Source organism: Pan paniscus, chromosome 1, assembly GCF_029289425.2.
Source record: "Pan paniscus chromosome 1, NHGRI_mPanPan1-v2.0_pri, whole genome shotgun sequence".
Classification (NCBI taxonomy): domain Eukaryota; kingdom Metazoa; phylum Chordata; class Mammalia; order Primates; family Hominidae; genus Pan; species Pan paniscus.
The window spans coordinates 198,121,344-198,341,837 of NC_073249.2; the positions used below are offsets into that span (position 1 = coordinate 198,121,344).

At 47.6% G+C, this 220,494-nt stretch overlaps 5 protein-coding genes, 1 long non-coding RNA gene and 9 other non-coding genes across 39 annotated transcripts; 5 read left to right on the top strand and 10 right to left on the bottom strand.

Moving 5' to 3' along the window:
• Positions 1-2,755: 2,755 nt before the first annotated feature.
• Positions 2,756-53,268, bottom strand: GMEB1 (glucocorticoid modulatory element binding protein 1). Of its 6 annotated transcripts, none has more exons than XM_034959550.3 (10): positions 52,034-53,268; positions 37,406-37,560; positions 30,981-31,093; positions 29,460-29,584; positions 28,141-28,244; positions 24,426-24,583; positions 18,983-19,114; positions 17,229-17,366; positions 10,919-11,041; positions 2,756-6,885 (listed from the first exon to the last, which is right to left on the bottom strand). In XM_034959550.3, the coding sequence occupies exons 2-10, from the start codon at positions 37,531-37,533 to the stop codon at positions 6,185-6,187; spliced, it is 1,722 nt and encodes a 573-aa protein (XP_034815441.1). In that variant the 5' UTR covers positions 37,534-37,560; positions 52,034-53,268; the 3' UTR covers positions 2,756-6,184. The 6 variants fall into 6 exon arrangements, with proteins under 6 accessions (XP_034815441.1, XP_034815443.1, XP_034815437.1 ...); XM_034959552.3 differs by having other exon boundaries at positions 30,981-31,063; positions 37,406-37,563; positions 52,034-53,265; XM_034959546.3 differs by having other exon boundaries at positions 37,406-37,563; positions 52,034-52,246.
• On the bottom strand, positions 31,373-31,503 carry LOC112438476 (small Cajal body-specific RNA 24). The gene has a single exon (XR_003026891.1). It is a non-coding gene; the product is annotated as a small Cajal body-specific RNA 24 (non-coding RNA).
• Positions 53,269-69,561: 16,293 nt separating the features above from the next.
• Positions 69,562-77,638, bottom strand: LOC112438007 (uncharacterized). The gene is made up of 2 exons (XR_008620463.2): positions 77,373-77,638; positions 69,562-72,678 (listed from the first exon to the last, which is right to left on the bottom strand). It is a non-coding gene; the product is annotated as an uncharacterized LOC112438007 (long non-coding RNA).
• LOC112438483 (U11 spliceosomal RNA) lies at positions 72,139-72,272 on the bottom strand. The gene has a single exon (XR_003026905.1). It is a non-coding gene; the product is annotated as a U11 spliceosomal RNA (small nuclear RNA).
• A 125-nt stretch (positions 77,639-77,763) lies between the features above and the next one.
• TAF12 (TATA-box binding protein associated factor 12) lies at positions 77,764-117,763 on the top strand. 3 transcript variants are annotated; one of them, XM_008953415.4, is made up of 6 exons: positions 77,764-77,898; positions 98,716-98,967; positions 102,845-102,922; positions 107,496-107,610; positions 115,398-115,486; positions 117,284-117,763. In XM_008953415.4, the coding sequence occupies exons 2-6, from the start codon at positions 98,800-98,802 to the stop codon at positions 117,317-117,319; spliced, it is 486 nt and encodes a 161-aa protein (XP_008951663.1). In that variant the 5' UTR covers positions 77,764-77,898; positions 98,716-98,799; the 3' UTR covers positions 117,320-117,763. The 3 variants fall into 3 exon arrangements, with proteins under 3 accessions (XP_008951663.1, XP_008951664.1, XP_063449632.1); XM_008953416.5 differs by having other exon boundaries at positions 77,792-78,235; XM_063593562.1 differs by having other exon boundaries at positions 77,858-78,471.
• Positions 117,764-117,907: 144 nt separating this feature from the next.
• Positions 117,908-130,200, bottom strand: RAB42 (RAB42, member RAS oncogene family). Of its 3 annotated transcripts, XM_063593551.1 has the most exons (3): positions 129,716-129,853; positions 128,885-129,069; positions 126,174-128,763 (listed from the first exon to the last, which is right to left on the bottom strand). In XM_063593551.1, exon 3 carries the CDS (start codon positions 128,655-128,657, stop codon positions 128,340-128,342), a length of 318 nt encoding a protein of 105 aa, XP_063449621.1. In that variant the 5' UTR covers positions 128,658-128,763; positions 128,885-129,069; positions 129,716-129,853; the 3' UTR covers positions 126,174-128,339. The 3 variants fall into 3 exon arrangements, with proteins under 3 accessions (XP_054951960.1, XP_063449621.1, XP_003828146.1); XM_055095985.3 differs by lacking the exons at positions 126,174-128,763; positions 128,885-129,069 and adding an exon at positions 117,908-126,081 and having other exon boundaries at positions 129,716-130,200; XM_003828098.7 differs by lacking the exon at positions 128,885-129,069 and having other exon boundaries at positions 129,716-130,196.
• Positions 130,201-141,465: 11,265 nt separating this feature from the next.
• Positions 141,466-141,600, top strand: LOC112438440 (small nucleolar RNA SNORA16B/SNORA16A family). The gene has a single exon (XR_003026858.1). It is a non-coding gene; the product is annotated as a small nucleolar RNA SNORA16B/SNORA16A family (small nucleolar RNA).
• Positions 141,601-142,007: 407 nt separating this feature from the next.
• Positions 142,008-142,139, top strand: LOC112438469 (small nucleolar RNA SNORA44). The gene has a single exon (XR_003026884.1). It is a non-coding gene; the product is annotated as a small nucleolar RNA SNORA44 (small nucleolar RNA).
• A 493-nt stretch (positions 142,140-142,632) lies between these two features.
• On the top strand, positions 142,633-142,762 carry LOC112438475 (small nucleolar RNA SNORA61). The gene has a single exon (XR_003026890.1). It is a non-coding gene; the product is annotated as a small nucleolar RNA SNORA61 (small nucleolar RNA).
• Positions 142,763-143,703: 941 nt separating this feature from the next.
• On the top strand, positions 143,704-143,777 carry LOC112438597 (small nucleolar RNA SNORD99). The gene has a single exon (XR_003027005.1). It is a non-coding gene; the product is annotated as a small nucleolar RNA SNORD99 (small nucleolar RNA).
• Positions 143,778-144,706: 929 nt separating this feature from the next.
• TRNAU1AP (tRNA selenocysteine 1 associated protein 1) lies at positions 144,707-172,016 on the bottom strand. Of its 3 annotated transcripts, none has more exons than XM_003828097.5 (9): positions 171,859-172,015; positions 171,259-171,356; positions 162,342-162,441; positions 161,676-161,728; positions 158,248-158,379; positions 155,674-155,793; positions 151,744-151,906; positions 151,182-151,215; positions 144,707-144,981 (listed from the first exon to the last, which is right to left on the bottom strand). In XM_003828097.5, the coding sequence occupies exons 1-9, from the start codon at positions 171,883-171,885 to the stop codon at positions 144,845-144,847; spliced, it is 864 nt and encodes a 287-aa protein (XP_003828145.1). In that variant the 5' UTR covers positions 171,886-172,015; the 3' UTR covers positions 144,707-144,844. The 3 variants fall into 3 exon arrangements, with proteins under 3 accessions (XP_003828145.1, XP_034815414.1, XP_034815417.1); XM_034959523.3 differs by lacking the exon at positions 171,859-172,015 and adding an exon at positions 171,689-171,775; XM_034959526.3 differs by lacking the exon at positions 155,674-155,793 and having other exon boundaries at positions 171,859-172,016.
• Positions 172,017-185,708: 13,692 nt separating this feature from the next.
• RCC1 (regulator of chromosome condensation 1) lies at positions 185,709-207,941 on the bottom strand. Of its 14 annotated transcripts, none has more exons than XM_063593587.1 (11): positions 206,395-206,703; positions 194,764-194,845; positions 194,091-194,183; positions 192,693-192,880; positions 192,333-192,512; positions 189,553-189,649; positions 189,319-189,441; positions 188,673-188,828; positions 188,318-188,437; positions 187,800-187,952; positions 185,709-186,867 (listed from the first exon to the last, which is right to left on the bottom strand). In XM_063593587.1, the coding sequence occupies exons 1-11, from the start codon at positions 206,545-206,547 to the stop codon at positions 186,692-186,694; spliced, it is 1,521 nt and encodes a 506-aa protein (XP_063449657.1). In that variant the 5' UTR covers positions 206,548-206,703; the 3' UTR covers positions 185,709-186,691. The 14 variants fall into 14 exon arrangements, with proteins under 14 accessions (XP_063449657.1, XP_003828143.3, XP_063449675.1 ...); XM_003828095.5 differs by having other exon boundaries at positions 194,133-194,183; positions 206,395-206,542; XM_063593605.1 differs by lacking the exon at positions 206,395-206,703 and adding an exon at positions 206,352-206,366.
• Positions 207,107-207,206, bottom strand: LOC112438712 (small nucleolar RNA U13). Its single transcript, XR_003027088.1, has one exon. It is a non-coding gene; the product is annotated as a small nucleolar RNA U13 (small nucleolar RNA).
• An 8,015-nt stretch (positions 207,942-215,956) lies between the features above and the next one.
• LOC112438389 (small nucleolar RNA SNORA73 family) lies at positions 215,957-216,160 on the bottom strand. Its single transcript, XR_003026817.1, has one exon. It is a non-coding gene; the product is annotated as a small nucleolar RNA SNORA73 family (small nucleolar RNA).
• A 972-nt stretch (positions 216,161-217,132) lies between these two features.
• Positions 217,133-217,337, bottom strand: LOC112438390 (small nucleolar RNA SNORA73 family). Its single transcript, XR_003026818.1, has one exon. It is a non-coding gene; the product is annotated as a small nucleolar RNA SNORA73 family (small nucleolar RNA).
• Between the last annotated feature and the right edge of the window lie 3,157 nt (positions 217,338-220,494).

Below are 220,494 nucleotides of genomic sequence, written 5' to 3' on the forward strand. Positions count from 1 at the left end.
TTTTTTTTTTGAGACAGAGTCTCACTCTGTCACCCAGGCTGGAGTGCAGTAGTGTGATCTCGGCTCACTGCAAGCTCCGCCTCCCGGGTTCACGCCATTCTTCTGCCTCAGTCTCCCGAGTAGCTGGGACTACAGGCACCCGCCACCACGTCCGGCTGATTTTTTGTATATGTATTGTTACTCATACTGGGCTGAAGTAAGTTACCCAGGAAAACAAGATATGTCTAAGCCTAGGGCCATGGGCCAGGGGTAATCAATCAGGTGTAGAAGATAGTTTTTTAGAGTCCGTGTGTCTTGGGGGAACTTGCCTAACGCCACTATGCAAGCACATTGCAAAAGGGCTTCAATTCAGGTGACTAACGGTGTCAGCAAGGCTGTTGTAGTTAGTGAAGACTGCGGTCTAGGAATGTATGCCCAGGTTTGGGCCCTGGGGGTAGCATTCCTTTAGTTGGGAAAGATGATCATCTCAAGAGTTGAAAGAGTTACTGCCATGGCAGGAAGGCAAAGATACTAACATGGCAGAATTTGGGAACTAAATCATGGTTCCCAAAAGAGCTAGAGAGGAAGGATGATGTAGTGTGGATAGGGGAGTCTGAGGCAAGTAGAACCCTCTAGAGGAAGTCAACTTGCCTAACTCAGGGCTAAGAAAGGTGTTCCAGGACTTGGGAAGGAAACCTGGAAAGGGCTCAAATAGGGCTGCCTAAGAATGGAAATTCTAGGGACAAAGAGTCCAAATCTTTTTTTTTTTTTTTTTTTTTTTTTGAGACAGTTTCACTCTTATTGCCCAGGCTGGACTGCAATGGCACGATCTCGGCTCATCACAACCTCCGCCTCCTGGGTTCAAGCGATTCTCCTGCCTCAGCCTCCCAAGTAGCTGGGATTACAGGCATGTGCCACCATGCCTGGCTGATTTTGTATTTTTAGTAGAGACAGGGTTTCTCCATGTTGGTCAGGTTGGTCTCAAACTTCTGACCTCAGGTGATCCGCCCGCCTCAGCCTCCCAAAGTGCTGAGATTACAGGCGTAAGCCACCGTGCCCGGCCAAGAGTCCAAATCTAACTACACCACACCCTTGAGGTCCTTGACAACCTTGGTTGTTATGGCAGCACATTTCAGACTACACAAAAATTTCCCAGGGAGGATTTCCCAGGGAGGAACTAACCTGGAGTAAGGGATGTGCTGCACCTCCAGGGAAGTGATCAATTGTACTAGGAAAGTTGTCTCAAAATGCAGGAGCTAGGCTAGTGTATGACATTATGTCTCAGAGAGGACGAGTTCCTCAAACTGCCCAAGGTGAATCACAACCTCATGCCTATTTTCAGAATTCAACCTTTCCTTTGTCCTTTCCACCTCTCTGATAGTACTAAAACCTGGATGCTATAACTCAACTACTAATTCCACATTTCATGCTTGACTTTTACTATCTTTATAATCAACACTCTCCACCATAGTCTTATCTTTAATGCCTTTCATGAAATGGGATAAAATGCTACCACTAGTGGGTGTCAGAACCACCTGAACTGAATATTAATTTTCCAGATGTTTGGATTAACATTGGTCCTCCTTCCCTAATAAGGACAGAGGTGCAAAAGAACCTTCATATGAGGTGGCTTTGAATCTTGAATATTCATGTTTATTGTCCATTTTTTACTTCAGAATGACTGGTGTTTTTAGGAGTGGGTGGAGCTTGGAAATTGAGAAAGGGAAGAGAACAAGGCAGGGACCAAACAGGGACATGGCCAAGACAAGACAGTTGTACAGTTGACTCTCAAGCCTTCATGGAAACCATATGGCAGGAAGGCTTTGGGGGCATTTACCTTTTGCCAGCTAGACTCCACTCCTGCACTGGATTCAACACTGGATCCTATCTGATGGAAACTTGGAGAAGCCCATGCATGACTCAGCGTTCTCCAGTGGGGAGACTGCCCGCGTTGCTGACTCTGCCTTGCTTTGCAGGCAGAAGCAGCAAGAGACTGAAGACTTTTTCTCTAGAATAAATAAGCCCAATTACTTGAAAATCAAGTAGTACAATAAACCTAGCCAAAAGTGGTCTCTCCTAAATCAGCTTAGGTATATGCCTTCTCCAGGAAGATCTCCCTTATTTGCTGACCCCACCTCTACACCGCTAAGCTGGGTTAGGCACTTCATGCTTTGTTCTCTCAGCTCCTAGCCAATAGCCCTATCACACACAGCACTTACCCAGTAGGATCTGTTTCAGTACCTCAGTAGAGGAGAGCTGCTTGTTTGTGCCTTTGGCAGTCTGCTGAAACCTATGAACCAATTCTTAAATAATGTTTTTCAATGCATAAAATACATAGAATTACAAAAAAAACAATTATAATGAAATGTGTAGTTTTGGTTTTCTGAGCTGGGGATGTTGCCCTGTTGCCTGGGCTAGAGTACAGTGGCATAGTCATAGCTCACTACAGCCTCGAACTCCTAGGTCCAAGCAAAATCCTCTTGCCTCAGCATCCTGAGTAATTGTGTCTACAAGTGCGAGCCACAAGACTTGACTAATTTTTACATTTTTTTGTAGAGATGGGGTCTGGCTATGTTGACCAGGCTAGTCTTAAACTCTTGGCCTCAAGTAATTCTGCCTCAGCTTCTGAAAGTGCTGGGATTCTAGGTGTGAGCCACCGTGCCTGGCTGAAATATGTATTTCTTAACTCCAGACATCTGGAGTATGAATTCCTTAAGTGCAAGGACTGTCTTCATCTCTCTACTGTCAGTGCCTAGCACAAAGCCTGGCACATAGATGGTTCTTAAAAATGTTTATTCAATGCATGAACAGAAAGATAAATGCCTACTACCAAGTCAGCCTAAGGTTCATTGCAACTGCTTATGCACATACCAATGGCTTGCATATGTCTCACCCCATCTAGGATCATCTAGACCAGGGCTGTAAGGGAACCTACATTCAACAACAGGTGCCATAATATCTAACAATAATGACAGGCTATTGGAAGACCAGGAAAACAACAAAGCTCATGTATTTCACCAGCTGGAAAATTCATCTAGTAAACAGGCTGTTTGAGGAAATCTCTTGACATTGGAAGCATGATGCACACACTACCTTAAAACCCTACCAATAGCTCTGATGGAGGAAAGAAGGGAACCTGAGCTAGCACGTTGGTATTCACGAGGGCTCTTCTGTCCTGAATTGGTCCTCTCATCTCTGGGAAAGAGAAAAGTGTCCCTAAAAACCACAATAGAGATGAGATGTGCCTTCCTAGATTCAAGTAGATTCAGTCTGAGACAGCAATTTTGTTTTTATGTACCAACAGAAAACCTAAACAAGCAGGAAATAAAAGCTACTTCCCTCACTAAAGATATATTAAGGGCCAAATATTTGTTCTAAATTGATTGCTAAGTCTATTAGATATTTTGAAAAGAAAAATAAAACCCCAGACTATTTAAAAACTGAAATCTACAACTGTATGGAGTTCATAAATCTCATTCTTAAGAGTCACCTTCAGGCTGGGTGCAGTGGCTTATGCCTGTAATCCCAACACTTTGGGAGGCCAAGGCGGGTGGATCGCTTGAAGTCAGGAGTTCAAGACCAGCCTGGCCAACATGGCAAAACCCCGTCTCTAATAAAAATACAAAAATTACCCGGGCGTGGTGGTGGGAGCCTGTAATCCCAGCTACTCAGGAGGCTGAGGCAGGAGAATCACTTGAACCAAGGAGGCGGAGGTTGCAGTGAGCTGAGATCACACCATTGCACTCCAGCCTGGGCTACAGAGCGAGACTCCATCTCAAAAAGAAAAAAAAAAAAAAAACAGTAACCTTACCATGTTACAGGGTTTCTTTGACTACATACAGCCATCTGAGGGATGGAGAATGCAACTTTTACTTGCTCGATGGGGTTTCCAACATCTGTTGGAAGAAACATGGCTTCTGAAAGGTGCCTTCTTAAAAATAAAAAAGAAAAAAAAAAACTACAGGTCCAAGTTTTGTTTTTAATAAAAATATTCCTCCCACTCTTAAGGTGTGTGCTTTCTTTTTTGACCTATTTTTCCTTAAATTTGTCTGTAGTTTCCCTGTATCCCTATATTTTTCCTAGTGCAGTAAACAATGCAATCAAAGAAATAAAAACCAGGGTCCACTCTTGCCCCAAACACTGAAGAGGGTCAAAGAGAAGAAATCACAGCACGGAAAATGGCCCAGCTCTAAATATACAAACAACATTAAAAACAAAACAAAACAAAATAACCCCCCCCCCCCAAGCATTATTATTGACATTCCTGGTACATTTCCTACAATATAATGTTGCAGACAATGCTTCTTTCCCAGGGAGTCCAGCTCACTCAAGAGACATCTAGTTGGTGCCTCAGGAAAGCCTGGGGGTGTTGAGTCCTCTCTGCCAAGCCTAAAGCTTTTTATGATCTCAGTATCTCACAGAAACATCTGTGGTATAAATGAATCTAAAAGGGGATGAAGGCAGGCAGGCACCTGTCACTGTTCTCCAAATCAGCCAAAAAGCTGAAGAGCGTGGGTTCTAGGAGACAGATGCCATTAAGAGTTGAGGGATGGAGGGCAGAACAAGAGGAAGCACCAAATGAGTGGCTGCCTTTGGTTCCAAAGCCAAAAAAATGGCCCCACCAAAAAAGGCAGCTGGTTTGATTGAGGAACTCCCTGCTCTTGGAGCCATGCAATGAAAATGATGGCCTTGGAGCCCCATCCCTGTGACAGCCACAGTCCAAGAACCAGAGCCATTTACATCACATTGCACAGTTTCAAATGAATGGACTGGTCCTAGTTTAGGAGGGTGAGTGCTTTGACAAAGTGTGGGACAAGGTAAGCTATTACCTTGAACCCCAAAGCACAGCTGCAGCATCCTTGGCTTTCCATTTCTTTCTTTTTTTTGAGACGGAGTTTCACTCCTCGCCCAGGCTAGAGTGCAATGGCATGATCTCAGCTCACTGCAACCTCCGCCTCCCAGGTTCAAGCAATTCTCCTGCCTCAGCCTCCCAAGTAGCTGGGATTACAGGCACCCGCCACCATGCCCAGCTAATTTTTTTTTTTTTGTATTTTTAGTAGAGACGGGGTTTCACCATGTTGGCCAGGCTGGCCTCAAACTCCTGACCTCAGGTGATTCACCCGCCTCGGCCTCCCAAAGTGCTGGGATTACAGGCATGAGCCACCGCACCCGGCCTTGGCTTTCCATTTCTGCAAAACCGCAGGTCACTGCTGCCACTTGCTCTGTGGAGATGTACCTTCCACTTATTACCACCCTCTTCTCAAAATGGCACTCACGGTACTAACTTTTGGAGATCTCCAGAGGCGTCAGTTGCACCTCTGGAAGTAAGATGATTTCCCTGCCCCATACTTGCCAAAGCACTTTTTTTTTTTTTTTTTTGAGATGGAGTCTCGCTCTTGTTGCCCAGGCTGGAGTGCAGTGGTGCGATCTTGGCTCACTGCAACCTCTCTGCCTTCCCAGGTTCAAGCGATTCTCCTGCCTTGGCCTCCTGAATAGCTGGGATTACAGGCTCCCACCACCACACCCGGCTAATTTTTTTTTTGTATTTTTAGTAGATACGGGGTTTCACCATGTTGGCCAGGCTGGTCTCAAACTCCTGACCTCGTGATCCACCCGCCTCGGCCTCCCAAAGTGCTGGGATTACAGGCGTGAGCCACCACGCCCGGCTAGCACTTCCCTTTTTAAGCTAGTGCTGGCATGCCACCTTCCCCTCAAAGCAGAGTCAACTTCCTTTTGTTTGAGAGTTTTGTACTGGCCTCTGTAGGCCCTTTTCAGGATACAAAATAAAGTGCCCTTCAGCATCCACATGCGAGTGGGTTGCCTTCCAGTGTCAGATCTGTGTTCCAGAGTTTGGTCAATGCATCTTTACAAGAATAAAACCACATGCCTACACACACAGACGAGCCTGGAAATGGCTTTCTGGACAGGGTTATTCGTTATCTTGACACTTCCCCTAAAAGAAATTACTTTCTTGGTGTAAGATGATTAGGACATTGAATGACCTACTCTCAACTTCTGGAAGGGCAGCTTGTTTTGTCCATTTTTCAATGAGGGAGTGGGAAGAACCCAACATTTTCAGTTACAACAATAAGATTTTTTTTTTTTTTTAAAGGGTCCTATGTGGAAATGAGTGGGACAATGATAAAAATAAACAAATAATTAAAATTCCAAATCAAAACATAACTCCTGGCCCTGAGATCCCCAGTTAATCCTCTAAGACCACAATCTCCACATTGTGAACTTGATGCTGGTGTTCTTCCATCTCAGCCACAACTTTCTCCTCAGTCCTCAGCTCTGTCTCCAAGATGACTGCTTTGCCCTCAGTATCTTCAGCTTCTGGGTCCGGGGCTGGATCAATCTCAATGATGGTCTGCCCATCCTCTGAGGTGCTTTCAACAGCCTGAATTGCCGAGGTTAGGCCGGACTCCATGGCCACCAATTCCACAGGGCTAACCATGGTGGTCATGTTGCCCAGTGTACTCCCATCCTGCATGGCAGTAGAGCTCAGCAGCGCCAAGCTAGATGAAGGGTGGATGGTCACTGTGTCTGGTGAGCTGCTCTTGGCAGAGGAGACCACTGTGGCATAGCGGAAGAGCTGAGGGCCAGAAGGCAGTGTGTGGACAGTCACAGGACTGGAGCCCTGGCTGAGGGTGGCCACTGGAATATTGCCCATGGAAAATGACTGACCCACTGGGGTGATGGTGATGGGTGAGATGACTGTGAACTGAGGCTGCTGGACAGGAGGAGAAGGGCTCAAGACAGTGGTGGAGGCTGGCCGCTGGAGCCGGGGCCTTTTTGGAGGCTTAGGAGTGCTCACAGGCATCAGTACCACATTTTGAACTGTCTGAGATTTCAGCCTGTGATCCTGGCCTTGCTTCTTCTGCTCCTCCAACTGGCGTTCCAAGTCTATGGAAAAAAAGAAAAGACTTTGTGTAGAGGGAAGTAAAATCTTGGGAGCATTAAACTGAGAGTCAGGAGACCTGGTGTCTCTGTCTGGTTTTGTTACTAAGTAGCTTCAGGCAAGTTGTGATATTGTTTTCTTTCTTGTGTTTATTTGGGGGGCAGAGTCTTGTTATGTTGCCTAGGCTGGAGGGTAGTGGCTATTCACAGGTGCTATCATTGCGCACTATAGACTTGAACTTCTGGCCTCAAGCGATCCACCCACCTCACCTTCCCAAAGTGTTGGGATTATAGGCATAAGCCAGTGCGCCCAGCTGGCACAGTCCCTTGGAACTCTCATGGACCTACAAAGGAGCTACAATGGCCACTCCAAAAAACAATGATTTTCGAACTATCCTTCAAGGCAAGAATGCCTTGCTGCATTGGCTGGAAAACTCCTTTGCTGGTGACTCAAACAGCCACAGTTTACAATTGTTGCCTAGGAAGGTCTACAGAAAGTTATAGAAGAAGTCCCTAAAAATTACAGAACTAAAAGAGGTCTTAAGAGCTCAAACAAATTCATTCTGACAGGGATCCAGAGAGGGAAAGTGACTAATTTAAGGTTATGAAGATTGGGCCAGGACAATGGTCAACTTGGTTGCTTTTGCATTCTAGTACGCCTATCACTATCCCTCTCCCAAGTGACCAGTCCAACCCTAGGTGACCACTGGTAAGTTGGCTTCTACAATGGAACCTATTACTTAGTACCTGATAAGCACCCAAGAAAGAATCAATTACACTTATAGAACACTTTGCTCCCTATGTGTGATATTGTGATATAATAAGAAATACATATTTAGTCTCTGCCCCTGGATCCTGGCACACAGCTCCTAAAACACATGGATCTCCAGAGCGGTAAATGTCTTTTTTTTTTTTTTTTTGAGATGGAGTCTCGCTCTGTCGCCCAGGCTGGAGTGCAGTGGTGCGATCTCGGCTCACTGCAAGCTCTGCCTCCTGGGTTCACACCATTCTCCTGCCTCAGCCTCCTGAGTAGCTGGGACTACAGGCGCCCGCCACCGCGCCTGGCTAATGTTTTTTTTTTTTGTATTTTAGTAGAGACGGGGTTTCACCATGTTAGCCAGGATGGTCTCGATCTCCTGACCTCGTGATCTGCCCGCCTAGGCCTCCCAAATTGCTGGGATTACAGGCGTGAGCCACCACGCCTGGCCCAGAGTGGTAAATGTCTTTATATCTCTTTTTTTTTTGAGACAGAGTCTCGCTCTATCGCCAGGCTGGAGTGTGATGGCACGATCTTGGCTCACTGCAACCTCCGCCTCCCAGGTTCAAGCAATTCTCCGGGTTCAAGTGATTCTCCTGCCTCAGCCTCCCGAGTAGATGGGACTACAGGCATGCCCCACCACACCCAGCTAATATTTGTATTTTTAGTAGAGATGAGGTTTCGCCATATTGGCCAGGATGATTTCAATCTCTTGACCTCATGATCCGCCCACCTTGGCCTCCCAAAGTGCTGGGATTACAGGCATGAGCCACTGCGCCCGGCCTAAATGTCTTTATATCTTAATGAGATGACTGGTATCTGGGAATCCTTAGATAGATTCAAGATGGGGGCTGGTCACCAGAAAGATCCAGGCATGATTAAAGACTAGGACTTTCAGTCCGAGGCTGTAGGTTGATTACCAATGGCCAATGAAGTAATCAACCATACCTATGTAATGAAGCCTCCATAAAACCTCAAAAGTACAGGGTTCAGAGAGCTTCAGATTGTTGGAGGTTCCTGAGAGTGGCGTGACTACAGAGTGCATGGAAGTCCCACTCTCCTTCCCACCTTGTCCCATGCATCTCTTCCATCTGGTTATTCATCTGTATCCTCTGTAATAACCTTTATAATAAACCCAATAAACATTGAGTAACTGCTTCTCTGAGTTCTGTGAGCCACCTTAGCAAATTAATCAAATGCAAGAAGGTGATTGTGGGAACCCCAATTTATAGCCAGTTGGTCAGAAGCACAGGTCATTTGCAGTTTGCCTTCAACAATTAATCAAAAAAAAAGAAAAAAAAAGCACAGGTCACAACCTGGGGCTGAATGGGAGGCAGTCTTTTGGGACTGAGCCTTACCTGTGTGATCTGATGCTATCTCCAGGGGGATAGTATCAGAATTGAACTGAATTATATAATACCCAGTCAGTGTCCACTGGAGAGTTGATTGCTCGGTATATGCAGAAAAACCCCTACACATCTGATTACAGAAGTGTTCTGTGCTATACTGAGTGTATGAGCGTAGGAAAAACACTTTGGTTTTTCCAATAACTTAATACTATAAAACACCAAGAGTGGCCAGGCACACTGGCTCACACCTGTAATCCCAGCACTTTGGGAGGCCGAGGCAGGTGGATCACCTGAGGTCAGGAGTTCGGACCAGCCTGACCAACATGGAGAAACTCCGTCTCTACTAAAAATACAAAATTAGCCAGGTATGGTAGCACATGCCTGTAATCCCAGCTAGTTGGGAGTCTAAGGCAGGAGAATCGCTTGAACTTGGGAGGTGGAGGTTGCGGTTAGCCAAGATCGCACCATTGCACTCCAGCCCGGGCAACAAGAGCGAAACTCTGTCTCTAAATAAATAAATAAATAAATAAGGCTGGGTGTGGTGGCTCACGCCTGTAATCCCAGCATTTTGGGAGGCCGAGGCAGGCAGATCACCTGAGGTTGGGAGTTTGAGACCAGCCTGACCAACATGGTGAAACCCCATCTCCATTAAAAATACAAAATTAGCCGGGCGTGGTGGCTCATGCCTGTAATCCCAGCTACTCAGGTGACTGAGGCAGAAGAATCGCTTGAACCCAGGAGGCAGAGGTTGCAGTGAGCCAAGATTATGTCACTGCACCCCAGCCTGGGCAACAAGAGCGAAACTCCATCTCAAAAAACAAAAATAAATTAAAAAGATAAATAAATGTCATCCCTAGAAGAATGTCCAGGTATAATACTGAGTAGCAACTTGAAAAATATTAATAGGGCTGAGCACAATGGCTCACACTAATAATCCCAGCACTTTGGGAGGCTGAGGTGGGTGGATAACTTGAGTCCAGGAGTTTGAGACCAGCCTGGGCAATGTGGTAAAACCCCATCTCTACCAAAAATACAAAACAGCTGGGCATGGTGGTACATGCCTGTAGTCCCAGCTATTCAGGAGGCTGAGGTGGGAGGGTCACCCTGAGCTCGGGGAAGGTCAAAGTTGCAGTGAGCCGTGATTGTGCCACTGCACTCCAGCCTCAGTGACAGAGTGAGACCCTGTCTCAAAAACAAATAAACAAACAAAAAGAAAAATATGTCATGGTGAAAAAAAGCAGAAAACAAAACTTTATGTATACAATGATTAAAAATATCTGAAGAAATAATACACACAAGGGACCAAAAGCCTGTATTTCTAACAAAAACCAGTTTTCTGACGGTTTAAAGGTTTTTTCTTTTTCTTTTTTTTTTTTTGAGACAGAGTCTCGTTCTTGTCCCTCAGGATGGAGTACAATGGCACTATTTTGGCTCACTGAAACCTCCGCCTCCTGGGTTCACGCCCTTCTCCTGCCTCAGCCTCCCGAGCAGCTGGGGCTACAGGCGCGCGCCACCATATCCAGGTAATTTTTGTATTTTTAGTAGAGACAGGGTTTCACCATGTTGGCCAGGATTGTCTCAATCTCTTGACCTCGTGATCTGTCTGCCTCAGTCTCCCAAAGTGCTGGGATTACACAAAATTTCTGATTACCACAAATAATGGAGAAAGTGCTAAATTTATATCTATCAAAAGATGCAGTATCAATAATGTAAAAAAGACAAAGACCAATTTGTCAGCTTCCTTTTTTTTTCCTTTGTGCCTCTTTTGTTTCTCATCAATCCACCTCATCTGCGGCTTTTTTTTTATTTTTAAAAGCAAAATCTGATACTATTTAAAAAAAAAAAAAGTTACCCCAACAAAAGTCAACAAGAAAATGGGAAGACAAGAATATTAGCATGATATCACCGAAGAAGAGCGATAAGTTATACATACCTGTCAGAGTATAAAGAAACTGCTCTTCTCCCTGCTCTACTTGGTTCCTTCTGTTGTCTAAAACCTTCTTGACTGTGTCCATTAGGCCAAATGTGTGTGCTACATTGTTGAGAACAGCAGCATCTATTTAAAACAAAAGACATGCCTGTCCAGTTAAAACAGATATGTTCCACCACTCTCCATTGTGCTGTTTATAAATATGAAACAACCAGAAATTATGGGACTCTCCTAACTGCATTTTAACACATTTTTAACAAAGATTTATTACATGTATAATGAATACTGGTTTAATTGTTATATTTTTGTAAATCTTTCCATATAAATAAATACAAAGATCAGGCTGGGCATGGTGGCACATGCCTGTAATCCCAACACTTTGGGAGGCCAAGGCGGGAGCATTGCTTGAGGCCAGGAGTTCAAGACCAGCCTGGGCAACATAGTGAGACCCCTGTCTCTACTTACATAAATTTGAAACAATTTTTTTTTCCTTTTTTTGGAGACAGAGTCTTGCTCTGTCCCCCAGGCTGGAGTGCAGTAACATGATCTCAGCTCATTGCAACCTCCACCTCCCGGGTTCACGCCATTCTCCTGCCTCAGCCTCCCGAGTAGCTGGGACTACAGGTGCCTGCCACCACGCCTGCCTAATTTTTGTAGTTTTAGTACAGATGGGGTTTCACCACATTGGCCAGGCTGGTCTCGAACTCCTGACCTTTTGATCCACCCACCTCAGCCTCCCAAAGTGCTGAGATTACAGGCACAAGCCACCGCGCCCGGCCAATTTGAAAAAATTTTAAGGCCAGGAGCGGTGGCTCGCATTTGTAATCCCAGTCTCTAACAAAAATACAAAAATTAGCTGGGTAAAAAATAATAATAATCATAAATAAATAAATAAATAAATAAATAAAATTAGCTCGGTGTGGTGGCATGTGCCTGTAATCCCAGCTACATGGGAGGCAGCTGAGGCCAGAGAATTACTTGAATCCAGGAGGCAGACGTTGCAGTGAACCAAGATCGTGCCACTGCACTCCAGCCTGGAAGACAGGGCCAGACTCCATCTCAAAAAAAATTTTTTTTTTAATATCTTGCATCTGTTTATAGTTCTGACTTTAGGTTTTGAAAACATGGTCCCTGTACTAGATAGAGTTAATGTTCATCTCAGTTTTGCTATTTCCCATATGTGCAACCTTTGGTAAGTCATTTCACTCTTCACTTTTCTCATCTAAAATGAATGGGATTAATAACACTTACTCTGCAAAATAGACATGAAGATTAGAAATATATTTTAAGTGTCAAACATGGGGATTGGCATGCAAGATTATTATTTTTATTATTATTTTTTTTTTGAGATGGAGTCTCACTCTGTCACCCAGGCTGGAGTGCAGTGGCGCAATCTTGGCTCCCTGCAAGCCCTGCCTCCCAGGTTCAAGCGATTTGACTGCCTCAGCCTCCTGAGTAGCTGGGATTACACGTGCACGCCACCATGCCTGGCTAATTTTTGTATTTTTTTTTTTTTTTTTGAGATGGAGTCTTGCTCTGTCGCCCAGGCTGGAGCGCAGTGGTGCAATCTCAGTTTACTGCAAGCTCCACCTCCTGGGTTCACACCATTCTCCTGCCTCAGCCTCCTCAGTAGCTGGGATTACAGGCGCCCGCCACAATGCCAGGCTAATATTTTTTGCATTTTTTAGAAGAGATGGGGTTTTACCGTGTTAGCCAGGATGGTCTTGATCTCCTGACCTCGTGATCTGCCCACCTCGGCCTCCCAAAGTGCTGGGATTACAGGCGTGAGCCACCTCGACCGGCCTAATTTTTGTATTTTTAATAGAGACGGGATTTCACCATGTTGCCCAGGCTGATCTCGAACTCCTGACCTCAAGTGATTCACCTGCTTCAGCCTCCCAGAGTGCTGGGCGTGGTGGCTCCCATCTGTAATCCCAGCCCTTTGGGAGGCCGAGGTGGGTGGATCACCAGCCTGACCAATATGGTGAAACCCCGTTGCTACTAAATACAAAAAAATACAAAAAATTGGCCAGGCGTGGTGGTGCATGCCTATAGTCCCAGCAACTTGGGAGGCTGAAGCAGGAGGATTGCTTGATCCCGTGAAGCAGAGGTTGCAGTGAGCCGAGATTGCACCACTGCACTCCAGCCTGGGAAACAACAGCGAAACTCTGTCTCAAAAAAACAAAATTGGGCCAGGCACGGTGGCTCATGCCTGTAATCCCAGCACTTTGGGAGGCCAAGGTGGGTGGATCACGAGGTCAGGAGATCGAGACCATCCTGGCTAACACAGTGAAACCCCGCCTCTACTAAAAATATGAAAAATTAGCCAGGCGTGGTGGCAGGCACCTGTAGTACCAGCTACTCGGGAGGCTGAGGCAGGAGAATGGTGTGAACCTAGGAGGTGGAGCTTGCAGTAAACTGAGATTGCACCACTGCACTCCAGCCTGGGTGATAGAGTGAGGTGTGGTGGCTCACGCCTATAATCCCAGCACTTTGGGAGGCTGAGCCAGGTGGATTGCTTGAGCACAGGAGTTTGAGACCAGCCTGCACAATATGGCAAAACCCTGTCTCTACAAAAACTACAAATATTAGCCAGGTGTGGTGGTATGTGCCTGTAGTCCCAGCTACTTGGGAGACTGAGGCAGGAGGATCAATTGAGCCCAGGTGGTTGAGGCTGCAGTGAGCTGTGACTGCATCACTGCACTCTAGCCTGGACGACAGAGCAAGACCCTGTCTCCAAAAAAAAAAAATTGTCAGTATTTGTGTTAATTGCTTCCTTAACTTGGACAACCTCACCTACATTCCCTTCCACAGTCACCTCTCTTGGTCCCATGGTTTGAAATAACACACACATGCTGAGCACTCCCACATATACATCTCCAGCCCTGACCTCTTTCCTGTATTCCACATTCATACTTCTATCTAGATGAGTGACATCTCTATTTGATGGTCTAATAGTCGTCTCAATTTAAGAGGTAAAACTAATTTTGATTTCCTCTCTAAACCTGTTCCTCTCCCAGTGGCCTTCATCTCAGTAAATGGCATCACCACTCACAGCTCAGGCCAAAAATGTGTGAATCATCCCGCTATCTTTCTTTCTCTTTCATCCTGCCTCCAATCCATCAGCAAGACTTAGTAGTTCGACATTCAAAATACATTCTCAATCTAATCACTTCTTCCTAACTTTACCGCTACCCACTCTAATCCATGATACATTATCTCTTCTTGGACTAATTCCTTTAAGAGCTTCCCAACTGGTCTTGTTTCTACTCTTTCCCCATAAAAGTCTACTCTCCACACAGCAACCAGAACAATCTCTTAAAAATACAAATTTTTAAGAGATTTAAAATTTTAAATCTCTTAAAATTTTACAGGCGCAGTGGCTCACGCCTGTAATCCCAGCACTTTGGGAGGCCGAGGCGGGCAGATCATGAAGTCAGGAGATCTAGACCATGCTGGCTAACACGGTGAAACCCCGTCTCTACAAAAAATATAAAAAATTAGCTGGCCGTGGTGGCGGGCACCTGTAGTCCCAGCTACTCGGGAGGCTGAGACAGGAGAATGCCGTGAACCTGGGGAGTGGAGATTGCAGTGAGCCAAGATCGCATCACTGCACTCCAGCCTGGGAGACAGCAAGACTCCACCTCAAAAAAAAAAAAAAAAAAAAAAACAAATCTGGAGGACAGGCATGGTGGCTCACGCCTGTAATCCCAGCACTTTTGGAGGCCAAAACAGGTGGATTACCGGAGGTCAGGAATTCAGGACGAGCCTGGCCAACATGGTGAAACCCCATCTCTACTAAAAATACAAAAAACCTAGCCAGGCATGGTGGTATTTGCCTGTAATTCCAGCTAGTCAGGAGGCTGAGACAGGAAAATCACTTGAACTCGGGAGGTGGAGGTTGCAGTGAGCCAAGATCACGCCACTGCACTCCAGCCTGGGCAACAGAGTGAGACTCCGTCTCTAAATAAATAAACAAATAAATAAGAATTCACTGAATACACAAGGTCTCATCTCATCATAATCCCATTTCTTTTTTTTTTTTTGAGACGGACTCTCGCTCTGTCACCCAGGCTGGAGCGCAATGGTGTGATCTCCACTCACTGCCACCTCCACCTGCCGGGTTCAAGCGATTCTCCCACCTCAGCCTCCTGAGTAGCTGGGATTACAGGCACCCGCCATCATGCCTCACGGATTTTTGTATTTTTGTAGAGACAGGGTTTCACCATGCTGGCCAGGCTGGTCTTGACTTCCTGATCTCAGGTGATCCACCTGCCTTAGCCTCCCAAAGTGCTGGGATTACAGGCGTGAGCCACAACGCCTGGCCCATAACCCCATTTCTATTAGATTAGAACACCATTTTACATTCTGCACAGCAGCACCCTGAAAGTATTCAGAAACAGCTATAAGTGAACACAACAAGTTCAGAAAGCCTTAAATTAATAGGATATGAGAATAATCTTTATTTATTTATTTATTTATTTTTGAGATGGAGTCTCTCGCTCTTCCGCTTGGGCCAGACTGCAGTGGCGCTATCTTGGCTCACTGCACGTTCCGCCTCCCGGGTTCATGCCATTCTCCTGCCTCAGCCTCTCGAGTAGCTGAGACTACAGGCGTCCACCACCGCGCCCGGCTAATTTTCTGTATTTTTAGTAGAGACGGGGTTTCACCGTGTTAACCAGGATGGTCTCGATCTCCTGACCTCGTGATCCGCCTGCCTTGGCCTCCCAAAGTGCTGGGATTACAGGCGTGAGCCACCGTGCCTGGACGAATATGAGAATAATCTAAAAACAAGTGGATTTCTCCAATTTTCAGACTCTTTCTCTATACATACACATAGTGGACATACACACATAATGAGTGTATACAGAGAGTCTGAAAATAGATATATCGGCTGGGCGCGGTGGCTCATGCCTATAATCCCAGCACTTTGGGAGGCCGAGGCGGGCGGATCACCCAAGGTCAGGAGTTTGAGACCAGCCTGGCCAACATGGTGAAACCTCAGCTCTACTAAAAATACAAAAAATTAGCTGGGTGTGGTGGCATGCGCCTGTAATCCCAGCTACTCAGGAGTCTAAGGCAGGAGAATCGCTTGAACTCAGGAGGTGGAGGTTGCAGTTAGCTGAGATCACGCCACTGCACTCCAGCCTGGGTGACTGAGTGAAACTCCGTCTCAGAAAAAAAAAGAAAATACATATATCGCGAGAGAGAGGATGCTTTCTGTCAGTTTTTTTTTTGAGATGGAGTCTTGTTCTCTATCACCCAGACTGGTGGGCAGTGGCATAACCTTGGCTCACTGCAAACCTCCACCTCTTGGGTTCAGCAATTCTCGTGCCACAACCTCTCAAGTAGCTGGGATTACAGATGTGCACCATACCCAGCTAATTTTTTTTTTTTCGTATTTTTAGTGGAGACAGGTTTTCACCATGTTGGCCAGGCTGGTCTCGAACTCCTGACCTCAAGTAATCTGCCGGTCTCGGCCTCCTAATGTACTGGGATTACAGGCGTGAGCTACCGCACCTGGCCTGTGGTTTTTTTTTTTTTTTTTTTTTTTTTTGAGACAAGGTCTTGCTCTGTCACCCAGGCTGGAGTAGAGTCCTATGATCATAGCTCACTGCAGCATCAAACTGCTGGGCTCAAGTGATTCTCCTATGCCTCAGCTTCCCAAGTAGCTGGGACTACAGGCACCCACTACCAACCATACCTGACTAATGTTTAGAAAGTTTTTTGTAGGCTGGGAGCGGTGGCTCATGCCTGTAATCCCAGCACTTTGGGAGGCCGAGGCGGGGGGATCACCTGAGGTCAGGAGTTCAAGACCAGCCTGGCCAACATGGCAAAACCCTGTCTCTACTAAAAATACAAAAATTAGCCGGATGTGGTGGTGGGCGCCTGTAATCCCAGCTACTCAGGAGGCTGAGGCAGAGAGAATGGCTTAAAACCCAGGAGGTGGAGGTTGCAGTGAGCTGAGATTGCGCCACTACACTCCAGCCTAGGCGATAGAGCGAGACTCCGTCTCAAAAAAAAAAAAAAAAAAAGGTTTTTGTGGAGACAAAGCATCTCACTATGTTGCCCAGACTACTGGCACCATTTATAAAGACAAAAATTACCTGTGGAAAAGCATGGCCAGATCTGAGTTCAAAACCTAGTTATGAACCTTAGACAAGTGACTTAACTTATATGAGCCTTAGTTTCCTTGTCTGTAAAATTAAGTTAATAATACCTATACATCAGGGTTTTTGCAAGGCTTACAGGACCTGCCTACGGAGGTGAGTATTCAATAAATCACTGCTACTGTTAGGATTAGTGCACTTACCTGTGACTTGGAAGGGGGCCTGGATGAGCCGCTGCTGAACTCCCCTGAGTAGCTCCTCTATTTCCTTCTGTATATTGCAGACAACCTCTTCCATCAGCCCTACATCAGCTATTCCTTTCCAGAACATCAAAGTGTCCTCTGGCACAAGAAGGATAAGACAGAGGGTAAAAAAGAGACACTACCTAGATACTTAGGCAAATCTCTACAATGTTAAATTCAAAATTATTTTAACTCAAAATGATTTCTTATTGGGCCATTCCTGAAAAAAGGGAATAAGCTTTGGAATACTACATGCTTCCCTGAGTGGGCACCCAATTATGTTGCCCCTTCAGCAGCATAGGTCCTTGGGATGATTGCCTCAATTTGTCATTCTCTCAATTTGTCATAGTTCTCACTACAAAGAATAGTCATTTTCCTCCAATAAAAATATTAAACATTAAACATATTTAACATTAAATATTATTTAATTTTAATTTAATTTAAAAACGAGATATTTAATATCATAAAAGTTAAATAGTAAAGAAATGAAATATTAAGATATACTCTCTCTAGTCCTATACTTAAGAAAACAAAACAAAACAGTTGGATAGATGGGGCTATAAGCTCTCTGAGGGTGGTGGCTATGTCTTTTCTTTTTTTCTTTTTTTCTTTTTATTTTTTTTCTGAGACAGAGTTTCGTTCTTGTTGCCCAGGCTGGAGTGCAATGGCGCGATATCAGCTCACTGCAACCTCCACCTCCCAGGTTCAAGTGCTTCTCCTGTCTCAGCCTCCGAGTAGCTGGGTTTACAGGCATGCACCACCACACCGGGCTAATTTTGTGTTTTTAGTAGAGACGGGGTTTCTCCATGTTGGTCAGGCTGGCCTCGAACTCCCGACCTCAGGTGATCCACCCACCTTGGCCTCCCAAAGTGCTAGGATTACAGGCATGAGCCACCGCACCTGGTCTGTCTTTTCATCTACGCACCCAGCATCTAACAACAGTGCCAACTAAAAATAGGCAATAATAAATACCTATTAAATGAATAAATAAATGGAGGGTGATGTGAAGCCTCTCCTGGTCCCCTCTAAGTGAATCATCATTAATCACCATGCTCTACAACACTTGCCACCTATTTTTTCCTTCTAATATCTCAAAACTTAGTTTATCTAAGAAATGTGCCAAAGTTGGAGGCAGTCTGATCAGATGAAAAGCACAGACTACATAGTCAAACAGCTAAATTCAGCTCTGACACTTGTTTGTGACTGGTCTTAGGCAAGTTGCTGAACCTTTCTAAATTCTGATTTCTTGTTTTTTGTTTTTTGTTTTTTGAGACGGAGTCTTGCTTAGTCGCCCAGGCTGGAGTGCAGTGGCGCGATCTCGGCTCACTGCAAGCTCCCGAGTAGCTGGGACTACAGGCGCCTGCTACCATGCCCAGCTAATTTTTTTTTGTATTTTTAGTAGAGACGGGGTTTCACTGTGTTAGCCAGGATGGTCTCAATCTCCTGACCTTGTGATCCACCCGCCTTGGCCTCCCAAAGTGCTGGAATTACAGACGTCAGCCACTGCGCCCGGCCAATTCTGATTTCTTTGTGTGTAAAATGTGACTATGCAGGGCTATTGCATGGATTAAAGTAGGATGTTTGTAGCTATAGTTAGTATTTACATGCATGAGAAAATCCAGCGAAAGTAATTAAGAGGTCTTCCGTGTCCATAATGATAATGGTGATAAGGCTCACAAGACCCTGCAAGACATCTGAGCCCTATAGAAGAATACCTGAAATTTCCTCTGAGTCTTTCTTTACACCCTCCTCCGTGGCCATGGTGACAGCAGCGGTGAGAGCTGAGTTCCATTCCAGCCCTGCCTCTTCCATGCTCTCTTCTGAGATGGCAATCTGCGTGATGCTACCTAAAAACAGTCCAGTAGAGGTGAGAACAGTGAATTTAACGAAAAAGTTATAGCTATCCTATATCTCATACTCAATAGCTACAAAGACCTTGTTATTTTAACATTCTAGCCTCTTGGCTGCAGGTCCCTATTTTAAAAACTAGACTCTTAGGTAAGCTAGGATGAATATTGGATTTTCTAAAGAAAACCTGCCTTGCAAAGGAAAATGCTTTCTTACTTTGAATAGAAAGTGAAAGATAACTTACAAAATCACAAAAGAGCAATGTGTTTCCTAGGTAGGTATGTTTTTGAAAGAGATTGAAGATAGACATTACTACTAGCCTGCCAGCCCCAGACTTACTGAGGGTGAAGAAAGCTTGAAATAATTTAAGAGAAAGGTATAGTGCTTTGCCAAGAGCTCTACTACAAGCAAGTCTGATGCTAAGCATCTAACTTATTTATTAGCCTATAAAGAGAAAGTAAAAGAAATGAAGACCATAAAAATCAGATAAGAGATTCATGTATAGCAGATTCACAGAGGGGAAAAATACCCTTTGCTATTACTTGTATAGTAAGATTTTGACTGGGCGTGGTAGTTCATGCCTGTAATCCTAGCACTTTGGGAGGCTAAGGTGGGCAGATCGCTTGAGCCCAGGAGTCTGAGGCCAGCCTGGGCAACATAGCAAAACCCAGTTTCTATAAAAACTAGCTGGGTGTCGTGGTGCACATCTGTAGTTACAGCTACTCAGGAGGCTGAGGTGGGAGAATCACCTGAGCCCAGGGGCTTAAGACTGCAGTAAACCATGATTGTGCCACTGTACTCCAGCCTGGGTGACAGACTAAGACCCTGTCTCAAAAAATAAGAAAGCTTTTGGCCAGGCGCAGTGGCTCACGCCTGTAATCCCAGCACTTTGGGAGGCCGAGGCGGGCGGATCACGAGATCAGGAGATCGAGACCATCCTGGTTAACACGGTGAAACCCCGTCTCTATAAAAATACAAAAAATTAGCCGGGTGTGGTGGCGGGTGCCTGTAGTCCCAGCTACTCAGGAGGCTGAGGCAGGAGAATGGCGTGAACCCGGGAGGCGGAGCTTGCAGTGAGCCGAGATCGCGCCACTGGACTCCATCCAGCCTGGGAGACAGAGCGAGATCATCTCAAAAAAGAAAAAAAAAAAAAAAAAGACAGCTTTTAAACAAAGAGAATCAAGAAAAACCAAACTGATCCAAACAGCAATATAGGAAAGTACGGACTCTACACACTGGAGGATATCAATCATCGGGCAAAAGATAATCAAGTAAAGGACTTTTAGCCAAATAAAAAGGAAGTACAGTCATCCCTCAGTATACATGAGGGATTGATTCCTGGACCACCTGCATATATAACCAAATCTGTACATGCTCAAGTCCTAAAGTCAGCCCCGTGGAACCCATATATACAAAAAGTAAAACTCGACACTTCATAGACCCGGGTTTTGCATCCTGCAAATACCATATTTTCCATCCATGTTTGGTTGAAAAAAAAAAGCTGCATAAAAGTGGACCCCCACCGATCAAACCCATATTGTTCAAGGGCCAACTGTAAATAGCATTTCACAGTATTTTTCACTTTTCAAGTGAAAGAGTCAAGTGTCCAAATATTCAAACTGCCAGATATTTTATACTTTCCTGAAAGGGATTTAGGTTTCAAGGATTCTGGCCTCTATTCACCCACTGGATACACACAGAATATTAGAACTGACCAAAAGATCTTTTTTTTTTTTTTTGAGACGGAGTCTCGCTTTGTCGCCCAGGCTGAAGTGCAGTGGCATGATCTCGGCTCACGGCAATCTCCGCCTCCCAGGTTCAAGCAATTCTCCTGCCTCATCCTTCTGAGTAGCTGGGATTACAGGCATGCACCACCATGCCCAGCTAATTTTTTTTTTTTTTTTTTTTTTTTGAGATGGAGTCTTGCTCTGTCGCCCAGGCTGGAATGCAGTGGCGCAATCTCGGCTAACTGCAAGCTCCACCTCCCGAGTTCACGCCATTCTCCTGCCTCAGCCTCCGGAGTAGCTGGGACTACAGGCGCTCACCACCACGCCCAGCTAATTTTTTTGTATTTTTAGTAGAGACAGGGTTTCACTATGCTAGCCAGGATGGTCTCCATCTCCTGACCTTGTGATCTGCCAGCCTCGGCCTCCCAAAGTGCTGGGATTACAGGTGTGAGCCACCGCGCCCAGCCATGCCCAGCTAATTTTTATATTTTTAGTAGAGATGGGGTTTCACCACGTTGGTCAGGCTGGTCTCAAACTCCTGACCTCATGATCCGCCTGCCTCAGCCTCCCAAAGTGCTGTGATTATAGGCGTGGGCCGCCGCACCCGGCCAAGATCTTTTTTTTTTTTTTTTTTTGAGACAGGGTCTCTCGCTCCTGTCACCTAGGTTGGAGTGCAGAGGCACAATCACAGCTCACTGATACGTGATCTTCCCACCTCAGTCTCCTTAGTAGCTGGGACCACAGGCCCACACTACCATGCTCAGCTAATTTTTTTATTTTTTGTAGAGATGGGTTTTCGACAAGATGCCAAGGCTGGTCTCAAACTCCTGGGCTCAAGAAATCCTCCTGCCTCAGCTTCCCAGAGTGCTGGGATTAGAGGTGTGACCCACCATGCCCAGCCATTAAGAGGTCATTTTTTCAGCACCGTAAGACAAGGCAAAAAAGAAAAAAAAAACAAAAAAGGGCCAGGCATGGTGGCTCACATTTGTAACCCTAGCACTTTGGGAGGCTGAGGCGGGTGGATCACCTCAAGTCAGGAGTTCGAGACCAGCCTAGCCAACATGGTGAAACTCCGTCTCTACTAAAAATACAAAAAATTAGCTAGGCTTGGTGGCGGGCACCTGTAATCTCGCTACACGGGAGGCTGAGGCAGGAGAATTGCTTGAACCCGGGAGGTGGAGGTTGCAGTGAGCCAAGATTGCACCACTGCACTCCAGCCCGGGTGACAAAGCAAGATTCTGTCTTAAAAAAAAAAAGAGGTCAATTTACAAGCACAGTGTATGTCCCTAACCTTTTAGATCCTTTAGCATTCTTGTGACTTTTCTCAGGCATATTTGTAAGTCTTGTAACAGTAGTTGAGATACATTTTATCCAACTATATAGTAAGTCTCCAGCTGGACTAACTAAATCCTAATAATAATCTTACAGTTACATCTTTCCTGGATGGTAAGGAGCCCTAGTACCAAACTCAACAATACTGAAGTTAAGTGTGCTCATCTGTTTCATCTGTGGGAAGCCTCAACTTGGTAATCTGGAGACCCTCCAAGCAGACAACTCCAATCATTACAGTGGGATATCCAGAGTCCTGTCCAGCCAATCACATTGTCTTTGATACACCTCAGTATAATGGGTGAAAACCACTCATCATTCTAATCTACCTCTTGTGTTGACCACTAGTAAAGCAAGCATTTTTCTTTTTTCCTTTTTTTTGAGACAGTCTCGCTCTGTTACCCAGGCTGGAATATGGGACGATCTCGGCTCACTGCAAACTCCACCTCCCGGGTTCAAGCAATTCTCCTGCCTCAGCCTCCCAAGTAGATGGGATTACAGGCATGCGCCACCACACCCGGCTAATTTTTGTATTTTTAGTAGAGACAGGGTTTCACCATGTTGGCCAGCCTGGTCTCGAACTCCTGACCTCAGGTGATCCTCCCGCCTCAGCCTCCCAAAGTGCTAGGATTACAGGCGTGAGACATGAAGCACAGCTGCAAAGCATTTTTCTTTTTTTTTTTTTTTGAGATGGAGTCTCGCTCTGTCGCCCAGGCTGGAGTGCAGTGGCACCATCTTGCCTCACTGCAAGCTCCGCCTCCTGGGTTCACACCATTCTCCTGCCTCAGCCTCCCGAGTAGCTGGGACTACAGGCGCCCGCCACCACACCTGGCTAATTTTTTGTATTTTTAGTAGAGACAGGGTTCCACCATGTTAACCAGGATAGTCTCGATCTCCTGACCTTGCGATCTGCCCGCCTCGGCCTCCCAAAGTGCTGGGATTACAGGCATGAGCCACCATGCCCAGGGTTCTTTTTTTTTTTTTTTAAGACGGAGTCTTGCTCTATTGCCAGGTTAGAGTGCAGTGGAATGATCTTGGCTCACTGCAGCCTATGCCTCCCATGCCTCCCAGGTTCAAGCAATTCTCCTGCCTCAGCCTCCCAAGTAGCTGGGACTACAGGCGCACGCCACCATGTCCGGCTAATTTTTGTATTTTTAGTAGAGACAGGGTTTCACCATGTTGGCCAGGATGGTCTCAATCTCTTGACCTCATTTTTTTTTTTTTTTGAGACGGAGTCTCACTCTGTTGCCCAGGATGGAGTGCAGTGGCGCCATCTCGGCTTACTGCAAGCTCCGCCTCCTGGGTTCACGCCATTCTCCTGTCTCAGCCTCCCCAGCAGCTGGGACTACAGGTGCACACCACCACACCTGGCTAATTTTTTTGTATTTTTAGTAGAGACGGGGTTTCACTGTGTTAGCCAGGATGGTCTCGATCTCCTGACCTGGTGATCCGCCTGCCTCAGCCTCCCAAAGTGCTGGGATTACAGGCGTGAGCCACCGCACCTGGCCGATCTCTTGATTTCATGATCTGCCTCCCTCAGCCTCCCAAAGTGCTGGGATTACAGGCGTCAGCCACCACGCCCAGCCTGCAGAGCATTTTTCAAAACAGCCTAATTCAACCTTAATATCCCAAGTGGCACCAAAGTGAAACTGTTATGTAAGTATTGTAACTACTGAACTACCTTTCTAATGCTTACAATGCATTGTAAGGAAAAAACAAAGGAGGAGGTCTGGCCAATAGGAATCATTTGGAAGAAAACAAAGCATGTTTCCAATGCATGGAATCCCATCCAAGATTACCATACTTTACAACAAGGCACATCAATGTTCATGAGAATTGAAATTAAGAATATGCAAGGGGACAGGCGTGGTGGCTCATGCCTGTAATCCCAGCACTTCGGGAGACCGAGGTGGGCGGATCACCTGAGGTTGGGAGTTCAACACCAGCATGATCAACATGGAGAAACCCTGTTTGTACTAAAAATACAAAATTAGCCAGGCGTGGTGGCGCATGCCTGTAATCCCAGCTACTCAGGAGGCTGAGGCAGGAGAATCGCTTGAACCCAGGAGGCAGAGGTTGCGGTGAGCTGAGATCATGCCACTGCACTCCAACCTGGGCAACAAGAGCAAATCTCTGTCTCAAAAAAAATTAAAATAAAAAAAATACATATATATATACACACACAAGGGAGAAATAAGGGGGAAAGTTCTGCTGAAAAACACAATGGGTTTTCAGGTGGTTTCCTACCCCCTACCATCAGCCGAAGTGGGTGTCTGCACCACACTTGTCTGCTGTCCTGGCACTGGAGCTCTTGCACTGCTGATCAGAAGATCAAATTTGGTGCTTCTGCAGGTATTGGAGCAAACTTTGTCATGTTGGTAAAAATCAATCTGTCCGGAGTCCATCATTTTCCTGTGCAAAGGGAGACAAGAAGTACCAGTTCAGCCTATACTTCATCTAGTGGGAACTAGGCCTCAGGGAAAAATAGGGACAACACTGTTGAGCCTATTGTGTAGATTAGTGAAACCTAATAGTGTTAGAAGTCATTAGGTTGCAAAAATTCTAATTGGGGCTTTAAATTTTCACTGGTCCTGCCCACATTTACCAGTATTCCTCCTCCCTCCGTAGTTTATTCATTATGAGTATTGCAGCAAGATCTGGTGCCACTTACACAGACATAAAGTTTCAGTCTTTTAAAAAACTCTCCTAGGAATACAGAAAAAAGTTCACTATACTAAACCCACTCTGGAAAATGTCCTTATAATTGGATCCACAAAACGTTATTATAGGATATGAGCAAAACCATGGGGTATTTTAATTATAGTAAATTCTATGTTATAATGTCATTTGGCTTTCACTAAAGATTTGTTAGTATCCTGACTCTTTTACATTTGGGGAAAATTGGCATATGCTTGTCTTTCTGGGTAAATAAAACCCGCCAAGAACAACAAAACTCAAAGTTAAAGGTATTCCTCAGCCAGGTGCAGTGATTCACGCCTGTAATCCCAGCACTTTGGGAAGCCAAGGCAGGAGGATCACTTGAACTCCGGAGTTTGAGACCAGCGTATGCAACATGGTGAAACCACATTTCTATAAAAAATACAAAAATCAGCCAGGCATGGTAGCTCATGCCTGTAGTCCCAGCTAATTGGGAGGATGAGGCTGAAGAATCACTTGAGCCAGGAAGCTGAGGTTGCAGTAAGCTGAGATCACGCCACTGCACTCCAGCCTGGGTGACAGAGTTAGACCCTGTCTCAAAAATAAATAAATAAATAAACAATAAAAATAAAGATATTCCTTCCCAATTTCATTGGATTACTAATTTCTGCATACAAATCATCTGAAAAATTTTTTTTAAAATAATGTTTTGTTGGAAGTAGAGAGTAAAATAATTTAAAATTTTTTTAAATAAAAACAAAAAGAACACAAATAATGTTTCTGTGTCTCTGACTAAAAAAATGATGTGGGCTGGGAATGGTGGCTCACACTTGTAATCTCAGCACTCTGGGAGGCCAAGGCGGGTGGATCACCTAAGCTTGGGAGTTTGAGACCAGCCTGACCAACATGGAGAAACCCCATCTTTCCTAAAAATACAAAATAAGCCGGGCATGGTGACGCATGCCTATAATCCCAGCTATTTGGGAGGCTGAGGCAGGAGAATTGCTTGAATCTAGGAGGTACAGTTTGCAGTGAGCCAAGATCACGCCATTACACTCTAGCCTTGGCAACAAAAGTGGGGTGTGGTGGCTCACGCCTGTAATCCCAGCACTTTGGGAGGTGAGGTGGGCAGAGCATTTGAGGTCAGGAGTTCAATACCAGCCTGGCCAACATGGTGAAACCCTGTCTCTACTAAAAATACAAGAAAATTAAGTGGGTGTGGTGGCGCACACCTGTAATCCCAGCTAATCAGGAGGCTGAGGCATGAGAATCACTTGAACCCAGGAGGTGGAGATTGCAGTGAGCCAAGATCATGCCACTGCACTTCAGCCTGGGCAACAGAGCAAAACTCTGTCTCAAAAAAAAAAAAAAAAAAAAAAAAAAAGGCTGGCCACGGTGGCTCACGCCTGTAATCCCCGCACTGTGGGAGGCTGAGGTGGGCAGATCAAGAGGTCAGGAGTTCGAGACCAGCCTGACCAATATGGTGAAACCCTGTCTCTACTAAAAATACAAAAATTAGCCAGTCGAGGTGGCGTGCTCCTGTAATCCCAGCTACACAGGAAGCTGAGGCAGGAGAATCACTTGAACCTGGGAGGTGGAAGTTGCAGTGAGCTGAGATCGTGCCACTGCAGCCTGGGCGACACAGCAAGATCCCAACTCAAAAAAAAAAAAAACCTATGTTAAGAAAATATTTAGCATTTTCAGCTGGCCACACTGGCTCACACCTGTAGTCCAAGCTACTTTGGAGGGCTGCTTGAGCTGAGGAGATTGAGGCTGATTATGCCAATGCACTCCAGCCTTAGTGACAGAACATGGGCTTTTTTTTTTTTCAATTGCTCTTTTTAAAAAAATCTTAGGCCAGGCATGGTGGCTCATGCCTGTAATCTCAGCACTTTGGGAGGCCAAGGCGGGTGGATCAGGCGGTCAGGAGATCGAGACCAGCCTGGCTAACATGATGAAACCCCGTCTCTATTAAAAAAAAAAATACAAAAATTAGCTGGGTATGGTGGCACGCGCCTGTAGTCCCAGCTACTCGGGAGGCTGAGACAGGAGAATCACTTGAACCCGGGAGGCGGAGGTTGCAGTGAGCTGAGACTGCGCCACTGCACTCCAGCCTGGCAACAGAGCGAGACTCCGTCTCAAAAAAAAAAAAACAAAAAATCCTACAACACACAGACAATGTCAACATTTTAGCATATTTTCTTCTACTAAATTTTACTTACATATGTATGTCTTAACACAGCCAAAATCAGTTTAATGAATTTTATATTTTTCTTCCTTCAAATTGTCATAAGCATTTTTCCACGTAAAATCTCTTCAGAAATATTTTAATGACTGCAAAATATTCCATAGTATATACTCATATAAATTTACACAAGCCATAATTGACTTTAGAAGTCTTTTGACTATATATTAAAGCAGACTATAATTTTTACATTAATAAATAATGTTGTAATAAACATCTTTATGCTTGAATCTCTACAAGCATTATGGATTTTTCTTGAAAGAGATTCCTTAAAAATAATTATTTTTATTTTTTAATTTTTTATTTCTTTTTAAAAATGTTATTCCTTTTTTATTTTCCCTGTTAAAAAGAATTAAATGGCCGGGCACAGTGGCTCACGACTGTAATCCTAGCACTTTGGGAAGCGGAGGTGGGTGGATCACGAGGTCAGGAGTTCAAGACCACCCTGGCCGAGATGGTGAAACCCTGTCTCTACTAAAAACTACAATTGCTTGAACCCGGGAGGCGGAGGTTGCAGTGAGCCGAGGTAGCGCCACTGCATTCCAGCCTGGGTGACAGGGCAAGACTCTGTCTCAAAAACAAACAAACAAGAGGCTGGGCGTGGTGGTTCACACCTGTAAACCCAGCACTTTGGGAGGCCGAGACGGGTGGATCATGAGGTCAGGAGTTCAAGATCAGCCTGATCAACATGGTGAAACCCCGTCTCTACTGAAAATACAAAAAATTAGCTGGGCATGGTGGCGGGCACCTGTAATCCCAGCTACTCGGGAGGCTGTGGCAGAGAACTGCTTGAACCCGGGAGGCGGAGGTTGCAGTGAGCCAAGATCATGCCACTGCACTCCAGCCTGAGTGACAGAGTGAGACTCCATCTCAGAAAAAAAAAAAAAAAAATCAATCTTGTCTCCCAGGATTTTTAAGTTGATTAAAGTCAAATAATGCATGGATTGCTCAAAGCCAATTCTTCAGAAAGAATAAAAATGTCAACCTAAAGAGAAAAGCCCAGATTCTAGCATGATTATGTGCCCCAAAGTTTGTTGAAAGGTATGTGCTTGACATTAGAGCTTACCTGAGCATGATCCCACCCAGACGAATAGCTCTCTTCCAGTCCTTCAGAGTGGACTTGCCAGCCAGATGAACAAAGTGCTTGGGGCTGATCAACTGATCATTGAACTAAAAGTAAAAAGAAAGGTCCAAAGAGTCTAATGTCAACTTAGGCAGGCCAAGAGGGGAAATAATGAAATGATAACTCTACATCATTTGTATAAAAAATACCCAGATGACATCCTAAGCCTTATATTATCCAACCTCCTGTACTATTGTGTTAGAGAAGACGATCCTTCTCTGAGCATAGTCTCAATTCCTGGTACAAAGCCATAGAATACATGCAGAGATCAGAGATAAATATATTAATAAATATCTAAAATCCATTTATGCCTGGAATCAGGTCTAGTGTGGCACACAAAGGCTGTTCAAATAAACTGAAATAATCTATCCAGCCCTAATGAAGACAGAATAAACAATTCTATTTTTATCAATAATGTATTTTTTTGGCTAGTCAATCTAATAATTTTTTTTTTTTTGAGACAGAGTCTCACTCTGTCACCTAGACTGGAGTGCAACAGCGCAATCTCAACTCACTGCAACCTCTGCCCCCGGGTTCAAGTGATTCTCCTGCCTTAGCCTCCGGAGTAGCTGGGATTATAGGCGCCCGACACCACGTCCAGCTAATTTTTGTATTTTTAGTAGAGATGGGGTTTCACTATGTTGTCCAGGCTGCTCTCTACCTCCTGACCTCAGGTGATCCACTCACCTCAGCCTCCCAAAGTGCTGGGATTACAGGCATGAGCCACCTCACCCAACCAATATTTTTTTTTGAAGATGCAAGGTTTTCCAGCCCAGGCAACACAGCAAAACCCCCCATCTCTACAAAAAATTAGCCAGGCACAGTGGTGCACACCTGTGGTCCCAGCTACAGAGGAGGCTGAGGTAGGAGAATCACCTGAACCCAGGAAGTGGAGGCTACAGTGAGCCAAGATCATGTCACTGCACTCTAGCCTGGGCAACAGAAAGTCACTGTCTGGAAAAAAAAAAAAAAGAAAGCCAAGGTCTCAACATTTTGCCTAGGCTGGTCTTGAACTCCTGGGCTCAAGTGATCTTCCCACCTCGATCTCCCAAAGTGCTAGGATTACAGGCATGAGCCACCACACCCAACCCAAAGTTCTTATTTTTTCTATTGTGACACATTAGGACAATAGCCACAAAATAAAAAATAAATAAATAAATAAAACAAACTGATATAGTGGAAGATAAAAAGGATGCACGGAACTCACACCCTTTGAGAACAAGGAGTCCCAAATTTGGCTTCAGCATGGAAAAGACAATTACCTTGACACACTTCACGTTTATTCCTGGACATACAAACTTCTTCCAGAGGAGGATGGCTTTGCTCTCCCCACAAGTTATGGGGTAAGCAATTTCCATATCCTCATTTGCTTCTATAGTGCCTGTATCTGAAAACAGAAAAAATATCAGTTATTTATCAAACAACTCTTCCCCAAAGCTGAAATTCAAAATCTCTAGTCTCCTGGTTCCTCTAAGGGACTAACACTTCACTCTTGCTGGTATCATTTAGGAATCCTCTGGAAGAAGTTTGGCCTAAGAGCTATCTCTTCCCAAGTTCTCACAGTGTGCCAGACACCATACTATGTATTTTACACACATAATCTTGTTTAGTTCTTACAACAAACCTGTGAGGCAATGATTGTTTCCTAGGTGTTTTTTTCTTTTTTTCTTTTTTGAGATGGAGTCTCACTCTGTCACCCAGGCTGGAGTGCAGTGGCGTGATCTCAGCTCATTGCAACCTCTGCCTCCTGGGTTCAAGCAATTCTCCTGCCTCAGCCTTCCAAGTAGCTGGGATTATAACCATATACCACACACCACCACGCCCGGCTAATTTTTGTATTTTTAGTAGAGATGGGGTTTCACCATCTTGGCCAGGCTGGTCTTGAACCCCTGACCTCAAGTGATCCACCTGTCTTGGCCTCCCAAAGTGCTGGGATTACAGGCATGAGTCACCTCGCCTGGTGTAGGTGGTTTTATTTATTTATTTATTTTAGGATGATGTTTCGCTCTTGTTGCCCAGGCTGGAGTGCAGTGGTGTGACCTCGGCTCACTGCAACCTCCGCCTCCCGGGTTCAAGGGATCTCCTGCCTCAGTCTCCTGAGTAACTGGGATTACAGGCGCGCACCACTACACCCAGCTAATTTTTATACTTTTAGTAGAGGCGGAGTTTCGCCATGTTGGCCAGGCTGGTCTCAAACTCCTGACTTCAGGTGATCCGCCTGCCTCAGCCTCCCAAAGTGTTGGGATTACAGGCGTGAGCCACTGCGCTCGACCAGATGTTTTTAAATTAATTAATTAATTGTTTCCTAGGTGTTAAATGTAAGTATATGGGCTTCAGAAAGGCTAACTGACTTTCCCAAGGACACACCTAGAGATGAGAAATTGGGATTTAAACTAAGGTTTGTTAAATTTCGGTTTCTTTCCAGTTTCTTTCCACTGACTGCCTTCTAGACAATACCTCATCAGTCATCATCAACAACTTATTTAATGACAGGGATCAACTTTGAGGCTCCAATTTCTATATGGGATTTTTATCGACAAAAAGTCTTTTCAGTTACTCTTCCAAATTGACATTAACCAACCAACTGACGACCCTAGCATCTTAGTCAGTGGTGTCTCAAGATGTACCACCATCAAAATCGAGGGCTGTAGTACTGGTAGGGCACACAGGGATGGGAGAAAAACATAAGGCACAGATGGCAAGAAAACTCAACCAAGGAAGCTAAAGTCAAAGGTATTAGAATGACAAAAAAAAACAAAACAAAAAAAAACAAAAAACCTTACCAATCCCTTCTTCAATTTTGTGTATCGTGTGAGTTTCTACTGCTACAACTGCCGTGTTGTTCTCCGACCCAGCTTCATAAATCCTGTTGTAAAAGTGTCCATCGATAAACAAACTACATAAATCATGAAAAAATTAATATTCACAGCATGGGGTTAAGAAATTTGTTTCAAACTATCTCAAAAGAAATAAAATAAATATACTTTATAACTCTGACTAGTTTCCCATTGTATTTAAATTCCAAACTTCCCAGGATTGCTTAGCAGCTTCTACCATGAAAATGAATCCACAACTCTCCTCACCTCAAAGGAAAGTAATTTTTGCTACTTATTTATTTATACCACCACTTGCTACTGTATTACACCAGACTTTTCCCTTCATAACTTTATTTTTTAAATCTCAGTAGTGGAACAATCCACGCTTTTTTAGTTGCAAGGGGTGAACAGAAAGCTACAATATTTCTCTAGGACATTTACAAACAGTTACCTTCACCTTGAGAAAAAACTGAATAAAAATAAATGTCCACTCCTTTCATAACTTTTTATTTATTTATTTTTTTGAGACAGAGTCTCGCTCTGTCACCCAGGCTGAAGTGCAGTGGTGCGATCTCGGCTCACTGTAAGCTCCGCCTCCCAGGCTCACGCCATTCTCCTGCCTCAGCCTCCCGAGTAGCTGGGACTACAGGAGCCCGCCACCATGCCCCACTAAATTTTTTTTGTATTTTCAGTAGAGATGGGGTTTCACTGTGTTAGCTAGGATGGTCTCAATCTCCTGACCTCGTGATCCGCCTGCCTCGGCCTCCCAAAGTGCTGGTATTACAGGCATGAGCCACCGCACCCAGCTCCTTTCATAACTTTAAATGGGCCGGGCATGGTGGCTCACACCTATAATTCCAGTACTTTGGGAGGTTGAGGTGGACAGATCACCTGAGGTCAGGAGTTCAAGACCAGCCTGGCCAACGTGGTGAAACCCCACCTCTACTAAAAATACAAAAAACTTAGGCTGTGTGCGGTGGCTCACGCCTGTAATCCCAGCACTTTGGAAGGACAAAGCGGGCGGATCACGAGGTGTGGAGTTCGATACCAGCCTAACCAACATGGTGAAACCCTGTCTCTACTAAAAACACAAAAATTAGGCATGGTGGCACGCCTGTAATCCCAGCTACTCAGGAGGCTGAGGCAGGAGAATCACTTGAACCCGGGAGGCGGAGGCTGCAGTGAGCTGAAATCGCACCACTGTACTCCAGCCTGGGAGATGGAGCAAGACTCTGTCTCAAAAAAAAAAAGAAAAAAAAAAACTTTAAATGCCCATGGCATAGTATTGCTACAAGTACACAACTAATTCATATTATGGAATTACCCTGAAAAGACTAAAAAGTAGTACCAGCAGATAGTTTGAGATAGGAAGAACCACGCTGACTAAAAAGCTGATGTCCCTTGCTGGAAACGGTGTATTTTGCTGGGGGTGGTTGGTGGTGGGGGGGTGTTTGTTTGTTTTTAGCATTTTAGCATCTTTTAAGGTACCATAACCAAACTATTGACATGAGCAAAGCCTAGTGGAAGAAAAGTAAGAGAGAAACTACATCCAAAGTAACTAAGAGTGACTAGAGGCACCACTTAGAGAAGGTTATATAATGCAGATCTCTCCAAGATATCTCTACATTTATGGGCTCAGATAATGTAACTTGATATATCAACAATCAACATCCTTTACTTAATTTCTGTAATAAACCTGATGTGCTAATTATTGCATCTTGTTACTTGAAAGCACTGCCTGAATATTCTCCTTTGTATCAATGACTACCTCCACAGTGACACCTCTAGCACAGACCTCCCTTCTGAATTTCACATTCAAACATAGCCAACTGCTAAATGAATAAATACATTTCTATGTGTGTTTGTTTCTTGAGACGGAGTTTCGCTCTTATTGCCCAGGCTGGAGTGCAATGGCGTGATCTCGGCTCACCGCAACCTCTGCCTCCCGGGTTCAAGCGATTCTCCTGCCTCAGCCTCCCGAGTAGCTGGGATTACAGGCATGCGCCACCACGCCTGGCTAATTTTGTATTTTTAGTAGAGATGGGGTTTCTCCATGTTGGTCAGGCTGGTCTCGAACTCCCGACCTCAGGTGATCTGCCCACCTCCACCTCCCAAAGTGCTGGGATTACAGGCGTGAGCCACCGTGCCCAGCCAAATAAATACATCTGGAAGTCCCACAGGACTTTGTCGAATTCATTATGTCTAAAATAACCATCAAGTTCCCTTTTCCCACCCACCCTCAAACTATTCTTCTTCCTATACTCTCCATCCTTGTTAATAGCACCACTCAGCACACTGTAGACAGAAATCTAGGAATCATACTAGATTTGCTTCATTTCCTCCTTCACAACTCCACATAGTCAGTCACCAAATCCTGCTAGATCCATCACTTTAACACTATCCATCCTCCCTCCCTGTCTCTATCTCCACTGCTACTGCCTTAATTCAGGCCTCATCATCTCTAGACTAGTATCCTTGCATCTAACTAATCTTCTACATTCCCACCAGATTAATCATGTGATTCCCTCCTTAAAATCCCTCAAACACCCTCTCTCCTCATTGTTAAAATAAAGCTCCAAATCCTTTGTATGATATTTAAGCTTCTTTAAGATCTGGCCCCTGGTTTCAACTCTTCCCAAACCTCACCTTAAAATCCAGGCCCTGGCACTGCCAAACTATTTGTGGTTCCCAAAAGTGCCATCTTCTTATACCTTCTTTCTCTTACTTCTGCCACTTCCCAGAACATTATTCTCCACTGTCTTTGTGTGTGTGTGTGTGTGTGTGTGTGTGTGTGTGATAGGGTCTCATTCAGTTGCCCAGGCTAGAATGCAGTGGTGAGATCATAGTTCATTACAGCCTTAACCTCCCTGGCTCAAGCAATCCTTCACCTCAGCCTCTTGAGTAGCTGGGACTACAGGCATATGCCACCATATCTGGCTAATTTTTCTATTTTTTTTATAGAGACAGGGTCTTCCTATGTGGCTCAGGCTGGCCTTGAACTCCTGGACTCAAGTGATCCTCCTGCCTCTGCCTCCCAAAATGCTGGGATTACAAGCATGATCCACTGCACCAATCTCCTATCTGTCTTTTAATAAGTAGCCTCTAGGATGCTTTTCTTTCCTTCCCAATCCCTTCAGTATAATCACTTACTTCCTCCTTTGTGACCCAGCTGTACGTTGGGTTTTGTCATAACACCTATCACAATGTATGCTTGTTTATCTGTCTGTCTCCCCTTGAGCACAGGCTAAGAGGTCCCCAAGTGCACAGATTATGGCTTATTCATTTACTCAATTTTGTATGCCCAGCATGTAGTTGACTGACTGGAGCATGGCAAAGCACCCAATAAATGGCTATTCAGGGAATGAGGATTGTGATAAACATGAGAAACCACTGCTTCAAATAAGACTGGTAAACTCATCCTAAGTTGACCACTATGTGAAAAATCTCTTAAAAGAATACATTCTCATGTATGAATAATGTCCTTTTTTTTTTTTTTTTGAGACAGAATCTCACTCTGTCACCCAGGCTGGAGTGCAGTAGTGCAATCTCGGCTCACTGCAACCTCCATCTCCCAGACTCAAGCAATTTTCCTCCCTTAGCCTCCCAAGCAGCTGGGATTACAGGCGCGTGCCACCACACCCGGCTAATTTTTGTACTTTTAGTAGAGACGGGGTTTCACCATGTTGGCCAGGCTGGTCTCGAACTCCTGATCTGCCCACCTTAGCCTCCGAAAGTGTAGGGATTACAGGTGTGAGCTACCATACCCGGCCTTTTCTTTGTTTTTTTGACACACGGTCTTACTCTGTTGCCCAGGTTAGAGTGCAGTGACATGATCACAGCTCACTGCAGCCTCAATCTCCTAGGCTCAGGTGATCATCCCAGCTCAGCCTCCTGAGTAGCTGGAACTACAGGTGTGAGCCACCAAGCCTAGCTAATTTTTAAATTTTTTGTAGAGACAGGGTCTCGCCATGTTGCCCTGGCTGGTTTTGAACTCCTGGGCTCATGTGATCCTCCCATCTTGGCCTCCTAAAGTGCTAGGATTACAGGCATGAGCCACTGCACCCAGCCAAGTAATTTCAACAACCAGTAAATTGCACTTAACGGTGGCAAGTAGGAGGTAGTCTATATTTTTACAAGTAAACAAGATTTCTTTTTGTTTGTTTGTTTTGAGAGGGAGTCTCTCTCTGTCGCCTAAGCTGGAGTGCAATGGCACAATCTCGGCTCACTGCAACTTCCGCCTCCCGGGTTCAAGTGATTATCCTGCCTCAGCCTCCTGAGTAGCTGGGATTACAGACATGCGCCACCACGCCCAGCTAATTTTTGTATTTTTTAGTAGAGACAGGGTTTCACCATGTTGGTCATGCTGGTCTCGAACTCCTGACCTCGTGATCCGCCCACCTCAGCCTCCCAAAGTACTGGGATTACAGGTGTGAGCCACTATGACTGGCCGTAAACAAGATTTTTTATCAGGGAAAAATTATCTAAAGTAACTCAGGATAGTGATGGATTGAGCTTAATTCTCTATATCTACTATGGCCATAGTTAAAAGTCACGAAATATGTTCAAAACGTTAAGGCATCATAAGATATTGACATTCCCTACGAATCATCATTATGTTTACTAGAGCTTAAAAGGTAAGTCTACATTATTGTATTCTTTCTTTTTTGAGACAGAGTCTTGCTCTGTCACCTACTGCTGGAGTGCAGAGGCATGATCTCAGCTAAACCCCATCTCTTCTAAAAATACAAAAATTGGCCAGGCACAGTGGCAGGAGCCTGTAGTGCCAGCTGCTTGGGAGTCTGAGGCAGGAGAATCACTTAAACCTGGGAGGCGGAGGTTGCAGTGAGCTGAGATCCCACCACTACACTCTAGTCTGGGCGATACAGTGAGACTCCATCTCAACGAAAAAAAAAAAAGAACCCCTTTTTAAATCTTATCTTTTTCCAACACCTTCATAATACATTGTATTGTAGTAGGTGCTAGACTCAGCTTGATAATTTCCCCTCCATGGGGGTTCAGAGAATTTATGGTCGTTGCCTTGCCTGATATCCTCTGACTCTAGCTACACAGTCTTTTGGTAAACACACAAGGAGCCTCTGTAAATAGTGCAGATAAACTGAGCAACAAAGCAAGACCCCTATCTCTACAAAAACTAAAAAAGTCAACATTTGAACTCTGAAGTAAATCATGCCTTCATGGTTATGCTGAAGATTCATAACTGTGTAAGAGTGGGATTAGAACTGGAATTTTTATTTATTTATTTATTTATTTAAAGTTCTAGGATACATGTGCAGAACGTGCAGATTTGTTACATGGGTATACGTGTGCCATGGTGGTTTGCTGCACCTATTGACTCGTCCTCTAGGTTCGCTCTCATCACCCCCTCACCCCCCAACAGGCCCCAGTGTGTGTTGTTCCCCTCCCTGTGTCCATGTGTTCTCATTGTTTAACTCCCATTTATGAGTGAGAACATTCAGTGTTTGGTTTTCTGTTCCTGTGTTGGTTTGGTGAGGATGATGGCTTCCAGCTCCATCCATGTAGGCCTGGAATTTTTTTTTTTTTTTTTTTTGAGATGGAGTCTCGCTCTGTCGCCCAGGCTGGAGTGCAGTGGCGCGATCTCGGCTCACTACAAGCTCCGCCTCCCGGGTTCACGCCGTTCTCCTGCCTCACCCTCTCAAGTAGCTGGGACTACAGGCGCCTGCCACCACGCCCAGCTAATTTTTTGTATTTTTAGTAGAGACAGGGTTTCACCATGTTAGCCAGGATGGTCTCGATCTCCTGACCTCATGATCCACGCGCCTCGGCCTCCCAAAGTGCTGGGATTACAGGCGTGAGCCACTGCGCCCGGCCAGGCCTGGAATTTTTAAATTGAGTATGTGATGAAATGATAATGTGCTGGGTATATTGGGTTAAATAAAATATGTTATGAAAATAAAAAAAGAAAAAAGAACAAAAGAAAAATCAGCCAGGTGCAGTGGCATGTGCCTATATTCCCAGCTATTCAGGAGGCTAAAGTGGGAGGATCTTTTGAGCCCAGGAATTCGAGGTTGCAGTGAGCTATGGTCGCACCACTGCATTCCAGCCTAGGTGACAGAGTAAGACTCTGTCTCAAGAAAAATAATAATAAAAATAAGATGAGGGAGCCATGCAACTTACCCTCAAGGAGCTCAAGGTGGAGAAGAGAAGCAGATACAAGGAAACAAGTAACTGTTGGTAATAAGTATTAAAATGACAAATACAGTACGCAATACAGTATATTATACAGATGAAAACTGAGCCAGCTCTGATTGATGTTAAATGTTCCATTGTGCTAAGCAACCATAAAGTTATAATTTCCCCACCCTTGAAACTTCCCAAAATACTTCAGAATACCCAAATCTCTAGTCACTTACCCTTGTTGCACAGGCTGTAACTGCAAAATCACTTGGGTTTTAGTGTCTTCAGGATTCTCCCCTTCATTTCCTTCAGTAGGTACCACAACCACATCCCCCACTGGGACACTCACTTCTGCATTAGCCATCTTTCACATGAAGTCAGATAGCTGGGACTGCTGTCGGGAACAAGAAGCACCAATAACTTAATCTGGTTTAAAAAGATGTCAACAGGCCGGGCATGGTGGCTCACGCCTGGAATCCCAGCACTTTGGGAGGCCTAGGCAGGCAGATCGCCTGAGGTTGGGAGTTCAAGACCAGCCTGACCAACATGGAGAAATCTGTCTCTACTAAAATACAAAATTAACCGGGTACGTGGTGGAGCATATCTATAATCCCCTCTACTCAGGAGGCTGAGGAAGGAGAATCGCTTGAAGCCAGGAGGTGGAGGTTGCGGTGAGCCGAGATCATGCCATTGCACCCCAGCCTGGGCAACAAGAGTGAAATTCCGTCTCAAAAAAAAAAAAGAAAAGAAGAAAAGAAAAGAAGTCAACCATATGAAAGGACTGCCAAGATAATGCCTAGAGCACCCTAGAGACCATGGGCCTCTAAAAAGGATGGGAACTGTGAGATGGGCTATCACAGGCTCTGATCCTTCCAGAAACGCCTCAACAGTCACTTGCTAGTATAGGTTTTCTTAGTACGTGTGACTCATCCCATGGTGTTCTGCAGCAAGCTCTAACAGCTCCTGAGAACCCATTGTGCATACATATCTCTTCCAACTTTGAGTTTAGTGACACTAAGTTGACAGCTTGAAATCAGCGATGCTGGGCGTAAACAGACCCGAAATTGACAAGCACTACAAATCAGAGTATTTTGTTTTTCCAGAGAGCTGGTTTGTAGCACATTACCAGTTCCACACCAAACAGGAAGCTCTTGGAAATTAGGAATCACATCTACTTTCTGTGCAAACAGCCATTTTGCCTCAAGTTCTCCGTCCTTTAAAATACTCAGTATCTGTGGAGGGAGACTGAACTGAGCTGCATGGGAAGGGGAAGATGACTTTTATCATGTAGTTGCTTAATAAATGCTGAATTCACCTGTATGACCTCTAAGACTGGTTTTTTTTTTTTTTTTTTGAGACAGGGTCTCACTCTGTCGCCCAGACGAGTGCTGTGGCATGATCTTGGCTCACTGCAACATCTGCCTCCCAAGCTCAAGCGATTCTCCTGCCTCACCCTCCCCAAGTAGCTTGGATTACAGGTGTGCGCCACTACCACTCAGCTAATTTTTGGATTTTTAGTACAGACGGGGTTTCACCGTGTTGGCCAGGCTGGTCTTGAACTCCTGACCTCAAATGATCCACCCGTCTCAGCCTCCCAAAGTGCTGGATTCCAGGTGTGAGCCACCACGCCTGGGACTTCTTAATAACTCTTTGCCTCAGACTGAATGGAGAGATAATCTTGCCCAGTATCTCCCTTGCAGAGTTAGTGAGGAAACCAATGTCCAGCACCATGTGCTCCTTGACTCTAAAGTTACTCCAAGCATTGTCCCAATCTTAATGAAAACTCAGAGGACCCCAAGATATTCTGCAGTTATTAGTCTTCACAGTTGAAAAGAGAGAGTCACTTAAGAGAGTATAGGTAAGAGCACTGTATTTATTTTAATATATGAGTATGTAAAGATGACTACAACTGTGCCTGAACAGAGTAGGCACACAATGGATGCAAGTTTGAGTACAAAACGTGTAGTCAGGGCCGTGCGTGGTGGCTCACACCTGTAATCCCAGCACTTCTGGAGGCCTAGGCGGGTGGATCACCTGAGGTTGGGAGCTCGAGACCAGCCTGACCAACCTGGAGAAACCCTGTCTCTACTAAAAATACAAAAAATTGGCCTGGCACGGTGGTACATGCCTGTAATCCGAGCTACTTGAGAGGCTGAGGCAGGAGAATCGCTTGAACCCAGGAGATGGAGATTGCGGTGAGCCGAGATCATGCCATTGCACTCCAGCCTGGGCAACAAGAGCGAAACTCCGTCTCAAAAAAAAAAAAAGTGTAGTCAGAAGATCTAATCCACATCTCACCTCTCCCACAGCACTTGTTTGCCTAAAACACACATACTTAAGCACGGCACTCTGAATTCCCTCAATGGTCCCAAAATACTCATCTGGTCTTACCTGCAACTATCATACCCCAAGAATCTTAAGTCCTAATACCATACCAGCCACCTAATGTACTCTGAGCATAGCATAATGTACCTTTATATTTCTTTGTCTTTTATTCCTTAAGCCTGAAATGTCTTTAATGCCTTTCTCCCTCATCTTCTCCCTTCAAAGTCCAGTTCAAAGCTCACTTCTCCACAAAGCCACTGCTAAACTATTTTCTTTTTTTTGAGACGCGGTCTCGCTCCGTTGCCCAGACTGGAGTTCTGTGGCACGATCTTGGCTCACTGCAACCTCTGCCTCCCAGGTTCAAGCAATTCTCTTTCCCTTCCTTTTTGGCTAGTCCCTGCTAACCATTTTGTGATTTACTTGAAACATCACTTCCTTGAGGAGGCCTTCTGTGAATTCCTTCACTAGGTTTGAGTTTGTGTTCTTGATCTCTCAGCACCTGCAGTACCCCCGTCACAACCATCATCTCACTTTGTTGGCTTTTCCTCCTCAGTTTGTACATCCTGGGAAAGCAAGGATTGTGTTTTGTTTTGTTTTGTTTTTTTAGACAGAGTTTCGTTCTTGTTGCCCAGGCTGGAGTACAATGGCACAATCTCAGCTCACTATAACCTCCGCCTTCTGGGTTCAAGTGATTCTCCCACTTCAGCCTCCACAGTAGCTGGGATTACAGGCATACACCACCATGTCCAGCTAATTTTTATATTTTTAGTAGAGATGGGGTTTCTCCATGTTGGTCAGGTTGGTCTTGAACTCCCAACCTCAGGTGATCTGCCCACCTCCGCCTCCCAAAGTGCTGGGATGAGTCACCATGCCTGGCCAAGGATTCCAAGGATTGCCTTTCTTTTTTTTTTTTTAAAGATGGAGTCTTGCTGTGTTCCCCAGACTGGAGTGCAGTGGCATGATCTCAGCTCACTACCACCTCCCTTTCCTAGGTTCAAGCGATTCTCCTGCCTCAGCCTCCTGAGTAGCTGGGACTTTAGGCATGCGCCACCACGCCCAGCTAATTTTTGTATTTTTAGTACAGACTGGGTTTCACCATATTGGCCAGGATGGTCTTGATCTCTTGACCTCGTGATCCGCCCACCTCAGCCTCCCAAAGTGCTAGGATTATAGGTATGAGCCACTGCGCCTGGCCAGGATTGCTTTTCTTATTCAGCAATTCCCCCAAGGCTACCACAGTGCCCAGGACAGGAGTGTAATAAATGGTTTTCAAATATCAGACTTACATTTTATCTACAAAACTGCTTATCTAAACCTTTGTAAACAAATCTGAGCACACAGCAGATATGCAATACATTTTTGTCCAATTAGTGACTCACCTTAACCTAAAAGACTTCTAGAATTTTCTTTTTAATTTTTATATTTATTTATTTAAAGATAGAGACAGGATCTCACTATGTTGCCCAGGCTGGTCTTGAACTCCTGGCTTCAAGTGATCATCCGGCCTTGGCCTCCCAAAGTGTTGTGATTACAAGTGTGAGCCATCTGACCAGGAGGGGTGGCTCACGCCTGTAATCCCTGCACTTTGGGAGGCCGAGGCAGGCGGATCACCTGAGGTCGGGAGTTGGTGACCAGCCTGACCAACATGGAGAAACCCCATCTCTACTAAAAATACAAAACAATTAGCCAGGCGTGGTGGCGCTTGCCTATAATCCCAGCTACCTGGGAGGCTCAGGCAGGAGAATTGCTTGAACCCGGGAGGCAGAGGTTGTGGTGGGTGAACCGAGATCATGCCATTGGACTCCAGCCCGGACAACAAGAGTGAAACTGCCACTCAAAAAAAAAAAAAAAAAATGTGAGCCATCATGCCTGGCCCCTTCTAGAACTTTCTGCCTTCCTATCTGGGAGGGATATAAATTTGCTTAGGCAGCTAGGCTAAGCTATACAGCTTATGGCTCATCATTATGGCCAGTTCAACAAATATTATATTGAGTCTCTACCTCACATCAGCTAGAGTTAGATTCCTTAGATATGAGGAGCAACAATACCTGCTCTTAAGAAACTACAGAAGGAAAAGAGATACATGACACTATTGGATATGCAGGGAAAAAGTTAACTGCAAGATATTACAGTACAGAATATGAACTCCTGCAACTTGAAGCCTTAAAACTAGAAAGGGACCAGGCACAGTGGCTCACACCTGTAATCCCAGTACTTTGGGAGGCCAAGACCGGTGGATCACTTGAGGTCAGGAGTTCGAGACCACCTTGGCCAACAGGGTGAAACCCCATCTCTACTAAAAATATAAGTATTAGCAAAGTGTGTTGGTGGGCGCCTGTAATCCCATCTACTCAGGAGGCTGAGGGAGGAGAATTCATTGAACCCAGGAGGTGGAGGTTGCAGTGAGCCAAGATGGTGCCACTGCACTCCAGCCTGGGCAAGAAAGCAAAACTCCATCTCAAAAAAAAAAAAAGTCAGGTGTGGTGGCTCATGCCTGTGATCCCAGCATTTTGGGAGGTCGAGACGGGCGGATCACGAGATCAAGAGATTGAGACCATCCTGACCAACATGGTGAAACCGTCTCTGCTAAAAATACAAAAATTAGCCAGGCATAATTAGCCAGAGGTTGAGGCAGGAGAATTGCTTGAACCCGGGAGGCAGAGGTTGCAGTGGGCCAAGATCACGGCACTGCACTCCAGCCTGGCGACAGAGCGAGACTCCGTCTCAAAAAACAAAACAAAACAAAACAAACAAACAAAAAAAAACCAACTAGAAAAGGGCCAGGCACCGTGGCTGACGCCTAGCACTTTGGGAGGCTGAGGTGGGCGGATTGCCTAAGCTCAGGAGTTCAAGACCAGCCTGGGCAACATGGTGAGACTCTGTCTCTACTAAAAGTACAAAAATTAACCGGCTGTGGTAACATGAACCTGTAGTCCCAGCCACTCAGGAGGCAGAGGTTGCAGTGAGCCAAGATCGTGCCACTGCACTTCAGCTTAGGTGACAAAGCAAGAGTCTGTCTCAAAATAAAATTATATAAAACTAGAAAAGAGACGGACGCGGTGGCTCGCGCCTGTAATCCCAGCACTTTGGGAGGCCGAGGCAGGCGGATCATGAGCTCAGGAGATCAAAACCATCCTGGCTAACATGGTAAAACCCCATCTCTACTAAAAATACAAAAAATTAGCCAGGCGCGATGGCGGGCCCCTGTAGTCCAAGCTGCTCGGGAGGCTGAGGCAGGAGAATGGCGAACCCCAGAGGCGGAGCTTGCAGTGAGCCAAGATTGCGCCACTGCACTCCAGCCTGGGCAACAGAGCGAGACTCCGTCTCAAAAAACAAACAAACAAACAAACAAAAACACTAGAAAAGAAAATCAAGGGTCTCCTCTCTTGGCTTTGGAGCCCCCTTCCCTCTGTCTCTGTAAGGGGAGCTTCTTCCTTTCTTCTCCTTTCTTTATTTCTTTTTTTTTTTTGAGACGAAGTCTCACTCTTATACCCCAGGCTGGAGTGCAGTGGTGTGGTGTGATCTAGGCTCACTGCAACCTCCACCTCCCGGGTTCAAGCAATTCTCCTGCCTCAGCCTCCCGAGTAGCTGGGATTACAGGGACCTGCCAACACACCCGGCTGATTTTTGTATTTTTAGTAGAGACGGGAGTTCACCATGTTGGCCAGGCTGGTCTCAAACTCCTGACCTCAGGTGATCCGCCTGCCTTGGCCTCCCAAAGTGCTGGGATTACAAGCGTGAGCCACCATGCCCGGCCTCTTCTCCCTTCTTTCTTGCCTATTAAACTCTCCACTCCTTAAAACCAAAATAAAATAAAATAAGATAAAATAAAAATCAATGAACTGGTTCAGCTGGCTACCAACAGTAGAACCAAAACAATTAAGACCCTCGAGTCTAGAAAAGGCCAAAAAGGAATGTGATAAAGCATACAAATACCATCTAATTCTAGAATAATTGAACCCATTAATATCTTCAAAATTTGAACCATAAAAATGTAGGCGGAATTAAAAGAATCAGCTAACCTTTATTGAGCTAGCACTCATTGTCAAGCACCGTGCTATAACACATTTAATTTAAAAGATGTAATACTTTGGCAAGTAGCAAACTTATGGAATCATTATTCCAAAAATGTGCTTTAAATTTTCAAAAATTACAGATTATGGGTCAGGCACTGTGGCTCACGCCTGTAATCCCAGCACTTTGGGAGGCCAAGGCAGGCGGATCACAAAGTCAGGAGATCGAGACCATCCTGGCTAACACGGGGAAACCCTGTCTCTGCTACAAATGCAAAAAATTAGCCAGACGTGGTGATGGGCACCTGTAGTCCCAGCTGAGATCGTGCCACCGCACTCCAACCTGGGCGACAGAGCAATACTCCATCTCCAAAAAAAAAAGAAAAAAAAATTACAGATTATGCATCCCTTATTTGAAATGCTTGAGATCAGGAGTGCCTCAAATTTCAGATTTTTTTTTTTAATTTTGGCATATTTACATAATGTGATATCTGGGGGATGGGACACAAGTCTAAACACAAAATTCAAAATTCGATTATGTTTCACATACATCTTACACACATAGCCTGATGGCAATTCTTTTTTATTTTTGAGACAAAGTCTCGATTTTTCACCCAGGCTGCTGTTCAGTGATGCAATTTCAGCTCACTGCAACCTCCGCCTCCTGGGTTCAAGTGATTCTCCTGCCTCAGCCTCCAGAGTAGCTGAGATTACAGGTGCCCGCCACCACGTCTAGCTAATCTTTTTGTATTTTTAGTAGAGTCAGGGTTTCACCATCTTGGCCAGGCTGGTCTTGAACTCCACTCACCTCAGCCTCCCAAAGTGCTGAGATTACAGGCATGAGCCACGGCGCCTGGCCACTTGATGGCAATTTCATACAATATCTTTATTTGTATTTATTTATTTATTTTTTTATTTTTTGAGACGGAGTCTTGCTCTGTCGCCCAGGCTGGAGTGCAGTGCCCTGATCTCGGCTCACTGAAGGCTCCGCCTCCGGGTTCATGCCATTCTCCTGCATCAGCCTCCCAAGTAGCTGAGACTACAGGCGCCCGCCACCATGCCCGCCTAATTTTTTGTATTTGTAGTAGAGACAGGGTTTCACCGTGTTAGTCAGGATGGTCTCGATCTCCTGGCCTCGTGATCCACCCACCTCGGCCTCCCAAAGTGTTGGGATTACAGGCGTGAGCCACCACGCCTGGCCAATTTTATACAATATTTTTAATAATTTTGTGAATGAAACAGAGCCTGCGTTAACTACTAATCTGTGGGATATTTTCACTTATGCCATCATGTTGGCTCAAAAATTTTCAGATTTTGGAGATTTGGGGTTTCAGATTTTCAGATTAGGGATATTCAACCTATAATACCTTAGGCAAAAAAAATGGGTTAGTTAATTGTTAAAGAAGCAGATTTAGAAGGATGCTTCTAATTTCAACTTTCTACCCTAAGCTAAGTCCCCTCTACAACATTCTGAATAGGTGGTTGACTAACTTCTTAATACCTTCCTCAATAGGAACTCACATTTTACTCTTTACCCACACCATACATTAGTACCCATGAGGAATGTTCTGGCTTCTTCTCTAGCCTTCTGAGAGTTTATCAGAGAGGATAATTATAATCATCCACAATACATCTCTCAATGTCACTCTAAGTCATGGGTCTGATTCAACATGGCAATTCTGACCTTCTTCAGAGAAGCAAGTTTGGGTTGAGTATCACTCATTACCCTAAATACCATATTCCTTGCAGGTAACCTGAAACCAACTCTAAATGCAAGGTCATCTCTAAGCTGAGTGTAAATGGAAAAGTAGCTCTTGTTTACAGCAACAAAAACTCCTGAGGCAAGATGACTGAGTTGATCGTTCGGGGCTTTGGAGTATGCATTGTGAAATCATACAACTCTCTCTGGAATTCTTTTTTCTTTTTTTAATTTAAACTTGCTTTTCTTTTCTTTTCTTTTCTTTTCTTTTCTTTTTTGAGACAGAGTCTCACTCTGTTGCCCAGGCTGGAGTGCAGTGGCGGGATCTCCGCTCACTGCAACTTCTGCCTCCTGGGTTCAAGCGATTGTTGTGCCTCAGCCTTCCGAGTAGCAGCTGGGATGACATGTGCACACCACCATGCTCGGCTTTTTTTATTTTTAGTAGGGACGGGGTTTCACCACGTTGGCCAGGCTGGTGTCAGAACTCCTGGTCTCAAGTGATCTGCCCGCGCCTGTCTCCCACGGTGCTGGGATTACAGGAGTGAGCCACCCCGGCCGGCCTCTCTCTGGAATTCTACGTGAACACATGTAAAAGAAATATGCCAAATTTACGTGAAATGCTTAAGAATTAACTATTGTGGGGCCGGGCGCGGTGGCTCACCCCTGTAATCCCAGCACTTTGGGAGGCTGAGGCGGGTGGATCACAAGGTCAGGAGATCAAGACCATCCTGGCTAACATGGTGAAACCCCGTCTCTACTAAAAATACAAAAAATTAGCTTAGCGTGGTGGCGCACGCTTGTAGTCCCAGCTACTTGGGAGGCTGAGGCAGGAGAATGGCGTGAACCCAGGAGGCAGAGCTTGCAGTGAGCCAAGATGGAGCCACAGCACTCCAGCCTGGACGACAGAGCAAGACTCCGTCTCAAAAAAAAAAAAAAAAAAAAAGAATTAACTATTCTGGCCGGGCACGGTGGCCCACGCCTGTAATCCCAGCACTTTGGGAGGACCAGGCAGTCAGATCACATGAGGTCGGGAGTTAGAGACCAGCCTGACAAACATGGAGAAACCCCATCTCTACTAAAAATACAAAATTAGCCGGGCGTGGTGGCCCATGTCTGTAATCTCAGCTACTCGGGAGGCTGAGGTAGGAGAATCACTTGAGCCTAGGAGGCGGAGGTTGCAGGTGAGCCGAGATTGTGCCTTTGTACTCCAGCATGGGGAACAGAGGGAGACTCCATCTCAAAAAAATAAATAAATAAATAAATAAAATTAACTGTTCTGTAGTTTTTTGGGTTTTTGTTTTCTTTCGTTTTGTTTTTTGAGACAGGGTCACCCTCTGTCACCCAGACCAGTGTGGAATACAGTGTTTTTGGCTCACTGCAGCCCCGACCTTGGGGCCTCAAGTGATCCTCCCACCTCAGCCTCTGGAGTAGCTGGCACTATGGGTACCAACCACCAACCCTGCTAATTTCTGTTTTCCTTTCTTTCATTAACTTTTTTTTTTTTTTTTTCAGACGGAGTCTCGCTCTGTCGCCCAGGCTGGAGTGCAATGGCAGGGTCTTGGCTCACTGCAACCTCCACCTCCCTAGTTCAAGCAATTCTGTCTCAGCCTCAGCCTCCCGAGTAGCTGGGATTACAGGTGCCCGCCACCACGCCTGGCTAATTTTTTGTATTTTTAGTAGAGACAGCGTTTCATCATGTTGGCCAGGCTGGTCTTGAACTCCTGACCTCGTGATCCACCCACCACGGCCTCCCAAAGTGCTGGGACAGGCATGAGACACCACGCCCGGCCTAATTTCTTTACTTCTTTGTAGACATGAGGTCTTGCTATGTTGCCTAGCCTGGTGTCAAACTCCTGGGCTCAAGCAATCCTCTCACCTCGGCCTCCCAAAGTGCTGAGATTAAAGACCTGAGCAACTGTGCCCAGCCTGTAGTTATTTTCAAAGACAAAAACAACACTTTGAAACTAAGCACATCGCTGCTAATATAGCCACCAGAAAACTAAACAAATTATTTCCGACCCACTCTAAATTCATTTTTGTGTGTCCTGAAAATCCAATGTCTAAAATGTGGCAAGATGCTATGTTTGAATAAGGACAAGTGTCAGGCTGCGCGCAGTGGCTCACGCCTGTAATCCCAGCACTTTGGGAGGCCACGGAGGGTGGATCACAAGGTCAGGGGTTCGAGACCAGCCTGGCCAACATGGTGAAACCCCGTCTCTACTAAAAATACAAAAATTAGCCAGGCGTGGTTGTGGGCGCCTGTAATCCCAGCTACTCAGGAGGCTGAGGCAGGAGAATCGCTTGAACCCAGGAGGCGGAGGTTACAGTGAGACAAGAACACGCCACAGCCACTGCACTCCAGCCTGGAAACTCCATCTCAAAAAAACAAACAAACGAAAAATGGACAAGTGTCACATGATTGCAGGGAAGGACATTGGAACTAGTAATGAAAAAGGAGTAATACTGGCTGGGCGCAGTGGCTCACACCTGTAATCCCAGCACTTCGGGAGGCCAAGGAGGGCGGATCACCTGAGGTTGGGAGTTCAAGACCAGCTGGCCAACATGGAGAAACCACGTCTCTACTAAAAATACAAAATTAGCCGGGCGTAGTGGCACATGCCTGTAATCCTATCTACTCGGGAAGCTGAGGCAGGAGAATCACTTGAACCCGGGAGGCAGAGGTTGCGCTGAGCCGAGATCGCGCCACTGCACTCCAGCCTGGGCAACAAGAGCAAAACTCAAAAAAAAAAAAAAATTATCTGGGCATGGTGGCATGTGCCTGTAGTCCCAGTACTCGGGAGGCTGAGGCAGGAGAATCACTTGAACCCAGGAGGAGGAGGTTGCAGTGAGCTGAGATTGTGCCACTGCACTCCAGCCTGGCGACAGAGCGAGACTCCGTCAAAACAAAACAAAACAAAAAAAAAGGAACAATATCTGTCACCCAGGCCAGAGTGGGGAGGGATAGCATTAGGAGATATACCCAATATAAATGACGAGTTAATGGGTGCAGCACACCAACATGGCACATGTATACATATGTAACAAACCTGCACATTGTGCACATGTACCCTAGAACTTAAAGTATAATAACAAAAAAAAATAATAATAATATTGGCACTTTCTGGGGACTTAAAAAAGTAGGCCGGGCGCGGTGGCTCAAGCCTGTAATCCCAGCACTTTGGGAGGCTGAGGCGGGCGGATCACGAGGTCAGGAGATCGAGATCATCCTGGCTAACACGGTGAAACCCCATCTCTACAAAAAATACAAAAAAAAAAAAAAATTAGCTGGGCGTGGTGGCGGGAGAGTAGTCCCAGCTACTCGGGAGGCTGAGGAGGAGAATGGCGTGAACCCGGGAGGCGGAGCTTGCAGTGAGCCAAGATCGCGCCATTGCACTCCAGCCTGGGCGACAGAGCGAGACTCCATCTCAAAAAATAAAAATAAATAAAAATAAAAGTTAAAAAAAAAAAAGTAAAAATGAGTACGAGATTTTCTGAAATTTTCTAACCCCAAAATATTTATTTAATTTTTTTTTTGAGACGGAGTTTCTCTCTTGTTGCCCAGGCTGGAGTGCAATGGCACGGTCTCGGCTCACTGCAACTTCCGCCTCCCAAGTTCAAGCAATTCTCCTGCCTCCCAAGGAGCTGGGATTACAAGCATCTGCCACCACGCCCAGCTAATTTTTGTATTTTTTAGCAGAGACAGGGTTTCACCATGTTGGCCAGGTGGGTCTCAAACTCCTGACCTCAGGTGATCCGCCCGCCTCCACCTCCCAAAGTGCTGGGATTACAGGCGTGAGCCACCGCGCCCAGCCCAAAATATTTATTTATTCCACACTGTATTATAATTTTTGAAGACTGTGTAGTCGTTTTATTTTTTATATATTTATTTATTTATTTATTTTTTAGTGAGACATAGTCTCACTCTGTCACCCAGGCCGGAGAGCAGTGGTGCGCTCTCGGCTCACTGCAACCTCGACTTCCGGAGCTCAAGCGATCCTCCCACTTAAGCCTCCGGAGTAGCTGGGACCACAGGCAACTAGCTCCACCACGCCCAGCTAATTTTTGTCATTTTTTGTAGAGACAGGGTTTCACCATGTTGCCCAAGCTGGTCTGGAACTCGAGCTAAAGAGAGGCCGAGGAGGCCGCTCACTTTGGGAGGCCGCCTGTCTCGGCCTCCCACAGTGCTGGCATTACAGGCATAAATCACAGCGCCCGCCAGAAAACTAACAAAATTAGGCAGGCGCAGTGCCACGCACCTGTAGTCCCAGCTACTCAGGAGGCTGAGCTGAGAGGATCGAGTTTGCAGTGAGCTGAGATCCCGCAATGCACTCTCACCTGGGCAACAGAGGGAAACTCTGTTCCCCCAAAAAAATAAAATAAAAAAGAAATTTCCACTCTAAACTACAGTTTTGTTTAAAACGGGGGGAAAAAATCCAAGTTAAAACTTTATTATTACTTGAGGCCAAAACTCCTTGATATCCCCTTTATTTCTTCTCATGCATTCAGTGGGTGATCCAGAGCGCTACAAGATGTAATGAGGTCAACAAGTAAATTACGCAGAAACACTGAGGGAAGTATCCAGAGGAGATGAAATTCTAAGTCACAGACTGGAGACTATTATGTAGATGTTTGAGGGAGCGATGGGATCAGAGTTATTTAGAGTCATCCCGCTACAGTCCGGTGGACTTTGGCTTAGGGCAAGACCAAAATACTGCCCCCACAATAAACCCAATGAAGCTGAGTAGAAGCTACCTATTCAATGTATTTGCTGAAGTAAATAGGAACCCAAAAAAAATCACTTAAGTAAGATATTAAATATACATCCTTGATATAAGGCTCTCAAATTAGGAGATGGTGCAACCATTGAATAAGTTTCCCCCGCCGGGCGCAGTGGCTCACGCCTGTAATACCAGCACTTTAGGAGGCCAACGCGGGCGAATCACAAGGTCAGGAGATCAAGACCATCCTGGCTAACACGGTGAAACCCCGTCTCTACTAAAAACACAAAAAAATTAGCCTGGTTGGGCCAGGCGCAGTGATTCACGCCTGTAATCCCAGTACTCTGGGAGGCTGAGGATGTCGGATCACCTGAGGTCGGGAGTTCGAGACCAGCCTGGCCAACATGGTGAAACCCCGTCTCTACTAAAAATACAAAAATTAGCTGGGCGTGGTGGCGGGCGCCTGTAGCCCCAGCTACTCGGGAGGGTGAGGCAGGAGAATCGCTTGAACCCAAGAGGCGGAGGTTGCGGTGAGCTGAGATCGCGCCATTGCACTCCAGTGTGGGCAACAAGAGTGAAACTCCGTCTCAAACAACAACAACAACAACAACAACAAAATTGGGTGGTGTGGTGGCACGCGCCTGTAGTCCCAGCTACTCGGGAGGCTGAGGCAGGAGAATCGTTTGAACCCGGGAGGCGGAAGTTGCAGTGAGCCGAGATCGCACCACTGCACTCCAGCCTGGGCGACAGAGTGAGACTCCGTCTCAAAAAACAAATAAATAAATAAATAGGGTCCCCAAATGCACTTTGGTAACTATTATAAGAGGCAAGGAGGAAGAAGATAATCCCTCAAGACTAGAATTATGTCTGGCAGTCTCTTTTCCTAAAACCCGTCTTGATTGGCCTAAACAGACACCAATCAAGGCCCCATCTGTGTCTACTAGGAAGTGGTTTTGAGATTTCTCTCATCTTGAGAGAATCCAGGGCTGCGCCTGCTCTGCTGTCTAGGTCAAGACTTCACCCTCTTGTCTGGTGGATCATCCTCCAAAGACCCTCGGGTTGGGATTTTGCCATCATCTCTCCTGCCCCTCAATTAGATAACACCTGGCCAATTTCTGTCATTTCAGAAAGCGGGAACACCCTAAGCATCTTTACTCAACGATCTCTACTTCTCTCAAAAAGATAGGTTTCTCCATCCCCTGACCGAGCTGGTTACTTTGTTCTCCACCTAGACATCAAGAGGCACCTAGACACCTTCCATCCCCTCAGGTTTGGACGCTGCTCTTTCGTACTTCAGGAGGCTCTAGGAGTCTTCCTACAACGCGCTCATCTGTGGGGAGACCTGGGCCTGCTCACTTCCCCTTAGAGCTCCTCTTCCTTCCCTGCCTTTGGAAAAAAACCTGCCCTTTTTTCCCTTGTTCTGAGTGGCCAAGGCCTCTACCGCGCCCCTCGGGATAAGCTGGACTCTGCTCTCCTCAGAAGAACCCACTCTGTACTCTTGCTCTCCCGCCAAGGCTCCGAGAGGGTCTCCTCCCAGGCGGGCATCCGGGCTTCCAGCACCTATCGTCCCCCTCCCACTGGGCAGGACCCAGGCCTCCAACCAGCTCCTCATCCAAGGGCCCGGTGCTCCCCGGACCCCGCCTTTGGGGATACCCCAGGCTCCCCGGACCCCTCGATGGGGTCCTGGGCACCTGGGCCTCTCAGTCCGGAGTCACTCCGGCCCCTCCTGGCCCCTGAGCCGAGTACTTCCGGGACCCTCGGTCCGGGGGCGCCGGGGCCCCCCCAGTGGTGGACTCGCCGGTTCCCGCCGCCCTGGTCTGGGGCCCGAGCCCCGGCGGCGCGGCCGGCTGCGCTGGGGGCGGCCCGGCTGCTCGGGCGGACCCAGCGGCAGCGTCCCCCCACCCCCCCGCGGCGCCGCGACGTCCGCTCGCTCCCCGGCGGCGGCGGCGGCACGCACAGGGCGTGGGGAGGCGCCCGCGGAGGCAGCAGCCCCCCGCCCCCTGCGCGCCCGCCCGCCCTCGCCGGCCGCCGCGCGGCCCCCGCGCCCGCCCCCCCGCCCCTACCCCACCCCGCGCCCGCGCCCGCGCGCCCACCCCTCCCCCTCCTCACCGTCTCCGTCGGGCGGGCGGGCGGCGAGCGGCCAGGGCGGGCGGGCGACGGAGCATGCGCAGAGGCCGCCACGGCAGCTACCGCCACCGCCGCCGCCAGGCCGGGCTTCAACACTTCCGGCCGCCGCCGCCGACGAGCTGGCGCCTTAAAGGGGACGCGTCCCTATTGCCGGCCCCACCGAGGATTAACCTTAGCCAAGGGATTTGGGCCTTACCTAGGCAGAATTCTTTCGCCCTTGAAAATCAGTGTTGGAAAGGTCGCTAGAGACCCCAGTAACTCTCCTTCCCGCACTCATAGATGAGGAAAATAGGCCCTAAATGAAAGAATCACCTCAACCACAATTGAGGGCCAAGCTAGCTTTCTCGACTCCTCTGGAGGACTCTACTCCATTTACCTCCCCAAATCCTGTTTTATGAAGTTTACATCTTATCAGACCCTTCAAGTTACAATCCAGCTATCAGTTTGCAATCAGAAGATCTGCATAGATCAGTAACTGGTCACGAGTCCTTGAGCAAGCCCTAAGCATTGTCTGACCCGTGCCTGTTTGCCAAGTTTTTCCTGCTTGTGAGTTTCTGGGTTGAAGTCTTGACTCCCCTGCTGGAAGTGTAAACGACTCTGGAGGAATTTCCTGACAGCTCTAAACCTGTTTCCGATAAGACATAATGTGAGTGCTAAAGAAGGTGATACCTGCATGAAAAGTGCTTCAGAGAGTTCCTGGGGTCAGTAATAGTAATTAACAAGTATTAAGACCTTTATTTATTTATTTATTTATTTGTTTATTTATTTTTTTAGACAGAGTCTCGCTCTTTGGCCAAGCTGGAGTGCAGTGGCGCGATCTCGGCTCACTGCAGCTTCAGCCTCCTGGGTTCAAGTGATTCTCCGGCCTCAGCCTCCCGAATAGCTGGCACTAGAGGCGCGCGACACCAGGCCCGGCAATTTTTTTTTTTTTTTTTTTTTTTTTGTATTTTAGTAAAGACAGGATTTCACCATGTTGGCCAGGATGGTCTCAATATCTGACCTCATGATCCACCCGCCTGGGCCTCCCAAAGAGCTGGGATTACAGGCGTGAGCCACCGCGCCCGGCCGTATTAAGACCTTTCTATGGCCAGGTGTGGTGGCTAACGCCTGTAATCCCAGCACTTTGGGAAGCCGAGGCGGGCAGATCACTTGAGACCAGGAGTTCGAGACCAGCCTGGTCAACATGGTGAAACCCCGTCTCTACTAAAAATACAGAAATTAGCCGGGCGTCGTGGCACGCGCCTCTAGTCCCAGCTACTCAGGAGGCTGAGCCAGGTGAATCACTTGAACCAGGGAGGCGGAGGTTGCAGTGAGCCGAGATCAGGCCATTGCACTCCAGCCTGGGCAACAGAGTGAGACTCTATCTCAAAAAACAAACAAACAAAAAGACCTTTCTATGGCCTATGGCTTGGTGAAGATGCTTCTGTCTTGTATAATCCTCACAGCAACCCTACTAAGTTTCTCTTTTTTTTTTTTTTGAGACGGAGTCTTGCTCTGTCGCCCAGGCCGGAGTGCAGTGGCGCAATCTCGGCTCACTGCAAGCTCTGCCTCCTGGGTTCACACCATTCTCCTGCCTCAGTCTCCTCAGTAGCTGGGACTACAGGCGTCCGCCACTATGCCTGGCTAATTTTTTTGTATTTTTTAGTAGAGACAGGGTTTCACCGTCTTAGCTAGGATGGTCTCGATCTCCTGACCTTGTGATCCGTCCGCCTCAGCCTCCCAAAGTGTTGAATTACAGGCGTGAGCCACTGCGCCCGGCCCTTCTTTTCTTTTCTTTCTTTTTTTCTTTTTTTTTGGTGGGGGGGACCGGTCTGGGTTGATCTCCCAGGCTGAGTGCAGTGGCGGGATCTCGGCTCACTGCAGCCCCAGCCTCCAGTGCTCAAGCAGTCCTCCTGCCTCAGCCCCCGGAGTAGCTGGGACCACAAGCAGGAACCACCATGCCTGGCTAATTTTTACATTTTTAGTAGAAATGGGGTTTTACCATGTTGCCCACTCTGGTCTCTAACTCCTGGGCTCAAGCAATCCTCCTGCCTTGGCCTCCCAAAGTGCTGGGATTACAGGTGTGAGCCACCATAATTGTTTGTTTATTGATTGATTGATTTGGAGACGGAGTCTCGGTCTGTGCAGTGGTGCGATCTTGGCTCACTGCAACCTCAGCCTCCCAGGTTCAAGCGATTCTCCTGCCTCAGCCTCCCGAGTAGCTGGGACTACAAGCACGAGCCACCACGCCTGGTTAATTTTTTGTATTTTTAGTAGAGACGGGGTTTCACCGTGTTGGCCAGGATGGTCTCGATCTCTTGACCTCATGATCTGCTGCCTTGGCCTCCCAAAGTGCTGGGATTACAGGCATGAGCCATCGCGCCCAGCCAATTTTTGTATTTCTAGTAGAGACAGGGTTTCACCATGTTGGCCAGGATGGTCTCAATCTCTTGACCTCGTGATCCTCCTGCCTCAGTCTCCCAAAGTGCTGGCATTACAGGCGTGAGCCACCGTGCCTGGCCATTTATTTTTATTTAGTTATTTTGGAGGATAGAGTCTCCTCCTGGGCACAAGTGATCCTCCAACCTTGACTTCCCAAGTAGCTGAGACTATAGGCTTGCACAACCACGCCCAGCTCCTTTTTGTATTTTTCATGGAGCTGGGGTTTCACCATGTTACCGAGGCTGGTCTCAAATTCCTGAGCTCAAGTGATCCACCCACCTCGGCCTCCCAAAGTGCTGGGATTATAGTCGTGGGCCACCATGCCTGGATGATAACTGATTTTTTTTTTTTTTTTGGAGATGGGGTCTCGCTCTGTCGCCAGGCTGGAGTGCAGTGGCCCTACAATCTCAGCTCACTGCAGCCTCTACCTTCTGAGTTCAAGGGATTCTCCTGCCTCAGCCTCCTGAGTAGCAGGGATTACAAGCATGTGCTGCCACACCTGACTAATTTTTGTATTTTTAGTAGAGACGGGGTTTCACTATGTTGGCCAGGCTGGCCCCAAACTCATGACCTTAGGTGACCCACCCGCCTCGGTCTCCCAAAGTGCTGGGATTACAGGCCACTGTTCCTGGCCTATAACTGATTTTTTTTTTTTTTTGAGACAGAGTCTCACTCTTGTCGCTCAGGATCGAGTGCAGTGGTGCCATCTCGGCTCACTGCAACCTCTGCCTCCTGAGTTCAAGTGATTCTCCTGCCTCAGCCCCGGAAGTAGCTGGGATTACAGGTCCCCACCACCACACCTGGCTAATTTTTGTATTTTTAGCAGAGACGTCGTTTCACCGTGTTGGGCAGGTTGGTCTCAAACTCCTAACCTCAGGCGATCCGCCTGGAGCCACCACTCCTGGCAACTGATTTTTTAAAAGACAAAAACTTCAAGCATCATCTGGTCTCTCCTCCAGCCTGGAGCAGTGTCTCTGGCTGTCCACCGACTCTCCATACTCCACATGCCCGCAACTGAATTTGTTTCTTTCCCCACCCACCTTAGATGTCTTCAACAAACCTGCTTCTGTCCCAGTGTCCCCCACCTCAGGGAATGTTGCCCTCATCTCTCAGTCACCTCCCAAAGACCCCTAGAATATCACCTCTTCTCTAACCCCCACTGGTCCAGATCATCATCATCTGCCTCTGTCACAGCCAGAGCCTCCTAATTGGTCTCCCTACTTCCTGTCTTGCTGCCTTTGAGTCTTCATTCTTAATTCTTTTAGTGGCCTCCTATCCCCTTTAAAAAAAATTGCTTGTGAACTCCCCATCATGGTCTATAGGACCTGGCACTGGGATCCTTTCTTGACTTTCTTTCTTTCTTTTTTTTTTTTCGAGACGGAGCCTTACTCTGTCACCCAGGCTGGAGTGCAGTGGCGCAATCTCGGCTCACTGCAACTTCTGCCTCCCAAGTTCAAGTGATTCTCCCACCTCATTCTCCCAAGTAGCTGGGACTACAGGCACACGCCACCACACCTGGCTAATTTTTATATTTTTAGTAGAGATGGGGTTTCACCACGTTGGCCAGGCTGGTCTCGAACTCCACCTCAGCTTCCCAAAGTGCTGGGATTACGGATGTGAGCCACTGCGCCTGGCCTTGACTTGCCTTCTTTATGTCTCTCTAGTCCAGCCACACTGGCCTTCCTAAAGTTCCTCCAACACATGGATTTCACAGCCTTTCCCTGTTTCGCCAGGCCGGGCACCCTCTTCCTCTGGATCTTCAGCTGCCTCCTTTGCATCTCCCAGGTCCCAGCTCCTCAGCATGGTCTTCCCTGTTCTCATTGTCTCAAGCTGTGCCTTCTCCCCAGACACTCTTACCTCCTTTATAGCCCTTACCCATTCCTGACATATCTTGTCCCCGTCTGTATCCACAGTTCCCTCCCCTCCCCTCCATACATATATACCCTGCAATGGAACCTCTGTGAAAGCAAGGACAAACTCGATTTTATTCACGGTAGGACTCCCCCAGCTCCTAGAACATTGCTTGATACCTAGAGAGCACTCAAAAAATATTTGAAAGCCTATTAAGGACTGCCTGTGTTTTTGTATCTACTTCCCCACCCCCCACAGCTTACCCCACCCTTCTGCATCCACATTCTCAGAAGCCAGAAGCCACTAACAGATGGAGAGTGAATCAGAAAAGGAGGCAGAGAGAGAAAGGGAGGAAATTCTGCCAGTTGGTGCAAAAAAAAAAAAAAAGACTAGGATGAATCTAGATGCAGCAGTCAGGTGTATCACCTCCTCCTCCACCTCACCGCACCCCTACCCTCACCCAGGGTCCACCACCACAACCAAAACAAAAGGCAAGGCCGGTTGCGGAGACTCACAGCTGTAATCCCAGCACTTTGGGAGGCCAAGGCGGGTGAATGGCTTGAGTCCAGGAGTTTAAGGCTGCAGTGAGCCATGATCAGGCCACTGCACTCCAGCCTACATGACTCTGTCTCGAAACAACAACAACAATAACAAACCTTCCACTGACGCTTACCACCCACTCACCTTACAGAACTCAGAGCCCAGTTGGTGCTGCCTCCCTTGTCGTAGGACCTTCATTCCTTTGTTAAGGCTCTCTGTGGGCCTCAGTCTACTTATCTGTGATGGTGACCATTATGCAACTAAACTTAAGGCTGATGAGACAGAAATAATTTGATAAAGGCTTATTGGAAGGCAAATGTGAGAATTGACCCAGGAAGACACACCAGCAGAGTTGGGCGTGTTCCCGAGTCTGTCCCAAGGACAAAGGTTTTTACAGGAAAGTTTAAAACAAGGGCGTGGGGTCCTCATACCAGAATTGTCCTCTTTTTTTCTTCCTTTTCTTTCTTTTTTTTTTTTTTTTTGAGACAGAGTTTCACTCTTGCCCAGGCTGGAGTGCAATGGCATGATATCAGCTCACCAAAACCTCCGCCTCCCAGGTTCAAGTGATTCTCCTGCCTTAGCCTCCTGAGTAGCTGGAATTACAGGCATGCACCACCATGCCCGGCTAATTTTGTATATTTAGTAGAGATGGGGTTTCTCCATGTTGGTCAGGCTGGTCTCGAACTCCCGACCTCAGGTGATCCACCTGCCTTGGCCTCCCAAAGTGCTGGGATTACAGGCCTGAGCCACCGTGCTCGGCCTTTTTTTTTTTTTTTTTTTTGAGACGGAGTCTCATTCTGTTGCCCAGGCTGGAGTGCAGTGGCGCGATCTCAGCTCACTACAACCTCTGCCTCCCAGGTTCAAGCGATTCTCCTGCCTCAGCCTCCCAAGTAGCTGGGACTACAGGTGCATGCCACCATGCCGGGCTAATTTTTTGTATTTTTAGTACAGACAGAGTTGCACCGTGTTAGCCAGGATGGTCTCAATCTCCTGATCCACCCGCCTTGGCCTCCCAAAATGCTGGGATTACAGGTGTGAGCCACAGCGCCTGGCTTTTTTTCTTTTTTTTGGAGACAGGGTCGGCCGGGCGCGGTATCTCACACCTGTAATCCCAGCACTTTGGGAGGCCAAGGCGGGTGGATCAGGAGATCGAGACCATCCTGGCTAACACAGTGAAACCCCACCTCTGCTAAAAATACAAAAAATTAGCTGGGCGTGGTGGAGGGCGCCTGTAGTCCCAGCTACTGGGGAAGCTGAGGCAGGAGAATGGCGTGAACCTGGGAGGCGGAGCTTTCAGTGAGCCCAGATCGCGCCACTGCACTCCAGCCTGGGTGACAGCGAGACTCCGTCTCAAAAAAAAAAAAAAAAAAGAGACAGGGTCTCACTTCGCTGCTCAGGGTAGAGTACAATGGTGCAATCATAATTCACTATAGCCTGGAACTCCTGGGCTCAAGGGATCCTCCAACCTCAGCCTCCAGAGGTGCGCTTCAGTTAATCTTAAAAAAGTAAATAAATTAGCGTCCTATTTAGTGTCCCACAGGTTACACATTGATCAGTACAACAATTTGAGAAATTTACAATGAGATTTTTTGCTAGTATGTTCCTATTGTTCTGTACAAAAAAGAAGAAAACGGAATCTTTTTTTTTTTTTGAGACAAAGTCTCACTCTGTTGCCCAAGCTGGAGCACAGTGCAACCTCCACCTCCCGTTTTCAAGCGATTCTTCTGCCTCAGCCTCCTGAGTAGCTAGGACTACAGGCACGTGTCACCATGTCCAGCTAATTTTTTTATTTTTAGTAAAGACAGGGTTTCACTATGTTGGCCAGGCTGGTCTTGAACTCCTGGCATCAAACGATCCGCCCTCCTCAGCCTCCCAAAGTGCTGAGATTACAGGCGTGAGCCACCACACCTGGCCTGAAAAAACAGATTCTTTTTGTTTTTTCTGAGACAGAGTCTCATTCTGTCACCCAGGCTGGAGTACAGTGGCACCATTTTGGCTCACTGCAACCTCCATCTCCTGGGTTCAATCGATTATCCTGCCTCAGCCTCTTGAATAGCTGGGACTACAGGCCCTCGCCACCGCACCCGGCTAATTTTTGTATTTTTAGTAGAGACGGGGTTTCACCATGTTGTCCAAGCTGGTCTTGAACTCCTGACCTGAGGTGATACACCTACCTCGGCCTCCCAAAGTCCTGGGATTATAGGCGTAAGCCACCGAGCCCAGGCAAAAACAGATTCTTTACTGGGAGACAGAATGTCACCATTGTGTCATAAGACTTCTCCAAGGTGGGTTAATTTGGAATCCTGCTTACTTTCAAAAGTGAGCTGAGGGTTATCAAATAATAACTACATTTATGAGCACTTCTGCTCTACCAGGCATGATGTGGACACTTGGCATATGCACTGTTGGCTCATTAGCGTGTAAGCTCCCTGAGCCAGTGACCACCTCCCAGCTCAGTGTCAGGGATATCACAGGCACACCCAAAATCTTACTCTTCAATATCTTTCCTTTTAAATTATTTCATTTTTAAATTAACTTTTAATTTTTTATTGTGATAAAATAGACATCACATAAAGTTTACCATTTTAACATTTTTTTTGAGACAGAGTCTCGCTCTGTCACCCAGGCTACAGTGCAGTGGTGCAATCTTGGCTCACTGCAACCTTCGCCTCCCAGGTTCAAGCAATTCTCCTATTTCAGCCTCCAGAATAGCTACTCCAGAGTAGTAGGACTGCTGGCGTGCACCACCACACCCAGCAAATTTTTGTATTTTTAGTAGAGGCGTTGTTTCGCCATGTTGTCCAGGCTGGTCTCAAACTTATGACCTCAAGTGATCTGCCCGCCTCGGCCTCCCAGAGTGCTGGGATTACAGGCATGAGCCACTGTGCCTAGCCAGAATTTGACTGTGCTAATTGCTTCCTATAAGTAGTATTGTACAATATTTGTCCTTTTGAGTCTGGTTTATTTAACCTGGCATAATGTGTTCAAAGTTAATTCATGCTATGGCATGTTTCAGTACTTCATTCCTTTTTATGACCAAATAATATTTCCATTGTATAGACATCCATTGATTTGGTGTATCCATTTATCCTTTGATGGACATTTGAATTGTTTATACTTTTTGGCTATTGTGAGTAATGCTGCTATGATGCTATGAACGCGGGTGTACGAATATCTGTTCAAGTTCCTGGTTTCAATTATTTTGCGTCTATACCCCGAAGAGGAATTGCTGGATCACATGTTTATTCTGTGTTTCTTTGTTTATTTATTTATTTATTTATTTTTGAGATGGAGTTTTCCTCTTGTTGCCCAGGCCAGAGTGCAGTGGCACGATCTCGGCTCACTACAACCTCCACCTCCTGGGTTCAAATGATTCTTCTGCCTCAGCCTCCTGAGTAGCTGAGATTACAGGCATGCACCACCACGCCCAGCTAATTTTTTGTATTTTTAGTAGATTCAGGGTATCCTCATGTTGGCCAGGCTCGTCTCGAACTCCTGACCTCAGGTGATATACCCACCTTGGCCTCCCAAAGTGCAGGGATTACAGGTGTGAGCCACCGCACCCTGCCCTGTGTCGATTTTTTTCCTTTTTGTCTTTTTTTTGAGACGGAGTCTCACTCTGTCGCCCAGGCTGGAGTGCAGTGACGCACTGTCAGCTCACTACAATCTCTGCCTCCCAGGTTCCCACATTTCTCCTGCCTCAGCCTCCCAAGTAGTGAGGACTATAGGTGCACACCACCACGCCCAGCTAATTTTTTTTTTTTTTTTTTTTGTGACAGAGTTTCACTGTGTTGCTCAGTTGCAACCTCCGCCTTCTGGGTTTAAGCAGTTCTCCTGCCTCAGCCTCCTGAGTAGCTGGGATTACAGGCACGCGCCACCACACCCAGCTAATTTTTGTATTTCTAGTAGAGACGGGGTTTCACCATGTTGGTTAGTCTGGTCTTGAACTCCTGACGTTGTGATCCGCCTGCCTCGGCCTCCCAAAGTGCTGGGATTAGGGGCGTGAGCCACCATGCCCGGCCTTTTTTGGTTTTTTTGAGAGGGTCTTCATTCTGTCGCCCAGGCTGGAGTGCAGTGATGTGACCTCCGCTCACTGCAGCCTCTGCCTCCCAGGTTCAAGAGATTCTCGTGCCTCAGCTTCCCTAGTAGCTGGAATTACAGGCGCACATCACCAAGCCCACCTTTTTGTATTTTTAGTAGCATTCCAATCTCCCTTGGTTTAATGTAGAGGAAGGGATCCAAAGGCTTAGGGAAATTGGAACGCTAGAGTGGATTAGTCACTTTAGACCTACTCATCCCCACTGGGAGGGTCCAGAAGACCTATCCTTCACCATAGGGTATAACCTTGTGAAACAGATTTCTGAAGGGAGCACCCGTGTCCTTGAAGAGCTCTGTGATTGCTCCTCTCTGTATGCCAGATCGTACAGTGGGAACTGCACTCACTCAATTGGAAAACTTAAACGCAGTGGGAATAATTAAATCCCAAGGTGGCAAGAGCCAAGTGGCAACACTCAACCATCAAAGGCAAAGCAGATGTAGTTACCGTAATGGACAGCAGAGGCAAAGCAGCAATCGGAATAGTCTGACTCATTGATAGAAAGCCTACTGAATTCTTTTTTTTTTCTTTTGAGACAGAGTCTTGCTCTGTTGCCCAAGTTGGAGTGCAGTGGTATGATCTCGGGTTACTGCATCCTCCCCCTTCTGGGTTCAAGTAATTCTCCCGCCTCAGCCTCCCGAGTAGCTGGGATTACAGGCATGTGCCACCAAGTCCAGTTAATTTTTTTTCTTTTTTTTTTTTTTTGAGAGGGAGTCTTGCTCTATCGCCCAGGCTGGAGTGCAGTGGCGCAATCTCGGCTCACTGCAACCTCTGCCTCCCAGGTTCAACAAAGGTTTTTACAGTCTGGGACTACAGGCCCATGCCACCATGTCCAGCTAGCTTTTGCATTTTTAGTAGAGACGGGGTTTTACCATGTTGTCCAGGCTGGTCTTGAACTCCTGGCCTCAAGTGATTCACCCGCCTCAGCCTCCCAAAGTGCTGTGATTACAGGCATGAGCCACTAGGCCCAGCCCAATTTTTTTTTTTTTTTTTTTTTTTTTGAGATGGAGTTTTGTTTTTGTCAGCCAGGCTGGTCTTGAACTCCTGGCCTCAAGTGATTCACCCGCCTCAGCCTCTCAAAGTGCTGTGATTACAGGCATGAGCCACTATGCCCAGCCCAATTTTTTTTTTTTTTTTTTTTGAGATGGAGTTTTGTTGTTGTCACCCAGGCTGGAGTACAATGGCACAATCTTGGCTCACTGCAACCTACACCTCCCGGGTTCAAGCGATTCTCCTGTCTCAGCCTCCCGAATAGTTGGGATTATAGGTGCCCGCCACCATGCCCGGCTAATTTTTTGTAGTTTTAGTAGAGGCGGGGTTTCGCCATATCGGCCAGGCTGGTCTTGAACTCCTGACCTCAGGTGATCCACCTGCCTCGGCCTCCCAAGATGCTGGGGTTATAGGCATGAGCCATTGCACCCAGCCCACCTGGCTAATTTTTGTAAATTTTTAGTAGAGACCAGGTTTCGCCATGTTGGCCAGGCTGGTCTCAAACTCCTGACCTCAGGTGATCCACCTGCCTTGACCTCCCAAGGTGCTGGGATTACAGGCCTGAGCCACTGTCCCTGGCCCAATTTTTTTTTTTATTTTTGTAGAGACAGCGTTTTGCCATGTTGTCAGGCTGGTTTCAAACTCCTTACCTCATGTGATCTGCTGCCTTGGCCTCACAAAGTGCTGAGATTACAGGTGTGAGCCACCATGCCCAGCACCTACTGCATTCTTAATTTGTATAAATAGAAAATTTCCAGGTTGAGTGGACAAAAGACTAATTTGAATTATAAAACAGAGAATCGGCCAGGCGTGGTGGCTCACGCCTGTAATCTCAGCACTTTGGGAGGCCAAGGCAGGCAGATCACCTGAGGTTGGGAGTTCAAAACCAGCCTGACCAACATGCAGAAACCCCATCCCTACGAAAAATACAAAATTAGCCAGGCGTGGTGGCACATGCCTGTAATCCCAGCTACTTGGGAGGCTCAGGCAGGAGAATCGCTTGAACCTGGGAGGCGGAGGTTGTGGTGAGCTGAGATCGTGCTTTTGCACTCCAGCCTGGGCAACAAGAGCGAAACTCTGTATCAAAAAGAAATAGAGAAGCATGGTCTCTCAAGCAATTTCCAGACTTGAGCCAGTTTACAGACCCAGAACTCCTTGAATGAAGGGGAGGCCAGGTCCCCTTGAAGAACGACCCCACTACACTATGGACAATTTATACTGCTAATCTTTCTCCCATATTTCCCCAAGGAGACCTCTGGGCTAAGTTAATTGTGCATTAGGGAAAGGGGAATAATTAGACCTTTGAGGGAGTACTGGACGCTGGCTCTTAGCTGACATTTATTCCAGGGGACCCAAAACATCACTGTGGTCCTCCAGTTAGAGTAGGGACTTATGGAGGTCAGGTAATTACTGGAGTTTTAGCTCAGGTCCAACTTACAGTGGGTCCAGTGGGTCCCTGTACTCATCCTGTGGCCATTTCCCCAGTGCCAGAATGCATAATTGGCATAGACATACTTAGTAGCTGGCAGAATCCTCACAATGGCTCCCTGAGCAGTAGGGTGAGGGCTATTGTGGTGGGAAAGGCCAAATGGAAGCCATTAGAGCTGCCTCTGCCTAGAAAAACAGTAAATAAAAAACAATATTGGGCCAGGCACAGTGGTTCACACCTGTAAGTCCAGCACTTTGGGAGGCTGAGGCGGGCAGATCATCTGAGGTCAGGAGTTCAAGACCAGCCTGGCCAACATGATGAAACCTTGTCTCTACTAAAAATACAAAAAATTAGCCAGGCATGGTGGCAGTTGCCTGTAATCCCAGCTACTCGGGAGGCTGAGGCAGGAGAACCACTTGATTCCGGGAGGCGGAGGTTGCAGTGAGGTGAGACTCCATCACTGCACTCCAGCCTGGGCAACAAGAGCAAAAGTCCGTCTCAAAACAAAACAAAACAATATCACATCCCTGGAGATTTTGCAGAGATTAGTGTCACCATAAAGGACTTGAAAGACAAAGAGGTGGTGGTTCCCACCACATCCTCGTTCAACTCTCCTATTTGGAGAAGAAGGCAGGCGGATCTTGGAGAATGACAGTGGATTATCCTAAGCTTAACCAAGTGGTGACTCCAGTTGCAGCTGCTGTACCAGATGTGGCTTTATTGCTTGAGCAAATTAACACATCTCCTGGTACCTGTTATGCAGCTACTGATTTGGCAAATGCCTTTTTCTCCATTCCTGTCCATAAGGCCCACGAGAGGCAATTTGCCTTCAGCTTGCAAGGCCGGCAATATACTTTCACTATCTTACCTCAGGGGTATATCAACTCTCACAAAGCTGGTATATCCAGCTTTGTGTCATAATCTTGTTCGCAGAGATCTTGATCACTTTTCCCTTCCATAAGATATCACACTGGTCCATTACATTAATGACATCATTATGCTGATTAGACCCAGTGAGAGAGATGTAACAAACACACTGGACTTACTGGTGAGAGATTTGCATGCCGGGGAATGGGAAGTAAATCTGACTAAAATTCAGGGAACCTCTACCTCAGTGAAATTTCTAGGGGTTCAGTGGTGTAGGGCCTTGCCTGTCGAGATATTCTTTCTAAAGTGAAGGATAAATTGCTGCATTTGGCACCTCCTACAACCAAGAAACAGGCACAGTGCCTACTGGGCCTATTTGGATTTTGGGGGCAACGCATTCCTCATTTGGGTGTGTTGCTCTGGCCCATTTATCAAGTGACCCGAAAGACTGCCAGTTTTGAGTGGAGTCCAAAACAGGACAAGGCTCTGCAACAGGTCCAGGCTGTTGTGCAAGCTGCTCTGCCATTTGGACCATATGACCCAGCAGATCCAATGGTGCTTGAGGTGTCAGTGGCAGATAGGGTTGCTGTTTGGTGCCTTTGGAAGGCCCCCATAGGTGAATCACACAGAGGCTTCTAGGACTGTGGAGCAAGGCCCTGCCATCTTCTGCAGATAACTACTCTTCTTTTGAGAGACAGCTCTTGGCCTATTACTGGGCTTTGGTAGAAACTGAACGTTTGACTATGGGTCATCAAGTCACCATGTGACCTGAACTGCCTATCATGAACTGGGTGCTTTCTGACCCATCTAGCCATAAAGTTGGGTGTGCACAGCAGCATTCCATTATCAAATGGAAGTTGTGTATATGTGATCGGGTTAGAGCAGGTCCTGAAGGCACAAGTAAGTTGCATGAGGAAGCGACTCAAATGCCCATGGCCCCCACTCCTGCCACCCTGCCTTCTCTCCCCCCAGCCTGCACCAATGGCCTCATGGGGAGTTCCCCCGATGAGCTGACAGAGGAACGGAAGAATAGGGCCTGGTTTACAGATAGCTCTGCATGATATGCAGGCATCGCCTGAAAGTGGACAGCTGCATCACTACAGCCCCTTTCTAAGATATCCCTGAAGGACAGCGGTGAAGGGAAATCTTCCCAGTGGGCAGAACTTTGAGGAGTGAACCTGGTTGTGCTCTTTGCTTAGAGGGAGAAATGACCAGATTTGCAATTATATACTGATTCATAGGCTGTAGCCAATGTTTTAGCTGGGTGTTCAGGGACTTGGAAGAAGCATGATTGGAAAATTGGTGAGAAAGACATTTGGGAAAGAGGTATGTGGATGGACCTCTTTGAGTGGTCAAAAACTGTGAAGATATTTGTATCCCATGTGAATGCTTACACATGGTGACCTCAGCAAAGGAGGTTTTTTTTGTTTTTTTTTTGAGATGGAGTCTTGCTCTGTTGCCAGGCTGGAGTGCAGTGGCACGATCTCGGCTCACTGCAACCTCCGCCTCCCAGGTTCAAGCGATTCTCCTGCCTCAGCCTCCCGAGTATCTGGGACTACAGCTGTGTGCCACCACACCCAGCTAATTTTTTTGTATTTTCAGTAGAGACAGGGTTTCACCGTGTTAACCAGAATGGTCTCGATCTCCTGACCTCGTGATCTGCCCGCCTCGGGGTCCCAAAGTGCTGGAATTACAGGCTTAAGCCACCGCGTCCAGCCAGCAGAGGAGAATTTTAATAATCAAGTGGATAGGATGACTTGTTCTGTGGACACCACTCAACCTCTTTCCCCAGCAACCCCTGTCATCGCCCAATGGGCCCATGAACAAAGTGGCCATGGTGGCAGGGATGAAGGTTACTAATGGGCTCAGCAACATGGACTTCCACTCACCAAGGCTGACCTGGCTACGGCCACGACTGAGTGCCCAATTTTCCAGCAGCAGAGACCAACACTGAGCCCTTGATATGGCACCATTCCTCGAGGTGATCATCCAGCCACTTGGTGGCAGTTTGACTATATTGGACCTCTTCCATCACAGAAAGGGCAGAGGTTTGTCCTCGCTGGAATAGACACTTACTCTAAATATGGGTTTGCCTATCTTGCATGCAATGCTTCTGCCAAGACTATCATCCGTGGACTTATAGAATGCCTTATCCACCATCACGGTATTCCACACAGCACTGCCTCTGACCACGGCACTGACTTTACAGCTAAACAAGTGCAACAGTGGGCTCTTGCTCGTGGAATTCACTTGTCTTACCATGTTCCCCATTATCCTGAAGCAGCTGGATTGATAGAACAGCGGAATGGCCTTTTGAAGTCACAATTACAACGCCAACTAGGTGACAATTCTTTGCAGGGCTGGGGAAAAGTTCTCCAGAAGGCTGTGTATGCTCTGAATCAGCGTCAAATATATGGTACTGTTTCTCCCATAACCAGGATTCAAGGGTCCAGGAATCAAGAGGTGGAAATGGAAGTGGCACCACTCACCATCACCCTTAGTGATCCACTGGCAAACTTCTTGCTTCCTGTTCCCATGGCATTATGTTCTGCTGACCTAGAGGTCTTAGTTCTAGAGGGAGGAATGCTGCCACCAGGAGGCACAAGGATTCCATTAAACTGGAAGTTAAGATTGCCTCCTAGGCCAGGTGCACTGGCTCACCCCTATAATCTCAGCACTTTGGGAGGCCGAAGCGGGCAGATCACCTGAGGTCAGGAGTTCAAGACCAGCCTGGCCAGCATGGTGAAACCCCGTCTCCACTAAAAATACAAAAAAAATTGGCTGGGCATGGTGGTTCACGCCTGTAATCTCAGCACTTTTGGAGGCTGAGGCAGGTGGATCAACTGAGGTCAGGAGTTCGAGACCAGCCTGGCCAACATGGTGAAACTCTGTGTCTACTAAAAATACAAAAAAATTAGCCAGACGTGGTGGTGGGCGCTTGTAATCCCAGCTACTCAGGAGGCTGAGGCAGGAGAATCGCTTGAACCTGGGAGGTGGAAGTTGCAGTGAGCTGAGATCACACCACTGCACTCCAGCCTGGGCGACAAGAGCAAAACTCCGTCTCAAAAAAAAAAAAAAAAAGGCTGGGTGCAGTGGCTGACGCCTATAATCCCAGCACTTTGGGAGGCTGAGGCGGACAGATCACAAGGTCAGGAGATCGAGACCATCCTGGCTAACACAGTGAAACCCCGTCTCTACTAAACATACAAAAAAAAAAAAAACTTAGCCAGGCGTGGTGACGGGTGCCTGTAGTCCCAGCTACTTGAGAGGCTGAGGCAGGAGAATCGCTTGAACCCAGGAAGCGGAGGTTGCAGTGAGCCGAGATTGCACCACTGCTCTCCAGCCTAGGCTATAGAGCAAGACTCTGTCTCAAAAAACAAACATGTGACGTAAGATTTATTACCTTCATATCAGACCGGACCTGGTGGCTCACGCCTGTAATCCCAGCACTTTGGGAGACTGAGGCAGGCCGATCACTGGAGATCAGGAGTTCAAGAACAGCCTGACCAACATGGTAAAACCCTGCCTCTACTCAAAATACAAAAATTAGCCGGGTGCAGTGGCACACGCCTGTAATATCAGCTACTCAGGAGGCTGAGGTGGGAGCCTCGCTTGAACCCAGGAGGCAGAGGTTGCTGTGAGCTGGGATCACACCACTGCACCGCTGCACTTCAGCCTGGGTGACAGAGCAAGACTCCATCTCAAAAAAAAAAAAAATTATCAATTTGATTGGATTGAAGGATACAAAATATTGTTCCTGGGTGTGTCTGTGAGGGTGTTGGCAAAGGAGATTAACATTTCAGTCAGTGGACTTGGAGAGGCAGACCTACCCTCAATTTGGGTGGGCACCATCCAATCAGCTGCCAGCACAGCTAGAATAAAGCAGACAGAAGGTGGGAGAAGCTGACTTGCTAAATCTTCCAGGCTTCATCTTTCTCCCATGTGGGATGCTTCCTGCCCTCAAATATCAGACTCCAAGTTCTTTGGCTTTTGGACTCTTGGACTTAGACCAGTGGTTTGCCAGGGGCTCTTGGGCCTTTGGCCACAGACTGAAGGCTGCACGGTCGGCTTCCTTAGTTTTGAGGTTTTGGGACTCAGACTGAGCTACTATTGGCTTCCTTTTTTTTTTTTATTTTTTTGAGACGGAATCTTGCTCTGTTGCCCAGGCTGGAGTGCAGTGGCGCAATCTCAGCTCACTGCAAACTCCACCTCCCAGGTTCACGCCATTCTCCTGCCTCAGCCTCCCGAGTAGCTGGGACTACAGGCACCTGCCACCACGCTGGGCTAATTTTTTGTATTTTTAGTAGAGACGGGGTTTCACCGTGTTTGCCAGGATGGTCTCAATCTCCTGACCTCGTGATCCACCTGCCTCGGCCTCCCAAAGTGCTGGGATTACAGGCGTGGGCCACCTCGCCGGGCCTTTTTTTTGAGACTGAGTTTCGCTCCTGTTGCACAGGCTGGAGTGTAGTGGCACTATCTCGGCTCACTGCAACCTCTGCCTCCCAGGTTCAAGCAATTGTCCTGCCTCAGCCTCCCGAGTAGCTGGGATTACAGGCGCATGCCACCATGCCCCGCTAATTTTTGTTTATTTTAGTAGAGACAGTGTTTCATCATATTGGTCAGGTTGGTCTTGAAATCCTGACCTCAGGTGATCCGCCCGCCTTGGCCTCCAAAAGTGTTGGGATTGTAGGCATGAGCCACCGTGCCCAGCCCACTATTGGCTTCCTTGCTCCTCGATTTGTAGATGGTCTATCATGGGACCTCACTTTGTGATCATGTGAGTCAATTCTCCTTAATAAACTCTCTTTGGCCAGGTGAGGTGGCTCACACTTGTAATCCCAGCACTTTGGGAGGCCGAGGCAGGCAGATCACAAGGTCAGGAGTTACAGACCAGCCTCACCACCATGGTGAAACCTTGTCTCTACTAAAAAAAAAAAAATACAAAACTTAGCCAGGTATGGTGGGGTGCGCCTGTAATCCCAGTTACTCAGGAGGCTGAGGTAGGAGAATTGCTTGAACATGGGAGGTAGAGGTTGCAGTGAGCCGATATTGCTCCACTGCACTCCAGCCTGGGCAACAGAGCAAGACTCCATCTCAAAAAAAGTTTTAAAAATTAAATAAAATAAAAATAAACTCCCTTTCATATATACATATGTCCTATTAGTTCTGTCCCTCTAGAGAACCCTGACTAATACAGATTTTGGTACCATGTCAGCCAGGCTGGTCTTAAACTCCTGATCTCAAGTGATTCGCCCGCCTTGGCCTCCCAAAGTGCTGGGATTACAGGCATGAGCCACTGTGCCCGGGCTGTGTTGATTTATTTTATTTTATTTTATTTTATTTTATTTTATTTTATTTTATTTTATTTTATTTTTATGTGACGGAGTATCCCTGGAGTGCAGTGGCACGATCTTAGCTCACTGCAACCTCTGCCTTCTGGGATCAAGCAATTCTCCTGCCCCAGCCTCCTGAGTAGCTGGGATTACAGGCGCCCGCCACCATGCCTGGCTAATTTTTGTATTTTTAGCAGAGATGGGGTTTCACCATGTTAGCCAGGCTGGTCTTGAACTCCTGACCTCAAGTGATCCACTCACCTCAGCCTCCCAAACTGCTGGGATTATAGGCATGAGCCACCATGACTGGCCCACACCTAGCTAATTTTATAAATTATTTGTAGAGATATCTTTAGGTCTTGAACTCCTGGCATCAAGGGATCCTCTCACCTTGGCTTCCCATAGTGCTGGGATTACAGGTGTGAGCCATAGCAATGGTCTTTATTATTATTATTATTGTTATTTTGAATTATTGTCTGGCAGCCTCTTGGGCCAGAGTAGACTCAGAGAGACTCCCGATATATATTTTTTAATAATAGCTATCCTAATGGGTGTGAAGTGCCATCTCATTATGGTTTTGATTTGCATTTTCCTAATGATTAGTGATGCTGAGCATCTTTTCATGTGCTTATTGGCCATCTTTGGAGAAATGTCTATACAGGTCCTTTTGCCCATTATTGAACTGGGCTGGGTTTGTGTTGTTGTTGTTGAGTTATGAGTTCCTTATGTATTTTGGATATTAATCCCTTATCAGATATATTATTTACAAATATGTTCTCTGATTCTGTGGATTGTCTTTCCACTCTGTTGATAGTGTCCTTTGATGTACAAGGGTTTTCTTTTTTTTTCTGAGACGGAGTTTCGCTCTTGTCCAGGCTGGAGTGCAATGACGCTATCTCGGCTCACTGCAACCTCTGCCTCCTGGATGCAAGCGATTCTCCTGCCTCAGCCTCCCGAGTAGCTGGGATTACAGGCATGCACCACCATGCCCGGCTAATTTTTTTTTGTATTTTTAGTAGAGACAGGGTTTCACCATATTGTCCAGGTTGGTCCTGACCTTCTGACCTCATGATCTGCCCACCTCGGCCTCCCAAAGTGCTGGGAGCCACCATGCCCGGCCTTTTTTTTTTTTTTTTTTTTTTGAGACAGAGTCTCACTCTGTTGCCCAGGCTGGAGTGCAGTAGCACGATCTCGGCTCACAGCAACACCGCCTCCCGGTGCAAGCAATTCTCCTGCCTCAGCCTCCCAAGTAGCTGGGATTACAAGCGCCTGACACCAGGCCTGGCTAATTTTTGTATTTTTAGGAGCGACGGGGTTTCACCATGTTGGCTAGGCTGGTCTCCAACCCCTGACCTCAGGTGATCCGCCCACCTCGGCCTCCCAAAGTGCTGGGATTACAGGCGTGAGCCACCGCACCCGGCCGGGTTTTTCATTTTAATTTTAAAATTAATGTTAACATTTTAAAATTTGATGAGGACCAATTTATTTTTTGTTGCTTGTAAACCATTGTTTATATCCAAGAAATCACTGACAAATTCGATGTCATTTTCCCCTGTGTTTTCTCTAAGAGTTTTATAGTTTAAGGTCTTACATTTAGGTCTTTAATCTTTTTTTTTTTTTTTTTTTTTTCTGAGACGGAGTTTTGCTCTTGTTGCCCAGGCTGGAGTGCAATGGTGCGGTCTCGGCTCACTGCAACCTCCGCCTCCTGGGTTCAAGCAATGCTCCTGCCTCAGCCTCCTGAGTAACTGGGATTACAGGCATACTCCACCACGCCTGGCTAATTTTGTGTTTTTAGTTAGAGAAGGGGTTTCTCCATGTTGGTCAGGCTGGTCTTGAAATCCCGACTTCAGGTGATCCGCCCACCTCGGCCTCTAGGAGTGCTGGGATTACAGGCGTGAGCCACTGCGCCCGGCCTTGAATTAATCTTTTGTGTATGGTATAAGGTATAGAAAAAGTTTGCTAAGGCCTGGTGAAGGTAATTTCAATTTCCTCTGCTTCATAAAATAACATTGCAGGCCGGGCGCGATGGCCACGCCTGTAATCCTAGCACTCCTAGAGGCCGAAGTGGGCGGATCACCAGATGAAGAGATGGAGACCATCCTGGCCAACATGGTGAACCCGTCTCTACCAAAAATGCAAAAATTAGCTGGGCGCGGAGGCGCACGCCTGTAGTCCCAGCCACTCGGGGGGCTGAGGCAGGTCTCCTAAAGTCAGGGACTAGGTCTATTCCATTTGTTGCTATACTGTAACACAGTCGCCAAATAATTTTCTCATACGCGCGCCACCACGCACGTATGATTTTTAAATTCGTTTGTTGGTGGGGCCTTCCTGCTTTGTTGCTTAAGCTGGCCTCCCACACGAGAACACGCAGGGTTATCCCACTTCCGCTTCTATAAGTGCTAGGATACAGGTCTGAATTACCTTGCTAATTAGGTTACCTGCGTTTCATACAAATAACTACGCAGCCTCTAAAAAAAAACAACACAGAACCTCTCCTCGGTTACAAACAGCACCACTTACTCCAAACGCATAACATTTCATCTAACATGCAACAGTAAAAAAGGGCGCCGGGACCAACGATCACCAGCTGCCCAAATACCAAAAAATTATGCTTCCGAAATCTCTTGATGTCGATTCCGCACGTAGAGCAATCGAGTTGCCCTACGTGTGCCACTCACGACAGAAGCCCTTTTTGCTTTCTCTGTCACCAAAGCAGGGTGGCAGTATTACCAAATCCATTTTTTGGTAAAGGTGAACACAAAAATCCAAGCAACTCTTTATTTCAACTTCCTGAAGTTGAAGAGCGAATTCCATTTCTTCTGAACTGAAAGGAAGACTTCACAAGGAGAATCTAGAATTTGTCCTTTCGATTTTTTAGTTAGAAGAAAAATGTAGTGAGTTGATATGCAAATATACTCAGGGCTTGCTGGGAATGTGCTGGCGGGCACCGAGGGAGTGGCGGGGAAGAGCGGCTGCGCGAGCGAGGGAGGAACCGCTCCTTCCGGTTGCAGTAAATGCTGGGTCTCTCTTGTCAACTGCTCACAACAGAAGGCGTCTCATGGCGTTGGAATACCGGCTCTCACCGGCTGTAGGTATCTGACTGGGGAAGACAAGAATCACAACCTATCCAAATTGAAAATGTGTAACTTGTGCCACCCCTAGCCACCACCTTGGAGCAGCCCAGGCAGGCGTGCAGTGGAAGCACAAGGTCACAAGGTCACGCATAAGCTGATTATCATGGTGTGTTCATATTGTGGCATGCTATATGCTGCACTTCGAAGGAGTATTAGAATTTTTTTTTTAATCGAGTGAAAAGAGTTGTAGAATAAGGTACAGCATAGCATTAATGTGAAAAATGAAATACTGTACCTCAGATGACTGAAGTAGATCTTTATCAACACAATTTTTTTTTTTTGAGACGGAGTCTCGCTCTGTTGCCCAGGCTGCAGTGCAGTGGCGCGATCTCGGCTCACCGCAAGCTCCACCTCCTGGGTTCACGCCATTCTCCTGCCTCAGCCTCCCAAGTAGCTGGGACTACAGGCCCCCGCCACCATGCCCAGCTAATTTTTTGTATTTTTAGTAGAGACGGGGTTTCACCGTGTTAGCCAGGATGGTCTCGATCTCCTGACTTTGTGATCCGCCCGCCTCGGCCTCCCAGAGTGCTGGGATTATAGGCGTGAGCCATCGTGCCCAGCCTGTTCCCATTTTTTTAATGGATAATGATGGACGGGTGCTGTGGGTCATGCCTGTAATCCCAACATTTTGAGAGCCCAGGAGTTTGAGACCACAATGGGCAACATATAGAGACCTCGTCTCTACCCCAAAATAAAATATTAACTGGGCATCGTGGCATGGGCCCGTGGTCCCAGCTACCCCAAAGGCTGAGGCAGAAGGATTGCTTGAGCCAGGGAAGTCAAGGCTACAGTGAGCCATAATCATGCCACTGCACTCCAGCCTAGGTGACAGATGAAGATCTTGTCTCAAGAAAATAAAAAAAAAAACAATATGTGACAATTGTAAAGAAATTGAAACAGCACAGAGATGATATAAAATGTGAAAATGCTTCCTCCAAACTGTGAACAGTTTAGTGTTTATCTTGCCAGACTGCTTTCTATGTATGTACACATCGTATATATATAAAAATAAATGTTTTCAGGCCAGGCATGGTGGCTCATGCCTGTAATCCCAGCACTTTGGGAAGCTGAGGTGGGTGGATCACCTAAGATCAGGAGTTTGAGACCAGCCTGGCCAACATGGTGAAACCCTGTCTCTATTAAAAATACAAAAAATTGGCCAGGTGCGGTGGCTCACGCCTGTAATCCCAGCACTTTGGGAGGCCGAGGTGGGCAGATCACTAGGTCAGAAGATCGAGACCATCCTGGCTAACACGGTGAAACCCCGTCTCTACTAAAAATACAAAAAATTAGCCGGGTGTGGTGGCAGGTGCCTGTAGTCCCAGCTACTTGGGAGGCTGAGGCAGGAGAATGGCGTGAACCCAGGAGGTAGAGCTTGCGGTGAGCCGAGATCGCACCACTGCACTCCAGCCTGGGCGACAGAGTGAGACTCTGTCTCAAAAAAAAAAAATTGGCCAAGTGTGGTGGCAGGTGCCTGTAATCCTAGCTACTAGGGAGCTGAGGCAGGAGAATCACTTGAACCTGGGAGGCAGAGGTTGCAGCGAGCTGAGACTGTGCCATTGCACTCCAGCTTGGGCAACAAGAGCGAACTCCGTCTCAAAAAAAATAAATAAATAATAAAATAAAGTAAAATGTTTTCAACACAAAATATAGACTGTTAGGTATTTTACTTTCTTTAATATATTTTAATAATACATGGAGTTCCCTGCTCTTTACAAAGTAGAAGTCACAAGAGAAAGGAGATAAATAAACAGCTCTTACATTGTAATAGGAAGCAGATGTGTTGTATAAACTTGTGAGAAGCCCAGAGATGGTGCTGTCAATTGCTCTTCCTATCATCCACCAGTGTTATCTCTCTCTCTGTCTTTTTTTCTGAGACAGTGTGTTGCTCTGTTGTCCAGGCTGGAATGCAGTGGTGCAATCATAGCTCACTGCAGCCTGGAACTCCTAGGCTCAAGCAGATCCTCCTGCCTGTCAGTCTCCTGAGTGGCTGGGACTACAGGTCCACACCGCCATGCTGAGGCTAATTTTTTTTTTTTTTTTTTTTTTAGAGACAGTGTCTCCCTATCTTGCCCAGGCCGGTCAAACTCCTGGGCTCAAGCAGTCCTCCTGCTGCGCCTCCCAAAGTGTTGGGATTACAGGTGTAAAGCCACCACATCTGACCTTATCTCTCTTTTTTTTTTTTCCCAGACAGTCTCACTCTGTTGCCCAGGTTGGAGTGCAGTGGCACGATCTCGGCTCGCTTCAACCTCTACCACCCAGGTTTAAGCGATTCTCATGCCTCAGCCTCCTGAGTAGCTTGGGACTACAGGCACGCGCCACTACACCCGGCTAATTTTTAAAATATTTTTAGTAGGTTTCACCCTGTTGGCCAGGCTGGTCTCAAACTCCTAACCTCAAGTGATCCACCTGCCTCGGCCTCCCAAAATGCTGGGATTACAGGCGTGAGCCACAGTGCCTGGCCTGGCCTTATCTGTTTTTTTTTGTTGTTGTTGTAGTTTTGTTTGAGATGGAGTCTTGCTCCCGTCACGCAGGCTGGAGTACACTGGCTCAATCTCTGCTCACTGCAACCTCCACCTCCCGGGTTCCAGCGATTCTCCTTCCGCAGCCTCCTGAGTAGCTGGGGTTACAGGCGTGCGCCACCATGCCCAGCTAATTTTTGTATTTTTAGTAGAGATAGGGTTTCACTATTTTGGCCAGGATGATCTCCATCTCCTGACCTCGTGATCCTCCTGCCTCAGCCTCCCAAAGTGCTGGGATTACAGGCGTGAGCCAGGGTGTCCAGTCCTTATCTCTTAAAAAAAAAAAAAAAAGAAGAGGCCAGGCGCGGTGGCTCCTGCCTGTAATCCCAGCATTTTGGGAGGCCAAGGCAGGCGGATCACGAGGTCAGGAGATCGAGACCATCCTGGCTAACATGGTGAAACCCCATCTCTACTAAAAATACAAAAAATTAGCCGGGCGCGGTGGCGGGCGCCTGTAGTCCCAGCTACTCGGGAGGCTGAGGCAGGATAATGGCATGAACCTGGGAGGCGGAACTTGCAGTGAGCCGAGATAGCTCCACTGCAGTCCGGCCTGGGTGAAACAGCAAGACTCCGTCTCAAAAAAAAAAAAAAAGAAAAGAAAATTCATCTACTTGGGAAGCTGAGGTGGAGGAGGATCGCTTGAACACAGGAGTTTGAGGCTGTAGTGAACTATGATTGTGTCACTGCACTCTAGCCCTGGTGACAGAGTGAGACCCTGTATCATTTAACAATCGCCATAATTTCACCGTTCTTCCAACACCTTCCCATTGTATACTGAATATAATCTCAAGTCCCCATCATAGTCTAGGCTAAAAGGTCCAGACTATAACAAACCCCTGCCCACCTCTCCAAACTCATTGTCTTTCCCGGTTACCAAAGCTCCAGCCACCTTGGCCATCTTGGTCCTTGAGTAAGTGTTTTCCTTACTGAAGACCATGGCTCAGGCCATCAGGCAGCTAGATAAGTCTGGCTTATTCCAGTATTCTCTTCTATCACCCTTTTGTGCAGTTGCTAATGGTCCGTTTCCCACTCTAGGTTGCAAACTTTCTAAGGACAGAGATCATCCATCTTAGCCACCAGTTATGTACTCAGCACATAGCAAAAGGCTTGTCACACAATGAGACTCAAACACTTGTCAAATGAACGTATATACATTCAACCTGGGTCTTAAAAAAGATGTATAGGCATTCAACAACAAAAAGTGGTATGCCGGACCCTAAAAAGAATGGAGAGCAGTGGCAAGGAAATAAGGCTAGGAATACAGCTTAGAGCCCAATGTTCATGAGGACTTGAATCTGAGAATTTGGATTGGGTGGCAGTGTAGAGGGTGGACTGGGAACGTGGTAGGATGAGGATTAGGAAGATATAAAGACAGGGCAGGATGCCGCACCAATCTGGGCACCTCTTCCTAATTTCTGCTGGCAGATACTGTGGCTCACTCTGGCCTGTCACAGCTCTTTATACAATTTTTGGTGTGTTTGTGGGTTCTTCTCCATCTTACTGTGAACCTTACAGATGCTGGAATTGGGTCTTACTTGCACGCCTAACATTCCAGCATACAGTAAAAAATAACAGCTGTTCTCTTTTTTTTTTATTTTTATTTTTGAGACAGAGTCTCGCTCTGTCGCCCAGGCTGGAGTGCAGTGGCGCGATCTCGGCTCACTGCAACCTCCGCCCCTCCAGGTTTAAGCAGTTCTCTGCCTCAGCCTCCGGAGTAGCTGCGATTACAGGCGCATGCCACCACGCCCGGCTAATTTTTTGTATTTTTAGTAGAGACGGGGTTTCACCATCTTGGCCAGACTGGTCTTGAACTCCTGACCTCGTGATCCACCCTCCTCGGCCTCCCAAAGTGCTGGGATTACAGGCGTGAGCCACATAACAGCAGTTCTCACCAAGCATTTGACAGCCGAAAAACTGAAAGCATTAGAGAATGCTACAGGACAGGCTTTGGCTTAGTAGTGAGTTCTGAGTTCAAGCTGAGGCTCTGCACTTATTAGCTAGAGCTTTGCTTAATCTCTCACAGGTCTCCTCTAAATGATTAAATGGCGTAACGGAGGTAAGCGGATTAGCACAATTCCCGGCAAACAGTAAGCACTCAATTGTTACTACTGAATTGCCAGTTCACAGGCACAACCAACCGATCTCTCTCATCTCCTGGTTCCTCTGTTGCCAACTTCCTCGTTGAGGTCCAACAGGATACCTGTGGGGTAATGTGTCCCAGATGATATCCCAGTCCTGACACCAAGACAAAGGCACCAACCAAAAATGGCGACCTCAAAGCCATCCGAGGGCGTCAATTACCCGTCATGCTACCGATAGATAAATAAGCAGCGTCGGGAAGAAAAGTTAGTGAAGGATTCTTAACACCGGGTTGGAATACGCAGAGCTCGCTCATGCTGCCACTCAACCACAAGCAGTTAAAAGCGCAAGCTGCAGGGTGTAGCTACACACAGCTCAATATCGCCACCACGTGTCGGAGGGCAGTCTGCGCCTGCGCAAGCGAGGCTCGCGCCCGCCGGCCGGAAGAGCCGCGCGTTTCCGGGTTGGAGGCGGGGAGCGGTGCCGGAAGTAGTCGGGGAGGGCCGCGCAGTCGGACCGGCTGCTGAGACGAACGCTTCACTGGGGCAGTCTCCGCATATCATGGGGAGATAGACGCTGCTGCCTGTGAGTCTTGGGCCCTGGCAGTTGAGGAACAAGAGCGGGAGGAGGGAGTCAGGACCCAGACCTACAGTGGGTCAGTGTTCGAAGGACCAGGTTGTGGACGAGACGGGGCTGTGAGGATTCAGGCTCTTGGGAAGGGACTGACTGAGAGGATCAGGCTCGGAGAAGACGCGGCTGTGGGGACCCGGGCTCCAAGACGGGACTTAGGGAACGGGGACGGATGCGAGTTCTCCGGCATCTGAGAGAAAGTGGTCTGAGAGGAGCAGGATTATGAGGACCCGCACTCCTACGAGGAAAGGGTCAGAAAGGAACGGGGCGTGAAGACACAGGCTCCGGAGAGGTAAAAGTGGAGCGGTGAGGACTTGGGCTCCTAAGAGGCAGAAGCGGGACAGTGAAGACCCGGGCTCCTAAGGATTCAGAAACGGGGCAGCGAAGACTTAGGTTCCTGAGGGGCAGAAGCAGACAGAGAAAACTTGAGTTTGGAAGGGAACAGAAGCGGGCAGTGAAGACTGGGGCTTCTTTGGGCACGGGATCCGGGCTTTGAGACTCCGAGTTCCTGAGTCTCGGAACAGGGCTGTGAGTACCCAAGCTCCTAAAAGCCTTGGATCTAAGGGACCATGGATATAAGATCAGCCTACAAAGTAAAGGGAAAGGGTTTGGAAAAGATTTAGTGATCCATTTTTTCACAGTATTCCCTGAACCCAGAGAGATAAAGGACGTATTCAGGGGAAGACAACTTCTCCTTCGCACTGCCTACTTGGCTCTTGGCAAGCTTTTCTTGTGTCAGATACTCAATCTAGGAAGCCCACATGCAAACATCTTCATTTTCTGCTTCATTCTTGGGAATCAGATGTGAAGTTGAAAACAGTTGGAACTCAGTTATGTACTTGATAAGTGCTTTAAATCCCATTCCACTCAACCCTGAATGAGCGCAGATCTCTGCATCTCAAATAAAAGAATGTCAGTGATGGAAGAGTCCCAAAAGATCATCTTTTAAAAACTCCTATTTTACATTTAAGAAGGCTAAGGTTCAAAGAGGCTTAGGATTACAGTGAGGCAATGGTTAGTTAGATCATAATTTTAATACAGTACCCTTCTGTGCGTAGCAAATGAGATGCTTGGTTCATGTTCCTTAAATGCTTCTAGAATCTTTGCTTTATCTTCAAACTCAGGAGGGAATTTTTTTTTTTTTTTTTTTTTTTTGAGACGGGTTCTCTCTCTGTCGCCCAGGCTGAAGTGCAGTGGCTCAGTCTTGGCCCCGTGCACCTCCAACCTCCTAGGCTCAAGCAGTCTTCCCACCTATACCTCCTGAGTAGCTGGAACTACGGGCGTGTGCCACCACGCCCTGCTAATTTTTAAATTTTTTGTAGAAACAGGGTCCCACTATATTGCCCAGGCTGGTCTCAAACTCCTAAGCTCAAGTGATCCTCCCACCTTGGCCTCCCAAAGTGCTGGGATTACAGGCATGAGTCACCTCGCCCCCCTTGCAGTTTTTGTTTTTGTTTTGTTTTGTTTTGTTTTTTTGAGACAGAGTCACCCAGGCTGGAGTGCAGTGGCATGATCTCGGCTCACTGCAATCTCTGCTTCCCCGGTTCAAACGATTCTCCTGCCTCAGCCTCTCAAGTAGCTGGAATTACAGGTGTGTGCCACAATGCCCGGCTAATTTTTGTATTTTTAGTAGAGACAGGTTTTTGCCATGTTGGCCAGGCTGTGTTTCGAACTCCTGACATCAAGTGATCCGCCCGCCTCAGCCTCCCGAAGTGCTGGGATTATAGACATGAGCCACTGCGCCCGGCCCAGTTTTTATTTCCAGTAAAAACTGGAAATTTTTACAGTTTCTGATAATTTGAGTGTTGTTACTGTATTGACATTAATACAGTAAATGTCACTTAATAGTAAGGAAACCTTTATTTTTATTTTTGTGTTTTTGAGACAGGGTCTTGTTCTGTTGCCCATATTGGAGTGCAGTGGCATAATCATAGCTCACTGCAACCTATATTCTTGGGCTCAAGCACTCCTCCTGCCTCAGCCTCCTGGGTAGCTGGGACTACAGGTATGAGCCACTACACCCAGCTAATTTTTAAGTTTTTTTGTAGAGACAGTGTTTGGCTGTGTTGCCTAGGCTGCTGTTGAATTCTTGGCCTCAAATGATTCTCCCGCCTTGGCCTCCCAAAATGTTCTTATAGGCATGAGCCACTGCACCTGGCTGGAACCTTTAAATAAAGCTCAGTGTTATTTATTTATTTAATAAGCTGTTTGGAAAGTCATAAATAAGTGTGTCCTGTATTTTTAGTGCAAACATTTACTAGGGATGGCTGCTTTTGGATAAGGATGGTGGGGAGACTTGCACCAGTCACTTCCTTCAATATTAATATCTTTTTCTGAAACCTACTCATACTAACCAGGCACAGCTTATGCACTATCGAGTATTCTATGATTTAATTATCACAGCCCCACAAGTTAGTTATTGTCAGTCCCGTTGTACAGATAATGAAATAGGTTTAGAGAGGTTACTTTGCCTGAAATCACACAGTGACCCAACCCCAGTTACATGTGCCTCGAAAACTTTTTTCTACTCTTCTAAGTGGATTCCTCTCAGTTTGTCCATCAGCAAAATAGAAGTAATCGTTATACAAAACATATAATTGAATGAAAGCATCCCCTCCTTCTTAAGGCACCTTTAAATGTCAAGGACTATAACATATTAGGGTACTTATGTATTGTGGCATTTGAGAACTAAATTCTGTTTTCACAGAAGCATAGATTATTCAAGATAGAAAAATGGGAACTTTGTAGAGCTTTTCCTTGCAATGTAGAAAGACATTTAATTTTAGATTTGGGAGGCCAAGAAAGACTAATTTGGACTGGGCATGATGGCTCACGCCTGTAATCCCAGCACTTTGGGAGGCCAAGGCAGGCAGGTCACCTGAGATCAGGAGTTCAAGACCAGCCTGGCCAACATGGCAAAACCCCGTCTCTACTAAAAATACAAAAATTAGCTGGGCATGGTGGCACGTGCCTGTAGTCCCAGCTACTCTGGAGGCTGAGGTGGGAGAGAATCACTTGAATCCTGGAGGTGGAGGTTCAATGAGCCGAGATTGTGTCACTGTACTCCAGCCTGGACAACAGAATGAGACTCTGTCTAAAAAAAAAAAAAAAAAAAAGTAATTTGGAAAACAAGGGCTTAAATTTGATTAATTTTCCAGTTAATTATATCATGAACTAGATGTTTAGGGGAATTGGGCTTAGTTAAAACTACTATTTTTTCCCCAGGGTTAGCCTGTACTATTTGCAAGCACCTATTATATATAAATGATCAAAACTAACTTATACCAACTTATAAGGGAAAGCATACCCATGCCCATGTCACCACTTCAAAGTACTTGATGGTTTAATTAATGATAATTTATTCCTGAGTTAACATCCTTACCTATACTTGCAAAATGTACTTTATTTCATTTGTGGCTCTAGCGTTGACTTATTATAATAGGACTTCAAAATACCCGATCAGAAAATCATTGCATTATAATTAGAGCCGATAGGAACAAAGGACAAAAGGACATATTACCTTTTTTTTTTTTTTTTTTTTTTTTTTTTGTGAGACGGAGTTTCGCTCTTTCACTCTTGTTACCCAGGCTGGAGAGCAGTGGTGCGATCTTGGCTCACTCCAACTTTCACCTCCCGGGTTCAAGCGATTCTCCTGCCTCAGCCTCCCATGTAGCTGGGATTACAGGCATGCGCCACCATGCCTGGCTAATTTTTGTATTTTTAGTAGAGACGGGTTTCACCATGTTGGCCAGGCTTGTCTCGAACTCCTGACCTCAGATGATCTGCCTGCCTCGGCCTCCCAGAAGGTGGGAGGTAGAAGTTGCAGTGAGCCGAGATCACACCACTGCACTCCAGCCTGGGCAACAGAGCAAGATTCTGTCTTAAAAAATTAAAATAGGCCAGCCGGGCGTGGTGGCTCACGCCGGTAATCCCAGCACTTTGGGAGGCTGAGGTGGGCGGATCACGAGGTCAGGAGATCGAGACCACGGTGAAACCCAGTCTCTACTAACAATACAAAAAAAATTAGCTGGGCACGGGTGCCTATAGTCACAGCTACTTGGGAGGCTGAGGCAGGAGAATGGCGTGAACCCGGGAGGCGGAGCTTGCAGTGAGCAGAGATTGTGCCACTGCACTACAGCCCGGGCGACAGAGCAAGGCTCTGTCTCAAAAAAAAGAAAAAAAAAAAAAATAGGCCAGGTGAGGTGGCTCATGCCTGTAATCCTAGCACTTTGGGAGGCTGATGTGGGCAGATCACCTGAGGTCAGGAGTTCGAGACCAGCCTGGCCAACATGGTAAAACCCCGTCTCTACTAAAAATATAAAAATCAGCTGGACATAGTGGCGTGTGCTTATAATCCTGGCTACCTGGGAGGCTAAGGCAGGACAATCGCTGGAACCCGGGAGGCAGAGGCTGCAGTGAGCCGATATTGCGCCACTCCAGCCTGGGTGATAGAGTGAGACTCTGTCTCAAAAAAAAAAAAAAAAAATTAAAATAGGCCGGGCGCGGTGGCTTATGCCTGTAATCCCAGCACTTTGGGAGGCCGAGGTGGGCAGATCACCTGAGGTTGGGAGTTCGAGACCAGCCTGACCAACATGGAGAAACCCCATCTCTACTAAAAATACAAAATTAGCTGGGCGTGGTGACGCATGCCTGTAATCCCAGCTACTCGGGAGGCTGAGGCAGGAGAATCCTTTGAACCTGAGAGGCGGAGGTTGTGGTGAACTGAGATTGCCCCTTTGCACTCCAGCCTGGGTGACAAGAGTGAGACTCTGTCTCAAAAAATAAAATAAAATAAAATAAAATACAAAAATTAGCTGAATGTGGTGGCAGACACCTGTAATCGCAGCTACTCAGGAGGCTGAGGCAGGAGAATCACTTGAACCCAGGAGGCGGAGGTTGCAGTGAGCCGAGATTGTGCCACTGCACTCCAGCCTGAGCGACAGAGCGAGACTCCATCTCCAAAAAAATAATAATAATAATTAAACAAAAAATAGGAATGGGGTCTCACTGCATTACCCAGGCTGGTCTTAAACTCCTATCAGCAAGTGATCCTCCTGCATCTGCCTCCGGAAGTGCTGGGATTGTAGGCATGAACCTTGACACCTGGCGAAGACATACTACTTTTGATTGGGATTCTTTATGGAAAGCCCTAAAATATTTTGTAGGCACTATATCAGCAATGTTTACAGGCTGCACTGTGAAACAGGTGTGTTGGAGGCAGACAGACTTTGAAATTTCTATGTATGGACTTAATTTAAGTCAGACAGGGAGGGTAAAGAGAGCAAAAATAAAAAAAAAGAAAATCTTTTTTCTGGAGACGGAGTCTTGCTCTGTCGCCCAGGCTGGAGTGCAGTGGTGTGATCTCGGCTCACTGCAACCTCCGCCTCACGGGTTCAAGCACTTCTACCTCAGCCTCCCGAGTAGCTGGGACTATAAGCACGCGCCACAATGCCCGGCTATTTTTTGTATTTTTAGTAGAGACAGGGTTTCACCATATTGGTCAGGCTGGTCTTGAACTCCTGACCTCGTGATCCGCCTGCCTCGGCCTCCCAATGTTCTAGGATTACAGGCGTGAGCCACTGTGCCTGGCCTTTACACTGATTTTTAATGCTGAAAGGGACTTTAGAATTTGCCTGGTCTGGCCAGAGGCGGAGGTTGCAGTGAACCAAGATCGTGCCACTGCGCTCGAGCCTGGGTGACAGAGCAAAACTCTGTCTCGAAAAAGAGAAAAAGAAAAAAAGAATTTGCCTGGGCCAACTCCTAATTACAGATGTGGAAACTGACCGAAGATGGCATCCAGCCCTCTTGATTTGGGTTTTCCACAGTAACTCTCATCAGCCTCCTGCTGACCACTTGTTGTTACCATTTTTTTCCAATCCACCATTCTTCTGTTAATCTCTGAAGTAATACAGAACACTTATATGGTGCCAGCACACATGGATATGTGTGTTGGGTTAGCAGCAGGATGAGTGAAACACTGGTATTTTTTGAGAGATGGGGTCTTGCTTTATTTTCCAGGCTGGAGCATGGTGGCTAGCCACAGGCCTATCACAATGTACTACAGCCTCGCACTCCTAGGCTCAAGCCATTCCGTCACCTCAGACCCCATAGTAGCTGGGAGTATACGTGTGCTCCACTGCATTGAGCAGTATGTTGATTTTTTTTTTTTTTTCCCTGAGACAGGGTCTTGCTTTGTCACCCACGCTGGAGTGCAGTGGTGCCATCACATCTCACTACTGCATCAACCTCCTGGGCTCAAGTGATCCTCCCGCCTTAACCTCCCAAGTAGCTGGGACCACAGCTGCATGCCACCACGCCTGGCAAATTTTTTGATTTTTTTTTTTTTTATTTGTAGTGACCAGATCTCACTATGTTGCCCAGGCTGGTCTCAAACCTAGGTTCAAGTGATCCTCCCGCTCAGCCTGCCAAACTGCTAGAATTATAGGTGTGAGCCACCAAGCCCACCCTGTACTTCATTATTAACTTAATTTTTTCAGATGAGAAAATTGAGGCATAAAGAGATTATGTAACTTGCTCAATACAGCTGAAAAGTGGCACAGTTGGTACTTAAACCCAGATACTGCTACCATGGTTCATATCCTTGACCACTGTACTATACACTATACTACCTTTTGTTGTTGTTAGAGACAGGATCTTTTTGTGTTGCCCAGGCTGGTCTCCAACTCCTAACCTCAAACAGTCCTCCCATGTCCTCCCAAAGTTCTGGGATTACAGACATGGGGTCCCACATGTGGCCTATACTGCCTTTTTGATAAGTCAAAAGCAGCTGGAGCCTCAACTAACCAATCCTAATTGCACACTGGAAAAAAATCTTGCATTTCTATTGCTCTCGAGTCTCACAGACTGCAAATAATTGATCCTTTTTAGCTTATTTAGGCTGGGAAATATGAGCTCATTTAGATACATTTAGAAGCCAGAGAGGAAAGAAACAGCCAGGTAGAAAAACCAGTCATTAAGTGAAGTCATGCACCACAGTATAGGGCTTTTATGCCATCAGGCCAGTCCTCTTGATTCCAGTATTTTGCTTAAATAATAAATTACTAAACATTTCAGAGGTAAAAAAAGGTTTTGAAGGCTACCTTTTCTTCTGTTCCCCTTTCTCTTCACCTTTGTTTTGTTTAAAAAAAAAAAAAAAAAAAAAACAGTTAATGGAATAGATGCACAGAGAATACCAGGGTCTTACAACTATTGCCAAGGTCTGCTTAATTCCTACCCTATGAAAACTTAGACCCTCTCAATACAATAATAGGGTTGCAGCTAGACTTCTGTTTGAAGTACAAGGTTGTTAAAGGGAAGCAATTAGGGCTTGTCATCCTCAGCCAGTCAACCACAGTTTAAAAGGAGGGAGGATAGGCCGGGTGCAGTGGCTCATACCTGTAATCCCAGCACTTTGGGAGGCCGAGGTGGGCAGATCATGAGTTCAGGAGATTGAGACCATCCTGGCTAACACGGTGAAACCCCATGTCTACTAAAAATACAAAAAATTAGCCGGGTGTGGTGGCAGGCGCCTGTAGACCCAGCTACTCAGGAGGCTGAGACAGGAGAATGGTGTGAGCCCAGGAGGTGGAGCTGGCAGTGAGCCAAGATTGCGCCACTGCACGTAGCCTGGGCGACACAGTGAGACTCCATCTCAAAAAAAAAAAAAAAAAAAAAAGGAGGGAGGATAGATGTGGTTTTATTTATTTATTTATTTATTTGAGACGGAGTCTTGCTCTGTCGCCCGGGCTGGAGTGCAGTGGCACGATCTCGGCTCACTGCAAGCTCCACCTCCCGGGTTCGTGCTATTCTCCTGCTTCAGCCTCCCGAGTAGCTGGGACTACAGGCACCCACCACCATGCCTGTCTAATTTTTTGTATTTTTTTTTTAGTAGAGGTGAGGTTTCACCCTGTTAGCCAGGATGGTCTCGATCCTGACCTCGTGATCCGCCTGCCTCAGCCTCCCAAAGTGCTGGGATTACAGGCATGAGCCACCATGCCTGGCCTACTTATTTATTTTTTAGATGGAGTTTTGCTCTTGTTGCCCAGGCTGGAGTGCAATGGCGTGATCTCAGCTCACTGCAACCTCCACCTCCCGGGTTCAAACAATTCTCCTGCCTCAGCTTCCCGAGTAGCTGGGATTACAGGAATACCCCACCATGCCCGGCTAATTTTGTATTTTTAGTAGAAATGGGTTTTCTGCATGTTGGTCGGGCTGGTCTCAAACTCCCGACCTCAGGTGATCTGCCCACCTCGGCCTCCCAAAGTGTTGGGATTACAGGCGTGAGCCACTGCACCTTGCCTAGATGGGTTTATTTAAATTGAACTCTAACCCATACAATCGTGTTTTGATAGAATTACTAAATATTTTCAACAACCGATCACTGGGGGATGGACTTTCCATATTTACTTTGTGAATCATAGCACACAATTTCTACATAGTAGGTAATAGTAAGGGTTAATTATTATTGTTCTCTCAAACTGTCCCACAGTTAATGCCTGTTTTTTGTGGAGTTTTTTTTTTTTTTTTGAGATGGAGTCTCATTCTGTCGCCCAAGCTGGAGTGCAGTGGTGTGATCTCGGCCCACTGCAACCCCTGCCTCCCGAGTTCAAGCAATTGTCCTGCCTCAGCCTCCTAAATAGCTGAGATTACAGGCAAGCGCCACCACGCCTGGCTAATTTTTTTGTATTTTTAGTAGAGACGGAGTTTTACCATGTTGGTCAGGATGGTCTCGAACTCCTGAAGCAGGTGATCCACCTGCTTCAGCCTCCCAAAGTGTGGAGATTACAGGCGTGAGCCACTGTGCCCGGCCAGTTAATGCCTGTTTTTGTTTTTGATTTTTATTTATTTTTTATTTATTTGTTTGAGACAGTCTCACTCTGTCATCCAGGCTGGGTTGCAGTGGCGCAATCTCGGCTAACTGCAACCTCCACCTCCTGGGTTCAAGTGATTCTCCTGCCTCAGCCTCCCGAATAGCTGGGATTACAGGCACGCGCCACCACACCTGGCTAATTTTTTTTTTTTTTTTTTTTTTTGAGATGGAGTTTCGCTTTCATTGCCCAGGCTGGAGTGCGATGGCACAATCTCGGCTCACCGGAACCTCCGCCTCCCGGATTCTAGCGATTCTCCTGCCTCAGCCTCCCGAGTAGCTGGGATTACAGGCATGCACCACCATGCCCAGCTAATTTTTGTATTTTTAGTAGAGACAGGGTTTCACCATGTTGGTCAGGCTGGTTTAGAACTCCCAACCTTAGATGATCTGCCCACCTCGGCCTCCCAAAGTGCTGGGATTACAGGTGTGAGCCAACATACCCGGCTAATTTTTGTATTTTTAGTAGAGACGGGGTTTCACCATGTTAGCCAAACTGGTCTCGAACTCCTGACCTCAAGTGATCTGCCCGCCTCAGCCTCCCAAAGTGCTGGGATTACAGGCATGAGCCACTGCACCTGGCCCTGTTTTACTTTTTAAAATTTATTTTCGGTTGGGTACAGTGTCTCATGCCTATAATCCCAGCACTTTGGGAGGCTGAGGCGGGTGGATCACCTGAGGTCGGGAATTCAAGACCAGCCTGGCCAACATGACGAAATGCCATCTCTACTAAAAAATGCAAAAATTAGCCCAACATGGTGGCACGTGCCTGTAATCCCAGCTACTCTGGAGGCTGAGGCAGTAGAATCGCTTGAACCCGGGAGGCAGAGGTTACAGTGAGCCAAGATTGGGCTCCTGTACTCTGGCCTGGGCAACAGAGTGAGATTCTGTCTCAAAAAAAAAAAAAAAAAAAAAAAAAAAGTAGGCCGGGCTTGGAGGTGCATGCCCTGTAATCCCAGCACTTTGGGAGGCCGAGGCAGGTGGATCACCTGAGGACAGGAGTTCGCGACCAGTCTAACGTGGTGAAACCCCGTCTGTACTAAATAAAAAAAACAATAGCTGGGCATGTATACCTGTAATCCGAGCTACTTGGGAGGCTGAGACAGGAGAATTGCTTGTACCTGGCAGGCGGAGGTTGCAGTGAGCTGAAATCGCTCTATTGCACTCCAGCTTGGGCAACAAAGCGGAACTCCACCAAAAAAATACATATTTTTTAAAATTTATATACAATAAAATTATTATGGGGTACAGTCATAACTCATAGAATATGACAAATATATACTGTCATGTAAGCACTACAACACTCAAGATACAGAACAATTTCACCCCCCACCTCCACAGATTTAATCATGCTGCTCCTTTGTAGTCAAACGCTCCTCTGCCCCAGACTCCTTAACAACCACTGATCTGTTTTCCATCCCTTTAACTTTTTTTTTCCAGAGTGGCCTATAAATGGAATTATACAGCCATTTGAGCCTTGCCTTTTTCACTTAGTATGATACATTTGAGATTCATCTGTGTTGTTGCATGTGTCAGTAGTCTTTTTGTTGTTGTTGTTATTGTTGAGACAGAGTCTTACTCTGCTGCCCAGGCTGGAGTGCAATGGTGTGATCTCTGCACACTGCAACCTCCGCCTCCCGGGTTGAAGCAATTCTCCTGCCTCAGCCTCCCGAGTAGATGCAATGGCGTAATCTTGGCTCACTGCAACCTCCACCTCCCAGGTTCAAGCGATTCTCCTGCCTCAGCCTCCCGAGTAGCTGGGATTACAGGCACATGCCACCATGCCAGGCTAATTTTTGTATTTTTAGTAGAGAGAGGGTTTCACCATGCTGGCCAGGCTGGTCTCAAACTCCTGACCTCAGGTGATCCACCTGCCTTGGCCTCCCAAATTGCTGGGATTGCAGATGTGAGCCACTGTACCTGGCCTTTCCTTTCTATTTCTGAGTATTCCATTGAATGGATATACCATAATTTGTTTATTCACCATTTGAAGGACATGTGGATTGTTTTTGGTTTTTGGTAGTTGTGAATGATGTTGCTATAAATATTTATGAACAGATTTTTGTGTGAATGTAAGTTTTCATTTCTCTACAGTAAGTACCTAGGAGTGGGATTGCTGAGTCATATAAGCATACATTTAACTTTAGAAGAAACTACCAAACTGTCTTCAAGAAAAACTATACCATTTTACATTCACACCAGCAATGTATGAGGGTTTCAGTTCCTTTGTATCCTCTCCAGTACTTGTTTTTGTTTTTAAATTTTAGCTATTTTATATAGGTATATCATGTTTTTTAAAATTTGCATTTTCCTGGTGACAAATGATATTGAGCATCTTTTCATGTGCCTATTTGCCATTTGTTTATCTTTGATGAAGGGTCTGCTCAGATCTTTTGCCCTTTAAAATAAATAAATAGAGTCAGGGTCTCATTATGTTACCTAGCCTTGTCTCAAACTCCTTAGCTTAAGCAGTCCTGCTTGGCCTCCCAAAGTACTGGGATTACATGCATGAGCCATCATGCCCAGTCTGCCCATTTTCTTTTTTTTTTGGAGAGACGGAGTCTTGTTCTGTTGCCCAGGCTGGAGTACAGTGGTGCAATCTCAGGTCACTGTAACCTCCGCCTCCCGGGTTTCAGTGATTCTCCTGCCTCAGCTTCCCAAGTAGCTAGGACTATAGGTGTGCGCCAACACACCCAGCTAGTTTTTGTATTTTTTAGTAGAGACGGGGCTTCACTATATGTTGGCCAGGCTGGTCTCAAACTCCTGACCTCAGGTGATCTGCCTGCCTCGGCCTCCCAAAGGGCTGGGATTACAGGCGTGAGCCACCATGCCCGGCCGAGTCTGCCCATTTTCTAAATTGGGTTGTTATTTTCTTATTGTTGAATTTTGAAAAAAAAATTTTTTTCCTCCCTCACAAGCCTTTGCACTGAAATTTCTTTATATGTGCTGGATACAAGTCATTTGTTGGATATGTGATTTATACATATTTTCTCCTAATCTATGACATATCTTTTTTTTTTTTTTTTTTTTGGAGACGGAGTCTCACTCTATCACCCAGGATGGAGTGCAGTGGCACGGTCTCGGCTCACTGCAACCTCCACCTCCCGGGTTCAAGTAATTCTCTGCCTCAGCCTCCCAAGTAGCTGGGATTATAGGCACCCACCACTATGCCCTGCTAATTTTTTTGTGTTTTTAGTAGAGACAGGGTTTCACCATCTTGGCCAGGTTGGTCTGGAACTCCTGACCTTGTGATCTGCCCACGTCGGCCTCCCAAAGTTCTGGGATTACAGGTGTGAGCCACCATGCCTGGCCCAACTTATCTTATTGTCTTTTGCAGAGCAGAAGTTTTACATTTTGATTAAGTCCACTTTATCAATTCTTTTCTTTTGTGGATTGTGCTTTTAATATTGTATCTAAGAACTCTGACTAACCCGAAGTCATGAAGGTTTTCTCCTGTTTTCTTCAAGAAGTTGTATATTTTTACATTAGGTATATGATCAGTTTTGAATTTTTTTTTTTTTTTTTTTTGATACAGCGTCTCGCTCTGTCACCTAGGCTGGAGTGCAGTGGCGTGATCTCGGCTCACTGCAACCTCCGCCTCCCGGGTTCAAGCGATTCTCCTGCCTCAGCCTCGAGTAGCTTAGATTACAGGCGCACGCCACCACGCCTAGCTAATTTTTATATTTTTAGTAGAGACGGGTTTCACCATGTTGGTCAGGCTGGTCTCGAACTCCTGACCTCATGATCTGCCCGCCTCGGCCTCCAAAGTGCTGAGATTACAGGTGTGAGCCACTGTACCTGGCCCTGAACTTATTTTTGTATAAATGTGAGATAGGCTGGGCATGGAGGCTTGTGCCTATAATCCCAGCACTTTGGGAGGCTGAGGCAGGAGGATCGCTTGAGCCCAAGAGTTTGAGAGCAGCCTGGGCAACATGGTGAGACTTTCCCTCTACAAAAAATAAAAAATATAAAATGATCTGGGCATGGTGGTGCATGCCTGTAGTTCCAGCTTCTGAGGAAGCTGAGGTGGGAGGATAGCTTGAGTCCAGCTGGTTGAGGCTGTAGTGAGCTATGATTGCACCACTGCACTCCAGCCTGGGCCACAAAGTAAGACCCATCTCTAAAAAATAAACAGGTTAGAGTTGGGTGTGGTGCCTTGCGCATATAACCCCAGCTATTTGGGAAGCTGAGGGGAGAAGACTGATAGAGGCAGAGTTCAGGGCCATCCTGGGCAACATAGCAAGACACCGTGTCTAAAAAAAAATAGAAAAATTAGCCAGGTGTGGTTTGCACTTGTAGCCCCAGCTACTCAAGAGGCTGACGCAAGATTATTGCTTGAGCCTAGGATTTTGGGGGTGCAGTGAGCTGTGATTTCACCACTGCACTCCAGCCTGGGCAACAGCAAGACCTATCTCTGCAAACAAACAAACAAAAAACCCAAGGCCTGTTGCAGTGGCTCACGCCTGTAATCCCAGCACTATGGGAGGCCGAGGTGGGTGGATCAGTTGAGGCTGGGAGTTCGAGACCAGCCTGGCCAACATGGGAAAACTCTCTCTCTACTAATAATACAAAAAAATTAGCCAGGCATGGTGGTACGTGCCTGTAATCCCACATGCTCAGGCTGAGGCAGGAAAATTGCTTGAACCCGGGATGCCAAGGTTGCAGTGAGCCAAAATCATGGCCACTGTATTCCAGCCTGGGTGACAGAGTGAAACTGTGTCTCAAAAACAAAAAACAGGAAGAAAAGGGTGAGTATGATATATTTCTTCAGAGAAAAAAATTCAAATAGTAGTTTATCTTAATTTTTTCCATAGGTAACATATGCACATAATACAGGATTTAGGGTGTACAGTGAAAAATAAGATGCTCTTGGTCCCATAGGCCACCCAGATACCACCATTCCCCCACCTCCCTCTGTTATCAGTTTCTTATGTATCTTGCCAGGAATAATTTATGAATTTACAACTGTATGTGTGTTTTATTCATTTATTTATTTGAGATGGAGTCTTGCTCTGTCGCCCCAGCTAGAGTGCAGTGGCGCAATCTTGGCTCATTGCAACCTCTGCCTCTCCATTCAAGCGATTCTCCTGCCTCAGCCTCCCAAATAGCTGGGATTACAGGCGCCCGCCAACGCACCTGCTTAATTTTGTATTACTAGTAGAGAGGGGGTTTCTCCATGTTGGTCAGGCTGGTCTCGAACTCCCAACCTCAGGTGATCCGCCTGCCTTGGCCTCCCAAATTGCCGGGATTGTAGGCGTGAACCACCGCATCCGGCAATACATGTGTTTTAATAAACGATAACAAAGTATTCTCCCATTCTATACTTTGCTTTCATTCATTGAGCAATTTCTCTTGGAGACCATTTCGTGAGCCTCCTCATTTGTTTTTTTTTAAAGAAGTCTTTATTTAAATCATTCACATTTCACACAAATCACTGATTTAAAGTGTATAATTCTGTGGGGTTTTTTTTTAAATATAATCAGGGTTGGCAACCATCACCACAATGTAATTTTAGATCATTTTTTTATCCCGTAAAAGAAACCGTATACCCATTAGCAGCCAGTCTCTATTCCTCTCCTACATGCCCTGGCCATAGGCAACAACTAATCTACTTTCTGTCTATGGGTTTGCCTATTCTGGACATTTCATATAAATCATACAATATGTGTTTTTTTTGTGACCAGCTTTTTAGGGTTTTTTTTGAGACAGAGTCTTGCTCTGTCACCCAGGCTGGAGTGCAGTGGCGCAATCTCGGCTCACTGCAACCTCCACCTCCTAGGTTCAAGCCATTCTCATGCTTTGGACTCCCAAGGGATTACAGGCGCCCCGCGACCCACCCCCCGCACCATGTCTGGCTAATTTTTGCATTTTTTTAGTAGAGATGGGGTTTCACCATATTGACCAGGCTGGTCTCGAGCTCAGGTTTTCCTTTCTGTAGGATAAATATCTAGTAGTACAGTGTTTTTCCTGGGAAGCTGGAGGGGTGTTTGATTTATTGTTCTTAGTTGTAGTATAATTTACATACAGTAAAATGCACAGATCTTGAATGCTCAATGGGAGGAGTTCGACAGTTGTATAAGCCTATGTATTACCACCCACTCAAATGTGTTACAGTTTTAAAATCTTACCATATCAAGAAATAGTTTAGAACCTAAGGGTAGTGTTAGTCTGGCACCAGGGGGTGTCTGGTTATCATCTGCTTTTGTTTCGTTTAGTTTTTATAGGAAGAAATAGTTTGCTTAGTCAGAATTATTTAAAATTCAAAAGTATTGTTTGCTTTTCAGCAAGGTCAGTGACAGCAGTAAATTTTTGTCGAGTTTCTTAGGGAGAAACTGATTTTTCCCCTTCTCCAGAGGTTCCACTTACTTCTTTTTTAGGGTGTTTTTTTTTGTTTTTTTTTTTTTTTTGAGGGAGTGCAGTGGCGCGATCTTGGCTCACTGCAAGCTCTGCCTCCTGGGTTCACGCCATTCTCCTGTCTCAGCCTCCCGAGTAGCTGGGACTACAGGTGCCCGCCACCACGCCCAGCTAATTTTTTGTATTTTTAGTAGAGACAAGGTTTCACCGTGTTAGCCAGGATGGTCTCGATCTCCTGACCTTGTGATCCGCCCGCCTCGGCCTCCCAAAGTGCTGGGATTACAAGCATGAGCCACTGCGCCCGGCCTCTTTTTTTTTTTTTTTTTTCTTTGAGACGGAGTCTCACTCTGTTACCCAGGCTGGAGTGCAGTGGCCTTATTTCAGCTCACTGCAACCTCTGTCTCCCAGGTTCAAGTGATTCTTGTGTGTCAGCCTCCTGAGTAGCTCGGATTACAGGCTCATGCCACCACGCCCAACTAATTTTTATATTTTTAGTAGAGATGGGGGTTTCACCATGTTGGCCAGGCTGGTCTCGAACCCCTGACCTCAAGTGATCCACGCACATTGGTCTCCCACAGTGCTGGGATTACAGGCATGAGCCACTGCACCCAGCCTCCACTTATTTCATTAAAGTGACTGCTGTTGGAGCTATTCCTTAAGGTTTTTTCCTAATTTCATCCAACTTTACTGGAAACAACAAAAAAAAGAAAAAAAAATCCTAATTTGATATGTGAATATTCATATTTGGTACTATGTAGATAGGCCATACTTTTTGTCTCCAGATCTTTAAAAAAAAATTTTTTTTTTGAGATGGAGTTTCGCCCTTGTCGCCCAAGCTAGAGTTGCAATGGTGCGATCTCGGCTCACTGCAACCTCCTCCTCCCAGGTTCAAGTGATTCTCCTGCCTCAGCCTCCCAAGTAGCTGGGATTACAGGCACCTGCCACCCCACCTGACTAATTTTTTGTATTTTTAGTAGAGACGGGGTTTCACCATGTTGGCCAGGCCGGTCTCGAACTCCTGGTCTCAGGTGATCTGCCTGCCTCGGTCTCCCAAAGTGCTGAGATTACAAGCATGAGCCACATCACCCGTCCTAAAAAAGTTTTTCATTATTTATTTGCTTTTTTTTTTTTTTTTGAGACAGAGTTTCACTCTTGTTGCACGGGCTGGAGTGCAGTGGCATGATCTCGGCCCACTGCAACCTCCACCTCCTGAGTTCAAGCAATTCTCCTGCCTCAGCCTCCCAAGTAGCTGGGACTACAGGTGCCTGCCACCAAGTCTGGCTAATTTTTTGTATTTTTAGTAGAGATGGGGTTTCATCATGTTGGCCAGGCTGGTCTCGAACTCCTGACCTCAGGTGATCCACCTGCCTTGGCCTCCTAAAGTGCTGGGATTACAGGCGTGAGCCACTGTGCCCAGCCCTAAAAAAAATTTAGGCTGAGGCTGGGCGCGGTGGCTCATACCTGTAATCCCAGCACTATGGGAGGCCCAAGGCGGGTGGATCACGAGGTCAGGAGTTTGAGACTAGCCTGACTAACATGGTGAAATCCCACCTCTACTAAAAATACAAAAATCTGCCGGGCATGGTGGTGTGCGCCTGTAATCCCAGCTACCCAGGAAGTTGAGGCAGGAATTGCTTGAACCCGCAAGGCAGAGGTTGCAGTGAGCTGCGATCACACCGCTGCACTCCAGCCTGGGGGACACAGTGAGACTCCGTCTCAAAAAAAAAGATGGGGCTGAGTGTGGTGGCCCAAGCCTATAATTCCAGCACTCTGGTAGGCTGAGGCAGGAGAATTACTTGAGGCCAGGAGTTTGAGACCAGCCTAGGCAGCATAGCAAGATCCCATCTCTACCAAAAAAAAAAAATTAGCTGGGGCCGGGCGCGGTGGCTCACGCCTGTAATCCCAGCACTTTGGGAGGCCGAGGCAGGCAGATCATGAGGTCACGAGATCGAGACCATCCTGGCTAACACGGTGAAACCCCATCTCTACTAAAAATACAAAAAATTAGCTGGGCGTGGTGGTGGGCGCCTGTAGTCCCAGCTACTCGGGAGGCTGAGACAGGAGAATGGCGTGAACCCAGGAGGCGGAGCTTGCAGTGAGCTGAGATAGTGCCACTGCAGTCCGACCTGGGCGAAAGAGCGAGACTCCGTCTCAAAAAAAAAAAAAAAAAAAAAATTAGCTGGGTGCAGTGGTGTGCACATGTAGTCCTAGCTACTTAAGAGGTTGAGACAGGAGGATTGCTTGAGTCCACGAGTTTGAGTCTGCAGTGAACCGTGATTACACCACTACACTCTAGCCTGTCCTACAAAATGAGACCTTGTCTCAAAAAAAAGAGAGAAAGGGATAGTGTCTCACTATGTTTCCCAGACTGACCTGAAAGTCCTGGGCTCAAACAGTACTCCTACCTCAGCCTCCTGAGTAGCTGGGATTATGGGTGCGCACCACCACACCCAGATATGTCTCCAGATGTTATAACAAATTCTTACTCAACAATCTCTGTTATAAAAAGTCTCCACTTATTTTGTGCAATACTCAGTATTATTTGGGAAGTCCCTTGAAGGTTGTGGGAATGTTTTTGAGAGATATAGTATGTTCAGTGTGAGGCTAGAGTGATGAGGATACAGTTTGATGATCCTTAATGAGGCTTTTGCATAGAACTTGCTTTGGGAAAATAGTTTGCTTTTATAATATTAGAACAGCTATTACCATGTTAAGAAAGGTTTCTATCCTGACTCTTCTATTGGTAATGTTTGTGGGTAGGGGAGAAGGAGGCCACATATGGTTAAAACAAACAAGTGATCCTAATACTCTGCTGTCCCCATCAGCTGGTTCTTGGCCAGCAAGTCAGCCTAGTTTATCTTGGTTTTTTAACCAGTACATACTTAGTTGCCTTTATTAAGAGTAAACCAGGAGAACATGATTTCTTCTGATTATTATGATTTATTTATTATTATTATTATTATTTTGAGACAGAGTCTCGCTCTGTTGCCCAGGCTGGAGTGCAGTGGCCTGATCTCGGCTCACTGCAACCTCTGCCTCCTGAGTTCAAGTGATTCTCCTGCCTCAGCCTCCCAAGTAGCTGGGATTACAGGCACGTGCCACCATGCCTGGCTAGTTTTTGTATTTTTAATAACGACTGGGTTTCACTATGTCGGCCATGCTGGTCTCAAACTCCTGACCTCAAGTGATCTGCCTGCCTTGGCCTCCCAAAGTGCTGGGATTACAGGCATGAGCCACTGGGCCAGGCCAGATTTCTCATATTAGAAAGTCAGACAGTGTGGTGAGGAGGAACTCAGGACTAGGGACAAGAGTAAGATAGATACAGTAGACATTTATATTGCCAACTTTTACCAAGTTCTGAAAGCCATTGATATAATTCCTGCAGGCTCATATCCCACAATTTTGCCCAATAAAATATTCTATATGCTGTTAGTTTATCCCTAACAGCAGACATTCATTTTATAAGAAGGTGGTCTATATGTGCCATAATCATCATTAATTAATTTTCAAAGTTGCTTATGAAAGAGATGGAGATGTTTGTCTTGGCTCCCACTAAGGAAAAGGAGATATATTTCTCCACATCCAGTTTGCTTGGATCCTGGTTGGTGAAGATGTACCAGGCCATGCAACTAAAATGGTTCCATGGCAAGGGTGGTGCTTGATGCCAGTTGTTCATTTACAGGTAGCTTTTGAAAATGGCTGCCTCTCATTTCACCGGGCTCACAGCTGTTGCTGATGTAATTAAAGATCTAGACACTCAGATAGCTGTAAGTAAGTTTGAGGCTACTGTGAGCAGAACTTGGTGAATGTGCTTCTGATCGTGATGACACCCAAGCTGACGTCCACAGAGTCAACCTCATGACTCTAAGATTCAGGAGTCTCAGCTGCTCCAGACTAGGGTCTCTGCATGTACTTAGATTGCTAACACTCAGAGAAAAATTGCTCTTGATAAAGAGGAGTTTACTTTTAACAAATGCTAAAAGTTATGTTTATTGGGCATAGCCCTGACATAGACTTAAGCATGTTTGAAATGCCAGAATGAACTACTCTGTATTCTTAAGCTTTGTGACTGATTTTTTTAAAGGATGTGATTGTGCTATGACTTATTTGAATTTAACATTATTTGATACTTTAAAAATAATGCATGTATACTTAACTAAGTATTTTTACAAAGTTCTCAAAAATGTCTTGCTTATTCTAGTTTATTTATTTATTTATTTATTTATTTTTTATTATTATTTGAGATGGAGTTTCGTCAACCTCTGCATCCCGAGTTCAAGCAATTCTTCTGCCTTAGCCTCCCAAGTAGCTGGGATTACAGGAGTGTGTCACCACGCCCAGCTAATTTTGTGTTTTTAGTAGAGTTGGGGTTTCTCCATGTTGGTCAGGCTGGTCTCAAACTCCTGACCTCAGGTGATCCACCCACCTCAGCCTCCCAAAGTGCTGGGATTACAGGCATGAGCCACTGTGCCCAGCCTCTAGTTTATTTTTATTTCATTTTATTTTTAGATAGTGTCTCACTCTGTCAACTAGGCTGGAATGCAGTAGTGGTGTGATCATGGCTTATTGCAGCCTCAACTTCTTGGGCTCAGGCAATCCTCCTGCCTTAGCCTCCTGAGTAGCTAGGACCACATGCTACCATGTCCAGCTAAGTGTTTTTTGTGTTTTTTTTTTTTTTTTGTGGGGCGGTGGGGGCAAGTCTCACTCTGTTGCCCAGGCTGGAGTACAGTAGCGTGATCTCGGCTCACTGCAAGCTCTGTCTCCCGTGTTCAAGTGATTCTCCTGCCTCAATCTCCCCAGTAGCTGGGAGGGATTATAGGTGTGTGCCACCACGCCTAGCCAATTTTTTTGTATTTTTAGTAGAGATGGGGTTTCAACATGTTGGTCAGGCTCCTCTCGAACTCCTGACCTCAGGTGATCTACCCGCCTTGGCCTTCCAAAGTGCTGGGATTACAGACCTGAGCCACCACACCCAGCCCCTGCTAAATTTTTACAGAGATAGGGCTTCCCCATGTTCCCCAGGCTGGTCTTGAACTCCTGTCTCAAGTGGTCCTTCCACTTCAGGCACCCAACATGCTGGGATTACAGACATGAGCTACTGCACCCAGCCCTAGTTTATTTTTGTACATAAGATTCTTCATTTCATTTACTTGCTTCCTTGTTTAAATTTTGTGGACTATTTCACTTAACATTTGGAAATGAGATGGTTTCTAAATATCAGGTGAGAGTAATAAACATTCTTCATTCCCTCAATTTTTAACCTGTGGGTATTAAATGGTCACCATTCCATATATACTGAAGAACGCTCAAAGTCTGACAGACCTCATTTTACTTACCTTTTTTTTTTTTTTTTTTTTTTTGGTAGAGACTAGGTCTCGCTATGTTGCCCAAGCTGGTCTTGAACTACTGGGCTCAAGTGATCCTACCACCTGGGCCTCCCAAAGTGCTGGGATTACAGTTGTGAGCCATTGCACCAGGCCTCTTTTTACTCTCAAGATTCATCCTTTATTACAGGTTCTTCTAGAGCTAATTCTTGTGCTTTTCTTCTCCAGTTAATTGGCCTTGGTCCTCACAGCTCCAAAAAGAAACAGGATCTCGATAAGCTCTATGAGCTGAAGTCCAAAGCTCGGCAGATTATGAACCAGTTTGGCCCCTCAGCCCTAATCAACCTCTCCAATTTCTCATCCATAAAACCGGAACCAGCCAGCACCCCTCCACAAGGCTCCATGGCCAATAGTACTACAGTGGTAAAGATACCAGGCACTCCTGGGACAGGAGGTCGTCTTAGCCCTGAAAACAATCAGGTATCATCCTCTTACTCTTTCTTCTCTGTAGCCACCTCTTACCTATTATGTCAATCTGTAATACTTTAAGAGATGTCCATCTCAGATGCTGCTTTTTTCTCTTAGCCGAAAAGGTCTTTTCCCTCTTTTGGATTTCTAACTTTTTTTGTTTGTTTTAATATAAGTAGAGAGTTTATTTGGGCCAAATTTGAGGACTCCCAACTCAGGAGACACAGATTCAAGTTGTCCTGAATATATACTCCTCTGGGAGCATTCTTTAGCAAATTATCATGTACAATGTTTATTTATTACTGTATTGTATGTGGTTGTGTGTATGCATATATACATCCATCCATCCATCTGTACACACTAACACAATACCTTGCCTATGAAAGGTGTTTTTTCCCTTTCATTTTGATAAGTGCTTTATATACATGTTAACCATGTAGTTGTTAAATAAAATAATAAATTGATTCATTATTCCTATGATAAAAGTACTCTTGCTTCTAGTCATTCCATCTTCTAGTTCATCCAATTGCTGCCATTATTAATTTTCTGCAGTGATTCTAAAATCTGCTCCATTCTTTCTACCCATAATTCTGATTCTGCCCTCCAGAGCCACAAGAAATAAGTATAATCCCTTTGACTTGTTTTTTGTAGGCTGTGTAGAATGGATGAGTTGGCCCAGTATTTCAAGGGAATGAGTGGAGGGACTTGCAAAGATTAATGAGAGCGGGTTGGGCAGTCAGGATATCAACCTATGTTGAATATGGAGTCTGTTGTAGAAGACAGAATTTAAAATTGTATAGGTAGGGCAGAACATAGTATACCTGTACTAGTCAATTTCCATTGGAACTTTTAGGCAATATACAATCTTTGCAGATATTTAATAAAGGAGTAAAAGTAACATAATAAAAATAGTGTGTCCTATGGAGGATTAACTTGGCAGTAAGGGGACAGGATGGGTAGAAAAGGGGGTTAGACTGGGTGGATGACCAATTCTAAGATTTTTGCAATAAATCAAGACATGGAGTGAAGGCTCGAATTAGGTGATAATGATAGAATGAAGAAGAATGGATAGATATGAGACATCATTAACAAATATTTATTCTTTTTTTTTTTAGAGAAAGGGTTTTGCTCTGTTGCCTGGGCTAGAGTGCAATGGTATAATCATAGCTCACTGTAGCCTCAGATTTCTGGGTTCGGCCGGGCATGGTGGCTCAAGCCTGTAATCCCAGCACTTTGGGAGGCCAAGGTGGGCGATCACGAGGTCAGATGAAGACCATCCTGGCTAACACGGTGAAACCCCGCCTCTACTAAAAATACAAAAACATTAGCCAGGCGTGGTGGCAGGCGCCTGTAGTCCCAGCTACTCGGGAGGCTGAGGCAGGAGAATGGCGTGAACCCAGGAGGTGGAGCTTGCAGTGAGCAGAGATTGCGCCACTGCACTCCAGCCTGGGCGACAGAGCAAGACTCTGTCGCAAAAAAAAAATTATTTTCTTGGGTGTGTGCGGTAGCTCATGCCTGTAATTCCAGCACTTTGGGAGGCCAAGGCAGGCGATAACCCAAGGTCAAGAGTTCGAGACCAGCCTGGCCAATATGCTGAAACCCCATCTCTACTAAAATTACAAAAATCAGCCTGGCATGGTGGTGCACGCCTGTAGTCCCAGCTACTCAGGAGGCTGAGGCAGAAGAATCACCTGAACCCGGGAGGCAGAGGTTGCAGTGAGCCGAGATTACACCACTGCACTCCAGCCTGGGTGACAGAACGAGATTCCGTCTCAAAAAAAAAAAAAATGTTTTTTTCTTTTTTCTTTATTTCAAAAGTTATATGTGTTCATCACAGAAACTTCAGAAATACACAAAGAATAAATAGCCCATAATTCTAATGCCACCACCCTAAAATAGCTATGGTTAGCATTTTAGTGTATGTCTTTTGGTGTTTTTCTTTTTTTCCTCTGTCTGTCTCTCTCTCTTTTTTTTTTTTTGAGACAGAGTCTCGCTCTGTCACCCAGGATGGAGTGTAGTGGCATAATCTTGGCTCACTGCAACCTCCTCCTCCCAATTCAAGCTATTCTCCTGCCTCAGCCTCCCTAATAGTTGGGATTATAGGCACCCACCACCACGCCCAGCTAATTTTTGTATTTTTAGTAGAGACGGGGTTTCGCCATGTTGGTCAGGCTGGTCTCAAACTCCTGACCTCAGGTTATCCACCCGCCTCAGCCTCCCAAAGTGCTAGGATTACAGGCGTGAGCCACCGTACCCGGCTTTTTTTTTTTTTTTTTTTTTCAGTGGAATTTTACTAGAAGGTTTAGAGCAGGAAAGAAAGGAAAGTACACTTGGAAGAGACTCAAATGGGCACTGAGGAGGTCAAGTGCCTAACTTTTTCTTTTTTCTTAATTTATTTTTTATATATTTTTTAGATTTTTTTTTTTTTTTGAGATGGAGTCTCACTCTGTTGCCCAAGCTGGAGTGCAGTGGCGCGATCTCATCTCACTGCAAGCTCTGCCTCCCGGGTTCACGCCATTCTCCTGCCTCAGCCTCCCAAGTAGCTGGGACTACAGGTGCCCACCACCACGCCTGGCTAATTTTTTTTTTTTGCATTTTTAGTAGAGACAGGGTTTCACCGTGTTAGCCAGGATGGTCTCAATCTTCTGACCTCGTGATCTGCTCACCTCGGTCTCCCAAAGTACTGGGATTACAGGCGTGAGCCACTGCACCCGGCCATTTTGTAGATTTTTTTTTAAAATAGAGATGCAGTCTCGCCATGTTGCCCAGGCTGGTCTTTGAACTCCTGGGCTCAGGCAGTCCTCCCACCTCGGCCTTCCAAAGTGGTGGGATTACAGGCGTGAGCCACTGTGCCAGGCCCTTTTTTTTTGTTTGTTTTTTAAGACATGAGGTCTTCCTGTGTTCCCCAGGCTGGAGTGTAGTGGCACAATCATAGCTCACTGCAGTCTCTAACTCCTGGCCTCAAGTGATCCTCCTGCCTCAGCCTCCTGAGTAGCTGGGACTACAGGCACAGATCACTGTGCCTGGCTTTCTTTTGATTACTTTTTAATGGCACACGTATGTAACATGACATTTCCTTTATGAAGGCTGCCCTCAGGGAGCTTTTAGCCTATTAAGTCAGAAACAGGGAAGTATGTAAATATGCACAATGATAAAGGGTACACAGGATACAGTAGAGGCCAAAGGAGGAAGTAAGTGGTTACCTTTACTGGGATGGGCTAGGAAAAGCATCAGAAAGAGGCACCATGAGCTAAGCAAGAAGGAAGAAGAGAGGAAGAGCATGTACAGCACTTTGGGAGGCTGAGGCGGAAGAATAACTTGAGGCCAGGAGTTCAAGAGCAGGCTGCACAACATAGCGAGATCGTGTCTCTCAAAAAAAAAAAAAAAAAAATTAGCCAGGTATGGTGGCACGTGCCTATGGTCCCAGCTAGCTGGGAAGCTTAGGTGGGAGAGCTTGGCAGTCAAGGCTGCAGTGAGCCCTGCCACTGCACTCCAGTGGGCAATAGAGCAAGACCCTGTCTCAAAAACAAAACAAAACAAAAAAACAAACTTGTCTAAAGGCAAGGGGCATGGTACAATTTGTGGTGGTCAGAGAATTGCAAATTTCTTCATGTGGAGAGGCACAGTGAGAAAAAGACATGAGGTTGAAATATACTGCCTGACAGCTGGATGCTGGCCTGTCTTCAAACTGCTCTTTCCACCTTTCCCTAAGTTACTTCTGTCTTGAGAGTGTAGTCTTACAGCAGCATAGTCAGGTAGGCCAGACTGTGAACTCATTGGAAAGTGGAAACTAAAACCAACAATTTGACAGCCTTTCTTCATTACAGGGTAATGATTTGTTTCATTTCCTTAATACCTTGTTGAAAAGTCTTCTTCCAATTAACTTTAGGTATTGACCAAGAAGAAATTACAGGACTTAGTAAGAGAAGTGGATCCTAATGAGCAGTTGGATGAAGATGTGGAGGAGGTAAGGTGGGGTTGGGTACCCCAGAAACTGGTCCCTGAGAACCGGTATAGCATAGTGGTTAAGAGCACAAACAGGCCAGATGCAGTGGCTCATGCCTTTTGAGAGACCAAAGCAGGAGGATTGCTGGAGCCCAGAGGTTCAAGACCAGCCTAGGCCATATAATGAGACCTTGTCTCTGCAAAAAATTAAAAAATTAGCTGAGTGCCGGGTGTGGTGGCTCACTCCTGTAATCCCAGCACTTTGGGAGGCCGAGGTGGGCGGATCACAAGGTCAGGAGATCAAGACCATCCTGGCTAACACAGTGAAACCCCGTCTCTACTAAAAATACAAAAAAAAAAAAATTAGCCGGGCATGGTGGCGGGCGCCTGTAGTCCCAGCTACTCGGGAGGCTGAGGCAGGAGAATGATGTGAACCCAGGAGGCGGAGTGCAGTGAGCTGAGACCATGCCACTGCACTCCAGCCTAGGCGACAGAGCAAGACTCCGTCTCAAAAAAAAAAAAAAAGAAAAAAAATTAGCTGAGCGTGGTGGTGTGTACCTGTAGTTCCAGCTACTAGGGAGGTTGAAGTGTTCTTAAACCCAGAAGGCCGAGGTTGCAGTAAGCCAAGATTGTACCACTGCAATAAATAAATAAAATAAGAGCACAGACAAATCTGAATTTGCTTAATACCCAATAACTGCTGCTACTTCTGCCTGTTAAAAAAGGCATAGTCTGTTGCTCATAGGCAATCACTTTCAACAATTTTAGCTGTTTCTGTAACATTCTTCTATATTTCTAAGTAATATACTTAAAAAGATACTCTTTGACCCATTAATTTTATAATATTCTTTTTTTTTAGAGACGGAGTTTCGCTGTTGATGCCCAGGCTGGAGCGCAATGGGGCGATCTTGGCTCACCACAACCTCCGCCTCCTGGGTTCAAGCGATTCTCCTGCCTCGGCCTCCCGAGTAGCTGGGATTATAGGCATGCGCCACGACACCTGGCTAATTTTTGTATTTTTAGTAGAGATGGGGTTTCTCCATGTCAGTCAAGCTGGTCTCGAACTCCTGACCTCAGGTGATCCACCTGCCTCGGCCTCCCAAAGTGCTGGGATTACAGGTGTGAGTCACCGTGCCTGGCCAATTTTATAAGATTCTGTTGATTCCCTATTATGGTAGATGAGAATTTTTTACACCACTCACATGTGTGCCATATAACTTTTATTTATTTATTTATTTATTTATTTATTTTTTGAGACAGTCTTGCTCTGTTGCCCAGGCTGGAGTATAGTGGCAGGATCTCAGCTTACCGCAACCTCTGCCTCCCGGGGGTTCAAGTGATTCTCCTGCCTCAGCCTCCCAAGTAGCTGGGATTATAGGCATGTGCCACCACACCTGGCTAATTTTTGTATTTTTAGTAGAGATGGGGTTTTGCCATGTTGGCCAGGCTGGTCTCGGACTCCTGACCTCAGGCGATTCACCCACCTCGGCCTCCCAAAGTGCTGGGATTACAGGCATGAGCTATCACGCCTGCTGGCCCATATAACTTTCCTTACTGTTTTTCTTTTTTTTGAGACAGAATCTTGCTCAGCCGCCCAGGCTGGAGTGCAGTGGTGCGATATCGGCTCACTGCAAACTCCATCTCCCAGGTTCAAGTGATTCTTCCACCTCAGCCTCCCGAGTAGCTGGGATTACAGGTGCACGCCACCATACCTGACTAATTTCGTATTTTTAGTAGTAACAAAGTTTTACCATGTTGGCCAGGCTGGTCTCAAACTTCTGACCTCAAGTGATCCATCCACCTCGGCCTCCCAAAGTGCTGGGATTATAGGTCTGAGCCACTATGCCCGACCCTCGCTATTCATTCTTAAAGAATCACTCACTGAAAAGCTGATTTGAAGCATAATTGATGGATTTGGCCCAGTTAAATATGGGTAAATGTTTAACAACTAGCTCTTTGGAGAAAAATGCCCGATTTGCAGTGCTTTATTATTTCTGTGGTGTAACTATTTCTACCAACATGACATCACTAAATACAAACTTGGGAAAAGAGGTACACAGTTGGCTTTTATGAGCTGGTCTTGGTTCACTCTAGCAGACCACAAGACTTTACTTCAGAGTAATTTGTCCACAAGTCAACCTTCCTAATGGAAGATTCCCTAAATGTCAGTATCTGTAAGTCTTTTCTCTGGAATCATTAAATATCTCCAGAGAAAATTCCAGTCTCCTATCTTGAGGATTTATCCCTTAGCTTCTTTTTTTTTTTTTTTTTTTTTGAGACGGAGTCTCGCTCTGTTGACCAGGCTGGAGTGCAGTGGCATGATCTTGGCTCACTGCAACCTCCGCCTCCCGGGTTCAAGTGATTCTCCTGCATCAGCCTCCTGAGAAGCTGGGACTACAGGCACACGCCACCACACCTGGCTAATTTTTGTAATTTTAGTAGAGACAGGGTTTCACCATATTGGTCAAGCTGGTCTCGAACTCCTGACCTCAGGTCATCCACCCACTTCGGCCTCCCAAAGTGCTGGGATTACAGGCATGAGCCACTGCACCTGGCAATATATTTTTTTAACTGTTATTTTAATGGGATTAGGGAGGGACAGGAGGTTATTTTTAGAGTTGATCTGCTGTTTAATCAGAAATCTTTCTATAAGATGGTGTCCATTTGGTTCCCATAGTAAAGATGACAATGAGTTAATGGTCCACCAGAACAAGGAATTTTGTATCTATGGTTGTAATTTTAGTTTGTTTTTGTTTGTCAGCAGAAGCTGTCATGGGGACTATATTGACTGATAAAAATCTCAGTTTTTTCATGTGTGTGCATATATATATATTTATTTATTTATTTATTTATTTTTGAGGCAAGGTGTCTGTCACCCAGGCTGGAGTGCCGTGCCATGATCACAGCTCACTGCAGTCTCGACTAACTGGACTCAAGCAGGCCTCCCACTTCAGCCTCCCAAGTAGCTGGGACTACAAGTGCATGCCACCAAGCCCAGCTAATTTCTGTATTTTTTGTAGAGACAGGGTTTTGCCATCCATGTTGCCCAGGCTAGTCTCGAACTCCAGAGCTCAATCAAACCATCTGCCTTGGTCTCCCGAAGTGCTGGGATTATAGGAGTGAGCCACTGCTCCTGGCCTCGTAGATTTTTATCTTCAGAATTCTCATCCTTCTCTTCACACAGTCCAATAATAATTGATAATGATGTGGAAAGAACTCAAGATTTAGACTCAGAACCCTTGAAGTGGCATCCTGGTTCCTCTGCTTGCTTGCTTTTTTTTTTTTGTCTCGCCCTGTCACCCAGGCTGGAGTGCAGTGGTTCAATCTCGGCTCACTGCAACCTCTGCTGCCCAGGCTTAAGCGATTCTCCTGCCTCAACCTCCAGAGTAGCTGGGATTACAGATGCCTGCCACCATGCCCAGCTAATTTTGTATTTTTAGTAGAGACAGGGTTTTACCATATTGGTCAGGCTGGTCTCAAATTCCTGACTTCAGTTGATCCACCTGTCTTGGCCTTCCAAAGTGCTGGGATTATAGGCATGAGCCACTGTGCCCGGCCCTTAGAGACTGGGTTTCACCATGTTGGTCAGGCTGGTCTCAAACTTCTGACCTCAAATGATCTGCCCACCTCAGCCTCCCAAAGTTCTGGGATTACAGGTGTGAGCCACCATGCCTGGCCTCTATTTATTTGTTATTATTTTTTTAATTATTGTTTTTTTTTTTTGAGACAGAGTCTCACTCTGTCGCCAGGCTGGAGTACAGTGGCACGATCTCGGCTCACTGCAACCTCTGCCTCCCAGGTTCAAGTAATTCTCCTGCCCCTGCCTCCCAAGTAGCTGGGACTACAGGCACGTGCCACCACGCCCAGCTAATTTTTGTATTTTTAGTAGAGACAGGGTTTCACCATGTTGGCCAGGATGGTTTCAATCTCTTGACATCGTGATTCGCCTGCCTCAGCCTCCCAAAGTGCTGGGATTACAGGCGTGAGCCACCACGCCCGGCCTATTTATTTTTAAATACAGATGGGGCTCTTGCAATATTGTTGGGCTGGTCTCGAACTTCTGACCTCAAGTGATCCTCCCAACTCGGCTTCCCAAAGTGCTGAGATTACAGGCATGAGGCATTGTACCTGACCTGCTTTCTACTTACATGGCCATGAACAAATTAGTCTCTCTGAGTCTGTGAAATCCTCTATGGAATGAATAAAATCCATGTCCCATTTTCTTCACAGGATTATTGTAAGGACTAAGTGAGATAATGGAAACAAAAGTGCTTTTAAGATACTGTGAGTGAGGAATTGAAATGATTCACTTTTATTTTCCCACTAATAAATAAAGATATGGAGGGTAGGGATTGGGATAGTTGATCACTGCTGGGTAGAAAGTATATGCTCAGAAAGGTGTGAGTTGCACTCAACCTGGGTAACATTTCTTTTGTCCTTCTCATTCCTCTTCCCCACCTTAGCCCAAATGCTGATTCCATCCTTCTACTAGAATGCCTGACTAAATATGCAATCCAAGCTGAAAGCAGTTGTCCCAGCAACAGGAGCCTACCCTGCCAATGTCGTGCTGACTCTTCCCACTTTACCTTCCCCAGATGCTGCTGCAGATTGCTGATGATTTTATCGAGAGTGTGGTGACAGCAGCCTGTCAGCTTGCGCGGCATCGCAAGTCCAGCACCCTGGAGGTGAAAGATGTCCAGCTGCATTTAGGTATGTGGTCTTGTTTCTCCCTGAAGTATATATTCAACTACTTCTTCAGGACTGCCAGGGAAAGTGTAGTCAGAGGAACCTTCATGCCAGAACCAGACTTTTGGGCACTGGGATTTATGTATTAATTCAATAACAGCACCAAATAGAAAAGAGAAATCCATCTGTGGTAGGGAGAATGAGCCCAGGCATGGGTTTGAAACCAGATTCTGCCACTTTCCAGTTGTATCAGCCTATTTTTCCTACCTAGTATTTCTTAGAGTCTGTTTCCTCATTTGTAAAGTGAGGATCATAATATCCTCCTTACAGAATAATTGTGAGAATTATAGACCATGTCTGTAAAGTGACTGGCACAGGGCCTGCACGAAGTAGGATCTAGTAAATGTAGGTACTGTTATGTCTTCACCATTCAAATAAAACTGTTCTTCAGTGTTCCCTTAGAGTTTTAGCCTATTTATGCATTTTTCCCAAGTTTATAATCGTAATATACATACAATTTTATATTCTCCTTTTCTACTTAACAGACACTAAATTTGAGTTTGAGTTTTTCTGGGAGATACTCAGCTAACAGTGATGACCATAATCACTTGGAAATGAATAAGCAGCCCTCTGCATTGGATACAATGTGATTAAAAGAAAGAGATCAGTCTATAACTATGTGTTATATATATGTATATATATGTATATATTTATGTGTGTGTATACATATTTATATATAATTTATATATATATTTATATATAATTTTATATATATTTGTATATACTTTATGTATAATACTTTATATATAAAAATATATATGTATATTTTTTGATCGAGTCTCACTGTCACCCAGGTTAGAGTGCAGTGATGCCATCTCGGCAACCTCTACCTCCTGGGTTCAAGCGATTCTCCTGCCTCAGCCTCCTAAGTAGCTGGGACTACAGGCCTGCACCACCACACCTGGCTAATTTTTGTATTTTCAGTAGAGATGGGGTTTCATCATGTTGGTCAGCCTGGTCTCGTACTCCTGGCCTCTGTTGATCCACCTGCCTTGGCCTCCCAAAGTGCTGGGATTACAGTCATGAGCCACCATGCCCAGCCCAGTCTATAACTATAGAGACAGGCCAAATGAATGAGATTCAGTGCAGATCAGCCCATGACTAATTATTGAAAGACTTTCTTCACAGTGTCAAGAAGCTGTTGCCTTGGGGAGGCATTGGTAGTCTAGGTAAAGTAAATAACACATTTCGGGTAATGTTGCTGGTATCTAGAGAAAAGGACAGATATTTTGGTTATCCACTAATGTGTAGCAGACCACCCCAAAAACAGTGGTTTAGGACAATAACAGTTGTTGATTTTATTCATGAATCTGGGGGTTGACTGGGCTCAGCTAGTTTTACTAAGTCAGGCAGTGGCTGGGCCTGAGATTGTCTTGAAGGAAGGCATACTAGTTTCCTAGGGCTACCTTAACAAAATACCATAAACTTGGCAGCTTAAAACAACAAAAAATTTTCTCTCACAGTTCTGCAGGCCAGAAACCTGAAATCTAAGTGTCAGCAGGGTCATCCTTCCTCTGCTGCCCCTAGGGAAGAATCTATTCTTGCCTCCTTCTAGCCTTTGCTGGTGGCTGGCAATCCTTGGTGTTCTGTGGCTTGTAGCTACAGAAATCCAGGCTTTGCCACGGTCTTTACGTGGCCTTTTCCCTCTGTGTCTCTGTCTCTGTGTCTCTTCTTTTCTTCTCATAGGACACCAGTCATATTGGATTAAGGGCTAACCCTACTCCAATATGATCTCATTTTAACCAATTTCATCTGCAACATCCCTATTTCCAAATAGGATCATATTCTGGAGGTACTTAAGGTTAAGACCGCAACATATCTTTTTTAGGGACACATTTAAATAACCCATAACGGAAGCCTTCATATCTTCCGTGTCTGATGCCTGGTCTAAGAACACTGAAAAAGCTGGGATTCTGCAGGCGTCTCCCTCCGTCCCTCCCAACCCTCCCATTCCGCTTCACATTTCCCAATCCTACCCTTCCCATCTTCCCCACCCACTGTCTCTCTATATGGTCTCATCCTTTAGCAGTCCCAGGATAGCTAGACTTCTTATGTGGCAGCTAGGCAGCTAAAGGCTCCCAGAACTAACATCCCATGAGCACCCGGCAGAAAACTTCATGGCCTTTTCTAACACAGTCTTCAGCATCACTCCTGGTGAATTCTATTCTTTGAGACAGTCAGAAACCTGTCCAGGTTAGGTTCGGGGGGAGGGAACACAGACTCCACCTCTTTTTTTTTTTTTTTTTTTTTTTGAGACAGTCTCACTCTGTCGCCCAGGCTGGAGTGCAGTGGCGCAATCTTGGCTCACTGCAACCTCCGTCTCCCAGGTTCAAGGGATTCTTCTGCCTCAGCCTCCTGAGTAGCTGGGACTACAGGCACACGCCACCATGCCCAGCTAATTTTTGTATTTTTAGTAGAGATGGGGTTTCACCATATTGGCCAGGCTGGTCTCAAACCCCTGACTGCCTGATCCTCCCCGCTCAGCCTCCCTAAGTGCTGAGATTACAGGTGTGAGCCACCACGCCCGGCTGACTCCACCTCTTGATAGCAGGAGGGTAAAGGAATTTATAAACATGTTTTACAACCACCACTAGTGGCCTGGCATGGTGGCTCACACCTGTAACTCCAGCATTTTGGGAAGCTGAGGCAGGAGGATCGCTTCAGCCCAGGAGTTCGAGACTAGCCTGGTTAACACAGTGAGACCTCATCTCTACAAAAGATTTAAAAAATTAGCCAGGCATGGTGGAGTGCACCTGTAGTCCCAGCTACTCAGGAAGCTAAGACAGGAGGATCACTTGAGCCCGGGAGGTCAAGGCTGCAGTGAGCTATCATGCCACTGCACTCTAGCCTGAGTGACAGAGTAAGAACCTGTCTCTAAATAAATAAATAAGTAAGTACATACATAATTAAAAAACAAATCGGCCAGGCGCAGTGGCTCACGCCTGTAATCCAAGCACTTTGTGAGGCCGAGGCGGGTGGATCATGAGTTCAAGACCAGCCTGGCCAAGATGGTGAAACCCTGTCTCTACTAGAAATACAAAAATTACCTGGGTGTGGTGGCGGGTACCTGTAATCCTAGCTACTCGGGAGTCTGAGGCAGGAGAATCACTTGAACCTGGTGGGGTGGAGGTCGCAGTGAGCCAAGATCTTGCCACTACATTCCAGCCTGGGTGACAGAGTCTCCGTCCCAAAAATAATAATAATAATAATAATCCCCCACAACACAAATTCATAGAGACAGAAAGTAGAATAAGTAGAATAGTGATTACCAGGGGCTAAGGGGAAGGGGGTACAGGGAGTTGTTTAATGGATATAGAGTTTCAGTTTGGGAAGATGGATATCCTCAATTTGGGAGTTCTGGAGATGGATGATGCTGATGGTTGCATAACAAATGTGAATTGGGGCCAGACACGGTGGCTCACGCCTGTAATCCCAGCACTTTGGGAGGCCAAGGTGGGCAGGTCACCTGAGGTCAGGTGTTCGAGACCAGCCTGGCCAACACGGTGAAACCTCATCTCTACCAAAAATACAAAAATTAGCTGGGCGTGGTGGTGCACGCCTGTAGTCCCAGCTATTCCAGAGGCTGAGGCACGAAAATCGCTTGAATCCAGGAGGCAGAGGTTGCAGTGAGCCAAGATCGCACCACTGCACTCCAGCCTGGGCGACAGAGCAGTAGCCCATCTCAGAAAAAAAAAAAGTTAAAGTTAAATGAGATAATTTACATAGAATGCTTTGCACAATGTTGCTTTGACCATGCATTTACTACATTTCATTCACTAAATGATTGTTGTTGCTATTATATTAAGATTATATAGGCCGGGCGTGGTGGCTCACGCCTGTAATCCCAGCACTTTGGGAGGCTGAGGCGGGCATTTCCCTTGAGGTCAGGAGTTCGAGACCAGCCTGACCAACGTGGAGAAACCCTGCCTCTACTAAAAATACAAAATTAGCCGGGCATGGTGGCATGTGCCTGTAATCCCAGCTACTCGGGAGGCTGAGGCAGGAGAATCGCTTGAACCCAGGAGGCGGAGGTTGCAGTGAGCCGAGATCACGCCATTGCACTCCAGCCTGGGCAACAAGAGCAAAATTCAGTCTCAAAAAATAAATAAATAAAAAAGATTATATAAGATATATGTATACACACGTAACGCATATAGGTATACATAGTTACATAAATAGACACACATACATGTATGTATTCATGTGTGGCAGCTACTGTCTTTATTATTTATTTATTTATTTATTTATTTATTTTTGAGACAGAATTTCACTCTTTTTGCCCAGACTGGAATGCAAGGGTGTGACCTCGGCTCACTGCAACCTCTGCCTTCCAAGTTCAAGTGATTCTCCTGCCTCAGCCTTTGGAGTAACTGGGATTACATAGGCGCCCTCCACCACGCCTGGCTAATTTTTTGTCTTTTATTTATTTATTTATTTACTTTGAGACAGAGTCTCAGTCTGTCGCCCAGGCTGGAGTGCAGTGGCACAATCTCCGCTCACTGCAACCTCTGCCTCCCGGGTTCAAGCGATTCTCCTGCTTCAGCCTCCCGATTAGCTGGGACCACAGGCACACGCCACCACGCCTGGCTAATTTTTTGTATTTATAGTTGAGACGGGTTTTCACTGTGTTGCCCAGGCTGGTCTCCAACTCCTGAGCTCAGGCAATCTGCCTACCTTGGCCTCCCAAAGTGCTGGGATTGCAGCCGTGAGCCACCACACCCGGCCTGCTCTCTTTCTTTAAAGTGACTTTGCACACTTTATCTACTTTTTGTTGACTGTAAAGTTCAATTCCTAGAGAATAACCTTTGTCTGCAACCTCCACCACCTGAGTTCAAGGGATTCTTTTTTTTTTGAGACGGAGCCTTGCTCTATCGCCCACGCTGGAGTGCAGTGGCGCGATCTTGGCTCACTGCAAGCTCCGCCTCCCAGGTTCACGCCATTCTCCTGCCTCAGCCTTCTGAGTAGCTGGGACTACAGGCGCCCGCCACCATGCCCGGCTATTTTTTTTTTTTTTGTATTTTTAGTAGAGACTGGGTTTCACTGTGTTAGCCAGGATGGTCTCGATCTCCTGACTTTGTGATCCACCAGCCTTGGTCTCCCAAAGTGCTTGGATTACAGACATGAGCCATTGCGCCCGGCTGTTCAAGGGATTCTTGTGCCTTGTAGCTGGGATTATAGGCACTCACCATCACTCTTGGCTAATTTTTGTATTTTTAGTAGATAGGAGGTTTCACCATGTTGTCCAGGCTGATCTTGAACTCCTGGCCTCAAGTGATCCATCCGCCTCAGCCTCCCAAAGTGGTGGGATTACAGGTGTGAATCATCGTGCCTGGCCCTTTTTGTTTTCTTTTGAGGCAGGATCTTCCTCTGTCACCCAGGCTGCAGTGCAGTGGTGTGATTATGGCTCACTGCATCTTCTACCTCCTGGGCTCAAGTGATCCTCCTGCCTTAGACTCCCAAGTAGTTGGGACTACAGGTGCACACCACCACATACAGCTAAAAAAAAGTTTTCTTTTTGAGATGGAGTCTCGCTCTGTCACCTAGGCTGTAGTGCAGTGGTGCCGTCTCAGCTCACTGCAACCTCTGCCTCCCAGGTTCAAGTGATTCTCCTGCCTCCGCCTCCCAAGTAGCTGGGATTATAGGCACCTGCCACCATGCCTGACTAATTTTTTGTATTTTTAGTAGACACCAGGTTTCGCCATGTTGGCCAGACTGGTCTTGAGCTCCTGACTTCAGGTGATCCACCCACTTTGGCCTCCCGAAGTGCTGGGATTACAGGCGTGACCCACCACTCCCCGCCCAGCTAATATTTTTATTTCTAGTAACAATGCAGTCTCACTATTATGCCTACACTGGTCTTGAACTCCTGGGCTCAAGCAGTCCTCCCGTCTTGGCCTCCCAAAGTGCTGAGATTACAGGAATGAGCCACCACATCTGGCCAGTGTCACTTTCAAATACTAATAACATAAATTGTTAGTGGAAGGTTTCAGACATTCTGTTTTCAAAGAAAACATTTCAAAGAAATATTGGGCCAGGTGTTGTGGCTTATGCCTGTGATTTGCTGAAAGTGACGTACACCTTTATACGTGAGTTTAGGGGGCCATGCCCTAAACTGGCCATGCCAGTTACTGTCAAAGAGGAATAAACAAAGTCCCTGTCCTCTGGGAACTTCTTGTGATAATCTTATAAGGAAGATAATATCCAGGGGCACCAGGTCATGGAACTGTGGTGTGGACATACCTCTCCCTATATCCATACCTATATGTTTATCCTAGGCTCTGGGCTGAATACTTCACATGCATTATGTCATTGAATGCCCCAACCACCCTGTCAGTGGTTATTACTGTTGTTACGGCTACATAAAAAATGAGGAAACTGGGAGCCAGCATCATACAGCTGCTCAGTGAAGCAGCAGACCTCAGCTTTGGCTCTTAATTCCAGAATGCTTGAAGTGCCTTCATGTCCCTTAGGTGTGAGAGGGGTTACTTTGAGCCTTAGGATTAAGACAACTAAAGAAATAAATGATATTTATTTTCTGTGAATTGGATAAGCTGCATGGAAACCTTAGGGCTCAGCATTCACAGCTTTGACTAAATTACCTCTTTTTCTTTGCAAGAAGCTTGAATTTTGTCCTTTAGAAACCTTGGAGGAAGCCAGGCATGGTGACTGATGCCTGTAATACCAACACTTTGGGAGGCTGAGGCAGGAGGATGTGCTTGAGCCCAAAAGTTCAACATAACAAGACCCCCTCTCTACAAAAAATAGAAATATACAGCCAGGCGCAGTGGCTCATGCCTGTAATCCCAGCACTTCGGGAGGCTGAGGCAGGCAGATCACCTGAGGTCAGGAGGTCGAGACAAGCCTGGCTAACATGGTGAAACCCCATTTCTACTAAAAATACAAAAAATTAGCTGGGGCCAGGTGCGGTGTCTCATCCCTGTAATCCTAGAACTTTGGAGTTCGAGGTGGGTGGATCACGAGGTCAGGAGTTCAAGACCAGCCTGACTGAGATGGTGAAACCCCATCTCTACTAAAAATACAAAAATTAGCCAGATGCGGTGGCAGATGCCTGGAATCCCAGCTACTCGGGAGTCTGAGGCAGGAGAATCGCTTGAACCCAGGTGGCAGAGGTTTCAGTGAGCCGAGATCACGCCACTGCACTCCAACCTGGGCAACAGAGTGAGACTCCATCTCCAAAAAATAAAAAATAAAAAAGCCAGGCATGGTGGCACACACCTGTAATCCCAGCTACTCAGGAGGCTGAGGCAGGAGAATTGCTTGAACCTGGCAAATGAGCCTGTGGCATATTCAATGTTGAAGCCTGGGAGATTGCAGTGAGTCGAGATTGCGCCATTGCACTCCAGCCTGGGCAACAAGAGCAAAACTCCGTCTTAAAGAAATATAAGAAATAAGAAATATTAGCTGGCCATGGTGGCATGCGCCTGTAGTCCCAGCTACTTGGGAGGCCAGGATGGGAATATCGCTTGTGCTGGGGTAGTCAAGGCTGTAGTGAGCCAAGATTGTGCCACTGCACCCCACTCTGGGTGACAGAGTGGGAAGACCCTGTCTTCAAAAAAAAAAGAAAAAACCTTGGAGAAGCCATGTCCATTTTCCCCATTTGTAATAGAATCCCTTTGTGGAGTTAGTAGCCAGATGCCCACATTCATCCTCCCTGATCCAAGGGGGTCACATTGCACTCCTGGTACTGCCTTCTTGGTACGTTTATCTCTGTGCTGGCTTCTTCCTTGCAGAGCGCCAGTGGAACATGTGGATCCCAGGATTTGGCTCTGAAGAAATCCGACCCTACAAAAAAGCTTGCACCACAGAAGCTCACAAACAGGTGAGGAAATGCCAGAGCCCTGGGGACAGCCAGGGCTGATTCCTTGAGTTACGTCTCAGAGTGGATACACACAGCTACCTTCTAGGGGGTCTCGCTTCCTCCACACAGCAAACTTCACTCTCTGGATCAAGGGTCAGAGAGGGCAAGAGGCAGCAGCGGTCTCCGGGAGATCAATAAGATATTCACATGGTGCTGTGCTGTTCCCACATGTGGTCTGTTTTTTCTCGTAACTCTGTTAAGTGTCACTTAAAGCTGTTGATTCTGGGTTCTTCTAATATGGATGCAGCTTGCCCCACCATACCTCCTTAATGAAATCTTCCTTCATTGTTGCTGATTGCAACACCATATATGGTCCTATGAAGAGAGGGCAGGTTAAAGAAAGCAAAAATGTGCTGTACTTGTTCTGACAGGTAGTATCCAGGCTGCCGTGCTGGACATTCTGGCCTGTGTCCTGGTTTTACCTTTGAACAAGGTTCCCTCTGAACAAGGAACCTAGGAGTCAGTGTGAGAATACTACTTCTGCTGTGGAGCAAGTCATCCCCATCTTTGGTCAGTCCAACAGCAGTGTTGGCCTCCCTCTGACAAGGCTGTTATCCTTTCTGTCTTAACTTAAGTGGCTACTCTGATTTGAAACGTGAGCTTTTTCCAAACTTAGCAGGCACAACTGGGCAGTCCTGGTTGAGTGCCCCTGCTTCGCCATAGCCTGGTATCTCTGGAGCAGGTGTTTGTAGAGCTCACGAAGCAAGCCCTAAAGGGAAGCCACCAGTTTCCTGAATGGAAAGATTGCACTGTTCAGAAGAGAGTCCCTCCAAACAATGGACTGTCACTTTATGCTCCCAAGTTAACCATTTTCTGCCCTATTTATTTAGTCAACAAATGCCATAATATTGGTATTTGGTCAAAAAGAATGAACAAAGTAAGTTGTTAATTTGGCTAGTAGCTAGTAATAGTAAAAGAATTCAGATCATGAAACCTGTGATCTGAGTGTTTCCATGATGGACTGTGGTAGAAGTTGTTAGTCTTCAGTTTTCCTTCAATGCAGGTCATGAGATGTGAAATGTCAGCTCCCTTTGTGTGTGGCAACACTTTGAAATTGAGGCCCCTTCCCTATTGTGTTCATCATCGGAGAAAAGATTGGGGTCAAGGGACCCCAGAAAACACATGCTTGGCCAGGCGCAGTGGCTCATGCCTGTAATCCTAGCACTTTGGGAGGCCGAGCCTGGTGGATCACTTGAGGTTAGGAGTTTGACACCAGCCTGGCCAATGTAGTGAAACCCTGTCTCTACTAAAAATACAAAAATTAGCCAGGCGTGGTGGCACGTGCCTGTAATCCCAGCTACTGGGGAGGCTGAGGCAGGAGAATCACTTGAACTTGGGAGGCGGAGGTTGCGGTGAGCCGAAATTGTGCCACTGCACTCCAGCCTGGGCAACAGAGCGAGATTCCATCTCAAAAAAAAAAAAAAGAAAGAAAGAAAACACATGCTTTGCCAGCTTATTCTCTAAGTCACCAAAACTCAAGAGCTGTCACTTTCTCCTGCTTTTAACTTTTTTGCCATTCTGCTAGCCTAGAGCAGTTTGGTGGATGAAATGGGTCCACTAGCCCATCTAAACATCTCTTGGGGCCTTGCAGACTGCTCTCTAGTTAAAAGGAATCTACTGAGATGCCTTGTGACTGCAAGTCTCTGAGGGCTGCAGCCTGCAGTGTAGACCATGAGGCCTGCTAGCCACACAGAATGTTCCAGAAAGCTCCTGACTCCAGCTGCTGCTGTATAACTGCTTATTTGTCTCTCCTTTCAGAGAATGGCATTGATCCGGAAAACAACCAAGAAATAACACACGGAAAGGTCAGGGAATGGACAGCAATGTATTTGGAGATACTTGAGCTGAGAACTCAGCCATCTCATCCTTGGATTTTTTTTTTTTAATGCTTTACAGAGAAGCATATATTTTTTATTAACAGTGCAGCAATATCTATAATGACTGAGAGGATCTGCCAAAAGAATAAAGCCTCCTACCCCAACTTCCGGTCCCTTTTCCCTGCCATCTCAAAGAGGAGCAATGTATCTTCCAGAGAAGATTTTATTTGTGGTTTATTATATAAGTGACTGAATATGGGACAAAGCATTATGGTCTTTTTGGGTAAGACAGTATTAGCAGGATTTGTAAAGGGTTTTGTTTCCTTCTCCCTTCCCCTTTTCCCTGTACTTTGTAATGTCAGTGTTTATATGAATATGACTTTCATTTGCTTTTCCAGAATAAAGAAGTTATTAATCGAAAGACAGGGTACCTTTGAAATCCCAGAGGGAGTCAGGACAAGCAAGCCTGGATTGTAGCTCTCTAGTCAGCAGGTGGCAGCATCGTTATTCATTTTGGTGTTTGAGAAAAACTCAGGGATTTTCCATCATTTTACCCCAAGGGAGGCCATAACATCAGCAGGAGTTTGAGTCCAGCTTCTCGGCCATAAGAATTGAGTAGGGTGACCTTCTCTCACGGCCCTCAACTGAAGAGGCATCCTTGTTTTGGCAATGTTATATGCCTAAAAACCCTTTTTGGGTTTTTTTTTTTTGTTTTTTTTTAAATTTTTTTTTTTTGAGACGGAGTCTAGCTCTGTCACCCAGGCTAGAGTGCAGTGGTGTGATCTTGGCTCACTGCCACCTCAGCCTCCCAGGTTCAAGCGATTCTCCTGCCTCAGATTCCCAAGTAACTGGGGTTACAGGCGCCTGCCACCACATCGAGATAATTTTTGTATTTTTAGTGGAGATGGGGTTTTCACTGTGTTGGTCAGACAGGTCTTGCACTCCCAAAGTGCTGAGATTACAAGCGTGAGCCACCGCGCCCGGCCTAAAAACCCTTTTTGGCCTGCTCTTCTGGAACTCCTGGAGAAAGCTGTGTTTGTCCCTGTCCCTGAGAAAGGATGGGAGTAGGCGCCTGTCCTCAGGATAGGCATGTCTGTGCAGGTGCCCATCTCTTCTTAGTTGCTGGTATCTTTGATCCTGGTGTTTTCACCATCATGCAGAAGAAACCAGGCGCCTTCCAGACCTCTGGGTCATGTCCTTCAGTGGCACCTAGCATCATCCTGTCCTGGGCCCAGCATGGCCCTTGTGGATTGTGAGAGTTCTGTGGGCTCTAGGGAGGATGGCTGTCCTACCCAAGGGTCACTAGCACAGGCACAGCCACCTTGATTTGCTTTGGTCCTCTGCATCCTGAAGCTTGGCCCAGGATGAGACCCTGCATTTCAAAATTCCCTCCCACCCTGGGTTAGATCCCATGTCCCCCCCACTTCACAGTCTCACAGATATACTGAGTGAGCTCCTCAGAGGCTGTGCTAATGTTACTGTTGCTCTTGGCTGAAGTTTCAATGCCCCAAAGAGGCAGCCAGCTTCTTTCCCTGTGGTGTCACCCAGTGCTCACCAACAGGTCACTCTTGTGGCCAACCATCAGGGCAAGGATGCTGAAGGGTTTCACTTTCCCCAGAACCTCCTGATGCCAGTGGTGACACTCATAAAGGATATTCTGTTGGTGATATCAAACACCAAGGGGCCTCCAGCTGGGTGTCAGTACTACGATGAGTCACTGACCTTGGCAGCCAAGGAATCTAGAATTAGTTTTGAGATCTCCACTAAGACAGAAGGGAACACAGGAATCAGGGAAGTTTAATGGAAAGAGCTGAGGTAGAATCAAAAAACCCCAGTTCTTGATTTGCAGTGTGACAAGTAAGTGGCATCATCTATCTCAGTCTTGTCCTATCTGCATATTGAGGGACTTGTTCATTCACTCAGCAAGTATTTATAATCCCATGCCTGTCCTAAGCAGAGGGATACAATGATGAATAAAAACAGACCCAGGTGACTGGGCACAGTGGCTCAAGCCTGTAATCTCAGCACTCTGGGAGGCCAAGGAAGGTGGATCACTTGAGGTCAGGAGTTCAAGATCAGCCTGGCCAACATGGCGAAACCCTGTCTCTACTAAAAATATAAAAAATTAGCCAGGCAGCTGAGGCAGGAGAATTGCTTGAACCTGGGAGGTGGAGGTTGTAGTGAGCCGAGATTGCACCACTGCACTCCAACCTGGGCGACAGAGCCAGACTTCGTCTCAAAAAAAAAAAAAAAAAAAAAAAGACCCAGGGGACAATCCTGTTATTAGATAAGTGTAAAACTGGCACTGGGACAAGGAATTCAAAGGAGAGGGTCATAGGTCTGGGGGAGGGGTCTGGTCAGCTGGGGAGAAATTTTGTTTGATCTGAGATGTGAGGGATCCAGGTGATGGGTGTAGGGATCTCTTTCAAGGAGAGAAATTTGCCTTGTGTATAAACCTGGAGGCAGTTGAGTGACGTATGGTGGGCCAGGCCATGCAGCACGTTGCAGATCCCAGCAAAGAGTGGCCTGTCAAAAAAGTAACAGGAGGCCAGGTGCGGTGGCTCATGCCTGTAATCCCAGCACTTTGGGAGGCTGAGGCGGGCAGATCACAAGGTTAGGAGATTGAGACCATCCTGGCTAACATGGTGAAACCGCATCTCTACCAAAAATACAAAAAATTAGGTGGGTATGGTGGCAGGTGCCTGTAGTCCCAGCTACTCGGGAGGCTGAAGCAGGAGAATGGCGTGAACCCAGGAGGCAGAGCTTGCAGTGAGCCGAGATCGTGCCACTGTGCTCCAGCCTGGGCGACAGAGTGAGACTCCGTCTCAAAAAAAACAAAAAAAAAAAACAGGAGCCACTGAGGGATTTCAAGCAAAAGTGTAGTATGTGCAAAGGCCCACAGGTCTAACGGAATGTGTCAGTGAGACCAAAGCACAAGGTGCAAGATTAGGAGAGTGGCTAGAGCTGAGTGGAATGTGAGCATGGAGTGTGGACAGCTCTCAGGCTTAGTGGTGTGCACCTCACTCTGGCTTTTTTTTTTTTTTTTTTTTTTTTTTTTGAGACAGAGTCTCACACTGTCGCCCAGGCTGGAGTGCAGTGGCATGATCTTGGCTCACTGCAAACTGTGCCCCCAGGTTCACTCCATTCTCCTGCCTCAGCCTCCCAAGTAGCTGGGACTACAAGCCCCCACCACCATGCCTGGCTAATTTTTTGTATTTTTAGTAGAGACAGGTTTTCACCGTGTTAGCCAAGAAGGTCTTGATCTCCTGACCACCACCCGCCTCGACCTCCCAAAGTGCTGGGATTACAGGCGTGAGCCACTGCGCCCAGCCCCTGGCTTTTTTTTTTTTTTTTTAAACAGAGCCTTGGCCAGGTGTGGTGGCTCACACCTGTAATCCCAGCAATTTGGGAGGCTGAGGTGGGAGATCACCTGAGGTCAGGAGTTCAAGACCAACCTGGCCAACATGGCGAAACCCTGTCTCTAATAAAAATACAAAAAATAAGGCTGGGCACGGTGGCTAACACCTGTAATCCCAGCACTTTGGGAGGCCAAGGCAGGTGGATCACCTGAGGTTGGGAGTTTGAGACCAGCCTGACCAATATAGAAAAACCCTGTCTCTACTAAAAATACAAAATTAGCCAGGTATAGTGGCGCATACCTGTAATCCCAGATACTTAGGAGGCTGAGGCAGGAGAATCACTTGAACCTGGGAGGCGGAGGTTGCAGTGAGCCAAGATTGCGCCACTGCACTCCAGACTCGGCGACAGAGCGAGACTCCATCTAAAAAAAAAAAAAAAAAAAGAGAGAGAGAGTCTCACTGTATCACCCAGGCTGGAATGAATGAAGTGATGCAATCTCGGCTCTTGCAACCTCCACCTCCCGGGTTCAAGCTATTCTTGTGTCTCAGCCTCCCGAGTAGCTGGGATTACAGGTGCGCCACTACATCCGACTAATTTTTGTATTTTTAGTAGAGACGGGGTTTTACAATGTTGGCCAGGGTGGCCTCTAACTCCTGACCTCAGGTGATTCTCCTACCTCCACCTCCCAAAGTGCTGGGATTACAGATGTGAGCCACCATGCCTGGCCTCCTTTTTTTTTCATTTATTTTTTAAAAACAGAGAGTTTTGCCATGTTGCCCCGGCTGGTCTCAAAATCCTGGGCTCAAGCAATCTGCTTACCGCTGCCTCGCAAAGTGCTGGGATTATAGGTGTGAGCCACTGTGCCCAGCCTATCCTGGCTTCTTATGAAGGTACATGGAGCCCTCAGTTCAGTGCCCATGCCTTGGAGGCTGCTGTGTGTTGTGTGTGTGTTGCAGGCTGCAGTGTGGGAGGCCCAGCAGGCTGGTTCCAAGCTTTCCACTTTTCTTCAGTCTGCATAACATCTTTCTTAACTGTTGGACATTTTTAGGGCTCTGAGAAACATTCCGTCAGATGAGGATTCTGATGCTCAAAACAGATAAAAAGTTTTGAAAACCACTGCACACACACACACACACACACACATTAAAAAAAAAAAAAAAAAAACACACACACACCACTGCACAGCCTTTGGGAACCCCTGAAGTTTCAGATGAAGGAGTGGTGTAACTATGTTTGCATGTTAAAAGCCTCTCTGGCTGCCAGTGTGGAAGGTGGAATTGGAAGCAGGCAGGAGGGATACTAGCCGGAAGTTGCTACAGTTTTTTGGACTAAAGGTGATAAGATTTGAGTCCGGGTGTGGTGGCTCACACCTGTAATCCCAGCACTTTGGGAGGCCAGGGCAGGTGGATCACCTGAGGTCAGGAGTTCGAGACCAGCCTGGCCAACATAGCGAAACCTTGTTTCTACTAAAAATACAAAAGTTAGCCGGGCGTGGTGGCATGTGCCTGTAATCTTAGCTACTCGGGAGGCTGAGGCAGGAGAATAGCAGGAACCCAGGAGGTGGAGGCTGCAGTGAGCCAAGATCATACCACTGCACCCCAGTCTGGGCGACAAGAGTGAGACTCCATCTAAAAAAAAAGACTTGAGATGTTTTCCCAAGAAGGAGTTAACCAAAAGACAGGGGCAGGGTCTGGCTGTAACAACAGGATGAGTTCCAAGGACACAGAAGGAGCCATCTGGGACCAGGGAGCCATCCTGGAAAGAATCCCCTGTGCCTGCATGGCGTGAAGCTGGGAGGAGGAAAGCAGAGTTAAGCTAGGGTCTTACAATTACCTGGAGTTACAAAAGAAAGGGCCTTCAGAGGTCATCCAATGTGGCCCTTATTTTACAGATAATGCTGAGATCTGGAGAGGTCGTGTGACCTGTCCAAGGTCACTAGGCAGGTCAGGACTCAGACCTGTGCCCTTAGTCCAGTGTCCATCCTTCTAAATGGCCTCCAAGGCCCCTTCTCTTGACCCCTCCCTTCCTGGTGGATGAGTTCTCTCCTTGGCCCTCAGGGTTGGGGTGGCACCACAGGCGCGTGCCATCACGCCCGGCTAATTTTTTATATTTTTTGGTAGAAACGGGGCTTCATGGTGTTAGCCAGGATGGTCTCGATCTCTTGACCTCGTGTTCCACCCGCCTCGGCCTCCCAAAGTGCTGGGATTACACGCGTGAGCCACCGCGCCCGGCCTATTATCCCCATTTTTAAATCACTGAGGCTTAGAAAGATAAAGTGAGTTAGTCAGGGTCCCACTGTTAGTGGAACTGAGATTCAAACCAGGTTTGACAGCAAAGCCTGTCCTATTTTTGGCAGCTGGGATAATGTGGTTAAAAGGAGGTGACGTCTACCTGAGTGTTGCAGGCAGATCAGATAACACAGGGAGAGAGAGCTGGGACTTTCCCGGCACAGAAAACAGCATATGCGAAGTCCAGAGCCGCAACTGGTTCAGAATTTGGCCTCCTGGGCCAGTGGTTAGAGATGATGCAGCTGGCTCCAGGTGATGAAAGGCTTGGACTAGAGTGAAAGGATTTGGATTTTATGCTGTAGGTGTGGGGCCATAGGAGGATTCTAGCAGGGAGGCGGCCAAGCCAAAACTGTCCTTTAAAAAGATCCCTCTGGGTCAGTGTGGATGCTGAATTACAGGAGAACCTAGAGGCCTGAGACTCAAAAGGAGTGGCACAATGTACACTGGTGCCTCTGCCTTTCCTGTAGCCTGGGCACAGGCTTTCCTGTAGGCTGGGCTCGCTCTGCTTGTGCAGGCACACACCCATCAAAGCCACTTACAGCCTCTCAAGATTTTGCCACACTGAGGGGGATAGTGAGGGTAGGACTGGCGCGCTGAAGTTTGAGAAAGGACCCACCCCGGGGCTGGCCTGAGGCAGTGGACAAGATTATTGGAGCTGGCCTGGGTTCACCAATTTAGCCACATGAGTTTTCTGTCTTGGAGCTGAGGTCTGTGAAATGGACAAGATCAGCCCAACCTCACGGGGTTGCTGTGGGTTTAATAATAAGCCTCTGGTAGGGCCCGGCACGGTGGCTCACACCTGTAATCCCAGCACTTTGGGAGGCCGAGGCGGGCAGATCACGAGGTCAGAAGATCGAGACCATCCTGGCTAACATGGTGAAACCCCATCTCTACTAAAAATACAAAAAATTAGCTGGGCGTGGTGGCACGCACCTGTAGTCCCAGCTACTCAGGAGGTTGAAGCAGGAGAATCGCTTGAACCCCGGAGGCAGAGGTTGCAGTGAGCCGAGATTGCACCACTGCACTCCAGCCTGGGTGACAGAGCAAGACTCTGCCTCAAAATAATAATAATAATAAGCCTCTGACGGACCAGGCACTTTGGGAGTGGCTCATGCCTGTAATTCCAGCACTTAGGGAGGCCAAGGCAGGCGGATAACATGAAGTCAGGAGTTCAAGTCCGGGCTGACCAACATAGAGAAACCCCATCTCTCCTAAAAATATAAAATTAGCCAGGTGTGGTGGCGCATGCCTATAATCCCAGCTACTAGGGAGGCTGAGGCAGGAGGATCGCTTGAACCCGGGAGGCGGAGGTTGCAGTGAGCAGAGATCGTGCCATTGCACTCCAGCCTGGGCAACAAGAGTGAAACTCTGTCTCAAAAAAAAAAAAAATTGACGAAGCATCCGGGCGCAGTGGTTCATGCCTGTAATCCCAGCACTTTGGGAGGCCGAGGCGGGTGGATCACCTGAGGTTGGGAGTTCGAGACCAGCCTGGCCAACATGGTGAAACCCTGTCTCTACTGAAAATACAAAAGTTAGCCTGGTGTGGTGGCACACACCTGTAGTCTCATCTTCTTGGGAGGCTGAGGCGGGTGGATCACGAGGTCAGAAGATCGAGACCATCCTGGCTAACATGGTGAAACCCCATCTCTACTAAAAATACAAAAAATTATCTGGGCGTGGTGGCGTGCGCCTGTAGTCCCAGCTACTCAGGAGGTTGAGGCAGGAGAATCGTTTGAACCCAGGAGGCAGAGGTTGCAGTGAGCCGAGATTGCGCCACTGCACTCCAGCCTGGGTGACAGAGCAAGACTCCACCTCAAAATAATAATAAGCCTCTGATGGACCAGGCACGGTGGCTCATGCCTGTAATCCCAGCACTTTGGGAGGCCGAGGCGGGCAGAGTACCTCAGTTCGGGAGTTCGAGACCAGCCTGGCCAACATGGTGAAACACTGAAAATACAAAAGTTAGCCTGGTGTGGTGACACACACCTGTAGTCCCAGCTTCTTGGGAGGCTGAGGCAGGAGAATCGTTTGAACCCAGGAGGCAGAGATTGCAGTGAGACGAAATCGCCCCACTGCACTCCAGCCTGGGCGACAGAGCAAGACTCTGTCTCAAAAAAAAAAAAAAAGAAAGAAAATTGATGAAGGAGACCAGGTACAGTGGCTCACACCTGTAATCCCAGCACTTTGGGAGGCTGAGGCAGGAGGATTGATTGAGGCCAGGAGTGTGAGACCAGCCTGGGCAACATAGTGAGACCCTGTCTCTGCAAATAATTTAAAAGTTAGCTTTGTGAAGTGCACCTGTAGTCCCAGCTACTTGGGAAGCTGAGGTGGGAGGATCACTTGAGCCCAGGAGGTCGACATTGCAGTGAGGTGTGATTGCATCACTGCACTCCAGCCTGGGCAACAGAGCGAGACCCTGTATCTAAAAAAAAAAAAAAAAAAAAAAAAAAAAACCGATGAAGGAATGAAAAGATACCCTAAAGCAAGTAATTTTCCTCTCCTGGCCCCAGCTTTCTTATCTGTGAAATGGGGATGATTGTGCCAACCTCACCACGTTGTCACAAGGATGAATAAGGATGTTTTAAAAAGAAGAGGCAGGTCATTTGCAACAACATGGATGGAACTGGAATTATAAGTGAAAAAAGCCAGGCACAGAAAGACAAACTTTTTACATTCTCACTTACTTGTGGGAGCTAACAATTAAAACAATTGAACTCATGGAGATAGAGTAGAATGATGGTGACCAGAGGCTGGGAAGGGTAGTGGTGGGGGGAAGTGGGTATGGCTAATGAGTACAAAAACATAGTTTTTATTTTTATTTTATTTTTATTTATTCGTTTTTTGAGATGGAGTCTCGCTCTATCGCCCAGGCTGGAGTGCGGTGGCACGGTGTCAGCTCGCTGCAGCCTCTGCCTCCCAGGTTCCAGTGATTCTCCTGCCTCAGACTCCACGGTAGCTGGGATTACAGGTACACGCCACCATGTCCAGCTAATTTTTGTGTTTTTAGTAGAGACAGGGTTTCACCAATGTTGGCCAGGCTAGTCTCGAACTCCTGACTTCAGGTGATCCGCCCGCCTCGGCACTCAGAGTGCTGGGATTACAGGCGTGAGCCACCGCGTCCAGCCAAAAATGTAGTTAAATAGAATGAATAAGATTTAACATTTGATAGCACAACAGGGTGACTACAGTCAACAGTAATTTATTGTACATTTAGAAATAAAAAAGTATAACTGGATTGTTTGTAATACAAATAAAATATAAATGTCTGAGGTCATGGATATTCCCCACCCCCCACAAAATAAAACAGGTGAATTTTTATGGGTTTAAAAAAAAAAAAGAGGCAGGACCAAGTGCACAGGAAGACCCCTCAGCCCCCTCTCCATGGGGAGGAAGCTAAGAAACTCATTCTGAAAACCTTCTAAGAACCCTAGGAGGGAGGGATTATCAGTCTCATGTTACTGACTGAGGAGGAAACCAAGGCTCAAGGAGGCCAAGTAACTAGCTCAAGGTCACAAAAGAGAGTTAAGTGACTATGCTTTTTTCTTTTTTTATGAGACGGAGTGTTGCTCTGCCACCCAAGTTAGAGGGCTGGAGTGCAGTGGCGGGATCGTGGCTCGCTGCAACCTCTGCCTCCTGGGTTCAAGCAATTCTCATGCTTCAGCCTCCTAAGTGCTGGGATTACAGGCATGAGCCACCACACCCAGCTAATTTTTGTATTTTTAGTATAGACAGGGTTTCGCCGTGTTGGCCATACTGGTCTCGAACTCCCAACCTCAAGTGAACTGCCTGCCTAGGCCTCCGAAAGTGCTGGGATTACAGGCGTGAGCCACTGCACCCAGCAAAGTGGCTGTGCTTTTTGCTACAGCACAATGATACCCACTAAGCCCTACACCTGCTGAGATTCGGCCTAACATAAACAGTGTCTCTTCCATGAAGCCTTCCCTAATTGCTCCCAGGACATTCCCTGCCTAGCAGTTCCCGTCGTAGGTTAGGTTACCAGGAGGCAGATTCTGAGATGGAGATGAGTGTGCAGATGTTTATTAGGGGATATTCTTGAAATGGATACCTGTTTGGGGAAGAAAAGGAAGCAGGATTGGGCAAGGGGACAACTTGGCTATGATGTCACAACAGTGTCCTCAATGAAACCCACAGAGACTGATAAAGTTGGTTTTGACTTTCAGAGTTGTCCAGAGCTGGGGCAAGAGGGAAAGTCCTTTAAGGCCCCCCAGGAGATGAACTTTGGATACAAGCTTCCCTGAAGGGAGGGCCTTTCCCAGAGAGTGGGGCAAGCTGAAGTCCATCATCCAGTGGCACTCCAGCAGCTGGGGAGAGGGTTGATGGGTTCCCCAGCCAGAAAGGGGGATCTTGGTGGCTCATCACAGTGGCCACTGTGTGCCCAACATAGTTGCTACACATTCATGTTCATCCCAGCCTCCAACATCCATTTTTCAGCCCCTGGGCCTGGTCGGGGGGGCATTGGCCAGCAACCCTGGGTTTGACGTCACATATTAATCCCATGCCCAGAATCATTTTAGCCTGAGGACATAAGAAGCCTCCAAGCCAAGCTCCCCCTGGAATTCCCCGCACCTGCCTTTGCCCATGCATCAGCTTCCTGACGCTGGCTTCTCAGTGTCTGAGCCCAGGAATGCTGCCAGAGTGGCCACATCGCAGCCAAGAAAAAGGGAGTGGGAATGAGAGCTTTTGTCATTCAATTCACAGTGCGGCAGGCTCTGGGTGAGCACATCCTGTCCACTATCTCATTTGTGGTCACCACCTCCCTGCAAGGTGGGATCTTTTATGAGCCCCATCGATAGATAGGGACACTGAGGCTCAAGGACAGGAAGTTGCACATCTAGTCTCTCAGGCCTTTCTTTTCTTTTCTTTTCTTTTTTGAAACAGAGTCTCATTCTGTTGCCCAGGCTGGAGTGCAGTGGCGCAGTCTTGGCTCACTGCAATCTCTGCCTCCCGGGTTCAAGCAATTCTCCTGCCTTAGCCTCCGGAGTAACTGGGATTACAGGCATGCACCACCACGCCTGGCTAATTTTTGTATTTTTAGTAGAGACAGGGTTTCACCATGTTGGCCAGGCTGGTCTCGAACCCCTGACCTCAGGTGATCCACTGTCCTTGGCCTCCAAAAATGCTAGGATTACAGGCATGAGCCACCATGCCTGGCCATCAGAACTTTCTTTTCTGTAGAAAGCCTCGACTCCAAAATCCAGGAAGCATGACTGTGTCAGGATACTGTTTATATGAACCCTTCTGTCATTTGTCCTCCAGAGAGATATTAACACTCCCCATCCCACCAGGTGGGCTAAGGCTGGGACTGCTTTAACCCTTTCTCTCCTAGAGTCAACACTGGCATGGGCCTGGGTGCTGCTTCCTGCTGGGGGACCTGGGGATTTGGGTCTTGTGGATGAGCCGGACACCCCCCCAGCCCTCTTCTAGCTTGATGTCCCCCTGCTGCAGGGCCTGCTGGATAGCATCAGCGAGGGTGTCAAAGGCCAGGTCCACATTGCAGTTGTTTTTAACCGAGGTCTCCACGAAGGCCATGCCCAGGGAGGCAGCTAGCTCCTCGGCCTCCTGGGCTGAGACACAGCGGGTGCTCTGCAGGTCACTCTTGTGGCCAACCAGCAGGAAGATGACCTTGTCCGGGCCCTGAGTGGCCATGACCTCCTGGTGCCAGTCTTGGATGTGTTCAAAGGACTTCCTGTTTGTCACATCAAAGACCAGCAGGACACCCACCACATTCCGGTAAAAGGACCTGGTGATGCACCTGGGGAGGCAGGGAGGTGGAAAGGTAAGCTGGGAGAGGCTGATGCCTCCATGACACCCCCAGAGGCAGGACCTCCTCCCCCTGGGATCCACAGAATGCCTCACACCCCAACAGTGCTCACTTCACACGGCCCCGTGGTTCTCTGCCTCGGTGTCTGTGTCTCTCCTAACAGTCTGGGTGCTGGCCGGGTGCGGTGGCTCACGCCTGTAATCCCAGCACTTTGGGAGGCCGAGGCGGGTGGATGTGGATCACGAGATCAGGAGATCCAGACCATCCTGACTAACACGGTGAAACCCCGTGTCTCTACTGAAAATACAAAAAAATTAGCCGGGCGTGGTGGCGGGCGCCTGTAGTCCCAGGTACTTGGGAGGCTGAGGCAGGAGAATGGCGTGAACCCAGGAGGCGGAGCTTGCAGTGAGCCGAGATCGCACCACTGCACCCCAGCCTGAGCGACAGAGAGAGACTCCGTCTCAAAAAAAAAAAAAAAGAAAAGAAAAAAGTCTGGGTGCTCCAGTTAGGGAGCAAGCGTGACTTGAATCCCTCATTCCTGGAGAAGGCCTGGTGCTGCCCTGACCTAGGTCTTCGTTCCTCTGTTCTCTTCCTGGCAAACTCCTGCTGATCCTCTCTCCCTTCCACATCTCCTCGACACTTCCCGCTCTGTTCCCCTGAGCTCTCAGCACCCGGGGCCAGTATCACTCAGCATCTCTCCAGAGTCCAGAGCTCAAAGCCAGGGATGTTCCTGGTCTCTGGGACTCGACCCACCCCGCAGTGTTCGTGGGAAAAATGACTCCGAGCAGGGGAGGGTCTGGCCCCAGTGGACCGGGCGGGACCCAGGGCAGGGACCTCGCCCTCCGCCTGACCTCTGAGTTGGCCTCTCGGGAGTTGCCGTGGCCGAGCGCACGCTCACCGAGCCCCCTACCAGAAGTCCCTCCCGCGCCCCGGCTACCCGCACCTGAAGCGCTCGTGGCCCGCGGTGTCCCAGAGTTGCAGCTTGACCCGCGGCCCGGCCCGCAGCTGCAGCGCGCGGCGGTAGCACTCGGCGCCCACCGTGGGCTCGGGCTCGGGCTCCGGCTCCGGGGCGCCAGGCGCGCCTGCCACGTAGCTCCGCAGCAGCGACGTCTTGCCCACCGCCGCGTCCCCCAGCAGCGCGACCCGAAATTGGTAGCGGCAGCCCTCGGCCTCCATGGCCGCGTCCGCCACCCCGCCGCCCCGCGGCCGTTTTGTCCGCGCCCCGACCCCGCCCCTGCCCGGGGCCCCGCTGGCACCGCCCCCCGCTCCCCGCGCCCAGCCACCGTCCCCGGCGGGGCACCGAGGGCGTCGGACCGAGTGGAAACTCCTGGCCAAGTTTCTCTCTCTCGAAGCCTCAATTCTCTCCTCTGTAAAAGGGGGCTAATGATGACCCCTACTTCACAGGATAAAGGGACTAAACTAGATGAAGTGAGGAGGGGCATGGGGAGGAGACTAACAGCGCTGAAGCATCCACCTCACTCATTCCTTAATCTCCAGCCCCACCCCCTTACCCGCTCCACACCGCTCCCCCGCCCCCTCCCCCCCCACCCCCCCCCCCCCCGCCTCCTCTGTGGGTTCCCTAGTTGGCGCCCAACCCTCTGCTGGACCCGGGAAGGCCACTCTGGAAGTGAGTGGTTAGTAGATGCTCCCTCTCCACCCAGAAGCCCTTTCCTGGAGCCCTCATTAGCCCTGGCCTGGGGCCTCTAGTTCAGTGTTCAGGTTCAACGTTCAACAGCCCCCACGGCTTCCTCTAATGCCTGTCTGAGTTGGACACCAGGGCCCCAGAAGGAACTTGGGCACAGTCTGGTTGAGGAGGCAGGACAGACACAGACAACTGCAATTCTAAAGGGAGTGCAGTTGGCCTGTGGATTTGACAACTAACATGTATGAGGCCAACGGTCAGTTCATGTTTTGTGGACAGCAACCCTTTGATAGTGCCATGGGAGTGCCCCTCTTAGAGCTGAGGAGACTGAGGCTCAGAGGCACGGCTTGTCTCAGGTCACACAGCAGAGTTGGGACTCACATCCAGGTTTGTCTCATCCTTCATCACCCCTTCGATGCCACAAAAGGGGACAAAGCAGGTCCCACGAGCACTAAGACACTGGTTGAGTTTTGCTTGGGTGAGGGGCTAGGGTGAGGCAGCACATGAGCCTCCAAGGTTTACTCCACCCTTTCCAGGCTGGCCTTCTGGAAACCCAGGGCACTGAGGCTGGAGTTCCAGTTGCTCCAGCCAACTCTAGTCTTTCTAGTCTCGTTTTTATTTATTTACTTATTTATTTTTGAGATGGAGTCTCACTCTGTCGCCCAGGCTAGAGTGCAGTGGCACAATCTCGGCTCACTGCAACCTCCACCTCCTGGGTCCAAGCCATCCTCCCAACTCAGCCTCCCAAGTAGCTGGGATTATAGGCACCTACCACCACGCCCAGCTAATTTTTGTATTTTTAGTAGAGACGGGGTTTCACCATGTTAGCCAAGGTGGTCTCAAACTCCTGACCTCAAGTGATCCGCCCGCCTCCATCTCCCAAAATGCTGGGATGCTGGGATTACAGGTGTGAACCTGTACCACGCCTGGCCCACATGCACTTCTGACCATCTCTGATGTCAGTCTCTCTCCCAGGCTGCAGGCTCCTTGAGGGCAGGGGCTGATGATTGTATCCTCAGGGCCTAACTCAGTGCTTGGCATAAAGTAGAAACTCAAGGCGCAGTGGCTCACACCTGTGATCCCAGCACATTTGGAGGCTGAGGGTGGATCACTTCAGGTCAGGAGTTCGAGACCAGCCTGGCCAACATGGTGAAACCCCGTTTTTACTAAAAATACAAAAATTAGTCGGGCATGGTGGCACGTGCTTATAATCCCAGCTACTTGGGAGGCTGAGGCAGGAGAATCGCTTGAACCCGGGAGGTGGAGGTTGCAGTGAGCCAAGATCGCGCCACCGCACTCCAGCCTGGGTGACAGAGCGAGACTCTGTCTCAAAAAAAAAACAAAAAACAAAGTAGAAGCTCAGTAAATATTTATAGCTAGATGAATTAATGAAAGTGGGTAAGTGCTGTTCATTCACCCATCCATTCATTCCGTCAAACACCATCATAGAGCTGGACTTGGGAAGCCAAAGGGTCAAAGAAGCCCATCCCAGCTGATGTTGAAGCTGAGTCTCCAAGGATAAGTGGGATCTGGGAAGGTCAAGGAGAAAGGAGAATCCAGAGAGGCATGAAGCAGCTGGAAATGCAGTCTGACCCCAGCCCTCCCTGAGGCCTTTCCAGTCAGCCCACATGGGCAATGCACTGTCAGCATCTGGCTTCTTGAACTTCCTCCCTTTCCCAGATGCTCCTGCTGTGGGCTGGGATCATGTGTCTGCCTCTGACTGCAGTTAAATCCAGATGTCAGCTGACTTCTGCCATGACTTCTGCCACAGATTCACTGTGTAACCTGGGGTAAGTTATTTCCCTTCCCTGATCCCTGCTTCCTCTTCTGCTAAGTCAGGCAAATCATGGTACCTAATCTCACAGGGTAGTTCTGGAGGAGCCGCGTGACACAGCAGTTAAGGTTATCTGCACTTGCATTAGAACATATCTGGGTTGGGTTGGGCGCGGTGGCTCACGCCTGTAATCCCAGCACTTTGGGAGGCTGAGGTAGGCAGATCAGGAGGTCACAACCATCCTGGCCAACATGGTGAAACCCCGTCTCTACTAAAAATATAAAAATTAACTGGGCGTGATGGCATGCGCCTGTAGTCCCAGCTACTTGGGAGGCTGAGGCAGGAGAATCACTTGAACCCGGGAGGCAGAGGTTGCAGTGAGCCTAGATTGCACCATTACACTTCGGATACTCCATCACACACACACAAAAAACAGACCTGGGTTGTAGTTCCAACGGCCACTTACTGGGAAGAGAGAGACCCTGTGTAGAGGTGTTGGACTCAGTTTATTCTAGTAGGCCCAACCTCCGAGACCACCCTTAAACATCAGTAGACTGGGAGCTGTACGTGGATGGAAGCAGCTTCGCCAACCCCTGCAAAGTGACTCTGAAGAAGACGGCAAGCCCTGTTCCAGTCACACCCGGAAGCTGACTGGTCCACGCGCGGCCGAAGCATGAGGAAACTCATCGCGGGACTCATTTTCCTTAAAATCTGGACTTGTACAGTAAGGACTTCAACTGATCTTCTTCAGACTGAGGGCTGTTCCCAGTATATACATCAGGTCACTGAGGTAGGACAAAAGAGTGCTACAGCCCTATTATTTTATAGTTTTTATGAATGCCTAGGAACTCCAAAAGGAACCTGTTCGTACAATAACACTCAGTACAAAGTATGTAATCCAGGAAGTGACCAGTCCGATGTGTGCTATGACCCCTCTGAACCTCCCATGATCACAGTCTTTGAAGTAAGACTAAGGACTGGTCCTTTTCTAGGTGACACAAGTGAAGTAATAGCTAGGACAGAAGAAAGAGGGGTCCCCAAAAATGTAACCTTAAAATTTGACGCCTGTGCCGCTATTAATAGTAAACAGCATGGGATAGGATGCGGTTCTCTAGATTGGGAAAAAAGTTACACAGCAGAAAATAAGTACATTTGTCAAAAATCATATTTATGTGAGATGTGTCAATACTGGTCTTGTGTCATTTGGGCTACTTGGAAAGAAGATTTAAAAAGATCCTGTTTGGCTCCAAAAAGGAAAAGTCAGCCCCTCCTGCACGAGTGGGAGCTGCAACCCTTTAGAATTGATAATCACAAACCCCTCAGACCCAAAGTAGAATAAAGGAAAATATGTAACATTAGGCATTGATGGAAAAGGACTAGATCCTAGTGTAAGCATCCTAATAAAAGGAGAGGTTCAAAGACGCTCTCCAGAACCAGTATTTCAGACTTTCTATGATAAACTAAATGTGCCAGTATCTGAGATTCCAGAAAAAACTAAAAATTTGTTTTTGAAATTAGCTGAGCATGTAGCCCAGTCTCTAAATGTCACTTCATGTTATGTTTGTAGAAGAACCGTAACAGGAGATCAATGGCCATGGGAAGCCCGAGAATTAGTTCCCACAGGCCCAGTTCCTGATGAATTCCCAGCCCAAAAGAACCACCCTGACAATTTTTGGGTTCTGAAAGTCTCAATTATTGGACAGTATTGCATAGCTAGAGAAGGAAAAGGATTCACTCATCCTGTAAGATGGCTTAGTTGTCTTAGGCAAAAGCTGTATAATGGTACCACAAAAACAGTTACATGGTGGAATTCCAATTACACAGAAAGAAATCCATTCAGTAAATTTCCAAAGTTGCAGACTGTTTGGGCCCACCCAGAATTCCACTGGGACTGGATGGCCCCCACCAGGTTATACTGGATATGTGGACACAGAGCTTATGCTAAGCTGCCTGATCAGTGGACAGGTAGCTGTGTAATTAGCACCATTAAGCCATCTTTCTTCTTACTGCCCATAAAAACAGGTGAACTTCTAGGCTTCCCAGTCTATGCTTCCCACGAAAAACGAAGCATAGCCATAGGTGATTAGAAAAATAATGAATGGCCCCCTGAAAGAATCGTACAATACTATAGACCCGCCACTTAGGCACAAGATGACTCATGAGGATATCGAACCCCCATCTGCATGCTCAACCGAATCACACGGTTGCAAGCTGTTTTAGAAATTATTACTAATAAAACCAGTCAAGCCTTGACTGTTCTTGCCTGGCAAGAGACTCTGATGAGAAATGCGATCTATCAAAATAGACTAGCTCTTGACTACTTGCTAGCAGCTGAAGGAGGAATTTGTAGAAAATTTAACCTTATTGGCTGGGCGCGGTGGCTCACGCCTGTAATCCCAGCACTTTGGGAGGCCGAGGTGGGCAGATCACGAGGTCAGGAGATCAAGACCATCCTGGCTAACACAGTGAAACCCCGTCTCTTAAAAAAAAAAAAAAGAAAGAAAATTCAACTTTACTAATTGTTGTCTACACGTAGATGATCAGGGGCAAGTAGTTGAGGACATAGTTAAAGACATAACAAAACTGGCACATGTACCCGTGCAAGTGTAGCATGGATTCAACCCTGAAGCCATGTTTAGAAGGTGGTTCCCAGCACTAGGAAGATTTAAAACTCTTATAATAGGAGTTATAATAGCAATAAAAACCTGCTTACTGCTCCCTTGTTTGCTACCTGTACTTCTTTAAATGATAAAAAGCTTCATTGCTACCTTAGTTCACCAAAATGCTTCAGCACAAGTGTACTATATGAATCACTATCTATCTGTTGCACAAAAAGACATAAGTAGCAAAAATAAGAGTGAGTACTCCCACTAATAAAAAGTGAGAGTCTCAAAGGGGGAAAATGAGGGAAGAGAGAGACCCTCTCATGTTGTTTTATATTGTTTTATACTCAGTACCTGTTTTTTTAAAAAAAAAAAAGGAAATGAAACAAAGACAGGCAGCCCAGCGCCAGGCCCAAAACCGGACCTGGGCCTGCCTGGCCTAAACCTAGTAGTTAAAAATCAACTCATGACTTAGAAACCGATGTTATTCATAGATTCCAGACATTGTATAGAAGAACATTGTGAAACTGCCTACCCTGTTCTGTTTCTCTCTGACGACCGGTGCATGCAGCCCTTGTCAAGTACCCCTTGCTTGCTCAAATCAATCATGACCCTTTCATGTGAAATCTTCAGTGTTGTGAGCCCTTAAAAGGGACAGAAATTGTGCATTTGGGGAGCTCGGATTTTAAGGCAGTAGTTTGCCGATGCTCCCAGCTGAATAAAGCCCTTCCTTCTACAACTCGGTGTCTGAGAGGTTTTTTCTGCGGCTCATCCTGCTACAGTGTGACCTCAGCCAAGTTTTATTCATTCATTCATTCACTTGGTGATTTTTTTTTTTTTTTGAGATAGAGTCTCACTATATTGCCCAGGCTGGAGTGCAGTGGCACAATCTCGGCTCACTGCAACCTCCGCCCAGGTTGAAGCGATTCTCCTGCCTCAGTGTCCCGTGTAGCTGGGAGGCGCGTGCCACCATGCCTGGCTAATATTTTTAAATTAATTTTTTTATTTTATTTTATTTTTCCGAGATGGAGTCTCCCTCTGTTACCCAGGCTGGAATGCAGTGGCACAATCTTGGCTCACTGCAAGCTCCGCCTCCCAGGTTCACGCCATTCTCCTGCCTCAGCCTCCCGAGTAGCTGGGACTACAGGCGCCAGCCACCATGCCTGGCTAATTTTTTGCATTTTTAGTAGAGACAGGGTTTCACCGTGTTAGCCAGGATGGTCTCAATCTCCTGACCTCGTGAATGTCACATGCGTCTGTGTGAAGAGACCACCAAACAGACTTTGTGTGAGCAACAAGGCTGTTTATTTCACCTGGGTGCAGGCGGGCTGAGTCCGAAAAGAGAGTCAGCAAAGGGTGGTGGGATTATCATCATTAGTTCTTACAGGTTTTGGGATAGGTGGTGGAGTTTGGAGCAATGTTTTCTGGGCAGGGGGTGGATCTCACAAAGTACATTCTCGAGGGTGGGGAGAATTACAAAGAACCTTCTTAAGCGTAGGGGAGATTACAAAGTACATTGATCAGTTAGGGTGGGGCAGAAACAAATCACAATGGTGGAATGTCATCAGTTAAGGCTATTTTCACTTCTTTTGTGGATCTTCAGTTGCTTCAGGCCATCTGGATGTATATGTGCAGGTCACAGTGGATATGATGGCTGAGCTTGGGCTCAGAGGCCTGATGGTGATCCGCCCGCCTTGGCCTCCCAAAGTGCTGGGATTACAGGCCTGAGCCACTGCGCCCAGCCTGTTTTTTTTTTGTTTTTTTTTTTTTTTGTTTTTTTTGTTTTTTTAGTAGAGACGGGGTTTCACTGTGTTAGCCAGGATAGTCTCGCTCTCCTGACCTCGTGTTCTGCCCGCCTTGGCCTCCCAAAGTGCTGGGATTACAGGCGTGAGCCACCGCGCCCGGCCCACTTGGTGATTATTTCAAGAATGCTGGCCATCTTTTATGTACCAGGCATTTATACAGCAGTAGGGGGGAAAAAAGACAAAATTCCAGCTCTCTTGGGATGCTCACATTCTAATAGGGAAAACAGAAAACAAAATACATATATAATACCATGTCAGGAAGCACTAAGTGCTGTAAATAACAATCAAGCAGGCAGTGACTTGAAGGTTGGAGGATGGAGGGGTGCTGTATCAAAATAGGATGGCCTGAGGAGGTGACATGTGGACAGAAACCCAGGGGAAGTGAGGCTTAAGAAGTGTGATTGTCTGTGATATTCAGGTGGGGCGAGTTCCAGGCAAGAGCAAAGGCCCTGGGGTGCTTCAAAAAGAGCAAAGAGTCCAGGAAGATGGAGCTGACTGAGTGAGGGAGCAAGTGGTGGGTGATGAGGGCAGGAAGGAGGAGGAGCCTGATCACGTATGACCTTGGAGACCATTATGGAGATTGCCGTTTTTATTCTAAGTGTGTTGGGAAGTCATGGGAGATTTCTGAGCAAGTGAATAACGTGATATAAATGTTTTTTAGGCCTGGCTCATGCCTGTAATCCCAGCACTTTGGGAGGCCAAGGCAGGTGGGTCACCTGGGGTCGGGAGTTCAAGACCAGCCTGACCAACATGGAGAAACCCCGTCTCTACTAAAAATACAAAAAATTAGCTGGGCCTGGGGGCAGGTGCCTGTAATCCTAGCTACTCAGGAGGCTGAGGCAGGAGAATCACTTGAACCTGGGAGGCACAGGTTGCAGTGAGCCAAGATCGTGCCATTGCACTCCAGCCTGGGCAACAAGAGGGAAACTCCGTCTCAAAAAAAAAAAAAGTTTAAAAAAATACATGTTACTTATTTATTTACTTTTATTTTATTATTTTTGAGACGGAATATTGATCTGTTGCCCAGACTGGAATGCAGTGGCACGATCTCGGTTCACTGTAACCTCTGCCTCAGCCTCCCGAGTAGCTGGGATTATAGGCGCCCGCCACCACGTCTGGTTAATTTTTTATATTTTTAGTAGAGACGGGGTTTCACCATCTTGGCCAGGCTGGTCTTGAACTCCTGATCTCGTGACCCACCCGCCTTGGCCTCCCAAAGTGCTGGGATTACAGGCATGAGTTACTGTGCCTGGCCTTATTTATTTTTAAAGGCAAGGTCTCACTTTGTTGCCCAGGCTGACCTCCAACTCCTGGACTGAAGTGATCCTCCTGTTTCAGCTTCCCAAGTAGCTGGACTACAGGTGATCCACTGCATCTGCCTTAATATAATATGTATCTATCTATCTATCTATCTATATACACACATAGATATAGATAGATATATATAGATATATTTTTTGAGAGGGAGTCTCGCTGTATCACCCAGGCTGGAGTGCAGTGGCATTATCTTGGCTCACTGAAACCTCTGCCTCCCAGGTTCGAGCGATTCTTATGCCTTAGCCTCCCAAGTAGCTGGGACTGTAGATGAGTGTCACCATGCCTGGATAATTTTTTTTTTTTTTTGTATTTTTAGTAGAGATGGGGTTTTGTCATGTTGGCCAGGCTGGTCTCTAGTTCCTGATGTCAGGTAATCCACCTGCCTTGGCCTCCCGAATTGGTGGGAGCTACTGCGCCTGGGAGATATACATTTTTTCTTAATGGTTTTTTGACAGCTTTATTGAGGCATAATTGACACACAATAAACTGCACAAGCCTGGGCGAAAAAGCGAGACTTCATCTCCAAAAAAAAAAAGTTTAATAATTTTACTTTTTTTCTTTTTTTTTTGAGACGGAGTCTCGCTCTTGTCGCCCAGGCTGGAGTGTAATGGCTCCATCTTGGCTCACTTCAACCTCCGCTTCCCGGGTTCAAACGATTCTCCTGCCTCAGCCTCCCAGGTAGCTGGGATTACAGGCGCCTGCCACCATGCCCAGCTAATTTTTGTATTTTTAGTAGAAACGGGTTTTCACCATGTTGGCTAGGCTGGACTTGAAATCCTGACCTCAGGTTATCTGCCCCCTCGGACTCCCAAAGTGCTGGAATTACAGGCGTGAGCCACCGCGCCCAGCCTAATTATTAAGCTTTTAAAGCGTAAACAAACGGCCGGGCGCGGTGGCTCGTGCCTGTAATCCCAGCACTTTGGGAGGCCGAGGCAGGTGGATCACGAGGTCAGGAAATCGAGACCATCCTGCCTAACATGGGGAAACCCTGTCTCTACTAAAAATACAAAAAATTAGCCGGGCGTGGTGGCGGGCGCCTGTAATCCCAGCTATTTGGGAGGCTGAGGCAGGAGAATGGCGTGAACCCGGGAGGCGGAGCTTGCAGTGAGCGGAGATGGCGCCACTGCACTCCAGCCTGGGCGACAGAGCGAGACTCCGTCTCAAAAAAAAAAAAAAAAAAAAAAGCATAAAGTACAAAAAAAAAAAAAAATTGACTCTTAGACTTCATAAAAATTAAAAACTTTTAGCAGGCTGGCTGGCGTGTGGAGACCAGACTGTCGGGAGCAACAGCAGGATCTGGGAGATAAGAGACTATTGCTATCATCTGGGTCAACGATTAGGGTAACATCAGTGGAAGGGGTAAGAAACAGTCAGATTATTGATACATTTTAAAGGTAGAGCACACAGGAGTTGCTGATGGCTTGGACATGTGATGTTAGAGAAAGAGAGGAGTCCAGGACCACAGGCATGCGCCCCCACGACCTGCTAAAGTAGTACTTACTTTTTATTTTATTTTATTTTTTTGAGACAGAGTCTCGTTCTGTTGCCCAGGCTAGAGTGCAGTGACGCGATCTCGGCTCTCTGCAAGCTCCGCCTCCCGGGTTCACGCCATTCTCCTGCCTCAGCCTCCCGGGTAGCTGGGACTACAGGCGCCCGCGACCACGCCCAGCTAATTTTATTTTGTATTTTTTTTTAGTAGAGACCGGGTTTCGCCGTGTTAGCCAGGATGGTCTCGATCTCCTGACCTCGTGATCCACCCGCCTTGGCCTCCCAAAGTGCTGGGATTACAGGCGTGAGTAACCGCGCCCGGCAGTAGTACCTACTTTTTAAAGTGTAAGCAAGGAAAGTTGGCCCGCACCTGTAGTCCCATCTACCTGGGAGGCTGAGGTGGGAGAATTGCTTGAGCCCAGTTGGTCGAGGCTGCAATGAGCCTTGATCACGCCACTGCACTCCAGCCTGGGCAACAGAACAAGACCCTGTCTCAAACAAAAAAGTGTATGTAAGAATAAAAATTAATAGATTAGGCACAGGATGGGTGTTTAATTCTCGGCAATCACCACTAAGTTTTCATACTGAGGCTTATTCATTCCATGGGCAAAACATTGCGCTATGTGTGGTGCCTGAGGTGGGCTCCAAATTCCAGTCCTCTCCTCGCTTGCGATAGCTGTGTGATCCATTCCTAAGTTTCCTTATTTGTCCACAGAGTGTACACAGGGTTTTTATGAAAACTAGATCAGATAATCAGACACAGTTAAAATAGCACGCGCTCAGTAAAATTACATATTAGTGGAAGAGACAAGCCTTGAATAAAGCAATTGCCTTTCGGGAAGTATGACCCCCTCGCCGAAACCCACTCAGGCGCTGCTCGCTCGCACGCCCACTGAGCTCGGAGCGGAGCCCGAGCCCTTTCCCAGCACACAGACAGGGTTCATTTCCAGACTTTGAAAGACATCCCAGAGACAACTCCAGAGGCCAAGGCGGGTCGGCTTCCTGCGTGGGCCCAGCGCCGGGCACTGAAAGGTGAAGGCGCTTCTTCCCGCTCGGAGGAAAGCCTCTGGCGGTTCTCGCTTCGCGGGCTCGGGATGGACACGCGCGTAGGGCTGGGGAGGTGACGCGCGGACAACGCCGGGGCGAGCAAACTACAACTCCCAGGCAGCTGTGCGCCACGCGGGCGGCCTACTGTCGGGTGTGGCCGCGAGGGGCGGCCTATATAAGCTCTTGCTCGCGGCTTCAGCGCCCTTTCTCCCCGCCGCATGCCCGGTGTGGTCTTACTAGCTGCAAGCCTCTGCCTGCCTTCCTGCGCGCCGTTCCCCGCTAGTCGCTGCTGCTGGCGCGCACTCGCCGGGTTTTTCCTCCCACGGCCTCGAGATGGTCGTGAATGTGGCACGGAGGAGCCGGGCCTTCCAACCCGGTGGGCCCGAGCTCCGAAAGGCCCCCTCGGCAGTGAGAGGGGCGGGAGCCCGCGGGGGCCGCGCCCTTCTCTCGCTTCGGACTGCGCAACGCTGCGCTCTGTGCTGACAGGTGAGTGTTGCAGGCAGGCGGCCGGGTTTACGGAAGGGGTGGGGGTTCGGGAACCGGTCTCCTGGGGGATGCGGGGATGAATCCCTGGGCCTGAAGTGTCTTAATTCAGGGGGAGGCCGCATGCTGGTGTCAGGATGGCCTCCAGTTGCATCTGTGACATTTACCAACTAGGTGATTTTGGGACTGGTGACTACGCGCGAGACCTCTGGAGGTCGCCCTGGTAGACACGGTTTTCAGAAGGACGGGTTTTAGGCATTCAGACCCTTGCGTGCATCCCAGCTTGTTGCTTTCAGCCTCGCTAAGTGACTAAGCGACCTTCAGGAAGTAACTTAATCTGTCTAAACCTCTTACCTGTAATAGGCGGATAAAACGGTCCCATCAAGGCTGAGAAAAAGCACACCAGATATTGGCACAGCGTGGGCAGTGGGGCCTACAGGATGACTTAGTCTACAGAGATCCCGGCGTACTTAAGCAGGTAGTAATGATGGACAGGTGAGGCTTTAGGCGGCCGCCCTGGGATCTGAATTGCCCCTTGGCCCTTATCGAAGCTGCAGCTGCTTCCGCATAGCTGCTGTGGTCAAAAAGGAGCCCAGAGTGACAGTTTTCCTTGACGGTCGCCGTTCTGTTTGTTGTAACTGATCTGCAACATTTTGGGAAAATACAGTTCTATTGTACCTGCCATCTTTCAGCTGTAGCCAGAGACCTTTATCAAAATGGGCTTGTTTCCACAGAACAGCAGAATGGTTGGGGGTTTGCATATACAGTTAACCAGCATAAGACTCGTACTGGGAAAATCCAGCTGGGATGTGACACAGCTTAACTGATAGCTTAAGGCATCAGTATTGGGACCAAAGGCTGGTCAGATTTGTATCATTCTGAGGACCAACTGATGGGAACAATAAAATTGTTCATGACAGTTGTTCTCATTTTGCTGTCCAGATGAAGACTCTTAAGATGACAGAAGGTGATTTTTCTGGTGATCGAGGACTTCCGGGGTCATGACAGTGATGAAATGCAGGGGACCTGGTAGGTTTCTTTTGGAGACTGACTGGGGGCTGCCTGGTGGGACAGAACAGCATGTTTCCAAGGGCTGTGGCTGGTCATAGCCATGGGATCTCCAACTGCATGCAAGAGCAACCTGGAAAGACTTTGACAGCGCAGGTCAGTACAATACCTGCAAGCTGCCACTCAGCTTTCCTATAATGTTTCAGGACCAGGGCTGGAAGCCTTCCATGTGTCAACTTCAATGTAGATGGGGTTTTTTGTTTTTTTTTTTTTTTTTGAGACGGAGTCTTGCTCTGTCACCCAGGCTGCTGGAGTGCAGTGGCATGATCTCGGCTCACGGCAACCTCTGCCTCCCGGGTTCAAGCGACTCTCCTGCCTCATCCTCCCGAGTAGCTGGGATTACAGGTGCCCACCATCACACCCAGCTAATTTTCTTGTATTTTTAGTAGAGATGGTTTTCACCATGTTGGCTAGATGGGTCTCGAACTTCTGACCTCAGGTGATCCGCCCGACTCGGCCTCCCCTTCCAAGGTGCTGGGATTACAGGCATGAGCCCCACCGCTCCTGGCCAGTTTAGTTTTCACACTAAGCTTTTTGTTCTGCAGGTTGCCCCCAAGTTTCCTGGCAGTGTGTGATACTGAGGAGGTGAGCTTGTTTCTGGAGCTGTGCTTTAAGATAAAGTTGATCAGCTTAATCCTCCTGATCCCTTTCCCATCGGATCTGAACACTGGTCTTGGTGGTCGTAAAAGGAGGAAAAGTAATAGTGAAGCTGGCCTAAATGTTGTAATCTGGTATATGGCATGTGGGCTAGTTTCAGACAGGTTCAGAGATGGTTGGATCTCTGAAATTGTAAAATGAAGTATAATCTTAGGCTAAGGGAAGGATGCGTGTGAAGTTCTGGAGGTTGGTATGATAATAGCTGACCTATTACTGCATTTGGGAGGGATCTGTCATAGCTTCCTTGCCTCTTAATTAAGGGTGGTGTTTTTTTCTTTTAGATTCATGTTACATGTAAAGCTGTCCTCATTTGTGACTATGGACCTATGGAGTTGGGTAAGTTAGTGACTACCCAAAGCTTTGTCACAACTTGGTGTGTAGCTGCAGGTAGTGCTCAACTATCTGGGATCCTGTCCTAAGTAGTCAACCTAATAGAACTATAAGGTTACTTAGGTCTGTGTCAAAGTTACAGCTTTTTTTTTTTTTTTCTTTTGAGACAGGGTCTTTCTGTCACCCAGGCTGGAGTGCAGTGGCGCAATCTTGGCTAATTGCCTCCCAGGTTCAAGTGATTCTCCTGCCTCAGCCTCCTGAGTAGCTGGGACTATAAGCACGCACCACTATGTCTGGCTAATTTTTGTATTTTTAGTAGAGACAGGGTTTCACCACGTTGCCCAGGGCAGTCTTGAACTCCTGACCCCAAGTGATCTGCCTGCCCTGGCCTACCAAAGTGCTGGGATTACAGGCATGAACCACTGTGCTGGGCCAGAAAGTCTTAGCATCTTAGTAACATTTACATTTGGCCTCCCTCGTGTGCCGTTAGCTGTTCATTACCAGAGGGCAAAGATGGTTAGAACATGATTTGCCCACCCTAAAATGCATTGAAGGCATCAGAGGGCACCGTGGGCCACAAGGCCTGGTAGCCACAAATGTTCAGTGGTGGCTGGAGCTCATGATGCATTCTTTGGTAGGACGTCTCTCAGCATCAGGGAGAGTTGAGAGTGGGGTAGAAACAAGGGGTTCCATGTAGCACACACTGTATTTAGAATGACTGGTCCAGGATGAAACCTAATTTGAGTGGACATCCATGGATGAGCAATGCGGATATGGGACTGAGACCAGCTCCTAGGAAAATGTCTGGGTGGGGGAAATCTGGGAATTACTAACACAATGGCTTACACTTCCTTTGCAGGACAATCTCTATGGGAAGCAGAAGGCAAGGACCCCAGTCATTTTAGGTAGAAACAACAGCATGCTAATGCAAAAAATTATGCAGTGTGCTACTGAACTTCAGAGGTGATCAATAAAAGAATAAAAAGACTAATAAAAGTATATTTGTGTTTGTATTTTTTTGTAGAGACCAATCTGGTCTCTTCCCGAGCTCAAGCAATCCATCTCCCAAAGTGAGCCACCATGCCCAGCCCTTAAAGAGATCTTTGGAGATTTTTTATGATGTAGGATGAATGCTTTGCCTCAAGCAGTAAGCCCCAACACATGACAAGGTTGGACAGTTTCCCCATTTACTTGGGAAACATGGAAGTGAGCAGTATAAAGTTCACACGGAGGTCTGCTTTGGCTTTGAGCTATCAAAATATTGATCCTAAAGTGATCCAGGCCTTGTATATGCAGATGCTGCAACTCATGAAAACAGATGAAACCCATTATTAGAGCAAGTACTAATTCTTAGGCCAACTGGCCTGTTCCATCACACCCCAACACATTCTACCTTCTGGGGCGTGCTCCTACCACACCTGCTAGAGTGCCTTTTCTACCTAGCTGCCAGACTTGCACCAAGTTAGGACTCAAATATAGCAGGTCCTACAAATACTCCAGAGAACCTTGATTTACATACCTACCTGTCAACTGAGAAACCTTGAACTCAGGCTTTAGTGTGAATTATCCCAAGCTGCTCATCCCAGTTTTGGATAATCCCAAACTGTCCTATGTGGATAACTACCTGGACAAAGGATTCCTGTGAAGGAAACCAATTTAAACCTTGTTTAAAAGTTGTTCCCTTGGTCTTCAAACTCAAACGGTCAAATGAATGCAGCAGTGTTGTAGAAACATTCATGATCTCCAGAAACAGTCATTAAAATCTTACAAATCATATTTCCAAAAAGGTTTCACAATTTTTAAAAAGGAGTCTCTCATCTCCCTCACATCACGCAACCTGGCTTGTCCTTTGGCCTGGCTACATCATGGCAGGGATCTCTGAAGACACTGTGTCCAGGGGCTGCCAGTGACAGTCCATCAGAGCGTCATACAGCTCCTCACTCTGTTCCATGAACTCCTTGTTGGCCTCAGTCACGTCCAGCTGTGGCATGGGGTCTGGAAAGCAAGCAAGGATGGGGTCAGGGAAGTCTAGGGACAGCTGCAAGGGACCTGGTTCAGTTCCCTTCTCCCAGAACTCTGTTCTATGGTAAGGTCCCTATCCTGCCAGTTTTAGGAAGTGAAACCACTGCCTTGCAGGGTTCTGGGGAAGATGAAAATAGGATAATGTATCTAGAGAATGGGAAAATGGCAGCTGTTAGCCTGCATCTATTAAAAGCTACACCTGTGTCTCTAGCCATCATGTATCCTAGATTTTCTGGTCTGGTCCTCACTTCAAATTTGGATTTAGAAGGTCTGATCAAAGTTATTAAGTGCCAGGCATGGTGGCACATGCCTATAATCCCAACTACTCGGGAGGCTGAGGCAGGAGAATTGCTTGAACCCAGGAGGCAGAGGTTGCGGTGAGCCGAGATGGCACCATTGCATTCCAGCCTGGGCAACAAGAGCAAAACCCCGTCTCGGCCGGGCGCGGTGGCTCACGCCTGTAATCCCAGCACTTTGGGAGGCCAAGGCAGGCGGATCACAAGGTCAAGAGATGGAGACCATCCTGGCCAACATAGTGAAACCCCGTCTCTACTAAAAATAGAAAAATTAGCTGGGCGTGGTGGCAGGCACCTGTAGTCCCAGCTACTCGGGAGGCTGAGGCAGGAGAATCGCTTGAACCCGGGAGGCGGAGGTTGCAGTGAGCCGAGATCACACCATTGCACTCCAGCCTGGGCAACAGAGCAAGATGCCATCTCAAAAAAAAAAAAAAAAATTAGCTGGGCATGGTGACCTGTGTCTGTAGTGCCAGCTACTAGGGAGGCTGAGGCAGGAGGATCACTTGAGCCTAGGAGGTCGAGGCTGCAGTGAGGCATGTTCACATCACTGATCTCAAGTCTGGGCAACAAAGTGAGACTCTGTCTCAAAAAAAAAAAAAAAAAGCTGGGCACTGTGGCTCATGCCTGTAAACCCAGCACTTTGGGAGGCCGAGGTGGGCAGATCACAAGGTCAAGGGATTGAGACCATCCTGGGCAACATGGTGAAACCCCGTCTCTACTCAAATACAAAAAATTAGCCGGGTATGGCAGTGCACGCCTGTAGTCCCAGCTACTCGGGAGGCTGAGGCAGGAGAATCACCTGAACCCGGGAGGCAGAGGTTGCAGTGAACAGAGATGGCACCACTGCACTCCAGCCTGGCGACAGAGCAAAGACTCTATCTCAAAAAAAAAAAAAAAAAAAAAAAAAGCCAGGCGCAGTGGCTCAAGCCTGTAATCCCAGCACTTTGGGAGGCCAAGGTGGGCGGACCACCTGAGGTCAGAAGTTTGAGACCAGCCTGACCAACATAGAAACCCCATCTTTATGGGGTTAGAAAAATAGAAATAGAAAATTAGCTGGGCATGCGAGATTGCGCCACTGCACTCCAGCCTGGGCGACAGAGCAAGACTCCGTCTCAAAAAAAGAAAAAAAGAAAATTAGCTGGGCATGATGGCGCATGCCTGTAATCCCAGCTACTCGGGAGGCTGAGGCAGAAGAATCACTTGAACCCGGGAGGCGGAGGTTGCAGTGAGCTGAGATCGTGCCACTGCACTCCAGCCTGGGCAACAAGAGTGAGACGCCATCTCAAAAACAAAACAAAACAAAACATTGGGCCTGGCGCAGTGGTTCACACCTGTAATCCCAGCATTGGGAGGCAGAGGCGGGCAGATCATGAGGTCAAAAGATCGAGACCATCATGGCCAACATGGTGAAACCCCATCTTTACTAAAAATACAAACATTAGCTGGGCGTGGTGGCGCGCATCTGTAGTCCCAGCTATTCAGAAGGATGAGGCAGGGGAATCGCTTGAACCTGCGAGGCAGAGGTTACAGTGGGTCGAGATCGTGCCACTGAACTCCAGCCTGGTGACAGAGCAAGACTCTATCTCAAGAAAAAGAAAACAAAAAAAAGGATTAAAAAGAGATTGGAAAATTCTAAGGACTTATCTACGGATATTATGAGGCTAATTATCTCTAGAAAGAAGGCAATGTCTCCCAGGGGGAAACAACTACAGACTTGAGTATAAGAAGACCGGACTGTCCTGACTTTGCCCCACACTGTGTGACCCTCAGCAGATCACTTGGGCTTTCCGAGCCACTAGGTTCCCATCTGTGAAGTGGAGCTCCTGTGTCCTTCCCAGCCCACCCCACAAGGTCACTACAGTTGGCATCACATGAGAGGACACAAGAAAGTGCTTTAAAATGTTATGAACTAGACAAGTTTGTTCATGCCCTAAAAGGGATGTTTCCTTTAACGAACATTTTCTTGACAGAAAACATTTTCCCTATGACTTTCTCTTGAAGAAGAATCCTCAAAACAGATTTCAAACTTTGAGTCTTTTTGTACCTCAAATAAAGTTTTGGCCAGGAGCAGTGGCTCATGCCTATAATGCCAGCACTTTGGAAGGCCGAGATGGGCAGATCACTTGAACCTAGGAGTTCAAGACCAGCCTGGGCAACATGGTGAAACCCTGCCTCTACAAAAAAATAGAAAAAAATAGCCAGGTATGGTGGGGCACAACTGTAGTCACAGCTCACTGAAGCCTCAACCTCCTGGGCCCAAGCAATCCTCCTGCCTCAGCCTCCCCCAAGTAGCTGGAACCACAGGCCACCATGCTTGGCTTTCAGTTTTTCTTTCCTTTTTCTTCTGTGAAATTCAGTGAAAATTATAAATACTTGGCCGGGCACGGTGGCTCATGCCTGTAATCAAAGCACTTTGGGAGGCTGAGGCAGGAGGATCACCTGAGGTAAGGAGTTCGAAACCAGTCTGGCCAACATGCTGAAACCCTGTCTCTACTAAAAATACAAAAATTAGCCGAGCGTGGTGGTGCATGCCTGTAATCCCAGCTACTCAGGAGGCTGAGGCAGGAGAATCACTTGAACCTGGGAGGCAGAGGTTGCAATGAGCTGAGATTGGAGACTGCACCACTGCATTCCAGCCTGGGTGACAGAACAAGACTCCGTCTCCCCCAAAAAAAAAAAAAAAAAAGAGATGGGGTCTCGTTATGTTGCCCAGGCTGGTCTCAAAGTTCTAGGCTCAAGCCATCCTCCAACCCACGTTGGCCTTCCAAAGACCTTACAGGCTTTAGCCACCATGCCTAGCCAGTAAATACCTTTTTTTTTTTTTTTTTTTGAGACGGAGTTTCACTCTCGTCACCCAGGATGGACTGCAGTGGAGCATTCTTGGCTCACCGAAACCTCCACCTCCCGGGTTCAAGTGAGTCTCCTGCTTCAGCCTCCCAAGGAGCTGGAATTACAGGCATGGGCCACCATGCCTGGATAATTTTTTTTTTTTTTTTGAGACAGAGTCTTGCACTGTTGCCCAGGCTGGAGTGCAGTGGCGTGATCTCGGCTCACTGCAAGCTCTGCCTCCCAGGTTCACGTCATTCTCCTGCCTCAGCCTCCTGAGTAGCTGGGACTACAGGTGTGTGCCACCACACCCAGCTAAATTTTTTTGTATTTTTAGTAGAGATGGGGTTTCACTGTGTTAGCCAGGGTGGTCTCAAACTCCTGACCTTGTGATCTGCCTGCCTTGGCCTCCCAAAGTGCTAGGATTACAGGCGTGAGCCATCGCGCCCGGCCATGCCTGGCTAATTTTGTATTCTTAGTAGAGACCGGGTTTTACAGTGTTAGCCAGGGTGGTCTCAAACTCCTGACTTCAGGTGATTTGCCCACTTAGGCTTCCCAAAGTGCTGGAATTATAGGCATGAGCGACTGTACTTGGCCCATTAAATTTTTTTTTTTTGGTAGTGACAGAGTCTCGCTCTCTCAGCCAGGGTGGAGTGCTGGAGTGCAGTGGCGCAATCTCGGCTCACTGGAACCTCTGCCTCCTGATTTCAAGCAATTCTCTTGCCTTAGGCTCCAGAGTAGCTGGGACTACAGGCGCACGCCGCCAAGCCTGGTTAATTTCTTTTGTATTTTAGTAAAGACAGGGTTTCACCATGTTGCCCAGGCCAGTCTCGAACTCCTGAGCTCAGAGAATCTGCCTGCCTCGGCCTCCCAAAGTGCTAGGATTACAGGCGTGAGCCACCGTGCCGGCCTGTTTTTTTTTTTTTTTTGAGACGGAGTCTCGCTCTGTCGCCAGGCTGGAGTGCAGTGGCGCCATCTCGGTTCACTGCAACCTCCACCTCCTGGGTTCAAGCGATTCCCCTGCCTCAGCCTCCCGAGTAGCTGGGACTACAGGTGTGCACCACCATGCCCAGCTAATTTTTGTGTATATATGTATGTATGTATGTGTGTGTGTATATATATATATATATATATATATATATATATATATATATATATATATTTGAGACAGAGTCTTGCTCTGTCGCCCAGGCTGGAGTACAGTGGTATGATCTCGACTCACTGCAACTTCCGCCTCCTGGGTTCAAGCGATTCTCCTGCCTCAGCCTCCTGAGGAGCTGAGATTATAGGTGCGCAACACCACACCTGGCTAATTTTTGTATTTTTAGTACCAGCAGAATTTCACCACGTTGGCCAGGCTGGTCTAGAACTTCCGACCTTAGGTGATCCTCCCGCTGTGGCTTCCCAAAGTGCTGGGAGTACAGGGGTGAGCCACCGTGCCTGGCAATTTTTGTATTTTTAGTAGAGACGGGGTTTCACCATGTTGGCCAAGATGGTCTTGATCTCTTAACCTCATGATTCACCCTCCCTGGCCTCCCAAAGGGCTGGGATTACAGGGGTGAGCCACCGTGCAAGGCTTAAATATTTTTAATTAAAAAATTAATAATGGGCTGGGCACGGTGGCTCACCCCTGTAATCCCAGCACTTTGGGAGGCCGAGGCAGGCGGATCACGAGGTCGAGTTTGAGACTAGCCTGGCCAAGATGGTGAAACCCCATCTCTAGTTAGAATACAAAAATTAGCTGGGCGTGGTGGCATGTGCCTGAAATCCCAGCTCCTCGGGAGGCTGAGGCAGGAGAATCACTTGCACCCGGGAGGCGGGCTTGCAGTGAGATGAGATTGCGCCACTGCATTCCAGTCTGGGTGACACAGCAAGACTCTGCCTCAAAAAAAAAAGAAAAAAAAAAAAAGAAAGAAAAAATTAATAATGGCTATTACTATGTTGTAGTAGGATATGGGGTGATTTTCAGTTTCATTATACTTTACTATATTTTCTTTTTCTTTTTTTTTGAGACGGAGTCTCGCTCTGTCTCCCAGGCTGGAGCGCATTGGTGCGATCTCGGCTCACTGCAAGCTCTGCCTCCCGGGTTCACGCCATTCTCCTGCCTCAGCCTCCCGAGTAGCTGGGACTACAGGCGTCCACCACCACGCCCGGCTAATTTTTTCTATTTTTTAGTAGAGACGGGGTTTCACCGTGTTAGCCAGGATGGTCTCGATCTCCTGACCTCACAATCCACCTGCCTCGGCCTCCCAAAGTGCTGGAATTAGAGGCGTGAGCCACCACGCCTGGCCCATACTTTACTATATTTTCCAAATTTTCCATCCTAACGATGACTTAAAAATCAGGAAAATATGTCATTTAAAATATATTGAAAAACAGAAAAAAAATAAAATAAATAAAAAATGAATTTTACAAACAGTCAAACAAATAAAAGGTAACAGTATTATCGGCCAGGCACAGTGGCTCATGCCTGTAATCCCAGCACTTTGGGAGGCTGAGGCGGGCGGATCACCTAAGGCTGAGAGTTTGAGACCGGCCAAGCCAACATGGAGAAACCCTGTCTCTACTAAAAATACAAAATAATTAGCTGGGCATGGTGGTGCATGCCCGTAATCCCAGCTACTCGGGAGGCTGAGGCAGGAGAATTGCTTGAACCTGGCAGGTGGAGGTTGCGGTGAACTGAGATCATGCCATTGCACTCCAGCCTGGGCAACAAGAGTGAAACTCCACCTCAAAAAAAAAAAAAAAAAAAAAAAAAGGGTAACAGTATTATTGTTAGAGGCCCACATACCAGGATAGAATGCCACATGTCAAGGGGGTGATGGGCTCTCCTGGAGCTGCCTGTTCCAGGCTCTCTGGGATCTACACTTACACCTCTGGGTAACACTCGACACATCTTACCATAATTACATATTTGTCTGGCTCTCTAACCAGAATGTAAGTTCTTCCAGAGCAGAATTTATCTTGTCTTCCCTCTAGCTGAGAGCACAGTGCCAGCCACAGCAGTCACCTGATAATGGCTGACAGAGTAAGGAACGTATGAACCCTTACCTTCCAATGCATCATCTCCAACTTCTTCATATGTCTGCCAAGAGACCAGAGATGTGGGTTAGGGGCATGGTGAAATCCCGGCCCAGGACCACAGTGGCTTACATTTTTTATTTTTTTTGAGGTGGAGTCTAGCTCTGTCACCCAGACTAGAGTGTAGTGGCGTGATCTCGGCTCACTGCAACACCCGCATCCCAGTTTCAAGCGATTCTCCTGCCTCAGTCTCCTGAGCAGCTGGGATTATAGGCACCTGCCACTATGCCCAGCTAATTTTTTGTATTTTTAGTAGAGACAGGGTTTCATCATGTTGGCCAGGCTGGTTTTGAACTCCTGACCTCAGGTGATCTACCTGCCTCGGCCTTTCAAAGTGCTAGGATTACAGGTGTGAGCCACTGGGCCCTACCCACAATGGCTTATTTTTAACAAGAGGAACTGGACTGCTTCAACTTTCCCTATTTTTTCTGAAGCCCAAGCCCCTGTCCTTACCAATCCCATCCTAGAGAATGACCTGTTTCTAGAGGAGAAACACAACCCAAGGGGACCAGTCTTGCCAAGTCATGGTTACCTGCATGGTGCTCTGGGTATAGCCATACTGGGGGTAACTGTAGCTGTAGCTGCCTGTGTTCTGGTCATAGCCCCACTGAGCATAGTAGTTCTGGTACTGCTGATAATACTGGTTGTAGCTATAACTGTACATCTGACTATATTCCACTGGCTTTACACGGCTCCTTAAATGAAGACAGAAACAAAAATAAGTGTAAGCAAACATTTCCGTAACACTGCCTATGTGGCCAGAGACTATTTTAAGTGCTTTATACCAATTAACTTTTTTTTTTTTCTTGAGACAGAGTCTTGCTCTGTTGCCTAGGTTGGAGTACAGGGGCGTGATCTCGGCTCACTGCAACCTGCGCCTCCTGGGTTCAAGCAATTCTCCTGCCTCAGCCTCCCGAGTAGCTGGGACTACAGGTGTGTGCCACCACGCCTGGCTAATTTTTTGTATTTTCAGTAGAGACAGGGTTTCACCATGTTAGCCAGGCTGGTCTCGATCTCCTGACCTCGTGATCCACCTGCCTCAGCCTCCCAAAGTGCTGGGAGCCCGGCCACCAATTAACTCTTTTAATCCTCAAAACAACCATATGCAATAAGTATATCATTATTCCTATTTTACAGATAAGGAAACTGAGGAACAGAGAGGTTAAGTAATTTGTCCAAAGTCACACAGCTAATATAAGAGTATGGCTCCAGAGACCATGCTTTTAATACAGGAGATTTTAATGGATAGGTTTGTCTCTCTTAACAAACTATGTCAGGACTGGCAAAAGGATATCCTGTTCAAAAAAAAAAAAAAAAGGGCTGGGCGCGGTGGCTCACGCCTGTAATCCCAACACTTTGAGAGGCGAAGGCAGGTGGGTCACCTGAGGTCAGGAGTTCCAAGACTAGCCTGGACAACATGGCGAAACCCCATCTCTACTAAAAATACAAAAAATTAGCTGGGTGGGATGGCGCGCCCGCAATCCCAGCTGCTTGTGAGGCTGAGGCAGGAGAATCGCTTGAACCTGGGAGACAGAGGTTGCAATGAGCCTAGATTGTGCCACTGGACTCCAGTCTGGGCAATAAAAGTGAAACTCTGTTTCAAAAAAAAAAAGAAAAGAGACAGACGTGGTAGCTCACGCCTATAATCCCAGCCACTTGGGAGGCTAAGGAAGGAGAATCGCTTGATCCTGGGAGGCCCAGCTAATTTTTGTACTTTTAGCAGAGACGGGGTTTCACCATGTTGGCCAGGGTGGTCTTGAACTCCTGGCCTCAAGTGATCCACCCAACTCAGCCTCCCAAAGTGTTGGGATTACAGACGTGAGCCCCAGCACCCCACCTTTTGTTTTCGTTTTTTTTTGTTGTTGTTGTTTTGAGACAGAGTCTTACTCTGTCGCCCAGGCTGGAGTGCAGTGGCGCGATCTCGGCTCACTGCAACCTCCGCCTCCTGGGTTCACGCCATTCTCCTGCCTCAGTCTCCCGCCTCAGTCTCCCGAGTAGCTGGGACTATAGGCGCCCACCACCACGCCCGGCTAATTTTTTTTTTTTTTGTATTTTTAGTAGAGACGGGGTTTCACCATGTTAGCCAGGATGGTCTCAATCTCCTGACCTCGTGATCTGCCCGCCTCGGCCTCCCAAAGTGCTGGGATTACCGGCGTGAGCCACTGCACCTGGCCTTTTTTTTTTTGAGACGGAGTCTCGCACTGTCACCCAGGCTGGAGTACAGTGGCACAATCTCGGCTCACTGCAAGCTCTGCCTCCCGGGTTCATGCCATTCTCCTGCCTCAGCCTCTCTGAGTAGCTGGGATTACAGGTGCCCGCCACCACGCCTGGCTAATTTTTTGTATTTTTAGTAAAACGGGGTTTCACCATGTTAGCAAGGATGGTCTCGATCTCCTGACCTTGTGATCCACCCACCTCGGCCTCCCAAAGTGCTGGGATTACAGGCATGAGCCACCGCGCCCGGCCTATTTTGTTTTTTAAGAGACATGGTCTCACTCTGTTGCCTGGGCTGGAGTGCAGTGGAGTGATCATAGCTCATTGTAACCTTGAACTCCTAGGCTCAATCAATTCTCCCACTTCAGCCACCAGAGCAGCTGGGACTAGAGGAGCACACCAAGCCCAGCTAATTTAATGTTTTTATATAATAATTTATTTACAACAAATAACATTTTTGGGAGAAGTCACTAAGCCTGATCTTCAATGTATTAAACACAGTTAAACCATAAAGAACCCCTAAATCATTGCTTTCAAAAACATGGCTATTTGGCTGGGCGCAGTGGCTCACGCCTGTAATCCCAGCACTTTGAGAGGCCAAGGCAGGCAGATCACCTGAGGTCAGAAGTTCAAGACCAGCCTGTCAACATGTGAAACCCTGTCTCTACTAAAAATACAAAAATTAGCTGGGCTTGGTGGCACATGCCTGTAGTCCCAGCTACTCAGGAGGCTGAGGCAGGAGAATCGCTTGAACCTGGGAGGTGGAAGCTGAAGTGAGTCAAGATCACACCACTGCATTCCAGCATGGGCAAAAGAGCAAGACACCATCTCAAAAAAAAAAAAAAAAAAATAGTTCAACTACTCTTAGGGTAGAGTTTCTCAGCCCTGGATCTATTGACATGGAAGGGTGGGAGGCTGTCCGATGAATTGCAGGATGTTTAACAGTATCCTTGGCCGATACCCACTAGGTGCCATTGGTACATCCTTGGTTGTGATAACCAAAAATGTCTCCAGATGTTGTCAATGTCCTCTGGGAGGCAAAATCACTCCAGTTGAAAATCATTAATTTGGCTAAAGGATAAAAGATCTGGCCAGGCACAATGGCTTATGCTTGTAATCCCAACACTTTTGTAGGCCAAGGTGGGCAGATTGCTTGAGCCCAGGAATTCGAAACCAGCCTGGGCAACAAAGCAAGACCCTATCTCTACAAAAAACACAAAAATTTGCCTAGCATATTGGTGTGCACCTGTAGTACCAGCTAATCAGGAGGCTGAGATGGGAGGATCCCGAGCCTGGGGAGGTCGAGGCTGCAGTGAGACATGATCTCCAGCCTGGGTGACTTTGAGATCCTGACTCAGGGAAAAAACAAACAAACAAAAAATCCCATTCAGAGAAAAGTTTGGAGTTGTAAGGGAAGATTTTCTACCTAGCATGACAGGTGTAATAGTGAAGTATATAATGTTCTGTAGAGTGTCTGGAATATTTTTCTTTTTTATTTGAGACGGAGTCTTACTCCGTTGCCCAGGCCAGAGTGCACTGATGCCATCTCGGCTCACTGCAACCTCCGCCACCCAGGTTCAAGCGATTCTCCTGCCTCAGCCTCCCGAGTTGTTGGGACTACAGGCATGCACCACCATGACTGGCTAATTTTTGTATTTTTAGTAGAGATGAGGTTTTGCCATGTTGGCCAGGCTGGTCTCGAACTACTGACCTCAGGTGATCTGCCCACCTCAGCCTCCCAAAGTCCTGGGGTTACAGGTGTGAGCCACTGCGCCCGGCCAAGTGTCTGGAATACTAATTCTTATCCATTCCCACAGCATGGAACACTCACAGGAGGGCTGTAGTTTCATTAATACAAATAAGGCTAAAACTGGAAGTAATTTTTTCCCCTTTATTCAAATCTTATTAATTCTATGAATAAGTTCCCAACAATGGGACTACTGGGCAAAGAACAGGGACATCAGGTATGGACAGCCAAACAGCTTTTCCAATGCTGTCACCAGTAATGTCTGAATACATCAGCCTTTCCAAATCATACTCTATCCCCAACTCTAAGTTTCTGCAGGAGTGGGGCTAGTTCAACCCCAGCACCCACAGCCTGGCAAACAGCAGGCATTCAGTACTTGTGACTTGAATTGGATCCCCTTCCGCCTCCCATCCAGCGTATGGATGCCCTGATTCTCAGCAAACAAAAGAGGAGTGTCTGGCGGGGAGTCTAGAGTCTCTCTACCTTCCCTGCAGGACTCACGCTTTAGGGATTGCCACGCTCAGCCGCACAGGCTTAGACCCCAGTCCCACTGCTCCCTGGCACTCCGTCAGGGCTCGCTTCTGTTCCAGTTCATCTGTGAATTTCACAAAACCATAACCCCTGCATGAAAAAAATATACAATTTAGATCACAAATGTAATGAAAGTCTAAGAATGGACACATGAAAAAGAAGTAAGGATAAGAAGGTGGGCAGGAATGTAGAAAGGAAAAGAGGCTGAGAAGAGAAAGAGAGAGAGTCCATTAAACTAGAGGAAGAAAGGAGAGTCCCATCAACAGGTGTCCACATAGTGTCAAGATCCAAGTACAAACGATTCTAAGATCTGCAGGAATTCCCACATTCAGTTCACCATCCTCCTCGAATGTTCCTGGGGAACATTCCTAAATAGGAGCTTCCCCGACACCCTGCTGGAAAGTAACTCATAGAAGAAAATTCAGCAAATATTTACAGTCTGCCCTGTATGCCAGGCACTGTGCTACGCACAGGATGCAGCAGTCACAGAAAGACAACGTTCCTGCTCTCCTGAGCTCAAATTCTAGCAGGGGGATAAATTAATGCAAGCTAACATTTAATAAATATTTATTTCCCTAGCACTGCGCAGAGCATTTTCTCTCTTTTTTTTTTTTTTTGAGATGGAGTTTCACTCTTGTTGCCCAGGCTGGAGTGCAATGGCGTGATCTCGGCTCACTGCAAGCTCCGCCTCCCATGTTCACGCCATTCTCCTGCCTCAGCCTCCAGAGTAGCTGGGACTACAGGCACCCACCACCATGCCCAGCTGATTTTTTGTATTTTATTTTTTCAGTAGAGACAGGGTTTCACCGTGTTAGCCAGGATGGTCTCGATCTTCTGACCTCATGATCCACCCGCCTCGGCCTCCCAAAGTGCTGGGATTACAGGCATGAGCCACCACGCCTGGCCTGTAATTTTTTTAAAGTAGAGACCTGGGTTTCGCTATGTTGGCCAGACTGGTCTCGAACTCCTGACCTCAGGTGATCCATCTGCTTCAGCCTCCCAAAGTGCTGGGATTACAAGTGTCAGCCACCATGCCCGGCTCTTCTTTTTTTTTTTGAGATGGAGTCTCGCTCTGTCTCCCAGGCTGGAATGCACTGGCACGATCTCGGCTCACTGCAACCTCCGCCTCCCAGGTTGAAGCGATTCTCCTGCTTCAGCCTCCCGAGCAGCTGTGACTACAGGCACGCACCACCATGCCTGGTTAATTTTTGTATTTTTAGTAGAGACAGGGTTTCACCATGTTGGCCAGGCTGGTCTTGAACTCCTGACCTCAGGTGATCCGCCTGCCTCTGTCTCCCGAAGCGCTGGGATTACAGGCGTGAGCCACCGCACCCAGCCTGTGCTGAGCATTTTCTCAGAGTGATCTCATCAAACTGTCTAATAATTCCATGAAAGTGGTATCCACATTTACTGAAGAGGTAACCAGTTCAGTGAGATTTAACAACTTGCCCAAAGTCATGGCAGAAGCATGATTCAAAGCCACACCTGTTGCACTCTCAAAGCCTGAGCATATAACTACCATACTGACCAAGAATGAGCCTTTCTTGAGGTTCTTCAATTTCCATTTTTTCTTTCTTTTTTTTTTTTTTATTTGAGACGGAATCTTGCTCTGTTACCCAGGCTGGAGCACAGTTGCATGATCTCAGCTCACTGCAACCTCTGCCTCCCGGATTCAAGCAATTCTGCCTCAGCCTCCCAAGTAGCTGGGACTACAGGCGTGTGCCACCATGCCCAGCTAACTTTTGTATTTTTTTAGTAGAGACGGGGTTTTGCCATGTTAGCCAGGCTGGTTTCAAACTCCTGACCTCAGGTGATCCATCCACCTCAGCCTCCCAAAGTGCTGGGATTACAGGTGTGAGCCACCATGCCGGGCCAATTTTTTTTTTTTTTTATGGAGACAGAGTCTGGCTCTGTTGCCCAGGCTGGAGTGCAGTGGCACAATCTTGGCTCATTGCAACCTCCGCCTTCCAGGTTCAAGCAATTATCCTACCTCAGCCTCCCAAGTAGCTGGGACTACAAGTGCACACCACCACACCTGGCTAATTTTTTGTATTTTAATAGAGATGGCATTTCACCGTGTTGCCCGGGCTGGTCTCAAACTCCTAAGCTCACGCAATCCACCCACCTGGGCCTCTCAAAGTGTTAGGATTACAGGCATGAGCCACCACGCCCAGCCTGAAGTAGAACACTTCTAACTACACTGAAAGGCTCAGTAACAATAATAAGCAAAACAGCAAACACCTATAAAGCATTTCAAATGTGACTTACTTATATTATATCCTTTAATCCTTACATCAACCCTACAAGCAGCTATTATTAATCAGCTCCATTTTACAGATGGGGCTGTAAAGGTCACGGAGCCTCAATTCTACAATACTGGCATTCTCCCTCACCTGTATTGGAGCTGGGATTTGAACCAGGCAGTTTGGCTCCAGAGCTTGTGGTCTTAATCGCCATGCTGCAGGGCCTTTCTAAAACACCTCCACTCAGGAGAGAAATGCTGAAACTAACACAGTTAAGCATCAGTAACAAGTAAGGCCTTACTTAGACACGCCTGTCTGGTCCAAAACCACCTTGCCTCCCCGACAGGAGGGGTAGACTTTGACGAAGAATTCATACAGCATGCCATCATCCACGTCCGGGGTCAGGTCCCCCACAAAGAGGGAATACTCAGGGCTGAGGAGAGAGAACAAGAAGATTCAGAGGCAAAGACCAAAACCTCTGCTCTGAAGAGCTCTTTTGCATATTCCAGGTAAACCTCTCCCAGGCCCCTTAAGGAAAACATTTGATGGGTCTACTTAACCAGCCCCTACTTTGTTTCATTAGAGCAGTCCTGGCAGAAGAGTTATGGAAATAGTCCCTGCCCCAAATCCCTCACCCACTCCACAGAACTTGTCTGACTTCAAGTATTACATGAGTGCAGATGTGTGGATGGGGTCAGAAGTGCATCTAAGGCACTCAAAAGATAAAACTGCATAAAAACTGCATAATAATGCATTCTGCATTCCTTGTATATTTTAAACATAAATGTTAAAAGACACAATAAAAAGAACTAGATCTGATCTTCTAAGGACGTAAAGCCTAGCGAAAATTAAATCCCCAATCTTTTTTTCTGAGATGGAGTTTTGCTCGTTGCCCAGGCTGGAGTGCAGTGGTGTGATCTGGGGTCGCTTCAACTTCTGTCTCCCAGGTTCAAGTGATTCTCACACCTTAGCCTGCCGAGCAGCTGGGATAACAGGTGCGCACCACCATGCCCAGCTAATCTTTTGTATTTTTAGCAGAGACAGGGTTTCGCCAAGTTGGCCACGCTGGTCTCAAATTCCTGACCTCAAATGATCCACCTGCCTCAGCCTCCCAAAGTGCTGGGATTACAGGTGTGAGCTACCATACCCAACCTCTTAAACCACTGCGAGCTTGTGGGTGATACAAATCAGGCCAGAGTTTACCAACTCCTGTTATAGGAGGTCAATTCTATTAAAAAAATAAACGAACACACAAACCTTTGTTGTTTTTTTTTTTTCTTTTTGTTGAAATGGAGTATCACTCTGTCACCTAGGCTGGAGTACAGTGGCGTGATCTCGGCTCACTGCAACCTCTGCCTTCTGGGTTTAAGCGATTCTCTTGCCTCAGCCGCCCAAGTGGCTGGGACTACAGGCACATGCCACTACACCCAGCTAATTTCCTTTTTTTTTTTTTTTTTGAGACGGAGTCTCGCTCTGTCCCCCAAGCTGGAGTGAAGTGGCGCAATCTCAGCTCACTGCAACCTCTGCTTCTCAGGTTCAAGCGATTCTCCTGCCTCAGCCTCCCAAGTAGCTGGGATTACAGGTGCCCGCCACTACGCCCAACTAATTTTTTGTGTTTTTAGTAGAGACGGGTTTTCACCATGTTGGCCAAGCTCATCTCGAACTCCCGACCGCAGGTGATCCATCCTCCTCAGCCTCCCAAAGTGCCGGGATTACAGGTGTAAGCCACCATGCCCAGCCAATTTTTGTATTTTTAGTAGAGACGGGGTTTCTCTATGTTGGTCAGGCTGGCCTCAAACTCCTGACCTTGTGATCTGCCCGTCTCAGCCTCCCAAAGTGCTGGGATTACAGGCGTGAGCCACCGCACCCGGCCTACCTTTGTTATTATCTTATTTCAAGTATGATACATATTCCTTGTATAATAAGAATACACAAGGCCAGGCGCAGTGGCTCCGCCTGTAATCCCAGCACTTTGGGAGACCGAGGCAGGTGGATCACAAGGTCAAGAGTTCAAAACCAGCCTGACCAAGATGGTGAAACCCCATCTCTACTAAAAATATAAAAATTAGCTGGGCGCATTGGCAGGTGCCTGTAATCCCAGCTACTCCGGAGGCTGAGGCAGGAGAATTGCTTGGACCCAGGCGGCAAAGACTGCAGTGAGCCAAGATCATGCCACTGCACTCCGGCTTGGGCAACAGAGTGAGACTCCATCTCAAAAAAAAAAAAAAAAAATACACAAAAGCACAGTCCAGGCACGATGGCTCACGCCTATAATCCCAGCACTTCGGGAGGCTGAGGTGGGCAGATCACGAGGTCAGGAGATCGAGACCATCCTGGCTAACACGGTGAAACCCTGTCTCTACTAAAAATATAAAAAATTTAGCCGGGCGTGGTGGCAGGCACCTGTAGTCCCAGCTACTCGGGAGGGTGAGGCAGGAGAACGGCATGAACCCGGGAGGCGGAGCTTGCAGTGAGCAGAGATCGTGCCACTGCACGCCAGCCTGGGCAACAGAGTGAGACTCCGTCTCCAAAAAAAAAAAAACCACAAAAGTGCAAAGAAAAATAAAATTGCTATAACTCAACCACTTGAAGACAATCACAATAAATGCTTTGATATGTATACTTTTGTCTATTCTTGTGGCTTTTCTTCTACATGTTCATAAATACGATCCATCGTATTTTGTTTCTAGTATTTTTTTTCACTTTCAACATATTGCCAATATCTTGACATGTCAGTATACTGCAACAACTTGTCAGTGGATACACCGCATCCTAACTAATGACCATAATTTAATCACTTCCCTACTATTAGGTTATTTGGGTTTTCCCCAACTTTAGCTATTATACGCAATACTTCAATGAATACATCTGAGGCTAATCTTTGCACACGTCCATGAGTAAATACTGAAAAGTAGAATTATAGGGTCAATGCATATAAATGTTTTTTAAGCTTTTGGTACACCGTTTTAATGCTTTCAAATGGCAACCTGAAATTCCAATCAATTTATGTTGCTATAACAGGTCAATTCATTGGGTTTCTTTTTTAAGACAGGGTCTCACTCTGTTGCCCGGGCTGGAGTGCAGTGGCACGATCATGGCTCACAGTAGCCTTGATCATTGTAGCCCTCCCTGGGCTCAGGTGAGCCTCCTGCCTCAGCCTCCTGAGTAGCTGAGACTACAGGCGCCCGCCACCACGCCTGGCTAATTTTTTGTATTTTTAGTAGAGACTTGGTTTCACCGTGTTAGCCAGGATGGTCTTGATCTCCTGACCTTGTGATCCGCCCGCCTCGGCCTCCCAAAGTGCTGGGATTACAGGCATGAGCCACCACACCCGGCCATTTTTGTATTTTTTTGTAGAGACGGGGTTTTGCCATGTTGCCCAGGCTATTCTTGAACTCCTAGGCTCAGGCAATCTGCCTGTTTCGGCCTCCCAAAGTGCTGGGATTACAGGCGTAAGCCACTGCGCCTGGCTAACAACGCAATTCTTATTGAATAAAACTTCAATACTGTGAGGAGTAGCAGGGTAGGAAGCCAGGGGCAGGGACCAAATACAGAAAAGCCAGGGTCTTGCATGAAGCACACCAGGAAGGTCCACCAGCAAGGAAGGGAGAAGAGCGTCGTCCTTCAGGAGGGAACCAAGTGCAGCCAAACCGGCTCCCCTCCTCCTATATGGCAGTGTCAGGCACAGTGACACATCTTATGTCTGTCTAGACATGACTTTGTACCTACCTGTTATCTGGTTGTTTCCCATAAGTGGCATAGTTCAGTTTAAAACGTTTCGCCTGGAAGTTGAAAAACAAACAAACTAAAACAGAGAAAGGTGTTTCAAGAGTTGAACAATATTTGAAAAAAACTGAAATAAATTACCTTGGCCAAAACATCTCCCCCTCTCTAAGCCTCAGCTTTTTCTCCTGTATAAAATGAGGGGGTTGCACGGATGACCGCTAAGGGCACTGCCAGCTCCATGGTTCTATGAGCCCAGGTGTGCCAGCTGGTGCAGCTGTAAGCTAAGTAACTGTGGGAAGAGCAGAATGCAACTCTCTTGAAATGTGTCCTTGCTGCTGCCAGCCTATTCTAGTTTCCCAATCAGGCAAGAGGTCTAGAGTTTCAAGTCTTCGGTTATGGGAGGCAGCAATGCAGAATGGAAAGGCATGGATTTGGGAGGCAACCAATCTTCAGTCTGAATCCTGGCTCTGCCATTTACTACCTGTGTTGCCTTGGGCAAGTTATTTCAATTCCCTGAGCTTCAGTTTCCTGGGCCTACAAAGATAACAATGCCTACTGTAAAGGGTTGTTATAGGATTAAATAAAATAAGTATACAGTAGGGATTCAATAGATGGTAGTAAGCAATGACAATAATAATGGCAACATCATCATTATCTAAATGTCCTTACAGGTGTGGCTCCTGGAAGGGGTTTCCCATTAATTTTATGCAAACACTTCTCAGCTGTGGCCAAATCTGCAAATTCTACAAAGCAGTAGCCAGCTGGGATCCTGGAAAAAAAGCAAATAGGGAAAGAAAATGGTTAAAGATAAAATGGCTCAAGATGAGGCCAGGCGTGATTGCTCGCGCATATAATCCCAACAGTTTGGGAGGCCAAGGCAGGAGGATCACCGAAGGTCAGGAGACCAGCCTGGCCAACATGCTGAAACACCATCTCTACTAAAAATACAAAAATTGGCTGGGCATGGTGGCGCACACCTGTAGTCCCAGCTTACTCGGGAGGCTAAGGCAGGAGAATTGCTGTAACCCAGGAGGTGGAGGTTGCAGTGAACTGAGATCATGCCACACTGCTCCAGCCTGAGCAACAGGCTGGTTTGAGACTGTTTAAAAAAAAAAAAAAAAAGGCTCAAGATGGGTCTTGGCCTTGAAGGGAGAAAGAAATGTTTTTCTAATCTGAGCCAACACTGTTTTTGTTCCCTGCCATACCCCAGCTCAGACCTAATTTACAAACCTGAATATAAGGATTGCCCATCTGGGCCAGTCCAAGATTCGTTTATCTGTATTTATTTATTTATTTATGAGACAGATATCATCTCGATCTCAGCTCACTATAACCTCTGCCTCTCAGGTTAAAGCAATTATCCTGCCTCAGCCTCATGAACACTTGGAATTACAGGTACCCACCACCATGCCTGGCTAATTTTTGTATTTTTAGTAGAGATGGGATTTTGCCATGTTGGCCAGGCTGATCTTGAACTCCTGACCTCAGAAGATCCACCCACTTCAGCCTCCCAAAGTTCCGGGATTACAGGCATGAGCCAAGGCACCTGGCCCCAGACTCATTTAGTAAACATTCATTTATGCATTTTATCATGTGTGAATACTCTTGTCAAAATTGTATTATGCAATCCCATCAAGACTTTAGATCTAATAACCAGTTCCAGGAAATTTTAGAGATAGACTATGCAAAACACCACAAGTAAACAAATGAATGCAGAATGTATGATCTGTTTTTTTTTTCTGAGACCGAGTTTTGCTCTTGTTGCCCAGGCTGGAGTGCAATGACGCAATCTTGGCTCACTGCAACCTCCACCTCCTGGGTTGAAGCAATTCTCCTGCCTCTACCTCCCAGATTCAAGCGATTCTCCTGCCTCAGCCTCTCAAGTAGCTGGAATTACAGGCATGCACCACAATGCCCAGCTAATTTTGTATTTTTAGTAGAGATGGGGTTTCTCCATATTGGTCAGGCTGGTCTTGAACTCCCGACCTCAGGTGATCTGCCCACCTCGGCCTCTCAAAGTGCCAGGATTACAGGCATGAGCTACCGCACCCGGCCTCAGAATATAGGCTCTTATAAAGACAACTAGTCTTACCTCCTTAAAAAGTTAAATAGTATGAGGAAAAAAAGAGGTTGGCTTTTATACATTAAAAGAGACTCAAAAAATTAGCCAGGCATGGTGGCAGGCGCCTGTAGTTCCAGCTACTAGGGAGGCTAAGGCAGGAGAATTGCTCAAACCCGGGAGGCAGAGGCTGCAGTGAGCCGAGATCACGCCACTGCACTCCAGCCTGGGCAACAGAGCAAGACTGTCTCAAAAAAATAAAAAATAAATAAAAATAAAAGAGACTCAGAAGAACTAAATGCAATGCAGTTTCCTGGATTGAATTATAATTCACTAATAAATGAAAAACTATCAATATTGTGGGGACAATTATAAAAATTTAAATGTAGACCTGCTATGATATGGTATTAGAGAATCACTGATAATTCTGTTAGTGTGATATAAGCATTGTGGTTATGTAAGGAAACGTCCAGTTTCGCCGGGCGCGGTGGCTCACGCCTGTCATCCTAGTGCTTTGGGAGGCTGAGGCAGGCAGATCGCGAGGCCAGGGGATCAAGACCATCGTGGCTAACATAGTGAAACCTCGTCTCTACTAAAAACACAAAAAATTAGGTGGGCGTGGTGGCGGGCGCCTGTAGTTCCAACTACTCGGGAGGCTGAGGCAGGAAAATGGCATGAACCCAGGAGGCGGAGCTTGCAGTGAGAGTCGGAGCCTGCAGTGAGCCGAGATTGCGCAACTGCACTCCAGCCTGGGCGACAGAGCACAAGACTCTGTCTCAAAAAAAAAAAAAAAAAAAGAAGAAAATGTCCAGTTTCTGGCAAGATCACAAAGATACTTAGCAGTGAAGGGACAAAATGCACTCTATCACCCAGGCTGGAGTGTAGGGGTATAATATTGGCTCACTGCAACCTCCGCCTCCCAGGTGCAGGCGATCCTCCTCCCTCAGCCTCCTGAGTAGCTGGGACTACAGGCGCCCCCCCACCATGCCTGGCTAATTTTCGTATTTTCAGTAGAGATGGGGTTTCACCACGTTGGCCAGGCTGGTCTTGAATTCCTGACCTAAGGTGATCCACACGACTCCACCTCCTAAAGTGCTGGAATTGCAGGCGTGAGCCACCATGCCCATCCTGCAATTTACTTTCATACGGCTCAGGAAAAGAAATTATTGGCCAGGCGCGGTGGCTCACACCTGTAATCCCAGCACTTTGGGAGGCCGAGACAGGCGGATCATGAGGTCAGGAGATCGAGACCATCCTGGCTAACATGGTGAAACCCCGTCTCTACTAAAAAATACAAAAAAAATTAGCCAGGTGTGGTGGCGGGCACCTGTAGTCCCAGCTACTTGGAAGGCTGAGGCAGGAGAATGGTGTGAACCCAGGAGGAGCTTGCAGTGAGCTGAGCACACCACTGCACTCCAGCCTGGGTGACAGAGCAAGACTCCATCTCAAAACAAACAAACAAAAAGGCCAGGTGCAGTGGCTCATGCCTGTAATCCCAGCACTTTGGGAGGCTGAGGTAGGCGGATCACCTAAGGTCGGGAGTTCGAGACCAACCTGACCAATATGGAGAAACACCATCTCTACTAAAAATACAAAATTAGCCAGGTGTGGTGGCACATGCCTGTAATCCCAGCCACTACGGAGGCTGAGGCAGGAGAATCGCTTGAACCCGGGAGGCGGAGGTTGCGGTAAGGCGAGATCGCGCCATTGCACTCCAGCCTAGGCAACGAGAGTGAAACTCCATCTCAAAAAAAAAAAAATTCATCTAGTAAATATAGATAAATATGTTTTTTTTAATCTTTTTTTTTTTTTTGAGACAGAGTCTCAAAAAAACCCGATGGACTGTACCTAACCAGGGGGTGTCTGTGAGATTCTGAGCATTCTATCTTTGAAAGAGTCACTAAGAAACATAAGAGAATATGACAACCTAAGAGATTTATAAACAAAAATGTCAGATTTTTCTTAATATCACCCTATAAAGCTATCACCAATAAAAAGATGAGCCTTGGCAAGATGGAAAAACACCACCTCTACAAAAAATACAAAAATTAGCTGGGTATGCTGGCATGCACCTGTAGTCCCAGCTACTTGGATGGGTGAGGCAGGAGAATAGCCTGAGCCCAGAAGGTGAAGGCTGCAGTTAGCCATGTTCATGCAACTAAACTCCAGCCTGGGCGACAAAGTGAAACCCTGTAAAAAAAACAAACAAACAGGCCGGGCGTGGTGGCTCACGCCTGTAATCCCAGAATTTTGGGAGGCCGAGGCGGGCGGATCACGAGGTCAGGAGACTGAGACCATACTGGCTAACACAGTGAAACCCCATCTCTACTAAAAATACAAAAAAATTAGCCAGGCGTGGTGGCGGGCGCCTATAGTCCCAGCTACTAGGGAGGCTGAGACAGGAGAATGGCGTGAACCCAGGAGGCAGAGCTTGCAGTGAGCAGAGATCACGCCACTGCACTCCAGCCTGGGTGACAGAATGAGACTCCATCTCAAAAAAAAAAAAAAATTAGTCGGGCGCAGTGGTGTGTGCCTGTAGTCCCAGCTACTCGGGAGCCTGAGGCAGGAAAATTGCCTGAACGCGGGAGGCAGAAGTTGAAGTGAGCTGAGGTCGCACCACTGCACTCCAGCCTGGATGACACAGTTAGACTGGGTCTCAAAAACAAAAAAACAAACAAAAAAAAATACGAAAATCAGCTGGGTGGGGTGGTGTGTGCCTGTAATCCCAGCTACTCGGGAGGCTGAGGCACAAGAATTGCTTGAACCCGGAGGGAGAGGTTGCAGTGAGCCAAGATCACGCCACTGCACTCCAGCCTGGCAACACAGCCAGACTCCATCTCAAAAAAAAAAAAAAAAATACAAAAATTAGCAGGGCAGGCTGGGCACAGTGGCTCACGCCTGTAATTCCAACACGTTGGGAGGCCAAGGCGGGTGGATCAGGAGGTCAGGAGTTCTGACCAACATGGTGAAACCCTGTCTCTACTAAACAAAAAAAAAAAATACAAAAATTAGCCAGGCATAGTGGCGCGTGACTGCAATCCCAGCTACTCGGGAGGCTGAGGCAGGAGAACTGCTTGAATTTGGGAGGTGGAGGTTGCAGTGAGTCGAGATCATTCCACTGCACTCCAGCCTGGGCGACAGACAGAGACTCTGCCTCAAACCAAAAAAAAAAAAAAAAAAAAAAAAAATTAGCTGGGTGTTGGCCGGGAGCGGTGGCTCACGCCTGTAATCCCAGCACTTTGGGAGGCCAAGGTGGGTGGATCACGAGGTCAAGAGATCGAGACTATCCTGGCCAACATGGTGAAACCCTGTCTGTAATAAGAATACAAAAATTAGCTGGGCGTGGTGGTATGTGCCTGTAGTCCTAGCTACTCGGGAGGCTGAGGCAGGAGAATGGCTTGAACCCGAGAGGTGCAGATTGCAGTGAGCTAAGATTGCACCACTGCACTCCTGCCTGGTGACAGAGCGAGACTCTGTCTCAAAACAAAACAAAACAAAACACCAAGATTATAGAAAAGGAGAAAAGATAAGATCCAAGGAAAAATAATATGTAATATAGCCTGGGTGACAAGAGTGAAACTTTGTCTCAAAGTAAAAAAAAAAAAAAAAAAAAAAAAGAAACATGTAAGAAACAAGAGTTCCATATCTTATTTCTTTTCTTTTTTTTGAGACAAAGTCTCACTTTGTCGCCCAGGCTGGAGTGCAGTGGTGTGATCTCCGCTGGCTGCAAGCTCCACCTCCCGGGTTCACGCCATTCTCCTGCCTCAGCCTCCCGAGTAGGTGGGACTACAGGCGCCCACCACCACGCCCGGCTAATTTTTTGTATTTTTAGTAGAGACGGGGTTTCACTGTGTTAGCCAGGATGGTCTCGATCTCCTGACCTCGTGATCCGCCTGCCTCGGCCTCCCAAAGTGCTGGGATTACAGGTGTGAGCCACTGCGCCCGGCCTATATCTTATTTCAATAAACAGTAAGGTTGGTCCCAGTGGCTCATGCCTGTAATCCAGCACTTTGGGAGGCTGAGGCGGACAGATCAACTGAGGTCAGGAGTTCGAGGCTAGCCTGGCCAACACAGTGAAATCCCATCTATACTAAAAATAGAAAAAATTAGGCTGGGCGCAGTGGCTCACGCCTGTAATCCCAGCACTTTGGGAGGCTGAGGCAGGCAGAGGTCAGAAGATGGAGACCATCCTGGCTAACACAGTGAAATCCCATCTCTACTAAAAATACAAAAAATTAGCTGGATGTGGTGGCACACGGCTGTAGTCCCACCTACTCAGGAGGCTGAGGCAGGAGAATCACTTGAACCTGGGAGGCAGAGGTTGCAGTGAGCTGAGATCGCACCACTGCACTCCTGCCTGGGCGACAGAGCGAGACTCCGTCTCAAAAAACAAACAAACAAAAAAAATGAGCTGGGCGTGGTGGCAGGTGCTTGTAATCCCAGCTACTCAGGAGGCTGAGAGAGGAGAAGGGCTTAAACCCAGGAGGCAGAGGTTGCAGTGAGCCAAGATTGTGCCACTGCACTTCAGCCTGGGCAACAGAGGAAGACTATGCCTCAGAAAAAAAAAAAAAAAAAAGATTAAAATGTGAGAATCTATGCCAGTGTTTTACTTATTTATTTTTGCGACAAAGTCTCCCTCTGTCACCCAGGCTGGAGCACAGTGGCACAATCTCGGCTCACTGCAACCTCCACCTCCTGGGTTCAAACGATTCTCCTTCCTCAGCCTCTCAAGTAGTTGGAACTACAGGTGTGTCTCACCACACCTGGCTAATTTTTGTATTTTTTTAGTAGAGACAAGGTTTCACCATGTTGTCCAGGCTGTTCTCAAATTCCTGACCTCAAGTGATCTGCCCACCTCAGCCTCCCAAAGTGCTGGGATTACAAGTGTGAGCTACCGTGCCCAGCCTATGCCAGTGTTTTAAAAAGTAGAAAGGGGCCGGGCGCGGTGGCTCACGCCTGTAATCCCAGCACTTTGGGATGCCAAGGCAGGCGGATCACGAGGTCATGAGATTGAGACCATCTGGCTAACACGGTGAAACCCCATCTCTACTAAAAATACAAAAAATTAGCCTGGCGTGGTGGCGGGCGCCTGTAGTCCCAGCTTCTTGGGAGGCTGAGGCAGGAGAATGGCTTGAACCCAGGAGGTGGAGCTTGCAGTGAGCCGAGATCGTGCCACTGCACACCAGCCTGGGCCACAGAGCAAGACTCCGTCTCAAAAAAAAAAAAGAAAAAAAATGAGAAAGGTTACAGAATGAATTTTCATACCAGTAGCTGATTATCTGGGGTTTTCTGCTTAGAAGAGCAAGAAGAGAAATATTTAGGTGGGCATGATCTACCAGTCAGAAAAATATTTTCCTAGGTAATGGGGTTCTGAATACACAAAGTATCTTTCAAATGTCTCATCTCTATTTTTAAACCATTTGATGTTTTAGCAAGCCACATGTAGTAGAGTACCGAGAAAAGAGTGGCTGCTTGGAGAATGGCGTGAACCCAGGAGGCGGAGCTTTCAGTGAGCCAAGATCGCGCCACTGCACTCCAGCCTGGGTAGTGACAGAGCGAGACTCCGTCTCAAAAAAAAAAAGAAAAGAAAAGAAAAGAGTGGCTGCTTGATAAACACTGACAAATTGATAATTCCCTAAGGAAAACTAAGACCTCAAAGAGAAAGAAGAAAATGGAGGCAATAGAGCACCTCTATCTGAAAATATTATGCATTTGGTTATGTTTACTTATTTATTGTCTCATTCCCCACTAGAATGTAGTAAACTCCATGAGCAGGGGCTATATCTGGATTATTTCAGCCAGGAATGTATAACAGTAGAACACAGTAGTATCTCCACAGACAATTTTTTTTTTTTTTTTTTTTTTTTGAGATGGAGTTTCGCTCTTATTGCCCAGGCTGGAGTGCAATGGCGCGATCTCAGCTCACTACAACCTCTGCCTCCCAAGTTCAAGCGATTCTCCTGCCTCAGCCTCCCAGGTAGCTGGGATTACAGGCATGCACCACCACGCCTGGCTAATTTTTGGTAGAGACAGGGTTTCTCCATGTTGCTCAGGCTGGTCTCCAACTCCTGACCTCAGGTGATCCACCCTTCTCGCCTCCCAAGGTGCTGGGATTACAGGCATGAGGCACCGCACCCAGCCTCCACAATTTTTTAAATAAATGGCATAAGAGTTAAGGGCCCTCGGTAGCGGGCGCCTGTAGTCCCAGCTACTCGGGAGGCTGAGGCAGGAGAATGGCGTGAACCCGGGAGGCGGAGCTTGCAGTGAGCCGAGATCGTGCCACTGCACTCCAGCCTGGGCGACAGAGCGAGACTCCGTCTCAAAAAAAAAAAAAAAAAAAAAAGAGTTAAGGGCCCTCATGAGCTTTCAGGATAGACTCGAATTCAAGTCCTGACTTGTTATTTATTATAACTCTTTTTTTTTTTTTTTGAGACAGAGTCTCAGCTGTCGCCCAGGCTGGAGTGCAGTGGCGCGATCTCGGCTCACTGCAAGCTCCGCCTCCTGGGTTCACGCCATTCTCCTGCCTCAGCCCCCCAAGTAGCTGAGACTACAAGTGCCCGCCACCATGCCCAGCTAATTTTTTTTGTATTTTTAGTAGAAATGGGGTTTCACCGTGTTAGCCAGGATGGTCTCAATCTCCTGACCTCGTGATCCGCCTGCCTTGGCCTCCCAAAGTGCTAGGATTACAGGCGAGAGCCACTGCGCCCGGCTATTTATTGTAACTCTTCAAGTTATTAAGCCTCTTCATAATAGTATTTACCTACCTCAGAAGTTTCTGAGGTTTTAAAGAGATAATGGATGTAAACTGCTTATTACTCAGCAGATCGTAATCTGACTACACTTACTGAGCATATGCTATATGCCATACACTGTCCTAATGATGAATGTGAATTAACTCATTTAATCCTCACCATAACTCTAGGAGGTAGGTGCTGTTATTATTTCCATTTTTATACTCAAAGTGAATGAGACAGAGCAGTTAAGTAACTTACCCAAGGTCATACAGTAGAAATAGCTTTCAAACCCAGTCTCGCTTGAGTCCTGCGTTTTTTTGTTTTTTGTTTTTGAGACATTGTTTTGCTCTTGTTGTCCAGGCTAAAGTACAGTGGCACGATCTCAGCTCACTGCAACCTCCGCCTCCCGGGTTCAAGTGATTCTCATGCCTCAGCCTCCCGAGTAGCTGGGGTTACAGGTGCCTGCCACCACACCCGGCTAATTTTTGTATTTTTAGTAGAGACGGGGTTTCACCATGTTGGCCAGGCTGGTCTCAAACTCCTGACCTCAGGTGATCCACCCACCTCAGCCTCCCAAAGTGCTGGGATTACAGGCGTGAGTCACAACGCCTGGCAAGTCCTACCCTTAAGCTACATGCCATCCTTCCACTCATTGGGACCTCAAAATGTTAGCTGTTATAATTTTACAGTGACTATTACTAGGGGTAGTGAGAAGCCATGACTACGATGTTTACATTCTCGTACATGACAGCTGCAACGAGATGTATTAAGAGAGACCTGAGATGAGACTTACCCAGTGAGGCGGTTTCGGATAATTTTGACGCTCATTACGGTCTCCCCCATGGTGGCAAAGGCTCTGGAGATGAAGTTCTCATCCATGTAGGGTTCCAGCTGCGTAAAAACAAGAGCACAGCGGCTCAGGCCGGCGGCCGGGCTTCCCACTCCGGGTTCCAGAGCCCCTCCCGTTCAGCCCAGGGCTGGCTACGCGCCGCTGGGGGAGCGAGGGGCCAGGCTCGCCTCCACTGAGCGGCCTGAAACCCCAGCTCTTTTGGTTCAAGCTTGCCCCCCTTTAGGGAGCCTCCCCTTGGACCTAGAAACCCCACTCCTCCGGTCCCAGAACAGCGCGCCTCAGTCCTTGGATTGCTCCCATTCTATGTCCCCAAAGCACCACCTTTCCCTCCCACGAACCCAGGTGGGGCCCCAGGACCCCTAGCCTCACGGACTCAGCCTCTTCACTTAGATGCTGGAACCCGCTTCTGTGTCACCAGAAAGAACCCCCGTCACACGTCTCCCCTTTCTGGGATCCCAAGTCCCCTCCCACTCAGATCCTTCCTCCCTCGCGAAACCGAGATGCTTCCTTGTCTTCAGACCCCGGACGGCTGCCCTCACTCACGTCGCCCATCCACAGGCTGGCCGCCATACCCGCGCACCGGGGTGGGGCTTTGCGGGCGGGGCTTTGCGGGCGGGGCTCTGCGGGCGGGGCTCGAAGGCCCGCGCGGGCGCCAATCCTGGCTGCGGAGACCGCTACAGAGCATGCGCCTCCGACGGCTTCTGCGCAGGCTCCCGAGCGCAGCGGCCCGGGTCGGGCCGTGTATTCAGCTCCGGGTTTTTCCTGCAACCCACTGGGCGCGAGGCTTCCGGATCGCGGTGGGCGGAGTTCAGGCTGGAATGGGGCGGGCCAGATACCACCTGGCCCAGGCGGCTGGGTTACTTGGGTTTATTTCTGACTTTATATATTTAGAAAACAAACAAAACTACACACACTCGTCTGACTTTATATAGAAAACAAAACCACACACACACAGACACATATAATTACAACATTAATATATGCTTGTTAGGGCTGGGCACGGTGGCTCACGCCTGTAATGCCAGCACTTTAGGAGGCCGAGGCGGGCGGATCACGAGGTGAAGAAATCGAGACCATCCTCGCCAACAGGGGGAAACCCCCTCTATACTAAAAGTACGAAAATTAGCGGGCGTGGTGGCGCGCGCTGGTAGTCGCAGCTACTCGGGAGACTGAGGCAGGAGAATCGCTTAAACCCAGGGAGCAGAGGTTGCAGTGAGCCGAGATAGCGCCATTGCACCGCAGCCTGGTGACAGAGCAAGACTCCATATATATATACACACACATACACATATATATACACATATATACACACATACACACATAATACACATATATACACACATACACATGTATATACATATATACACATATACACACACACACATACATATATATATATATATGTATGCTCGTTACTTGGGTTAATTTCTGACTTTACATATTTAGAAAACAAACAAAGCCGGGCGCGGTGGCTCACGCCTGTAATCCCAACACTTTGGGAGGCCGAGGTGGGCGGATCACGAGGTCAGGAGATCGAGACCATCCTGGCCAACATGGTGAAACCCCGTCTCTACTAAAAATACAGAAATTAGCCGGGTATGATGGTGTGCACTTGTAGTCCCAGCTACTCAGGTGGCTGAGACAGGAGAATCACTTGAACCCGGGAGGCAGAGGCTGCAGTGAGCCGAGATCGCGCCACTGCACTCCAGCCTGGGCGACAGAGTGAGACTCTGTCTCAAATTTAAAAAAAAACAAAAAACATACACACGTACACACACACACAAACACACACATAATTACAACATTAATATATGCTCGTTGTAAAAAACTGCAGATACAAGTGCATCCAAAAAAGTGAAAATATCCCTCTGGACAACCCGGTTCCACTACCTCCCTGTTGTTACCAGGGGTTCTTGGGCTCTCAATGCAACAGAAATTAACATGAGGCCAAAAAAGTTTTCCCAGACAAATCTTCATTGGAGCTTATGCCTGGGTATAAGGGAGGCAGCACAAGAGAGCGAGAATTCCCTGAGTCTCCGAAAAGAGCTGGTTGAGATTTTTTATTGGGCAAAGCACGGAAAGTGATATCAAGTGTAGGGTTTACAGGCTGGGCGGGACAAAGCTCATGAGGGTGGGGTATGAAGGTCAGCATATCCTGTTGTAATGATTATCTTTTTTTTTTTTTTTTGAGACGGAGTCTTCCTTTGTCGCCCAGGCTGGAGTGCAATGGCACAATCTCGGCTCAGAATAGCTAGAATCTAGCCTCCTGGGTTCTAGCTATTCTCCTGCTTCGCCTCCTGAGTAGCTGGGATTACAGGCGCCCACCACCAGGCACAGCTAATTTTTGTATTTTCAGTAGAGACGGGGTTTCACCATGTTGGTCAGGCTGGTCTCGAACTCCTGACCTGAGGTGATCCACCCACCTCGGCCTCCCAAAGTGCTGGGATTACAGGCGTGAGCCACCCATCGCGCCCAGCCAATGATTATCTTGAGTACTGGGCTACCTGGTAGTTTGGCTGTCAGCAACAAGGCTGTAAATGAAGTTTTCAGCATTTCTTCCTGAGATGAGACATTCCACAACCTTGGTTGGATAATTTGGATCTCCTAAGGCCAGATCCTAGAATTATTTTTATTTTATTTATTTATTTATTCAGTTGGTCAGTCATTCTGAGAGAGGGTCTCTCTCTGTCGCCCAGGCTGGAGCACATTGGCACAATCTTGGCTCATTGCATCCTCAAACTCCCGGACTCAAGTGATCCTCCTGCCTAGCCTCCAGAGTAGCTGGGACTACAGGTGTGCACCCCCACACCTGGCTAATTTTTTTTTTTTTTTTTTTTTTTTTTTTGCAGAGAGGAGAGCTCACTATGTTGGCCAAGCTCATTTTGGACTCCTAGGCTCAAGCGATCCTCCTGCCTTGGCCTCCCAAAGTGCTGGGATTATAGGTGTGAGCCACAGCGCCCAGCCTCTTTTTACTTTTCTTTCTTTTTTGTGTGTGTGTGTGTTTGAGACGGATTACAGCCACCTGCCACCATGCCTGGCTAGTTTGTTTTTTTTTTTTTTGTATTTTTAGGAGAGGCAGGGTTTCACTATGTTGGCCAGGCTGGTCTAGAACTCCTGACCTCATGATCCCCCCACCGTGGCCTCCCAAAGTGCTGGGATTACAGGCGTGAGCCACCACGCCTGGCTTCTTTTTTCTTCTTTCTTTTTTTTGTAGATCCTGGAATTCTTTAAGTAAAGGGCATGGTTACACATTATAAGAGCACAAAAGAACAAAACATAATGGCTATTTTTCTTTATATGACTAAAGCCTCAGAGTTAGTGGGTATGGTGGTGTGGGTTTTTATTTTTTCTTTTGAGACAGAGTCTCGCTCTCGCCCTGGCTGGAGTGCAGTGGTGTGATCTCGGCTCACTGCAAGCTCCGCCTCCCAGGTTCACGCCAGTCTCCTGCCTCAGCCTCCCAAGTAGCTGGGACTATAGGCGCCCACTACCATGCCTAGCTAGTTTTTTTGTATTTTTAGTAGAGACGGGGTTTCACCGTGTTAGCCAGGATGATCTCAATCTCCTGACCTCGTGATCCGCCCACCTCAGCCTCCCAAAGTGCTGGCATTACAGGCGTGAGCCACCACGCCCACCAATTTTTTTGTATTTTTAATAGAGACGGGGTTTCGCCATGTTGGCCAGGCTGGTCTCAAAGTCCTGTCCTCAGGTGATCCATCCGCCTCAGCCTTTCAAAGTGTTGAGATTACGGGCGTCAGCTACCATGCCTGGCCTCCTTATGAGAATCTAATACCTGATGATCTGTCACTGTCTCCCAACACCCCCAGAGGGGACTGTCTAGTTGCAGGAAAACAAGCTCAGGGCTCCCACTGATTCTACATTATGGTGAGTTATATAATAATTTCATTATATATTACAACGTTACATTAATAATAATAAAGTGCACAATAAATGTAATGCGCTTGAGTAATCCCCAAACCATCCCCTGTCCGTGGAAATTGTCTTCCACAAAACCAGTCCCTGGTGCCAAAAAAGGTTGGGAACTGCTGCTCTAGTCTTGGTGAGCTGAAGCCAAGTCCTGTTCTTACTGTCTCACTGTGACCCAGGGCAAGCCACTGCTCTGTGCAAGCCATTCCCTCACTCCACGTTTACCAGTCTGAAAAACATGAGACTTGTTGGAGCCGGAATGGGATTCTTCCCTCATACCCATATAGGGCCCTGGGGTGGGAGGTGGGAAGAATTAAAGGGAGTGTAAATTGGAGTAACCTTGTCATCTGGCAACCAATCAGTCCCCAAGTTCTGTCACTCTATTTTTATTTATTTATTTATTTATTTTTGAGACGAAGTTTTGCTCCTGTTGCCCAGGCTGGTGTGCAGTGGTGCTATCCTGGTCACTGCAACCTTTGCCTCCTGGGTTCAAGCGATCCTCCTGCCTCAGCCTCCCAAGTAGCTAGGATTACAGGCTGGCGCCACCACGCCCAGCTAATTTTTGTATTTTTAGTAGAGATGGGGTTTCACCATGTTGGCCAGGCTGGTCTTGAACTCTTGACCTCAGGTGAACCACCTGTTTGGGCCTCCCAAAGTGCTGGGATTACAGGTGTGAGCCACTGCTCCCGGCCTCTATTTTCTTGAGTCCCACTACCCTACTCCAAATCACCTGGAGTTCTGACTAGTCCCAGAACAGTGACCTGCCCACAGTGTGCCGTCATAAACACGATTTAGATGGCTAGACAATCCAGACAGTTTAATTTTGAGATGCTCCTACTCTGGGAGTATCCCAGGCCTCTGACTTACTTTGGTGCCCAGTCGTCAGTATGGAAAGCTTCTTCTGTATGTAGTAATTGGCATCTCTGACAGTGATACCCACTCCAAGTGTTTTAAGGCCACTTTCTGGGGCTCCCTCTGGACTAATGGGCACCCAAAGTCCTTTCCTACCAGTCTATACATCCTCAACTTAGGATGTTGTGCTCTCAAGCCAAAGACTCATCAGTCTGAAAACCTGAGGTTCAACCACGAGTTGCCATATTTCTGGCCATATCCTACCATCACTGCAATAGTAGTGTAGTGGTTAGGCATTTTGGCTGTAGATTCAAACAAATGGAGCATAATCCCGGCCCCACCTCTTGCTAATTATTTATTTAACTTCTGGGCCTAATGTGGATAGTGCTTACTTACCCCACAGGGTGGTTGTGAGGAAAAAAATAAGTTGGGAAAGCACTTGGCCCAATGCCTAGCATTCAGTAAATCCTCCAACATGGCAGTTGGAAGCCTTAAAATTATAACTGACAGCTATTAATTTAGTATTATTTGCCAGTCACTGTGCTGTGCTCTTTATTAAAAAAATTTATTTTTGGCCAGGTGCAGGGGCTCACACCTGTAATCCCAGCACTTTGGGAGGCCGAGGCAGGCAGATCACCTGAGGTCAGGAGTTTGAGACCAGCCTGGCCAACATGGTGAAACCCCATCTCTACTAAAAATACAAAAATTAGCTGGGCATGGTGGCACATGCCTGTAATCCCAGCTACTCAGGAGGCTGAGGCATGAGAATTGCCTGAGCCCAGGAGGCAGAGGCTGCAGTGAACCAAGATCATGCCACTGCACTCCAGCCTGGGGGACAGAGAGACACTCTGTCTTAAAAAAATGGAAAGAGACAGTGGTCTCTTACCCTCTGCCCCCGAATTCCCACTCCCTTGAGTCGACTATTTCCAAGTCTTTTTCCTAGAACCTACCTGTGTATTTTAAAATATATACTTTCTACTACACTACTTTTTTACTTGCAGTTTCAGGTATTTAGTGGCTGCCCCCTCCCCATATACATAGACACTTATCTCTCCATCTCCTATGTTTTCTTTTCTTTTTTTTTTTTTTTTTTCGAGACAGAGTCTTGCTCTGTCACCCAGGCTGGAGTGTGCAGTGGCGCGATCTCGGCTTACTGCAAGCTCTGTCTCCCAGGTTCACGCCATTCTCCTGCCTCAGCCTCCCGAGTAGCTGGGACTACAGGCACCCGCCACCACGCCCGGCTAATTTTTTGTATTTTTTTTAGTAGAGACAGGGTTTCACCATGTTAGCCAGGATGGTCTTGATCTCCTGACCTCATGATCTGCCCACCTCAGCCTCCCAAAGTACTGAGATTACAGGCGTGAACCACTGCGCCTGGCTTTTTTTTTTTTTTTTTTTTTTGAGATGGAGTTTCGCTCTTGTTGCCCAGGCTGAAGTGCAATGGCGTGATCTTGGCTCACTGCAATCTCCTCCTCCCGGGTTCAAGCGATTCTCCTGCCTCAGCCTCCTGAGTAGCTAGGATTACAGGCATGCGCCACCATGCCCAGCTAATTTTGTATTTTTAGTAGAAACGGGGTTTCTCCAGGTTGGTCAGGCTGGTCTGAAACTCCCAACCTCAGGTGATCTGCCCACTTCGGCCTCCCAAAGTGCTGGAATTACAGGCATGAGCCATCGTGCTCGGCCTATTTTTGTTTTTGAGACAGAGTCTCGCCATGTCACCCAGGTTGGAGTGCAATGGCAGGGTCTCTGCTCACTGCAACCTCTGCCTCCCAGGTTCAAGCGATTCTCCTGTCTCAGCCTCCGGAGTAGCTGGAACTACAGGCACCCATCACCACACCCAGCTAATTTTTGTATTTTTAGTAGAGATGGGGTTTCACCATGTTGGTCAGGCTGGCCTTGAACTCCTGACCTTAGGTGATCCACCCGCCTCGGTCTCCTAAAGTGCTGGGATTACTGGCATGAGCCACCGTACCCCAACTTTTTAAAAAACAGGGTCTTGCTCTGTCACCCAGGCTGGAGTACAGTGTTATAATCACAGCCCCTGCAGCTTGGATATCCTGGGCTCAAGCAGTCCTCCCACCTCAGCCTCCCTGCCCTCAATAGCTGGGTCTACAGGTGTGCACCACCATACCCATAATTTTTTTTTTTGGTAGAGATTGGGTGCAGGGGGATGTCTCACTATGTTGCCCAGGCTGGTCTCAAACTACTGCCTTCATGGAATCCTCCCACCTCGGCTTCCCAAAATGCTGGGATTACAGGCATGAGCCACCATGCCCAGCCTTCCTGATGATATTTTGTTAAAGCACTGTTGAACATCCACATTATTATGACTGTAAGTATTATTTATAGCACAGCCATATGTTGTATTACATTACATTTATTTCGGGGTAACTAATCCAGGTTGGGAGAGTACGGAGGAAAAGATAAAATTGAAAGTAGGTGATGTGTTTGAACACCCAAAAGATTTATACTTCTGATATATTGGAACTGAATTAATGATACTTATACAAACAAAACAAAGTACATTAAAAACAAGGCAATTATTAACTACAGGGAATATAAAATGTAAAATAATCATAATAGCAAAGAATTGTATAGCATTTACTATGTGGCTGGCACTGTTCTAATATACATAAAACATCTAGGGAACTTTATAACTCTTAGGTACAATATGAGGAAAAAATACTGAGGTTCTGGGCTCAGGTGGAGGCTGAATAGACTATGCACTTGGTAGCCTCCTGACCTCAAGCAAGTCACTTCAACTGGCAGGGACTGTTCCCTGAAGGATAGTAGAGCTGATGTGAGGATTAAACAAGCTATTGCATGTAAAGTGCTCAATACAATGCCTACCCTACTTGAAGTCCCAATGCATATGAGCTATTAAGAATGAGATACTGACCGGGCATGGTGGCTCATGCCTATAATCCCAACACTTTGGGAAGCCGAGGCAGTTGGATCACTTGAGGTCAGGAGTTCGAGACCAGCTTGGCCAACATGGCGAAACCCCGTCTCTACTAAAAATACAAAAAAACTAGCCGGGCATGGTGGTGCACGCCTGGACTCCTAGCTACTCAGGAGGCTGAGGCAGGAGAATCACTTGAACCCAGGAGGTGAAGGTTACAGTGAGCCGAGATCGCACCCGCTGCACTCCAGCCCGGGAGACAGAGTCTCCAAAAAAAAAAAAAATGGAGGTACTATTTTTTTTTTTTTTTTTTGAGACAGTCTCGCTCTGTCACCCAGGCTGGAGGGCAGTGGCACAATTTCGGCTCACCGCAACCTCCCCCTCCTGGGTTCAAGTGATTCTCGAGCTTCAGCCTCCTGAGTAGCTGGGACTACAGCTGCATGCCACCATACCCAGCTAATTTGTTATATTTTTAGTAGATTAGTAGATACAGGGTTTCACCATGTTGGCCAGGCTGGTCTTGAACTCCTGACCTCAGGTGAGCCACCCACCTCAGCCTCCCTAAGTGCTGGGATTACAGGTGTGTGGGTGGCAAGCCACCCAGCTGCCGAGGCGAGAGACTGAAGGCACAAGCTGTTCCAGTATAATAAAGAAAATCCTTAAAATAAGAATAGGTATATTAGACATAGAATATAGACATGATTTTATATGAATATTATCAATCATTACTTTGTAGCATTACTCTTTATCCCAATATTATAATAATATCTGTTCTACAATTATAACCTAGGAAAAACCAGGCCATACAGAGATAGGAGCTGAAGGGACACGGTGAGAAGTGACCAGAAGACAGGAGTGTGAGCCCTCTGTCACACCCGGACAGGGCCACTAAAGGGCGGTAACGCCAGTGCCCAAGAAGGCACCCGTTACTTAGCAGACCTTGGCCTAGCAGTAGCGCCAGTGCCTGGAAAGGCACCCATTACCCATTACTTAGCAGACCGGGAACAGTAGTCTCCCTTTCCCCTGGGGAGTTAGAGAAGACTCTGCTCCACCACCTCTTGTGGAAGGCCTGACATCAGTCAAGCCCGCCTGTAGCCATCCGGAGGCCTAAACGTCTCCCTGTGATGCTGTGCTTCAGCGGTATGCTCCTGGTCCACTTTCATGTTCCGCTCTGTACACCTGGCTCCGCCTTCTAGATAGCAGTAGCAGAATTAGTGAGAATATTAAAGTCTTTGATCTCTCAGAGAAATGCATAGAAGAAATAATGACGTACGCTGTCCCCTCTCTCTTTCCGCCTTGGCTACCAAACAGGGAAGGGCCCCCCACCGGGGGGGGGTGGGTGTCTGGTGGTCACGTGACTCACGTGACCGTTACCCATCATTGGAGATGACTGACACTCCTTACCCTGTCCCCTGGCCTTGTATACAATAAATAACAGCACAGCCAGGCATTCAGGGCCACTACCAGTCTCCGCATCTTGGTGGTAGTAGTCCCTGGGGCCCAGTTGCCTTTTTTTTTTTTTTTTTTTTTTGAGATAGAGTCTCGCTCTGTCGCCCAGACTGGAGTACAGTGGTGTGATCTCGGCTCACTGCAAGCTCCACCTTCCGGGTTCACGCCATTCTCCTGCCTCAGCCTCCTGAGTAGCTGGGACTACAGGCACCCGCCACCATGCCCGACTAATTTCTTTTTGTACTTTTAGTAGAGTCGGGGTTTCACGGTGTTAGCCAGGATGGCTATGATCTCCTGACCTTGTGATCCGCCCACCTTGGCCTCCCAAAGTGCTGGGATTACAGGCGTGAGCCACCGCGCCCAGCCCAGCTATCTTTTCTTCTATCTCTTTGTCTTGTGTCTTTATTTCTACAATCTCTGGTCTCCACACACGTGGAGTAAAACCCACAGGCCCTGTAGGGCTGGTCCCTACACAGGTGTGACCACCGCACCTGACCAATAACGAAGTACTTTTGTAGGTGTAGTGGCTCACGCCTGTAATCCCAACATTTTGGGAGGCTGAGGCAGGCAGATCACTTGAGTCCAGGAGTTCGACACCAGCCTGTACATCGTGGCAAAACCCTGTAGCTACAAACAAATACAAAAATTAGCCAAGTGTGGTGACACACGCCTATGGTCCCAGCTACTTGGGAGGCTGAGGTGGGAGGATCACCTGAACCTGGGGAAGTCAAGGCTGCAGTGAGTGGTGATCATGCCACTGCACTCCAGCCTGGGTAACAGAGTAAGACACTGTCTCAAAAAAAAAAAAAAAAAAAAAGAGGTACTTTCACCCTGCTATATTATATTGCTGAGTGGGAAAACTCCAATAAATATAATTCCAAAGGATTTTTTTGGGGCTGGAGTAGCGGACATACAAGTACTTTTCGCAAAGCAAATATTAAAATATAGTGCCTGCATCAAAACTACAAGTTCAAGAAAAAAGAGTATATATATATATATATATATATATATATTTTTTTTTTTTTTTTTTTTTTTTTCTTTTTTTGAGACGGAGTCTTGCGCTGTTGCCCAGGCTGGAGTGCAGTAGCGTGATCTCGGCTTACTGCAAGCTCCGCCTCCTGGGTTCACGCCATTCTCCTGCCTCAGCCTCCCGAGTAGCTGGGACTACAGACACCCATCACCACACCCAGCTAATTTTTTCTATTTTTAGTAGAGTTGGGGTTTCACTGTATTAGCCAAGATGGTCTCGATCTCCTGACCTTGTGATCTGCCCACCTCAGCCTCCCAAAGTGTTGGGATTACAGGCGTGAGCTACCATGCCTGGCCTTAAATTTTTCTTAAATTTACTTTTATTTTTTATTTATTTATTTTTATTTTTATTTTTTGAGACGGAGTCTTGCTCTGTCGCCCAGGCTGGAGTGCAATGGTGCTATCTTGGCTCACTGCAAGCTCCGCCTCCTGGGTTCACACCATTCTCCTGACTCAGCCTCCCAAGTACCTACAGGCGCCCGCCACCATGCCCGGCTAATTTTTTTGTATTTTCAGTAGAGATGGGGTTTCACTGTTAGCCAGGATGATCTTGATCTCCTGACCTCGTGATCCGCCCACCTCGGCCTCCCATAGTGCTGGGATTACAGGCATGAGCCACCGCGCCTGGCCTATTTTTTTTGAGATGAGGTCTCGCTCTGTCGCCCAGGCTGGAGTGCAGTGGTGCAATTGCGGCTCACTGCAACCTCCACCTCCCAGGTTCAAACAATTCTCTGCCCCAGCCTCCCGAGTAGCTGGTATTACAGGCACTCAACAGCACACCTGGCTAATTTTTTTGTATTTTTTAGTAGAGACGGGGTTTCACCATCTTGGCTGGTCTTGAACTCCTGACCTCGTGATCCACCCACCTTGGCCTCCCAAAGTGCCGGGATTACAGGCATGAGCCACCGCACCAGGCCTAATTTATTTTGAGATGGTGTCTCGCTCTGTCACCCAGGCTGGAGTGTGGTGGCACAATCTCGGCTCACTGCAACCTCCGCCTCCCAGGTTCAAGCAATTCTCCTGCCTCAGCCACCAGAATAGCTGGGATTACAGGTGCACACCACCATGCCCAGCTAATTTTTTGTATTTTTCATAGAGACGGGGTTTCACCATGACGGCCAAGCTGGTTTTGAACTCCTGACCTCAAGTGATCCACCCGCCTCGGCCTGCCAAAGTGCTAGGATTACAGGCATGAGCCACATATTACATTTTTTAAATATCATATTCATTTTTCCAAGTCTCTGACATCCAATAATCCTCCTGGTGTTAATAAAACTTTCCTGTTACCATACACCGATTCTTTGTATCAGCACTGTCCATTGTAACTTTCTGCAATGGGAAATGTGCTGTATTTGCACAGTCCCATACCACAAGTACTAGCTTGTCACTCGTGACTACTTGAAATGTGGCTTGTACAACTGAAACCGAGTTTTTTGTTTGTTTTGAGATGGAGTCTCACTCTGTCACCCAGGCTGGAGTGCAGTGGCCTGTTATCAGCTCACTGCAACCTCCATCTACCAGGTTCAAGTGATTTTCCTGCCTCAGACTCCCGAGTAGCTGGGATTACAGGCATGTACCACCATGCCCAGCTAATTTTTATATATATATATTTTTTGTCTTTTTTTTCAGTAGAGACAGGGTTTCACCACGTTGGCCAGGCTGGTCTCGAACGCCTGACCTCAAGTGATCTGTCTGCCTTGGCTTCCCAAAGTGCTGGAATTACAGGTGTGAGCCACCACGCCTGGCGAAACTGAGTTTATTTCGTTTTAAATATATATTAATTGATTTTTTTTTTTTTTTTTGAGATGGAGTCTCGCTGTCGCCCAGGCTGGAGTGCAGTGGTGCAATCTCGGCTCACGGCAAGCTCTGCCTCCCGGGTTCATGCTATTCTCCTGCCTCAACCTCCTGAGCAGCTGGGACTACATGTGCCCGCCACCACGACCGGCTAATTTTTTGTATTTTTAGTAGAGAGGGGGTTTCACTGTATTAGCCAGGATGGTCTCGATCTCCTGACCTCGTGATCCACCCACCTCGGCCTCCCAAAGTGCTGAGATTACAGGCACGAGCCACCACACCCGGCCAATTGATTTCAATGTAAATAGCCACATGTGGGTAGTGACCACTGTATTGCACAAGTCAGCTGTGTGTGATTTTTGTGGGTCAAATGCTTGTGAAAATCTACAGTAATATGTTATCGTCAAGAGTTACTGTGTAAGGCACGAAACCCTGTTTCTACTAAAAGTATAAAAATTAACCGGGCATAGTGGCGCATGACCGTAATCCCAATTACCCGGGAGGCTGAGGCGGGAGAATCACTGGAACCTGAGAGGCAGTTGCTGCAGTGAGCCAAGGTGGCGCCACTGCACTCCAGCCTGGGCAAAAAAAGAAGGCACTGTCTCAAAAAAAAAAAAAAAAAAAAAAGTGCTGGGTGTGGTGGGGCATGCCCTACTTTTTATTATTGTGCAAATAATGATAGTTAAATAAGTACATCAGTTGCTGAAAACAATACACAAGCGGCTCAGTAAGCCTTTTTTTTGAGATGGAGTCTCGCTTCTTCACCCAGGCTGGAGTGCAATGGCGCGATTTCAGTTCACTGCAACCTCCGCCTCCTGGGTTCAAGCGATTCTCCTGCCTTAGCCTCCCCAGTAGCTGGGATTACAGGCACGTGCCACCACGCCTGGCTGGTTTTTTTATTTTTAGTAGAGATGGGGTTTCACCATGTTGGCCAGGCTGGTCTCAAACTCCTGACCTCAAGTGATCCACCCACCTCGACCTCCCAAAGTGCTGGAATTACAGGCGTGAGCCACCGTGCTTGGCCTCAGTAAGCATTTCTAGAGATGGTACTGTGTTAAAAAATCTTGGTTTGGCCAGGCACAGTGGCTCATGCCTATTGTACCAGCACTTTGGGAGGCCAAGGCATGTGGATCACGAGGTTAAGAGATCCAGACCATCCTGGCCAACATGGTGAAACCCCGTCTCTACTAAAAATACAAAAATTAGCTGGGCATGGTGGCGCACGCCTGTAATCCCAGCTACTCGGGATTACTGAGGCAGGAGAATCACTTGAGCCTGGGAAGCAGAGGTCGCAGTGAGCTGAGATCGCACCACTGCACTCCAGCCTGGGTAACAAGAGCGAAACTCAGTCTCTAAATAAATAAATTGCTGGGTGCGGTGGCTCATGCCTGTAATCTCAGCACTTTGGGAGGCTGAGGTGGGCGGATCAGGAGGTCAGGAGTTGGAGACCAGTCTGGCCAACATAGTGAAACCCCGTCTCTACTAAAAATACAAAAAAATTAGCCAAGCATGGTGGCACGCGCCTGTAGTCCCAGCTACTCGGGAGACTGAGGCAGGAGAATCGCTTGAACTTGGGAGGCGGAGGTTGCAGTGAGCCGAGATCATGCCACTGCACTCCAGCCTGGGCAACTCCGCCTCAATAAATAAATAAATAAATAATTTTAGAAATTAGCTGGGCTCGGTGGTGTGTGCCTGTAATTCCAGCTACTTCAGACGCTGAAGCAGAAGAATCGCTTGAACCCGGGAGGCGGAGGTTGCAGCGAGCCGAGATCACAACGTTGCACTCCAGCCTGGGCAAAGAAAGCGACTGTCTCAAAAAAAAAAAAAAAAAAATCGGCCAGGCGCGGTGGCTCACGCCTATAATCCCAGCACTTTGGGAGGCCGAGGCGGGCAGATCATCTGCGGTCAGGTGTTCGGGACCAGCCTGACCAACAGGGCAAGACCCTGTCTCTACTAAAAATACAAAAAAATTTAGCCAGGCATGGTGATGCATGCCTGTAATCCCAGCTACTTGGGAGGCTGAGGCAGAAGAATTGCTTGAACCCGGGAGGCGGAGGATACAGTGAGCCAAGATTGCGCCGTTGCACTCTAGCCTGGGCCACGAGAAAAACTCTGTCTCAAAAAAAAAATTTTTTTTTGGTTTGGTATTAAAAGATCCACCCTGCCTCTACTGTACTATGCAGCATTTTAAAATAATCCAGTGACTCCCAAAACAGAAATACCCAAACAAAACTCAAACAAAACTTTTCCTTACTTCTTGACAGATTTGAAGCCTTTGTTACAGTCACACTGACAGCTGGATGGCACCTCAGGACATCTTGACATCACTTAAGTTGTAGCCTCAACACTAGGTTTATAGTTTATTCTGTCTTTCCCAGCAGTGCCTGGCACATAATATGTGCTCCCTTAAAAAGCAGGGAATGTGTAGAAAACAAGTGGCCTATTTTATAAAACTCTAAATTTATTCAAAATGTTAAAAGATTTTGTTCTCCCTCCAAAATATTTTACAATTAAAAAAAATCAAAACTATATCCTATTTTCTCAGCCACTGTACAAGTTGCTGTTTCCATCTCAGGACTGGTCTCTGGCCTTCCAACACTCTGTCCCTCCCTCAAACCCCCCCCCTTCCTTTCAATATTGCTGTTAAGTTTGTTTATAAAACCCTCCACCCTCTCTCCCCACCCCATACCCTGCTCTGCTCTGCCCAGAGTGGTGTCTCTTTGCGATTCCAGGCCGTTGGCTGCAGGTGAAGCCAAATGGATGGGTACGATGTACACAAGCAACACCTGAGGGGCAAGAGTATGCTTTGTGCTTCTGGGAGAATCACTTTTTTCTTGGTCAAGTGGAGGATCGTTCTTTTTTGTCCCATGGACACCTGTTCTGAGCCAAATATTTGGCTTATAGTTGCCCACAGCCATGCAGCTCTGCTTTTTTCTGCACGTTCCTCTGGGGGTGGGTCCGTGACAGATGGCTCTTATGACTGTACCATTTGTTTGCCTGTGGACTGTTAGGGACAGGAAAGGGGCACATGACTAGAATGGGGCTTGATGGAGCCCCAACTTCTCAGAGAGTGGGCACGAAACCCCAGGGGGGAAGTTTTGGTTTTCTAGTAGGCAAAGTCAGGGCCAACCAGGACCATGGAAGGTAGGGAAAAGGGGAGAAACGTCCAACCATATAGCTCTGAGTGAGCCATGTTCCTTCTGAAAACCCCCTGTCCATCCCCCCCTTTATTCTGTAGGTCCCAGGAAAATTCCAAAGAGGAGGAAGGAAAAGAGGAAAAGGATTCTGTTCTGCTGATGAGAAAAGGCAGGAACTGACACAGTGCTCAGGGCTGGGGAGAGGCCCGCTGCCATCTGCAGCTGTCACTGCTTCCCTGTTCTGTGAGGGGGGTTGTGCGGGACAGAAGCCAGGCCCTCAGAGGCTTCATCAGCTCTGTTCTTTGTCCTTGACTAATAAGACTGTATGCTGGCCCCCGCTGGACACAGATAAGACCACACGGTTCTCCAGCTGTTTGCCTGTCATCTCCACAGGGCTCCAGGCGTCCTCATCCTGCCCTGTGCCCAGCTGGTAGTTGGTGCCCATGCCCCAGGCGAAAACACGACCTGCAAGAGAGAGAAATGGGTACAGCTGTCTCCAGGATCCCCAGCCCACCTTTCTGTAGCAGGAGAAACCTGGGACATGGGCATGGACTGTGGCCTTGGCCAATAGCAGCTTGGCAAGGTCCCAGACTCTGGGAGTTCAGGGAAGTTGGGAGAACCCAAGGAGATGATGAATAAAAAAGAACTCTGTAAACCAGAGAGCACAGTCCCTACACACTGCCAAAGGCTGCTCCTAGGCGTGGCATTCAAGGTCCTACCCCACCCTCTGTTCCCAGGACCAGCCACCTTTGAGACTGCCCTGATGTTCCTCTGCCTGGAATGGCATTCTTTGCTTTTCACAAGGAATGGAACCTTCAAGGTACAGTGCAAGCCCCACTTCCTGAGGAAGTCTTCCCAGATAATCTCAGGTCAAGCACCTCTGCCAGCTCCAGGCTTCTATAGGACCTCCATGGCTATCCCCCTCACCCACTCAGGCTTTGGTGGTCACTTGTTCACACCCTCCTCTGCTATACTTGCTACAACTCTGACTACTAAGCCTTTTTTTTTCTTGATTTAGATTCTAAGTAAAAGTCCCTGGAAAGCGGGAACATACAAGGTGATATATGAAGGGGTCACCCTGAGGGGAGAGAGCAGCCTGGGTTTGGAGTCTGGAGACTTGGGTTCCAGTCCCATTGCCTCCTTAGGCCTCAGTGATATCTCACTCTTTGCTATTTCTCTCCTCTGCATAATAAGTCACCTTTACTAAAATAATCTGTGTACTCATTTCATATTCATCAATGCCAGAGCTTCTGAGAAGCAGGAACAAAGTGCCATCACAAACACTGCTCTCTGCACCTCGGCTCCCCCGAGAGTGGACATCACAGCCTATTGGGGAATTGGGTAAGAACCATGACCCCCAGGTCCCAACTAGACAGAGTGTAGGCAGCCCCACTCACCATCCTTGGTCACAGCATACCCCACAGAGGCCCCACAAGCCACTGAGGAGACAGCAGGCAGCCTGGAGATGAGGGTGGGTATGCTCTTCTCCTCAGCACCCTCTCCAAGGCCCAGCCGCCCATACTCAGCCCGGCCCAGGCTGTATGCTTTTCCTATGGGAGGAGGGAGAGAGATGAGCAATAGCAGAAGGCGTGCTACAGGCAAAATGGGTGGCAGGCTAGGTGAGTCCACCTGTCCATGGGAGTGTGTCCCTGCTCCCAGAGCGATCAGAAGGAGATCTGCAGTGTCTCTTCCCAGTTTTGGAGGAGGCCTAGGAGAATCTACATGGGCCCCCATTGAACTCACACTTGGAAGAACACCAGGACTCTAGGAGGATGAGAGTGACTCTCATGGACCCATGTATGGTACAACCCATGGAACAGACCCAGGCTCCAAGGACCATGGTCTCAGGAATCTGGCTAGGCCTAGGCCAGGGAACACTCCACCCCCAAACTAGAGAAAGACGTAAAGGCCCTACCTTCCGAATCCATGCAGACTGTATGGTGCTGGCCACCAGAGAAGCCCACCCAGGACTTGGTGGAATTCTTGAAGGATGTTAGGTTCTGGGGTATGAAGCAAGATTCTGTGCCCGGAGTTCCTGGGGGAAAGGCCGGAGCCATCAGGGGTGAAGGTGTTCTGAGAGCTGCCCTTCTCAATCTCCTCCCACAGTGAGGCCACCTCCCATCAGGATATGGACATTCTCACTTTACAGATGACAAAACTGGCTTGGAGGGGTTAGACGACCCCGCAAAGGATGCACAATGAATGAGTGGCAGAGCCAGGACAGGAACGCAGGCCACTGGGTCATGCCTGAAGCTGGGCTCGGGGCTCACCAAGCTGATGGTAGTTGGAGAGGCCGAAGCCGTACACGTGGCCCTCATGGGAGATGGCAAAGGTGAAATAGGCACCACAAAAGGCATCCTGGAATCTCACGTGGCCCCGGCTTCCCCTGGATTTCAGCATCACACACTTGGGGACCAGGAGTCGTTCTGCAGGCAGAGGGAAAGCCACGGTCAGTGACAGACAGACACACATGGCTTCTCTCTGCCCCGAGTTTAATTCTCCTCCATTATAAAAGCCCTTGAGAGGCTAAGTAGGGACTCTTATCCCTATTTTATAGAAAAGGAAACTGAGATCAAGAGAATACAAGTGTCTTGCTCAGATTCCCACAGTCATTACGGGTATCATTTACGTGGAACTTACCATCTGCCTGATATTCTTCTCATTAACTCATTTAACTTCACAGCAACCTAATGAAGTAGGTTTACAGGTAGGTAGACTTAGTGATGAAGAAACTATGTTCAGAGTCCCATAGACAGTAGGTGGCAAAACTACCAGAGCAGTCTGTCTCCAAAGTCCTAACCAACACCACAAGCCCATCTGATGTAAGCCTGACCACAGCAAATCCTTCCTGCCTTTGGCCTTCACTGTGGGGGTGGCCTGCCAATTTGCCCTGCTGGAGGTACCAAGGCCACTTACCGAGGCCTTGCCGGCCACCACGGTTGGCAAATAACTCAGGCACACGGCCTAGCTGGCCCTGTTCCCCGCAGCCCAAGGTGTAGAGGTCACCATCAGCTGTCAGCATCACCAAGTGGTCGTTTCCTAAGGATGAAAAGGTAAGGGATGCAGGCCACAACTGTAAGGCCCAAGGCTAGGCCAGCCCCAGAACAAGGTCCTCCAACTCCTGCCCTGAGCAAGTGCCCCCAGACCCACCTGAGGCCACCTTTACCACAGGCACATCCAGCTGCACCTGCACGGGCACCATGCTCTTCTTCATGGGCTCCAACAGTCCAATCACACCGTTATTGTCCTAGAAGGGAGGGACAGGGCACTTATCAGCCAGTCCTGCCTGCCCCGTGCCAGTGAAATCCAGAAGGGCAGTGGCACCAGATGGGGATGGAGAAGTGGGCAGGAGCCAGGCCACATACTCAAATACTTATGAATGAAATCATTTATGGTCTGCGTCTTGCATTAAAATAATCAAGGAGTCAGAGAGTGGATGCAAATAGAGATAAACAAGTCTGGCCACAAGCTGATAATCATTGAAACTGTGTGGCAAGTAAATGGGCATTCAATATACTATTCTGGGCCAGGCATGGTAACTCATGCCAGTAATCCTAGCACTTTGGTAAGCCCAGGCAGGCAGATCGCTTGAGCTCAGGACCAGATTGGGCAACACGGTGAAACCCCATCCCTACAAAAAATACAAAAATTAGCTGGGCGTGGTGGCACAAGCCTATAGTACCAGCTACTTGCGAGGCTAAGGTGGAAGAAATCACCTGAGCCCAGGAAGTTGAGGCTGTAATGAGCTAAGACGATGCCATTGCACTCTGGCCTGGGTGACAGAGCAGGATCTCGTCTCTAATTAAAAAAGAAAAGAGGCCGGGCACGGTGGCTCACGCCTGTAATCCCAGCACTTTGGGAGGCCAAGGCGGGCGATCACGAGGTCAGGAGATCGAGACCATCCCGGCTAACACGGTGAAATGCCGTCTTTACCAAAAAATACAAAAAATTAGCCGGGTGTTGTGGCGGGCGCCTGTAGTCCCAGCTACTCGGGAGACAGAGGCAGAAGAATGGCGTGAATCAGGGAGGCAGAGCTTGCAGTGAGCCGAGATCGCGCCACTGCACTCCAGCCTGGGCGACAAAGCGAGACTCCGTCTTAAAACAAAGAAAAAAGAAAAGAGGCCAGACGTGGCGGCTCAAGCCTGCAATCCAGCACTCTGGGAGGCCCAGACGGGCGGATCACCTGAGATCAGAAATTCACAACCAGCCTGGCCAACATGGTGAAACCCCATCTCTACTAAAAATACAAAAATTAGCCAGGTGTGGTGGCGCATGCCTGTAATCCCAGCTACTCAGGAGGCTGAGGAAGGAGAATTGCTTGAGCCCGAGAGGCAGAGGTTGCACTGAGCCGAGACTGTGTCATTGCACTCCAACCTGGGTGATAGAGCAAGACTCTGTCTCAAAAAAAAAAAAAAAAAGAAAAGAAAAGAAAAAAATATAATTCTGATATTCTGATTACTTTCTTTTTTTTTTTTTTTTTTTGAGACAGAGTTTCGCTCTTGTTGCCCAGGCTGGAGTGCAATGGCGCGATCTCGGCTCACTGCAACCTCCGCCTCCCAGGTTCAAACAATTCTCCTGCCTCAGCCTCCCGAGTAGCTGGGATTACAGGCATGCACCACCATGTCCAGCTAATTTTGTAATTTTAATAGAGACAGGGTTTCTCCATGTTGGTCAGGCTGGTTTCTCCATGTTGGTCAGGCCGGTCTCAAAGTCCCGACCCCTCAGGTGATCCGCCTGCTTCGGCCTCCCAAAGTGCTGGGATTACAGGCATGAGCTACTGCGCCAGGACTTTTTTTTTTTTTGAGACGGAGTCTCGCTCTGTCCCCCAGGCTGGAGTGCAGTGGCGCGATCTTGGCTCACTGCAAGCTCCGCCTCCCGGGTTCAAGCCATTCTCTTGCCTCAGCCTCCCGAGTAGCTGGGACTACAGGCACCCACCACTACGCTTGGCTAATTTTTTGTATTTTTAGTAGAGACGGGGTTTCACCATGTTAGCCAGGATGGTCTCGATCTCCTGACCTCGTGATCTGCCCATCTTGGCATCCCAAAGTGCTGGGATTACAGGCATGAACCACCGCGCCCAGCCCAATTCTGATTACTTTCATGTGTTTGAAATTCTCCATGAAAATTTCAAAATAGATGTGATAAGGAAACACCCATCAGGCCGGGTGTGGTGGCCCACGCCTGTAATCCCAGCACTTTGGGAGGCTGAGGCAGGTGGATCACCTGAGGTCGGGAGTTCGAGACCAGCCTGACCAAGAGGGGAAACCCCGTCTCTACTAAAAATACAAAATTAGCCAGGCGTGGTGGCGCATGCCTGTAATCCCAGCTACTTGGGAGGCTGAGGCACGAGAATCACTTAAACTTGGGAGGCAGAGGTTGCGGTGAGCCAAGATTGCACTATTGCACTCCAGCCTGGGCAACAAGAGTGAAACTCCATCTCAAAACAATACAAAAAACAAAAACAAAAACAAAAAACAACAAAAAAAAACCAGAATCTGTTTTTTAAACTACACTCCTCTGTACCTTGGAAACTCTGAGATGCGACAATCCCTGCCTCCACACCTCCTTGCCCCATCCAAGCCTCTGGGAAGTGTGGAAGAGGCAGTGCTGGCAAGGTGAGGGGGAGACAGAAGTCAGGGAGATGGATGAAGACAGCAGGCCTCCTGGATCAGCCTCAACCCAGGGACATCCTTGACCCACTCACTTCCCAGGACAGACACTTGATGACATCAGATTCAAGGAAGCAGCCAGTGGCGTGGACAGGCCCACATGAGGAAGCTAGAGTCCTGGGTCTGGGCCTCAGCTCTACCTGTGGGCTTTCATCTCCCCACCAGTAAGTACCATGGGGGCATGGAAGTGGATTATCTTTGGGGCCCCGCCAATTAATTCTGTCTTTCAGGGACCATGCAGACTTTCAGACCCAGCCTTACCCGGAAGGAGCCCCAGAGGAAGACACGGCCATCATCGGTGAGGGCTGCTGTGTGACTGTCTCCTGCTGACACCTGTACCACCTTCTCTTGCAGCTCCACTTTCCCAGGGACCATCTCCGAGCCCTCCACTGATGTGTCCCTTCCCAGGGCACCCTCATCATTGCAGCCGAAGGAATAGACCTGTGCCCAGGATGCCCTCATTAATGCAAAGTCTGGCCTCGCAGTCCATTCTCATGTAGGCCACTCCCCACTTGACTAGCCAGCTCCATTTCCACAGTGAACATGCGTGGTTCAAAAGCCCTGCCCCAAGCCACCCAACCCCAGGCCTTGTCCAACCCTGTGCCAGTCCCCAACACCTACCTGGCCACTTTTGCTTAGACACACGGTGTGCATGCCCCCAGCCTCAGCCTGCACAACATCCTCTGGAATGGATACCAGGGCCGGCTTCTTCCTCTCCATCACATTCTCACCCAGCCCCAGCTGGCCCACGTCGCCCTGGCCTAGTGTCAGCACCAAGCCGGGTTCTGTGCTGTGGGACCTGTGTGAGACTGAAGGGTGAAGAAGATAGACCCTGAGTGTAGAGGATGACGACAGCGAGGAGAGGTCACAGGCTCTGGGATCAGACAAACCTGCACAGAAGCCCCTGCTCTGCCACAGACTGTTAGTATGAACTTTCTAAGTTTTGCCATCTGTGAAATGGGGGCAACAAAAGTACCTCTCTCACTGGATTTCTGTGGAGATTAAGAACTGAGCACATTATTCACGTGAAAGGGGAGAAAGGGAAACAAGGAGACACTGGATACTGTGAAATGAATCTTGGTGGAGAGGGCAAGAAGGGCTGGGTGCGGTGGCTCACACCTGTAATCCTAGCACTTTGGGAGGCCAAGGCGGGCGGATCACTTGAGGTCAGGAGTTAGAGACCAGCCTTGCCAACAGTAGCCTGTAATCTCAGCTACTCAGGAGGCTGAGGCAGGAGAATCACTTGAACCTGGGAGGCGGAGGTGGCAGTGAGCCGAGATCGTGCCACTGCCGCCTCCAGTCTGGGCGACAGAGTGAGACTTGATCTCAAAAAAAAAAAAAAAAAAAAAAAAAAAGAAAAGAAAAGAAAGCTAATTATTGTTATTGTTATTTTGAGACGGAGTCTCCCTTTGTCGCCAGTCTGGAGTGCAGTGGTGGATCTTGGCTAACTGCAACCTCTGCCTCCCGGGTTCAAGCGATTCCTCTGCCTCAGCCTCCTGAGTAGCTGGGACTACAGGCGCGCGCCACCGCGCAAGGCTAATTTTTTGTATTTTAGCAGAGACGGGGTTTCACCATGTTAGCCAGGATGGTCTCGATCTTCTGACAGGCGTGAGCCACCTTGCCCCGCAGAAAGCTAATTATAATAGCAGAATCTGCACCGAAAGCAAGGGAGACTACGTGGGTCAGAGAACAATCCCCAATCTCTATCCAAGCCCTCCTCCATGCCCAGGCCGTCCGCCAGTGAATAAGTTCAGCTCCCGGGCAAATCTACTGCAGAAACGGACTCTTCCCTCCACCATCCAGTGGAGAGGCAGGAGGGGCGGGAGGAAGAGCGGACAGCGGCATTTGCGGGAGGTGCGCGCCAACTGGTGGGCGGCCCGGGGCTCTCTGTGGGCCAAAGGCGGCCCCCCAACCCGCAGCCCCGGGCAGCCAATGGCGCCCAGCCCCTCCCCCGAGGATGTGGCCACCGCTGAGGAGCCCGCGCTGGCAGCACAAAGGGCGCCCCGGGCGCGGAGCCACCTGGTCGGGTTTTCTGGTCAGGAGGGCTCGGCCCGCAGGCACCTTGGCAGGAGCGGGCGCCAGGAACGCGACGGGAGGCAGCGGCCCTCGTGTCTGCAAAAGACAGACACTGTCTGAGCGTGGGTCCACACTTCCCCTCCCAGTTTGGTGCTGGCTTTTCTCTCCTCCCTGTCCCCCTCCGGGGTCCCAGGACAGAGGAAACCACAGCCACCTCCCTCAAATGCTGCCAGGCCATTATCTCATCTCATCCTCACACAGCCCAGAGAGGGTGACGCTACTCTGGCTGCCGCCATTTTAAGAAGTTGATAATCCAAACTGCGGGATTAAGTGATTTGCCCAGCAGCTAGAAAGTGGCAGAGCAAGGACTTGAACCCATGTCGGAAAGTCAGTGGTCCTAACCATAATGCATCACTGCCTGGGGTGAAGCCCTAGGGTCTAGTTTTTTTTTTTTTTTTGTGCCAGTGCTGCCTGAGTGCTTTGAGAGGAGTTTCTGCCCACTTTGTGATTCCCAGAGGGTAGGATTCAATGAGCTACAGGAAACCTTCCAGCTGGGTGGGGTCTCTGCACATCCACACCCTTCAGCTTCAAGCATCAGGAAGAAAGGAGCCCAGTCCCGGGTTCTTAGGGTTTCAAGGGGCCACCTGTACCCACAAAGAGGCCAAGGCCAACTTACCCTTCACCTTCTTGCTTTTGGGGATGGCATCTGCTGGGGGGGACCTTCTTTTAGCTATGCGCTTGGGTGACATCTTCCTGTCCTGAAAGTCAGTGAAATACTACATATGAGAAATGGCAAACATTTTCCTGGGCCAATCAGACAATATTTATCAAACACTCTAGAAATACGTTAAGAGGAATTGCCCAACAATTCCACTTCTCAAAATGTATCCCAAGAACAGAATAATGGATGCACCCAAAGATTAATTACACAAATAGTCTCTACTGTATCCTTCATAACATTTTAAAAACAACAAAAACAGAACCCAAGTGTTCAATAGTGAACTAAGTATGTGGTATATTCATGATAGAACAGTATGAAGCCATCAAAAGTGATGTTTTCAGAGATCAACCTATTGAATAGAAAGATGTTCCCCACTGCCAAGTAAAACAAGCAGAATGAAAAACAGACGGCCAGGTGCGGTGGCTCACATCTGTAATCCCAACACTGTGGGAGGCCGGGGCGGGCGGATTACCTGAGATCAGGAGTTCCAAACCAGCCTGGCCAACATGGCAAAACCCCGTCTCTACTAAAAATACAAAAATTAGCCAGGCACAGTGATGGGCACCTGTAATCCCAGCTACTCAGGAGGCTGAGGCAGGAGAATCGCTTGAACCCGCAAGGTGGAGGTTGTGGTGAGCCAAGATCGAGCCACTGCACTCCAGCCTGGGCAACAGAGCCAGAGTGTCTCAAAAAAAAAAAAAAAAAAAAAAAAAGCCTGGGCGCGGTGGCTCACGCCTGTAATCCCAGTACTTTGGCACTTTCGGAGGCCAAGGTGGGTGGATCACTTGAGGTCAGGAGTTCGAGACCAGCCTGGCCAACATGGTGAAATCCCGTCGCCACCAAAAAAAAAAAAAAAAAAAAAAACAAAAATTAGCCAGACATGGTGGTGTACAACTGTAATCCCAGCTACTTGGGAGGCTGAGGCAGGAGAATTGCTTGAAACTAGGAGGTGGAGGTTGCAGTGAGCCGAGATCATGCCATCGCACTCAGCACTCCAGCCTGGGAGAAAGAGTAGTGAAACTCCACCCCCCAACCAAAAAAAAAAAAAAAAAAAAAAAAAGAAAGAAAAACAGCCTATCATCCATTTTTTTTTTTTTGGAAAAAAAATGCATACACAAAAAATATGTGAGAAAAATGTGGGGAAGAAAATATATCCCATATTAACAATGGTAACCTCGGAAAATGGTATTATAGATAATTATTACTTGTTTCGTTTTATCTTCCTATATTATCTAAGATGTTTAACAAGGAGCATTACATGTATTTTTCTGTTTTTTGAGACGGAGTCTCGCTCTGTCGCCAGGCTGGAGCGCACAGGCATGATCTCAGCTCACTGCAACCTCCACCTCCCAGGTTGAAGCAATTCTTGTGCCTCAGCCTTCCGAGTAGCTGAGATTAAAGGTGTGCATCACCATGCCCTGCTAAGTTTTGTTTTGTTTTTGTTTTTGTTTTTTTGAGACGGAGTCTCGTTCTGTCGCCCAGGCTAGAGTGCAATGGTGCGATCTCGGCTCATGCAACCTCTGCCTCCTGGGTTCAAGTGATTCTCCTGCCTCAGCCTCTCGAGTAGCTGGGATTACAGGCACCCACCACCACACCCAGCTAATTTTTGTATTTTTAGTAGAGACGAGGTTTCACCAGTTTGGCCAGGCTGGTCTCGAACTCCTGATCTCAGTGATCCACCCCCCTTGGCCTCCCAAAGTGCTGGAATTATAGGCGTGAGCCACTGTGCCCAGCCCAAATTTTGTATTTTTAGTAGAGAGGAGGTTTCACCATGTTGGCCAGGCTGGTCTCAAACTCCTAATCTCAAGTAATCCACCTGCCTCAGCCTCCCGAAGTCCTGGGATTACAGGCGTGAGCCACTGCATACAGCCAATTACATTTTTTTTTTTTGCAGAGTTTTGTTCTTATTGCCCAGGCTGGAGTGCCATGGCGCAATCTCGGCTCACCACAACATCTACCTCCCAGGTTCAAGTGATTCTCCTGCCTCGGCCTCTGGAGTAGCTAGGATTACAGGCATGTGCCACCACGCCCGGCTTATTTTGTATTTTTAGTAGAGATGGGGTTTCTCCATGTTGGTCCCGCTGGTCTTGAACTCCTGACCTCAGATGATCCACCCGCCTTGGCCTCCCAAAGTGTGGGATTACAGGCGTGAGCCATCGCGCCTGGCCACATGTATTTAAAAAATTTTTAAGTCTGTTGTAAAAAATTAAAACATTGAAGAACAACATTAAATGAAATATCCATCATAACTCCATTCAACCCCATGTAAGCACCAGTAACTTTGGTAATGTGTTGTTATAATCAGAGGGGGAGAAGAGCTATTTTCTTTTCTTATTTAATTGATTGATTTTTTTTTTAGAGACAAGGTGCCACCACACCTGTAATCCTAGCACTTTGGGAAGTCAAGGCAGGAGGATCGCTTGAGCCCAGGAGTTCAAGACCAGCGTGGGCAACATGGCGAAACCCCATTTCTATCCAAAAAATTACAAAAATTAGCCGGGCATGGTGGTGCACACCTGTAGTCCTGGCTACTCAGGAGGCTGAGGTGGGAGGATGGCTTGAGCCTGGGAGGCTGAGGCTAAATTGAGCTGAGATTGTGCCACTGCACTTTAGCCTGGGCGAAAGAGACAGACACTGTCTCAAAAAAACAAAAACACACATGCACTGAAGATCGTGGCTGCTGTGGGAAGGTTACTCTGAGCATCAGTTGCCCGGCATGTGAGTGCCATTCCTTGGGGGCATTTCTGCCACTGCAGCCCTCAGGCCTGCTGCTTCTGGAAGAACAAGCTTGACAAACATATTGTGGTCTGGTTCCGGTCAAGCAAAATTCTGGTACCAGTTCCTCATACCATGCACCTGATGTCACCCAGCATGCGCCCTATTTTAAGGGTACAGCCATGGTCAATGGAGAGTTCAAAGACCTAAGCCTTGATGACTTTGAGGGGAAATATTTGGTGCTTTTCTTCTATCCTTTGGATTTCTTTTTTTTTTTTTTTTTTCCGAGACGGAGTCTTGCTGTGTCACCCAGGCTGGAGTGCAGTGGCACGATCTCGGCTCACTGCAACCTCCGCCTCCTGGGTTCAAGCCAATTCTCCTGCCTCAGCCTCCTGAGTACCTGGAATTACAGGCGCCTGCCATGATGCCTGGATAATTTTTGTATTTTTAGTAGAGATGGGATTTCACCATGTTGGTGAGGCTGGTCTTGAACTCCTGAACTCAGGTGATCCACCCACCTCAGCCTCCCAAAGTGCTGGGATTACAGGTGTGAGCCACCGCGCCCAGCCCTATCCTTTGGATTTCACCTTTGTGTGTCCTACAGAAATCGTTGCTTCTAGTGACAAAGCTAAGGAATTTCACGATGTGAACTTTGAAGTTGTTGCAGTCTCAGTGGATTCCCACTTTAGCCGTCTTGCCTGGATAAATACACCAAGAAAGAATGGTGCTTTGGGCCACATAAACATCGCACCCTTGTCAGATTTAACTAAGCGAATTTCTCGAGACTTCGGTGTGCTGTTCGTAGGTCCTGGTATTGCACTAAGACGTCTCTTCATAATTGACCCCAATGGAGTCATCAAGTACTTGTTTTTTTTTGTTTGTTTGTTTGTTTGTTTTGAGACAGCGTCTCACACTCTGTTGCCCAGGCTCAAGTGCAGTGGCACAATCACGGCTCATTGCAGGTTCGACCTCTTGAGCTCAGGTGATCCTCCCACCTCAGCCTCCAGAATAGCTGGGACTACAAGTGCGCATCACAATGCCCAGCTAATTTTTATATATTTTGTAGAGACAGGGTTTTGCCAAGTTGCCCAGGCTGGTCTAGAACTCCTGGGCTCAAGCGATCTACCCGCCTCAGCCTCCCAAAGTGCTGGGATTACAACAGGTGTGAGCCACCATGCCCGGCCGGAGCCACAGTCTTTAAGGTCATGAAAAACAATCAAGTTGTCTAAGCCTCTACCTAATGTTACGAAGGGAAGGAGAACTCCAAGAGCCCTTCTCAGTCTCAGCTCTGGGCCTAACCAGCAGCCCCCTCATTCCTTCCTTCTAGTGGTTCCCGAGAACCTCGCCTCTCTAGCTCTCCCCTCCATGGTATATGGACACAAGGCCAGGCACTTTTCTGCTGATTATCCTGGGGAAGGAGAACAAAATACTAAAGATGGGAAAGTAACCAAAGGTCTAGAATCCTGATAAGCCTTTGCAGGCTGAGCTTCTGCAGGTTGTCACTGGCCCAGTTCTGACTGATGAGGTGGCAGTTCCGAACTTCACCCAACTTTTATTCTCCCAGGGCTGAGAATCCTCCCACCTGTCTTTTGAGACCCCTTGTCCCACACTAAAAAGTGCACATTCTTTGGGATTAGAGGGAACTGGGTTCACCTTCCAGAGCTTGTGGCTGGCCAGTTGCCTTAACCTCTCTGAACTGTATCCTCATCTATAAAAGGGGATGCAATGACTACTTCTCAGGGCTGTCATCAAGACTGAATGAAATGGTTGTAAATCCACAAATATTTATAGTGCTTTACTGCTAAGGGAGAAGACCACCCCTCATATTGTCTTATGCCCAATTTCTGCCTCCAAAGAAAGAAGTAAAAACTAAAAGGCAGAAATGAAATCCACAGGCAGACAGCCCGGCGCCGCGACCTGTGTCTGGTTAAAGATCGACCCCTGACCTAACCGGTTATGTTATCTATAGATTCCAGACATCGTATGGAAAAGCACTGTGAAAATCCCTGTCCTGTTCTGTTCCGTTCTGATAACCAGTGCATGCAGCCCCCAGTCACGTATCCCCTGCTTGCTCAATCAATCACGACCCCTTCATGCAGACCCCCTTAGAGTTGTAAGCCCTTAAAAGGGACAGGAACTGCTCACTCGGGGAGCTCAGTTTTTGGAGACGTGAATCTTGCCAAAGCTCCCAGCTGAATAAAGCCCTTCCTTCTTTAACTCGGTGTCTGAGGGGTTTTGTCTGCGGCTTATCCTGCTACACTACTGCTTGGCTTTGGGTGAGGGGGTGTAGCAAGGATAAAGGAGACTAACCCTTTTTTACTCTCATAATTTGTTCATCCTTTGTATTTATTTTTGAGACAGGGTCCCGCCCAGACTTGAGTGCAGTGGCATGGTCATGGCTCACTGCAGCCTCAACCACCTGGGCTTAAGCCATCCTGGATAGCTGGGACTACAGGTGTGCACCACCACGCCCGGCTAATTTTTGTATATTTTGCAGAAACGACGTCTTGCCATGTTGCCCAGGCTGGTCCCGAACTCCTGGGCTCAAGCGATTCTCTAGCCTTGGACTCCCAAAGTGCTGGGATTATAGGTGTAAGCCACCATGCCTGGACTTTTATTTTATTTTTTTAAGAGAGGGGGTCTCGCTCTGTCACCTAGGCTGGAGTGCAGTGGTGCAATTAGCTTATTGCAGCCTCGAACTCATGGACTCAAGCGATCTTCCCACCTCAGCTTCCCAAGAGCCTGGGATCACGGGCACATGCCACAGCACTTGGCTTGATTTGTTCATCCTAAAAAAGTCCAGAGGATTCTTGGCAGGCCTGCTCAAGATCCCCCTATGAGCTTGGCCAAACACAAAGACTCCCAGGCTTGGGCTTAAATGACCAGGTAGATGGTAGACTTCCATGTAGTGAGATAGAGAACACTGTTGAACAAACAGGAGAGAAGAGACGTGAAGCTCCATGTTGCTAGGTGTTTTCATTCAATCTGAAGTGCTTGGGAGCCATCCCAGAAAGGATGTCAGGCAGGCAAAGTTAGATGGGGTAGGGATGTGGGATAAGAGGCACCTTTGTGGCCGGGCACAGTGGCTCACGCCTGTAATCCCAGCAGATTGGGAGGCCAAGGCGGGTGGATCACCTGAGGTCAGGAGTTCGAGACCAGCCTGACCAACATGGAGGAACCCCATCTCTACTAAAAATACAAAATTAGCCAGGCGTGGTGACGCGTGCTGTAATCCCAGCTACTCGGGAGGCTGAGGCAGGAGAATCGCTTGAACCCAGGAGGTGGAGGTTGTGGTAAGCCGAGTTTGCGCCATTGCACTCCAGCCTGGGCAACAAGAGTGAAACTCTGTCCCTCCACCAAAAAAAGAGGCACCCTTGTTTTAGATAGACAGCTGTATGCCAAGGCAAACATCTCATCAGTTCATCAGAATAATCTGTAGCAGTCTGCTGTGCCTGGGAGGGAGACTGTATTAGCATGAAAAGTACTCACAATAAGAAGTCAGGAGAAAAAGCAGGAAACAATTATGTCAGCACAGTTGGTGCTAATGGCTGGGCTGCCATGAGCACAGCCTGGAATGGAGTCAGACACATAAGGGCTATATGAAGTGTTGGTGTCATGGGGCATTAACCAAAAAATCTGTTATCATGGATGGAACAAATCCAGTCAACATCTCCTTAGTTGTCTGTGTTTGGCTAATATTCTGGAGCGTTTCACTACAAGCTGGCCACAATGATCCCACTCTACAGAGAAGAAAACTGAGGCTCAGAAAGGTGAAGTATCTCACTCAAGATTGGAAGAGAAGGCCAAGATCTGAACCAAGTTAGTCAGACTCCAGAGCTGGCGCCCTTGAGTGTTATTAGAAATTTCTTCTGGCTGGGCGCCGTGGCTCACGCCTGTAATCCCAGCACTTTGGGAGGCCGAGGCGGGCGGATCATGAGGTCAGGAGATCGAGACCACGGTGAAACCCCGTCTCTACTAAAAATACAAAAAATTAGACAGGCGTGGTGGCAGGCGCCTGTAGTCCCAGCTACTTGGGAGGCTGAGGCAGGAGAATGGCGTGAACCCAGGAGGCGGAGCTTGCAGTGAGCCGAGATCGCGCCACTGCACTCCAGCCTGGGTGACAGAGCAAGACACCGTCTCAAAAAAAAAAAAAAAAAAAAAAGAAATTTCTTCTGCCTCCTTCCTCCCCATGTTCCCTAGTAGTCTCTCAGCTTGCCTGGAACTGTGTCTCCTCCTCCTTTCCCTAGGAAAGACAGCAACTTGTCACTGGTCTTCCGGTCCCCACCCTCATCCCCTCCTCTCATTCTCCAAGTCATTCGTGATCAATAAATATGTGTGTGTGTGTATATATACATATATATATTTATTTTTTTTTTGAGACAGGGTCTCACTCTGTTGCCCAGGCTGTAGTGCAGCAGCACGTACACGGCTCACTGCAACCTCCACCTCCCAGGCTCAAGCGACCCTCCTGCCTCAGCCTCCAGAGTAGCTGGGACTACAGGCATATACCACCACGCTTGGCTAATTTGTAATTTTTTTTTTTCTTGTAGGGACAAGGTCTCACTATGTTGCCCAGGCTGGTCTCAAACTCCCGGGCTCAAGTGATCCTCCCACCTCGACCTCCCAAAGTACTGGGATTATAGGCGTGAGGTACCGTGCCCGGCCTCATTCATGATCTTTCCAAACCTCAAACCTGAAGCAAGCTGCTGGCCTGCTTGGACTCCTTAGTGGTTCCCTTTTCCTGGAAGATAAAGCCCACATTTCTTAACTGGGTATTAGAGGCCTCCAACATCGGGTACTGACAGAACCTTTAGCTTCATTTCCTATCTATCACATCCTCCCTTCTCTTCCCACACAATCTCCTTGCCAGACCCACCAGGCCAGAATGCTAACTGTCCTCTCCATACCATTTGCATCTCTTTACCTGGAACGCCTTCCCATCCCTTATCCCACTGGAAGAACATCTACTGGTGTCTCAAAGTCACCTCCTCTGATCCCTCCTCCATCCTGAACTAGTCATTCTCTCTGAGAAACTGGGACAGACTTTTGGATCACAATCACTTTAATTTACATGCCTGTCCACCATACCAATCAACTTCCTAAAATATGAGCCCCTGGGGGCACCGGCTAACTCACTGCATCTTCCATATGCAAAACCCTTTTACTCCTCACAGGAAGCTGAAGAAGGCAGCACTGTCACTCCTATTTCACAGTTAAGGAACTGAGGCTCAGAAAGATAACTTTATTGGCCTAAGTTCACACAGCAAGTAAAGGGCAGCCTAGAAAAACAACCCAGGCCTATCTGACTGATTCTGAAGGCAGACCGTGGTCCAGGCAGGGGCTAAGGCAGCCTGGGCAGGCCTCCCCAGTATCCCCTATGCACTTGGCCAAGTCCAAGAAGCAGAGAGCAGAAGCCAGCTGAGAAGGAGAGGATGGTGAGACCAGAGAGGAGACAATGAGGCAGCTAGAGCCTGAGGGAAGGTGGGGTGGGTGGTGACAGATCCACCCACAGATGTGGGGAAGGACAGTGGCGACAACTCCCTGCTGTGGTGGAGACAGCACCTGAGTGCTCTTTGAGTCCCAGAGGCTTCCTCTCCAAAATGGAAGACTTGAGGCCCTGCACTGGGCTGGCAATCGCCAGGGAAGGGCAGGGGATGGAGGGCCACCTTCTATTTTTTTTTTTTTTTTGAGGTGGAGTCTCGCTCTGTCGCCCAGTCTGGAGGCAGTGGCGCGATCTCGGCTCACTGCAAGCTCCGCCTCCCAGGTTCACGCCATTCTCCTGCCTCAGCCTCCCGAGTAGTTGGGACTACAGGCGCCTGCCACCACGCCCAGCTAATTTTTTGTATTTTTAGTAGAGACGGGGTTTCACCATGTTAGCCAGGATGGTCTCGATCTCCTGACCTCACGATCCACCCACCTCGGCCTCCCAAAGTGCTGGGATTACAGGCGTGAGCCACTGCTCCCGGCCGGAGGGCCACCTTCTAAAAGGTGGAGCCCTGTTTCTGGTACCTGCCTGCACAGCCTCTACTGCACAAATGGGTCTTGTGTACAGACTTCTCTCACTGCTCTGGGTGTGTTTTCCTTTATTTGCTTTTCTTTTTTTCTTTTTGAGATGGAGCCTCACTCTGTTGCCCAAGCTGGAGTTCAGACTCACGATCTCAGTTCACTGCGACCTCCGCCTCCCAGGTTCAAGCGATTCTCCCACCTCAGCCTCCCTAGTGCTGGGACTACAGGCGCAAGCCACCACGCCTGGCTAACTGTTTGGTATTTTTAGTAAAGACGGGGTTTCACCATGTCGGCCAGGCTGGTCTTGAACTCCTGACCTCAGGTGATCTGCCCACCTTGGCCTCCCAAATTGCTGGGGTTACAGTCGTGAGCCACCGAGCCCGGCCTCTCTGGCTGTGTTTTCTTAACCAGGCAGTGAGTGTCTGGGCTGGGAATAAGGAGTTGGCTTTTGGCGTCATGCTTCCCCACCCCGCCCCACCCAACACAGCTTCCAACTTCAAGGAGCATACAGTCTCTGGGAGAAGAGTGAGACAGTCACAGATAAGTCGGCTACAGAGTCAGCTTCCACCATCAGGCACTCCTGAATGCCCACAGCTGCCCTTTGAGGTGAGCAGACTCATCCCAGTTTTACAGCTAAGGGGAAGATGAGGCTCAGGGAAAGGTGACCCAGGTCACAGAGAGGTGGAATGAAATCCCAGTCTCATGACCATGCTCCACCAGAGCTGGAGCTGCCCTACCCCCACCTCACCTTCCTTATTTATTGAAGAAAGTGGGTAGGCACGCCAGTCTAGACAGTCTGCCCGGAGCCTGGTGCTCCTGCCCTGACCTCCAGTGACCTCACCACAGCCTCGATTTCTGTAAAAGGAGACAGAGCCCTCCCAGGCCACTGCAGCTGTGCCCTCCGTCCCCCACGCCAGGAGGAAGAACTTGCCTGCCAGACTGAGGCTGAAAAATCTCTTTGTGTGAAAGGTCCCCAGGAGGGAAGGGAGGAGAGGGCTCATGTGTCAACAGTATACATTTGGTGAGCTGCTGTTATGCCAGGCACACAGGTGGTATATTTCACACTAGGAGTTTCTCACCTGGGATCCCCGTTCTATACAACCTGTGCCTGGGCCTATGTGTTCATTTTTCCTGGGGGAAGGGACACACAACTTCACTGCTTTATGAAAATTATAGGATATTACTATTCGGGAGGCTGAGACAGGAGAATCGCTTGAACCCGGGAGGTGGAGGCTGCAGCGACCGACAGCACGACACTATACTCCAGCCTGGGCAATAGACCAAGATTCTGTATCAGAAAAAAAAAAAAAAAATTGGCCGGGTGCGGTGGCTCACACCTGTAATTCCAGCACTTTGGGAGGCCGAGGCAGGTGGATCATCTGAGGTCAGGAGTTCAAGACCAGCCTGGCCAACATGGTGAAACCCCGTCTCTACTAAAAAAAAAAAAAAAAATACAAAAATTAGCCGGGCCTGGTGGTGTGTTCCTGTAGTCTCAGCTGCTCAGCAGGCTGAGGCAGAATTGCTTGAACCTAGGAGGTGGAGGTTGCAGTGAGCTGAGATCGCGCCACTGCACTCCAGCCTGGGTAATAAGAGTGGAAACTCCGTCTCAAAAAAAAAAAAAATTATATCCTCACCACATGCCCCCTACCATTGCTTTACAGATAAGGAAACCAATGCTCTGGGGGACTGGGTGGGTTGCCCAAGGGCATCTGATGAGAAAGTTGTAAAGATGAACAGAACAGGATTCCTGCTCTTGGGATGTCTTTGAAACAGGAGCCTCGTGAACTCCTAATTCATCTGTCCAGGTTTCACTCTGATACCCTTCTTGGGGGAAATCTTCCCTGCCTCCTCCACCCCGCAGAGTTCCTTAGTCTTGCACACAAGACGCTTCGTGACCCAGCCCCTGCTGTATCATCTTGTTACTCTCCTCCTCCAGTCACCTCAAGACCTGTGGTATCCCTGACCACAATACCTATACCTTCATGCCGTTGCATGTGCAATCCCTCTGCCTGTATCACCCTAATCCCACTACCCTCAGACTGCCTGAAAAACTCTGTTCCTTCAAAACCCCATTCAAGAGTCACTTCACCTGGAAAGCCATCCCTGAGCCTCCTCGGCAGGGTGGGGGATCCCCCTGAGGGCTCCCCGTAACACCCCACACACTCAACTTCTGCTAGGGCACACAAGTCACACGTGGTCGAAGTTAGGTCAATATGTGACGTATGAATGACTTGCCAGTAGCGTCCGTCGCCTGGGTTCAAGGGCATAGTTCGCTAATGACACGGGCCTGCTCTTCTCACTACTGTCCCCCAGCCCCGCAAGAGAGGGACGCAATAAATGGCCAGCAAATAATCTGCTGACAGACTGAGCTGCTGCGGAGTTCAAGACACACGGCTCCCAAAGGTCCACAGCGGGAGACCCTCGAGCTCCTACGACCCACCCTCTCCCGGGCAGGGCTCCCTCCCCGATCTGCAAACCGCCTTCTCCAAGCGCATGCCGGACAAAACCATCCTCCTCGCGGCAGAGACCCATCCCCCGCCCGGGCGGCCGCGCGCACCCGGCCCGCCGCGCTCGCGCAGTTTGAATCTCCCGCCTGCGCGGGCGCCGCGGTGCGGGCGTGAGAGGCGCGGCGGCGGAGGGGCCGCGCGGCCCTAGCTCCAGCGAGGCGGCGCCCCGCGGGGCCGGGGAATCGCGAGCCCGCACCGCGCCTTCCTGCCTCCGGGCTTCACGTGGGGCCAGCGCCGCGCGACACGGGCGAGAGCGGGCAGCGACCTAGGCCCGCGTGGACCGGCCCGTGCTCCGGATGTGGCCGCTCCGCTTACCGCCCTCTGCCCGGACCCTCCGCGCGTCCCAGGCGAGACCTACCTTGGTGCACGTCGGCCACAAGGAACTCCGGCGCTCCCCGCCGGGCCGCGAACTGCCCCAGAGCATGCGCTCTGCAGGCCTCTGGCCCCGACCCGGGTGAGAAAGGAAAACAAAGAGCCCGGCGGCCCCTGGCGGCCATCCCAGGATCTGCATGTGGCGCGCTCCCGGGCTGGGGGAGCCCTTGGCCAGGCTGGCTCCCCTGGCCCGGTTCCAGTGGGCGTGTATTTTGGAAACCCCAAATCGGGACACGTGGACTAACAACCAGAAAGACTCCTTGAGTTCGGTCTGTTTAGGAAAATCTTGTGCGGTAGGGTCTGTACGGAGAAAAAAGATACTCATCTTCCCTACCCTCAAGAGGGCATGGAGAAGGTTGAAAAATCAGACTATCAACAACCACACAACGCTATGACAGGGATACCCAGAGGGGCATCTGACTCAGTCCGGGGCTTAAGAACAGCTTTCCAAGTTAAGTCTAGGGGGGCAGGACATCCTAGGAGAAGCGACGTTTGCAATGACAGGGAACCACGAGAACCCAGGGAGGTTGTGGGAAACTGCCAAGTAGATGGGAGTAGAGGGTGCCTGTGGGAGTGACAGATCATGGATACAGGGTCTTGTGTGTCTAAGGGGTCCAGCCTCTATCCTGAGGCAGTAGGGATATATGGGAATTTGGGCACGGGAATGGCATGATCAGATTTTTTTCCCCGTGAGTTAACATCAGATGGGTATGTGCCCATGTCTTAACAAGGTTTGAGGGAGGCACATCTCATATGCGTGTGAACACCCAGTCATCTTCTTATGAGCTACAAGAACATCCTAATATGATCAGATCTTATAGAACAAAATAGAGAATGGACTTGGGGAAAACGGGAGCCAAGTGGGGAGGAGCAAGAGGAATGAGAGAGACCAGATAAAATAGAAGGGTGTGAGTTGGGGTTGGGTTAGAGATGGAAAACAGGTACCAAGAAAAGACTGTCTCTTGTTAACACACCCATTCTTCAGGATGGATACAAACAGTTCTTCAGGATTTCAGGTGTTCCCTGAAACCCTTGCAAAGGACGTTTTCTCGATTTCATGTTGATTCAGACTGAGTCATTCTACGGCACCCAAAGTCTAGATGGACACTTTTGATGAGTTCTTACCAACTGAACTGAACTTTTTTTTTTTTTGAGACCGAGTCTTGCTCTTGTCACCCGGGCTGGAGTGCAATGGTGAGATCTCGGCTCACTGCAACCTCTGCCTCCCAGGTTCAAGCGATTCTCCTGCCTCAGCCTCGCAAATAGCTGGGATTACAGGTGCCTGCCACAAAGCCTGGCTAATTTTCGTATTTTTAGTAGAGACTGGGTTTCGCCATGTTGGCCAGGCTGAATTTCTTATATGCAGAGCCTGCCACAAAGCACTTCCCCGTCTTCAGGGTTTCTTACCTCTCCAAGTTTACCTCTGCCTCCATCATGGACTCCTCTTTTGGATGATGTACTGTGAAATTTCTCCAACTTTTAACCCTGGGATCTCTGATCTCTCTCTCTCTCTCTGCTGTCTTCCTCCAAGATCTTACACATTCATGTAGCTTCATGTAATAATAAGTGATTATTATTATTATTGCCTATTTTGTAAGACCCTTTATTTTGTTAACTACAGAAACATCCATGTCAGCTCATTTGTTCCTCACAAAAACCTCATGGCAGTTGGAAGATAAGAAAACTGAAGTTTAAAGAGGTAAAGCAAGTTTTCTGGGGTCTTCACACAAGTGGTAGAAGGAGACCTCAACTCTTTTTTTTTTTTGAGATGGGGTCTCACTCTGTTGCCCAGGCTGGAGTGCAGTGGTGCGATCTCGGCTCACTGCAGCCAGGTTCAAGCAATTCTCCTGCCTCAGCCTCCCGGGTAGCTGGGATTACAGGCGCCTGCCACCACACCCAGCTAATTTTTGTATTTTTAGTAGAGACAGGGTTTCACCATCTTGGCCAGGCTGGTCTTGAATTCCCGATCTCATGAGCCACCCACCTCATCCTCCCAAAGTGCTGGGATTACAGGCGTGAGCCTCCGCGCCCAGCCTTAATTTTTGTACTTTTAGTAGAGATGGGGTTTCTCCATGTTGGCCAGGCTGTTCTCGAACTCCTGACCCGCCCAGGCTAGAGTGCAATGGCACGATTTCAGCTCACTGCAACCTCTCCCTCCTGGGTTCAAGCAATTCTCCTGCTTCAGCCTCCTGAGTAGCTGGGATTACAGGCGCCTGCCACCATGCCCAGCTAATTTTTGTATTTTTAGTAGAGACGGGGTTTTACCATGTTGGCCAGCCTGGACTTGAACTCCTAAACGTCAGGTGATCCACCCGCCTCAGCCTACCAAAGTGCTGGGATTACAGGCGTGAGCCACCGCGCCTGGCCATTTTGTGTATTTTTAGTAGAGACCGGGTTTCACCATTTTTGCCAGGCTGGTCTGGAACTCCCGACCTCAGGTGACCTGCCCATCTTGGCCTCCCAAAGTGCTGGGATTACAGGCATGAGCGACTGCACCTGGCCTTTATTTTTATTTTTTTAGTTTTGTATTTGTATTTTTTATTTTATTTTGAGATGGAGTCTCATTCTGTTGCCCAGGCTGGAGTGCAGTGGCGCAATCTCGGCTCACTGCAACCTCTGCCCCCTGGGTTCAAGCAATTTTCCTGCCTCAGTCTCCGGAGTAGCTGGGATTACAGACACGCACCACCATGCCCGGCTCATTTTTGTATTTTTAATAGAGACAGGGTTTCACCATGTTGGCCAGGCCGGTCTTGAGCTCTTGACCTCAAGTGATCCACCCATCTCGGCCTCCCAAAATGCTGGGATTACACGTGTGAACTACTGCGCCCAGCCCCAGTTGTTTGTCTCAAGAGTCTCACTCTGTCATCCAGGCTGGAGTGCAGTGGCAGGATCTCGGCTCACTGCAACCTCTGCCTCAGCCTCCCGAGTAGCTGGGACCACAGATGTGCACCACCATGCCCAGCTAATTTTTTTTTTTGAGACGGAGTCTCACTCTGTTGCCTAGGCTGGAGTGTAATGGCGTGATCTCAGCTCACTGCAATCTCTGCCTCCTGGGTTCAAGCAATTCTCCTGTTTCAGCCTCCCGAGTAGCTGGGATTACAGGCGTGCACCACCACGCCCAGCTAATTGCCCATCTAATTTTTGTATTTTTGGTAGAGACAGGGTTTCGCTATGTTGGCCAGGCTGGTCTTGAACTTCTGAGCCTCAGCAGTCAGCCTGCCTTGGCATCCCAAAGTGTTGGAATTACAGGAGTGAGCCATTGCAACTGGCTGATATGGAGGTTCTGGCTGTAATAATGTACTGTGGGTTTTATAACATATATAAAAGTAAGACACATGACAATATCGAAGACTATATAGTGAGAAATGGAAGAAATATATTTATTTTTATTTATTTATTTTTTCTTTATTTTTTTGAGACGGAGTCTTGCTCTGACCTCGTGATCTGCCTGCCTTGGCTTCCCAAAGTGCTGGGATGGATTACAGGCGTGAGCCACTGTGCCCAGCCGGAAGATTCTTTTTTTTTTTTTGAGATGGAGTTTTGCTCTTGTTGCCCAGGCTGGAGTGCAATGGCATGATCTCGGCTCACCGCAACCTCTGCCTCCCAGGTTCAAGCAATTCTCCTGCCTCAGCATCCCGAGTTGCTGGGATTATAGGCATGTGCCACCATGCCCGGCTAATTTTGTATTTTTAGTAGAGACGGGGTTTCTCCATGTTGGTCAGGCTGGTCTTGTACTCCCGACCTCAGGTGATCCTCCAGTCTCAGCCTCCCAAAGTGCTGGGATTACAAGTGTGAGCCACCACACCCGGCCGCCAGAAGGTTTTTTGTTTTGTTTTGTTTTTGTGTTTTTTTTGAGACGGAGTCTCGCTCTGTCGCCCAGGCTGGAGTGCAGTGGCGCGATCTTGGCTCACTGCAAGCTCCACCTCCTGGGTTCATGCCATTCTCCTGCCTCAGCCTCCCTAGTAGCTGGGACTACAGGCACCCGCCACCACGCCCGGCTAATTTTTTGTATTTTTAGTAGAGATGGGGTTTCACCGTGTTAGCCAAGACGGTCTTGATCTCCTGATCTCGTGATCCGCCCGCCTCGGCATCCCAAAATGCTGGGATAACAGGCGTGAGCCACCGTGCCCCGCCTTTTTTTTTTTGAGACGGAGTCTTGCTCTGTTGCCTAGGCTGGCACGATCTCAGCTCACTGCAACCTCTGCTTCCAGGTTCAAGCAATTCTTCTGCCTCAGCCTCCCAAGTAGCTGAGACTACAGGGGAGCACCACCACACCTGGCTAATTTTTTTTTTTGTATTTTTAGTAGAGGCAGGGTTTCACCATATTGGCCAGGCTGGGGAAGATTCTTATACTACAAGTGAACTGGTTTAATATCAATTGAATGTGGACTATTGTAAGTTAAAAATGTATAATATGGCTGGGCATGGTGACTCATGCCTGTATTCCCAGCACTTTGGGAGGCCAAGGTGGGAGGATTGCTTGAGCCCTGGAGGTCAAGACCAGCTGGGACAACATTATGAGACCTTGTCTCTACAAAAAATACAAAATTTAGCCAGCCATAGTGGCACATGCCTGTGGTCTTCACTACTCAGGAGACCAAGCTGGGAGGATGGCTTGAGCCCAGGAGTTCCAGTTTAAGGCTGCAGTGAGTTATAATCTTGCCACTGAACTCTGGCCTGGGTGACAGAGTGAGACCCTGTCTTAAAAAAAAAAAAGTAAATGGCCTAAAACACTCCAATTAAAAGGCATCGACTGTCATATTGAAAAACCCAACATGTTACCTACAAGAAATAAAATTTTAAAATAAGGCCAGGCACGGTGGCTCATGCCTGTAATTCTAGCACTTTGGGAGGTCAGGGCAGGCGGACTGCCTGAGCTCAGGAGTTTGAGACCAGCCTGGGCAACATGGTGAAACCCCATCTCTACTAAAATACAAAAAAATTAGCCAGGCATGGTGGTGCATGCTGTAGTACCAGCTGCTCCAGAGGCTGAGGCATGAAAATTGCTTGAACCTGGGAGGCAGAGGTTGCAGTGAGCTGAGATCGCATCACTGCACTTCAGCCGCGCAAACCCCATCTCTACTAAAAATACAAAAAAAATTAGCTGGGCGTGGTGGTGCGTGACTGTAATTCCAGCTACTCCGGAGGCAGAAGTTGCAGTGAGCTGAGATTGTGCCACTGCACTCTGGCTTTGGCAACAGAGTGAGACTCTTGTCTAAAAAAAAAAAAAGAGGCTGGGCGCAGTGGCTCACACCTGTAATCCCAGCACTTTGGGAGGCCGAGGCGGGTGGATCACAAGGTCAGGAGATTGAGACCATGGTGAAACCCCGTCTCTACAAAAAATTAGCAGGGCATGGTGGCAGGCACCTGTAGTCCCAGCTGCTGGGGAGGCTGAGGCAGGAGAATGGTGTGAACCCAGGAGGCGGAGCTTGCAGTGAGCCAAGATTGTGCCACTGCACTCCAGCCTTTGGAGACGCAGTCTCCAAAAAAAAGAAACTAGCAAGGATAGATTTGAACAACACTAATACAACAACAATAATACACTTTCAAGTAGCCCATAGATCAAAGAATAGAAAAGGAACTCAAAAATACTTTGAAATGAATTAAAATGAAAACAAAACATACCAGAATTTGTGTGTTGTTAACAGTATCTGGAGGAAATTTATAGCACTAAATGCCTACATTAGAAAAAAAGAAAGGTCTCCAATCAATGAGCTCAGCTACTAGCTTAAGAAACTAGGAATAGATGAGCAAACTAACCCCAAAATAAGCAGAGGAAAGAAAATAATAAAGATAAAAACAAATCAATAAAAAAGAACACAGAAAAATTAAATCAGCCAGTGCTTGCTATATGGCAGGCACAGTACAAGAATAAGTACTGAGTTTACATATGCAGTCTCTTGAGGATCCTCCAAGTAGGTTAGATGGACATAAAATGGAAAATAACCAGATCAGAATACTAATGACCATGAAGAATGATCAAGGTGCCAGCCTGCCTTCAAGAGCCAGTGAGGCCATTGTGGATCCTTAGGGAAAGGGGAGGTGAGGATAGTGGTTAAGAGATCAGGCTCTGCCGGGCGTGGTGGCTCATGCCTGTAATCCCAGTGCTTCGGGAGGCCAAGGCGGGTGGATCACCTGAGGTCAGGAGTTTTGAGACCAGCCTGGCCAACATGGTGAAACCCTGTCTCTACTGAAAAAAAAAAACACAAAAATTAGCCGGGTGCGGTGCAGGCGCTTGTAATCCCAGCTACTTGGGAGGTTGAGGCAGGAGAATCGCTTGAACCCAGGAAGCAGAGGTAGCAGTGAGCTGAGATCACGCCACTACACTCCAGCCTGGGAGACAAAGACTCCATCTCAAAAAAAAAAAAAAAAAAAAAGAGATCAGGCTTGAGGCTAGGCGCGCAGTGGCTTACGCCTGTAATCCCAACACTTTGGGATGCTGAGGCAGGTGGATCACTTGAGGTCAGGAGTTCGAGACCAGCCTGGCTAACATGGTGAAACCCGTCTCTACTAAAAAATGCAAAAAAAATTAGCCGGGCATGGTGGCGTGCGCCTGTAATCCCAGCTACTTGGGAGGCTGAGGTGGGAGAATTGCTGGAACCCGGGAGGTGGAGGTTGCAGCAAGCCAAGATGGCTCCATTGCACTCCCTCCTGGAGACAGAGTGAGATTCGATCTCAAAAAAAAAAAAAAGCTGGGCATGGTGGCTGACGCCTGTAAACCCAGCACTTTGGGAGGCCGAGGCGGGTGGATCACGAGGTCAGGAGATGGAGACCATCCTGGCTAACATGGTGAAACCCCTTCTCTACTAAAAATACAAAAAAATTAGCCGGGTGTGGCAGCGCGCACCTGTAGTCCCAGCTGCTGGGGAGGCTGAGGCTGGAGAATGGTGTGAATCCGGGAGGCGGAGCTTGCAGTGAGCTGAGATTGTGCCACTGCACTCCAGCCTGGGCGACAGAGCGAGACTCCCTCTCAAAAAAAAAAAAAACCAAAAACAAAAAATTGGATACTGTATCCTTGGTTCCTGAGAAGTCACAAAAGAATGTTATTTAATAAGTGATCATGCTGCCGCACTCCATCTAGAGACCCTAAGAAGCTTTTCACAAATACCAACTCCTTTGTCCTTATTACAACTCTATGAGGTAGTTTATCATTCTTATTTTGTGAACATGAAATTGAGGCAGAGGGGCTGAGTAACTCACCCAAAGTCTCATGAACAGCAAGTGGTGGGATCAGGATTCAAACCCAGTCTAGTACTCCTAAGATAGGCAACCAATACTGTCTGCCTACACAAAGAACAAGGCCAGAAGTGCCTGTTTGGAAAGTCTAAGAAAGGGGTATTGCAAGCTGAAGTTTAGCAGAGTGGGACCTGAACACCTACTGACAGCTTTGCTTCACCTGTACCTTGCAAGTCAATAGAAATTCATTCATTTCCTGCCCAGCACTGCAGTTACCCAAACCCACCTGAGAATATGGATTGAAAACATACTAAAACCACTGGTTCAGAAAAAAATCACTTTACTCAGGTGAGATCTGTGTAGTTACAGCAGGACACGGATGGGACTGGGCATACACAGACGAATGGGACTGATTCATCTGGCTTCTTCCTGAGCAGGGAATTTGATGCTTGTTTCTGCAGAGGTGCCACTTCTAGTTGTGGACTTGGACAATTAGTCTTTTGGTTCCTGGGATTCCCCATTGGAATATGCTGTATTAAAGCCCACTTAGTGCTTACCTAGAACAGTGCCTGGCACAGGTAAGCACAAATACAACTGCTTTAGAAAGATGCCTTTTTTTGAGACTTAACTCTTGTCACCAGGCTGGAGCGCAGTGGCAAGGTCTCAGCTCAGTACAACCTCCATCTCCTGGGTTCCAGCAATTCTGCCTCAGCCTCCTACAGGTGCACACCACCATGCCCAGTTATTTTGTATTTTTAGTACAGACAGGGTTTCACCACGTTGGCCAGGATCTCTAGATGTTGTGACCCGCCTGCCTCAGCCTAAGTGCTGGGATTACGGGCGTGAGCCACCAAGTCTGGCTGCATTTAAGATGCCCTCTTAAACACTGCCTCACTCCTCTTAGCTTGTAAGAAAAATCAAGCTGTGTTCCCCCACAATCATAGCTAGTAACTAGCTTCCATTCTCCAACCAACCCTGCCCTCAACACCTTGACAAGCAAGCTCTACAGTCCACCAAACTCCAATCTCACCCACCTCTCTCAAACCTGTCCCCATCAAGTTCCAAATGGCTTAACGGCTGTCCCACTTCCCCTATGCCAGTAGGTCACTTTACCTTCTAGATGATCCCCCTTCAGGGTACTGAACATTTATGTTGGCAGCCAGTGCAGGGGGCTTGACAAAGTTTCCATTATGACTCACGTCATGAGGCAAGCAATTCTGGCAATCTTCAGGCGGAGGTGCACCAGGTAGTAGAGGATCATACAACTCATCAGCTAGGGATACAACCTCCCATTGCTACCATCGATTTTTCCTCCACTACATTGCAGGAAGCTAAAGAATCGGTCTAACTCATCTTGCACTCAACCCAGACTTACGGTCCTATTGGTCAGGACCTAATACCCATTTTCCCAATAAACTGCCAATATAAAGTGAACCCAAGGGGGACCCACCTGAGACTAGGTTTCAGGGCCTTTAGAACTGAAGCTATCATGCTAGTTTCCTTCAACAGTACCATTCAGATTCTTGGCTGATGTCACCACAGCCATCTCCACAAAAATGAACCAGAAACATGCAGTCATATTTATTTTAATTCATAAATACATTAACATAGCAGATTAGGCAATTTGTTAGGTAAATTACAAATACATTAGAAATCATACAAAAGTGGCCGGGCAGGGTGGCTCACGGCTGTAATCCCAGCACTTTAGGAGGCTGAGTCGGGCGGATCACGAGGTCAGGAGTTGAGAACAGCCTGGCCAATATGGTGAAACCTCATCTCTACTAAAAATACAAAAATTAGCCAGGTGCGGTGCTACACGCCTATAGTCGCAGCTACTTGGGAGGCTGAGGCAGGAGAATCGCCTGAACCTGGGAGGCGGAAGTGCCTTCTGGCCAAGCAGAGTCACTTCTGTGGTTCTTAAAGTATGAATGAGGTGTAAGAATGTGCATTCCCAGCTAAATGCCAAATTCCAAAGCCTTTAGTACAAAACAGCAGACTTTCTGCAAAACAGGTCGACTTTTAAAAGAGGTATGAGGGCTGGGCGTGGTGGCTTACGTTTGTAATCCCAGCTACTTGGGAGGCTGAGGTTGCAGCCAAGATCGCGCCACTGCACTACAGCCTGGGCGACACAGCAAGACTCTCAAAAGGAGGCATGAAATGCACCTCAATCTTTTGCTCCAAGTCTGCCAAAGATTGTCAAACCCTCCCTGTTAAAAAAAATCAGTTTACCTACTCTCCCTTCTATATAAAAGACCCTAAAATTAAATGTCAATGTCAAAATGCGAAGTGCAGATCGTCTTCTCTCCTAAAAGAAAAGAAATAATGATTAGACTCCTGAAGATCCTACTTCAACTTAAAATCTAGTATACTAGATATGTTTCCTGCATGGTTTGTCTCCCCAGTCATTGTCCACAGGACTCTGGGAAGCTGTAGGAATATGCAGGCGCAGACACGAGGCCCAGCTTCATCTTCAACGTTGTGGAAAGGGACTGTACATCATGGGGCAGAGCCCTAAGCTCCCCTATGCCACTTGGACAGAGCCTGGGGAGAGTGACCTCCCAGGGTATCCACGTTGGAATGCTCATTAGTGAGGAATTGGAGTAACTGACAAATCCAATATTGCTAATCACCCACAGTATTTTCAAGGGCTAGTATCTTTCTCAGCTCAGGCTACACATGTAGATAAAGCCAATTAGGCTTCCTACAGTTCACTAGGGCAACTTTTACTACTTTGCACTTTTAATGAGCTGACTAAAAAAAGCAATTTTTACAGAACAGAGCATATGTTGAAGTTATGTCAACATGCCTACAAAAATGCAGCAAAGTCGATATTTGGCTATTGCTCTGAGAATGATTAAATGCCTCAGAGGTAAATCCTGACCAACTAGAATAAAAGTCTCTTCAATCCTATTTCCATTACAGAAATCATTGACAAAGAGCTGATAAGCAAAAAACAATTAGCAGATTTACTTACCAAATAAGAGTTACTTGGAATCCTTAACAAATCCTGCAAAACAAGATATTAATCTATTAGTACAGCAAAACCCTAAACTTTTTCAACGAGGGGCCTCATGCTATCGCCTGGGGTTGGAGTACAGTGGCACAATCATAGGTCACTCCTGGGCTCCAGCGATTCTCCTTCCTCCAGCTACCTATCATCATGCCTGGCTACTTTTTAGCCAATTTTTCTTAAACATGTATTAAGACTTCAATCCAGCCAGGTGTGGTGGCTCACGCCTGTAATCCCAGCATTTTGGGAGGCCAGAGGCTGGCGGATCACGAGGTCAGGAGTTTGAGACCAGCCTGACCAACATGGTGAAACCCTGTCTTTACTAAAAATACAAAAATTAGCCGGGCGTGGTGGCGGGGGCCTGTAATCCCAGCTACTCAGGAGGCCGAGGCAGGAGAATCACTTAGCATAATCACTTGAACCCGGGAGGCAGAGGCAATGGAGTGCGCCACTGCACTCCAGCCTGGGCAACAGAGCGACTCCATCTCCAAAAAAAAAAAAAAAAAAAAACTTCAATCCAGATTCAGTGCTCTAGAAGAGCTGTTTCCTGCATGGTTTGTCTCCCCAGTAATTGTCCACAGGACTCTGGGAAGCTGTAGGAATATGCAGGCGCAGACACGAGGCCCAGCTTCATCTTCAACGTTGTGGAAAGGGACTGTACATCATGGGGCAGAGCCCTATGCTCCCCTACGCCACTTGGACAGAGCCCGGGGAGAGTGACCTCCCGGGTGTATCCACGTTGGACAATCAGTGTAACGCATAAATTTACAGAATCTAATAGGAAACAATTTCATCCATTCATGTTACTACAGATCTTAAACAAGAAAGCAAACGAGTTTCCACCCTGTCCACAGTGGGGTGTTAAAAAAAAATCGGTTTCTAGACTGGTAACAGCTATTCTAATTACTTTACAATAGGCGGTTAGTACGATGCGGAAGGTACCGCAGAAGCAAAGACAACAATTAGGCCCAGCTATCCTAAATTCAAATGAAACACGTGGACTTGTTAATTACCCCCAAATCGGCGAGGCACGATGGCTCACGCCTGTAATCCTAAAAATATAAAAATAAAAATGACCCAAATCACAAAAATACGAGAAAGCATAATTACGAAACGTAATGCTTCCAAATTATGAAAATCTTCGGCCTGGCGTGGCGGACCACAAGGTCAGGAGTTGGAGACCAGCCTGGCCAACATGGTGAAATCCCGTCTCTACTAAAAATACAAAAATAAGCCAGGCGTGGTGGTACACGCCTGTAGTGCCAGCTACTCGGGAGGCTGCGGCAGGAGAAATGCTGGAGCCCAGCAGGCGGAGGTTGCAGTGGTACGATCAAATAAAGAAAAAGAAAAATTGAGAAAATTCTTAAAGGCAAATGGGGATCCAGAATAAAACTGTGTGCAATTCTATTGAGAACGACAATGTGCCTACTATGAGGCAGTAAGATAAACAATGGGGGTGGCGGTGCACCTTCAGAGGGTCGCCGGGTCGGGCGGCAGCCCTGCGGGTCCCGAGGTCTCCATGGCCCACTTCTGGCCCAGGACCGTCTAACGCGTACTTTAGAGTTGGGACGGATGCCGCCTAAGACACCCATATATAGTTTTAAATTACATGATTTCCGGCCAGGCGCGGTGTCTCACGCCTGTAATCCCAGCACTTTGGAAGGCCGAGGGTGGTGGATCACCGGAGATCAGGAGTTCAAAACCAGCCTGACCAACATAGCGAAACCCCGTCTCCACTAAGAATACAAAAATTGGCCGGGCGTGGTGGCACGTGCCTGTAATTCCAGCTGCTGGAGAGGCTGAGGCACGAGAATCGCTTGAACCCGGCAGGCGGAGGTTGCAACGAGCACTGCAGTCCAGCCTGCGTGACAAACCGACTCCGTCTCAAAAAAAAAAAAAAGTAAATAAATAAAATACTATATGATCCTCCTAGGGAAGCTCGGCTACTGATCTATAGCATTAGACCCATAACTCCGGTGGCAAGCATCTGATCACACTTACCAAGGAGAAGAAGCGACCACTGCGAATCTGTCTCCAAGAGGGAGAGCGAACGCGAAGCATCCTTATTTAAACCTTACGAAGTGCCCGGAAGTCCTGGAATGTCTATTGCGCGTGCGCAGAAGCATGCGCAGTTAGAGAATCAGAAACTCACTGAGGCTTCTGGGAATCTACTGCAGATTGAGCCCCACCCCTTCCTGGCTGGGAGGCCTCTCGCGGTAGTGGATCCTTCCCGCGGGACCTTGCTGGGGAATGTACGTTACAGAAATAGGTTTGTAGGTATGTAGCTGCAGAGGACGTGTACTTCTGTGCAATCACTGGACTCAGTCTGTAGGATATGCCCTTAGATAAACTGGCCAAAAAGTTTTTGGAAGAGTCGAACGCGGTGGCTCACGCCTGTGATTACAGCAGCTCTGAAGGCCGTGAGGGGCGGATCGCTCGAGGCCAGGAGTTCGAGACCGGCCTGGGCATCATGGCGAAACCCCGTCTCTACAAAAAATACAAAACATAAGCCGGGCATGGTGCCGCGCACCTCCAGTCCCAGCTACTCGGGAGGCTGAAGCATGAGAATCGTTTGAACCTGGGAGGCGGTGGTTGCAGTGAGCCGAGATCGCGCCGATGCATTCCATCCTGGTCGACAGAGCGAAACTCTCTCTCCAAATAAATAAATAAGTAAAACGTTGGAATAATAAGAATGCAGAATGGAAAAAAATACATATAGAGAAATACGGAGTATCAAAAGGAATTGAATCTGCTCTGTCACCTGTGAAAGAAATAATTTGATAAATGTGAAGGTAAATAAGATGAAAGTGCCCCTAGACGAATCAGATAAAAGTTTAAAAACTCCAGGCCTGGCGCGGATAAAAATAAATAAAAATAAAAAATAAAAAACTCCATTGCACAACAGTGTGAATGAATGTAATTAAAAGCACTGCCCTATACTCTTTCTTTTTTTTTCGAGATGGAGTTTTGCTCTGTCACCCAGGCTAGAGTGGAATGGCGTGGTCTCGGCTCACTGCAACCCCCGCCTCCCGGGTTCAAGCGATTCTCCTGCCTCGGCCTCCCCAGTAGCTGGGATTACAGGCGCCCGCCACCGTGCCTGGCTAATTTTTGTATTTTTAGCAAGACGGGGTTTCACCATCTTGGCCAGGCTGGTCTCGAACTCCTGACCTCAAGCAATCCACCCGCCTCGGCCTCCAAAGTGCTGAGATTACAGGCATGAGCCAGCGCACCTGGACTTTTTTTTTTTTTTTTTTTTTTTTTGAGACGGAGTCTCGCTCTGTCGCCCAGGCTGGAAGGAAGTGGTGTGATCTCGGCTCACTGCAACCTCCACCTTCCAGGTTCAAGCAGTTCTCCTGCCTCAGCCTCCCGAGTAGCTGGGACTATAGGCATGCCACCATGCCCGGCTAATTTTTGTATTTTTAGTAGAGACGGGGGTTTCACCATGTTGGCCAGGCTGCTCTCGAACTCCTCACCTCAAGTGATGCCCGCCTTGGCCTCCCAAAGTACTGGGATTACAGGCGGGAGCCACCGCACCCGGCCCCCTACACATTTTAAACTAGTTAAAAATGGCAAGTTTTATGTATATTTTACCACACACAAAACCCTCCGAATATGAAGTAGGCAAGTAAAGAATGCTTACGATATATATACATATGAAATGTTGCAAATATGATGGAATTTTTAGTGTGGTGTAAGGTGGAAAAACGTTGGCTAGAGAGACAGAGCTATCACAGCTGGGCTATCTTGAGTAGTAACGTTTATGGTGTTCCTCCTACATATTAGATTTTGTTCTGAATGCTTTATTACGTACATTATTTACTATCGCAGCAATTCTTTTTTTTTTTTTTTGAGATGGAGTCTTGCTCTGTTGCCCAGGCTGGAGTGCAGTGGCTCGATCTC

Coding starts and splice junctions, on each gene's coding strand:
- TRNAU1AP (XM_003828097.5), bottom strand. CDS start 171,885: ATGGCGGCCAGCCTGTGGATGGGCGAC. Junction 155,794..158,247: donor GACCAGACAGGCGTGTCTAA/GTAAGGCCTTAC, acceptor TTTTTCATGCAG/GGGTTATGGTTTTGTGAAAT. Junction 151,907..155,673: donor AGCGTGGCAATCCCTAAAGC/GTGAGTCCTGCA, acceptor TCTTCATTTAAG/GAGCCGTGTAAAGCCAGTGG.
- TAF12 (XM_008953415.4), top strand. CDS start 98,800: ATGAACCAGTTTGGCCCCTCAGCCCTAATCAACCTCTCCAATTTCTCA. Junction 102,923..107,495: donor TGGATGAAGATGTGGAGGAG/GTAAGGTGGGGT, acceptor TACCTTCCCCAG/ATGCTGCTGCAGATTGCTGA. Junction 107,611..115,397: donor AGATGTCCAGCTGCATTTAG/GTATGTGGTCTT, acceptor TCTTCCTTGCAG/AGCGCCAGTGGAACATGTGG.
- RAB42 (XM_003828098.7), bottom strand. CDS start 129,948: ATGGAGGCCGAGGGCTGCCGCTACCAATTTCGGGTCGCGCTGCTGGGG. Junction 128,764..129,715: donor GCGGGCCACGAGCGCTTCAG/GTGCGGGTAGCC, acceptor CTGCCTCCCCAG/GTGCATCACCAGGTCCTTTT.
- GMEB1 (XM_034959550.3), bottom strand. CDS start 37,533: ATGGCTAATGCAGAAGTGAGTGTCCCAGTGGGGGATGTGGTTGTGGTA. Junction 28,245..29,459: donor TAAACGTGAAGTGTGTCAAG/GTAATTGTCTTT, acceptor TTTTACTTTTAG/TTCAATGATCAGTTGATCAG. Junction 17,367..18,982: donor AGACTCAGAGGAAATTTCAG/GTATTCTTCTAT, acceptor TTCTTGTGCCAG/AGGACACTTTGATGTTCTGG.
- RCC1 (XM_055096042.2), bottom strand. CDS start 206,061: ATGGGTCTCTGCCGCGAGGAGGATGGTTTTGTCCGGCATGCGCTTGGA. Junction 194,846..205,764: donor CCAGGCGACGGACGCTACTG/GCAAGTCATTCA, acceptor ACTGACTTTCAG/GACAGGAAGATGTCACCCAA. Junction 188,438..188,672: donor CTCCAACTACCATCAGCTTG/GTGAGCCCCGAG, acceptor CCTTTCCCCCAG/GAACTCCGGGCACAGAATCT.